The sequence below is a fragment of the Triturus cristatus genome, chromosome 2_2, assembly GCF_964204655.1.
Source record: "Triturus cristatus chromosome 2_2, aTriCri1.1, whole genome shotgun sequence".
Taxonomy (NCBI): Eukaryota; Metazoa; Chordata; class Amphibia; order Caudata; family Salamandridae; genus Triturus; species Triturus cristatus.
The window spans coordinates 542,407,900-542,696,257 of NC_140582.1; the positions used below are offsets into that span (position 1 = coordinate 542,407,900).

At 44.9% G+C, this 288,358-nt stretch overlaps 3 protein-coding genes across 3 annotated transcripts; 2 read left to right on the plus strand and 1 right to left on the minus strand.

The window, feature by feature from the left end:
• The first annotated feature begins 10,493 nt into the window (after positions 1-10,493).
• TLR2 (toll like receptor 2) lies at positions 10,494-168,936 on the plus strand. The gene is made up of 4 exons (XM_085641693.1): positions 10,494-10,931; positions 77,510-77,600; positions 158,115-158,220; positions 166,058-168,936. The coding sequence occupies exon 4, from the start codon at positions 166,074-166,076 to the stop codon at positions 168,471-168,473; it is 2,400 nt and encodes a 799-aa protein (XP_085497819.1). The 5' UTR covers positions 10,494-10,931; positions 77,510-77,600; positions 158,115-158,220; positions 166,058-166,073; the 3' UTR covers positions 168,474-168,936.
• Positions 146,843-148,672, plus strand: LOC146862485 (zinc finger BED domain-containing protein 5-like). The gene has a single exon (XM_085643087.1). The coding sequence runs from the start codon at positions 146,843-146,845 to the stop codon at positions 148,670-148,672; it is 1,830 nt and encodes a 609-aa protein (XP_085499213.1).
• Positions 168,937-181,191: 12,255 nt separating the features above from the next.
• LOC146862486 (zinc finger BED domain-containing protein 5-like) lies at positions 181,192-194,612 on the minus strand. Its single transcript, XM_085643088.1, has 2 exons — positions 193,659-194,612; positions 181,192-181,338 (listed from the first exon to the last, which is right to left on the minus strand). Exons 1-2 carry the CDS (start codon positions 194,610-194,612, stop codon positions 181,192-181,194), a joined length of 1,101 nt encoding a protein of 366 aa, XP_085499214.1.
• Positions 194,613-288,358: the final 93,746 nt, after the last annotated feature.

A 288,358-nucleotide genomic window follows, 5' to 3' on the forward strand; every position in this document is an offset into this window, starting at 1 on the left:
TCAAGCCCTTTCACCTCACCAACCTCCGTCCTGCCTCAGATGCCTGACCTTAATATGTCGGACCTACCTGCAATCGACCACCACCTAATTGGCCTCCACCCACCCCCTTCTCACTCCACCGGACTGCAGCAAAGAGGCAAGCCCCTCCAACCACACCGGACTACATGGACTGGCTCACCGAGCTTACACCAGCGAGGCTAGGGATGCTCTCTCACCATCCTCCCCCACTCGGCTCTCCCATCATGACACTGAATATGTGATTCATTTATTTTCTTTAAATGTTTTACTAGTAACTGATGTAACTTTCTAACTGATGTTAATTTTGTAAAATTTCGAACCTCATGTACAGCACTCTGATACCTTCAGGTCTAGTCAGCACTATATAAAACTCATAACCCTTTAACTCGCCTTTTACTGCTAGCCCTCCCACTTTAGACCTTGAGAGTAACTGATTTTGATTTAGCTATGTTCATTTTGGCAGATTACTCATTTTATTTTCTTGGATTTTTCCTACTACCTCCCACGTTAGCTGCTCTAGGGCAGTATGCATCGGTACCAGCGTACCTACTATCATTTCCCCTATTCTGCTGTATAGGTCCTCCCCTACTGCTCAACTGTCCCTTAATGGCCTCCATGAATGTGCCCCTTGCCAAAGCACTCCCTCTCCCCTTGTTGGGGAGGGATCCAGCATTTTTGCCCAGGAGTCTCAGATTCCCCTCTGAGAGAGTCCACAGTGTTAAGGGATTCACACATAGCGGATAATGCCTACACGGCCTCCTTTATCCTTTAATGTGCCTCTTGCCAAAGCACTCCCTCTCCCCTTGTTGGGGAGGGATCCAGCATTCATGCCCTGGAGTCTCAGATACCCCCTCTGAGAGAGTCCACAGTGTTAAGGGATTCACACAAAGCGGAGGTTTGGAACTGTTCCCATTAGCGCTGGGATCTCAGCACCGTAAACTGTGAAAAGGCACAATCTTTGAAACCTTTTTGATGATCTCCCCATGGCTGATACTTTAACTCTCTGATGTACTTCGGCGACTGAGCAACCTTTGGCCGATGACCGGTGGAGTTGCCCTACGCAGTTATTGAGGAGTTTGGCTCTGGTGCCCCCCTTGGCCGTCTCCTACCCATCCAATCGTCAGACTCTGTCTCTTTCCTCGTCGCCCTGCTGTGTTTCTTACCCCTCCCGCATCTCTTCCCTCCCTCACTTTTTATCTTCCTCTTCTATTCCGTCCCTCTCTCCCCTGAATCTCTCTCCCCTGCCTGCCTTTTCTTCCCCATACCTGCGCCATGCCTTTGTAACTCATGTATCTCCAGTAATTACGTACCTGAAACTGTTGTAACTATGTAACTATGTTTTGAAGCAATTGTACCTCCTCATGGAAAGCGCTCTGATACCTCTGGGTTTATCCAGCGCTATATAAAACTTTTCGAATAAATAAAAAATAAATAAAGTATGATTTACAAAGGAAACCAAGGCAATCTTGTATGGCCCTGCATTGATTGGTAAATCTGGAGAAACGCAAGGCACCGCAATTCACTGCTATGCGTTACTCTGCACACCATAATCCACATTGCTACTAAATTTCACATACATCCGTTTGCCACACCACGTAGCCACTCCACTATATGCTATTCCACTCTTCGACACTCCACTCTATGCCTCTCCACTGTACAAGACTCCACCCTCTGCTATTCCAATCTACGCTATTACACTATACGCAATGCCACTGTATGCCACTCCAGTCTATGTCACTTGACTGTATGAAAATACACTCTACCACATTACAGTGTATGCCACTCCAGTCTACACCACTTTACTGTATGCCACTGCACTGTACACTACTCCACTATCCCCAAAAGTGGAGTGGTGCACCACCCGTATCTGTAGAGAGTGATGATTCTTCAAAAAGTCTTATAGTCTTTTTTGAATTTCTTAAACAGTCCTTTATTGCAAAAATCCAAAACAGGAAATGGTCAGCCAACGCGTTTCGTTCATAACAATGAACTTCTTCAGGGCATAAGAATATCTGGCGTCTGAGTAGGAGCAAGCGTGTACAGAGCGGTTGCGCGGGCCTCCTTGATAAGGGCAGGCGTACACAATCTGGTGAGCAAATGAAGACAGCCGACAGCTAACCGCTATTACGATTTACGCCCCTCCATTGCACGCTACTCCACTATATGCTATTAAACTCTATGCCACTCCACTGTACATCACTCCAGTCTATGCTACTCCACTCTAAGCTAGTCCACTTTATGCCACTCCACTGTACTCTACTCCACTCTACGCCACTCAATATAACTCCATTCTACACAATTGCACAATACTTTATGCCACACTACTAAACTCTACTCCACTATACCCCCGTACACTGCACTGTCCAGATTTGCACTCAACTCTATAATACACTCTAATCCACTCTATGACAGTTCCCAACAGTGTACGACACAGCACTCCACTCTACTGTAGGAGATGTCACTCCAATTTATAACAGTTTCTTTGGCTCTCCTCTATGCTGCTTCAATCCATGCCACACCACTATATGACAATCCACTGTCCGCTTCTCCACTCTATGCCTCTCCACTGTACTCCACTCAACGCTATTCCACTCCACTCTTGTATACTCCACAGAACACTATTCCACTGTATGCTGCTCCACTTCATGGTAATCCACTCTACACGATTACAGTGTATACCACTCCACTCTACGCCACTCCATTGTATGTCACTTGTTTCCACTCTATAAAAGTCTACCACAGTTCATACCATTCTTCAACGTTCTACTCCACTCTATCCTCGTACACTCCACTGTCCAACTCTATACTCCATTCTATGCCCGTACACTCCAATGTTTAACGTTCTATTCTACCAACCAACACTTTTCTATATGACACAACACTCCATTCTAATGTATGAGACCCCACTCCAATTTATAACAGTTTACTATCTATGCTATGCCAGTACACTCCACTCTATGTCACTCTAATCTACAACACACCAATATACTCTATTGTACTTTACGCCACACCATGTTACACCACTCTACTTGACTCTATTCCACTGTACGAGACTTTACTTCACTCTACGCTATTATTCAACAATCCACTCTACGCAGCTCCACTGTTTCACACACTACTGTACTTTGTGCAACTACACTCTGTAACACTCCACTACATTTTATGCCACTCTCCGATACTTTACTCCTGTCTATACCCCTTCACTATAACCAAAAGGTATCCCACCTGTGGTCATGAGGTTTAAAACAGAAGAAAATGAACGGGACACGATTTAGAGGGGTGGGTAACCCCTCGTGGGTATGCTAGCTCCTTATGACTTGTGCGGGGAAGGAAAACAATATTTTTTAATTTATAACCTTCACACACTCTAGTAGTGTCATGCTTCATCATCAGGTTCGCGCTCACTCCTAGAGGTCAGGGCCAGCTCGACTGTATTTTAGGGAGCACTTATTAGAAGGGTGACCAGGGGGCTTTAACTAGGGATTAAACTCCCTCACCTTCTCCTAGGTATCTCTTTATTCGTGGAGTTGGTGGGGAGACTAAAACAATAACTTGTGGGTATTATGGACTATTATTGTCCTATGACCCAATTTTTGACCAGCATGTTTCAGCCGTACACTAAGGCCTAACAAGGTCCGGGGCTTTCATCAGGGTATCAGAATAATACCTCCCTGGAGGATAGGTCAAGTTACCTGCCGGAAGAATAATGCTGAACGTTTATACAGAGGCAGTGTTTATACGTGCCCGTCAGTGCTTGTTGGCGTATCACCCAAAATTTGGCATGATCAGGCACCTCAGGAGCAGGGGCGGGGTTCCCTATAGTCACATATTCATCAAGGGAAAACTCCTGGCAGTTTGCCTAGAATACCCTCCGTATCTCCCGGATCTCCGCTGTTCAACACTGTATGCCACTGTACAACCCTCTACTCCACTCAACTCTACTCTGGTACTCTACTACATCATATGACACTATACGTAACTCTTTGTATGCCACTGCCCCCCACTTTACTCAACTCTACTACTTCACTGTACCCCACTCCACTTTATGCCACTCAATGCCATTGTACTCTGACACTGTGTGCTATTCCACTGTACCACACTCTATGCCACTGTACTATACAGCACTCCACTCTACAAAAATCACTACTCTACTGTAGTCTACATCACTTTCTAATACTGTAGGACACCCCACTATACACCACTTTATGACACTTTGCTTGCCTGCATGCTACGTCACTCCATTCTACACGCCACATCCCTCTAGTCTATGACACGCTACTCTACTCTAGGACACTTTACTCCACTCTACACTACCCCACCCCAGTGTGCGCCACTATACTATACTCCACTCTACTACACTTTATCCCACTCTAAGCTGCTATACTACACTCTGCTCTATGCCACACCACTGTCCCACACTCTGCTCCACTGTATGCAGCTCCTCTCTCTCTACAACACCAAACACCGCTGCTGCCCATTCTGAGTGATGAGGCAGTGCAGGGAAGAATAAATAAAAATAAATAAATACACACCTTTCTTCTGCTCCCGTGCCGTGCCTCGCTGCTCCTCTGCTCCCGTCACTGTGGTTTCCATGAGCACAGGCTCCCAGCTCACCATGTAATCCCAGCGCTTCTCTCATGCTTTTACTCCCAACATGAGAGAAGCGCTGTGATTGGGTGGAGTGAACCGGTTTCAGGCTCCAGTAGAGAATGAGAGTCTGTGCTCTTGAGCTCTGCAGATATCTCCAAGGAATAGCCTGGAGATATCCAAGTGCCCATGTATTTTTGGCTGGCTGTGGACGGACGGCCAAACTGACAAGTGCACTTTCAGTGTCCACTACTCCTCCTTCCTCTGCTGGTGACGCTGTGACCTGGCCCTGCCCTGCACCGGACTCGACAAAATTGTCTGAGTCAATGAAAAACAAAATGATAATAAAAGTGTTTTATTATCATTTTATTTTTCATTTTCTGCTTTAAGAAGTGGGGCGACGCTCCTCCCCAATAGCAGAGGAGCTGCCCCTGTTCAACTCTGTAATACACTGTATGCCACTCTACTCCACTCTATACCCATCCATTCTTCACTACTGTACTACGCTGTTTAACACTAGATGACACGCCACTCAACTTCTTTCTACGATATGCCAGTCTACAATATGACACGGCAATCCACTCTATGACACTATCCTCAACTGTACTCTCTGACACTCCATTTGATGATACTTTACTCTATGACACTTTACTTTACCTTACTCCACTCAAAAACACTCTCTTCCACTCTATGACTGTCTACGACACCCTACTCTACTGTTCGACATGCCATTCCTCTGTACAGCTTGCTGCTCTAGTCTACGATATTTGACTCCACTATATGAGACACCATACCACTACACTAAATAACAGTTTACTTCACTGTACTATACGCTACTATACTCAACTCTTTTCCAATCTACAGTACTCCGGTCTATGATAATAGACTTTACAACACTCTCGTCCATGGTACTGTACATAACAACTCCTCACTTGCAACACTGGGCTCTATGATTTGAAACACATTTTTTATTTTTAAAAAATGTAAAAAACATTGAAATTTAATGAAAAAACAAAGGTTAAAACTTAGTTAGGAAACATTATTTTCCCTCTACAAACCAAGTTTAAACTACACAAACTTTAAAAATTCAAAAGTTACAGATATAACTTTCAATTACAATTATCCACCACCTTCAAATTATCATAAGTAGCGGACCTCATTACACACTCTCTGTAGCTCGCTAACCAGACAACGTTAACTATAACTCGCCACTCTACCATGCAATGTATTCTCACAAATAATGATATTCCACTGTACAACACTTCACTGTACGACACTCTCAGCTACTCTACGCATGACAATACACTTGACAAAATTGAACTATATGACATTCTACTCCCCTGAACTCCGCTTTATGCAACTACACTATACAACACTCTACTACACTCTGTGCCACTCTGCAACACTCTATTCAATGACACTTCACTCTACCACACTCCATTTCATGCCACTCCAGTCGACAACACTCCACTGTACCTCACTCAGCTCTACTGTTTGACATACCACTATACTGTATAACACGCTGCTCCACTCTACGATACTCCACGATACGACACACTATGCCACTCCACGATATAACACTTTATTCCACTGTACGCTACCTCACTCCACTGTACTCGAGTCTACTCTATACCTCTCTACGACACTAGACTCTACAACACTAGACTCTTCGACAATCTCCTTCACTGTACTGTACTACACTCCACTTTACGACACTCCAATCAAAGACACTACCCACTGCAATTTGAAACACATTTTTATTAAAAATAAAAACCATTAACCTGCAATGAAAAAAACAAAGGTCAAGGATAATTGATAGTTAGAAAAACCGTATGTATTCTTTCTATACAAACCCAACTTAAAATACACAATATTAAAAATTGTAAGTTATAATTATAACTTCAGTTTATAATTTATTCACCACCTTCAAATTACTATACATCGGGCACCTCCAAACACAGTCTTGTCACTCGCCACACTACGTTAACTATAACTCATGCCTTTTCTATGCACTGTTTATACCCTACATACTACATCTCTTATAGCATGTGAAATCATAGCATTCATAACAACACTTATAACTTCTCAAATGACATTATTTTCACAACACAGTGCACGGTAGAGTGGTGAGTCATAGTTAATGTTGTCTGGTTAGCAAGCTAAAAAGAGTGTCTAATGAGGTCTGCTACTTATAATAATTTGAAGGTGATTGACAAATTGTAAATTAAAATGAGAACTATAACATTAGAATTTTTAAAGGTTGATAACTTAAACTTCGTTTGTTTGGGGGAAATAAATTAACATAATTATGACTAAGATTTAACCTTTAGTTACGTGCCATGCCTTTAGTGCAGCTTAGCAAAAACATTTTCTCCATACACTATTCTGAAATCATAAGATATGGTCTTGTCAATGCTTGTTACAAGTATGATGTGAATGAAATAGTGCACTTCCTTGAATTAGCTGTAAAGGGTTTATATTTGGTTTCACATGTTAATCAAGTAGCAACACTATTAACTAATGCACTTTTAAAAAATGAATATCACAACATTCAACTGATCTTATGTAATGCTTGACTCCTTTGGCAAACATGTTTTTTATCCAGTAACAATTTGCATGTTGGGATTTTCAGACCCAACCTACAATGTAAAAAAAGAGGGATCAGTCTGCCTGTGTGAGTACATGGTGAGCAGCGAAACAGAAGGGTGAGCTGCGGGAGGGAGTGGTGAGCACTTGGTGAGAGGAGTTAGTGTACAGTGAGTGGTGTGTCCCAGTGAGTTCTGGCAGACTATTATGCCTGTGTGCAAGCAGGGTGAGCTGCATGAGTGATAGGTGAGCAGAGTGCCTGCATGAGTGCAGGCTAAGCAGTGTACCCTGGTGAGTGCAGGGTGAGCTGTCTGAGTGCCTATTTGAGTGCAGGGTGAGCGATATGCCCATGTGAGAGTAGGGTGAGAGGAGTGAGTGCAGAGTGAGTAATGTGCTCATTTGAGTTTCAGTGCGGGTGAAAGTACAGAGTGTGAAGGATGAATGTATGGTGAGTGATGTGCTTGTTTAAGATTAAGTACAGGGTGAGTGGCGTAATTGCAGGGTGAGCAGTTAGAATGAGAGGAGAGTGGGGTGTCATGTGAATGCAGGGTGAGCGGTGTGCTTGTGTGAGTGTAGGGTAAGAGGAGGGTGGATGGCGTGATTGAATGGTGAGTGGTGTAGGTACAGTGTGATCGCTGTGAGTGTAGGGTGATCGGTAAGATTGCCAGTCACTCAAAAAGCTTTATTATCGGTTAAAAACCATAAAAGCGAAGAATACATAATTACATAAGACAGCCAATTGATCACCAATGAGCAGCAATACAAAGTGTACATGATTAAACAATACACCTAGAACAATAAATAGTATTTAAAATAATAAAAACAGATAAAAACAGGCCACTCAAAGTGGTATTAAAATTCCCTAGTAAATGCAGAAGGGTACTGACAGTTAAACAGTTAGTGCAGCTTTCTCCTTAAGTTTGGCTCCTCTAGAGCACCACATAGAGAACAAGAATCTGGAGGTCGCAAACACAGTCAACGGGGAAGAGTCATATTTCAGAAATCTAAACACAACCCTGTAATCCCTGAAGCCCCTGGACTTGCATAACTGTAAGATCCATTTGGCTCTAGCCGTGGAGTATGAGGGGCAGAAGAGCACAACGTGCAAATCTTTCTCTTCGGCGTATTCACACCCCGGACATAGGCTAGATGCATATTGAGCCATTGACCACTTGTTTGTTACTGCCCTCACTGGGAGAGATCCATGTCTAAATTGGACATACAATTTATCCGCCAGTGGGGGCTGAATGTCGTCCAAGAGTTTCTCAAATTGGTACCTGTCCTTGACTTCGAGAAAGCTACTGGACAACCTACCCAACGATGGTCTTAGTGCCATCTGTTCCAATCGGAAATAGTTGAGTGCTTTGACCAGCGCCCTCTTGGGAGTAAGATTGCAGAATGAGCAAGAGTGACAGATGAGTGGAGTCTCATGTTTGTGGAGAGTGAGCGATGTGCTACGTCTGAGTGCAGGGTAAAAGCCAGGCCCTCTGCCCAACCCTCATTGGCGGCCTTGCAGGGCTTCAAATTTAATAAATTCAAGATTTATATTGCGTTTTGTGGGTGAGTCTCTAAATGATTTTTGGGGTATTGGGGAGTTTGAGTTGTTTGTGCTTTAAATGAAATTTGGTGTAACTGTGGTGACAAATGGCCAATTATAAACGTGCCTATGTTTTATTGGTGGACTTCTTTTGTATTGATCCTCCTTCCTCTCCTTCTGAATCTTGGTGTTTTTTTTTCGGTTCTGCAGTCTCCGCTGTGTTAATGGTAATGATCCAGTAATCTCCTTTTTTTCTGCTATGGCTAAGTTGTAAAATTCAGTTTCTACTTTTACACCTGCTATAGTCAACTGCTCTTCACAAATGATGACTAGTCTCCTGGTGTTATAAAACTCTCACTTTTTATTTGGTGGATGAATATATTAAATGTGAGCCAATTAAAAACTTCTCAGTTTTCCACAAAGTCCTTCGTATTCGATTCAAGTCTATGGTATTAACATTTTTATTTTAGTATCAGTTTTCTTGAAAAACAATCCCAAAAAAATTAGGAAAAAATGGATCGGGGAAAAAATGCATTTGTCATATTTTAAAGGCGTGCAAACATGCCAAGAGTTTGCAGATTTTAAATTTAACCCACAGACACACGACACACGCACAAATGGCAGATGAAGTGCTTAAACTTTGATAATGGTTTATGTGGCGACAAAAGTATTTAACAAATGAAAGGAATAGGCAGAGTGGGGACGCAGGCAGGGGTGGCTTCTCCGTTTGAGTGGAGGAGCATCGCCCTACTTAAAAATTCCCCCAAAGCCCTGAGATAAAAAATAAAATGGTAATTAATTATTTTATTTTTCATCCTCCCATCCTGAACCACACGTCAGGACAGGGGCGGGGCTTGAATGACAGCAGCAGGGAGTAGGGTGAGCTGTTTCTGCACTTTTCAAAGTGGCATGTTTCTTTGGTCGGCCCTCTTGAGACAGCCAGCCAAACATGCGCACGTTGAAACCTCTAACCGTTAGAGTAAGTGCAGGGCTCCAGTGTCCTTGGAAGCGGCGAATGAGGCCTCTCCCTCCAATCAAGGAGCTGCTCTCACAGCATTAGAGCAGCACCGGGATTGGTGTAGGGAGGTTCCTGGTGGCCGAGTTGGAGTCGCAAAAGGTCGGGAGTAGAAGGCCTTTCCTAAGGTAAGTTTACTTTTATACTTATTAATTTTATCTGTGCGCACGCACCCATTTATTTTTATAGTTTTTTTATTGTATTTATTCGCTTGCGCCTGCCCCCACCCTCCCTGCTGATGCCAGCCGCCATTGGACGCAGGGGTTAGTGGAACCAGTGAAAACATACAGAAAGCCTGGTTAGTATGTCAATAGTTTTAAAGTCCTGTGAAATGCTTAGATGAGGATGAGATAAGGCGCCAGCCACCGCACAAACATGTGTGTGTGACAGCGGCAGGGCAGAAGTGGACACTGTCATTGCCTTCTCTGTGCAAGAAAGAAAAGCCAGAGTCCTTTTCCTTCTCTGTTTGCCCGCCCTCCCAGAACGGCCACGATCGCCGAGCCTTATCTATAGACCGTGGCTATTTCTGCCGTCCTGCGACACATGTTTGAATTTAAAAAGTAGGGGATCAGAATCTAATGATTTAAAGAAGTAGGGCCACGCCGTGCCCTGCCGATCCCGCCCACTTCGACCACTGGTGTGTGCGCGCCTGTGTGTTCTCATGAAGCAGCATCGGCCCGAGCTGAGACACACGGGGGAGGGGCTAAAGAACATTTTAGCCTTATAGGCGTTGCGCACCTACTGCTCCACAAACACTTTTGGAAAAACTCTTCCATCCCACTGCACTGCAGTGAGAGATCCTATCGCCGTTCTGTATCACAGCGGCTTCACCCAGGGCGCTGCAGGAACAGGAAGACACGGCACTTTGGTACACCTGCTAGTGCTAAGAGTCTCAAAATCAAACTCGCGCCCGCTGCCTCCCGTGCTTCCATCTGCCCGCAAGCAAGAGAAGGAACCGAGAGCTATACTGACATGGTGGCAGCAGGGGCGCCAGAGAGCCCGACTGTGAGAGCGGAGGAACCGAATGCTGCTCACTTCACAGGACTTCTAACTTAAAGCTTAGACATTCCTGTGACCAGACCTTCGCGTTTCACTGCCAGACGCCCCTTAAAGGCGGCCCCCATTGAAAAAGAAAAAGTTCACGAAACAGGGAGGGGTGGAAGCCCGCTCTCTCTCCAGCTTGTTAAGGTAAACTTACTTCTCGGTTGCGTGTCTCCATTAAGTATAAAAGCTTTTTCTTGTTCATCGAGTTTTTATGTTGATGACTGCTTCCTTTTTTACCCGAAGGTGCAAGCTGCCACATAGAGTATGAGCGGGGGACTTCGATGCGATTGTCCGGTTCTCCTGGGACGAAATCCCACGGTACCGGGGAAATCACTTTATCACAGTTTCAAGGTTTCCGTGAACGCTGAAAATAAATCAGTCCCAGTAACTGTAGCGTCGCCCTGAACATACTGACGTTGGTTTGATCCACTCTGCCCGTTTTCTCGCTGCGCAGCAGCCCCTGTTTACATGCCGAGTCGTTTCTTGGCAGAGGGTACTGTAGAGTGCCACCCGGCCTCTGCGGGTCCCACACCGTGCATCGAAAGGCTTCGGGCCATGAATGCAGCCAGTGTTCTGCAACTTCACTGTCCCAGGTTTTCCTCCCTTCTTCCACCCGAGAGATGCTCCACTGATTAATGTATAATGTGAATATAGCTGTGCTGTCTGAAAGCCTGTGCATGTTATATCCTGTTGCATGGAATGTTCCTATCATTGCTTAGATTGTAAGATTGTAAACTAAGTCATAGATAGGGTTGTCGTCTGAAACGTATCTGTAGATGCAGTGACATCTGATGGATACCCTTACAGTGAGATGCCTGTGCGTCCAAGATCTCTGTACCATCTCGTGCCGTAGCCATCAAAGCCCTGAGCAGGTACATCGGTGTGACCTGAGGATAGCTCTGCTGTCAGACCACGGAGCCTGTAAAATCGTTGCACTTCAATATATACTTCTGTTGTCACAGACCTTAAACTATGAAACCTGAAGGATAGGCTTGCTGTCAGAGGAGTTTGACTCCGGGACGTCCAGCTGTCCGAGGCCTTTGCGGGGAAACTTTGCCGACTGAATCCCGCGATTTCGAGGGATGGGTAACCGTAACTAACAGCTCTGCTGCACAGGGCGCGAGCCTGTGAGATCTGTGTCAAGTAACGGATAGTTTTCCTCTTTGATCTTTGAGCCTGTGAGATCTGTTACCTGACGGAAGCCCGTGTTAAGAGCTGTTTAACCTCAGAAGATAGCATCGGTGCCTGGAATTATTATTTTCACTTTTTGAGAACTTGGGGCGAGGCTTCTGTTCTCTAAAGATGAAGCTCTAACTAACGCCCCCTCAATCTTCGAGTGCGGAAGTGTTGACTGCTGCAATGCTGCAATGCATGGCTCGTCTGCAATTCGGAGGCTATACATACATACATTATATATTTACATACATCAACAAGCATTTACAATGCAATAGGTCTCGCATTTACGCGAGTTTGAGCTATTCACATTGCAAATAACAATGCCTTTTATTTGTGTTTTCGTTTTTCAAACATAAATAAAAGGCATCGTCATTTACAATGCCAATAGCTTAAACTCGCGTAAAATAGGGGGGGAGGGGGGGGGGGGTGTTGTTTAGAAGCGGAGCAGTAGGTAAGGAGGCAAGGCCCTGCGTACTGGTGGAAAGTGAGTGTGTGGCCCAATGGCGGGCAGAGTGTTGGGTCGTGTGCTTAACGTGCAGCCGAGTCCTTTTCCCTGGGCTTGCGGATGCGGTGTTGCTGAGCGTTTGATACACTTGTGCCGTTAATTAGTGCGGCGGCTCGGACTGCGTGAATGAGTTGGAAAACGGCAAGAGTTTGCCGGCAGATGGAAGGCACAGTGAGGGAGTAGGCTAGGCTACCAGTGTTTTAGAGGGAGGGGGCTACTTGTTGCAGTGAAGGTTCACAGTGGATTTCCATGGGCAGGCCTGTCTTATAGCGATATGGAGCATCCTGCAGCTTCAGAGGCCAGAAGTGCGGCGAACCGTAGTTGGGGAAATATTGTAAGTATGAGATGTACGTTTTTTAATAGTTTTCAGTAACATATTTAGTGCTTATGGCGCTGTGCATAGGCAGCTGCGGGGTAAAATTATGCAATTATATGGGTGTACGGTAGAGTGGAGAAAAGGGTGGTAAGGGCAAACAGTGGCAAACTTGGATAAATAAGCTGTGATATGAAAGCGTAAAGTAATGGACAATATTTTTTTATATGTAGTGCGTTTGTGCTGTATGTAGGTTGCTAGCGTACAGTTTCCTTATGTTGAGTCTAGGGTGAGGCGCATGGATAATGGGGCGCGAGGGGGGTATGCAGCCAGGGCTAGGGAGTAAGGAGGAGATGCTGTTAGACCATTGGAGAGGCTCTGCAGGGGTTGATCAGGTTATCGGCAGCGGGTAGCAGGGAGCCTCTGGGGGGTGAGTGGTGGCCCGGGAGTTAGCCTATTGAAGATATTTTAGAGCCAACAGATTCCCGGGGGAGTTGGGTGGTATCTGGCACATCTGATCCACCTGGTGAACTTTGTGGGGCGGCGGTGGACTGAGAGCATTTGGGGGTACACATGTGATATGGTGGTTAGCCTGCACTTTTATAACCGGGGGTGAGGTGAGTAGAGGGTTGGCGCCTGGCGGAGAGTTGATCTACAGCGGAGCAGTAGGTAAGGAGGCAAGGCCCAGCGTACTGGTGGAAAGTAAGTGGTGGCCCCGTGGTGGGAGTTACGCTTAATGTGCAGCCGAGACGTTTTTCTTGTGCTTGCGGAAGTGGTGTTGCTGAGGGTTGGATACACTTGTACTTTTGGTTAGTGCGGCGACTTGGACTGCATAAGTAACTTGCAAAGTAGCAAGAGTTTGCCGGCAGATGGGAGGCCGGTGAAAGGAATCAGCTAGTCTACCGCTGTTTGAGAGTGGGTGTGTACGTTTTGCAGCAAAGGTTCACGGCAATTTGCTAGGGGCAGGGCAGTTAACAGTGATACAAAGCATCTTGCAGCCTATGAGGCAGAAGTGTGGCGGACCGGAGTCGGGTAAGTAAAGATGTACGTATGGTAATACTTATTGGCAACATATTTAGTGCTTATGGCGCTTTGCATAGGTAGCTGTGAGGTAAAAGTATGCAATTATATGCTTTCATAAACAAGACAAGCCCGGTGGAGCGTGGCGCGCGCGCGCTTGGGGGCGGGGGAGCGCATTCCAGGCGGGGGAGCGGACCCTTTGAAGTGCTCCCAAAAGGCGGATTGCATGGCGGCACGATGCGTGTGATTGTGCGCGTGCTAGCCATGCAATCCGCTTTTTGGGAGCACTTTTCAAACCCGCTTTCTATAGTCTCGCTTTGCGATCGCTTACGCGATAGCAAGGTCGAGACCTAAAAAAGGAGGTCCATATCAAAGTAACCATGCGCAGCCTGAACATACATACCACTGCAATCAAGAAAACAGCAGCATTGCATGCTCTACGTGTAAGGACTGCGGCGGCGCGCGATGATCGTCACAGCATTTTTAGATACAACAATAAAGGTTACTGTAGTTTGCTCCAAGGGTGTAGAATGCTCCCTGTCGGAAGTGGCTCAAAATTAGTAACACAATGAATTTGATAATAACATTCAATATTTACAAAATTCAAGATATAATTTAGTTTGAACTGTTTTCTGTATAAATGGTTAGTATGTCTCATGCCTTTGTGTCTTCATAAATTGTCAATATTTCTCTTTGTATCTTCTTTTAAAGCTGATTGGGCTAATGCACCTGCCGAGATAGCTGTGTAAATGATATGTCCCTGGTTGTACTTTCGAAAGGGACAGCACAGCCTTTCATACCCCCAGCGTTGGTAAAAGAAGCACCGCTGAGTTTGAGAGTAACAACTTATATTTTAAAGGGCCAGCAAACATTGCATTTTGTGTGGTGTGCGTCATTGAAAGGTTCAGAAGCTTTCTTGCATCATAGAACTGTTCATGTCTTTTGTCCGATCTTTAGACAGCTGGCTCGGTGGGTGACAGAGCATGCTGCAGAGATGTGTGTGTGAAGTGACCGTGGGAGGTTCAAATCGAGGCAGGAACTGCGCAGCCTCCTGTCCTTTGGAAGTGGATGGAAGGAATACTGTTGCGTTTGCTGACACTGCCGTAAAATATTGTAAAGGCAAGGGGCAATTTAGTGCGACGTATAAAAGCCAGTATGCATGATTTTGTGTAAACGTGAGGTGACAAGTTCGAGTTCCGGCAGGGACGACTCAGCCTTTCATCGTTTTTAAATGAATATAAATGAAGTAACTAATACGCCTCCTAGCATGCCATCTCCGCCAACCTGTTTTCCGCATCTTTTATATAGCGCGAACTCGACCCGAAGGTATTGGAGCGCTGTACATGAGCACCGTATTTACATTACATATTCAGACAGAGGGAGATTTAGTGATTTGCCCAGAATCACAGGATTTGGACGCGACCTCGAGGCTCGAACCCTGGTTTCCAGCACCAAAGTCGGCAGTCTAGCCGACGGACCACTTCCTCTCCCCTGTTGGGGCTGGCTAGGAGCAAAACGTTGTGTGTGCCTGACTGGACTCTTTCCTGTATGTGATAAAATGAGTACCACTGATATGGCTAGTAGTAAATTAGGGAATGTGCCAATTTATGTGAAGGAGAGCGTCAATCACGTGTGTTAAACTTGCAACCCCATTCATCTGAGCACCACTGAGATCCTTAAAATCGAGTGGGAAAATTAGAAGAAAAGACCGGTCCCTCTGATAGGCACGGCTGGTATAGACTTGTCAGGTGTGACTTTAGTGTCATCCCACCCCACCCCACTATTTTTACTCATCCCTATAGTAGTCTGTCTGAATAACAAATGCAAAACAAACAAACAAAAGCCTCCTGTTGGAAAATAGAGTTCAAGGAGAATGAAAGAAACCCTAATGTCTATGTGAACAGGGGTATCAAGTAACCTTGGAGCAAGTATTCACATGGAACTCATTTAAAGAAAAGATTGCAGTGGCACAGAACTTTCTGTGTAGACTTAATATACACCAACATTTTAGTTAAACTTTTTTTTGACAGAAATGTTCTTGTCTTGATTTAATCAATATAAACATTAATTACAAGAGAGAAGCCAGTATCTTGTGGTGTACTTCGATTCAGCCGAACCAAATTGTTTTTATTTTTAGAAAAAGACAACTATGCAGTCTTAAACATTTGTAAAAATGTGAGTGATGAAAGATTTTTAGCGACAAAAAAAGTAAGCCACAGGTGAAGTAAAGCCAAAACCAAACAAGAAGAAAAACAAAGTTGTAAACAATGTGAGCATATACGGTGTATTGGTTATTTCATCCAAAAGACAGCCAATTATATTCAATGCAATGAAAGGCACAGAGGAATTTGTCAATGTGCCATCTATACAAAGATACAGTCTGTCTTTTTCTGTGTGACAACAACGCAGTTTCGACCCTAAATCCCATGCTAGGGTCTCATCACAACTCTCGTAACCTGGGGATGGCTGAGTATTGGGAAGTCCTATCCACTCTGTTGAGGACCACTGGTGGTTATCAGTTCATCGCATCTCCGTTCGGTATAGATGAAGTCCACACAGAAAATTCTCTGCCACCCCAGACCCTTTCTTCCGGAGGACTGTTATTTTGGAGCACATTGGGTAAGAATTCGAGTTGGGATACGGTTATATGCACCATATCGACTTAGCGGTATGCTAGGCTGCAGTCTTCAGCGGTTTTTCCTTTTTCCTGTTAGTCGGATGTAGGTTTCCTGCACGACTTTGTCTCGCGTATTACAACTATCGGTGTATTCCTCCTAAGGCTTCACGCAGGGGCAAGGGTTCGTTTTCATTCGTTTTTGATTTGGTTTCAATTTTTTCTTTTTTACTCTTGAGTGGTTCCTTACGGAGCTGCTCTTGGTACTTTGCTTTCAGAAGTTTGGTTTTAAACCTTACCAAAAAGTGGGCATGCACTGTTGGTTTAATCTACTGCTTAGCAGCGACTGTTCATTTACAAGGTACCGATCTACAATTTTTGGGATCATCGCCCTCGGTGTGTAATTCACAATACTAATAATGGTTGCCCATTGCATACGGCGGTTTCCATATCTGCACTTTTGCATGTTATTCTACGTGGTTGCGGTATGTTTCATGGTCCCACTTTAAACACTAATGTTTGGCCTCCCTACAGACGATTGCAGGCTGATCACCTATAGTATTCAATCACAAAGGGAGCTAAAGAGGGAAAAAGTGCCAGAACGCCCTCCAATCAACAATAGTTTCGACAAAAAAAGTACTGGCACAATGTAGCAAAAAAACTTCCTTGTTACTCTGGACTAGGTGGGAGGCAGTGTACGTTATCACAGACCTCCAATACTCATTTATAATGTCTGGAGACAGCCCATCCAGAATGCTACAAGTTTAACAATTAAAATGGATAGAAAAGTAAGAAAAGGAGAATGTGCAGTCAGTCCACAAACAAATACACTCTACAGAGACCCTCAATGGTGACGAGGTGAGAAAATATGTAGAGAGAGAGAGAGAGTACCTCACGTGCGCACCACCAGAGGAGCTACTGGTTGGTTCTCACCAGCTTGCCCACGTTTATTTCATCATCGGTCACTCTCTCTCAAGAAAAAGGTGTGCAGTGTCCAATAGAAAACACAAAACACAAGACAGTGTAATGTGAAAAACACAACAAACAAATAAATTGTGCAGACAACGACAAATATAAAAATAGTGAAAGTGTATAGACTCACAAATGATTGTTTTATTCTGGTTAGGAGTCTATCACTCTGTTAAAAACCACAGCATGTTGCATACCTTAATAATGACGGCCAACATGTTTCATTGCCAATAAAGTTTGTGGCAAATTCATCAGGGCAAGAAGGGGTCAAAAAATCACCTTCTCAGGACACACACCTTTAAAAGGACTAGTTGTGGCTATGGGCCCACGTACCAGCCTCCAACCAGTCGCAGGGGCGTACTAAATTTTTAACTATCGCCTTCCTGCTCAGCAAAGCACGACCGTCGTTGGTGCCTGCACCCTGTCTCTTGTACAACCAGGCGTCACCTCAGCACTGGAAGGCGATAGTTAAAAATTTAGTACGCCCCTGCGACTGGTTGGTGGCTAGTACGTGGGCCCATAGCCACAACTAGTCCTTTTAAAGGTGTGTGTCCTGAGAAGGTGATTTTTTGACCCCTTCTTGCCCTGATGAATTTGCCACAAACTTTATTGGCAATGAAACATGTTGGCCGTCATTATTAAGGTATGCAACATGCTGTGGTTTTTAACAGAGTGATAGACTCCTAACCAGAATAAAACAATCATTTGTGAGTCTATACACTTTCACTATTTTTATATTTGTCGTTGTCTGCACAATTTATTTGTTTGTTGTGTTTTTCACATTACACTGTCTTGTGTTTTCTATTGGACACTGCACACCTTTTTCTTGAGAGAGAGTGACCGATGATGAAATAAAAGTGGGCAAGCTGGTGAGAACCAACCAGTAGCTCCTCTGGTGGTGCGCACGTGAGGTACTCTCTCTCTCTCTCTACATATTTTCTCACCTCGTCACCATTGAGGGTCTCTGTTATGTTATGTTATGTTATGTTACTGATTTTTGTACCGCGCACAGCTACCCCAGCAAAGGGGCGTCCTGGCGCCAGAAAAGGTAAACACAACAACACAGAATGCAACGGGTTACTAAGTTTTATTAAAAAGAAACGTTTTAATGACACCTCTGAACCTGGTTAAATCTTCCTCAGCACGGATGTCGTAGGGAAGAGCGTTCCAGAGCTTGGCAGCTACTACTCGAAAGGAGCGGCCACCCGTCCTGTTCAACAGAAAACGGGGAACAACAGCCAAGTTCTGGCCCAAGGATCTCAAAGAGCGAGAAGGGATGTACGGAGTAAGAAGATTCGTGAGAATAGGAGGAGCCAAGCCTTTCAAAATTTTAAAGGCCAGGCAAAGCACCTTAAACTCAATGCGCCGCGCCACAGGCAGCCAGTGAAGAGTATGCAGTACTCCGGACACTGAGCAACGTTTGGGCAACCCAAATATTGCTCTTGCGGCGGCATTCTGCACTCGTTGTAGCCGCAAAAGTTCAGCCTTGTTCGTGCCTGCAAGCAGAGCACTGGCATAGTCTATCCTAGATAATACCGAGGCCTGGACCACCAGCTGTCTCGTGCTGGCATCAAAGAATTTGAGCACCGGCCTAATGCTCCTGATAATGCCGAAGCAAGAGGCAGCCACCTTCTTCGTATGGCAGGTGAAACTAAGAGAAGGGTCCAGCCAGACCCCAAGGTTCTCTAACTCCATTACAGGAGAAGGGATCATACCTAGCTCGGGGGGCCACCAACTATCATTCCAACATCCAGGGAGCTTACCAAACACCATCACCTCTGTCTTCTTAGTGTTCAATTGGAGACAGTTCTGATTCATCCAATTGGCCACCGAGCGCAACCCCTCACAGAAGTTGAGGGCATCCATAGCTGAGTCCCCACTTAGTGTGACCGCCAGCTGCGTGTCATCCGCATAGGAAACCATTGTCAGGCCCCAGCTTTTGACTACAGCAGCCAGCGGCCTCACGTAAAGATTAAAAAGAGTGGGGCTCAGAGATGAACCCTGAGGAACCCCCGACGTGAGCGGGTGAGAGGTGGACTTACCGGGTGGTATCGCAACCTGGAAGGATCTGTTGGAAAGAAAGGAGCGGAACCAGCCTAATGCCAACCCCCTCTGTAGAGTGTATTTGTTTGTGGACTGACTGCACATTCTCCTTTTCTTACTTTTCTATCCATTTTAATTGTTAAACTTGTAGCATTCTGGATGGGCTGTCTCCAGACATTATAAATGAGTATTGGAGGTCTGTGATAACGTACACTGCCTCCCACCTAGTCCAGAGTAACAAGGAAGTTTTTTTGCTACATTGTGCCAGTACTTTTTTTGTCGAAATGATCACCTATAGTAACCTTACCAGTGCACTGACACTTTTCATCATATCCTCACTTTTGTGTACTTTTTTTTACAGCATTTTAGCAGATTCACAAGGCACTCTGTTGGATTATAGGAGACTAATGGAGGCATGGCGTTTTACTTCTTTGGTGTTCTAATTCACCTAACCAGGTTGGAGTTTCTCATGATGGTTGGTGGCTAGTCGTATTCCTCAAACACATTGAGAATTGTCCCTCACAGTATGAGGTTATAAAAGCAACATTGTTAGACGTTGTACTTCTTCATGAATTTTATGTATCTGTTTTTTGATTGTAGGCACCCCTGACGAAGGGCTACTGTTACAGCCCGAAATGCATTGGGATGATTTACATCGCTAGTCTTCAAAGAATGTCAATACTAGGGTTCATGGGAAAGAATTACTGACAATAATCATGTCTTTACAATTAAATTGACCTGATTAAGATTTTGTTTAGGAGTGATATTATGTGTGACACTTTTGTTTGTTGAATATTTGTGTTTATAAATGCACATACTCTGTTCATGTGGTTAAAAGAGCACACAGTGATAATCCGATGTTATCCCTGTTGTCGGGAATTAGTAGTGCGCCTTGTGTCTAGAGCATTTCTTCTAGGTACCTTCTTTACTTTTAGAAAGTGGACATTTCTCTTCTCTCACAGCTCTGTGCGCCTGTCTCCAATACATTTCTGGGGTGGGTGACAGCTACACGTAGTACATTCCTTCTAGACAGCCACAAACACAGGAAGGTTAGGTGGGTCTGAGACTCATCTGCATTCTGACGGCACTTCCTGGGCAGAAAGGGAGGGAGGAGCTGACACTTATAGCTGAATAGACAGTGCCTTGTCCATGCACAAAGGGCTGATTAACCCCTACTGATAATCTGGAGCCCGGTCTGGGAAGAAAGGGCTTCTGTGCACCTCAAAGACACTTCTTTGAAGCACAACTGAGTATAAGTACTGGGGCTCTGATCCCACCTAATTAGTCACTTCTGAAGCTACAACTGGACTCTGTCAGAATAACTGCTGTGCTGCATCAAGGACTGACACTCTGCTGGACTGCTGTCCTGGTAGGCCTTCTTTTCTCTTGTGCTACCCTGCTGCTCTCTGACCCTGCTGGGGAGAGCTGGACTCTGCCTTGCACCAAAGTGATCTCCAAGGGCTTGTTGGCTTGCCTCCTGCTGCTTGAGAATCAGGGCTATCAAAGTCTCTGCCCCTGCTCCTGTGCCTGTTTCACTGGAAGTGGACTCTGATACTTCCACCAGAGAAATAGACGGGTCTCCATCAATTTCTCTGGTGCAAATCGATGTGTTTAGCAGAACATGTGAATCAACCTTGCTGCAGGAGTAGAACTGGCACATTGATAGTTGGAAATTTACTCCAGGAAGTCAAATTAATCGGAAATGTTCAGTCCTTTCCATGCAATAGTTGAACCTGTGCCATCTTCTACAGTCAGATCGGGCACAGACGCACCAGCTCTAATTTTGGAAACAGCATTGCAAGTTCCACCTGCACATCTCCTTTTCATTTACTGATGCGCGAAAGAAAGTGCCTCAGGAAACAAAATAAGAAACAGGAAAAAATCCTGAGAGCAGATAGCCAGGCATCCAAGATTTAAAACCTTTTCCATCCCATAGCGAATGAGACACACACAGAAACGAACTCACCTGCAAATTCGTTGAGTAGGGTCAATGGAACAGCTAATCAACTCTCTGGCAACTCAACAATGCTTCAGGAAGCCAGCCGAGTACCTCAACCTGTGATGCCAGACACCAATATACCAGCTATAGCTGCTCCACAGGTGCCACAAGTCCAAGATTTCCAGCCCTGGCTCTCTCTTCCATCAAAAGAGGTAGTCGTAGAGACACACACCCCTACCTCCCCTCTCCAACCATTAAAGGAGAGCGACCATTCCCTCAGTGCTATTGACCATACCATCAATTGCCACCTCAGAGGTAGTGCCACCAATGAACAACAGCCTGTCCCATCAGTGCCTTTGATCAATACAGGCTCTGCTTTAGCTCAAAACCATTTATTCCAAGAACCCAGAGCACTAATAACAATCTTACACCCGGGAATATACCTCTCAAGGTTTTTTTTTGTTTTTTTTTGTCCTCATCTCACCTATAAACTATTTGCAGGGCATAACCGGTCAGTTTAATGATGGGGTGCCCTCCGACCGCCTGCACTTGTTTAGGTTATCCAACCAATCCCCTTATATCGTCCGGGATTTAGGTGTTAATCATAGGACCATGGTATTTATCGACCCTTAACATCGACAACAGGGGATCAGCAGAGTCTCAATTCCTGACCCAAACGTATAAAGGGTGCCCACAATGTAGGGAGGCTAGAGCTGGTACTCAAAGATTCTAGCCGGGCCATAGCAAGTGCGGATTTTAACCAGTCCTCGATTTTCGGGGGAGGGGGTCCTTCCATCTTAGACAGATCTCCCTTCGGGCCAACAAAATCAGACATAGTAACAGCCCTCTATCGGGTTGAGCCATACTGGCAGTAGACACCTGATCATTAGCGAAGAAAATCAGAGAGCCGTTCAACACAATATCAATTCCAAAAGACATACATAAATATCTGCACACCCCTTCCCAGTATGATCCTAGTTTGGGACAATCAAAAAAAAATATGTATGTCATTGGCTTTAGGGAGCGAGCACCTGGGACACCTCGGTTCGGGATTAGGGGCGAATTTCGAGATCTTCTCCGGAGTATAGTAGATTCGATTGGTGACAAAAAAATGATTTTTCTTCAGACTAGCAGATTTGGTGTATTTATAAAGCTGGGTCACAAAGGGTTCCAAGAGATTCCCGATATCGGCTTCAAAGGGAGAATTGTTCCAAGCTGACACCTGTTGGGGGATACCAACGTCATCTGCGTTGATCAGTAGCCTATACCATATGGAGATCTCCTTTTTCAGATGCTGAGTGTTTTTTAATGCAGCTTCGACCTCTCCATTTCCCCTTAAATTCTCCTTTTCTGTTTCAAACCAGGATTTTAGTTGGATAAACTTAAATCTTGAAAACCCCAGACCAATTCTTGCTTTCAATACCTCCCAAGGATGTATGCCATTTTCATCCCCCAACTCTGACCAGATCTCGACCCCCGCTCTTTTAATTGGAAGAGCCAAACTGTCCTGGAGGCAGGGGGGGGGTCCCCGGGGAGTCCCAAATCGGTGCCTGATCGGAGTAGTAAACTATCCCACATCTAGAGCGAATGAAATACCAGACCTCCAAAGCATTTTTGATCACCTTCAACCTTACTCGTTTAAAGAATTTTGGTGAGCCAAACTTATAGAGAAACCCTACTCTATTTCCATGGCATTCTGAGTTGACCAACTCCCCCAACTGCCTACCCCAGGAACATGCAGTTGGTTCTCCTAGAAGCATCCTAATGGCCTTAAACTGAAAGGCGACCAAATAGCACTGTATATCTGGAAGAGCCAATCCCCCTTTGGCTAGGCGACGTCTCAGTTTTTTCCAGGAGAGCCTAACACCTTTCTCACCCCAGATAAAGCTCCCGATTTTACTTTGCGCCTTCGAGATAGAGTGTTTAGGGAAACCTAAAGTTATTGCATTAAACAGGTAGGTTAATTTCGGGAGGATTGTCATTTTGACTAGATTCACCTTCCCAAAGATGGTCAAAGGGAGGTTCCTCCACCTTGCGAATAACTGATCAATTTCCTTTATTGTTTTTTCTATATTGATAGATGGGATTTTTTCAAGAACTTTTACGATGACAATACTGAGATATTTAAATTTATTGCTTGTGGCCCCACTCCACTGATCTATGTTCCAGCACATAACCTCCGTCTTCGTGGAATTAGCTAAGTATCCGGAGATTGCCCCAAACTCTTCCAACAGAGCCCCAACCCTTGGCAGTATTATCTCGGGGTTATCTGTGTAGATAATTATATCGTCCGCATAAAGTGCAATTTTAGAACGATATTGCTGAGTCTTGAACGGGGTTATAGTCTCATCTAGTCTTATAGCCTGAGCGAGAGGCTCAATGTAAAGATCGAACAATAAAGGGGAGATAGGGCAGCCTTGCCTAGTCCCTCTTTGGATATTAAAACTAGGAGTAAGTTCACCGTTGATGAGAATTTTAGCTGAGGCGTCCTGATAGCACCTTTTCAGAGTGCGAATAAAAATTGGACCAAATCCCATCTCCTCCAGCACCTCCCAAAGATAGACCCAACATACCCTGTCGAAAGCCTTGGCGGCTTCTAACGCGACCACCGCCAAGGGTTCGAGTCTAGAGATCGCCAGATCAATGTTCCCAATAAGAAGCTGGGTTTGTTCCTGAATGTGTCTCCCAGTAATGAACCCTTTCTGATCTGCATTGACCAATCCAGGGGCTAATTTTCCCAATCTCCCTGCCAAAATGCCCATGAAGATTTTATAGTCTGCATTAAGCAGGGAGATTGGGCGATAAGAATCCGCTCTAGCTGGATCCTTCCCTGGCTTAAGGATCAGGACAATGATAGCCTCCCTCCATGAATTAGGGACAAGGCCTGTTGGGCTGTAAATTGAATGGAACAAGGAACCCAGAACCGGAATGACTTCCTCAGAGAGGGATTTATACACTTCATTTGGGAGGGCATCGATACCGGAGGCTTTACCATTTTTGGAGATCTTTATTTGGGTTCTTATTTCCTGCAACGTAATTGGGGAATCAAGGAGATCTTTATTAGCAATTGTTAGCATGGGGAGGGATTTTGAGCGTAGCCACCCGCGGATTTGTTGTTTAGAGGGGGATAAATTCTCCCCGTAGAGATCTGCAAATAGAGTAAGAATAGTGTTTTGGATGTCACCGGCATCTGTGGATCTATCCCCTCGGTTATTTATCACCAGCTCGGCTATGTCGTTCTTCGAGCGTTCGGATCTCGCTTTCCACGCTAAAAGAGCACCAGCCCTCTCTCCATACTCATAGTTCTCCATTTTACTCCTTTCCCATTGCTTCTTACACTTCTCTTCTAAAATACCCCTATATCTTTGTCTTGCTTGTTCAAGTTCAAGTTCTACCTGCAACACCCCTTGTCCATCTGGAGATTTTAATAGCCTCAAATGCTCGACTTCTAGCAATCTGATCTTTCCTTCGCCCGCCTTTAACGCACTCTCTTCGGAACGATTTTTAAAACATATAAGACTATGAAATCGGCCTCTCAGAGTAGCCTTGAAGGCGTCCCATACTACCTCAATGGCTGCTGAACCTATATTGGTGTCAAAAAATTCCAAAGATGACGTTTTGATAGCCTGAATTAGGTCTGAGTCATCTAACCTTCCCCTGCTGAGAGTCCATCTCGATTGGAATTTTGTTAATAATTTTTTGATGGAACAGAAAACGGGGGAATGGTCCGAGAGATGACTGGGGAGAATAGATATATCAGAGTCCTTTCCAAATAGAGGCTTACTGGCTAATAAGTAGTCGATCCTAGAGGAATGATGAAATCTCTTGCTGTAGAAGGTATATCCAGCCCTGTCGCCTTTCATGACCCTCCACACATCGACCAAGCCAAGATCGTGGATCAGATTCTTCATTGCCCGTCTGACAAGGGGAGTTGAGATGGAACGCACCTGATTCGACCGGTCCAGAATAGGATCTAATAGGGCATTGAAATCTCCTCCAACAATTATTGGGGGAGCCACCAGCATAAGCTTAGATTGTAGCTTAACAATATAAGAAGGGTCATCGATATTCGGCCCATAGAATGAGGCGCACGTCAAGACAGTCCCCCCAAGGTCCAACTGCACTATCACCCATCTCCCTGATTGATCCGTCTGGATGGATTTAACTGAGCAGGTTAGTCCCCGTTTAACTAGGACAGCCACCCCACGGCTATTCATACATCGATTCGAGACGCCAAAGGTTTTTATCCAGGGTACTCCTGAAAATAGTTTATTCGACTCCCCTGTGGTTAGATGGGTCTCCTGTAGGAGGCAAACCCGAGCTTCTGAAATCTCCAGGTATTTCATAATCAGCCTTTGCCTCCTAATACATCATAACCCATTTACGTTCCAGGAAAGAAGACCCAAACCGGCCTGATCAATAGTTACATTTGCCATCCGTACTCATCGCCCTCCCGCATTGATATCATACTAAAAGTTGATTCCCAAAAGTGAGATGAGGTTATTTTGGTTTTATTATTTTTATTTATTTAATTTTTCCTTTGCCCACCCATGGTGACCCCCCCCCCGAGTCCCCCCTCCCACAGCCCCGTGCATGCCCCTGATCCCTTGAGGAACCCTCCCTTGAAGATGGGTGAACCCATTAGGTCACGCTCACCTCGGGATTAAGAAAGAAAAAGAAAAGTAATGTACTAGGGGAAAAGATTGGAGGCAGGATAAGAAAAGGAGGTGCTATACTATCCTGTAGAGAGGCCCTCGCTTGTTTAGATGAAAAACCTCACTTTGCCTGCTCTGCCCTCCTTAGTCCAGCCATGAAGTGGTCTACTTCTTCAACTGTGTGGAATAAGTGCATCTGATTATTATGCATGGCGCGCAACTGAGCCGGAAATTTTAATTGTACCGTAACACCCAGAGACCTCATTTCCTCCATTCTACTGCCCATTTCCCACTGCCTTGTAGCCGTTATGTGGGAAATGTCAGGCCTAATTTGAAAGGTAAATGGATCCGAACCATTTGGGGAAAAAGTTAAGGAACCCTCCTTGAGACCAAGTGATAAAACTAGTTCTTTTACTGAGTATGAGAGGAAATTAACCAAAATCTTCCGGGGTTTCAGTTTTTTCGGATTTTTCCTGTAGGGGTCCCGGTGAATTCTTTGGATTTCTGACATCAAATCGATGTCAGACTGATCTTTCAAAACAGACCCCTTTAAAATTGAAATAACAAACCCCTTTAAGTCCGAACCTTCCAAGTTCTCGGGAATATTAAGGAGCCTTAAGTTATTCTTCCTTGAGTGGTTTTCCAACCTTTCGATGTCATCCTTCAGAGCCTTTTGTTGTAAGGTTAACTTCCCTACTTCCTTTGCGGCCTCACTTATGTTTTCTTTAATGCCAGGTATTTCTGCTTCGAGAAGGTCCGTCCTTGCAGCCACCTCGTCAAGCCTCTGGGACAGAACTTCACAGGAAGCCTTGATCGCCGCCTGATTGGCTTCAGAAACCGAGAACCTTCCCGCAAGTTCTGCTTGATTTAGTTCTGAGACCTTAAACCCACTTAGCATCTCCTTCTTCATGGCGATTAATATATCTGACAGAGATCGCACTTCAGAGCCCTCTGCTGCTTCCGAGCTTCCCGCTATGAGACACCGAGGGGGCGCTTTTATTGTGGAGTCTCTGGGGGGATCTTTAAACGGTGCGGGTTCTTCCTCATCCGGTGGTCCCAAAACGTTGAACCTATTCGAAAGGGTTACATCTTGTTGTGGGGCCTTAAGCACTGGGGAATCCGTTAGAGACCCAATGGGCCGCTTAGTGGATTGCTTAGCCCCCCTTTGTTTACATTAAGAAAACAGGGTCACAGGGGAAGAGGCTCCCCCATCACTTACAGCTAATTTCTGTTTAGATTGTTTAGACTTGGGTTTTGCTTTGGAGAAAAACCCCTCCGTATCTTCAAGGGTCTCTTCCGTAGTTTGATTGGGTTCCACTGTGGTGGCCATGACTCTATAGTAGGTTTTTAATGAGGGGGTGATTTTTGAAGTAAGTACTGGTTTCTTTTTTGCTCTAATTTTAGTTTTAGAAACCCCTCTCTGTTTTAATTCCTCCTCCTCTTCTTCACTCTCCCCGAATCTAGCCCCGGACCTCCTTAACTTTGCTTTAGTTAAGTTAATAATGGATGTCTTCTTTTGGGTTGCAGAGACGTGTGTAGCCTCTAGATTCTGCAGAGAGTAAGCAGCTCTTGCTCTTAGGGTATAGCGACCCACTCTAGGAGGAGAGACAATACCCTTTGTATAACCACCTTCATTCACCTCCATACAATTACTCAGAATGTCAATGCCGCCTCCCCAGGACGCCGGGCCCGAGCCCACCAAGCTTAAAACTTCGTCGTTGCACCTTACCGGAGATTTGACCCCCTCTGATGCTTGAATAACACCTCTGTCTTCTTCTGCGGGATGGCATGCAGCTCTCGCTTTTAATATCCCAGCTGCCTGTTCAAAATGCTTTCGATAAGGACCCTGCTGTCGCTCCGGCGTCACCGCTGCTTGTGCTGACACTGCCCCCGAGACCCGGAACCAAAGACAGGCAAAGACCCGGCTCCTACGGAGCCTCGCTGCCTCCTCCCACCTCCAGCCGAGAGACTGACTGCTGAGGCCCATCGAGTACGGGCGACTGGAACAGAGGAGGACTTGCCAAAAACTGCGCGCACTTCACCAGAAAAAAAAAAAAAAAACGGCTCACCGGGCCCCGGAATGCCTCTCCTACCTCCCTTCTTTCCCCCTCATCCCGTGAAGACCCGAGGGGAGTGCGGCTGCGACCGTTATCTGCCGGCCGCCATGTTCCTCTGGGCGTGTGTGACAGGCCGCCCTTCTCAAGGTTTTAACAATTTACTGGACTGGGCAACATTGTCAAATTTCTGACCTCTCAGACAAATCTCTGTCACCTAAACCCCAGCAATATTGGGAGTGTACAGTTTATCCCTTCAGCCATATTCCCCTAGAAGGTAGCAACTGCTATGAGATGAACCACTGACTCAGCTGTCAGCACAATATGCGAAAATCAAAGTCTCCTAAAATAATGGGGGATTATGTTAATAATACCCCCAAAGCCTCGCTATCCTCACTCTCTTAACTCAACAAGATCTGGAGCGCATCCTCTGTAAGCCCTCCTTTGACCATGGCAAAACCAAAAGCCCCTGCAGGCAACACATATCATCAAGAACCTCATCCATGCTGAAAAATGCAATAGGCCCCCTCTTCTTCAGTGCCATCAGTAATAAGCAAGCATTAACCATCTCTACCCACGACCAAACAGGTAGACTTTGTAAGCTCACTATATCCCCATAGGAAACTTTGCATGAAATTGGGGCTGGTCCTCATCATTAAATTGTCTTTCTCTTAAAAAGTACTCTACCTCATCCCAAAACTCGGAGGAAGAGCCTAAGCACACACGCCTGCTTTCCTGGAATGTGGCTGGCCTTGAGACCATCCTAACAGACCCAGATGTTAATTCTTTTTTGACAGCATATAACATTATATATATCCAGGAATCATGGCGAGAAGCGGAAATCTCACTAGAAGGCTACAATTAATTCTTCAATCCTGCCTCGAGATAATCCACCAAGTGCCACGCAATGGACAGTCCATCTATTTTCTATATCACACAATTTTTATGTGTGGAACTCAAGAATTGGAATCAGAATGCCTCATCGAACAGGCTAATGTATATGCACCCGGCAGCCCCTGGGAAGAAGCAACAAGTCATGGAACTAGAGCTTCTTATAACAGATATCAGGGCCAACCGTCCCAAAGGCCATCTCATCTTGACCCTAGACTGTAATCTAAACTTGCTTCCAAACCCTTTTAGAAAATCCCTCGAGCGAAATAGAGTACTCCAGGTGGCTGATCCCAGAGAAGATTATAATCTCACAAAGAACCGACGTGACAGGGCAGAATTCGACAGCCACTTTAGAGAGAATGTCACTGCGGGCTCTGAACGGACGATATCCCGGCGACCAGCCAACCCAATACACACATTTCTGCAAGAAAAGATCTGCGGTGTTAAACTACACTTTCTGTTCAATCCCATTGATCGAGGCGGTCAAGTCCTTCTCCATTATTGTACGCTGTGAAAGCGACCATATGCCTCGAAGCATGACTATAGAGCATTTGAATAAGGCACATAACACCATAAGGGCTGCTGGCTCTAGTGGCTGTGGAGGTACGCACCAAAAACGGAAGCAAGTTAAATAGTTCTCAGATGTCACAGTGAAATATTCAACATTGAAGTCTAGAGGTACGCACCAAAACTGGAAGCAAGTTTAATAGTTCTCAGATGTCACAGTGAAATATTCAACATTGAAGTCTACTGAAACTTCCGCTGTGGCAAACATCATCTGAATGGGAACCCTTTGTGCAGCAGCTTCTCTCCACCCTTGTCAGCGCTGAACCACAGCACCAAGGATCCAATCCCTCAGGATCCACTGTGCCATGCCTTTGGTTTAGAAAAGATCTGAAAATCTTGAAAAGCTTATATAATAAAAAATATCAGATCGCAGAAATCTGGATCTAACATTGCTTCCCCCCGATGAAATCCACACTCTTCGCAGATATTACAGAAAACTAATTTGGGAAGCAAAACAGAGATATGAGGAAGCATTTGAGCTAGAACTCTTCATGGCCTGCCGAACCAAAAATTCCAAGGAGTTCTGGATTATCATCAACAGCTTAAACAGAGAAACTGAATTGGTCAAACGAAGTGGAAGCAATGTCACGGCTGAAAGTTGGAACATGCACATCAGCACCCTTTATAAAACGAAACCTGGCATTCTGAACTTGCCAACCTATCATCACTAATTTAATAAGGCACAGAGAAGATTTGAGTCAACTGAAGAATAAAGCTACCGATAGTCACTGACTTTCACAGCCCAAAAAATAGCTACTCTGATCACAAAAAGTAGAGACGATGTTGCCCCGGGACCTAACAGCATCCCGGCCTCGGTTTATGAACAAGACGTTGAGTTCTGGTCTTGACTGATGGAAAGGCTGTTCAGAACCTGCTTCTCTACTGACTCTGCCCCCTCGTCCTGGCAAGCACCCCATCTACAAAAAAGGCTCGGTGGTGAGCCCTGAGAGCTACCCCCTTATAGCTCTCCAGGATGTCGAAGCCAAATATTTCGCCTCTCTACCACTAGAAGACTTGGATGCATGGGCTAACTCGAAAAAACTAATTCCCTTCAACCAAACGGGCTTCAAACCCATGTTGGGCACCACCAACAATCTAGTGGCCATCAGGATTCTCGTGGCAAAGCAGATAAAGAAAAAACAGCTCCTCTACTGCTGCTTTGTAGACTACAGCAAGGCCTTCGATCACCTTAATCATCAATTATTCTGGTCAAAACTCAAAGCCTGGAACATTCCCAACTCCTTATATTGGGGTATTCAATTGCTCTATATCGAAACTTGGCCAGAGTAAAGGTGGGCAATAATTGTTTAGTTTCCAAAAACATAAAAATAGAACAAGGCTACAAGCAGGGGTGCATCTTAGCCTCAGCCCTTTTAAATCTACTCATGTGTGATCTGGCACCTGCACTGGACTTGATAATCAGTAATGCACCAAAATTAGCGATTTGACCCATCACTTCCTTGCTTTATGCTGATGATGTCATCCTCTAAAGCCAAACAGCAAAATGTCTGCAAAGGTTGACTGACTGTTTACAGCAGCACAGCAGCACCACTTAAATGACGGTAAATTATGAAAAGATGAACATCGTAATTTTTGGCCGGAAAAAGAAGAAAAAACCCAGTATATAGCACCTAAGCAATCACCACCTGACCGTAGCTTCAAATTACAAATATCTTGGATGCTGGCTGGTTGAAAAGGGAGGAGACAATTTTTTTTTTCTTCCACACAATTGTAAAGCAAACATAACAGCCCACTTTGGAACTCCTACTGAGGATATTAAAAGCCAAAATCATTTCCCCACTAGGTTATGGCTTGGAAGCCTTCCCGGGGAAATTGGGCAGTCTCTTACACGGCCCAGAGTTCTGTTTATAGAGCATTGTTTAAGCTCCCTCACCTCTGCAGCCCAGATCAGACTGGAATTTATGGTGTGTGATCAATCTTTAGCATAGAAAACCAGCCCTTCTCAAATAACTTAACTCAGCTTGTGTGGCAAAAGTAGGAACTTTGAAGAATCTAATCTGGCTGAAAGTATCATCAGAGAACAAATAAGCACCTCAAAACCCCTGGAAGCTTTCCCTTTCTGACACCCTGGAGCTCAAAAACGCAGCAACCTGCTGGAACTAATATCTTCCTCCCTGGCGTTTAAAAATAAAGCACTCCACAAAAAATACTTTGAACAGGACTGTCGGATACTTAAAAGCAGAAAGCATGCAGATCTTGTATTAGGGAGCTACGATAACAAAAATACATCACAGATATATGCTTCGTGTGTTACAAAACCAAGTTCTGCTCTTTTCAAATGGGCAATTTCTCCTTGCTAGACCTTCTTCCCCCATTCTAATCACAACTTACATCCATTTATGAACTGTCTATGTTAGTCATGAAGTGTTTTTTTTTTTTTTTTAAGTTTTTTTTTTAAAAGTTTTTATTGAACAGTAAAAAGGATACAAGCATGGGCCTACAACCACCAGGGCCGGCCGCTAGAATCAAAAAGGATCACACAGTGTTAAAGTCGTTAACCGGCCCATGGGGCCCAGCCCATTACAGAAGCTCCGGCTACACATAAGGGAATCAGGATACATACATTTAACATAAATAACAACTAAAAAAAACAAAAGGCGAGGCGTAGTGACATGAAGTGGGCGTCAGACTACAGCAGGGGGACTTCACATCCGACCACCAGATGGCGGTCAAGGGGAAGGAGGACTAAGAGGTCAGGGGGGGTCACGGGAGAGCCAGGTCTACACTCGGATATTCCAAATACGCAAGGAACCATCACGGGTCAGGGGGACAAGGCAACCTCGGAAGTGTCCACCAGGGGGGGAGCACAGATATTCCCCCGATACTCATTCCATTGCCCCCAGATTCTACCCCATGCCCCCGGTTTACCACGAGCCACATACACAGTCTTCTCCCTGAACATGCACCAGTCCATGTTCTCCTTCCATACAGACACGGTGGGAGGCCGCTGGGAACCCCAAAGCTGCGCTATATCTCTCTTAGCAATCATGTTCCCCAGGGCCGCCCACCGAGTCTGGGCCGCGTTATAATCATTGGGCTCCCACACATTCAGAACACAGCGACGCACCTCCGGCAACAGAGCAACCCCGGTGACTCGTCCCATAACCTCATGCACCCGGCGCCAGTATTCCGCCACCTCGCGGCACTCCCATAGGATGTGGAGAAAGGTGGCACTAAGCCCACAGCCCCGCTTACAGAGCCCGTCGTCAGAAAATCCCATCGAAACCAAACGGGGACCCGTCACGTAAACCCGGTGGAGAATCTTAAGCTGGACCAGACGGAGACGGGCCGGGATGGCCACCTCCTTAGGGGACGACAGTGCGGACTGCCAGTCCTCGTCGTCCAACTCCACCCCATCTCCCGTCCATGCCTCCCGAAGACGCACCAAGAGGTCAGCTCGATTATTAATCAGTTTTTTATAAATTAGAGAGATAGTACTGTCGGGCACGTGACCATCGAGTATGCGGTCCTCGAGGGGCGAAGAAGCCGGGACCTTGGTCCCTTCCCCAAAGACAGAGAGCAGGGCATGCCGAACCTGGGCATAACGGAAGAACTCCCTTTCAGTAAGCTCGTATTCGCTCTGGAGCGCCGCGAAGGTTTTAACCGCGCCCTTAACCCATAAGTCTCCCACTCTGCTAATACCGATCGTGTCCCAGTGCTCAAAGCCTTTCGTTGTCCAGAGGCTACCCAATCGGTCGGAGGCGAATAAAGGAGTAGCACACGTTAACCGCTCACTCCAGCCCATGGCTACATTAGCTGCCTTCCAGATCCTTACCGCAATCTTAGTAGGGCCCGTAAGGGTCCTTCCAGCCAAGCGGGAGTAAAGCGCCCTATTATAGTTACCGCCGGGAAGCAGAAATTTATCCATCTCATACGCCGGGTTCAAGCCGGGCGCATACGTGGCATGGTTAATGGCCGATAGTTGGGAGGCCCAATAGTACCTTCTAATGTCGGGAAGCGCGATGCCCCCGTCGTACCAGGGGAGAGTAAGCTTTGCCAGAGCGATACGCGCCCGCCCGTCCCACACCAGTCTCCTCTGCAGGCTCTCCACCTCCCGAAAGTAGGCAACCGGAATGACATCGAAGGAGTTCTGAAGTGCATAAAGGAATCTGGGAAGGGACATCATTTTAAACAGAGCTGCGCGACCAAGCGGGGACAAGGGCAGCTTACACCACCGAGCCGTATCCTCCCTCAAACGCCGAAGTGGAAGCAGGAGGTTCTGCTCGTAGCGAACCGCCGGGTCCAACGAAACGTACACCCCCAGGTATTTAAAGCCGGACAGAGATAGTTGGATCGGAAGCCGAGGCGGCAAGAGGGGAGGGCCACCAGAGATAGGATACACGCAAGATTTAGACCAGTTAATCGTCAGACCCGAATTTCTCCAAAAGGAAGTAAGGACATCAAAGAGAACATTAAGCGACTGCCGCGGCGAGGTGAGATACAAAAGAATATCATCCGCGTACAACGAGACCCGGTCCTCGAAGCCCGGGGCCCACCGGATCCCTCTGATCGAGGGCTCCCAGCGGAGCCAGGCAGCGAGCGGTTCCAAGGCGAGAGCAAAGAGCAGAGGGGACAACGGGCACCCCTGCCTCGTACCCCTACCGAGAGCGAAAGGCTGAGAGACCCGCCCATTGACGACCACCTGAGCCATTGGTCCAGCGTAAAGAAGCTTCACCCAGCCAAGAAATCCCTCCCCAAAGCCGAATTTGGTCAAGACAGCCCAGAGGAATGGCCACTCGATGGTATCAAAGGCCATCGTGGCATCTAAAGAAACCAGTACAGCTGGTTCGGAGAGGTACTCCGCCCTAGCGAGGGCGCCGTGGAGACGCCGCAGGTTAAGAGCGGTATTTCGATGAGGGATGAAGCCGCATTGATCCGGATGGATCAGATCACAGATAACGCTCAGCAAGCGAGTGGCGAGGACTTTAGCCAGTATCTTAGGCTCGGCGTTTAATAGAGAAATAGGCCTGTAGGAGGCACAGCGGTCTCGTGGCTTACCATCCTTGGGGATCACGACTATAGTAGCCAGACGCTGGTCGGCGGGAAGGGAACCCGTTTCGAGGGACTCCTGGAACATACGACGGAGGAAAGGCGCGATTTTATCCGGGCGCAATTTATACAACTCAATAGGCAGGCCGTTGGGACCCATAGCCTTGCCAGAGGGAAGGGAGCGAATCGCAGTTGCAATCTCGTCAACAGACAAGGGGGCGTCCAGCCGTTCACGGTCCTCGACGGACAAGCCGGGCAGAGCAATATCCCGCAGCAGAAGGCGAGAGTCTTCCTCATCCCTATCAGTCACCGGGGAGTACACGGCCCGGAGGTGGTCAGCAAAACACTCCACAATCTCACCAGGCTCAGTCACACACGCTCCATCCGAAACCCGAAGCTCCGGGACAACACGATTCACTCTCTCCTTCTTGTCCAGCCAAGCAATCAATTTACCCGCCTTGTCCCCGGCGTCATACAATCTACCCTGCTGCTCCCTATACATAGTCTTGGCAGCATCAGTAACAAGAGACCTGTATTCAAACTGCTTCAAGCTGAGGGCATGGAGCCCATCCGGAGTGACACCCGCCTCCAAGGCCGACTCCAGCCCCGATATGTCAGTCTCCAGCTTCACCACTGCCTCATTCTTGAGCTTCTTAGCCACCACTATCTGGGAGAGGGCTTGTCCGCGGAGCACGGTTTTAAAAGCTTCCCACAGGGACATTGCGGACGACACCGACCCCTCGTTTTCAAGGAAATATTGGTCAATCGACTTGACCAGGCTGTCGCGAGTCGTGGGGTCTCGCAGGTACCAAGGGTTAATGGGAGCGATCCGCCCTGCAGACCGCGACCGGGTGTCAAAGAGCAGCCACAGCGGGGAATGATCAGAGATACCCCGCGCCAGGTGCCTAACCTCTCGAATCCGGGCAGTCTGGGCCGCGGGCATAAGAAAATAGTCTAATCTGGAAAGACTCCCATGCGCCCCAGAGTGAAAGGTGTACTGACATTGTGTCGGATGCATTAATCTCCAACTATCTACCAGACCAAAGGTCTCCAAGAGTCCGCCGAGCCATGCCTGGGCAGCGGGGAGGGCCCTGGGCGGGTGACGATCCAGGTCACCCGAAACCACCGAATTGAAGTCCCCGCCCATAAGCAAAAGACTGTCCGGAAGTTCAAGCAGCATTCGACCCAAGTCCGAGAAGGTGGAGTTCTGGAGGCCCGGGGGAACGTAAACTGAGACCAAGGAAAGTGACTGCCCCTCCCACCTCCCAGTCAAAGCCACATAGCGCCCTCTATCATCCGGGACTACCCTGGTGATCTCTAACGGAAGTGAGGATCGCAGGAGAATGCCCACCCCTCTAGAACCAGTGGTGAAACCAGAGTGGGCCACGAGGCGGTATCCCCCCCTGTTCATTGCATGACAAACATTACCAACCAGATGCGTCTCCTGTAAAAACACCACATCAGGAGTCAGACGACGCAAATACTGCAGCACAACACCCCGCTTGATACGGTCCCCCAACCCATTGACGTTCCATGACATCAATCTCAACCCGTCCCCCCCCATCCCCTCCAGTAGATCAAAGGTCCCCCAGCCAATAGCGCAGCACCCGAAACTGGACAAAAATCAGTACCTCGCCCTGAAAACAAAGAACACACATCAAAACAACCCCTCCCACCCCCCAATCCCCCCCCAAATCCAACTCCCCCCACCCTGCACCCCTGCGGGCCAAAAAACCACCCCAACTTGCAGTGTGCCTGTCGCCCTACAAACCCCATTCTACGAAAAGACCCCGGAGGAGGAAAGGGGCCCGTCCCCGCCCGCCCCCCACACAGGTCATAGTGAGACAAAATGAACAAAAGAAGTAAAACCCAGCCGAACAGTGCAAAATGGCAAAGTCAAGGACCAAAAGTCACTCCAAAGGGGACCCGTCACCTTCGGTACCGGCAGAGGGCCCCGGCCGGTCACCCCTGTCCGGCAGCGAGTCCAGCCAGTCACTCACAGTCGCGGGAGAGTCAAAAAAGACAGTCCGATCCTCGTGTTCCACTCGGAGTTTTGCGGGATAGAGCATAGAGTACTTAAGGCCCAGGTCACGGAGACGACGCTTCACCCCCTGGAAACCCATCCGCTGTTTCTGAACAAGTTGGGTGAAGTCCGGATAAAAGTTAATTGACGAGTTCTCATGACGGACCGGGCCGTGGACCCGTGAGGCCTGCAGAATCGCATCCCGGTCTCTGTAGTGGAAAAGTTTGGCTACAATAGGCCTCGGGGGGGCCCCCGGCCGCGGCCGACCGCCCGGAACTCGATGGGCCCGCTCCACGGCAAAGAACTTACTTAGGCCCGCGGGGGCCAGCTGTTGGAGGATGAGTTCCTCGACCAGGAGGTCAACCGGGCGGTTGTCGGAGGACTCCGGTACGCCTATGACACGGATGTTATTGCGTCGGGCTCGTCCCTCGAAGTCCTCCAGCCGCCGGGCCATCTGATCGTTGGCCATCTTGATGTCGCCAAGAGTGGTCTGCAGGTCCGACACATCCGCACCAAGGGTGGAAGTCCGCACATCGAGCGCTTGAACCCTCTCGTTGGTTTTAGAGAGATCCGCCCGAATTAATGTGACATCGATAGCCACTGTGTCGATTTTACGGGCCAAGGCCTCGTACTGCGTGGCGATGGTCTCCCTGATGCCATTAATGGCGCCCATGATGTCCTGCAGGGACAGCTCCGGAGAGACGGACGTGCCACCACCGGCGTCGTCTGGGGGGGCACCGGCCGCTCCAGGGGACCCTCTACTACCATGAGTGTAGCGGTCCATGTTGTTCGCCTGGACCGGTCCCCCGCGGAGGGAAGCTTTAGTCTTACGGCCCTCGGGGCCCCCCTTGCCCCCCATGTGGGCCACGCTCACCGAAGGGGGCCGTCGATCAAGGGTCGAATGGGCACCGGCACCGCAGACGGGCGCCTCACCAGAGTCCGCAATATAGCGGTGCGAGGGGACCAAAGGCAATGGGTACACTAGTAGCAGGCGGAGACAAAGGCCTCACGCAGAGGCCAAGGAAACACCCAGCCACACCAAGCAATTCCGCCGTCCAGCCCCTTGAAGTCCAAAAGTGAAACCGAAAGTGATGGAGCGGCCACTGGCACAGCGCTGCAGCCGCTGTTGTTCAATTACGCCCCGGCTCCACAGTTCACCCTCGCACCGGGCACCGCCGTCGGGTGGGTCTCAAAAGTTCAGACCACGATAAATCAGGATTCCCAGGTCCGATTCGATTTCTGAAAGGAGATCCGTGTTCAGCCAGCCTTCATCTTCCAGCTTCCGTAAACCATATCAGGATAAAATCAGGATAAATTCCGAGGAGCAGCGAGGGTCCGGGGAGCCCTGTGCTCACGCGACCATCTTGGATGCGCGCTAGGCTCCTCCCCTTATGAAGTGTTTTTTTTGTCTCTTTTTTGTATGATATCAAAACAGCTGTTTATTCTTTTACATATTTGTGTAAATTTACCATGTCATCCCCACTTCTGGTGTAAATTAATTTACGAATTGTGCTACCTATGGAGTGTTAATGCCTTTTATTCATTGTGTTAATTTTACACACTGTTGCAATACACAGTTCTTACTTTGATTGATTTGATTTTCTAGATTTGAAACTTGAACTTGTCTGCGGGCTCGATATGGACACATTGCTAGTCGGCAGCCTGCATCTCTCTGTTGCGACTAGGATCAAGTACTTTGTTCACTGGGCCTGCGTGACTCTTTTCCCCAGCATGTGCTTTGTCATTGTCGGCCTGAGCTGTTGACTCAGCCCCAGTCCACCATGACCAGATAACCACTATTGGCAATTATTGCTTCTAAACACATATTTCAACTTCTACTTATTGGATTTTTGTTGTTTTTGTCCTAATTTATTTTTGTAATTATTGTGTATGTTTTTAAACCAGTGTTGAGCCTTTTTGTTGTGTTTTCATTGTGTTACTGTATGTGTGTGTTTCACAAATACTTGTCACTTTGCCTCTTTAGAAAAGCCTGATTGCTCTGTGCCAAGCTACTAGAGGGTGAGCACAGGTTATCTTTTAGTGTGTATCTAGTTTACCCTGACTAGAGTGGTGGTCCCTACTTGGAGAGGGTGCATATCTTTGCCAACTAGAGACCCTGGGGCATACGTACGAGGAAATGGTGGAGTGAGGCGTTAGCTGCCATGGCTTAACTCCTCACTCCGCCACTTCCGAAATGCAAGGCTGCACAATATTTACAAGGATATGTTGCAGTTTTGCATTCCCCCCTGCGCTGATGCTACACTTAGCAGTGAGCAGGCACCCTCGCACCATAGTGCAAGTGTGTCTGCGTGCAGGGGAGGATTGTTTGTGTAGGAAGGTGTCCTTTCCTGCACGTAAACAATCTAAAAATGCCATTTTGTCACTTCATGCAGCACACATGAAAGTCACAAAATTGATTTTTTTTTACAGATTGTTTATGTACAGAAGGGGGACCATCATGTACATAAACAATCCATGGCAGTTTGCTTTTTCCATGTGTGCTGCACAAGGCAGCATATATAACAGGTACAGCAGTAAGGTTTTGTAGTGTGCTCCCATTAGTGGTGAAAAGCTTTTTTAAATTGTTTATTTAATTTTTTGGTTATGTTACACCATATTGTGGTGGGGTCACAGAAACAAATCGCATTCTAGATGGATGTGATGTACTAATGGTTTTAACTGTTTGATGATATATTTTTATGCTTCATGTGGGTATTGTGATTTTATACATATATACAATATTAAAATGTATATAGTCGTATAAATCTTGGTGGCACCTGCTTATGGAGAAGGGATGAAAAAGGATGAAGAAGGGTCTGCTTGAATATGATGAGTGCTTGACATTTTTACTGTCGTATGAGATAATCTTCCCAAGGGAAGTCTTTTTCTATCAATACTTCCTGGAGCCATATTACACATAGGGACCAGTAGACTCAACAGGGATGTGCACCCAGTTAATTGACCCCCAGGGCACTATGGTATTACAGTAGAGACCACAGACACTTGCCTGGCTCCTTCTGCAATACTGATAGCACTGGCACACTTGTAGCATCAATTATATGGAAACAGGATGCACTCCTTCTATTTCGTACTCTGAATCGCTGCGCCACCATGGCGGGAAATTTAAACTAGTGGGCCAATTGGGTGGTTCAGCAGGACGGGTTAAATCAGCAAGTAGCAGTGGGGCGCACAATGCCTCGGCGAAAGGAATAGTCAGGATGGATGTTTTTAACTTCATGACAGGTACGGAAATGATTGTAAGATAGTCTCGGGGTGAGAGGTTAAATTGAGAGCAGGACGTAGTAAAAGTTTAATGAAGGTAGCAGATAAACATAATATTTCTTAGCAATTGAAAGTGTAAGAAGTGAGAGTAAAAGATAATTAAGAGATAAAAAACAGTGAAATTTACGTTACTAACTGCTCGTGATTTAGCAGGGGAGAGAGATGTGGGGTGGAGGCAGATTGAATGATACTGCCAGGATGGAGGGATGGAATAACATCATATGTGAATTATGAACATCGAGGACACCGAGTTAAGTATGCGTTTAGATGCGACATTGGCATATTGTGAACAGAGGGGAAACTAGTTGCCAAGTGGAAAGCTGTGATTCATTCATAAAAATGTATAAACGTTTTTCAGCACAATGGTCTTTAGAATTTTCCACAAATGAGGCAGTTATGTAAGATGTTTAATGTCTGGTATAACAACAATTAGTGATTGTGATTTTTATAATTATTTACAGTGACCCCTGAAGAAGGGCATTAAGCCCGAAATGCATTGGGTATTTCACGAATAAACGCTGCCAGAAATGAAGTTTGCTTCAGCCGTGTTCTTTCAAGAGGTCCGGATGGACACAGGTGGAACATTAGAAATTTGGGAAATAGCATTAACACTCTACGTGTGGACATACAGTTGGAGAAAAGTGAAATAAGTTTGGAATACAAGGAGTAAATAGAGTAATGTGGATGAATATTGCATTGCCAAGGTGGCATAATCAGCAGTGCTACTGGGTGGGGAGAGATGACACCCCATTCACAAATGATGTTAATTACACTTGTAGCATCAGCACTATATTCAGAGGGTGTTCCCTCATTTGCTTGTGGTGTGGTCACATGAAAATGAGGGAATCACCTTTGTTTTGCGGTGTGGGCGCAGAGGCAAACATGCCCTTAGGAGGCACATTTAAAGTATGCCACAAAAAGGTGGGGCACTGTTAGTGCATCCCTGAGGGCAGCCCTCTGGAGAGAGAAGTGAGGGTCCCAAAGGCCCTTCAGACATCCCTCTGCAGGTGGATGCAATCCCTCATTGTACACACCAGCAGGTGGATCTATAACCCTTCTTGAAAGTGCAGGCAGATTGCCTCTTGCACAGAGAAACATGGAATAGCTTTGAAGTGACTAGTCTGTATTTCTCTGAATGTGACGCCCCCAGGGCAGTGTGAGTTGGTGGCTGCCCTGGGAGCAGCGTAGTCATCATAGTAGGGTGCGCTATCCCTGTCTGCACCAGACGCACCTTTTGAAGGTGCACCATGGCACAAACAGGGACAGTGTGCCCTATTTGTAGTACAGGCCACGATTATCAGCCACCCTCCGACTGCATAGTGCCCTCCAGGTTTGTGTGCTCTCCTCTCCCAATGGGGCTTCTGTTGCTTGAACATGAAATACCTTATCAAAACAAGAGGCATTTGGCAAAACAGGAACAGTTCGTTTAATTAAACAATGTGGCCGTGATCACAGTCACAAGCACAGGGTCTGAGGACTGTCTCAATTTACAGTCAGTCTAACATAGATTTTTATACAGTTCATTGAATGCTATAAAATGGTTCCAGCAATCCTTTTTTGGTAAGGAATGTGTACCGCTGTCTTGGAGCCATAAATTAAAGTATTGGCTGAGGAATCCAGGTAAACCATGACCTTGCGTGGATACATTGCAGCCAGTGGGTAACGTGGCCAGATGTCCGGCATGGGGATCATGTGATCACTGTGTGTACAGTGTGTGCTTTGTCTTGATGGGCTAAGTGTTCCTAACTTCATGTGGAGTCTGACTTTATGGTATTTTGGGAACGCACACACACCTCTGGCCATGTCTGCTTTATTGGGGCCAATCTCCTTGGGCCATTGTGGTTTTACTTCGCCTATCTGTGGGATCGAACTGGGATTTTCTGTTTGCACATTTGTCTGCTGGCTACGTGCCACCCCACCTGTGACCTGTCAATGAGTAAACTCGGTCCTTTGTCTCGGGGCCTGCCTAACTAAGTATTGCTGAATCTGGTTGATGTGGATTTCACATCGGGCAAATTTATCAATATAGATTCAATTTACTTTTTTGTACATGGATGTATTGTTATTCATATTCTCATAAACTTTTCAATATATTCATACCCCACTCTAGTTGAATTTTCCATTACACTATCTAACCCATACTTCATGACAGTTACTTTATTGGGGGACAGTTGTTCTTCAGTTTTGACAATTACTGCTTTCCTAATTACTTGCATTCTACCCAGATTGAGGACTGCATTTTTACAGCCGGAAATCCCCAACTGCATGGACCCACACACAAACAAGAACATGATGAAAACTGGCACCAATGACGAGCGCAATCATGAAAGTCACCGGGGGAACCAGGAGAACCAATTCAAGAACCACTCTTGGTCAGGGGGCACCTCCCTCCTCACCCATGTCTCTTTGTAAATGGTGCAGTGCCTGAATGGCAAGAGTCAATGTCCAATTACCCAGCTAATTCCCTGGGATAAACATGCACCAGGACACAGCAATCTTGGAACACACCCCTAGCTCCATCATGGTCATTAAGTCTAACACATACACACGCTGCATCACCATAAGGAAGATTGCTCTGTTCTTGTTTGATCGAATAAGACCGAGCTCAGTGCTGTTCATCATTTTAAGCATTTCACATCTGTCAATTTTGAGCCACTGGGCATTGGCTTTCGTCTGCACAGTGAAGAAGGGTATGGACTCTCCTGTTGATAATAGTGCGTCCGAGAACAGTCTAAATTCTTCTGGAATGTCAATTTTACTGAGCCAAACCAAAATCATTCTCAGTTCTTTTTTCAAGAGGTCGATGCATCAAGGTTGTCTTCTTCTTTAGTGGGTGGAGATTTGATTGCAGAACCTGTTGGATAAGACCTTGGTGCATTTGTTAATTCAGAAATACATTGCATGTGCACCGTTGTGTATGATCATTTCTTCGGTGTTCCTGTCTCTCCATCATGGGTGTGTTCTCCACACTCCATTTCTGCAAAAAAAAATGTGGGGCACCGGAAGGTGCCCTGGGTGTGGTTTCTTTTTGGTGTTTAAAGATTAAAAGTGGCTTATGGGTTATCAGGCGAATGATCTATTTTATGAGTGCTCGTACTTAATTAGGTGCTTGGATTAGTGTTTTATGGAGTGTTCTTATGATCATAGGGGTGGATCTGCCAGTTTTTATCTACAATTTTTATGGGTGTCACCATTTTCCTGAGACCCTGTCTCTATTGATGTGTGCTCATGGGCACCATCAGTGCGGATAGGTTTTAACCTGCACGTGCGAAGGGCTGTACATGGAGGGGGTGTGTCATTGTTAAGTGTTGGTGGTGTTTGCAATGCGCCCCGAGATCATGTGTGCCTTGGCATGAGGCGTCCAATGTGCACCTCTCATGTGGCGGCAGATATCTCGTTTCCACCCTTCTTTAGTAGCTTCTTTATTTGTGCCAACTTTGGGCTGCTTTTGTTGCATTTTGAGTGCTTCAGAAGATCTTGTGCGATCTGTAATTTCACTTATCATGTGGTGGAGGGGGTCGGAAACTTGTTCCGTAACTTTCATGTACCCTGATTGTGCTGTCTTATGGTGTACGAGGTAGGGGCTTTCTCCAGATGGTGTATGTGAGGCCTGGTGCATTGGTCAATTGCTAGGCCGGATATGGGGGTGGGTGCATTGTGCATTCCTCTCTCACCTAGAGCTGTGATGCACTTTGTGGCCTCCCCTTTGCCAGGCACCCCCTATACTTCAGCCCTCGTCTTCTCAGTTTTGTTTGAACCTGCGGTTCCTGGCTAGTGGCTAGGGACTTCCAACTAGCGGGTGTGCTCCTGTTGCTTATTTTGGAGGGTTACGGCACAGTGACAATACTTCGCATCTTTGAAAAACCCGAAAGAAAGAGCAGAAAACATTGAGATCCTAAGAACGTGAGGAGCCTGGGGCCAAGGCCAACAACCCTCGCAGAACTTTGCCTAGAGGTGATGACTGGACCGGGACTGCTCCCAACTCCAGGATATCTGGATGACCTGGCGAACCTCCCAACTGACTCAGTGCCATATGGGTGCTTTGGAACTTATTGACTCTTGTGCGTGTACTGTGGAGGTTGTGGGATTTTCACTATCTCAGGAATCCTGGAACCCGCCACTTGAGGACAGCTTTTTTTTAAAAATTGATAGAGGGCCTCCATCTTGCCGGAAGGTTTTAGTTTTTGGGGACAATGTTGGAACTACACACCATAAAGGAAACATGGGTCCCGGGCCGAATGCCAGAGAATGGGGACCTTTTGACCTGGTTATTGGAACCCGTCTCATTGACTTTGGTTGCGGGGACCTGGGTGCCTGCTTTTTAAGTACATGGTCTGGGAGCCGCCCCACCCCCTTGTCAGACTGCTCTCCCCAGGGGCATGGCTAACCAACTCCGCCCTGGAGGAATCAGCAGCAGAGAGGGGTCTTGGCTTCTGCAGACGCCGTTAATGGCAAACTTTAGTGAGGATACCCGATTGGCTGAAAACATATAGCAGCCCTGAATCCCCAGAAACAAGTAAAAATATGCATTCCTAAAGTTGTCTCATTGGACCTTCTTTTGCTTTGGCACAGTTAATTCTTCGGATGTGGGTGGTATTTTACTCTGGGGTTTTATCTTACTGCGCATTTGGACTCTATGTTTGTGTGAAGGCATTACTTCCCCAAAAAGTTACCGCTCCCTGCCGTGACTATGGCCCCAGTCCCAGTTGGACTCAGTTCCCTCTCTGCGGTTGCTGTTGCAACGTGTTTGCCCAACTACCTGATCCCTGTTGTGGGGGTGCGGTGGCTGACTGGGGTGCCTGAGGCCGAATGTAAGGTCTATTTGGGGTTCCCTGGACTTGGTTTTGTAGATTAGGATTTTGTGATGGCTGACCCTAGCATATCGATCTCTGTTTATGGTATGCTTTTAACCATCATCTGTCTGCCAGGTGGCCCATCCTGTGGCAATAGTAACATTCCCAAAGGTCCGGTTGCTGACAGCCTCCCTGGCCTCTGTTGCTATAACTAGGTTGCAACCCTCTGGGGTTTTGCAGTGGAGCCCTCTTTAAAACTGGTGCCATTTGCATGCTCACGGCCAAAGTAGCACCCTCTAGGGTGGTCTTTTTCATTTTGTGTTGGACTAATTTAGCAGTGTCTCTCTGGGCTTGCTCCCGTGTTTCTCTATCCTTCTTTTTTTGTGGTGATGCAATATATGGGTTTGTATCTCCCGCCAGGGCTTGGTGTCTAACCCAAACACGCTGTCCAATCTGCTTTGTATCTCGGTGGGCAACCCCTTTTTGAGAATATTGTAAAAGAATGCGACTTGTGGGCCCATGTCAGTCCACGGCTATCCTGTCTGTGGTCCCTATCATTCCCTCATCATATGCAGAAAGTCAGTTATTGACTCCCCTGCCTTCATAGTCTCTGCCATTAGCCCTCCTACATCAGAGCGGTCAGGGGACATCTTCCTCAGGGATGCCATATTCAGTGCCTGTATGAATTGAATGTGGCCATTATGCTCGGTGTTTGTCAGTGTAATTGCTGGGATGTGAGCTCGGGCAAACACAGTGTTAGTCTGCTCTCCAATAAGACTACTTAACAGACTTTTGATACTGCCTTTCACTTGGTTTATTCTCGCCGTATTCTTCTCAAAGCATGAGATCTATTTTCCCGCTTCATCCAGCAATGGCAGTAACTCTGTCCTTAGCCCTTCATTGTGCATTTGAGCCCACGTCACATAGATGGTCCCTGAAGTGCCCTTCTGTAGCAGCAGGTACAACTTTGCTTTGGGTAATTCTACTGGTTGCTCCTTAGCATGGTGTTCCCATCTTTTATGCATCCCTGCATGTAGGGGAAGTTCCACTCGGGATCTCCACATCCATGCCGGATGCAGTCTTCCGCTATGGTTATTTCCTCTGGTTTGAAGGATCCCTCCTTCAGCCAAGGACTATCGTACTGGTCTTTTCCCTTGGTCCAGTAGGTTAACATGCAGCAGAATGGCTGCACAAAAGTCTTGCCTTCCTCTCTGGCCACTGTCTCCCTAGATGTCAGTCTATCTAAAGGATGCCTATCTTGGTATCTGATTTCCCGGTCAGCCCCTCTCCTTCGTTTAAAATTTGGTGAGACTCGGATCCCAGCCAAAAGCCTCTCATCTAATTCTGCCTCTGACTCTTCCCCGATCAGTGCCCTGTGCCCACCCTTGTTTTCCTTATGTGGGGGGCCCACTGCTCGGTGCTCTAGCTGTGCATCCTGACTGTGAACTCTTTCTCTTTCCCTCCTTAGCTTGCACCTTTCTTCTAGATGCCGTCTACATTGCCTTCTTTACTCTGAGCTCTGCGCTGTTCTTCTCAGTCTGGCTTTGCCCTCAAATTCGCTCTTTGTTGTTTCCTTGTCTACCTGGGTAAGTCCTGTAACCCCACCCTCTTTATGGGATCCCAGGGAACTGGGGCCCCTCTCCCGCTATCCGCATCACTGTCTAGAACCGCTACAAACCTCACTTTCACTCATGGGTGCTCACTTAAATCAGTGAGGGTGCATGTTCTCCACGCTGCTGGCGTTCTATGTGAGGGGCTTGAAGGATGGAGGGGGCGATCTTCTGGGAGCCCGTGTATCAGACTGGGGTGCTCTGTGACTGTCTTGGCCTGCTGGCCTGTTAGTCGCTCGTGCCTGGTTCTAATTGCTCATTTTTCTGTGGGGGGCCCGCCACCATCTTTAACTGACGGATTAGAGTATCCTAATGCAGGGAGAGTAGGCTACAGCACCTCCATACCTGCATATAGTGGGGGAGGGGCTGATACCTTGTTTGTTATCTGTAGTGCAGGACTGTCGATCTAGGCCTCCTTGGAGATGGCCCATAGTTCTAATAATACCTTTCTCTTCTCTTTCTTTTGACTTGTGTATTTGGTTTGTATTTATGTTCTCATGTGTTCAAGTATGTTAGTGTCAAAAGTTCCCTCCTTTGGCCAGGGAAATGTATGTGCCTTTGTAGGTGTGTGTACCATTCTTGGCAAACCTTATTAAGTTTTTTTGCCAGTGTGTGGAACCGGGTTTACATGTGTTTTAATGGTGTCGTCATGATCAGTTTGGTAGATTTAGAGGACAAGATACCTTAGCTTCTTTGTTTTAAGGACTATCTGGTTCTGATCTGAATCGTGGGGAAAATATACACAGGGGGTTTACTGCTTCTAATTATGTAACTTTGAGCTCCACACTACGTATAGATGCATCAACAATTCAATATGGAAATTTCATAAACACAAATAACAATGAATATAAAGGGTTGCAACATAGAAAAAGTGCAATTTTTCAATGAAAGCATTATCTGAGCGATATTGACTCCTGACATCAATTACGGTTGGGGAGAAATAGCTGCATCTTCATATGAAACATTGGGTCATCGACAAAAGCACAATGCTTAGGACTAAACACAGTTTGCAGTAATTTAACAGCACCACAACATCACACATATACCATACATCAACAATCACACCCTGTATCACACCAAGGGAAGCTTACCATATGTATTACGCCCAGTGGTCCAAGAGACCAACACCTAAAAGAACTGAGCGGAAAAAAAATTATGACTTTGTCAAAAACAAAAATTCCTCAGTCTGCTCCTAGCGCATGCGGTCGTGTGACCAGGGGAAGCTCTGCATGGTGCACGGGACTAAGTGGGCCTGAAAGTTTGTCAATATCGGCTCTGGGGAAAAGATAATAACAATAGTTCGCGGAAAAAATAGATAACTCGAGAACCACAGGCCCCTCTTGGCCAAACACAAGTTACACCTAATCTCCCTGGTCCAAATCTTTTTCCTAAATGTCCGAATCCCACCCTCTATCACACCTGGGGGCTAAGCGTACCATCTATATCACGCTTGGCGGTCAAAGCATACTGACTGTGTCACGCCCAGTGAAAAAAGCGTACCATCTATGTTATGCCCAGAGGTCCAAGTGACCAACACCTCTCACTTCTTTCAGATACCAACAGCAATGGGAAAGTTGCGGCGCTGAGAAACCCTTTTAGACAAAACAATAAGATTGAGATGTTAACTCTGACAAAAAATATTCACCTTTACTAGCGTGCTGACTACCAAAAAAAGGTGACTTCCACGGGATCGCCTTTGAGACCGCCTTACGACTACTGAGCTAGGACATATAAAGTAGGTAAAATGCCAGATTTCTGTCAGTGGCAGGGCACGCACGTTATCTTTTTACGCTTCACTCTAGTTTGTCATATGCCACATGCTTTAGTAAGGTTCTGATGTAGTCTCTTAGCCTCTGTGATGGCTGCTTCAGAATGGACCTCCACCCCATGGATTCAGCACAACTTTCAATCAGTTGTGGTGTCTGCTCACATTCCTTGTTGCACAAGTGTGAATCTGTCCAGGCGGGGTCCCCTTCCTTTAGCTGCGGTTGGGTTCAAGGTACCAATCTGCTCCCATCTGGCTCGCCAAAATGTTGCTTGAACACGAAAAACCTTGAAAAAACAGGAGACAAGACGCATTTGCTAAGACAGGAACAGTTTGTTTAATTAAACAATACGGCTGGGAGCCCAGGCATAGGGTCTTAGGACTGTCTCAATTTACAATTGACTAACATAGACTTTTATATAGTTCACTGAATGCAATAAAATGGTTTTAGTGGCCTTTTTTTGGTAAGGAATATATATCTCTGTCTTTCAAACCGTAAATTAAGGTATTGGATGAGGAAGCCACGTGGGCCTTGACCGTGCTTGGACACAATGCAACCAGTGGGTAACGTGTAGAGATGTCCTGCATGGGGGTGTGTGATTACTGCATGTACTGTGTGTGCTGGGTCTTTATTGGCTGAGTATTCCTAACTTCATGTGGCATATCACTTCATAGTGTTTTGGGAAAGCGAGCAGCCCTCCAGCCATGTTTGCTTTATTGGGCCCAATCTCCCTGGTCCATTGTGGTGTTGTTGCGCCTATCTGTGAGATGGATCTGGGATTTCCTGTTTGCGTGTTTGTATGCTGGCTACGTGCCACCCCACCTGTGACCTGTCAATCAGTGACATAGGGCCTGGGTCTAAGGGTCTGCCTAACTAAGTATTTCTGAGTCAGGGTTGACGTGCAGCTCATAACAAGCAAATTAGTCAATAAAAATGCGATTTCCTTTTTGAATATGAATGTATTGTTATTCATATTGACATTTACTTTTTCAATATTAACACACACGGAAACGTGTCATCGTGTCAGAAGATGACTCAATCTAAATGCTAGATCATACACAACTCTCCACTGTCTTTCTGGCAATTACTTCTCCATGTACTGCAAAACCTTTAGACTTTTAGCAACAGTGACCATATTACATTAGTGGCTTCACTGGAAGGAGGGGGGGGGATATGTGGTGCTGGTACCCCATCTTTAACTGCACTGGCCCCCCCTTGTGCCTCACCACTGGGTGACAACTACAACTGTTATCTCAACCTGGGAACAGCAATGTTGTTTGTATTTACATTTCACATTTTACTTGCTAAAAGTATTTACTTTTTTCATAATGTTGTGTTTCTGTTGCTTCTTCATGCAACGTATTACTCATGTACAGTGCGTATTGTGAAAAGAATCTCCTCTATGTACCCTTGTGAGTTCAGGTTGATCAGCTCATTCCCTTGGCACAAGGAGCAAATCTTTCGCTCAGTGTGCAGCCTTGACCTATCAGTGGCACACTGGTTAGAAGTGTGGCATATTTGAGTTGGACCGCTGGCATGCTAAAATTCTCTGCATCACGATATTACCAGAACCATTCATATTTGTATATAATTTGAATGTGACAAAATACATACTGTTATAATGGCTGCACCTTGCTATATAATGACATTCATTTTGATGGTACTTTCTTTTTTTCATTTAAAATATTGCTACTCAATTTGAATATTGTTTATAACGGGCCACCAATGAGAGCTGTGAAGTTCAGGCCAAAGGCAGTGTACATTTCTCATGATGCCCATCTGTGGATACATCCGTAACCAAACCTTGTCCTCTGTGCAGAGCGCATACAGCAATGGTTGGGTGTGCCAATTGCAATTGTGATTCTATCTCAGAGTGTGTGGAGGAGATAAACAGCTGTCAAATGTTTGACAGGATGAATGTTAAACAAAATGCAGTGCTTACAGGTGAAAGAGTGGGTAATGTTTATAAGGGTGGAGAAGTGAACGATATGTATAGAAGTACAATAAGGGGAGAGAGAAAAGAGGGTGCTGTAGAGGAGAGAGGTGTGCAGGTAGATAGGTTCAGAGAGACATCAGGAGGAAAAGGACGCAAGTATCTAAACATAGAAGAGAGTGGCGTGAAAAGAGGGACAGGAGTCATTGAGACACTCCGAAGATCTTTCCCCTTCCACAGATCTTAGAAATGTTTACTTCACTGGCTGCTTAAAAATTGTAAATGTATCTCTCTCTCCATATATATATATATATATATATATATTATCTACTGGTGGTCGCCAGTAGATAGTTATAGTTAGGACCGAGTTCCCATAGGAAATCTGAAAATTCTATTTTGAATAACTTTGGCGCCGGTTGACTTATCTTCGTGAAATTTTCAAAACGAATGAAGCGCTCCGCTCAGCTCCTACCCTGAAAGTCTCGGGGTGATTCGTCAAGTGGGGGCTGAGAAAAAAGGGGGTCCCAAAACGCATTTTCCCCAAGCATTTTCCCATAGGACCTTTAGTCGAAGGTACAGCCTGAACGGCTGAACAGAATTACTTGAAATTTGGCAAAGAGGTAGTCCTCAGGTCAGGGATGTGCCTTTTGCATATATGGTGTCAATCTGTTCAGTAGTTCCTGAGAAAATTGCAGTTAAAAGTACATAAATATCTATATGCGCGCACCGTGCGCGCACGGTACTCGCACCGTGCGCGCCCCAAATGTGCGCGAGCGTAATTCTGATTGGTGGTTAGATGTCAGTCAACATTCGAATCGGTCGAAATCAGGAAGTGTCGGACGCCATTTTGTGTGTGGCAGTGAAAAAGAAAGGTGGAGAACGTGAAAAGGGGGCGGGGTAGAGAGTTCCTGACCCCCTAGCCTTTGTCAGGGGGTCCCTGAAGGACCCCGAAGGGTGAAAAAAACATTTTATTTTTTTTCAAAAAATCGCGGGGTGAAAAAAAAATGTAAACTGTTTATAAGTTTATAGAAGATATTAACTATGCTGTTCAACTTTATCCAAATTCAAAAAAAAAGAGCTGAGCCATTCCATATTACAGGATACAGTCAATCTATAACTATATACATAGGTAGTTTATTGTAAAATAAATATATAATAATACATACATAAATTAGCATTTAAAAAACCTTACAAATTCACTAAAAAAAACATAGGTTTCACACACGTTATAGTTAGAAATTAGCATTTAAAAAACCTTGCAAATTCACTTAAAAAATCATAGGTTTCACACACGTTATAGTTAGGAATTAGCATTTAAAAAACCTTGCAAATTCACTGAAAAAACCATAGGTTTCACACATGTTATAGTTAGCTGGACATTTCACTTGTAAAAAACCATTGAAATTCCCCCGTTATAGTTAGTTCAGCTAACTATAACTCGCGCGACCGCAATCCACTGCTGATGTCACATATTACATTACTCATGACATGGTCAGTGACATCACTCATGACATCACTGATGACATCTCAAATGACATCACTGATGACATCACTGATGACATCATCCAGTGAATATGTGTCTTTCTGAAAAATAAATATTTTTTATATATGTATATCTAAAGGTTAATGGAAGAATAAATGGGTAAATAAGTGTCTAAATGGATGTTTTTTTGGTAAAATTAATTGTATAACTGACTTATTAAGAGTATCTTAGTGAATACAGTGATGTAATATGTGACGTCATCAGCAGTGGATTGCGGTCGCGCGAGTTATAGTTAGCTGAACTAACTATAACGGGGGAATTTCAATGGTTTTTTACGAGTGAAATGTCCAGCTAACTATAACATGTGTGAAACCTATGGTTTTTTCAGTGAATTTGCAAGGTTTTTTAAATGCTAATTCCTAACTATAATGTGTGTGAAACCTATGGTTTTTTAAGTGAATATATATATATATCCATCACCTGCACGCTTCCTCTCTGAGGGAGAGAAGGGATGCACTTCAGTTCGGACCAGCTGGTGTTACATCATCTTCACTTTTGCACAGGCCAGGAACCTGTCTGTCATCATCCACCCAGACCACCTACAATAAAAACAATCATACACCCTCATTGTTTCTCGCCGTTACAATGAGCAATATTTCAGCACACTAGCTACAACTAGTGACTGCGTCCACTGCACTCTAAGTGGCCCAGAGCTCCTACTATTTGCTGTTTGGCTTTGTGCTGGGGACATGAATGTGCACCTTCTGTATTATATGCCAGAACAATTATATATTGGGGGAGGTAGGATACCAATCAAGTACATTTTGGTTCTGCACATCAATGTGCTCATGTCACTTATGAGCATGTTTCTTTTATTACCCTTTCAATCTTACATCTCTTTAGTGTCAAGATGAGGGGTGCTCAGGGAGCAGAGTTGTCATGAAGGTGCGGTCATAAAGGTGCCATCAGTTGTCAACGGTTGTTTGACCAAATTTATCTCCCCCTGATTTTAAGACAGATCATAATACTGTACATTTTACTAGCTGCCTTGCTCTGATGGTATTTGGGTGCACACATTATGAGTAAAGTAATTTGGCTGCAACAGGCATTGCAGGACTTCCTTCTCCAATCACAGGGGTGTGGAATTTCATAACATATCTGCTTGTCCAAGTGTTGGTTGATTCAGAAATCTACTTGTCCTGTAAAAAAGACCACTTTTTTCTTTTGGTGCCATGTAGTGAGGTGTGAGGTTATGGCAGCATTCTCGTCTGAGCTTTAATAATAGCCTCTCAGATTCTATCAAGGCTCACATTATATCCGGGTATAGATTCTAGCAGGACTTTGATTTGGCCTTTCGCCAAATCTATTTAGAGGGAAGTTTTGACTGGATGCTCCAATTCCAGGGTTGTATAGCCTGGTTAATATGTGCACATGAATGACGTACATGTTTGATAGTATTAACAACTCCCCTCCAATGTGGGGAGACATTTACTTCTGACAGTAGCAGGAGTAAAACCATTTTCGCAGTAAGAAAAAAGTGGTGTAGGAAACGTAAATGTGGACTCAACAGATTTTTGCATGAGTAACTATGCATTTGTATGTTTGTTCATGGATTTCACAAAAGTTTGCTAGGAGTAGGGTTTCCTGGCCCAATTCTGAAAACTCTTGTGAACTCCTGAAATTCGTAAATCTGTATGAATACAAGGACACACACTTGCAGTTGACTTTTGACACTTTATTTAAAAATTGGGTCTTATTTATTTTCATATTTCACCTAATGTTGCCCATAATGGTTGTTCATTGGTTCTCAAGTGTTAAGCTTAAAAAAAAAAATACCAGCATGCATCAAACACTTTTTACTAAATAATGGTTGAAAGAAATTTTGTTTAGAGTTGCTGAATAATTTAGCAAAATATTTTTTTAAATTTGCCTTTGCATCCAATGAGGTAGTTGTTTGGAGTATTTTAAGGAGCCACAAATCATTAATTCTTTCAAACGTATGCACGGTTTTATGCCGGAACCTCTGTCAGTACTGCAAGTTGAGCTCAGAGCATTGCCTTAGTATTTGCCCTATAAATAAAGGCCTTGCATTACGAAATCATACATTTAAGTTTGAACAAGGTATACAAATGGATAATAAGCCTGTCCTGTTTGAAAGCAATGTAAACAGGAATCAACGTTTTTTTTTGCAGGGGGTTGATTTTACGTGTCCAGAGGTCAAATAAACATGAAAACTTGTGCTTGACCCTGAACATTGTGTCATGGGCGTCGGGCGATACGAATCCCTCACTCGTGAATCAGCGACTGACTGATTCGGTTGCTCAGCTCGACTGATAACAAGATGGCCGCTACCTTTGTTTGACTGATACCGACATACACTGGGTGGCCAGTGCTGCACTACCACTTGCCTCTCAGACAAACTTTTTCAACTATCTCCTGGCATATAATGTTAAAATACATTTTACGACAAGCAGGGTGCACAAGAAGGACTGAAGGGGAAGTGGAAAGGGAGACAAATTCGGATTGGTAGGGTACTGAGCGAGAGAAAACACAACAATGCGCAAAATAACCAACATTGTTGAAGGCTTTCAGAACAGAGTGTGCGTATCTTTTTGTCTGTGTTCATGTAAAAATTCCTGGTGAAATACAGACATCTCACCAGATTCGACTGAAAGCACCATTACCTAACTATTTATCAGAAAATACATCAGTTTGTTCTGCTGTGTTTATGGACTCTGCTGATTCAGCAACAGGTAGTGCGTTAGTTCCTACGGTACCCATTGTAATGTAATATATTTAGCTGTTATGTGCGACTCACATAAAACCAGAATGTAAATAGAAACCCTCCGCATTCTTCCCATTGGTTACCTGAAATTACAAGCACAGTCGCTGCTTTGCAAGTTGCATGAATAATGTACATCTGATGCTATGCCTTTTCTTATACGTTGCCATAAAGCCTTACCTGTACAATTGATTTTTGAAAAATATTCCATGTAGTATTTCAACATATTTGCAAATTCATTTGAAGCATTTAATATATATTTATGACATTTACTAAAACTATGCATTATTGAGATGCTTTCGGGTCCCACTGAAGCGCGCCACCAAAGGCCCCATGAGTGGCGGGATTTTGAGTTGCCCGGTGTCTCTGGGTTTGGCATTTCTAGGTCTGGAAAGGCGGGATCTGGTGATTCTTGGCCTGGAGACACCTTTGCTTCATCAGGTGCAGATGCAGATCTGCTGAAGCCCTCCCAAAGCCCGCCCGCTTCATTTGATCCCTAGAGCACCATGGGTGGAATAAACAATGCCCCCCCCCGCCCCCCAGCGAAGGCTTAGACTCCCCCTCAAACCCGCACCCTCTCGACCTCTCAAGCCCATAACACTGCTATAGCCCAGGGCTGATTGCCATGTCTCAATGACTCCCCCTGCCCAGAGTACACATCATGGGGGGAGCGGAGAGTGCTCCCCCAGTCTGCTCTGAGGAAGCTGAAATATCGGCGGTTATCCCCCCATGAATCCAGAAAATAAGCACTGAAAAGGACACCGTCTTACAGGTTTCATGCAGTTAGTCCCCATTCCTGCAAGAAAAGTTATAAACTCCGGATTTTGGTGCAAGGTTGCAAGCTGGAATCAGGAATTCTGGCTTTTTGCTATCTCAACACCAAAATCTGCCGAGCCTGTCGTAAAGTCTTAATTGCATTTTCATAGCATTCTTTTGAAGAGATACTTTGTATCCTAACTATGCTTGTATTGCTTGATGGCTCCTCAAAGTCTGCGTATTCAGCCTTAGGCTGCTTTTCAGTTTCACAAGCATTACATTGAATTGCTCCTCCGGCAAGCAGGTTAATGGTTTGCTAAGGTGCCCACTCCTGGTCAAGGATGATTATCAAAGTACCAATAAATCCTTTATCACTACAAGCAATCTCACTCTGTTCTAAAACAAGGAACAGAGTGAGATTGAAAAATAAAATTTACAGAGGAAAAAATAATCATTGGCAAGGCCATTTGTTATGAATATTGTGTAGCAATGTGGTTTTCTTCAGCTTTAGTGAGACACAGAGAACAGCTCTCACATGGACATTCAAATTGTATGGGGCTTATTTACAAGCTCCTTGTGCCGCTGGTACCTCCCTTTTCCCCATATTAAAAGTGACGCACCGGCGGCGCAAGGGGCTTGTAAATAAGCCAAGCAAACACAAAGAGATGATGGACGGAGTGCTGAAACTTTTAAGATACTTAACCCTAGCCATAAATCTGGGTTGAAGCCATCATCATTCTTTAGCTCAATTCACCACTCCAGTTCAGACTGACCTATATGCAAATCAGTCTTGACCCAGTGCCTCATGGGAACAGTCCAGCCCAAACAGCCAAGCCAGATCTTCCCGGGACCAGAACATTGGAAATAAGCCCCCCATGTTTTTTTCATTTTGAAAAAAAGTGAAACACTAGCAGAAGCAGTGCAAGAGTTTGTTACCGTGTGTGTCTGCATTTTGGCTGGGCATGACTGGGTATGTGATGGGTGTGTGTGTTGTGTGAGATATGTCTGTGGTATGTAAGTGATCGTACAGAGTGTGATGATGAATGTGCATGTGATAGTGTGGGTAGGACAGGCTAATGATGAATGATGGTGTTATATGTGGATAATGTGTGACAATGTGTGTGTTGCGTCATTGTTGTGTGTAATGTGTGTCTTTATATGATGATATATGCCGGCTTTGTGTGCAGGGGAGATTATGTGAAACATGATGTTTATGTGGAAACACAGTCCACTAAGTACCATCTACTGCCCTGCACTGTGCAGTGACCTCAGCACCACACCAGTAAAATTCTCAGTCTGTACCCCTATGTCATAGTAGTGTGCAACATAAGTGGGACAAATGCATAGCAGGGGACGGAAAGAGAAAAATGGTACAGCAAGATACAGATATGACAAACATCTCGGGCAGTGTGCAGGAGAAGAGCACCATGGAGTAACGGGGCAGAACGGACTCACTATGGTGAGTGCTGATCTGGACTCTGGCAGAGAATCGATGAAAGACCCAGTGATGGCATTGCATAGATCAGGAGAAGGGCATCGCGATAGGTGTAATACCTACCAGCGAGAGAAAAGATAGCAGAATAACCGAGAGGTTCCTACTTCTCACCACAAAGTTCAACATTAGAACAACCTCCCCAAGTTCCTTCTCTTGTTCTAGAGGTACACAACCTCACAATTGCAGGTAATAGTCATCAGTGTGACTGTGTGGTGCTATGCTCCAAGCCAACCTACTTATATTAATTTATTTATTTGAAAAGTTTTATCTAGCGTGAACATGACCCGTAAGGGTATCAGAGCGCTGTACAAAGAAGCAGACAAGTTTGGCAAGTAAAATCATGCATAATGAAAATAAGGTAAGTTAATAAGCATGTGTACAAAAAGAGCGAACCAAACATGTGGTACATGTAAAGTAACAAAAATTGCAACATTGCATGAGAGACCCATGTTGTCGAGAAGAAACAAAGGTTGGTTATGGTGTCTTCACATCGATTGTTGCAACTGGTTATTCAGTAATATACCCTTTGATTTCTTGCTGAGTTTAACCTGAGTGGCTTCAGGAGCCTGACGCAGGAAGCACAGTTCAATGCTTGTCCCAGCTAGAGGAAGGCCTCTGTCATGACAGCAAGGCAATGATTGGCTGAGTTTTGAACATAGCCTCTCATCCTGGAGAATGTAGTGGCTGCAGTGTAAAGCCCACTTCCGGCATGAAGCAGAACTACTGGCTACAAGATTCACATCATCACCTCGAACTGTGCTCTACAGGAAGTCCTCGGCGTAGGACCGCCGTGGGAACATCCACTTGGTGAAGTAACGGTCTCACAGGACAAGCACCGATGTGCACTGTGCATGGTGATGGCGTGTCATGGAAGTGATACATCCTGTAAAAGCATCACTGAGATACGGACTGTAATGTGGGCCCATTAAGGACACGTTTTCGCTTTACATCGTTCTGAAGCATTCATGTGCATAAATACATTTTCGTTCGATGCTCTCAACATCGTGATCTGCAAAATCCCACAGTGCAATGGGCAGTCTTTTTGCCTTAATGATGGCAGAAGTGAGTCCCTGCTTCCCTGATCCACTCACCTTTTCCGATATTGCTACAGTGTATTTTGACCTAGAAGCACTAAAACACTCTACGTCAAGAGGCGTTCATCATTGAAGGTACACGTGGAAGAAACCAGAGTCAAGGAAATCCACCATGATTTCGGTACAAAAACATAGTTTGGATTTTAGAAGATGACTGGGAAATTATACTTCTCAGGTTGGAGGTGCAATGTGTGGGCAAGTACAATGCAACATGCATAGTGTGTATTAATTTTATTTATTTTATTTATTTTATAACACTTGTAAGGCGCACAGCTACCCACAAAGGGTTTCCCGGCGCCGGACCAGCAAAACACAAAACACAACTGGATAGAGAGCATTTAAAGCACTTATTAATCTTGTTAATTCATTACTGATTGCCCAAATGTGTTTCATGCATCTTCATAAACTCTTGGATATTCAGCTACAAGGTTTGGAGAACGAGTTTATGAAACAGGTCAGTATATATCTACATTATCGAAACTGTTCTCCTTCCCAATCCTGCAGCTGATTAAGTCTAATATATGCCAAGATTACTGGCAGTAGCTGCAGCGTAACATGTTTATAAAGCCTACATATGGCACTTAAACTGATATTTTCCTTAAGTTAAGTATCCCAACTCGCCAACACAAACTAATGTCTGGCATAATCTGTGGGTGGGCCGCTGTGATAGTTTTTTCCCACAGGAGACTCACCTTCATAACTGGGTGCACATGGTTAGAGTGGTGGCTCGCAGATCAATCTAGAGTTTAGTTTGGAAGCCGAAGGCAGACAGATGGCCACACACCTGAATCAGCACAACCTACTTTCACTGCACTGAGGGTGTGGGATTCTCTCAGGAGACACATGTAGTGGGATTCTCTCAGCAGACACATGTAGTAACCTACCTTCCCATCTCCACATACCCCCATTGATAGCAACCCAGCCTTTACCCCTGCCTTATATATGGGATGTTTTGATAGATGGAGAATAGGGGAGTGCTTCGCAATATCGACATGTTTAGTGGGCAGGGAATATTGTCCTTTGACAGCTGTAAACGGCAGCTTCACCTAGATGAAACTGAGCTCTATCATCGTCCATAGCTAGCAGCACTGTCCCGTGCCAGCAGCCGCCCGTGATTGGTCCCTACTTAGAAAAGGCTGAAGCAACTAACCGTGAATAACCTTCATTTACACTATTCTGCAGTCCTATCCACCTGCCCGCATATAAGGCCCAAAGGGCAAACACTATAGGCAGGAACATTGGTGAAAACATTGGACTGGAAAGACATACCGAAATACTCAAGAAGTATATTGAACATGGAAGCTCACTACAAAGTTATGTATGATTGCTATATGCACCTGACCAAACTAAACAAATACTACCTGCAGGCCAGTCATTTGTGGTGGAGGGGATGAGGCATGCTGGGTGACGTTGCACATATTTGGTAGGACCGCCCACTAATTAAATGTTTCTGGACCAAGATTATATCCGCAATAAAGATGACTGTGAAATACCCAATACTGGGTGATCCCTTCACAGTTGTTTTGGGTCTTCGTTCTCAGGTTCCTCTCCACAAAACAAAGGCAGGCAAGGCCGGTAATATGGGACTGTTTCAAGGCAGGTAAAATAACTCAGGCTTCCTACTGGAGAAAAAGTAAACCCCACCTATTGCTCTGTGGTGTTTGCACCTTTCCAATTTGTTAGCGATGGAAAGAATGTGCCATACTCTTGGAGATTCTGATAAACACTGACATTACTTGGAAGCGGTGTTGAACTTCCTTTCTCAAGGTACCCCAATGGCTTTATGCCCTGCATGGCTGAGAGGCCTGAACCAGCTCCACTTCTTGGGACAGGGGGAACATGAGAAGCAGCAAAGAGCAGTGGCCATTGGGTGATGAGAAGTGTCTCTGGATTGGGTTATATTGATGCTGGAGTTGATTGTATAATCAGATATCTGTTAATCTACTGACATTTACGTACCCGAATTTTAGTGATACACATATGTGCTCCTGCTTAGGGCAGGTGTGGGTTTGTTATGGGGAGAAATATTAAAATCTTGAGGTGATGTTTAGAAATATTTTGGGAAGGTCGGTACTTATAGATATATGAACTGCGATATTTGTGAACTTTCCCCAATAAAAACGATAAAAATAAAAAATCTGGCAAAAATCTGATCCTTTGCTAGCACCATGCAAACAAGACAAGAGCACTACCGATGACATTGGTGCATGATGCATAGTGACTGAGGTGATGCCAAATCTTTGTTCATACAGCACGGCAGATTTACATCGACTGCTTTGTTGCATGGCCTGCATTTAGCATAGATTGTGCTATTTGATTCATCAGGTAACAAGGTGAAAGTGAATTGAATTCAAAGTACTCAGAGATACTGGCTATGCTAGATTTTACATTTTATAGTGACAACTTGAAGACAGCTTCAACAAAACATCTCGTGCAATCACCTAATTTTAGGGTAGTTTAGACATGTATTCTATGACTGAACCTATAACAAAGTGTTCTAGGTCAACAAAAGAGCATTCAAGGAGGCCAGCAGAGCATGATTCCTGGTACCTTTAAATCCTTTGATTTAAAAAAAAAAAAAAAGTTTTGCTCTTGCGTATATCCCCTACTTATTTTAGTGATCTGTCATATCAGTTTAGAAAAATATCCCTGTCTTAGCATGAGAATTACTATTCACAGTTTGTCAGCCTGTCCTATGAGTTTTGAGTACCTGGCAGAAAAGGGAAAGTGAGAGATTGCACTGCTTTTTAGAAGACCTTACATCATGAAATTGTTTTTGGTCCTCTTTGGCATCACTGAAGAGACTTCTCTGGAAGCGCCATCAATAAAAATCGTTAACATTATAAGTTATTAAAAATCCCAAATAAAATAGATACCGGCACCCTAAAGCTCTATCTTGAAAATGCATTATATTAATCTCACTGCATAGAGACAATATCCCCAGACTCCCCAAAACTGGTATCCTTACTCCAGGGTTTACTGATTGTTTCAAATTTAGTGCATGATCAACATTTCTGGATAGATGCATCCAAGATGCTCTACTGGAATAAAAGTGATCCAATATATGCAGCGCATCATAATGTATGCAGCATAGTTGGTTTTTGTACCAGAAAGTTCTGAAAGTAAAGAAAACAGCGTGGAAAATACATTAGTAAGACCCTATTAAATGTGGACAATATATCTAATTTTACAAGATGCCGGACAACTGATGTTAAATATTGTATTTTCATTTTATCTGGCCCTCTACAATATAGCCAGTTTAATATCACGATATTCAGGCCTATTAGCTAAGAAACATGTTATCCAAAAGCACCATTGGCGAGCGTGCAGGGCTCAAATATGGACAGGTGTATGGTGGTGAAGAGGGGTGTCTATGACGGAAGGGTGTTCCTGAGAACATTCCAAACAAATGTCAGATATAGGATAGAAGAATTTTAGAAAATCAGCTGCAGATACATCCCGCCTGGGCAATGCTTTCCTAGATAACTGTTACTGGAACTGAAAATGTATCACACGCAGTTATTGCGCAAATCTCTGTGGCAGACTCATGTTCCTGAGCTATCTCCACGTCATTTGCATATCTCCGCAGAACCTCTTTCACCTGTATGTGCTCAGCTCAAAATCTATTCACAGCTTTTACACTTGTCAAACTCTTTTTATACATTGTTCAAATAGCCCGGTGCTTTGATAGAATTGAGGGCTTCAACAATATTAGTCACACTTAAGAATACTTCTACGACTAACTCCTCCACTTTCCGGCAGATTGCTCAGGCTCTGCTAATGGAACCCTGAATTTGACTTTCTAACACTGTGCACAGGGAGTCTGGGCGCGCATTTTGTCTCCCTTAATTCTCTACTCTTTTGGCATTCTGTTGCTTTTCAATCACTCTCTCTTACTCTCCAGAAGCCAATGGAGGGATACCTCGGCTGTGCAAGTGGTTGTACAATTATTCAGACTGAAGTGAAGGGCATGATTGCTGGAAATAGAAGTTGGTTGAAACAAAAACTGATGAGCAGAGTGTGAGAGGAAGCAAGGTGGTGGAAAATGGGCACATGTGCAAAGTCTGATAGTGAACTTTCAACGTTGTGGAATGTCAAGCCTTGCTTCAAACCTTTCCACGTGAGCAAGTCTGAATTCCATTAGATGGAACATGGAAATGTTTTTCTCTGATATAAATCTGAGAATACATGGCTAAATGGTTTATTTTACGGTACAATCTTCACATAAATTGGATAACAATCAAGAGTTTCTGAAGGGACACTAATGCAATATTAAAATACAATTGTGGTGTACCACACAGTAAAGCCGGGTCTAGTGGCTTCGTGGACTAATGCATCCACTGCCGGGGCCTGTGTTCGATCTCATGGCCACAGGTTGAAATCCTGGCGGGTCCACTCAGCCTTTCATCCATCTGAGGTGGATAAAATGAGGGAAGAGGTGTGGCGCCACGGCCAGGGCGACTGACTCTGGAATCTGGGGATCATGGTTCAATCCCCAGCGTCGGAGGCAGCTTAGCCCAGCACCATGTGACTCTGGGCAATAGCTTGCTTAATCTTCCTGACGGCCCCCAGCGCCTAGAGACCCTTACGGGTGATTGTTCGTGCTTTACAAATGTGGATTATTAATGAGTACCGTTGAGTAACAATAAACATCTGTTATTCAGTGCCTTGAGACCCACGGGTGATAAGTGCACTTTACAAATACATGTGTTAGGTTATGTTATACCCCGCCTAGGTGTTCCTTATGCCAACTTGCAAAGAAATGGTGGCAAAAGTGGATTTTCCCAGCATAGTATGCCTAAAGATCTGCTAAGGAGCTGTTTCCATTGTAGGCACTGTCATACAAAAGGTATGCCGTTCCTCATAGAAAAGAAGGGCGAAGACGGTCGGTGGGACCAGTGGGGTCAGATCTGGGGATCTGATCCCTCAGGAGCAAGGGCCCTCACATTGCCAGATAGGGATCATGCTTCTTCATTGGGCAGCTCCTTGTTGAGCTGGCACTTCAATGCCCAACAGGCCCCACAGGGGGGCTCTTTGCTGAAGTTCTTTTGATTGTTTTGCTGATGTGAAGAGTGAGGTGCAGTGTAAATGTAATAGAGTGAGTAGTCTGGTGTGAAGTGATTTAAAAATAACTAAAGGAAACCCAAAGCCAAATGTAATATCTGGATTCAATCCGGATGTCACACTTCCCACTTGTCTACATGTCAGGTAGCCAGATTGGGATACCACTAACCTAAAGTTCAGCGGCCAGCAGGGGCGATCTACGAGGCTATCTAACCTTTTCACCCTTATGGTAACTCCTGCGAGTGAGTAGTACACAATACTTACAAAAGATACCACCTAGGGGAAAGGGAAACAAGGGATAAATTAACAAAAGGAGAAGGCTGTGGTGGGTGTAACAGGTATGCGTTGTCCAAGGAAGGAAGGAATAACCAGTCCTATTCTCTCTGGGACAGGCAGCCTGGTCCAACGTGTCATCCAACACATACCTCAGTCATCCAAAGAAAAGAGAACCAAACTAGTTCTAAATAAATAAACCAAAATATCACTCTGCAGGTAGGAAGTTACAGCAGGAATAATGTTGGTAGACCTCTTCATGAACCAGAATAATAAGATGTGAAAGTCTCCAGCATGATATTGCAAAATGAAATAATGAGCACAATGCACTGAGCTGAGGAAATGACGTGTTGCAGCTGTGCTTCGTCACACTCTGTTATAAGCACAGAGCGCGACACAGAATAGGCTTCACATACCTGGATATAGTGGTCGGGTTCTGCTTGTGACGAACTCTGGGCAGACAGAACAACTGCTGCTGGGTATGCCGTAATTACCCTCCATGTGAGGGTCTCCAAGTAGACCACCAAGGCCGGAAGAATTCCGCAGGCACGCTGACCTTGAAAATCCCAGTCAGACGGGAGTGGAAGCTCGCTCTCCCGAGAGCGTAGGAATCCCAACAAAAAACTCAGCAGGGAGAGGCTCAGGTTTACGCTCCAGCGCGAGCGGAAACAAGAGTAAGAATAAACAAAGTGAAAACTCGCTCTCCTGGGCGAAGGTAAGAAAATGCAGAAAAGGGAGTAAAGCTCCTGCACGAGCGGAGAATGTCTGATCCACAGGAATCCGACTCCGACTTAAATTGTTAAGCACCGGACACTTTGCGGGCGGAGGTTTATATAGTCTCTAGCTGGTGATTGGGCATCAAGTTGAACCATGCCCCAGAGGTTATGGGAGATGTAGCCCCTATATTAAAAAGGAATCATGCATGCTGCATATGCGGCTCATTTATACAAAAACAAACAGAAGGCACTAACATGGTGTTTCTGTGTGTGCTTACTCTGTTTGTATCCTCCTACCCAAGGCGTTTGTACATGGTCATGACACTTCATGAAATTTCTCAGTTCTGTTCAATCTCAGTATACAAAACTAACTCGGAGAAAATGGAAGTATTGCCCATTACCAAATTTTGTTTGAAATAATTGTATGAATTGACTGGTTTTCACTGGAATAGTTCCAAGATTAAATATCTAGGTATCTGTTTTATAAATTCCATTAATTATTTTATTAATCTTAATATGAAAGAGGGTATTGGCAGAATTAATAAACTTCTTTATTCTTGGAATTTGTTGTTTGTATCTTGATGGGGTCGGCTTGACGCCATCAAAATGATGGTTACACCTGTTCTTCTATATACTTTGTCCATGATTTGAGTGCACATACCGCTTGCTTATTTTAAACAAATTGATTCTCTTCTTTCCAAATTCCTCTGGAGCAGCAAAAAGGCTGGATTATCTTTATCTAGTCTCAAGGAATCCAAACCTGAAGGAGGAGTTAATTTTCCTGAGTTCCGTTCTTACCACAAATCTTTTTCTTTGCAACAGGCCTCTAAATGGCTTCTTCTGGTTTCTGCTCTCTTCACACCTTTATGGCTTGTGTCAACAGTTTTCTTTTGCGGAAGTTCTTTCCTTTTCCTCAAAAAACATTTTATTCATACTTGTCATCTTTTAAAACCTTCTTATTTCCAATTTGTCTCAAGATTCTTTTTTATCTTCTCCTCTTTGGTATAATCATCTGATTACTATCAATAATAGACCTATCTATTGGAAATCCTGGCGACAACGCAGTATCATATGGGTCCAAGATTTATTTGATGGTCTGAATCCTTGCTCCTTTCCTCAATTCCAATCTCTTTTCAAATGTCCACGCTCTTTTTTGCATACATTTTCTCAGTAGCGGCTGGCAGGGAACAAAAATGGTGAGGAGGCGGGGGTCATGTGTAGGGGAATTAACGTACTTACATTCTCACCGAGTCCGCAGCCACCTCTCCTCCGTCGTGTTGTCCCGCATCTCTCTGGAACCAGGAAGCTCCCAAGCTCCCTCACCTGACCAATCACACGCTGCAATGCAGCGTTGTGATTGGTCTGAGTGCCGTAGCTCTGTGCTTAGACAGAACCTAGGAGGTTTTGCATGTTTCTCACCAGGCTGTGTAATGCAGCCTGGTGAGGAACATGTAAAGTATGCATGACTGCTTGGGGCGGCCCGGTAGGGCGGTCCAAGCAGTCATGAGCAATTTGGAGTGTGCAGCACCCACTCCTCCTCTTGGACTTCATGGGAGCCCAGACCCACCCAACCTGGCCGAAAAAAATACAAGCATTTGCAATCCAATAGGTCTCACATTACTGATAGTTTGAGGTACTGGCATTGAAAATAATAATGCAACGCCAATAGCTCATACTTTCAGTAATGCGAAACCTAGTGCATTGCAAATGCTTGCGTAGTGAGACAGGAACCAGCATTGTATGTCTCAGTGCAGTACCGCAAGCTGCTCCTAGAGGTCCTAGTGAGCAAGGCACCAGCACTGCATGTCTCGGTGCAGTACCCCAAGCTGCTCCTAGAGGTCCCTAGTGAGCAAGGCACCAGCACTGCATGTCTTGGTGCAGTACCGCAAGCTGCTCCTAGAGGTCCCTAGTGAGCAAGGCACCAGCACTACATGTCTCGGTGCAGTGCCGCAAGCTGCTCCTAGAGGTCCCTAGTGAGCAAGGCACCAGCACTACATGTCTCGGTGCAGTGCCGCAAGCTGCTGGTAGAGGTCCCCAGTGAGCAATGCACCAGCACTGCATGTCTAGGTGCAGTACCGCAAACTGCTCCTAGAGGTCCCTAGTGAGCGAGGCACCAGCATTGCATGTCTACAAAGTTGGAGTTATTGGCATTATAAATGGCAATGCTTTTACCTAGCCATGTTGCAGGGTTCAGAACCATATTTGGCCAAAAGGGGACCTCTTTTGTTCACATATGGTACTGCACCCTGCAGAAGGTATGGTAAATCCACCCTACCCATAACGCATTGCATGCAAGACAGTTCTACGAGTACATTCAAATAGCTATGTCCATATTTACAATTAGTGGCTTTGAAATGTGACAAAAGAATTATTACATTAATGTCAGGTTAGGTTGTACTCTGTGTGGAGCTAATGAAGGGAAATGTATCGACGGTCTCATATAAATGTGACTTGTTCAGTGAGTGAAGTAACCCCTACCAGCCTAGCTTAGGACCAATTGTGTGTCCTGCCTGAAGCCTTTTAAGAAAATAGTGCCTTGAGACTGTAATTAAAACCTAGGGAGTAACAACACATGTAAAAGGGGGTGTCCTCATGGGAGGCTACAAGAAGAGACAAGGCGGTACTAAGGAGGGAGTACTAAGCCTATTGACCAATGAAAAGCCACAATGTACAAAGAACAGGGACAAGAGCCAATTAAAAAGATGGGTGTAAAGTGGGTGGAGCTTTATTCTCATATCCTGAATACAGCATGTCTCGAAGAGACAGCGCAAGCGCTGGCTAGGCAAGACCTAAATAATGATAATAACAGAAATAACTTATGTTATTATCATTTTTTTTTTTACACTACTGCGCGAGCAGTGGGGCGACGTTCCTCTGCATTAGCGGAGGAGCAGCCACTGCATTTTCTATCCTTTTAGGAATTGTTTTAGATATCCTATATTCTCTTCCAACCCGTTCCCCTTCTCCTATCCTCCCTGACTCGCTTTTACAGCTGCTCTTGCTTACTCCTAAAGCTTCCTTTATTTATAAATATGTTTTTGTTCCTGAGCCTTTTGGGGCTAAAACTAAGATTAAACTTAGTTGGGAAACCGATTTGGGGTGAACACGTTCTGTATCCATCTGAAACAAAATTTGGTCAAGGATTTAAAAAACTTCTAGAACAGTCTCCCCGACTCAGTATTTGTTTTTCTTATATCATAGGTTATATTACACTCTGTTGTCCATAGCCAAGTTCTGTCATATTCACATTCAAACTTGGTGGTCATGTGGGCATTCTCAAGCTGATCTTATGCATCTTCTTTTTTTATGCCCTCCCACTGTATTTTTGGGAAGAAAGTTTGGTCACAATTTACATGATCTTTAATTTATGCTGTCCTATGACCCTGTCGTTGGTATTTTTAGGAAGCATATCTGATGTTCTCCTGTGCAGTTCACATAACAGAGGATTGTTTGATCTTATGATGGCTTCAGCCTTTCAGCAAATCACTCTCAATTCGAAATGTCCCACTAATCTTTCATTTAAATCTTGGTGGTATAAGGTGTATCATTATCATCATTTGGATGTTGCTTTAGTTTTATCGTGTAGACCACATGTCATCAGACAATTATTTTGGTGTTCATTAACTGGGTTTTTAGATCTCACTGCTAGGAGTCAGTTTATTTCTACGTGTTCTGAAAATTTTAAACCACACTAAATTGCTTTTTTCTCTCTGCTTTATTCTGCAAATTTTATTTATTTTGATGCTTATCATTTGTATTTTTCTTAACTGATTAAGTAATGCACATTACTACTCGATCTTGTTAGATTATCTTTTCCTTGTCCTCCCCTTCCTTTCCCTTCCTATTCCGTTTCCCTTCCCTATGATATCATTTAAAATTGTAAACAGCTTTGTTTTCTATCATTCCCATTGTACATTTATATTTCTATATCCATTTATTATGTTTATTACTCATGTTTATATTTCTTGGTTTTTAATGAAGCTGCTTAAACTTAAAAAAATAAGCTTCTCTCTGAGGAAATTGCTTGAGGTGCTACAAGTCCATCTCAGCTCTAGAGGCGGAGAGGCTTCTCTGCTGTTTGTGCCAGGAAAAATGTGAGTCAGGCCCGGGGTCATGAAGAGGTGACTGGTTGCCATGGATACTTGTAAACTCAGCCTGGGACCTGCCTGTTTACTTATAGCTTCCTCCCTTCTCCTCAGTTACAAACTATCTGTCCCAGGCCCTGCGTTAATGTGGGCACCAGGAAGTGCTTGTGTTTGCATCTTGTCCAGTTTTAATGTGAGAGCTGCAACTGTATTGTTTTTAAATCCTTTCTTTTGTGTTTGTTTTACAAGCTGCACTGGAGCTGTGCCTCTATCTCCCTATCTTGTGATGAACATGGAAATTTCAAAGTGTAGGTCCAATCTGAGAACTTGTTTCCTACTCAGAAAATAAGTTCCCTAGACTTTAATTCATCACACGGGTAGAGTATTGTATCCTCTTGCCTTTAATATGAGGGGTTCTCTTTGGCAGGCTAGGTGCATATATTTTGTTCTTTGTGTGTGTCGGATGCCTCATGAGATAACCTTTGCGACTTGGTTGAAAAATGGACTCCCATTTATTGGTGCAAAATAGGATGATGGAAAAGATGCTGTGTATGGTGAGGCTAACGCAAATATTTCCAATATTCAGAGGCTCCTGAAGCCAGAGGGGGCTATAAAAAACAATCAATATTTTGTTTTGACGTTGAAGAAAAGAGTTGCACTCTGAAAGTCTCTTCTTACAACTTACAATAAGCCTTTTTTAGCAACCTTACTATAATGAAAGACTGAGAAAAAATAATCACATTCTGCACTGATGCTTTGCTGTTTGCGTGCAGGTCCTTGATGCCAGTTGTAGTTATATTAGAATGAGATTAACTTGTGACCTGAAAATGACAAATCTCTGTAACAAAAGCAGTAAGCATCGAGCTGTGTGCAAAAAAGACAAATCAGTGACCTGCATTGTATGAAAACTCCTCTTTTTGTATGGTTATGCCCATTTTATTCCTGGACTGATGCTGCTGTGTTTTGGACTCTGTGCACTGGGGCACTGCTAACCAGGCCCCAGTGAATGTGCTCTATCCCTAAAACATGTCACAATTTGCTACACCCCAGATTGTTATATTTAACTCACCTATTAGTCTCTAATATATGTTACAAAAGTGAACCCAGGGCCTGTAAGTTAATTGTCCCTAGTGGACATTTGAATATATTGTCCCACAATTAAAGTGACAATGCAAAGCATATTTCTGGACCTGCCTCTGCAGCTTGGGTAGGCAGTTTTAAAATTGACATTTTGACCTTGCAGAATAAACCTTTTTGCCAGGCCTATACCTTCCTTTTTAATGCTTATAAGTCACCCCTAAGGTAGGCCCTAAAGTTCAACAGGGCAGAGTGCATTGTATTTAAAAAGTAGGACATGTGTGCTTAAGTTTCACATGTCCTGGCATTGAAAATTCTCCAAAGTCATTTTTTACTAAGGCAAGGTTGGCTCTCCCACTGGCTAAGCCTTGATTGATGTAACACCTTATCATGGTTATCTTCAGTTTGGGAATAGCTAGGAAAATGATTCAAGAACTCGTTTTAATTGTAATTTAAAATCTAACTTTATGGCCGGTTTTAGATTACTATTTTGAAAATGAAAGTTCTTACTTTCCTACCTGAGCCAAATGAGCCTTTCCGTCAGTCTTCAGTGTCACCTGACTGTTGATGGCTCCCCTGGGCTGAAATTTGCGTTGCTCCCAGACAGTGGAAAAAGGGCTTGAATGTGTGGAGACAATTTTTTTCCGTGACAGAATGGCCATTCAGGCTGTGCCCAGGAACTTAATTAACTTCAAAGGGTGCTTACCCTGTCACTGGCAGATGTAGCTCACACCTCGGCCTCCACCCTATAGTGTCATGCTAGACAGCCAGGCACAATAGCCAGTGGGGAGGGGTTGCTTCAGAACTGGTTTTGGGTGACCACAAGGAAGGGTTTGAGTGGGCATAGGGAGCTCTGCACTTGGGAAGAAAGGTTCTGCCATGATGGTTTTAGGTAGAGAAAGGCACTGTGGGATAGTTTACAGTAAAACACACAAGACGTGCTGCAAAAGTAAGTATGGTCACCCTTGGGAATTTTTACTCCATTGGGAAGGGAGTGGCCAGGAGTTTTCTCACCCACAGGCTGTCACTTGGCATAAATGGGGCACCCTCAGTACATTCTTCACAACACCTTTGGGCTTCTGTAAGAGAGAAGGACTGCATCTGCTGTTCAGACCCCCAAGAGCTAGACCTGCTCCTACCTGTACTCAGGGCTGAGAATTGGACCACAATGATGAGTTGGCTCATCTCCTGTTAAGCTACAGGGACACAAAAGCTGCAAGAAGTCCAATCTCCTGAAGAGTGCAGCTGAGCACTTCTAACCAGCCCTGTTGTGGAACCTGCTAGTGGCTCCTACTAGAATGAGCGCTGGCCCCTAAATGATGTCCCTAATGTACCCGGGCCCTTGGATAAGTGTCAAGTATACTCCTCCAGCAGCCCTAAAATCTGGGATTTAAAACTTTTTCAAGAATTTTTGCCTGGAGAACTGACCGAAGACTGTACCAACCTCCCAAGCTGATACACCAAGGGTGAATCGCCAGTGGGCCTGACTTCACTGTAGTTCTTGCCCGTTCTCTGTCAAAGACAGAATCTGTCTTTGTCTGGACCACTTCGACTCCATTCCACAGCTCCCTTGACGCCACTGTCAACGAGAACTCAAGCAACGTTGAAGATCTACAAAGTGCGGAAATCCAAAACTTAACCTGCATTAATCAATTACAGCATCGAGACCCTGTCCTAGTTCTGCCCCTTACTGTTGAATCCTGCTTTGGCCACTGCCTGCTGCCTTCAGTGCTGACAAACCAGTTGAGAGCCCATTGGTGTCCAGAATTGGTTCTACAAAGGTAACTCCTGACCAGGACACCCCAATCTTTATATCCGGCTGACGGATGACCTCGGTTCACCTTAATTTTGACGTTACCCCATTTTAGCACAACCAGTTGGCCACGTTTGGCGCTTGGCGCTTTTCTGGAGCTAAAATTTAATTCAAAATGTAAAAATGTATCTCTGGTTCCCCTTATTGGATTTTTGCATTGTGGTCCCGTTTTGTTCATTGAAGGATTCTCTGTTGTTATAAATTGCAATGGGATTATTATTGGTTGGGTCTGTCCATTTTTTATTGTTTTGGTACTTCTAAATACTCTACACATTTTCATAAATTAAGCCTTTCTGCTCTATGCCATAGCTACCAAGGGTTTAGCCCAGGTTTACATTTTTGAAACCTTTACTGGACCTAACAGGATTAGTAACATTATTACTCGTGGTGGACTACCATCCACCCAAACTAATAATCCACTCTCTCACATGTTATATATACCTAGTGCTTTGTGGCAGGCCCTTTAACCTGCTATTTTATGATGAGCCAAAGCTGTGACTAGACTGCACAAAGATTTCTCCCACTTGTGCATTACTAAGACCATGAGATATCCCCATCTAGTGGTCAGATAATGTAATATAAATGTGTCTCTGATGTGACCGAGTAGCAAAGAAACGATCTATTGAAATTTTAGTTCTGCAGGGAGAACGAGAGCAACCAATAAAATAGGAGATTGCTTTAAGAACTTTGAAAAACTTTTTTAATGCAAAAATTCAATACTTATCACACTTTATGGTCTGTCAGATTTGATGACCTGCGAAAGACTGTGTCAAAATTAGCCAGGCTTTCCTCACTTTCTTCTTGTTGCGACTAGAAGCTGTGGATGAAAGATAAATACATGGGACATATCATAAGTATATTTTACATCTGATCCCTCTTTGCATTTACATAAATCCCACATTGGTTTGTATAATCCTGAAGCATAATTCCTGTCACGGACGTTTAATTAAACTGTGTACTTATGTTACTGGGTAAATAAACATAGGCAATCAGTTGGTGCTCTTATTGCATGAATCGGGAACGTTAATGATTCCAGTCAATCAAGAACCTGGCCCAAGATGGCCGACAGTAAGAGATACGATATATAGCAGGAATATACTGTTAGGCAGCTGATATTTGTATCAGGGCTTTAAATGGAAAAAACATAAGTGCAGGTTCTCGCCAAAAATAAGCAGGGGACTGGTGGCAGAGTTTGGGGTGAGGCAATGGTGGGGCTATATTTTTTACCACTGCCAGCTCTGTATGCGAAAAATATGCATGCAATGTAAGAATGTCTAACCATTTATATATTACTTACCAATAAGTCCTTAATATTAACCAAAGTAACCTTTTTTTTTAGCATCCCTATAATACTAAAATATTGAGGAAAAAGAACAGCAAGTTTCCTATCGTTTGCCTTGTAGTTTGATGCGTATCTTTGATGCAGGATCCAAGAATCACTAAACTATATGACAAAGCTTTTATCTTATGACCTGCAGGAAACACAATGATCTCTGCAGCAAAAACAGTAACCAACAAAGCTCTCTATATAAAAAACAAATCTGTGATCTGCATGTCTCATGCTGTGCGTTAACCCCTTCGCCGCGGCGCGAATTCTGCCACGGCGCTGGGAGGGTGCGGGGTGAGCGCGGCGCCGCCATGCTCGTGACGGAACCACTCCGTCATGAGTCACAGGCGAGCTGTGCTCATGACGGAGTGGTTCCGTCACGACTCCGCCCACTCACTATTTCACCCGCACGGGCGGGGAATCAGTGCCGCGTGGGAGGAGCAGCCGCAGCATGACGGAACCACTCCGTCATGAGCACACGCCACCCGTGGCTCATGACGGAGTGGTTCCGTCATGAGCACGCAAGGGGTTAAAGCAAGCACATTGATCCTCAATGCAATTTTATGTTCAGTCAAACCTTTGATTAGAAGAATGCAGACAGATATTTCCAGCAAGTGCATTAACCACCAGAGTTACTTAAGGGCCATTGTACCTGGGAATATGCAGTATACCAAAGATCTCTGTACCAGGTAATATTTCGAAATGCAGCATGTTGTGATGAGTTAGGCAAAGCAGAATACATTTATTATCACATTTGTCGTCTTGTCAAATTCTTTGGGGCAGAGTTTTAAAAATGATTACGGTAAGACTTTGCCCTTTGCGACTTCGCCCTCTTTCTGCTGCAAACCTTTGGCCTTTGCCCGATTAATAAACCTAGAGTTGGCCTCATGAGTAGCTATTTTTAAAGTACACTTTCCTAGAGCTATTCGCATATTGAAACCTTTTCAGAGATTGCCACAGGTGTGCCTCATTGGAAAAGAGATACTTAGGAAGTGACTTGGATGCTGTAAATAAACCTAAGTTTATAGTTATGTAACAATAAACGGCACACTAATGAATCAATACCATCTCTGCAGTTTAAAAAAAAAACCATGAATGCATTTATCTAAGTCTAGAGGGCAGGGATTTTCTTTCATGTGAATCCCTTTCATTTAAATTGTTGATGGGCGAAGATTTGCGGGTGTTTAAAACAATGGGCATGCGAACAAGCTGTATTGCCCTGAACAATGTGTCCCACACTCGCGCCCATTCGGTTTTATGGACACCTTCCCACCCCCTCTGAAAGACACCCTGCAGCGATACTCCTCCTCTCTTAACTTCTAGGGAGGCACATGCAGCGCTCTGTGTTCTAACAAAAACAAGCTGCGGTCCTGGCGCTTTTGAAGCAGCTCAGCCAAGGCTTCAACAGCTCGGTATGAAAGGCGCTTGAAACCGTGCAGAAGGTGCTGCCAAGGAGGTAGCTTAGGAGCGCAGCATCATCCGCATAAAAACCGGGCCATTATGAGTACCGGTACTCTCCTTGTCCGAGGGAAGGTCCAGTACTCAAGGCGAGAAAATATAAAAGTGCCGGTACTCAGTACCGGTGAGTACCGGCCCATTTAAAGCACTGATTTGTATCCAATAAATAAACTTTCCAATATGACTTTCGGGTCTCCCTTTTCCAAAGAGGCCATGAAAACGATACCGCAATGTTCTATTGACGGAGCCAAGAGGTTTTCAATATCTTGAAACTGTCTGATTGGGAAGCTTCGCCCGTGCGTGCGAATTTGATAGCTGTGTTTGTGCACTTATATCGTGCAGTTTTTTCCTCAGCTACGAGGAGGACTATTATTAATTCAGAAAACGGTACCATTATGCAAACATTGTGTTTGTAGAACTTGCATATTCTGCATTCCATCAATATTTGCACTCCACGGGGCCCTCACTTTGCAGGTCCAGCATGAATGTCCCAGCTATAGCAAAATATTAGTGGCAAGATCATCTATCTGTTGTATATTGGGAAAGTATCCTTTTGCCCAAGATGCTCATGCAAAAAATATCCAGAATGACTCCCTATATACTGTTCGACCTTTGAAGAAAGTACCACTTTCAGACACCTGATTGAGAGGCTTCAGTGCTTAATTTGTAAAAAAAAATAAAAAGTGCCGGGGCCCTCGTCGGGAGGCCACTGTAACTTGCTCTACCGGTTGGCCATGCCAGCGCTGCCAATGATAATACAGACTATTCCAGGCAACCAAAGTAATAAGAATGGCTTGGGAGTCAGGTATTAGTCATTTTTAACATATATTATATTTAATAATAAACTGTTAATCTGCTCATGTCTAAATTAGACAGACAATGCCACCATATGGCAGCTGTCATAAGTGCCTGAGTTGTAGGGTGACCAGATTCTCAAAATAAAAAACGGGGACAGGTCATAGACATAGAAGTAGGACTACGGTTTGCAGTAACCATCGACATAAAGGTAGGACTATTTGACAGCTGCCATGGACATAGAAAAAGGACTATAATGACAGCTCCCTCCACAGACCGAGATGAAGCATTACAGACGACAAATCAGAGGTCTTTTATTGGCTGTAACCATTAATTCCATTTAAACAGACTTTGCCTCAACATTTGCTATAGTTGGTGACCACGGCTTTAGTGCTGGTGGCGCCCTGTGCGACAGTGTTTGTTGGCGCCCCCCCCAAGACCACCTCCACCACGGATTCTCTCACTAGCACCCTTTAACAGTGACCAAGTCTCCATAACCACACTCTCTCAGATGCATTGAATTAGTTATATAGCGCCACTCATACCAGTGTAGGGTGTCCGAGCACTTCGCATCACACACACATTACACAGAGACAATCAATCATGCATGTGTAATCAGTGTATAGGAAATGTTACATAAGCCAAAGGACTAAAAGTGTAGGGAGTCACATGTCATCCATACTGGTAGGCAGTATAGTTTAAGAGTGCTTTGTGTGGAGAAGCACAAACGCAGAGTCGAAAAAGAAACAGCATAGTTGGGAGTTTTCTTTAATAATAAGAATCGATTTCTAGCCAAATTATCCGTTTTTGCAACATTAATCAATGCTCTAATAATGTATACTTTGCAGTGTGTATGCAGTTCTAGGATGAAAGTTAATAGCTCACTATTCTATATCAGGACTTTAAGTTATAAATTGCAAGTAACAAAAGGATATCTCTTTTGAAAGCAGTAATCTGCTGATCTGTTTACATCATACGCACTCTGTAATCTACTTGGTACAGGTTCTTTGCAGCAGGCATGTTAACCCTCTACACTAACTTCACCGAAGTCAAAACCTCAACTATACAAAATGCTGATCTCTCTCCTGGAAGATTATTAATCACACGAGTTATCTTGAGATTTATGTGAGGCCTGGTAATTGCTGGGGGTAAAGAAACGCTGCAGCAGGTGCTTCAAAAGCATAATAAACTTTAAAACACGGCGCCCCCAGGAAGCCAGCACCCGGTGCGGTGGCACCGCTCGCACCGCCCTAAAGCCGGCCCTGGACACGAAGTACAAACAGGTTACTGTTTCTAAACAAGGATATAAGCAGGTCCTGCAAGTAGGCTTTTACAAAATAAAGATATTCAAAGACGCACTGCCATCAGTAGCTGTTGGAGCAGGAGCGCTGCATTAACAAAACAAAGGTATCTCTGGAAGCACCCTAAGTGACCGGCATTCAGGTGTGAATGTATGCAGATTGCATCCTTTGACTTCTCGGCCTGGAGACAGAGGTCACATTCAAAGTGCTGAACCTCGTGCTGTGGAATGAAAGGAGCACCTCTCCCCACCCCCCATCCCATTCAAAGCCCGATTTCCCTTCCTGCTATAACGCTCACCAAAACGTCACGCTTTAATCAGTGCAAAGAGAGCATGCACGCGCATGCTCAAACAACCGAAACAAATGAAAAACCGGGACATTTGTATGTTTAACCCGGACACTGTTTAAAAACCCGGACATTTCATTGAATTGGAGAAAAGTGTCGGGACACGGGGACACTTCTCCAAAAACGGGGACCGTCCGGGGAAAACAGGGACGTCTGGTCACCCTACTGAGTTGACAACTGAATGCCGGTGCTGAGCACCGGAAACCACCGGCTCATTTTATGAAGTGACAGAGGCCTTTATTCTGAGTAACATATTTTGGTTAACGACGCCACAATATCCTTTTAGGGTCTGCCTGTCCAAGTATTTGTGCTCAGATCTAATAAAGAAAAACAGCGTTTGTTCTGGAAGGCATTCCCTTCATGTTTCCATTTCTTCCAGCACTTGGTATTTTTATATTCTCACACTCCTCTCTGTCTTTTGTTTCATTCTCTATTTTTGCATTTGTTTTATTTTCACGTTTTTTTTGCAGGAACGGATTTCATTGTTGCAGTGAAAGCTCTAGTAAAGGCCGATTACACCTGTGCTTTGGAACTCTGCAGGCAGGGCGATGCGACCAGTGCAGCTATACCTGGCACTGAACTTGGTTGGGTGCTGTGTTTAAAAATAACTTATAAGTTTAAAAGCACCTGCTGCAGAGTTTCTTGTTTGTCCAGAGTGTGAGTGAACTATGGGTAGAGCTAGAAGAAAATTTAAGGTATGTCAAGAGACGGGCTTTGGAGAGTTAAGGGGCACTGTTGGAAGGTGGTAGAGAGGGAATTCGAAGAGAAGGAGGTTATGGGGGGCCTGAGCCGAAGGCGAGGGACTTTAACAAGGAAGTGGGCCTTTAATGGCTGGTGGAGCATGCTTCGGATGGCTCAAAGGCTATTAGAACATTCCGCACCTAGAGGGCGTAATGTTCTAATTTGTAAAACAAAAACCTTACAGAGCCCGAGGGGGTTGAAATCCCCTCTGGCGCATCGTGAGGCCTTTGTTAAACATTGGAATGTTGATCCTCCAGGCTTCTACCGGCCATTAAAAGCCCGGTGCACTCCGTTGGTTTCAATGGATCTCCCAACGTTCCGATGTTCTAATTTGGATTATTTTCCCCAGACATTTTACCTCTGTCCTAATCCCTGCTCTGTGCATTTCATTAAAGAAATATGTGGCGAGAGGTAAAGGCAGTACGCTGACTGGATATAGGGGGCTTGGAGTTTTATTGCAATTAAACTTCCCCTCCATGAAAGAAATAGCAGAGGCCTTTTTTCTGTTTTCTCATTTATTTATTTGTTTGTGATTGATATGGTGGAAGGGAAACGGTCTCAGAGATCACACGTATAATGGCTTTGAATAAATGATCCCCGTTAGTCTTGATTAAGAACATTTGGCACTATGGCCCCGTGAAATTGGATATTTCTCTTCAGTCTGTCAGGAGAGTCTTGGCTCTACCAGCCGTCTTATGAAATGTTGTAGCACCTTACATTAGTGCATTTGTAGGTAAATATTGCTGAAAAACTATACTATCTCAGTATGTGTTTGTGGATTTCAGTGCAACACGTCAATATTGACAGAGTGCTGTAAAACAACCATAAGAAACCGTCTTCTACTGTCCTTGTGAATGTCCCTCTCAAAGGCAACCTGGAAATGATTCATCATTCAAACGTGCACAAAAGGGCTAATCGGTTTAATTTAGCAATGCTGCATTTCTGTTTTGCAGACACGTTTTTGGAAGAATTGGTGACCTGAGCTATTCCAGATAACACCCAGACCTAAATAGTTGAACGTCATTCAATGTCCAACTGTAACATGTAAGTCATCAACTATTAATCTGATATATAATGCATGGTTATTTCACTGTAAATTCAATTTAACCTCACTATCATTGCTTAGAAACCCTACTTAACATCCAATATAATATGTACAAGGACTGGTTTTTCTTTTCCTTAAATTGCGCACAGTCTCCTACACCAGGACTCATTCACAGACTGTCCACTGTATCCGCCCTTTTACAGTATTTTTCAGCGCTGGGAAGCCTCCGGGCAGCCATGCGCTCTATAAATCCATAAGCATAAACATAACACTCCAACTTGTATAGCGTGGTCAACACATACATCATGCAAGGCTAGGCGTGAAGCAGCCCCCAATAAACCAAACGAGGCAAACTCTCGCCATCATAAACCCTTCTCCCACTAACGTGGTTACAACATTACGGTGCCCAGGCGAGCAACTATGCCAGTGAAATAGCAGGCACCTTAGAGCACATGCACAGTCACCGAAAGCAGGAGTAATCACCTAAAACGTGCACTCAGTGACCTCAGTATGAGTATGTTCATCCCAGTGTGGCAAGAGCCACCTTACTACTGCCAAAGAGTCACAACAGTGGAGGCTACATTCATGCCAGTAGCGGTAAGTCACTGTTGTATAGGTGTACGGTCATCCAGTTTTACAAGTCTACCGTCACACATGTATATACACACATGATCCCTAGTTCAGGTATAGAAAAACAGCTTAGTCCGCTTCTAATCTGCCTGTTCTAAATGTTTGACGATGCTGTTTTTTTTTTTATATAAATGCAGAATAACAGTTGTCTACATGTGCAGATTGCATCTCTCGTGTTCCTGATATAGCATCGTCAATACTTCACGTCCGTGCCGATGTCCTGCCGCCCTATTACAATTGCATTACAGCTTGTGGCACTTGTAATATGATACCACATTTGGACAGAGTACCCTGCCCGCTGAACTATAAACAAGGCCCTTATTCAACACAGTGTAGTGACACACACCTCGGTAAAGACACAGTACCTACATACAGAGCAGTAGTGTATAGGAAGCAAATAACAAACCCTAAACGCCAGCGTGTACAGTTTAAAGTTTATAGTGACCGCTTTGAAAAATATTTGAGAAGGTACTTTTGTAAAGTCAGCCCAGTCTCACCTTTGACGTGGTTGAAAATGTACTTCTGTTAAGTCCATATGTAAATCCCTATCCAGGATAGGAATGAGGGTGGAACACTCATAATCTGTTGGCCCCAGTGAAAATGATTTTTCCAATGGAAGTAAGGAAAACAAAAGTTAGCATTTGCAAGTGCTCCTTTGCTGTGCACTTTTATGTGCATAACCACAGCATGAGCGTGTATGCACTTGCAAATTCATCTTCATCCCCAAATGTGTCATGCTACCCCTAAATTAGGCATAAGCCTACGTTTGTAAATTTAACTATCTGTTTGGAGAATCAGGCCCATTTTAAGACTTAAGCTAGATACATGAAGAATTTCTCCTACTTACTTGACATTATAGTCTGTATAGAATACATGCTTACCTATTTCAGGATTCACATCCAGTTTATAAACAACATGACTGCCCATTATGTAAATGAATTTGATTGCATTTTGAATGTATGCTCAGATAAAGAACAATGTGAGCCTGCTGATGCCCAAAACATTCTCTGTGTATCCAGCCCGACAAGTAATATGTTCTTACACTTTGTAGATCTAATAAAATGTGCTCCTATTAAATTGTGTTTGTGAAAATATTTCAGTTTTGAATATTGACAACTTTAAACTTATATCAATTGAAACAAAATTTGTGCCATTTCCTTAACCCCTTCGCTGCCAGGCCTTTTCTCCTCCTGTGCCACGCCCTTTTTTGGCTATTTGGGGTAGTGCGCGCTGAGGCCCCTGTAACTTTTTAACCACATAAGGTATCCATGTCAAATTTGCGCCCTTTTTTTCCAACATCATGGGGATTCTAAAGGTATTCAGGGTTTGTGGATTCTCCTAGAGGGGTCACAGAAATGAGCCAAAATACAGCAAAATTTTGTTTTTTTTCGAAAAAATGGGAAAAACAGGCTGCAAATGAAAGCATCTGGGTTTTCCCCTGCAAATGTTATCAAAAAAGGGTTTGTGGGGTTGAAATCACCATTTTCCCAGCTTTTCGGGGATACCAGACTTTTGTCAGAAACCCAAAATCTTTTACACAGTTTTGGCATTTTTCTGGGACATAGCCTAATTTTGCTATTTTTTGTGCTTTTGACCTCCTTCCAGTTAATGGCAGAAATGGGTACAAAAGCAATAATGGATCCTGGAAAGCTATATATTTTCGAGAATAAGACAAAATTCTGAATTCAGCAAGGGGTCATTTGTGTAGATCCATGAAGGATTTTTTATAGAAACTAACAGTTAAATATAGGATAAATTGAAAATTAGTTGAAAAAAACAGCCTTTTGTGTCAACGTTTTCACCTGTAACTTCTTCTAATTATGACAGCTCTTTGAAAGCAATATACCATTACATCCGCTGGACATTACTGGTTGTGGGGATATATAGGACTTGTAGTTCCACCAAGAACCTGACGAACCCAGAGCCAAAAACTGAGCAGCAACTTGCAATGGTTTTTTATTATGTACCGGGTATATAGTAATTATTCTGTAAAAATGTGTACATGGAAAAATCGGTATGAAAGACACCTATGTATTTCTGAAATGTGAACAAAATATAGAGTTTAGAAACAGTAGATATTTGCACATTTCTGAAATTGGGAATACTCATACTAGCATGAGAATTATCAGTCATTTTTTAGAATGCCTTCTTTTTTACACCATATCTTTCATTTGGAAGGCAGAAATGCATCGAAAGTCAATAGATAATAACAGTTCCTTTACAAATCTGAATTACCCTAAGTCTCCTGATAAAAATGGTACCTCACTTGTGTGGGTAGGCATAGTGCCCGCGACAAGAAACGGCGCAAAACGCAACATGGTCACACCTCAATTTCGCAGTGAAAAATGACCCTTTTTTGGCAAAATGTCTAGCTGTAGTTTTTGAACCCTAGCTCTGCGGGCACCTTGGGAAACCTAGCAAACCTATAAATTTTTGAAAACTAGACACCCAGGAGAATCCAGGATGGAGTGACTTGACTGCCTCCCACCAGGGTCTGTTACCAAGAATCCCTTGCAAACCTAAAAAACTGACAAATAAAACACATTTTCCCCACATTTCTGTGGTGGAAAGTTCCGGAATCTGCGTGGATCCACAAATTTCCACCCACCCCGTGTTCCCCAAAGTCTTACGAGAAAAATGGTACCTCACTTGTGTGGGTCGGCCTAGTGCCCGCGACAGGAAACGGCGCAAAACGCAACGTGGTCACACCTCAATTTCGCAGTGAAAAATGACCCTTTTTTGGCAAAATGTCTAGCTGTAGTTTTTGAACCCTAGCTATGCGGGCGCCTTGGGAAACCTAGCAAACCTATACATTTTTGAAAACTAGACACCCGTGTGCTTCCAGGGAGGCATGGCTTGCGTGGATCCCCCAATGTTTCCTTACCCAGAATCCCCTGCAAACCTCAATTTTAGCTGAAAAAATCAAATTTTTCACACATTTTTGTGTGGGGAAGTTGTGGCATCACCGGGCTCACTCAAATTTCCCACCACCCAGCGTCATCCCGGGTCTCCCGGTAAAAATGGTGCCTCACTTGTGTGGGAGGCCCAAGTACCCGCGACAGGCAAGGGCCCAAAACGCAGTGAGGCGATATCAAAATTGCCTATCTCAAAACCACCTGGTTTTGCAAGGGGGGTCACTTGGGTTTTTGGCCCGGTGCTCGGCGGCCATCTAGGGAAACCTACCAAACCCATACATTTCTGAAAACTAGACACCCGGGGGATTCCAGGGAGGTATGGCTTGCGTGGATCCCCCAACGTTTCCTTACCCAGAATGCCCTGCAAACCTCAAATGTAGCTGAAAAAATCACCTTTTTCACACGTTTTTGTGTGGGAAAGTTGAGGCATCACCGGGCTGACACAAATTTCCTACCACCCAGTGTTCCCCCGGGTCTCCCGATAAAAACGGTGCCTCACTCGTGTGGGAGGCCCAAGTACCCGCGACAGGCGCTGGGGGTCCGCACCGTACCTACGGGGGTGGGGGTACGCTCCGTACCTACGGGGGTGGGGTGTGGGTATGCTCCGTACCTACGGGGGTGGGGGTACGCTCCGTACCTACTGGGGTGGTGGTACGCTCCGTACCTACGGGGGTGGGGGTACGCTCCGTACCTACTGGGGTGGTGGTACGCTCCGTACCTACGGGGGTGGGGGTACGCTCCGTACCTACGGGGGTGGGGTGTGGGTACGCTCCGTACCTACGGGGGTGGGGTGGGGGTACGGCGCGTACTTGGGGGTGGGGCTGGGGGTACGACGCGTACGTGGGGGGGTGGGCTGGGGGGGGTGTTCGGCGCATATGCGGGCACATGTTTGGATGTCTCCATGGGAGTTCGCTCCGTACGGTGTTTTTTCCATACGGTTGTGCATTCGGACGGACGGGACGGATCGTACTTGCAGTTTACCGATTCGTACGTAAAACTGTCTAGGGACGTGTCGGACACTGTTTCCGACCCGAGGACGTGTCGGGGAATTTTCCCAGTGCGATTCGTATGGATTTTTTAACATACGAATCGTACTTGCCAGTTTGTACGGGACTTGTACAATTCGTACGGAAAAAAATCTGGATACGATTCGTACGGGGAATATTTTTAACGGATCGGAATCGGCCCCATAATGGGGCATGAACTAGAGAATGCACACCCGCAATTAATGTTCTGTCTTCACAAATGTGAGTTTGTGTCTGATTTTGATGTCGATGGGACCGCCACTGATAGCCTATCGGTGGCGGTCCCACTGACAGACAGCCCTTCGGTCCGACCGCTGTATTATGATGCAGGTGGTCGGACCGAAACCATCGAGGGGGAAGACTGCCACCACTGACATGATCTATGATCCCGTCGGGCCGGTTGGACTGTTAGCCTTAGAATGGCGGCAGTGCTGTCAGGCACTGCCGTTGGGATTACAATGTCCATTTCCCACAGCTTTTTATTGGCAGTTCCACTGATATGTAAAGGCTTTTGGAAAGGGACTTTGGGGGCCCCAAACAGGGCCCCCGTCCCTCGTGGGCCACTGCAAAGTGGCCTAGGGGGCACATGTAGTGCCCTCATTCACATCCATGCACCATGTGCAGGGAAGAGGTGTGGCGCAGCGGCCAGGGCGACTGACGCTGGACGCTGGGGATCACGGTTCGATCCCCGGCTCCGGCGGCAGGGGTCTGCCCAGCACCATGTGACTCTGGGCAATAGCTCGCTTAATCTTCCCAACGGCCCCCAGCGCCTTGACACCTTCGGGTAATTGTTCTCGCTTTACAAATACTGGACAAAATACTGGACATTTACTGGACATTTACATGTGCCATGCACCACATGTGCACAAAGTGCTCTCTAACACTGTGGCTTGTACTGTGGCCCTTTTCATGGCCCACATCACAAGCCAGGGGGTACATGTAGTGCCCTCACGCACATCCATGCACCATGTGCCATGCACCACATGTGCACAAAGTGCTCTCTAACACTTGTACTGTGGCCCTTTTCATGGCCCACATCACAACCCTCTGTGTTAGAGAGTTTTTTTTTGGCCACCACCACTTCGGTCAAATCATAATTGGGTGGCCAGATTGATGTATGCCTGTTGAGCTGTCCCTGAACTGCCATGTCGGCAAGCGACGGTCTGACCGTCCGGTATCGTAATGATGCCCTTTGTTCCCAGGAAGTGGATCATTGACAACATCATTGACTCTGGAAAAAAGCTGCAAGACTCTTTGTGCTGCCAGGATACTTTGTGAAGAGTGAGTGGTGCAAATATGAGTTAGAGTTCTCACACTTTTGTCTTATTGGTGAAAACAATGATACTGTCATTCTGATTGAGAAGGAAACATTTCTGCAAGCTGAGGAAACTCATGAACACAAAAACCCGTCTGGAATTGCCACTTGAAGAAGCACAGCAAGCAATTTTTTTGTTCAATGTAAGAGCAGCACTGCAGTCATAGGACTTCTCAAACCTCAAGTCACATTGATCCGTTAGTCTTATTCCACTCATTTGGTGATCTTTTAAACTTTTTTATTCTTGTTTGCTAAACATTTGCTTGCTGTACCCAAAATACAACACATGCAGACATGTATGAAAATACATGTAAACTACTGCCCTTATAAAAATAAAAGTATTTCTTTATTTAAAAAAACAGTAAACAAACCTAGCATGCCACGGTATTGACGTTTCAGTAAAGCACCACTCTACCCTAGCAGAGTTTTCCACCTCTATAACAATACTCTACTGATATTCATAGATGACCCCAGGATGCTCTAGGGCTGCCCTTGTACAAAGGCTTTGGGCAAGATAGTAAATTGCTCACTTACAGGATATTTCTTCAGAGGATGAATTAAGCAATTACATGAGAGAACTACACACAAAACAGCAAAGATGGAGTGCAAGATGGTGGCTTTTCAAAGATAGCTACATATTGAATGAGTATGAGTTCTTGTATGAAGCATACTTTGGAAAATGGGGATGTAATTAATTATTCAGGGCCTGACTCACAAAAGTAAATTTAAACTTTTGTGCAATTTTACAATTGGTTGCTATTCACAAAGGGATTTACGAGTAGTATCTTTACAAGTGTGGAATCTCCAGACATAAAATGTATACATTTGTATTATTTGTGTCTTTTGTTTCATATTTATGATTTCAGGGAACAAGATTGCCCCAATTACAGTAGCCTGCATACATTTCAGCATTTAGTTTCTTAGTTTCTTGGAGGTAAAATGTTAGATGTTTTCTCCCTTAGCTTGTTAAAGAACTGTTAGCTATGCTACAACGCCTTTCTCTATCTAAAGTATCTAATCTGTGTTAAGAGCATATTCCAAATGTTACTGATATTACAAGGTGTCTGTGCTTAATCATAGGGTGGGTTTGAAGTGTCAAGCAATTTGAATGCTGTTGCATTTGAGGGCTTTGATCGGATACTATAATAACGTTGCTTAATAGGAGCGTAAGGGAATGTAGTAAATTATATTGTATATTTTATTGTATATTTTCGTTAAACACCTGTGCCAATCTAGTTTTGGAGAGTTCTGCGCTATCATTTTCAACTAAGCACAGTTTTGCAAAGTGCGTAATCTTTTGTATTATCCACATGGCATGTTCACAATGATTTTGCTCACTTCAACTTGTTACTTCTATGACTCCTACTTACATCTGCTCCTTTCTCCCTCCTAACTATTCCCACTCTTAACCCAATTCGTTCTTACTTACTCCTCCTTTCACTTCTTTCCTTAGTCTTGTTCCTTCTCTTAGTCCTACTTTAATGTTTATTTACTCCTAATTAGTTCTGCTCTTGTACCTGTTTACTTTTACACTTACCTTGAACAATGCCTACTTTTACATGTACTTTCATCTACTCTTTCCATTAGCAATTCCTGTTTACTCCTACTCTTCTACATTTACTCCTTCTTACTTCTACTCTTACAACTGCTTATGCCTACTTTCTTATACTGTTTTGTAATTGCATTTATGCTTATTCATACTCCTACTTTGAGACCTAATGACATCTTCCTGCTTCTACTTGAACCTAATCGCATTTCTACCTACATCTGTTCCTACACTTACTCCTAATCTTATGCCTGCTTACTTATTGTTTTACTCCTACTTATGTGTACTTTTACTTCTGCTGTTTTGTATTTGCCTTTGCGTTTATAATGCGTATTCTTCTGTTTACTCTTACAACTACTCAAGTATAGTTTTTGTCCTACATACTCCTACTTTTCTTACTTCTAAAATTAGTGTAACTCCTTTACTTACTCATACTTACTACTACTTTGTATCATATTCGTTCTCCCCCTACTCTTACTGTTCCTACTGTTACTCCAACTGTTACTCCTAATTACCCCTACTTGTACTGCTTACTCTTAGTCATGCACTTATTCCTACAAATTTTCTCTTTTAGTACTACACTTACCCTTGCTCCTACACTTATTACTTTTTTCTCTAGCGTCAAGCAAATTAAAAACAAAGTAAGGATCAACAACAAATGAGAATTCAAGGGCTGACATGTACACCAACTGATTTATGGTCTACAGGTGGTTATATTGTGTATAGGTTTTCCCTTACGCATTTGAACACCTATTGTTACATCTAAAAGTTCCTAATTATGACGACTCATATTGACTCATGTGCGCCTATATACTTCTACTTACTGCTATGTATTATTACTCTAACTTCTGCTCCTATGCATTCCTTCTTACATCCATATATCCATCACCATGCATCCATCATATGCCTCACCCAAATCCATAAACAAAGACAAAAAAACAGAGCGTCCCTCAAAACTAATGTACCATTAAGACTAACGAAAATAAGCCAATAAACTAACAGAACAACCCCTGCCTGGTAAGTGAATATGAAGGGTGCATCAAAACATACATTAGAAAGCTAAAAAAAATTGTAATAAAGCCCACAAAAACAATATCACAACAAAAAGGCACTTACTTTGAAATCGTTCATACCAGGACATTTATTTAATTTGAGCCCCATTGGATTGAGAAACTTTGGGCCGTCTAGCAGTGGAAATCCAGAAATATATGGCTGGATATATAAAATAAGGATATATCATTAACCAACTTTTTCTTTCCTGATATATTGAAAATGATTCTTTACTGTTTTTATCTATTTTTGAATGATTGAAGTATGGAAATGGTCTAGTACGTTTGTTTGAGTGAATGTGAGTTCGAGTGAGATGGTTTGTGGGTTGTTGATATCTGGGGGTTGCTCAAGTTTTCTCTATACATCTGTGTAAATATTGTGCTCTTAATTTTTTTTCAATCGTTGTTACAGTATACCATTTTTATATATTTCACAATAATGTGTTAACAAAAAAGAATACATATGATGTGTTGTGTTATGAGAAAGGTTGAGCTATGAGATTTGTTGTGATTTTGTTTTTGTGTATGATTTAATGCACTCTTCATATTCATTTACCAGGCAGAGTTTTTCTGTTAGTTTATTGGCTCACCCAAGCCCATGGCTGTCCACCCACACCCAAGCATTCACCCATCAACCAAAAACCAAGCATCAACCAACAACCAACAACCAAGCAGTTATCAGTTCACATACTCTTACATACAACCAGCTATACGACCACACCTTTTTTCCCTCTGATCAATCTATTCACCCACTCACCATTGTATAGACCCATAGCCATCCAACCATCCAGTCACTGTTACATGCAACCACGCATCGGCTCCATCCTCAGATTGTTTTTTCCCGCCATCGGGCTCGAATGTGTTCAGTTCGGAACCCTTAACAGTTTTCTCTTTCGACGCGCAATCCTTCCCTTCTCGATGGTATTGTTTCGACCGCGTTTTCCAATCACACGTGACTCTTCAACTTCGAAGTCTTCGATTCCGGTCGTCGCCGAAGGCCTTCGGGCCTACCTGGGCCTTATCTCCGGCTCATGGAAAGAACGCCATTCAAAAAGTGTCCTCGATGTGGGTCGAAGTTTCCCCACACCGACCTACATGAGGTGTGCAACCTCTGCCTCTCACCGGAGCACGAGGCCAGAGACTGTCCAGCTTGCGCCTCCTTCCGCTCCAAGAAAACGATCCGGGACTGACGAGCTCGATGAACAATGGTGCGCTCGCCATCTTCGATCCCCGACGACATCTTTCAAGAGGGCGTCGATGTTCCGTAGCAGGGTCGGGTCGAAGAAGCCATCATCAGCGCCTCCGAAGCAGATGATTTTGACATCGAAGATATTACTCCAGCTCAAAGGGCTGTGAGTACAAACGTCGATACCCCGACCCACACCCCCCCTCCACACTCTCAAAAAAGGCTTCAGTACCACCTCCACCTTCGGGCCCAGGTGCACACCGAGACACTGCTTCCCATGCCCCACCTTCGGGCCCAGTAAAGAAGTCTATTAAGCGTTTAGCTCGAGTCAGCCTACCCTCGGTACCGAAAAACAAACTCAGGCACCGAAGAAGAAGACGTCCTCGACCTCATCCACGCCGACCGCTGCTTCGATATCAAAGCACTTGGCGTCGAAGGCTAGCACTGGTTCCTCGGCACCGACAACACCCTCGGAGCCGATTAAAAAACGCCCACCAAAAGGCCCCGATTTTTCCAAGCCGAAGACCTCGGAACCGAAAAAACAGCACCCGGTTCCATCTGATAAAGACACTTCAAAACTACACAGTTCCAAGCCTAGAACCGCTACCGAGTCGACGCCGAAAAAACTTACGGCACCGAAGCCCTCGACTCCGAAGGATCTGTCTCCCACAGATGAACAGTTTCGTCCAGATCCTACCCAAAAGACAGATCCTATGACTGGTCATTTAATGCTTAGCATAAAGAAAAGACCCCTGGAAACGCCTATGCCCACACCACCACCAAAGAAGAGAGACTTTGCTACCTCTCCATTACGGATCCCTTCTCCTCTTCCTCCTCCTCCTCCTCCTCCTCCCCCACCACACCACTCTCCTACACCATCACCTACCCCACTAGATGATGATGATGATAACACCTCAGATGATGCAGGGGGAGGTGCAAATGATCAACCCCTTGGGGACCCTACCCCTTCTGACTCCCCTGACCCCTGGGATGATTACAGTGTCCCAGACGTCCCTTACACCCCACAAGATGATATTTATCCCTCCAGGCCTTCCCCTCTGGAGGACAATATCGGCTTAAACCAGCTCCTTCACAGAGCTGCCTAATACCACGGGGTTGCCCTGCATACAGACCCAGTAGAAGAGGATTTTCTTATGGACACCTTCGATACCACACAAAGGTCCACCTCAACTCTGCCCCTGCTTAAAGTGGTCATTAAGCATGCACCAGAGATCTTTAAAGACCCAGTTAGAGCTTGAGTCATAAACCCGAGAATAGAAAAGAAGTATAAAGCTGCTCCTACTGACCCAGTATACATTAAAGGCCCCGCACCACTAGACTCCTTAGTAGTCTCTAATGCAAGGAAGAGAGCAAATTCCCAAACATCAGGTGACGCACCACCACCAGATAAGGAATCAAAACTCCTAGACGCCTCTGGCAAACGCACAGCGTCGCAGGCAGCAAACATTTGGCGCATTGCGAATACCCAAGCGCTGTTAGCCAGGTATGACAGGGCACGTTATGATGAGCTTGAGTCCATAATACAGCACCTCCCTGACAGATAAAAAAACAGGGCCAATGAACTCACCCAGGAGGGTAAAACCATTACTAACACCTCCATATGTTGTGCCCTAGATGTAGCAGATACCGCCTCAAGGGCAATAAACACCAGTGTGCTTTTGCGCAGACATGCCTAGTTACGCATATCAGGTTTTAAACCCGAAGACCAGAGTTCTATACTCAATCAGCCTTTTGATGAGCAACACCTATTTGGCCCCAATGTAGACGTATCCCTTGAAAACATGAAAAAGGATACAGACACCGCCAAATCTATGGGAGCCTTGCAGTCGCAAGCTCCCAGACGGTCCTTTCGTCGCTCATCCTTCAGAAGCACCCATAGAGGCTACTCCTCTGATAGCCCCTACACCTCTTACAAGGCTCCCACCCAACCCACCTTTACTAGAGGTTACCAAAGGGGTGGTTACAGGGGGAACAACAGCAAAGACAGAGGCAAAAACAACAACTCCCGCTCTGCCTCCACCCCCACCCCATGACTTCCCTCCACTTCTCCCAGACCATTCCACTCCAGTCGGGGGAAGACTCCACCAATTTCTCCCTGCCTCGGCAAACATCACTTCAGACAGGTGGGTCCACCAAATAATTCAATCAGGCTACTGTCTCGAACTAACATCTACCCCCCCCCCCCGACCATACCACCCAAACACCGTCCAATGTCACAAGAACATCTGTTACTATTAAAGCAGGAGGTAATCTCCCTCCTACAAAAAAGTGCAATAGAACCAGTTCCCCTGAACCAACAAAACAAGGGAGTTTACTCCCTCTATTTTCTCATACCAAAGAATGACGGATCTCTAAGGCCTATTTTAGACCTCAGACCCCTAAACCTATACGTACACTCAGACCACTTCCACATGGTCACACTTCAGCAGGTCCTCCCTCTGCTTTACCAGGGCGACTTCCTTGCTACTCTAGACCTCAAGGACACCTATTTCCACATTCCCATTCACAGCGCTCACAGAAAATATCTCAGATTCGTAGTGGACGGTCAGCACTATCAATTCAAAGTACTCCCATTTGGAGTCACCACAGCACCAAGAGTGTTTACCAAGTGCCTAGTGGTAGTGGCAGCACACCTAAAAAGACAACTCATCCATGTCTTCCCATATCTAGACGACTGGCTCATAAAAGCCAGCTCATACAATCAGTGTGTACAACACACTCACGCCACTATTCAACAACTTCACGACCTGGGATTCACAATAAACCACGCCAAGTCCCAGCTGCAACCGTCCCACACACAACAATACCTCGGTGCCACAATAGACACCTCAAGGGCGCTAGCCTATCCCAGTCCCACCAGGATAGCGAGCATGCAAGCTCTTCTCACCAGATTCCAACCACAACACTCTCTTCCAGCTCGGGTGTTCATGCAACTCATAGGAATGATGGCCTCTTGCATATTCATAGTGCCTCATGCAAGACTCCAGATGCGTCCTCTCCAAGAGTGCTTAGCACGCAAATGGAACCAGGCTCAAGGTCAGCTAACAGATCTGGTGTTGGTAGACGGTCGTACCCATCGCTCTCTGCAGTGGTGGAACACCAAGAACCTTTCCAAAGGCCGACCGTTCCCCGAGCCAGTTCCTCAAATAGTCATGACAGCGGCGCATCGCTCTCCGGCTGGGGAGCTCACCTACTACATCACACCATGCAGGGCAGGTGGACACCTCAAAAAAAGTTACTCCACATCAATCACCTGGAGTTACTAGCCATATTCCTAGCCTTGAAAGCATTTCAAAAGCAAATATCAGACAAGACTGTCTTAGTCCGCACCAACAACATGACAGCCATGTATTATATCCAAAAACAAGGCGGGACTAGGCCTGGGCTAAATTTCCGTTCCGCTCGCGGAAATTGCGATAATTCGACATTTTTGCGTTCCGCGGAGAGCGCGAAAATGTCAAAATGTCCGCATTCCGCAGCTTAGCGATAATTTGTTTCTTGCTCGCGCTGTAAAATAAAACATTCTCGGGCGTGCTCGATCGCCTTACCTGAATCCCCGCGTTCGCCGACAAGTTTTCCCGATCCGGTCGCGTTCTCCGCGAGATGTTGGATTGTTGGTAGCCATTTGCGCTGTGTCGCGACAGTTCGCGCCCGCAGTAATGTCATTGGTCGCGCGATTACGTCTTTCTTCTCGCGATCATGCACCGCGAGAAGAGTGAAAACAAGATGGCCGCGCCCGCGAGCAACCGCATGGGTAAGTTGGCGAGCCGCGACCACGCAGAAAATACTGCAAACGGGCGGGAAAAAAACTTCCGCATCTTCGCGATATTTCCGTGTGTTTGCAGAGATTTTTAACATTTTCGCGATAATTTGCGACAGTCACTTTAGCAAATTCCGCCCACCCCTAGGCGGGACACACTCTCTGCAGCTCTCTCAGCTTGCACAGAGCATATGGAGGTGGGCTATACCTCAGAACATTTTTCTCCAAGCCCAACATGTCCCCGGAGTCCAAAACACAATAGCCGATCTGTTGAGCCGTCAAACACAAAAAATCCATGAGTGGGAACTTCATCCACAAGTTCTTCAACCGTTTTGTCATATGTGGGGACAACCACAGATAGACCTCTTCGCCACCCAAGAAAACGCCAAATGCCCAAACTTCGCCGCCAGGTATCCTCACCCATCGTCCAAAGGCAATGCGATATGGATGAACTGGTCAGGCAGATTTGCGTACGCTTTTCCGCCTCTCCCACTCATTCCACTAGTCGTGCGCAAACTACAGCAACACTCCTTAATGCTCATCGTAGTTGCTCCAACTTGGGCCAGACAACCATGGTACACCACACTGCTGGAACTCTCCGTAGTTCCGCACCAAAAATTACACCTCTCTCCACGCCTCTTAACCCAGAACCATGGAGAGATCCAACACCCAGACCCAGCTCAGCTCAACCTAGCGATCTGGCTCCTGAAGTCCTTGAATTCGGTTACCTTAACCTTCCTCCTGACTGTATGACATCATCAAAGAAGCTAGACGGCCTACCACTAGAGCATGCTCTGCAGCCAAGTGGAAAAGATTTGTGATATACTGACATAACAACAACATTGATACCCTAGATGTGTCTATCCAAAACATCATAGGCTACTTACTACACCTTCAACGATGCAACTTAGCCTACACGTCTATCAGACTGCATCTTGCTGCCATAGCAGCATATCTACAAAATAGACAACATCTCTCACCTTTCAGAGTACTTGCCATAAAGGCCTTTATGGAGGGACTCAAGAGAATAATTCCCCCCAGAGTACCACCTTCGCCTGTGTGGAATTTAAACATCGTTCTCACAAGGCTGATGGGGCCTCCATTTGAACCTCTACATAAATGTGAGCTACAATTCTTAACATGGAAAACTGCTTTCCTAGTAGCCATTACTTCTCTACAAAGAGTTAGCGGACTGCAAGCACTAACCATTCAGGAACCCTTTCTGCAGATGCACCACAATAAGGTTGTTCTCCGAACTAATCCTAAATTCCTCCCTAAAGTCATTTCTCCCTTCCACCTCAATCAATCTGTGGAGCTGCCCGTATTCTTCTCGCAGCCACAAACAGTCGCAGAAAGAGCTCTTAGATGTCAAAAGAGCACTACTGTACTACATAGAGAGAATACAACCTTTTCGCAAGACCAAACAACTATTTGTGTCTTTCTCACCACCACACAAGGGCAACCCCATATCAAAATCTGGGATAGCTAGGTGGATTGTCAAATGCATACAGATTTGTTACCACAAAGCACAAAGTACATTATCTGTTCCTCCTAAAGCCCATTCTACATGAAAGATAGGGGCTTCAATGGCATTTTTAGGGAACATTCCCTTAGATGATATCTGTAGAGCAGCTACATGGTCTACACCGCACACATTCACAAAACACTATTGTGTCGATGTGCAAACTAAACAACAAGCTAGTGTGGGCCAGGTTGTACTCAAAACACTATTTCAAACTACTGCAACAGATACTGGTGGTCGCCTCTAGGAGGGGATACTGCTATACAATCTATACACAGTGTGTAATCTGCAGCTCATATGCCTCGAACGGAATATGCTCCTTACCAGTATGCATCTGTTCTTGGCATGTAGAGCTGCAGATATACACACACCCACCCGCCTCCCCGGCTACCTTAATCCGTTCCAGTATTATCTTACTTAGATACAGCATACATGGGCATCTTTCCTGTTTTCTTACAAAGCTCCATCATTTCCCTACTGGCGAAAAATAATCTGAGGATGGAGCCGATGCCCATGCGCACTATGATCCAAAGGAGGAGTCACATACCTCGTGACTTCCAAAGACTTTCCAGGACAAAAACAAGTGCAAACATCCGGGCCCAACACCAGATGGCGATCTATGCCCAGTGTGTAGATCGCCATTTAAATCAAAATTGATGAAAGCAAAGCGGTGGATGGAGACTACGTGCGTTTCGGCAAAGATGCCTTCATCAGGACACCGTCTATTGCATTGTCGCTTTAAATACTATCAGGTAACGATTTTTAGTATAGAGGATGCGGTACCGTCATCTCTTTTTGTCCAGTAGCCTGTATATACTGCAAGGAATCTATGTCTGTGAAAAACTAGAACGCGCGTAGTCTCCATCCACCGCTTTGCTTTCATCAATTTTGATTTAAATTTAAATTTAGTACCATTTTCCTTATGTATATATATGTGTTGTATCATATCCTGAATCAGTTGGAATTAAAGATATAATTTGAAAATAATATTTTTGTATATAGACACTTTATCATTGATTATATTTTATGAAAGTATTCAATAAATGATTTTAAATACCTCAATTTGTTGGAGCTGCACTTATGAACTAAATTGATATTAGTCATTCTATATAGATATACACTTGGTAATGAGTGGTACTCTCTTTTCAAGGTTGCTATAATCTTTTTCTAAACTTATTAACATTCCCTAAGTATAGCAATCCTATTGGTTATGTAGGGGTCCCCTCTTTTTCAAATATGGATGCAGTAATGTCTTCATTTGGTAGTATTTGTGGGTGTGTTTGTTATTTGCCATCGCTGGGAATTACTTGGGCAGTTATTTTTTCACTTGCACTTATTTTTTTATCAGGCTCTTTTCTCAATAATGAAAAACGTTTGATTTTTAGTGGAAAAGGTAATTGTGCTGATTACTTCCATGTACATAACAGGATACCACAACTCACTTGATCAGACTTTATGGGACAATTCACAAAGAAAATAGCAAATATGCAACCATAGAAATGCTCCTTACTGGTGCAGATTTACTACTTTAGAGGATCAGCAAACATTCTTAATAGAATACCTGAAAAGCTGTGCTAAGCGCATATTTTAGGTGTACTACCGGGAACGTCATGTGACATATCCCACAGGTTTCTGTTTCTCCTGTGCGAAAATCTCCATACATAGAGTTAAACAGATAGGGCAGTTGAGTCTGATGTGAAGGTGCATACTTATTTTGTTTTTTATTTCTCCATTGGGGATTTTTTCCCTGTAAAGAAAGGTCCTACCCCTAGACCCACACCAAATCTGGGGGTCATCTGATCCCCTTCCCATACTGGAAGGGAAGTTACTGCAGCCGGAAGTGGAAAAAGCTGCAGTAGTAAATCAATTTACATCTGCCAAGAATCCTTTCGTGAATTCCTGGCAGGCAGAAGTGAAAGTATTGTATAACCTTAAATATATGTTTATAGGAAAAAATATCTTTATGAATTGGGTCCTGTATCTTTTCAGTTGCATCATAGCTTGCTGTCCTTGGGATGAGTGACCGCTAAAAGTTATCTAGCACTTTCAGCTGTTCAGAATGTCCTTTCCCCACTAGACTAAAGCTTTGCTGGCATGATCATGTCTTGGTATAGCCCCAAGAATTGCTTTCACTCCCAATTAATGAGAAAGTTGAGTTCGAGGATGGTGCCTGCACTCTGTTGTCTGTGCCTTCTGAATGATTATATTTACAACTGACTTCTAGAATTAGAAGGGGCCTGAGCCATCTCAATCTCCAGCCTCTCCAGAAGTATTTCATATCCTGTTTCTCCAAAGTAGTCCAAATTTTCTTTTACCTTCTGCACTTCAGGAGAAACTAAGACAATGGAACAGCAGTGATATTACACACACGCAAGACAGTTGTAAGAGTGCACTAAAACAAGACATTCTGTGTAAATGCACAAGGGGCAAATCGCGGCTTGCAAAGTAAGTCTGTAAGAGTCACTGTTGGAGGAATATTTGTAGGGTTTGAATACATATGCTTGTGCTGACTAAATATTATCTTTCCCAAAAATGGTGCAGTCCTCCAAAAATGATCTGATGGATTGTGCAATTTGGAGAGCATTTTTCGGTGAAAATGATTTTTTACGTTGAAAACAGTAATTTTCCATCACAACCTCATTACTTTGCCCTCTTGATTCAGTCCTCACCTAATTTAGCATGTTCATCAGGTCTAGACTTATCTGTGTTTTGCCAAAATTTCCTTTACATGCCTAAAAAGGGATTTCAAATCAGTTCTTCTTTGCAGCCCTGATAGTTGCGCTAAGAAAATTTTTCAAGAACTCCAAAGTCCGAGTATGCAGAGGTGGGGAAGGTGAAGTACTCTTATTGAAACTATGGATTTAAAAATATGTATACAATGATAATATAGCATTATTTTTAAGTAAATGGTCAAAAAGTAGATTGTGAATAGGAGACAAACGCAAATTTCCTTCTGTGATTCACATAGGAAGCCAGCCACAGCAACAGCAAAACTGGACAAAGTCAAAATGAAGATGCCTCCATACTTACCGACTATTGCAGTTACATTGACAATGCTGTTCCCAAAGAGATCAGTTAGTCAGTTATTTCAGGGTTACCAAGAGGTATTTGTGTAGGGGAGGATAGCCTGAAGGCTGTGTTCAAGGTCGTCAATTATCAAAATACATTTGATTCTATGTAGAGTCTGAGGATATCATCTGACACAGTCATAGCCACAGTGGTCAAAATGCATAGTAACGGCAGTATTGGTTCTATAACAGGAGCACATGTTTACTTCAATGGATCAAAAATAATGTTTTGATCAAGAAAGTCTTCTTAGTGCTTGGTCACAACTCTCTAAAAAGGAAGGAGAAATATTGAGGTACATCTACTTTGTGACGGACCACTAATAGTTTACCTGATGGCATCAGATTCAATCCTAGGAATAAGAACCTATACTTCTACATTCCTAATACATGCGTATAACTGAAACTATGGGACAATAGGTGGAAATTTCTCTAGAGATCTGTTGTAGCAATATTGACTACCCATTGATGATAAGAAAGTAGCAGCAACAGTAGGCCATAAGTTGAGGAACTAGGTTTCATTCAGTAGTAGCAAAATTCCATACACAGCCTTCCATTTAATGAGAGAAGGAGGTGACAGTAAGTAAATAGCTCACTATCAAATGGGACAGGGTTAACATTTGATGGATGGATGATCAAGAGATACCTAATTAATCACCAAATCACGTGGGACCCAAAGAGCTGCCAAAGTATGAGAAACACTGAAAGTTCAATTCTTATTGTATTCATGCTCAACATTCCTTATCAGAAAGAAGACAATGACAATTTTATCTATACCACAAAAAGATGTTTTTCAGGAGAAAATGTTCTAATAAATTATGGTAAAAAAGAATTATTCTTTCCTACGGGTTTCAACTGGTATATGTCAAGGGAGAACATGAAGTGAAACTTAACAAAAGGGAAGTCTAGGCTTAGCCTTTCAGCTCTCCTTTATCTGAAAACACTACTCTGGTAACCCCCTAACAAGATTTATGGATGTATGGTTTGTTTCAGGAGGAAGCTCCATACCGGAGTGGTGGAATCTGTCTGGTGGTTATCACGCATTTTGAAGCACAAACCTAGTTTTGCCGTTGAATGAACTACATTCAACTGGGGTTGCCAGAATGCATGCATTGGAGTGGTCATGCAGTTGAGGTTTCACATTAATCACACTCTAGGTGGAATATCTATTTCATCAGAAGGAGCAACAGATCAAAAATGTAAAAATGGGTTTGATTGCAGGGTTTGACCATGTACTATAAGGAATAAAATACAATTATTCTATATAAAAAATATATTGCAAGTCACCACAAAGTTCTGTGGCCTTACAGATGAACTCTTCTGTAACATGAACTAGCCTATTTGTGTGTGGTATTGGGTACTTTATTCATGTAGACTTAAACAGTTAAGGCAATTATGATTATCATTATATAGGAAGTGTTGTAATGTTGCAGTTTTAATTATAGATGTAATTCAATGAAAAGAAACAAAGGTTAAGGATTAGATATTATCAGGAAAACCTATACAAACCCAACTTAAACTACACTAACATTGGAAATTCTAAAGTTATAGTTATAATTTAAATGTATAATTTACGCACCACCTTCAAATTACTATTACTCGCGCATCTCCATACACAATGTTGTAATCTCACTTGCCACACTGCATTAACTATAACTTTCCACTCTACCATTTCTTGTGTTCAGACAAATGATGTCATTTGAGATGTCATAAGTGTTGTTATGAATGCTATGATTTCACATGGTATAAGTGATGTAATATTCAAGGGTATAACTAGTGCATGTAGAAGGTGTGAGTTATATTTAATGTAGTGTGGCGATTGAGGTGACAAGACTGTGTACAGAGGTGCGTGAGTATCCTAACTATAACTACAGAGTGGCTACTGCCACTCTGTAATAACACAATGATTTGTATTAACTGCCATATCATTGGTAGACTTTGTTGTCTTTAGAAAAATGCAGCAAAGACTCCTAGCAGCGATCATCAGTACTGCAACGTTTCATAAAATTGCAGCAATGACACCTAATAATTCATGGAACTACAGCCTTTTATATATATATATATATATATATATATATATATATATATATATATATATATATATATATATATATATCGCTGCTCCGTGGTCTTTGCCTGCTGCTGCACTCGTGAGCGGGTGCCCGGTCCAGCGGTGGCAAACCGCTAAATATAAGGCTCCTTACTATCAAGTAAATTCAGACCAGCACTCGCGTTGGGTATAAACTTGTTACGGTTTATTTACGAGACAACTAATAACAAACGCGTTTCGGCGTCAGCCTTCGTCAGTGTCGACGATCGCCGTTGCCGTGACAGCTTAAATACAAATCAATTTCATGTAATGGACGAAGGACTGCTGCTCAACTTTGAGCGCCATCTTGTAATATGTTAATATTCACATAAATTACATCCAAATCATAATGCAGCCAATAGTAATCGTCTGGTACAACTCAATCAAGTGCGAATCTACCACTAATACATTTACAGGTGGCGAATATTCGCGTGTGCATTCAATTATTTTTGTGTAACATGATTCATCCTATATAGGATCGCACTACTTTCCACAGCTCCCGTTCTCCAGCCTGACATAACAATTGGTCAAACTAGTTCATGTTAAGGTACCACAATTGATAATTAATTACCTTATAGGTCATGAGTGATCGCGCCTGGATTCAATTCATTATTTACAACATAATTTTGATCCTCCATGGGTTCGCGCTATCCTGAATCATTATGCCCTGGATGGGCAAACTCACAAACTCCAACTTAATGTGTAATATATACATATGATCATCTCGTGTCAACATATTGCCCTGTATGGGCATTCTATAGTGGTTCCCATCTACGTCATGTGTTGAGAATTATGGCCACATCTATTACCGTCCAAAATTGCATGCACAAATATACAGAGTAGGTTACTACTTCCTATGTCTCTCACAGATGGACTGCTAGTTCTTCCCCGCTATTAAGACCACCTGGATGTTTCGTTTGTAGGTCTATAATATAGCGGGATTCCAGTCTCCTCAGACTCCTCTCTCTGTCACCTCCCCTGATGTTCTTTGGGACATGGTCCAGACAGAAAAATTGCAAAAGAGATCTATTGCTATTATGAATCTTAGCAAAATGTCGTGCAACCGGATAGTTGGTGTCTACACTAGTTATTGCCCTTTGGTGTTCTAAGATTCTCATTTTCACCGGATTTATTGTGCTCCCGATATATCTCAGGCTACATGGACATATCAGACAGTAGACCACATATGGGGTGCTGCATGTCATAAATTTATTTATCTTGCGCTGTCTGAATTCATTTGCAACTGCGTAAGTAGTGACTCTTTTGCTTGTGGCACAAGCTCTACATTTGCCACACGGAAAGGAGCCATGTAGTCGCTGTAAGCCTGTGTCGGGTTTCTTAGTTTCCAAATGGCTCTCTACTAGCTCATCTTTCAGGGATCTAGCTCTACTGAAACTGATACTTGGTTTCATTGGTAGATCTCTGCCAATGATCGTGTCTGATCTTAGGATTTTCCAGTTACTCTGTAAAATGCGCCTAACATCCGATGCCGCATTCGAGTAGCTGGTGATCATACGAAACCTGTTCTCAACATCTGTGGTGTTCGTTCGTACCTTCTCCTGACAGAGAACCTATCAAGATATGTGGACTATTTTTTGGCTCCACTAGTGTCGCAGCTCACATCGTACACCCGTGACACTAAAGACTTTTTAAGCCAGATTCAGGGGATCATTTGGGAATCAGACTTTGTTTTAATAACTTTGGACATATCTAGCTTATACACAAGCATAAGACATATGGATGGAGTAACAGCGGTGGAATACTTTTTGAAAGGACGGTCACTCAAATTTTTGGATCATAATGAAATGATCATTGAGTTCATACTATTCTGTCTGAATAATAATATCTTTTTATTTCAGGAACAGAGGTACAGACAGATACAAGGGACTGCGATGGGCACCTGCTTCGCCCCCAGCTATGCGAATTTATTCGTGGGCTGGTGGGAGAAGCAGGTGGCCTGGGCAGAGACCAGTGAAGAGGGAGTTGATAGTGTAATCTGCTGGAGAAGGTACATAGACGACCTCTTCATAATTTGGAGAGGGTCAAGAGAGTCAGCAGAGAAGTACGTTTCCTCATTAAACACTAATGAATTAAATCTTAGATTCACTGGGGAAATAAGTACCAAGGAAGTGTCATTTCTAGACCTGCGAGTATTTGTGGAGGGTAGCACATTACACACTGCACTCTATAGAAAGGAAACCGCAGGGAACTCTATACTACACAGAAAGAGCAGCCACCCCGCGAGTTTGATTCGAAGTATCCCCTATGGGGAATTACTTCGAATCAAACGTAACAGCTCTCGGGATGAGGACTATAAGATGGCGGCATCAGAAAGCCTTAAACACTTTAGAGCGAGAGGGTATCCTACGGATATTCTGAGAAGAGCTGAAAGTAAGGTAGCCCAGAAAACCAGGTCGGAGCTCTTGTTTCAGGAGAAGGTACGAACGAACACCACAGATGTTGAGAACAGGTTTCGTATGATCACCAGCTACTCGAATGCGGCATCGGATGTTAGGCGCATTTTACAGAGTAACTGGAAAATCCTAAGATCAGACACGATCATTGGCAGAGATCTACCAATGAAACCAAGTATCAGTTTCAGTAGAGCTAGATCCCTGAAAGATGAGCTAGTAGAGAGCCATTTGGAAACTAAGAAACCCGACACAGGCTTACAGCGACTACATGGCTCCTTTCCGTGTGGCAAATGTAGAGCTTGTGCCACAAGCAAAAGAGTCACTACTTACGCAGTTGCAAATGAATTCAGACAGCGCAAGATAAATAAATTTATGACATGCAGCACCCCATATGTGGTCTACTGTCTGATATGTCCATGTAGCCTGAGATATATCGGGAGCACAATAAATCCGGTGAAAATGAGAATCTTAGAACACCAAAGGGCAATAACTAGTGTAGACACCAACTATCCGGTTGCACGACATTTTGCTAAGATTCATAATAGCAATAGATCTCTTTTGCAATTTTTCTGTCTGGACCATGTCCCAAAGAACATCAGGGGAGGTGACAGAGAGAGGAGTCTGAGGAGACTGGAATCCCGCTATATTATAGACCTACAAACGAAACATCCAGGTGGTCTTAATAGCGGGGAAGAACTAGCAGTCCATCTGTGAGAGACATAGGAAGTAGTAACCTACTCTGTATATTTGTGCATGCAATTTTGGACGGTAATAGATGTGGCCATAATTCTCAACACATGACGTAGATGGGAACCACTATAGAATGCCCATACAGGGCAATATGTTGACACGAGATGATCATATGTATATATTACACATTAAGTTGGAGTTTGTGAGTTTGCCCATCCAGGGCATAATGATTCAGGATAGCGCGAACCCATGGAGGATCAAAATTATGTTGTAAATAATGAATTGAATCCAGGCGCGATCACTCATGACCTATAAGGTAATTAATTATCAATTGTGGTACCTTAACATGAACTAGTTTGACCAATTGTTATGTCAGGCTGGAGAACGGGAGCTGTGGAAAGTAGTGCGATCCTATATAGGATGAATCATGTTACACAAAAATAATTGAATGCACACGCGAATATTCGCCACCTGTAAATGTATTAGTGGTAGATTCGCACTTGATTGAGTTGTACCAGACGATTACTATTGGCTGCATTATGATTTGGATGTAATTTATGTGAATATTAACATATTACAAGATGGCGCTCAAAGTTGAGCAGCAGTCCTTCGTCCATTACATGAAATTGATTTGTATTTAAGCTGTCACGGGAACGGCGATCGTCGACACTGACGAAGGCTGACGCCGAAACGCGTTTGTTATTAGTTGTCTCGTAAATAAACCGTAACAAGTTTATACCCAACGCGAGTGCTGGTCTGAATTTACTTGATAGTAAGGAGCCTTATATATATATATATATATATATATAAAAATAGTGCTTGAGCAATTTTCAGAGCTGTGATGCTGGCCTATGGTGTCTGCTCACTAAAGTTAAAGGGTTTTCTGTACTCTTGCTTGTTAATGAACGAGCAAGGGCAGCAAATAAGCAACATACATTTAGCATGTGTGTGTTCTAGGGGAGTGCATTTGAGGCATTGTCCCAATACATTTTTACAAACCAGGGGTCCAATTATGCTCCTATTAATGTGGGAACTAGACCATGCCAACCCATTATTTTGAAATATATTATTGGGGCCTATTTACAAAGGTAAATATTAAAATATTGTTTTAAATATAAGCTTATGACTAATGTACCTTTTTATGCCTGCCAAGAATTCCCAAATTGATTCCTGGCAGGAGTAAATGCTTTCATAAAGGCAGAGATCTCACTCCACGCGTGTTAAGAGAACACTGGAAATCTGACACAAGGAGTAGGAAGCGGGCTTTCCAAGGCATGGTTTGAAAGTTTGTGAATGTGCACAAACGTGTGTTTGTGGACTTTCTCAAAATCCTTTCTCCCCTTTCCACTATGGAAATGGTCAGGGATTATACGTGAGCAGTGCGTTGGAGTAAACGGTGGATGGAAAGGGTAACAGCTCATCTCCAGTTTTGGTGGGAGTGTAGAGGGAGGGCTTTCTCCATGGTAAAACATATTTTCCCCATTTGCTCATCTTCCCAGAGCAGGAATATGAGCCAGTGGGAAAAGTAACCTGATCTTCCCGCTATTATGCTTGGGAAACTCCACCTGGAGCAGTTTTCCAGTCATACTACTCGGAATGTTAGTGAATAGGTAATAAATGTATAAGTACGTTCAGGCATTGCATAAATCTCAACCATTATTTTTGCATTTATATTTACACAAAGGTCCTCATTGTCTCTTTATATTATATGGAATGGTAGTCCTTAACATGATAATTTAATTTAGACTGGTGTCTGGAAGTAGATTGTTATATACATTTTAGGAGGTATCTGTTGTTATTTCAAAGCCTTCATTGTAACATTTTTGAAACATGGAATGTTTTCCTAGGATGTGCTAAAAACAATATTTTTCATATTCTTTGTCATCATTTTGTCTTTATAGGTTTTGAATAAATGGTAATTCTCTGCAAGATTAACCACTTAAGGCACGTGATGTGCTATTCTTATTTTGCCATAATGTTGTAAAATTCCTTTATACCTCATAATGCCCCAAGTCACTAACAGCTGTACTGTTGATAATGTAGAAATCCCCTCACTATTCTGATTCTTATTTAGCAAAGAGTTCTTCAGCCAGAAACTTGGGCCTGGTTTTTAAAAATATTGTCCTTATTTAAGACAGTTCTATGAATGCCTTTATTGACATAAATCTCTTGACAATCCTGGATGATATGTAAAGGCTTTCCCTAGCTTAATATTGTCTTTAAACTGTTATTAGCCAGCCACCAGGTTCATCTTACCTGACTTAAGTCTATTTTAAGCCTAGAAACGTTCTTAGCAAATCAGACCCTATGTTCAGAAAGTTAATAGCTTTCTCAGATCTGATATTAATAGTATTCATAACTACCCAGAGCTGTGTTGATTATATCACTCATAATCATGTCTTCGAAAGCTCAGATCACTCAGAGTTCTGTTCGTGGTAGCATCATGCAGACTCAATTAAGAGCTCTGCTCTAGATACCACAGACTTATACCAAAAGCTATTCTATGGTACATTCAGGATATTTTCTGGGTAATACTCAGGTTCACTCAGGCGTACTACTCTGTTGGATGCACCCTTTCTGCAGGATCATCCCCAAACTTTTTGCCTTCGCTCTCCTGTTTTCTGAACTTGTTTTTGTTGGCTTTTAGGATTCTGCACACTTTACAACTGCCAACCAGTGCTACAGTGCCTGTACTTTGTCCTGTAAACATGGTAAAATTGGCTTACACCCAATTGCACATTTAGTTTACTTTTAAGTCCCTGATTAAGTGGTACTGCCTGCACCCAGAGCCTGTAAATTAAATACTAATAGTGGGCCTGCAGTACTAGTTGTGCGACCCACTTAAGTATCTTTTTAAACATGTCTCAGACCTGCCATTGCAGCCTGTGTGTGCAGTTTTAAACTGCCATTTCAAGCTGGCAAATAAACCTTTTGCTAGGCCTAAACCTTCCTTTTCAATACATTTAAATCACCCCTAGGGTAGGTCCTCAATAGCCAGAGGTCAGAGTGCAGTTTATTTAAAAAGTTGGACATGTACTTTTAACTTTTTTAGGTCCTGGAAGTGAAAGACTCTTAAATTTGTTTTTTTCTTCTATAAAACCTGCCTCTCCCATAGTATAACATTGGGTTAACGTATTGCATTTAATAAGTGATTACTTTCAATTGGAAGCAGGTAGGAATGTCAAGTTTGGTGTCTAAAGAATTGTAATGTAAAACCCTTTTTAATTGTAAAGATTTTAAGTCACAATTCTGAAAATGTAACTTTTAGAATTTTTGCATTTTCTTGTCCTAACCATTTGGTGCCTGCAGCTTGTACCCTGGGTCAGCTATGAAAATGTAACTGGCAGCTGGTCTTTGTGTATTGCTCCCAGACAGTGAGACAAAGGGGGAATAGGTGTTGGCAGGATGGGCCATATCTGACTTGATAGGGGGCGAAGTTGCCACCTTCCACCTTGTACATCCCAAAGACTCTACCTAAGCGCACCCACAAAGGGTTTAACACTAGTCGGGTGTGCCCCAGACAAGGCAGGAAATTCCAGACAGCTCTGTAGGTGGAGAACTATTGAAGCTTCTCCTACTTCAAAGCTGGCACCAAGGATAAATAGTAGACCCTCAGACACAACTCTCCAGCACACCTCTGGACCTGTGGGACAGTCAGAAGGACTGCTGTGCTGCTCTGCTTCAAGAATGACTGCTGCCCTGCTACTCTGCTGCCCTGCTGCCCTGCTGCCCTGCTGGCCTGCTGCCTGAGTGAGAAGGACTGCACCTGTATCTTAAACCCAGGACCATCAGAGTACCTCCAAGGGCCAGTTGGCTGGCGTCCTGATCAGTGAGTCATCAACAGAAATGCTCCAACTCTCTTGAATCCAACACCTGTACCCTCTGCCTGCTGTGAGTCCTAACCTCCAAGTGGTGTCCCTACAGTCCCGGACCCATGAAGTGGAGTTAAAGGTGCTATGCCAGCCCAGCCCCGCAAAGCCTTGCCAAACAGCTACAAGCATACTCTGAACTTACGCAGAGCGATACAGAGCCCCGCTGAACCTAGCCACACAGCTGCCAGCCTCAATGGAAATGACGCTGCGCAATGCAAAGCCTCGCTGCACAACATTATCGGAACCAACGCAGTGCGATGCAACCCGACGCAGAACATCACATCGCGTCTCTGCCAGCCCCTCGGAACCAACGACGGGCGCCGCAAAGCCTTGCAAAGCCAAGCAGTTCATGCACCAAGGACAAAATGATATTTTGTTCAGTAGGCCTAGCTTGTTCCCTCATCTGACCTGCACTCCATCGCAGTCAGCCCGAACTTGTGATGTTGTCCCGGTACGACCAGATTGCCATAGCTGGCACTTTGTGCTTCTGAGCACTGTTTTCACTTAAATCTTTAAAAACTTTAAAGTTCATGCCTCCAGTTTTACTAATTGATTTTTGTTATTTTGGTCTCAAATAATCTATTATATTTAACTTTCTTTTTCTAATTTGTTTGAGATTTTTCTTGTGTTGTATTCTCACTTTATTACTAGTTGAAGTGCTGCATAAATGCTTTACACATTGCCTCTAAGTTAATTCTTACTGTTTTTGCTCAAAGCAACCAGAGGGTTAAGCACAGGTTAATTGATGGTTTGCTTGTGTTTCACCCTGACAAGAATTGTGGTAGCCAATTTCCCGAAACTGCTGAATCTCCTGCAGTCACTGATGGACTTGAACTTTGACCAGTATCATGAACACGATTTGCCGTGAACTGTTCTTTGGACTCTAATCTTTAGCTGGAGGTTTTCACTGGCCAGGTCAGAGACTACTTATTCTTGCTGCTACTCAGGACTTTGACTTCGTAACACCTCTTCACTCTAATCCTGAATTTGAAACTGGCCACTACTGCTGGGATCTTCAGTCTCATCAGCAGGAACTTCTATACCTTCATCATTTTCACCTGTTTCATTTTCAAATTTCTCACCTCTCTCTGAATCCATGCTGCGAACTTGAGCTGGACTCAGTGAATTAGTGGTTGTTGCCACCACTTCTCCTTCCACTGCCTTCACTCTCTTGTGTGAGTGGTGGGGACTTCTTGATGATAACCGAGTCGCCAGGATCCAGCAGGTGGCATTGGACTTCTTTGGTCGGTCCTGTTGCCATATTAATCTTATGAGAAACAGATTTAACCATATCAGCCAGACCTTTGCTGTAACCTAGAACAATGTCATCAGTTACTGAAACAAGTGTAGCTGAAGGAGTATAAGCTAATCCCATTGCTCTGCCCATTAGCACTTCATGGGATGAGAGATCAGTTTTTATGTCTGGGATACTTTTGATACTCTTCAAGAGAAGATGATGGGTATCAGGCCACTTCGGTGTGGTAGATGCACCTACTTTGGCCAACTTATTCTAGATAGTCTTGCTCATTTCTGGAACCTTTGTGCAATCTGAAGAGCTGTACAAATCTATTTCAAAATCTCATGTTTGAAGTGGAAGCCATGATCTGTACCAGAAGAGGTTGGCAAGCTGAATCGGGGTATTAAAACTATTAAGAAGAGTTTAGCAACTGCTAAGGTGTTTGATGTCTGGGTAGTGAAGAACTTTAGAGAACAGACAATCATGAGAATGTATTTAAGGTCATTATAAACTGGCATCTCAATGAAATCTGCCTGATTTATAAGGACAGTAGTCCTTATACCTTGAATGTTTATCTGACAAATCAAACAACGGTGACACAAATCTTCTGCTACACTTCTGAACTAAGATTTGGAGCAGCATTTATAAATAAACGTAACAGTGCATCTCTTTCTGCATGTGACTGATTCTGTAAATACCTAGCCCTACAGTTCAACTTGGTGTCAGGCAGTACATATTAATATTCATGAATGATCCAAATATCCTGATATTTCTTTTTGTATCCCAACATTTCCCACTTCCTTCTTTCATCCTCTGGGGATTTCTCCAGGAGGTTCTTCAATTTACTCAAAGAAGTCTGAATTGGATTCCACTGGAAACAACTCATATTTTCTGTATTTACCACAGAGTTTTCATTTGATTCATTTTGTGCAGTTCCTTGAATCACAGTTTCATTCTCAAGTGCACAATATCTGTCCACCTGCTCTGCATATTTATTTACAAGCGTGACCGTATCTTGTCAAGCCTTCTGGGCAACACTTGTTTTTGGCTTCTGTAATGCTTCCAATTAATCAAGTGCGTAGGAAGTGTTCCTGCTAGGACTTCCAGATGATGTTATAAAACCCCTTTGTGACCACAATTGTCCAAAGTCATAGACCACTCCAAAACCATGTTGGCTGTCTGTATAAATCGTCACATTCAAATCTTCTGCCAGGCAATAAGCTCTTGTCAATACAAACTACTAGGCTACTTGTGCTGAAGTTCCATTCAGCAACTATGATAATAAATTGAACATACTGCATACCCAGCTTTCCATGCACCATAATGAGCTCCTAAACAAGTAGCATAATCAAACAAAATCAGATAAGCCATTTCAAAGGGAATTTTTTTAATGTCTGGTCTTGGTTTGGGGCATATCTCTGTGACACTAATGCAGCTGTATTCTGGCTTATCACAATCTCCCAAATTGCCCCAGTTCAGGAAGTACCTCAAGACCTGGCTTTTTGGGGGACCCTAGCACTCAGCTGAGCTGCCCGTCCTTCCCCCCACGTCTTGAGACCCTCACTGGTGAGTAGTTGCACTTTATCAACCCTGATTGATTGAATTATCATTAATACCATAGCTTCTGTTTTTGTCTTCATTATTGCTTGAAACAGGAAGCCTCATTGCAGGATTTAAGAAATTACATTTTTTGATTGAGATATTTTCAGCTTCCAGTATGACTTGTTAATGCCTTGTCTGACGACTGTCTGTCATGTGCTGAGTCCAGACACGGGTCAGCAAAATCACAACAAAATGAGGAACAAACACAATCAATGTGTGTCCCATCACTTTGTTCAGTTGTAATGCAAACAGTTGCAATCACTTTCAGACAACCAGGAAGACTTACAGCTACTGGATACAACACAGCTGACAGATATAAGTCCTCCATGTTTCTTTGTAAGCACCGAAAGCAAATAAAGAAAAAACTCTATGTTATAGTTAGGCATTCCAAGGGCTGGTGCATTACACAAAATTTCCCTCAACACCCGGAAGGTCTCTAAACATTAGTCATCAAATGGTACTGGATCTTTGATATTACTGTGGTCTGTCTTACTAAAAGATGTGCAATCATGGAAAAGTTTGGAATCCGCTGACAACAGTAAACAGCAATTTCCAGGAACATCCTTACCTCCCTCTGTGTGGTAGAGGGACACCTTTTCAGAATTGCAGAAAGACGTTCTTCTGAAACTTTCCTTGTTCCTTTTTTCAGTATGATGTCCAAGACATATCACTTCTATTTTTATAATGCTGCATTTTTGTGAGGGGAGCCTTATGGCCATTGTCAGCTAAATGATCCAACAGTGCAATTGTGTTAGGTTTACAATCTTCTTTTGTTTAGATGCCACCAATAGATCACTTGTGTCCTGCACCAGTACTGAGTTACAGGGTAACAGCTAATTTCCCAAATCTTTCTTTAGGATTTGACTTAAAATAGGAAGACTTTTAGTCATGCTTGGCATAGGCCAATAACTGTACACCATTCTAGATCTGTGGGAATCCGGAACTAAATTGCCATTGGATTTGGTACCACAGGCTAACATGGGATCATTATTTTATTTGTTTTTCGAAGACTCTACACAAATCTTGATGCACGTCATGGGAGAATTGTAAGGACTAACAAGCCCTCCCAGAGATTTCCCTGTTCAATAATTTTTTCAGTAAGTGACTTTGTTCCTTCTTCTGCCTCTCTTGAAAGTTTATACTCTTTAATGCTAGGGAAAACTGCATTGGATTCCACGTTTATCGTGGCAGGCTTTGCACTTTTAATTAATCCTATATCTTTACTAGAGAAATCACACGCCTCTTCTTTGACAGTATGTCTTAAATCCAGAGGCAAGTGTTCTTTAGATAAAACTAGGAACAGCTGAACTCTCGAATCATGTGATTTAATTTTAAACACACTGAATCTTCATCTTGAGTTTCAATTGCGACACCATCTGGTATATAATAAATCACACAGTTCATCTTGCATTTAGTTTTCAAATATAGAATCTTCATCTTGTGTTTCACATGCGCCACCATTCGATGTACAATAAGTCACACAGTTCTTTTTTGCATTTGCCAAACAAATTGACAGGCCTTGAATCGCACAATATGAACTGATGATTATTCTCCATTGATCATATTGTAACAGGGGCAACTGGTGTAACCTGGTTTAATAATCTATTTATTATTGATGCCTACAACTTGGGCTTCTCATCTTGAGAGGGGTAGGTTTGTAACCTCCACAGAATGAACTGCAGAGGGGTAGCCCCCGTATCCATCAAGAAAGTAGCGAGGTGGACAATGACAACACCGTCAATATATGGGCCTATTTGGTCTACTTCCAGGCCTGCTCTAAATAAGCAATCCTCCTCCCTGCTCAGACAATGTCTTTGGAATTATTTTCAAGAGAAAACTAAGGTAAATCATTAATCAGAGTTGTTGGACTTGGCCCTTTTTGCAGGGTCATCCCTAAACTTTTGGCCTTCCTCCTGTATTTTTTCTGACCTGTTGTTGGCTGTTTTATGACTCTGGGCACCTTACCACTGCTGACCAGTGCTAAGGTGCATATGCTCTCCCTATGGTAAAATGTATACATTGATTGGTGTCCATGTTTGGCTTATTCGGTTTACTATCAGCCCCTAGTAAAGTGCACCAGGAGTGCCAGGGCTTGTAAATGCGAATGCTGCTGGTGGGCCTGCAGCGCTGGTTTCGCCACCCACAGAAGCGGCCTTGTAAAATGTTTCTAGGGTCTGCCACTGCAGAACCTGCGTGCAGTCTGGTACTGTCATGCTGGCTGGGCACGTGCACACACTTGCCAGCCTCCTAAACCTTCCCTTACCTACATATTAGCCACCCCTCTGGTAGGCCCAAGGGCAGGGTGCATTGTAGGCATAAGGTAGGACATGCCCTGATGTGTGTGGCATGTCTTAGTAGTGAATTACAGCCATTTTCGTTCTTCACTATTGAAGGCTACCTGCTCTCCATAGGCCAGAATGGGCTGCCGGGATCACGCCAACGCTGTGACCCCAGTGGACTCAAGGAGCATGGTAGAAGTGTCAAGTTTAGTATGCCTGAACTCAGGATAATAAAATACTTCTTGTAGTCAAGTTTATTTTAAGTATCCTGGGTTTGTAAATGCTACTTTTAGAAAGTTAGTATTTACTGACCTGACCATCTCAGTCCGCCTCTGCTGTGTGTGTGTGTTCTGCCTGGCAACAGTAAGGAGCAGGGTGGGGGGATCCCCAGAGACAGGTTGGCTGCCAGGTGGTGGGTAGAGAGGTGACACCTGGATGGGTGGGAGGAGTACACCTTGACTCTTGAATAGCCCTGTGCTCTGCCACCACAAAGCCGGCGCCGCCCCCTGTGGGGCGGCTGATGTCTCTGCCCTGCTGCTGAAAGGAAAGAGCAGAGTCACCATAACAAAGTGCTCCAGAACTGGACTGAGCCAGGCATAGGCCCCCTGGCGCTAAAGAACAAAAGAATCATGGTATAAAAGTAGGAGCCTGGCTCCTAAGAAAGCAGAATCCCGTTTACCACAAAGAACCTCTGCCCGACTAGAAGGAGAAGAAGACGCCGGAGGAGCTGGCCTGCTGCTTGCCTTGCTGAGAAAGGAGAGGAAGAGACTTACTGAAAAGACTTTGCTACTTTGTGCTTGAACATTCTCCAAGGGCTTGATCTGAGCTTGCCCCCTGAACTGAACCCCAGGACCAGTGGGTTCTCTGTGCTTCTTGCTCATCCTCCAATTCGAGCCGTGTGTGCATCCCGCTGGAAAAGAGACTGCGCCCCTCATCGCCCCTCCTAGGGCCGTGACACTCAGAAGCTCGCCTGCCTCAAACCCGTGAGAGCCCCGCTCCGTCCCGAGCCGCTCTCTGTCCCCGGGCCAGGCCGCCTGCATCCCTGTCACCGCCTGCTACTGGAGCGCGCTGACCGCGCTATCACCCCTCCCGCCGGAAACCGTCCGACGACTGTGATCTACGCCGGGTCATCCAGCTGCACTGACCGTGCCCTGCGACCCCGCTTCGCTATCCCCGGACATCTCAGGCCGCGCCGCCCCCGCTGTGGAGACCCCCCCTGCACCGCCGTGCTAAAGGGTCGCTGGCCGCGCCTGCCTACTTGCCCACACCTGCTGATTGAGGACCCAAGAACACTTCCCAAGCTGAGAGTCGCACCGACCTGTGCCGACTCTCCACATCACAAAAGAAGTTCCAGTATCGGGCTCGGGGCCCGCAACGCCTTATTTCCCCGTTCGCAGGAGCCGACCTCTGTGAGTACTGGAAACTACAAGTAACATTTGCGAGAGACTACAAAGTACCCATTTGAAACTACGAACAAAGAACATCTGCCTGCTTGACAACCTGGTGGCATAGCGAAAACGTTATTGGTCTTGTGATAAGTCTGCTGAGATATATATACCTATTTTTACATAAACAAGCGTATTTTTATATATATCCAAGTCTGGTGTCCGTTTCTGGGGGGATTGATGTATTTACTGTGTGTGTGATTGTAAGTGCTTAACCAACAACGCCTGAGGAATCGCCTTGGCTGCTCACGCCACGCACCTAGAGGGTGAGCAAGGGTCATTCGCAAGGGGTTATCCTGCGCCCTGACGTGGAGGAGAGGGTTCCTGCTTGACACAAGGGCAACCTTGCGCCAACCAGAGATCCCCGACTCTAACATTGTTGGCAGCGGTTGGGATTTCGGATTTGCACTTGTAATTTGCATACAGTGAATTATTAATCACCAGATAGTGAGAGCAGACCAAATAACGCAGCCACAGGTTTTTAATTTGTTGAACTTTGTTGAGACATCTGCCGTTTTGCAACCATGCCTGGCTCACTCTCTGCTGGAAGAGCACACTCTGTGATTTCTGGAATGGATGAGGTGGATTGGGAGGGACTGGAAGGCTACACGGTAGAGCAATTGAGAGGCTACAGTGTAAAATTCAGAGTTCCCCATGCTGGATTCAAGAGGAGGAACCAGTACCTCAAGGCGTTGAAAGCCTGGAAAGAGTCAAGAGACCCACAGAATGCGGGGGACATCGTTCCACCCGACAACCTTGGGGAGCCCAGCAGAGTCCGGTCGCCAGAGGAGCTGGCAGACAGGGCAGCAGACAGGGCGCATGCAATGGAGATGGCAAAGTTGGCAGGACAAATGGAAATGGAAAAACAGAAGTTGGCCCTGGAGGCACAACAACGCCGAATGGATCATGATATAAGAATGAGGGAGTTGGATCTCAAGCTCAAGAGTTTAGACCGCTCTCCCTCTGGTGGCAGCAATATTGAGTTTTACAGTGCTGAGAGAGTAGTATGCACACCCAGAGATGTGGCGCCTGACTTGAAGGAGGGGGTTAACATACACCAGGAGGTTCAAGGGCATGAGGTAGCTCCAGTAGTGCGCAGTATCCCTGAAGGGAATAGGGTAACTGGCGCAGGGGTTCATAGTCCTAGTGGAGGGAGGGGCACTCTACTGACTCTAGCTGAGAGGTACAGGGAGAGGGGTTCCCCCAAAATTGAATTCCTGGTGGGTGAGTGTGAAGACCGCCCAGAAGAGTGTGGGTTGTGGGAAAGAGACAGTCAGATACTGTCTTGCCAGTCTCAGGAGAGTAGTGTGGAGTACGTGTGTGAGGCACTGGATGGTAAGGTGAAGGATAGTTTGGTTGACCCTGCTAGGGGGCTGTGTGATCCAATTGTGGGAGAGCATATTGTAAGTCCCTGTTTTCCAGAGCTATGCCAACACCTGTTGGAGAGTGAGTTCTCTGACCGCAGAGAACTCACATTGGAGGCAGACCTTTTGGTGGATTCCAGAGGGTCTGGAGAGGCATTGGGGAGTGACCCTGTGGGGAGTGGCTCAGGTATCTTCCAACCCAGAGTGGTGGAAGTGGTGCAGAGTAGCCCAGCTAGGTCCCATGGTAGTGGGAGGGGTGTAGGGGCTCACGTCCTGTCTCAGTGGAGAAGGAGTGAGTGTGGGGCTGCGTGCCCCCAGGTGCCCGAAACCCAGTCTCAGAGCCTGAATGGTTCTTTAAGGGAACACCAGGCGGGGAGCCTAGGCTGTCCTGATGGGCCGCCCGTTGAGGGGGATCCCCTAGTGTCTGGTGAGCTGGGAGTGTCTGTAAGCAGGCCTCCATCAGTTCTGGTGTCTGGCAGTACCGCTCCAGTTGGGAGGGTGCAGAGGTCCAGATTGAGGGGTGAGAGGGGGAAAGAGTCCCCAGTGGAAGAACCAGTGGGTCAGGGGCCAGCCAGAAGGGCTGCGTCCCCCGTGAGTGACCATGGTGACACCACTTCTGTCCTGGGGGACCTTCAGGCACTGTCAGATGGACAGGGGTCGGGAGATCAGCGCCAGGCAGACTGTCGCACGACACAGGAGTTATGTGTCACCCTCAGGGGGGGCATGCGTGCTCCCCGGGAAGTCCTTGTGCGCCAGGCGAGCGTTCAAACGCATGGGTTGGTCCCAGGGTTGGGAAGCCAGGTTCAGGTGTTGTCTGACCTGAAGGGTGGGACTACTGTAAACAGTGTCCTGACCCATGTTGCTTCTGGGGGTACCATGCCAGTTGGGAGTGGGCAGTACTCTGGAAGGGGGTGCAGAGGGAGGGAGTCCTCGCCTCTGACCCCGGCTCAACTGAAGGGTTTAGACCCTAGGTTGGAGGGCCAGGTTCAGGGTGTCCCCCCTGACCTGGACGCCCAGTTGCAGGATAGAACACCTGAACTGGTGGGCGAATTGCGCAGGACACCTGCCCCAGGTGCCCTGGCAATTCTGGAAGGGGGTACCACTCCAGGTGGGAGGGTACAGAGCCCCAAGGAGGAGGACCAGGTGTGGGGGAGGCCACCCCAGTCTTGGGTCCAGCCGCCGGGTACAGTCCTGGGGCTGGTGGGTCAGTGCCAGGATGTCATACCTGACCTGACAAGGGGGAGAATGGACAAAGGGTGCCAAGCACCTGGGGCTACTGCCCCCCGCTCCCTGGCGCCACAGAGGATTGAGAGCCCTGAGAGGCATACGGCCTGGGTCTCATCCCTGACTACTGTCGGTGGCCACTGTAGCATTTTGCTGTCTGTCTGTTGGGACACACCTGTGGGCCAGTTAAGGTTAGGTGCTGCACAGGTGGTGTCCACACGTGAGGAGAAGGGTTCCCCGTGGATTGGCTTGGTGGGCCCTGAGAGTATGGACAGAGTGAGTCCGATAGGTTCAGATTGGCGTAGAAATGGAGTCTGCCCCTCCAGTTGCGGGCCAGGTCCTTGTTCTATCGCCCCAAGCAGGGAAGACCATCACGGTGGTGATTGGTCTACCCTGCGTTTTGGCTGGAAGGGGGTTGTGTTGGACTTGGCCCTTTTTGCAGGGTCATCCCTAAACTTTTGGCCTTCCTCCTGTATTTTTTCTGACCTGTTGTTGGCTGTTTTATGACTCTGGGCACCTTACCACTGCTGACCAGTGCTAAGGTGCATATGCTCTCCCTATGGTAAAATGTATACATTGATTGGTGTCCATGTTTGGCTTATTCGGTTTACTATCAGCCCCTAGTAAAGTGCACCAGGAGTGCCAGGGCTTGTAAATGCGAATGCTGCTGGTGGGCCTGCAGCGCTGGTTTCGCCACCCACAGAAGCGGCCTTGTAAAATGTTTCTAGGGTCTGCCACTGCAGAACCTGCGTGCAGTCTGGTACTGTCATGCTGGCTGGGCACGTGCACACACTTGCCAGCCTCCTAAACCTTCCCTTACCTACATATTAGCCACCCCTCTGGTAGGCCCAAGGGCAGGGTGCATTGTAGGCATAAGGTAGGACATGCCCTGATGTGTGTGGCATGTCTTAGTAGTGAATTACAGCCATTTTCGTTCTTCACTATTGAAGGCTACCTGCTCTCCATAGGCCAGAATGGGCTGCCGGGATCACTCCAACGCTGTGACCCCAGTGGACTCAAGGAGCATGGTAGAAGTGTCAAGTTTAGTATGCCTGAACTCAGGATAATAAAATACTTCTTGTAGTCAAGTTTATTTTAGTATCCTGGGTTTGTAAATGCTACTTTTAGAAAGTTAGTATTTACTGACCTGACCATCTCAGTCCGCCTCTGCTGTGTGTGTGTGTTCTGCCTGGCAACAGTAAGGAGCAGGGTGGGGGGATCCCCAGAGACAGGTTGGCTGCCAGGTGGTGGGTAGAGAGGTGACACCTGGATGGGTGGGAGGAGTACACCTTGACTCTTGAATAGCCCTGTGCTCTGCCACCACAAAGCCGGCGCCGCCCCCTGTGGGGCGGCTGATGTCTCTGCCCTGCTGCTGAAAGGAAAGAGCAGAGTCACCATAACAAAGTGCTCCAGAACTGGACTGAGCCAGGCCTAGGCCCCCTGGCGCTAAAGAACAAAAGAATCATGGTATAAAAGTAGGAGCCTGGCTCCTAAGAAAGCAGAATCCTGTTTACCACAAAGAACCTCTGCCCGACTAGAAGGAGAAGAAGACGCCGGAGGAGCTGGCCTGCTGCTTGCCTTGCTGAGAAAGGAGAGGAAGAGACTTACTGAAAAGACTTTGCTACTTTGTGCTTGAACATTCTCCAAGGGCTTGATCTGAGCTTGCCCCCTGAACTGAACCCCAGGACCAGTGGGTTCTCTGTGCTTCTTGCTCATCCTCCAATTCGAGCCGTGTGTGCATCCCGCTGGAAAAGAGACTGCGCCCCTCATCGCCCCTCCTAGGGCCGTGACACTCAGAAGCTCGCCTGCCTCAAACCCGTGAGAGCCCCGCTCCGTCCCGAGCCGCTCTCTGTCCCCGGGCCAGGCCGCCTGCATCCCTGTCACCGCCTGCTACTGGAGCGCGCTGACCGCGCTATCACCCCTCCCGCCGGAAACCGTCCGACGACTGTGATCTACGCCGGGTCATCCAGCTGCACTGACCGTGCCCTGCGACCCCGCTTCGCTATCCCCGGACATCTCAGGCCGCGCCGCCCCCGCTGTGGAGACCCCCCCTGCACCGCCGTGCTAAAGGGTCGCTGGCCGCGCCTGCCTACTTGCCCACACCTGCTGATTGAGGACCCAAGAACACTTCCCAAGCTGAGAGTCGCACCGACCTGTGCCGACTCTCCACATCACGAAAGAAGTTCCAGTATCGGGCTCGGGGCCCGCAACGCCTTATTTCCCCGTTCGCAGGAGCCGACCTCTGTGAGTACTGGAAACTACAAGTAACATTTGCGAGAGACTACAAAGTACCCATTTGAAACTACGAACAAAGAACATCTGCCTGCTTGACAACCTGGTGGCATAGCGAAAACGTTATTGGTCTTGTGATAAGTCTGCTGAGATATATATACCTATTTTTACATAAACAAGCGTATTTTTATATATATCCAAGTCTGGTGTCCGTTTCTGGGGGGATTGATGTATTTACTGTGTGTGTGATTGTAAGTGCTTAACCAACAACGCCTGAGGAATCGCCTTGGCTGCTCACGCCACGCACCTAGAGGGTGAGCAAGGGTCATTCGCAAGGGGTTATCCTGCGCCCTGACGTGGAGGAGAGGGTTCCTGCTTGACACAAGGGCAACCTTGCGCCAACCAGAGATCCCCGACTCTAACATTGTTGGCAGCGGTTGGGATTTCGGATTTGCACTTGTAATTTGCATACAGTGAATTATTAATCACCAGATAGTGAGAGCAGACCAAATAACGCAGCCACAGGTTTTTAATTTGTTGAACTTTGTTGAGACATCTGCCGTTTTGCAACCATGCCTGGCTCACTCTCTGCTGGAAGAGCACACTCTGTGATTTCTGGAATGGATGAGGTGGATTGGGAGGGACTGGAAGGCTACACGGTAGAGCAATTGAGAGGCTACAGTGTAAAATTCAGAGTTCCCCATGCTGGATTCAAGAGGAGGAACCAGTACCTCAAGGCGTTGAAAGCCTGGAAAGAGTCAAGAGACCCACAGAATGCGGGGGACATCGTTCCACCCGACAACCTTGGGGAGCCCAGCAGAGTCCGGTCGCCAGAGGAGCTGGCAGACAGGGCAGCAGACAGGGCGCATGCAATGGAGATGGCAAAGTTGGCAGGACAAATGGAAATGGAAAAACAGAAGTTGGCCCTGGAGGCACAACAACGCTGAATGGATCATGATATAAGAATGAGGGAGTTGGATCTCAAGCTCAAGAGTTTAGACCGCTCTCCCTCTGGTGGCAGAAATATTGAGTTTTACAGTGCTGAGAGAGTAGTATGCACACCCAGAGATGTGGCGCCTGACTTGAAGGAGGGGGTTAACATACACCAGGAGGTTCAAGGGCATGAGGTAGCTCCAGTAGTGCGCAGTATCCCTGAAGGGAATAGGGTAACTGGCGCAGGGGTTCATAGTCCTAGTGGAGGGAGGGACACTCTACTGACTCTAGCTGAGAGGTACAGGGAGAGGGGTTCCCCCAAAATTGAATTCCTGGTGGGTGAGTGTGAAGACCGCCCAGAAGAGTGTGGGTTGTGGGAAAGAGACAGTCAGATACTGTCTTGCCAGTCTCAGGAGAGTAGTGTGGAGTACGTGTGTGAGGCACTGAAAGGTAAGGTGAAGGATAGTTTGGGTGACCCTGCTAGGGGGCTGTGTGATCCAATTGTGGGAGAGCATATTGTAAGTCCCTGTTTTCCAGAGCTATGCCAACACCTGTTGGAGAGTGAGTTCTCTGACCGCAGAGAACTCACATTGGAGGCAGACCTTTTGGTGGATTCCAGAGGGTCTGGAGAGGCATTGGGGAGTGACCCTGTGGGGAGTGGCTCAGGTATCTTCCAACCCAGAGTGGTGGAAGTGGTGCAGAGTAGCCCAGCTAGGTCCCATGGTAGTGGGAGGGGTGTAGGGGCTCACGTCCTGTCTCAGTGGAGAAGGAGTGAGTGTGGGGCTGCGTGCCCCCAGGTGCCCGAAACCCAGTCTCAGAGCCTGAATGGTTCTTTAAGGGAACATCAGGCGGGGAGCCTAGGCTGTCCTGATGGGCCGCCCGTTGAGGGGGATCCCCTAGTGTCTGGTGAGCTGGGAGTGTCTGTAAGCAGGCCTCCATCAGTTCTGGTGTCTGGCAGTACCGCTCCAGTTGGGAGGGTGCAGAGGTCCAGATTGAGGGGTGAGAGGGGGAAAGAGTCCCCAGTGGAAGAACCAGTGGGTCAGGGGCCAGCCAGAAGGGCTGCGTCCCCCGTGAGTGACCATGGTGACACCACTTCTGTCCTGGGGGACCTTCAGGCACTGTCAGATGGACAGGGGTCGGGAGATCAGCGCCAGGCAGACTGTCGCACGACACAGGAGTTATGTGTCACCCTCAGGGGGGGCATGCGTGCTCCCCGGGAAGTCCTTGTGCGCCAGGCGAGCGTTCAACCGCATGGGTTGGTCCCAGGGTTGGGAAGCCAGGTTCAGGTGTTGTCTGACCTGAAGGGTGGGACTACTGTAAACAGTGTCCTGACCCATGTTGCTTCTGGGGGTACCATGCCAGTTGGGAGTGGGCAGTACTCTGGAAGGGGGTGCAGAGGGAGGGAGTCCTCGCCTCTGACCCCGGCTCAACTGAAGGGTTTAGACCCTAGGTTGGAGGGCCAGGTTCAGGGTGTCCCCCCTGACCTGGACGCCCAGTTGCAGGATAGAACACCTGAACTGGTGGGCGAATTGCGCAGGACACCTGCCCCAGGTGCCCTGGCAATTCTGGAAGGGGGTACCACTCCAGGTGGGAGGGTACAGAGCCCCAAGGAGGAGGACCAGGTGTGGGGGAGGCCACCCCAGTCTTGGGTCCAGCCGCCGGGTACAGTCCTGGGGCTGGTGGGTCAGTGCCAGGATGTCATACCTGACCTGACAAGGGGGAGAATGGACAAAGGGTGCCAAGCACCTGGGGCTACTGCCCCCCGCTCCCTGGCGCCACAGAGGATTGAGAGCCCTGAGAGGCATACGGCCTGGGTCTCATCCCTGACTACTGTCAGTGGCCACTGTAGCATTTTGCTGTCTGTCTGTTGGGACACACCTGTGGGCCAGTTAAGGTTAGGTGCTGCACAGGTGGTGTCCACACGTGAGGAGAAGGGTTCCCCGTGGATTGGCTTGGTGGGCCCTGAGAGTATGGACAGAGTGAGTCCGATAGGTTCAGATTGGCGTAGAAATGGAGTCTGCCCCTGCAGTTGCGGGCCAGGTCCTTGTTCTATCGCCCCAAGCAGGGAAGACCATCACGGTGGTGATTGGTCTACCCTGCGTTTTGGCTGGAAGGGGGTTGTGTTGGACTTGGCCCTTTTTGCAGGGTCATCCCTAAACTTTTGGCCTTCCTCCTGTATTTTTTCTGACCTGTTGTTGGCTGTTTTATGACTCTGGGCACCTTACCACTGCTGACCAGTGCTAAGGTGCATATGCTCTCCCTATGGTAAAATGTATACATTGATTGGTGTCCATGTTTGGCTTATTCGGTTTACTATCAGCCCCTAGTAAAGTGCACCAGGAGTGCCAGGGCTTGTAAATGCGAATGCTGCTGGTGGGCCTGCAGCGCTGGTTTCGCCACCCACAGAAGCGGCCTTGTAAAATGTTTCTAGGGTCTGCTACTGCAGAACCTGCGTGCAGTCTGGTACTGTCATGCTGGCTGGGCACGTGCACACACTTGCCAGCCTCCTAAACCTTCCCTTACCTACATATTAGCCACCCCTCTGGTAGGCCCAAGGGCAGGGTGCATTGTAGGCATAAGGTAGGACATGCCCTGATGTGTGTGGCATGTCTTAGTAGTGAATTACAGCCATTTTCGTTCTTCACTATTGAAGGCTACCTGCTCTCCATAGGCCAGAATGGGCTGCCGGGATCACGCCAACGCTGTGACCCCAGTGGACTCAAGGGGCATGGTAGAAGTGTCAAGTTTAGTATGCCTGAACTCAGGATAATAAAATACTTCTTGTAGTCAAGTTTATTTTAGTATCCTGGGTTTGTAAATGCTACTTTTAGAAAGTTAGTATTTACTGACCTGACCATCTCAGTCCGCCTCTGCTGTGTGTGTGTGTTCTGCCTGGCAACAGTAAGGAGCAGGGTGGGGGGATCCCCAGAGACAGGTTGGCTGCCAGGTGGTGGGTAGAGAGGTGACACCTGGATGGGTGGGAGGAGTACACCTTGACTCTTGAATAGCCCTGTGCTCTGCCACCACAAAGCCGGCGCCGCCCCCTGTGGGGCGGCTGATGTCTCTGCCCTGCTGCTGAAAGGAAAGAGCAGAGTCACCATAACAAAGTGCTCCAGAACTGGACTGAGCCAGGCCTAGGCCCCCTGGCGCTAAAGAACAAAAGAATCATGGTATAAAAGTAGGAGCTTGGCTCCTAAGAAAGCAGAATCCTGTTTACCACAAAGAACCTCTGCCCGACTAGAAGGAGAAGAAGACGCCGGAGGAGCTGGCCTGCTGCTTGCCTTGCTGAGAAAGGAGAGGAAGAGACTTACTGAAAAGACTTTGCTACTTTGTGCTTGAACATTCTCCAAGGGCTTGATCTGAGCTTGCCCCCTGAACTGAACCCCAGGACCAGTGGGTTCTCTGTGCTTCTTGCTCATCCCCCAATTCGAGCCGTGTGTGCATCCCGCTGGAAAAGAGACTGCGCCCCTCATCGCCCCTCCTAGGGCCGTGACACTCAGAAGCTCGCCTGCCTCAAACCCGTGAGAGCCCCGCTCCGTCCCGAGCCGCTCTCTGTCCCCGGGCCAGGCCGCCTGCATCCCTGTCACCGCCTGCTACTGGAGCGCGCTGACCGCGCTATCACCCCTCCCGCCGGAAACCGTCCGACGACTGTGATCTACGCCGGGTCATCCAGCTGCACTGACCGTGCCCTGCGACCCCGCTTCGCTATCCCCAGACATCTCAGGCCGCGCCGCCCCCGCTGTGGAGACCCCCCCTGCACCGCCGTGCTAAAGGGTCGCTGGCCGCGCCTGCCTACTTGCCCACACCTGCTGATTGAGGACCCAAGAACACTTCCCAAGCTGAGAGTCGCACCGACCTGTGCCGACTCTCCACATCACGAAAGAAGTTCCAGTATCGGGCTCGGGGCCCGCAACGCCTTATTTCCCCGTTCGCAGGAGCCGACCTCTGTGAGTACTGGAAACTACAAGTAACATTTGCGAGAGACTACAAAGTACCCATTTGAAACTACGAACAAAGAACATCTGCCTGCTTGACAACCTGGTGGCATAGCGAAAACGTTATTGGTCTTGTGATAAGTCTGCTGAGATATATATACCTATTTTTACATAAACAAGCGTATTTTTATATATATCCAAGTCTGGTGTCCGTTTCTGGGGGGATTGATGTATTTACTGTGTGTGTGATTGTAAGTGCTTAACCAACAGCGCCTGAGGAATCGCCTTGGCTGCTCACGCCACGCACCTAGAGGGTGAGCAAGGGTCATTCGCAAGGGGTTATCCTGCGCCCTGACGTGGAGGAGAGGGTTCCTGCTTGACACAAGGGCAACCTTGCGCCAACCAGAGATCCCCGACTCTAACAAGAGTCAATTGATTCTTTTGGTACCCTGCACTCTATGGCATTGTGTTTTTCATATTTTGCTGCAATACTGGGGCTATGGGCGTATTCATGCGAAATTGTTCTTGATTCCGCATATTCTACACAAGAGCTGGTTGGACTGGGGATAGTTACTGTATGGATTTCGTCTGGATTTTGTCAACATTCCTGCTTCCAATGACTGATTTTACTGCAGAAATGACAAGCAGTACTCTTTTTTAGCATATCAATATCTGCATTCATTCACTATGACATTATTCAAAACCCCTCTTCAATGCCCTTGCATCCGCAGCATCTAATTTCCCATCTTCACCCTTGCACTGAAGACATCACATTCATTTTAGCATTGTAATATTATGCAAAACCCACATCAGAAACCATCAACAGATTCCTGCCATTTTCATGAAAATATTTTGTTTGGGCAACCATCAGATTCTCCTTGATCTTTTTCTGCTTTGCATCAAACCAGTTGCTACTGTACTTGGCATATTTTAGGATTTTGTTTATATCTTTTTCTGCCAGCACATCACACTCTGTGGAATATGTGAAATGAGTTTAGGAGCTGAACCCATAAATAAATCAGACACAAAATCTCTTGCTCCATTTATCTTGGGATCTTCAGCTCCAATGTTTTTCTTAAAAATCTGCATGAGCCTTTCATAATATGCATGCACTGACTCTTCGGCTCTTGTGTAGATCTTAGAATCCTTGACCAATTAATTTCCTTCTCTGACACCTTCTTTTTCTAATGTTCTATCACTTCCTTGTATATGTGAGCAACCACTTCAGAAGGAGCATTATTAAGCGCAACCCTAACCTTTTCTTCAGTTGGTCAAGGAACAGCAGCCTTACACTCGGACCACAAATCACTGGGAAGAACAATCTCAAAAAATGCATTCAAATCAATCCAAAGTATTTTTAAAATTGCGTCAACCTATAAGCTTCTTTGTTCCACTTCTTTGGTTTCTCGTGCAATATTTGCAAATTCATCATGAAAGCATTAAGATCGCCTCTCATCCAAGACACATGCACATATTCCCCCATACACTTCACTCAAGGAAAATTCTGAAACTGCTCTAACTCTGAATTCTCGTGAACAGAAACAAAATAAGCACCTTCACTGCACTTGCGAAACCCAATTCACACCTAGCAGACTCTTGTCCAGAGGCAATCCATCTTTGGTTAATGTATTTACTCCTGTGCATTAGGAGCAAAGGGCACCAACCCAGATTAGACATGCAAACTCCTTGAAAGGAGAAACTTAGGGCTCGATTCACAGAACTAACTTAAGACAAAATCCTAAACTTACTACCATTTTGGTATTCACAGAAGGCACTGACTCATTTTGGTATTCACAAAAGGCACTTACTCATTTCGGTATTCACAGAAGTTAGGAGTCCTAACTTTAGGACTCCTAAATGCCTTCTGTGAATACCGAAAGTCTTAAAATTAGGATTTTTCTCAATTTAGTAGTCCTAAATCTAAATTTAGGACTACTAAATTGAGAAAAATCCTAATTTTAAGACTTTCGGTATTCACAGAAGGCATTTAGGAGTCCTAAAGTTAGGAGTCCTAACTATACTACTACTAAACTGAGGGGGCGTGGCCAAGATGGCGGGGTGAGCGGACGCTTCCTCCCGTAGCTCCTCCGGCCCGGCCAAGCTTGAGCCCTTTTCTTATGCTTTTCTCCCCCCGCTGAGGCTCAGCGTGGAAGAGGAGTGTGGCGGAGCACCTGGTGCGCACGTTGTTGCCGTTTTGGTTTTGATCGCCTCGGGGGAAGCCCCCAAAAAGTCCGATCGAGCTTGAGGAGCGAAGGAGGGCCTGAGAGGCGGAGCGCATCGGAGTGCTGTCCGGGCGCCGCGGCTGGGCCTGGTGCTGAAAGTTGCGATCTGGAGGGAATCTGGCCCGTCGCTCGACGGAGGGTGAAGGAGCCCTGCGGGAGGGGACCCGACGGTGCGGAAGACTTAGGACGGGTGCTTTGGCACTCGGACCTGTGTCGGCGACACTTCGCACTATGTAGGCCCCTGTCCCTTGGCCGAAGTACAGCGGACTCTCTGTTGGGGTCGGACCATCTGGGCCCCTGCGTGTGACAGACTGAAACCGGCGGTGGAACCTATTTGATTGCTGTGCGTTTTGGGGGCCCCGGTGGTGTCGTCGGGCCTGGTCGCTCTGCCCTGTCTCGCCCTGCCGCCATCTTGTCCCCGTGGGATCAGTGGTGTTGGCCTTCGCCGGAGCCCTTGCTGGCGGATGTATGGGACCGCCGCTGCTGCCGGGCTGACTTTTTGGGGGATGTGCTGATGAGGAGCCCCCCACTGTAGCTTCCACCCCTGTCTCGGCTGGGCACCCGCGGCTGGCGGTGACCGGGCTGGACCGCCATTTTGTCACCTGTGACGCAGCGACCCTGCTTGTGGGGGGACACCCACGTCGAGTGCCTGCCAGCAGCTGGGCATCCCTGGGACGGCTGGACCAGTGCCCGACCGTAGTGCCTGCGATGTCTGGACGAGGAGGCTCGAAGAAGGGGGACCGCACCCTGCCGGACATGCTTGGCAGGGCCCAGCAACTGCGGGACAGAACACAGCCTCCGCCGGGGACTTCCCAGGCCTCGGCGGACGTGACTGGGGGGGAACCACCCATCACGAGGACCTTTATGGAGGAACTGTTTAGCTCCCTCAGGGAGGACTTCCAGACACTGAAGCGGGAGGTGGCCTGCGAGGTCCGGGAAGTGCGCAGGGAAGTGGTGGGCCTTGGCGAGCGCGTTGAAACGGTGGAGACGGAGGCCCAACGCCGGGAGGAGGAGATAGTCCACCTTCAACAGGACGTTCTCCGCCTCCGGGAGCAGTGTGTTGAGCTCCAGGCCCACTCTGAGGACCTTGAGAACAGATCACGGAGGAACAACATTCGAGTGCGTGGTGTGCCGACTGCGGACGAGGGGTCCGATCTGGGGAGCTACCTGCGGGACCTGTTCCGAGAGATCCTGGGGGAAGCTGCGGACTTCCCCATTCGCATTGATAGGGCACATAGGGTTGGCCGGCAGCGCCAGTCATCGGCACCTCCACCGGACATTCTGGCCTTCCTGCCCGATTTCCCGCTGAAGGAACGCATCATGGCTGAGGCCCGCAGGAAACAGCCCCTGACTTTCCGGGAACGGCCGGTGGCGCTTTACCAGGACCTTTCCGCCATCACGCTGCAGAAACGCAGGTCCTTCAGGATTGCCACTGACTTTTTGCGAGAACACGAGACGCCGTACTCTTGGGGTCATCCCTTCCGCCTGATCTTTCGATGGAACGGGGTGCTACACCAGCTACGCTCCTTGCAGGACATTTGTGGAGTCTTGGGGCTTATGGCGGCGGAGGAGGAAGGAGCTACACCGTCGTGGAGGGCCTCGGAGAGACGGAGCCGGCGGAGGTCGGCGAGGCGACGATCAGCGGCCAGCGCAGGGCGTCCTGATTCCCCTACCATCAGGGCGGACATGGCCGACGCTTTGAGGGCGGCGGCCAGGGACTCGGCCGGCTCCACCGGCGTGGCCTTGACGGCCTAATACTCACTCCGGGGGGAGATGCCTTTAGCTTCTTTCAATGCTTGGGGCGGGGGGGTTGGGGGGGAGCGGCTGGAGGTGAGTGGCTGGACGTCCACTTCGTTTCTTTCTACGGACTTGCCCGTTTTGGGGCTTGACTGGGACAATGGGGTGTTTGAGTTTGTGTTTGGCTAGTTGCCAGGGTTGTGTTTTGGGGGGGTGTAGGGGTTGTTCTGGGGTTGGGGAGGTCCCGTCCGATGTTGTCCATGCCCACGCTTGGTATGATATGGCTTGTCCTGTGCGGCTGCCCCGCGCGCCCCACCCGCTGATCCCCTGCCCATTGCACGGCGCTCCCGATCCCCGAGAGGTATGTCGGCCCTAAAGGTAGTGACCCTTAATGTTCAGGGTCTGAATAACCCCGTGAAGCGCAGGGCGATTTTATCTTTGCTGGAGGGGACGCAGGCGGACATTTGCCTTTTACAGGAGACCCACTTATTGTCCCGGGATTGCCATAGGCTGCGCTCTGCTAAGTTCCCTGCCCAGTTCTTCTCCTCGGCAGCGAACAAGACGGCGGGGGTAGCCATTCTTCTAGCGAGCTCCTTTAGGGGGGAGGTTTTGTATAAATGTGCTGAACAGAAGGGGAGGCTTCTTGCGTATCGCATGCGCTTAGGGGGCATAGCGTTTACGGTCGGCTCCGTTTATAGCCCAAACGACCACCAAGAGCGTTTCCTAGACTCCGTGTTGGTGGATGTCACTGCTTCCCCCGACCGCCACATCATTTTGGGGGGAGACCTTAATATTGTCTTCGATTCTGTGATGGACAGATCGGCGCAGCGCTTCCCGCAGACGGGGGAACTGTCCCAGGCTGTGAAGGCCCGGATTGCGGAAATGGACTTACACGACCTTTGGCGTTCCATGCACCCCACGGATAGGGACTACTCTTACTTTTCACACGCACATCGAACCTACTCACGGCTGGACTACCTTCTGGTGAGTGGACCGATGCATGCCGCAGCCACGGCGGCGGACATCGGGGTCCTGACCTTGTCTGACCATTCACCAGTCACCGGCGTTTTCCAGTGGCCGGTGGCCTCCCCCTCTCGAGGGGTGTGGCGCCTCCGGGATACCCTTTTACACAAAAAGTCTGTCGTGCAGCGTATTGGGGAGGTCATACAGGACTACCTAACTCACAACAGCAACACCGACACTTCGCAGGCGACACAGTGGGCGGCACTGAAGGCAGTCCTCCGGGGGGAATTTATCTCTATCTCCGCAGCCGAAAATAAGGAGCGGCAACGGAAGAGGGACGAGCTGACCGTTCAGGTCCGGGAGCTTGAGCAGGTCCACCGCCGCACGGGGGCGCCAAGGGTGTGGAGGCAGCTGAAGGCTGCGAGGAGGCTCCTGTCGGCATTGGATCTTGATAGGGCGGAGTATGCCGCCTTGCGCTTGAAACATGCCTTCTACACTGGGGGGGGACAAATGTGGCAAGCTTCTGGCACACCGGCTCCGGGTCACGCAGCAGCGTGGCATCGTGAAGGAACTGGTGGGCGCAGACGGGGTGGTAGTCTCCGGGGACTCAGCGGTAGCGGAATCTTTCTGCGGCTTCTACGAGGCGTTGTATGCGGAGGAGCCCTCCTCGACACGGGACGCCGAAGGCTACTTGGAGTCGGTGACCCTTCCGGTGCTGGATCCGGCTCAGGCGGACCACCTGGAGCGGGATATCCATGTTGAGGAGGTGATTTCTGCTATCGCGCGGCTGAAGCATGGTAAGGCCCCGGGCCCGGACGGGTACACGTCTTTGTTTTATAAGACTTTTTGCACGGCTGTGGCCCCTGTCCTTACTCGGCTATTTAATTCCTTTTCCGAATCGGGAGCCATCCCACCGGATCTCCTGAGGGCGACGGTTGCGGTAATTCCGAAACCTGGGAAGGATCGGGCCCTCTGCGGTTCGTATCGACCCATCTCGCTCTTAAATGTCGACCTCAAGTTGTACACAGGGATTTTAGCGTCCAGGCTGGGTCCACACCTCCCCGGATTGGTGGAGGCGGACCAGGCAGGCTTTGTACCCGGGAGACAGACGGTTGACAATACCAAGTGGGTGGCGCATGTCCTGGAGAAGGCCTCGCGGATCCCGGGGGAGCGGATGTTGCTGTCCGTCGACGCGGAGAAGGCCTTCGACAGAGTTCACTGGCCGTATCTCGAGCTGGTTCTCAAGAAATTGGGAATCGGGGATAAGTTCCGCACCATGGTATTCAACTGTTATAAGCATCCTTCAGCGTCGGTGCGGGTCAACGGGTGCAGCTCCGGTGGATTTGCCATCGAACGCGGCACGAGGCAGGGCTGCCCCCTCTCGCCGCTCTTGTTTGCCCTTTACATGGAGCCGTTTGCTCAGAGGATTCGCGATAACCCGGATGCGGTCGGGGTCCGGATGGGCCAGTATGTCCACACTGTCAGTCTCTACGCGGACGATGTCCTGTTGACCTTGGACGACCCTAGGAGGGCGCTGCCTGCTTGCCTCCAGGAACTAGACGCCTTTGCCTGTGTGGCCGGCTTTAAAATGAATATGAGCAAGTCGGTGGTATTAGACGTGTTCCTGGCTGCGGACACCAGGAGGGACCTTCAGCGACTCTTCCCCATGCAGTGGTCCTCCTCCACGGTGCCATACCTGGGGATTCTGCTGGCGCCCACATTACCGGAGATGGTTACGGCTAACTATGCCTTCCTCAGCAGGAAGATCAAGGAGGAGCTTGGTCGTTGGAGCAAAGGCCTACTGTCCTGGTTGGGGCGAATCGCGGCGGTTAAGATGACGGTGTTGCCCCAGATACTGTATCTTTTCCGGGCCCTCCCTCTCCAGCCCCCGGTGGGCTGGATACGACAAATGCAGGCTGACATCTCCCGCTTTGTCTGGCAGGGCCGCAAGCCACGAATGAAGAGGGTCCTCTCCACGCTTGCTCCGGAGGCGGGGGGCCTCGGTATTCCAGACCTCCGTAAGTACTTTCAGGCGGCACAGCTGCGATATTTAGTGGAGTGGAGCAGGTGGGAGTCCGACAAACACTGGCTCTTTCAAGACCAGGCAGTGGCGGGCCGCACTTTACAAGAGGTTCCATTCTTGCGTCGCGTGCACCGCCCCCCTAACCTTTACGCTTCTTTTATTACGCGGGTCCCCCTGCGGGTGTGGGACGCAGTCTGTGAAGCTCGGGGCCTCACCACCTTCCCTTCGCCTTTCACACCCATAGCGGGCAACCCGGACTTCTCCCCAGGGATGGAGCCGGGAGTTTTCTCCCATTGGGTGCAGGCGGGCTGCAGGGCGCTCTTCCAGATCTATGGCCCGGAGGGAGTGATTCCATTTCAGCAACTCCGCCAGGAGTTCGGCCTGACGGAGCGGGACAGATTGCGCTACATGCAGGTTCGGCATTGGGCCCTCCAGCCCCAGGTGCGTGACACCGCTGCTCGTCAAATTACACCGTATGAGAGGTGGCTGGCTACCCGGACCTCCGACGCTAAGCTAATTACCGATCTGTATAAGTACCTACAACCCCCGCCGTTTCACTATTACAATCCGGGGAGGGAGCGCTGGCACAGGGAATTGGGTAGGACACTCAGCCACAAGGAATGGGACAACATTGCGTATCGGGCGCGGCACTCTGCATATCACACGGGCCTTACGGAGACCTTCACTAAGGTGTCCACTTATTGGTATTACACCCCGGAGCGACTGTATGAAATGCATAAACACACTGACAAGGGGTGTTGGCGGGGCTGCGGGCAGGAGGGTACCCTCTCACACATTCTTTGGGATTGCCCCGTGTTGACCGCTTACTGGAAGGAAGTTTTGGATGAGGTGGATAAGCACTTTGGGATAGAGCTGCCGCGCTTCCCAGCGTATGTCCTGCTGGGCCTCCCCAATGACCTGATGTACCCACTGAAGTCCCGCAGGGGCAGACAGATCGCGATTGCGCTGGGGTCTGCGGTCCAGAACATCCTTATCCACTGGCGCACCGATACTGCCCCCTCCATCACGGGCTGGTTGCATAGGCTTTGGCATGTGCTGGGAATGGAGAAGCTGTCGCTCACGGTGGCGGGGGAAATAGATCAATTTGAAGAGCTGTGGCAACCCTTTCTAGCGCTGCTGTCCACCGAATTCCGGGAGCTCACCTGCCCGGGGTATCTTAGGCTTCTCAGGCTGACGCCGCCGGTGATCCCGGCGGACTAGATCACATGTGAGACAGGGGCCTCCGGGGGGGCGGGGTGGTGCGGGGCTTCTTGGTGAGGACTAATCTGACGCGGGACCATAGGACGGGGGGGTGGGGTATTGTTTTGTCTTCCTTCCTTTCTTTACTGGGGGGATGGGGGATGGGGGGGGTGGATTGTGCTTTGTCGAGTTGCTGCTGGCTTTCATTGCTCAGATTTGGGGTGTTGGATATGCACGCAGGGATTCCACAGTTTGCATTTCTAGCCTTTCATTTATTGTGCTTTTCCCCTGACTCATCGAGCTATCCATCGCTAACCCTCTTGAGTTGCACCTTTTTTCTTTGATTGTATTGAGTGTACCCTAACCTCCTATCCCCCTCCCCCATGGTTTGTTTTGTATCAATAAAAACGTTTTAAACATAAACTGAGAAAAATCCTAATTTTAAGACTTTCGGTATTCACAGAAGGCATTTAGGAGTCCTAAAGTTAGGAGTCCTAAATTTAGGACTACTAAATTGAGAAAAATCCTAATTTTAAGACTTTCGGTATTCACAGAAGGCATTTAGGAGTCCTAAAGTTAGGAGTCCTAACTATACTACTACTAAACTGAGAAAAATCCTAATTTTAAGACTTTCGGTATTCACAGAAGGCATTTAGGAATCCTAAAGTTAGGACTCCTAACTTCTGTGAATACCGAAATGAGTAAGTGCCTTCTGTGAATACCAAAATGAGTAAGTGCCTTCTGTGAATACCAAAATGGTAGTAAGTTTAGGATTTTGTCTTAAGTTAGTTCTGTGAATCGGGCCCTTAGTATTTTAGGAACCCTTATCTGTGTGCATGCGGCCCACAAAACATGCTACCTTTGTGCAGACAAGTTAAACAACAATATCTCGAGATTTGGGATTTCAATTAATCCAATAACAATACTAACCAATAATAAAAAGCAAACTCCCTTGATATAAATCACAAAAAGAATAGTACATCAGAATCACAATATTTAAACTACCAATTGAACCTAGAATCAATATTACATAACTAAAAACTTCACATACAGCAGAATCATTCCACCCTATTCGACTTACAATCCAAATCATTCTGGAACAGTAGTGCAAGTTTAGATCCCGGCAAAAGCCACCAGGAAGATCCACACAGGAAAATACAATATCACTAAAATAGTGGTAAAGAGGGAAATTTCTAAAGCAGAAAAGAGGTGCAACTATCCTCTACTACCAAATATTGTGGACACGCGGGACCCAGCCATATTAGAAACCCCAACATTCAACTCAAATAAAATGCCCAAAATGTTATGAATTTTTTACGGTTAAGCCTCAATTTCATGAGGTCATGTGTCTCCATGTTAAGGCACCTCCCAACAGAAAATACAGCCAATTAAGTAAAAAAGCCCACTCAATAACTGCGTTGTAGAACAGCAGACTTATTAAAGGCTTTTATTATAAGATTCAAAAGAAAAGCGATACAGACCCAATGCCATGAAAGCTCTCAATTTAATAGGGCTGTTAAGAGAGATGCAATATTAGAAATTAGTCTTGGCCCCAAGTGGGCAGCAAAATCTCACTCCCAAAATCAAAGCTTTTATACATTATTTTCACATATGAAATTAACAGAACTGAAGCATTATCGTGGTGTGAGCAAATGTATCATTTAATTAGCAAATCTGAGCACAATCATATTGGTTTAGCACCAAAGCACTATCCCACTTAATGAATAATTATTCTGCCAATTCTATGCTAATGTCATCTGGATATGCTAGAATAAACTTCATACATGAACAATAGTGTGTTTTGTGAATAAATAGGGCACAGTGATGTAGCGGAAAGAACTTTGAGAAATAGTTGCAGTTTGTGACTGAGATAGGGAAAGTTAATTGAGGACAGCATGATCAACGACTATACAAATAAACAAATATTTTACTTGATTACATGCTGCAGAAAAGGCATGTAGTGATATATGCAGGGAAAGACAAGAGTGACCAATGGTGACTATCCATTTTGAAAAAGATGGCGGATATGCCCAAATTGATGCCCAGTTAAAAAGGGTCAGACAAATGCACTTCTACACATCATAGAGAATTTGTTTCAAAGACAACAGACCTATATCAGTATGTAACTGTAAAATCAAGTATGAAAATAATTTCTAAAGATTGTTAAAGACACACAAACATATAAGCGCCCAAAAATCCCCAACAGTAGCCATTTCTGTTAAGCCTTACAGCATTTTGAAATCAATAAATAAGCTTTTTCAAAAACAATTTTTAAAATCATTAAAGCACATAAGCACAAAGGTAACATTGTTAAAAATAGAACAATTATAAAAAGAAATAAGGATTTATCAGTAACATTGATCCATAATTTGAAATGTACTAAAACGTTCAGACGTTGAGTTGATTACATTTATGTAAAGCACATTTATAAAAACATCCCAAATAAGTTAGTTAGGCGGAATAGGTAGACAATAAAAAGCTGGTTTATGCTGATAAAATCTATATAACTTAAAACCAGTTTTCAAAAATAGCTTTATAAAAAGTTCATACTATTTACAACAAAAAAAGTGGTCCAAAGTCTGACTGGAGACTTCATTGCAGGGGCAGGCAGAACAGATTCAGTATAGCATTGAACAAGGGGAAACATAGGGGGGATATGTACAAGTGAAGTGGCTGAGTGAGGCGTTTGCAGTCATGTCTTAACGCCTCACTCTGCTACTTCTGAAACACAAGGCTGCACCATATTTACAAAGATATGGTGCAGCCTTGCGTTTCCCCCAGCGCTGGCGCTACACTTAGCAGTGTAGCGCCAACGCCGGCACCCTTGCACCATAGTACAAGGGTGTCTGCGTGCAGGTCAGAATTGTTTATGTGTAGGAAGGTGTCCCTTCCAGCACATAAACAATCCTAAAATGCCATTCTGTCCCTGTCATGTGTGGTGCTTCGTGCAGCACACATGAAAGTCACAAATTGGCATTTCATTTACAGATTGTTTATGTACAGGAAGGGGGACCTTCCTGTACATAAACAATTAATGGCATTTTGCTTTTTCCATGTGTGCTGCACAAGGTAGCACACATGGAAAAAGCAAAAACGAGGAGAAATAATGCATTTCTCCTAATTTCACCAAGTTAAGACCAGGCTTCCCCTGGTCCTAATTTTGGCGCGGCCTCATATGTATGCTGCCCTTGTACATAGGGGACAGCATCAAAATCAATGGGTGTTGCGGTGGAACGCCCACCACAACACCCACTGCCTACCCCTTTCACGCTAAGCATAGCGTGAAAGGAGGCCTTATTTACAATAATATAGCCTTATAGCCCGCCGTAGCGGGCTATACCGGCTATTAAAGGCCCGCTGCAGCGTTAAAGGCCCGAGCCGAAGGCGAGGGACTTTAACAAAAGCAGCGGGACTTTAATAGCGGTATAGCCCTGCTACGAAGGGCTATAAGGCTATTAGAACATTCTGTCACTAGAGGGCAGAATGTTCTAATAAATTAAACAAAGGCTTCTCGAAGCTCGAGGGGATTTAAATCCCCTCGAGCTTCGAGAGGCTTTTGTAAAACATTGGAATGTTGCTCTGCGGGCCTTTACCGGCCCGTAGAAGCATGGAGCACTCCATTGTCTACGATGGAGTGCTCCACATTCCAATGTTCTGTTGTAATGTAATGTACATAAGGCGAAGCCCCTATCGCCTCCACAGTGTTGTTAAAAGTGATGCTGTGGTGGCAATAGGAGTTGTGCATATGTCCCTCAGTTCTCGTTTTATAGTCTCCAACCAAACTTTTGTGAGAAGCAGTCTTTCTCACGGGTTCTTGACCCAAATAAAATATGGTTCAGTGCTAGTAATTGTTTGAATGATAGCATAGTCCTGCAACATGGGTTTTCCTATTTCCCTCTCTTCTCTGGCTGTGTTAGATAGTGACCTGTAATTTTGTTCACCCTTTTGATATCAGCCTTCACTAATAGATGAGAGGACATAAACAGGTCAGGTCTTCCTATGACTTCGAATATGTTATTTATATATTTGAGCCATGGGAATATTTGGCCGCCATCACACTGCAGGCAGTCAGCTATGATTTCTTGGTTGAGGGCAGCATGTTTGCTGGCCCATTTTGATATCCAAAGTATCAGTTGTGTAAGCTTGATTTGATCTTCCACGTAAGTTATGCCTAATTCCTCATATGTAAAGAAATGGGTTGTGGAAGGTGGTAGGCCAAATAGGTGACTGCAAAATCAGTTGTCCTCAATTTGAAGTTTAGTAACATCACAATTGCCCCAAATACCCACCTTGTCAGTCAAGACCGGTAAGCATTTGCATTCATATAGTTCCAAAAGGGGCCATATTGGTTTCCTTCCAATGCTCCTAGCAAAATTATACAACACCATTACAGAGTGAATAAAACATAGGTATCTATTATAAAGATGGGGCAGCTATGTACTACTTGATGCAAATATTACCCCCAGTGTTAAAAATGGGTGTCTCTAATTGGCAGTGGAATGCACCTTGCCAAAGTAGGGACCCTTCCTTCTAGTCAGGATAAGGGGATTACACACCTAAAATAACCCCAACTCACCCACTTTGCAGCTTGGCATGAACAGTCAGGCCTATCTCAGAGGCAATGTGTAAAGCATGTGTACATAACATACACAGTAACACAGTGAAAACACTACAAATGGACACCACACCAGTTGAGAAAAATAGAGTATCTTTATCTAAACCAAACAAGACCAAAACAACAAAACTCCAACATACACAACTCAAAATATGACTTTTTAAATCTTTAAGCAATTCTGCCTATAGAACTCTATGGATGCGTAATTTTTATACAAAGTACCTCTAATGTGTTAAAATCCACAAGGCAAAACAGCTGCAGAGGAGGAAAACATCGGAAAACAAAGCGATGTGCCAGTTCCTGAGACCTTGGGTAGGTGATGCAACAGTTCTGCTGCATGCAGGAGAAGTGATGCATCAAATCCGGACTGTAGGGTGAAGTGATGCATCGATTCCAAGACGGTTCTGGTCTGCAAATGATGCATCGGAAAAACGTGGCACACAGGTACGAAGCATTGCGCACCAGGGGAGTTGCGGCACTTTGTAAGGCTTTGCATCATCTGCCATTGGTGCTGGGAGTCAAAGGGGCAGGCTTTGCATCATACAGCGTCGGTTCTGAGGAGCTGTGTGGTATGCGGCGGGGCTCGGTGTGGCTTCACGTCATCTGGCATCAGTTCCGAGAGGCTTTGCTAGGCTACGCATTTAATCATGCTGGTTCTTATTGAGATCAGCTGCAGAACCCACTTTTGAGACCCCTTGACTGGAGGGAGGCACCTCAGACAAGGGTAGGACTCACAGATGGCAGAGTCCAACAGCACCATCAGAGTTCCAGGAAGTCTTTTGTGTCCCTGAGTGTTCTTAACAGGTGGCAAGCACACACACCCCTGGAGAAACTTCACAAGCAGGATACAAAGCAAAGTCCAGTCCTTTTCCCCTCCAAAGCAGAAAGCAGCAACGGCAGGCTAACCCAGCAAAGCAACACACAGGAAAGGGGCAGTACTCCTCCTCACAGCTCTTCAGCTCTTCTCCTTAGCAGAGGTTCCTCTTGATCCAGAAGTGTTCTAAAGTTCTGGGGCTTTAGGTCTAATACTTTTACCCCTTTTTTCCTTTGAAGTCTTTGTTCAGATAATCTCTCTTGCTCAGTAAAACCAGTTCTGTCCTCCCTGGTCCAGCCACACTAGAGCAGGTGGAAACAGCATTGTGCAGGGCAGTCACAGCCTATTCAGGTGTTAGTGACAACTCCTTCCACCACTAGCCCAGGCCGACTCATCAGCAAATGCACGGCACACATCAACTCCCTTTGCGTGAGTGTCTGGAGTGAATGCACAAACTACCCACTGTCAGCTACAAACCAGAAGTTGATTCCACAGGCAGGCAGAAGCACAGGATGGTTAAACAAGAAAATGCCCACTTTCTAAAAGTTTACACAAAACAAAAATAAATGGCTGTGAATTTTTAAGAAACATTTATTCTCTCAAAGCCATGTCAAGTAAATGTATTGCCTTGGTCTGTGTATTTATTTTCCAATTGGTTCTATAATATTCACACAATACTTGATAGCGACTTTCAATATGTCATAAAAACAGACAATTCTCTACTTTCACAGTGGTCAAAAAGCTTTTCATATGATCAAGTGTATTCAACTTGACAAAGGAATTAAATCATAATACAAAATATCAAGTAACATAAACTTGACACAAAAACATGAATTTATACAATGAAGAAAACAGAACGACCAGTTAGTTGGGGATTCCTTACATAAACAACATTAAAAGGATCACTTGGACCAACATAAACAGAACCAGTCAAAAAGAATTAAATAAAGGTGAATATCACAGATAATTTGGGTGTCGTGACCCGCTTCAGTGCGCTAAGGGGTTGCTTCCAATATTAGTTAAAAGTGGGATTAATGTTTATGGTACTTTTCCCACTATCCATTGTAATTCATTTTAGGAAAATCCCCTAGCCTCTGTTGTCGTTTTGAACCTCTAGGAATTTGGGGTTCTCTTCAGGACCTTGATCGGTAGATTTCTCAACTCTTTATAAATGGAGGTAATGCATCAGCTGTTCCTCTAATCATCTCCGTTCATCTCGACAAATGTTTGACTTTGTTCGCTGACTTTGAATCTGACATTCAGATTTCTTGTGAGTTTGATCGCTACTCTCTCGGCTTCTATTCCATTGTGAATGAACTGACCTACATTCAATGGCAGCCGAGAGAAATCTGAATGGCCAAGGTACAGAAGCTGGGTAGCTTAGTGGTAACTGCGCAATTTAATGCATTAGTAATTATAGGTGCCTAGAGTTCAATACCCTCTTTATGGATGTCCACGGGGATCCCATCTGGGCCAGGGGTCTTCCGTACAAGACTAACATGGTGCAAGATGGAGGGGCCAAATACAGTGTGGCTGCATTCCTGAAGCCACCGCCCCCCATTGACTCAGGAAAGAAACAAAACATTGGGGTATGGTGGGAGTTCTGGATTGAGACGTTTGATAATTTCATCAATGCCCTTGAAGAGAAGGATGACAAAAAAAATCATTAAATACCTCAAGAACCTTGCAGGTGAGGGAGTGGAAGATGTCCTAAAGAACTTGCCAGGAGAAGATGCTAAAAGGTCAAAGATGCTCTGGCCAAGAAGACTGATTTGGCACCAAACGTTGACTATAAATGATACATCTTCAACAAAGCATAACAATAAGTAGGTGAAATCATGGACGGGTTTGTGGATAGACTGGAAACCTTTATCAAACACTGCAAGTTTTGTGACTTCAATGATGAGGAAGTCATGCGCCTCAGAATAATTGATAGCTGCTTGTCGGACTCATTCTCTTACACTAGGATGCTGGAAAGGCTGCAAGAGATCGCACTCAAACGGCTCCACATTTTCCAAAAGATAGGCATCAAACTGTCATCCTGGGCCCATATTCCTCTCATAACACAACCCTAAACAAGGATGTCCCGCAGGGCTCCTTTCTGAGCCCCTCTTTGTTTAATATTTACATGGCTCCCCTGGCTAGGATCGCAGAGCTCTTTGGCTTTGAAATAATCTCATACACCGATGACACCCAGTTGATGTTCACATTTGAGCCTGATCTGATTGCTACAAAAAAGCGTTTCGCCTTAGGCATGCTAGCCATCTCCTATTGGATGAACGAGAACTATCTCCAATTAAATGCAGACAAGACGGAGATCATGCTGTTCGGAAAGGCTTCCTCTTTCTGGACAAATTAATGGTTGTCTCACCAACTGGGGTCCATTCCTGTGCCCAAACAAGCAGTGAAGAATCTTGGTATGAAATTAGACCAATCCTTAACGATGAAAGAGCACATCCTGGCTACCACCGGAGTATGTTACTATAACATGCGCCTTCTGCGCAGAATATTCCCCTATCTTCCAACTTCTGTCAGAAGAACTCTAGTCCAAGCCTTAGTAATATGTAGGCCAGACTATGGCAACGCCCTTTTGGTGGCTGCTAACGAGACCCTAGTTGCCAAACTCCAGGTAGTTCAAAAGAATGCAGCCAGGCTCAATCTCAATTATCCTTTTGGTACTTCTTTGGCTCTGCTGCTGAAGGAACTGCACTGGCTGCCAGTGAAAAAAGGTCTTGTTTTAAGATTTGCTGCCTTACCTATAATGCCCTAAAAGAAAAAGTCCCACTATATCTGCAACCAAACATTAAAGCATACACACCTGGCGGTAGCCTAAGATCTCGTGATAAAGCCTTACTGTGTGTTCCGCGTATTCGCTTGACTCACAGCAGAGGAAAGGCTTTCTTCTATCTTGTTCCCTAATACTGGAACTAGCTTCCACTTCATGTTCGCACTTGTTCGAACTACTGTAAATTTAGAAAACTACTCAAATCTCATTTATTCTAAATCCTTTTTCCCCCTCTACTGATTATTTGTTTCCGTAACAGCGCCGAGATGCCCCAAGGTGAGTTTGTGCGCTATATTAAATATAAATAACATAACATAACATTCAGGAGGCGCATGCTAACAAAAATACTCAGCCTTGACATGATGCTCCTGGCTGTATGAAGGAGGAAAAAAGCGGAACGACAAGCGGCGGCAATGGAGGTGGGCGCCACCCAAAGCGAGATAGCACTAGCTGGGAGCAGGTGAAACCCCAGCCGGGAGATGTGCAAGTCATGGTCGACTAAAGTGTCAAAATCATGCTATCGATGCGACTTGCCGTTCCCGCACGAAACAAATGCAAACACTCTGCACTTGGACAAACATGCAATGGCTGTGGAAAGGAACATAATTTCAAGTGGTGTGTTGAGTATCTGCAAAGAAGGCGGAGTATGAAAGAAAAAGCAAGAAGGGATCCAAGGATGACCGGAAAAGGTCACACCACAGTCCCAAAGAGAACAAAAGGCATCATGTAAGGTATGTTGAGTTGACTTACAATTTGTGATCCTAATAGTTGTTGAACAGTGAGTTATCAGTAACGCTGTTGAGTGAGAGTAAAGAGTAAGTATACTGACTGATGATAGAGGCAGTACACCCTGTACTTGTGGAGGAGGATGAGGCAATGCAAGTGAGACATTCAAAAGCTGAGAGCAAATGTCCTACAGTTCTTCTGCTGTTAAATGGTTGTCGGGTGCCCTTCATCATTGACAGCGGGGCATCAATCAACATAATGCCGCTGGACAAATGCAAAGAACTCCACCTCCTACCATACTTATTCCATCAAGCATAAGAGTGCACACATGGGCAGCCTCAAAACCATCGTGGAGCCATGGGTCCTTCGAGGCAACAGTGCATTAAAGTGCTCCCTTTGACTGGGTCTGATCATTCAGCCATATTTTACGCTTTATTGGCCGGTAGCTGACTCAGCTTCTGACAAGCGGCAATCTTCAGGTCAGTACAGAGCTTGGGCTAATATTGATCTATTACAGCAATTGCTGACTTCATCCTCCCCACTAGTAGTTGAAAATCCAGAGTTAGCAATAGAAAACTACTCTTATTGGCTTTGTTCGGCCTTCTCCCAAACAGTCCCTACTAAAAAGGTTTGGCAAGGCAGGACCCGTCTTTCTGCTCCTTGGTTCTCAGAAGCTCTTAGGCTAGAACGCCAATGTTGCAGACGTCAAGAGAGGAAATGGAGAGCTCAATACGACTCTCTGGAGAGAGCAACTTATAAACTCTTGTTAACCAAATATAAGGCGCTTCTGGTAAAAGAAAAGGTGACGTACTTTTCATTGCAAATCGAAGCTGCCAAAAACTTGGCTTAAGAACTATATCAGATGATCAATATACTCACTAAACAACCTGTCTACAAAGGGGACTGGGTTAGCCAGTCATTCTGCGATAAGATCGCCTTGCATTTTAGGAGCAAAATCGATTTAATCTTTGACACCTTTGATCTTTCAGGCAACCATCCTATGCCTGCTCATCAAAACACTAGAGCAGATCTCCTAGTCAGTGACTCAGCAGCGGACGTCTTTGACATGTTCCTTCCGGTAACCACCACACGAATTGAAGATCTTATCACTACCACTAAATCAGGTTCCCTGGATGATCCTTGCCCGCCCTGAGTTCTCAAGTTGGTCCCTGAAATAATTGCATCTAACCTTGCAGACATCTTTAACAACATGTTTTGAATAGGCATATTCCTTTCCCGTTGGAAACAAGACTCCATTCTGCTGTTGCTTAAAAAATCTTACATGGACCCTGAGGATCCAGTCAATTATCGGCCCATTTCTAGACTCCCATTTCCTTCCGAAATAGCTGAAAAGGTGATGAACATTCAATTAAATCAGTTCATCAAAGACAATAATCGCCTGGATCCTACCCAATTTGGATTTAGATCGGAATACAGTACCGAGACTGCTTTGATCAAGGCCACCGATTAACTCAAGTTTATTTTGGACGACGGTGGATCTGCTGCTCTGATCCTGTTAGACATATCTGCGGCATTTGATACGGTGGATCATTCCACTCTGATCCACTGTCTGGAAGCAATATGTGTCAAAAACCTTGCCTTTAAACTACTTTCCTCCTTTTTGTCAGAGAAGGAAAATGCAATCAAGATTGATACCTTTTCATCGAACTCCTTTCGCCTGCCCTGTGGAGTTCCGCAGGGATTGTCCCTCAGCCCTAACCTCTTTAATGTGTAGGTTGCGGAATTGGCCCCTTTGGTCCCCGCCTTCAGGTTTGCTTTGACTTCTTATGCGGATGACATGCAAATCGTGCTCTCCACCTCTAACACCTCTTACGATACAAGTAATCGCATTCAAAACATATCAACAACTGGATGAGTGAACACTGTCTCCAGCTTAATGCCGGGAAAACCGAGGGGATTTTGTTCAGTAACAATTCAAACTTCTGGTCAATTCCTTGCTGGCCTGTAGAAATGGGACCCCTCCCTGCTCCTACTTGCAAAGCCAAACGCTTGGGAGTCATCATAGACGATCATCTAAATTTAGGCAAACAAATCAATCCTGTGGTCTCCTCTTTCTATAATATGGTAAGAATCCTTAAGAAAATACTAATCTTTCTTCCTGCCTCTGTCAGGCAGTCAGTTATTTCTATGCTAATATTATCCAAAATAGACGACTGCGATGGCCTTTATAATGGCTTGCAGGCTCAATACCTGAATAAACTACAAGTACTCCAGAATTCTGCAGCAAGACTATTACTAGGATTGCCTAGACACCAGTTGGTTTCTCTTGCCCAGAAAGACCTCCACTGGTTGAAGGTCTAAAAGAGAATTAAGTTCAAGGCCCTTTGTCTTACCTACAGAGCCCTTCACACCTATCTTCCTGAAGAAAGCCTTATCTTGGTATACTCCTACCAGAAACCTAATATCATCAGGCTCTTTCAAAATCAATCCCATCAGATTTAAGAAAGCTATATGAGGAGGAATCAGTTTTGTGGTGGGAGCACCCATATCCTGGAATCTCCTCCTGCTCTCCATAAGGTCAGCCCCCTCTCTACTCCAATTCAGGAAGTACCTGAAGACTTGGCTTTTCAATCAGTAGGTTTCTTCCTTCCTTTTCACGCATCTTTGCTCGCAGGACTAGCGCAAAGACACCTCCGGGTATACGTTGCGCTCTACAAGTTGGCTAGCATACCATAACATACCATAACAACATAAGGCAAAGTCACTACAAATAACAGTTCATGTGCTGCCAGGAAGTGTGTCCAATGCATGTCTCCTCAGTTTAGCAACAGCAGCAGAACAACTACCACATGCGCATGGATCCCGAGATTGCTCACAAATTTCCATCACTGTTTCATGGGAACGCTAAGGGGTATCAAGGTACAGCTCCACATCAATGATGACATCCACCCAGTTGCTTAAAAACACCTGAGAGTTGCTTTTTGTCTGCAGAGAGCCGTTGAAAATGCAAAAGCAAATTTACTGAAGCTTGACATTATTGACCACTCCGCAGGGCAAACTCATTGGGTTTCACTGATAGTAGTAGTACAAAAAAAGGATACCAAAGGAGAAGTGCTCATTTGTGCTGACATACACCAACCAAATAATTGAATGTGAAAGAAACCCTTGATCTCACATTGCCGACATGATAACACAATTGGAACCAAAGTATTCTCTAAACTTGACCTGAACTAGGGATGTCATTAGCTGGAACTAGAAGAGAGCTGTTGATACATCACCCCCTTCTCACGCATATAGGCCTGTTCAGGTAAACACTGTTGAGTTTTGGCATCTCTTCAGCGGCTGAAATTTTCCAGGATGTCATCAGGTGAGTCATGCCATCAACTATTGTGATGAAATATTGATGTTTAGGAGTACAACAAACAAAACGCTGCTAAAGGTGTGTCAATTGCTCACGAATGCTAGTTTGCCTTTGAACGCCAACAAATGCGAACTGCATATCCAAGCTCAAGTTCTCTGGCCATATCTTCTCAGATGCAGACTAAGTAAAAGTGCCTGCAGAGACCAATCCTCCCCAATATGTGAGCACGCTGCGATAGTTTCTAGGCATGGCCCTCTACTGTGCCCGATACATATGTAACTATGCCACGATCAGCACGCAGTTACGAGACTTGGCATAACAAAATACAGACTTTATATGGTCCGTAGCTTGTGAAGAAAGTTTTTTAGGATATACAACAGCCATTAATGCAGCAACCAACATGGTATACTCCAACCCTAAGCTACAAATTGAAGTCACTGTAGATGCAAACCTAGTAGGGCTGGAAGCCATTCTTGCACAGCATAGCAGACATCCAAAGGCTCAAAGACATATTGTGGCATATGCCATCTGTAGTTTGTCTGTCATGGAACAGGCATACTCACAGGCTGAAAAATAAAGTTTAGCAGTCGTGTGGGTCTGTTAACCCTTTCATGCCTATATATATGATAAGCAATTAACAATTATAATGGACCATCAAGACCTCTTGGCCCTTATTGGCAACCCCAGAGCCAAGATGCCCCCCAGGATTGAACTCTGGAGAATGAGATTCCAGAAATATGACTATGATATCATTTACAGACTGGGAAAAGAGCACAACCCACTGTCTACCTATCAGGAGCCCCATTACAGCTGATGACGTAAAAAACTGCGGTTGCAGAAGTATACCTCAATTTCATCATCCGCTACAGCAGTCCACCAGCCCTGACAGTAAACCACATTGCTACGACCTCCTGCCTGGACAAGGACATGGTCAGGGTGAAGCAGCTACTTGACGCTCACCGGGGGAAACATGAATTAGAAAAAGAAAAGGGGGAAGATGACCTACAAATGTTTTAAGCATTTATGATGAACTTGCGGTAACTCAAGGAGGACTACTACTGAGAGGACACAGGATTGTGCTTCAAAAAAGTCTAAGACTAAAGGCCATTGAGCTGGCTCATGAAGGACATTGTGGCATAGCGGCAACCAAACGAACTCTACATGAGAGGGTATGGTTCCCAAAAATGGATGAGATGGTGGAGGAAGAAGTGAAAGCATGTCTCATATGCCATTGTTTGTCAACCAAGACAACTCACCATCCACTAACGATGTACAATCTTCCTGAGAATGTGTGGGAAACAGTAAGCATTGATTTTTTTTACCTCTCACAAATGGCGAGTACCTGTTGGTACTCATGGATGAACACTCAAGAGTTCCACTTGTCAGAAGTGTTTTGTCCACTGGACATGGAAAAGTGATGAGTCCTGGATGACATATTTGTTGTGGAGGATACAGAACATCCTCAAGTCAGATAATGACACTCCTTTCAACAGTGAGGAGTTCAAACAGTTTATGACCCTCCTGGGCATTGAGCATCAACGCATCATCCCACTATGGCCTCAGGCAAATGATGTAGTTGAACGTTTCATGGGCACCCTCAAAAGAACAGTACAGAGAGCCTCTGAAGAGGGAATGGAGTTGGGCCAAGCTATGTGCCCGGCTGCGCCACACAGCTTACCGCACAATGCCCCACTCGATGGATAGTGAAAGTCCTGTCACCCTCAGGTTTGGTCGAGCAGTCTGAACAAAGAGCCCCCAGTAGACAGCAACTCGACATTAGATATCACAAAGATCAGAACATCTGATGCCACCAGGAAAGAAAGAATGAAAACGTATGCTGACACCAGGAGATAGTCTAAGGACACTGCTATTGACAAAGGAGATTGGGTGATAGACAGAAATGATGGATGTTTGACACTCCTTTTGCCATCAGCGCCTTACAAGTGATTGAGAGAAAGGGGAACATGATCACTGCAACAAGACATAGAAAGTCTGTCACCAGAGATGCATCACATTTCAAACACATAATACCACCCACAATGACTTCAGAAATGATGAAGAGTCGGATGTCGGAGCCTCTACCAACCACTGTGTAGTGGGCTGACCCCACGTGTGCAGGAAGTACAAGTAGACGCTGTAGACGTGGCCAGGTAGATGAAGAAGATATTTATTAAGTTCTTAGGTAGTAGATACAACAAGCTCCACAATAGGCCCCAGATCAGGCCCCACAATACGCCCCACCAGGAGCAGCATCCTAGCTGCTCAGCCCATCTTCTCAACTGTCTCACACCCACACAGGCATCCAAGCGTTCCACCCACACTAACATTCTACGCGGAACACTCACACTGGCTGAGCAGCTAGGTACAGAATGAAAGGGAACATATTAACATGACCTGAGGATACTACACATCCTCTCCCTTTACACTGAAAATTAAATAGACTTAAACTAAACCCAAACTACAAAGAAAACAAATAAATACAAAAATGTACAAAAGATATAAAGAGTCCATAAACCCAGGGATGCATGAAGAAATACATCACGAGAGGGAAAACAGACACACTAAGGCAGGGGTCTTCAAACTGTGGGGCGCGACCCCCAGGGGGGGCGTGGAGTTGATGAAAGGGGGTCGCGCCTTCCCGCCGCACTTCTGCCCTGAACTGCTTCCATCTGGAATCCAAAACGTTTACTCTACGTTTTGGATTCCGAGCAGTGCACCTCAAGGAGCTCTCTGATTGGAGGACATTGTCAAAGACTACAACGTCATTGACGACTGTCCTCCAATCAGAGAAGCAGCTGGATGCAAACCAGGAAATGCGCCCGTGAACTGGGGCCATAAATATGCTCCTCTGAAGTGCTTCGATAAGTGCTGGTTCCTGCTGCCTGCACTCTGCTCCGTTTCCTGGACGTCCTCATTGCTGCTGCTGCCGTGGTGTTTCAACTGGTGTCCTCTTCGTGCTTCTTGCTCTGCATTCCGATCTCCGATCTCCGGCTGTTCCCTGGTTTCCAAGGCGACCGAAACTCCTTCCTCGTGGCTGCCTTCTGCATTCCGATCTTCCGGCTGTTCCCTGGTTTCCAAGGCGACGGAAGCTGCCAAAACCGGTGAGTAAGCTGCCTCTTCCCCTGCCTTCCTATGCATCCCCCCCACCTTTAGGGGCCCTTTACTTTCTTACATATTCTCAAAATGTTAGGAAATGTTTACATAAGCCAAAGGATTAAAAGTGTAGTGGTCACATGTCATCCATACTGGTAGGCAGTATAGTTTAAGAGTGCTTGGTGTGGAGAAGCACAAACTCAGATACGAAAAAGAAACAGCATAGTTGGGAGTTTTCTTTAATAATAAGAATCGATTGCTGGTCAAATTAACCCTTTAAGCAACATTAATGACTGTTCTAATGTATGCTTTGCAGTGTGTATGGAGTTCTGTGATGAAAGTTAATAGCTCACTGTTGAATATTAGGACTTTAAGTTATAAATTGCAAGTAACAAAAGGATGTCTCCTTTAAAAGTAGTAACCTGCTGATGTGTCCACATTATATGCACTCTGAAATCAACTTGGTACACGTTCTTTGCCGCAGGCATATTAACCCTCTGCACTAACTTCACAGAGGTCAAAACCTTAACTATACAAAACACTGAGCTCTGTCCAGGAAGATAATTAATCACACGAGTTATTTTGACATTTTTGTGAGGCCTGGCAATTGCCGGAGGAAAGAAACGCTGCAGCAGGTGCTTCAAAAACATAAACTTGCAAACACAGCGCCCCGAGGAAGCCAGCACCTCGGCCCTGTCCTCTGCCATTAATTAATCTGCTGCTAATGATGCTGCCCAGAATGACTCCCCTCTCCCTTTCTATTATAATGAAGATGTCTTTGTTAAGTTAATCAACACCATTTTGCTCATCTGAAATGTTGCTATTCTTTGTCTGACCCTATCTGTGCTACACTGGCAAAGGACTTTGTCATCCATCCATAGATCCACAAAGTTGAACAATTTCCACCCCACCTCAGGCCTGACTTTCCAAACCAGTGTACTTTGGTTTGCATGTTATAAGTAAAACAATCTCCTACTGAATCTCCAATCAGGATTCACATCCAGCTGCTTTACTGAGACCTCTACTTTCTATCTAGCTATCGCATTCTCAAAATGTGGGATTGTTTTTAATATATTTAATTTGTATGTTACCCCTGCCACAATCGCTAAACGGAGAACAAATTTGTCATTTCTCTGACACAGATGTAATAATCAGAGACAAGCCACCTTCATATATTCATAACTATCCACTTGTCAACTGAATTGGGAAAGGGCTTCTCTAAAAAATCTCACTGGCAATCGGACAGTATCCGGACTATTATAGTACACTGATTATGAAGGGGTTTAAAAATAACATTAAGGACGGTTTCGTTTTTCTAGCAATTTTAATTGCGTGTCTGCCACTTGCTACATCGGTAGAACACTTCCTCCCCAGATGTGTATTTGTTGGCTCAAAAGATGCTTGACATTTCTATTTGTAGAAGCGAATGAATAAACAAAAAGATACAGACAAGACTGGGGCCATGTTCGGGTGATGAACTTAACTAAAGGCTGATGGCAATCGATTTTGAGGATAGTGAAGGTTTATTGAAATTATGTTAGGATATATGGAATTTTATCGAAGGATGAGTATGGTTCTATTCTGCTTACAATTTGTTTTTTTTAAAACTGTTAATCCCATGGAAGTATACCTTTAGTATGTCCAAGAAGTATGCCTATATTTAAGAAGTCCTCAATGAATAGCAGAGTCAAATTTCCGTCGTGTATCCTTTAAAGATCCACACTAAACTGGAATGAAAAAACACGCCGACACAGATACCTATTTTGCCAGGTGATGTTTGAGGATTATGCTCCCAAATTAAAGATCGGCACTTACAGGGTCGGATTGGTGCAGCGTGCATGGGGCCAATGGGTGATGGTACTGCAACAACATTAACTGTTGCATGGCTTAACACTTATAGGGTCCCAAAGGTGACTCCAACTCGGGTTCTCCATTCTGCTGCAGAACGGTTTCAAAGTAAATTGGTGGAGGGTTTCGTCTGCATCTTCTGTAACCCCACAAAATCCCATACACAAAGCGAATTTCATTTGCAAAGCCTTTATTAAACAAGTAGGCGGTGGATGTTACACATTTTGATCACCCATGTTACCCATTGCTATCAATGTGTACGCACTCAAGGGAAGGAGAACCTTGGTAACGGCCCACAACGCCAGCTCACGTGATGGAAGCCAGGACCAGCTGCAATTTCTGTTCTTAAGCACGTGGAAGAAACCGGATGTGTTATTCACATTTTACAGAAAAAAAGAAGATTTTTTACACTTCTTGTGAAAATGCAAAGTTTTATTTTTTAATTTTTTAAATGACAACCATACAGCATACAGCAGCAAGTCTGTGGTAATCATTAATGTTGGACTTTGAAATTTTGTATCATAGGGCAAACACACATTTGACATGGATCGTTTCCTGCTGCCAAAAGATGGTAGATCACTCAAACGAAAGGCCGAAACAGACGTCGAGAAAAGAGCTGCAAAAAGTAGGAAGTATGATGCCTCCTACCTGGACCTTGGATTCACCTGCGTCACCATAAATGGTGAAATAAAGCCACAGTGTGTGGTTCGTGGCATGACCTTGGCTAATGAAAGTCTGAAACCAAACAAATTAAAGCGCCACTTGGAAACCAAACACGGGTCACTGGTAGGAAAGAATACAGATTTTTTTGCCAGAGAAGACATCATCCACCAAAAAGACACTGTGAAAAATGTGGTCTCCACGCCAACAAATGCTTTGAAAGCATCTTACCAAGTGGCGTACCACATTGCCAAAAACAAAAAGCCCTTTACGGATGGGGAAAAAGTGATTCTTCCAGCAATGCTTGATGTGGCCAGAACAATGCTTGGTGAAAAAGCGGCAGAGAAGTTGAAATTGGTACCACTCTCAGACACAACAATTTGCCGCAGAATCTCTGACATGTCTGAGGATATCCATAGACAACTCCTTGCACGCTTGAAATCGAGTTTGTTTGCTTTGCAATTGGATGAAGCGACTGACTTATCTAAGGACGCTCATTTAATTGCTTATGTCAGATACTGCCACAAAACTGTAATATTGGAAGATTTTTTATTCTGTAAACCAATCAGGGGACAGGCAACAGCATCAACCCTGTTTGACATTCTCAATGACTTCTTGAGCTCCAACGGCTTAAAATGGGACAGCTGTGTTGGGATCTGTACGGATGGTGCTCCTTCCATGTGTGGGGCTAGGGCAGGCTTAAAAGCCAAAGTGTTAAAAGTGGCTCCTCATATTCTATGGACCCACTGTATGATACACCGGGAAGCCCTTGCAGTCCGAAACATGGATAGGGAACTTGGGGATGTGTTGGATTGTGCTGTGAAAATTGTTAATTTCATAAAGGCGCACCCCACTAGAGCACGTCTGTTTGCCATTTTGTGTGCAGAAATGGGAGCTGATCATAATGGTTTGCTTTTCCATACTGAAGTCCGGTGGTTATCCAGAGGGAAGGTTCTGAACCGTATTTTTGAACTAAGAAATGAAGTACGGCAATTCCTTCTAGATTTGGATCCATACAAAGCAGAACAGTTGTGTAATCCTCGTTGGCTTGTGCTTTTAGCATACCTTGCAGACATCTTTGATAAATTAAATTCCTTGAATTTGTCTTTGCAAGGAGCTGAAAGTACATCTTTCACAATGTGCAAAAAAATATCTGCTTTCAAGAAAAAGCTAGAGTTGTGGAAAAGACTAACTGAAGATGGCCTCCTGGAGGCATTCCCGTGTTTATCAGAAGCTGTTGAGGACACAGGTTACGAACTTGAAAGTGCTGCTGAGGTCATAAGAAATCACTTGACTTCTCTCAGGGGTGGTTTAGAAAAGTACTTTCCTGAGGACAGTGATCATGACAATGACTGGGTCTTCCAACCTTTTCTAGTGGATGCAGGTACTCATCTCCCAGTGCACCTTCAGGAAGACCTAATTGAGGTCCAGAGTGATCGCGTTCTCCAAATGCAATTCAGCAGAATCCCATTGGCGGAATTTTGGCTGAAAATGTCTGAAGAACATTCATGTTTGTCACAAATTGCAGTCAAGACTATTCTGCCTTTTAGTTCGTCATATTTATGTGAGATTGGTTTCTCAGCATTGGCAGTATTAAAGACCAAGTACCGTTCAAGGCTTGAGGTGGAGCACAACCTGAGGATGGCTGTAGCAAAGATACATCCACAAATTGACAATCTCTGCGGAGAAAAACAGGCCCACCCATCCCATTAGTTCAGAAATGTGTTACCAAGTTTGTCAAACTATGTTTTGTTTAGGAAAAATAAAGTACTGTTGTGCATTTTTGGGCAATTCTTTTTGGAGACTTTTTGTTTGAACTGTGTAGTAAGCTTGTGACTCCAAACTATAATCACCCATAAACCTTTAGTTTGCTAAACACTGTTTAATAATAATTCCCCACCGTAAAAATGATTTGCCATGGGAACGGGGGGGCGTTTGTGGTTGTCTGTGATGAGGAGTACCAAGTTCTAAAAAAAATTCTCAGGAGGGGGTCCTTAAGCCTGGAAATTTTGACAGGGGGGTCTCGGCATCCAAAAGTTTGAAGACCTCTGCACTAAGGAGAAAGGAAAGATGCAAGCATAGATCAACACACTAACACCATCCCCCTCCCTTAATACTGAACAAGGAAAAATTTAGGAATTGAAATAAGAGCTCACATACAACAAATGAATATAATACCCAGAGTAGAATCCTAAGGGTAGAACTCCTATGGGTAGATCGACACCCAATGAAGTACTTATCACGTGAGAAGACTGTGGCGACAACCCAATATGCCACCCCTCATGTGAGGGACACTATTGGACTTGTTTGTTTTGAACAAATACCCAAATGTACAGACTACGTCACATGGGACTAAAAACCCACGGACTTGTGCAGCAAAACAGAAAAGCAGCACAGTGTGGCATCAAAAGACGGCTACACGCACACTCAAACACCCAAATGTACAGTCTACGTCACATGGGACTAAAACCCACGGACTTGTGCAGCAAAACAGAAAAGCAGCACAGTGTGGCATCAAAAGACGGCTACACACACACACACGACAGCTAATATTTAAATGAAGGGACTAAAACCCAACACAAACGTGACAAAAGTGGGACTAACACCCCCTTTAAATTTAGTAAATAGGACTAATACCCATTACTACTAACATAGGTGAGACTCTCACCCCCTATAACAGAGTAAATGGGACTAAAACCCACACTCAAAGTAACAAAGGTGGGACTAAAACCCCCTTTCAAACTCTAAAAATGGGACTAAAACCCATTCCCATACAAATTACTGTGAACGTGGGGTGATGGGACTAAAAACCCACTCCCATCCCTAAGCAGGGATAAAACTATCATTAAAGGAAATGGGACTAAAACCCACTCCCATCCCTAAGCAGGGAAAAAATATCTAAAACGACAAAATGCGTAAATAAGAGACATGGGACTAGTACCCACTCCCATGCCAACAAAACAGGTATGTGTGAAACACAAATTAACAACGTTGGCATACAGCAATTACAAAACAATGTAAGAAAAAAAAACTAATTCTCCTGTGAAATAAAACCTTTTTACGTTAAATCTTTTAAACATGTACAACAACGTCATATTCCAAAAAGTCAATGGTGTGCCTGTCACCGCACTGATGAAAGACAGGCGTTCCCAGCAGGAGGACTGAAGACTCTCCGAACAATATGCCAGCAAAACTTTGTGACAAAAACAGTACCAACAAAAAACATAGACTCTCTCCAAACTTCCAGCAAAACCAAGTATCCTCGGAATGTTCAACATGAAAGTAACTTCAGACCGCAGCCCCAACTTAGAACTGTCAAGTAGACCGTTCCTGCCAGATCGACCATTGGGTGCAAGTATTATAGGCAATAGTCCGGTGACCAAAAGAAAAACTCACTGCCCAAACATCGAGACTGAAAAGGCAAACACTTGTAGAGACTGAAAAGAGAAAAGCATGCGAGGAGATGAGGTCCGCACGTCACAAGTTTGTTGAGGACTTTCATTTCACAGAAAACTTTATTCAGATAACAAAACGTGGTTGGTAACTTGCTGGTAGAAACGTGCATCACTGAGGATGAAAGAAGATCGGTATAAGTGGATCCGCCAACTCCAAAATGGCGGCACGCTGAGGAGTCGCACGCCGAGTGGCTCACGGCGCGCTCCTGCTACAAAACGTCATGGGCAACAATGAAGATATTGACATGTCACGAAGGTTTCTCGAGCGGCTCCACGCGACACCAATGACACGGTAAGGTGCTCGATCCGTGTTTGAATTTGAAGGCAAAGTACAACTGACATCCTTAACAGCCCTTGTAGTAGAAACTACGGCATACATTTTAAAACGGTTAAAGTCTTTACTTTCGTAATTGTGCACACTGCGATTTTGTAACTCAATCCAGCCTTATCGCAATAAAAAAAACATGCCCGAAGCAGAAATAAAGATCACACCAGCTCCAGAACGAAAAGTGCGCTAAATAATACAATGTCACACATCCAAATGAAAAGGTAGTAGAATACTGACAAAGATGATGAACTCGCATATCAAAGTCTTAAGTAAAACAGAAGCACTTCACTCAAGAGCATGTGCAAAGTCAGACATTGAATACCTTGGTTCTGGATGCCCTGTCGATGTTTGAAGTGGCACGTAGGAGCTGGTTGAGATAAATCTCTATCGGTTTTGATGATGAATTACCAGGAAACGTAGACGCAGAGATGACAACACAGCACGCCTGGGCAGGGCTGTCTGGTGTAGTGGACACTGGTGGGGCAGTCAGGCATGCTTGACAGGTTTCTCTTATACTTCAGTTGCGTCGCTTTACAGGTTTCTTTTCCTTTCATTGAATTGCTTGATGCTTGTTTCTTTTTTATTAGGTTGTAGTAGGTTCTTTCCTACATGTCGTCTTGCTGTACTCCACAACTTAAGTTGACATCAGACTACCTTTAGTGCGTGAGATGAGCTCCAGATCGTCGCCATAAATGTAGTGGGCTGACCCCACGTGTGCAGGAAGTACAAGTAGACGCTGTAGACGTGGCCAGGTAGATGAAGAAGATATTTATTAAGTTCTTAGGTAGTAGATACAACAAGCTCCACAATAGGCCCCAGATCAGGCCCCACAATAAGCCCCACCAGGAGCAGCATCCTAGCTGCTCAGCCCATCTTCCCAACTGTCTCACACCCACACAGGCATCCAAGCATTCCACCCACACTAACATTCTACGCTCAACACTCACACTGGCTGAGCAGCTAGGTACAGAATGAAAGGGGACATATTAACATGACCTGAGGATACTACACACTGGCTGTGAAGGGGAGCCAGTGGATGGGAGCAGAGTGGGGCTGCAGCCAGTGTTCACCACAAGATCTGGACGACATGTGCGCCTGAATCCGCAGACTGACTGAAGAGTTGCAAGACCCCGGATTAACAGGAAGCAGACATTAAAATGGGGGTGGTGGGAGATGTGAGGGAGGGCTCGAGGACCCAAATGAGGCTGCCAGAGACTAGAAGTGGATCGCCTTATGTGAGGGGCAGGGAAAAAGGGAAGGACAAAGAGGCTTATCAGCAACAACCGGCGATAATTATCGCTAAGCGCACTTAGCGCTAGGATAATTATCTCCGGCTAGCGTGGATTTTTATCGCTGAGATAGCGTGCTATTAGCAATGCTTATCTTAAAAGCGATAAAAATCCTAGCGCTAACTGCCTAACGTGAGATTATCACTGGAAACCCAGCGATAATCTCACGAAATGTGGCGTTAGCTTGTTGATAGGGCCTCACAAACTTAGCCATGATATCCACCTTCCATAGGATATCATGGCTAAATCAGTCCTGAATCAGGCGTGAGGAAAGTAGCGATAACAGGGGTTATCGCTACTTTTCTTGCCGCTATGCTTCATAGCGTGGGGCTTGATGATAGGAGAAATGTCGCTTAGCGACATTTCTCCTGTCATGTCAGGTCAGGAACGCCCACTTTGCATCTCATTAGAGATGCAAAGCTGGGAGCCAAGGAATTTGTGCGCTAATGCAAGGTTTCACGCGTTAGCGTGACCTTGCTAATTAGGCGATCATTTTCTATCGCCACGTTATAGGTATGCCCCAAGGTAAGTGATGTGGTTGCGGGGAGGAGAGTTTAGTGAAGAAGCAAATAAACGTTTTTTAAGCATTTGAGATTGTCTACGCCTCACCTTTACCTCCCTCAAGAGTCTCCCTTGACTCCACACAAAGTATGTAATTTTCTGCAGTTGTTTACCAATATGTTCCTCTATTTTGCAAATATGCTTATGTTTAATGTACAGAAGCAAATCCCTTGAGGTGAATTTTTATATAATTTAAGCACCAAAGCCTTTGCAAAATGCCATATCATTGTATTCTAGTGCTCAGGGGTTCGGGGCCCTGCCTTCCCACTTACATGTAGTGTGAACTTTGGAAAATTGTGTCCTCGTGCATCAGGTTCAGAGTTAAAAACAAAAGGCTCAAGAAAATGGATTTGATTGACATCCCTTGCTCCCTAAATCTAGAGAGTTTAGTGAATAACCCTCAATTAAATTGAAAACACGTAACCCTGTGATTCCCTGAAGTTGATGTTCTGCGACCTTAAATCACTGGACCCACAGGATAACATAGTTTATGGAGTTGGAGAAGAAAGATATTTATTAATAATAATGATTTATGTGTGCTGCTTTGTGCATTGACCTATACATCATGCAATTGTTTTTATTTTGTGAAAGGGCAAAGTGCCGCATTTGGAATGGAAAGTAAACTCTTGGTTCTGTACATTCTTACAGCATCTGCATTAACCAAATGAGCAGTGTTGCCCACCAGGTACCGCAAGCTGTCTAGTTGCAAAAGACTAAAGGACTTACAGAGGTCTCAAGCTAGCCTCTTGCTTATCATTTGGTTGGCTTTATTGTCACTCTCATTTGCTTGCTTCTTATTCAATGGCTTACTCAGTCCTAGCTTGTCTATCTTCTATTTGTCCTTCAAATAGAGTATAGCCTGTTTACCGTCTTTCTGATTGGCTGGCTTCCATCCTTACACTGCTCACTTTGAGAACTTTTATTTTTATTTTTGGTTATGCACTCCAGGAGAACGCTTGTGATTTCAAGCTCTCGCCTCTCTTCTGCTTGCTTCCACCAAATGGTCACCCCGTGCTCTCTGTATTTGTCTTTTATGTACTTCTCTCCAACACCCTCGCTCTATGTTGTTCTCACCCTCGGCTGCATCTCCCTGCTCCCCAACTTTTGTGTGCTTCTCACTTTCTTGTGTGCTTCTACATTGCGATTGGTGGCGTTCTCTCCCCGACACCCCAGCTCCGTGTTCTTCTCTCTATGTGTGCTTATACCCCGCCTCTGTGTTGCCACTGCAAGCAGACGCATCATTGTGCGTTTATTTTATTATAATTTTTTTATGATGCTGCACAGTATCGAGAAAAAGACTGTCGCTGTAGGGCATTGCCAAAAGGCATCAGCAAAGACAATAGGTCTCAAAGGTGAGACCTGTTGGCTTTGCCAATGCTTGTTTGTACAGCTGACATGCTGAATTTGCATATCTGATGGTTCTGTCAGATATGATAATGAATAAAAAGAGGACTCTGTTCAAGAAAATATTTGCCTAGGATCACACAATTTGAGATGGGTTTATGGGTCAATCACAGGTTAGGTCGAGCAGGTTATTCAAGTCACTAGACCTGCAGGTCTGGTAACGTTTTTCGAGACCGATGGAAGCATAGTGCTTTTGTTGGTTGCCCAGTCCATAACTGCAGAAATGTTATTTGTCTATGCCGTCGATTGCTGGTATGCGGCCAAGCAGCTCAAATGAGATTATGGTGCGAGAATGTTAGCAAAGGGTAAGAAGTTTGACAGGTTCAGCTTTCAGTGTCCCTATTTTCTCAGTCAACGATGCGATGTGCAAATTAAATACAACCGTAAGTTTCTCAATTAAGGGTTCCCAGCTCATATCATAATATATACCAATAGGTTTCTGTGCCAGAATGTCCAAAAAGCCTGAGTTGTTATGTGGAAGGAGTTTGGGAGGGCATGCCTGTCGGTGTTTCTCTTTTCTCTTGCATTTCCCTGCGGGGCCACTATGGGGCAGGCCTGAGGGTAGTGATTCCGGCTCGGATATCAAACTTGTGATAAAGGGTACCACCATCACCCGTGTCTCCCCGGATCTCAATCGGACATATGTCTGCGGTAAAGATGTTGGTGGCAGGTCACAAATGTCTAGGGTTAAACGCCTTTCGGTTAGGTCAATTTCATTGCTAAGCGCTCCAACAACCCTTGCTAATAAGGTATCCAACGTGGACCTTTTGGGTTCAATGGTGGCCTTCACAATCAACATTTTCCTCTTTCCCATTTTAGTGTCGATACTCCGAAGATACCAGGAGAAGTAAACTAAAATACAAATGTGTGCATTTCAAAAAAGCAGTTGGGGTGAATGGAACATGCTGCAAAAACTCCCAGTGGGCATAATTGGCATCTTACTGCACCTGGGTGGTGCGCAAAAAAATAAACAGTTAAAAGCAGAAAAGACACTATATCAAATACCGTATGTTTTCATCAGAAACGTGAAAAGCCTAATGGCCCTGAAGCCATAAATAGTGCCCCAGCCTTTTCGGGTGATAACAGCTGAAGATGGCCCGATCTAGGCCTGGTCTTTGCCAAGGTACAGCCCAGACGTGTTCTACGTTGGGGGAGAGATTGATGCTGTATAGCGCTGCGGGCTCCTCCTCCAGCCTCCTACTGCACTGTGGGCCTTGCAGTCCTCTCGAGCATTTTGAAATCTCTAATGAAGCTTTAAATGGGCCTGTAGTTGTACTCACCGGTACTGAGTACCGGCACTTTTTATTTTTACTGATCAGAGTACCGGCACTTCTCCAGTGCTAAGGAGAGTACCGGTACTCAGTAAAGGTAAGCTAATTGGTGCTAGAGCTGCGGAGCTTGAGGCAGTTAGAGTGGAGCAGATCTCTACGGCACTCTGACAGCCAAAGCGCCGCTCTAGCTCGTAGGTGAGCGGCTCATGTGCGTTATGCAAAGGGTGTCCCTGATTGGAATTTACACTCACTGCTGTGTTTGGTAGAGAAGGGCTCATTAAGGCCCTTCTCTGTCAATCACATTCACACTGTGCTTTCTGTAACAATCCCAAGTGAACCTTTTTGGCATAGGGAGAGGGAGAGAGAGAGAGAGCTTGCCTGCTTCTGTGTATGTTTGATTGTGAGAGAGAAAGCGTCGGCGAGCTCAGAGAGGATGAGAATCTGGACACGTTCAGGAGGTAGTTTTAAAGAAATGCGTGAAATGCTTTTGTGTGTGCATTGTCTGCTTGCTTCTGTGTGTATTAGAAGTGTTTTGCTAAAAGTAATTAAGTAGAAACAGTATGACAGTGGGAAGCTGCAAATATTGCAAAACAAGGAAATCTTAATATATCGTGTTAGGTCTTTATTTTGTGTAATGAGCAAACACGTTTTGTTTATATTGATACTTTTCTCAAATGTGTTGGTATGTCCTGCAACTGGCATAGTACTCATTATTAATGCTGCTATTCCAAAAAATCTCTTTTGTTCTGAGGCACACTGATAACTAGTCAGAATAGTGCTGTTGGTGGCTTGACTGCATTCATTTAAAAGCTCCTTCTATTATGATTTAGGGCCTGCTCCCAGCAGGGATTCACACCACTCTTTATCATCATATGCAGCTGTTAATCTGCATATATGGGAAGTGTGAAACTACTATCAAAGGAAATGCAAGGGCAAAATGAATACTCAATAGAAATGTCTTAGTATCATCATGTCTCGCCCCGCCCACTAGCCAAGCCCCCTAGCTCAATTTAATGAGTACCTACACTTATTTTTTCCCATTTAAAACAGTAATGACTGCCCCCAGGGCTGGTGTTAGCCAGCTAACCTGATTTTGAAAAGTGCAATGCCCCTAGAGAGTTTTAAAAGGGATACAGAATACCTCTCAAAATTTAAATTGTATTAATCTATATTGGAGACTGTTTTGGTTCACACAATAAGGCCTTACTTGGAACTATCACCACAGCACACCACATTCTTGTTAAGGCCTGATGTCTCCTGTTAAGAGTTTTGAGTGGAAGAGGGCTGGGTTTCTTGTTGATCGACACATTTTTTCTCTCTGCTATGATGTTGTACAAGATCTCAACTATGTATTATTCGGCGTCTCACCTTAACCTCTCAGCGCCGAAAATGTTTTTAACCAACATTTTTAAATTACAATATCAAATTACTGAATGACGTTTTTTCTGTCTTTTCCTAATAAAGAAGTCTGTAATTGTATTTTTTATTTTTCTAAATGTATATATAATTAGTTTTTGCGTGTAAAATATAAATCTCTATTGTGCAATGTTGATTTCAGTTGAGATCTACATTTAAAAAAAAAAATTGAAATAAATATCAAACTATGGGAAAATAACACAATTTATCCATATATATGCATCTGACACTCCAGAATGTCTAGGTAATGATAAAAGTCTTGCCATCTAGTGTTCTTACACTTTTCCCCATAAAAATGGCACCCACATGTGTTGGCGAGTTTATCCTGTAGGTCAGGAAGGGGCCCCAATCACAACCATGCTAAGTATGCTGCAAACCTGCCTATCGATCTTCCACTCTCAGCGAGCTTTAATAATTGCATGAGTACACTTTCCTTCTTGCATTCCATAACGAATCTGGTCAATCTCCCCTATAGCTTTTTAAGAGTTTTGTAGCAAAGCCGAGGGGCAATATTTGAAACTCAGATACTAGACCACAAAGGTTGTTCATTTTTCCAAGCTAAGAGGGTGTGTGGTTTTGCCCTAAATATTTGGGGTGTCAGGGTGTCAAAGATATTCCCTACTATTTAGTGCAGTTAGTGGCCCACTTAAATGGGGATGTCCCAGCAAATGCTTATTTAGGGTTTCCTACTTGTACATGTTCATATTAAAATCTGATATCCACTGCTAAAATATTAGGGGCATATTATCAAGATAGGCGATAAAATTATCGCCGCTTTAGCGGCAGAAAACTGCCGCTAAAACGACGATAATGGGCTTGATAATATGCTCTATGGAATTCCAATTGAAGCCCATGTTAGATGTGAAGGACCTCTAACCTGAGCTTCAATTGGAATTCCATAAAGCATATTATCAAGCCCATTATCGCCGTTTTAGCGGCAGTTTTCTGCCGCTAAAGCGGCGATAATTTTATCGCCTGTCTTGATAATATGCCCCTTAGTTCTTCAAGTCAGGGATTTAGCAACCACTTCTGGTTCTCACACTCTCACTACGGAATAATCAGCAAACATAGACAAATTGAGAGTATCCTTTCCAAACGTGACTCTCCCCCTGAGACATGTTATTTCTCAAGCATTGAGCTGGAAGTATCCATAACGCTTGAGATAACAGTGTGATGAAGGACACCCACCCTATTTCCCCTCTGTGTCATCAACTTTTATCTGGTATCTCCCCATTCTCCAGGATCTGTGGGTCTGGGTGTGTGATGCCATTAGTCAAATAATGATAGTCTCAAAACTAAATAAGGCAGTAAACGTAAATAACAAGCCTTTAAATTCATTTAAAGTGTTAGTATTCTCTGCGATCAATCTCACCAACCTGAACATAAAACCTTGCTTTAAGAAATTTTTACCTTCTTTTTTGGTTTTTACAGAATTATCCTGGTCATAAATTGAAAGAGGAGGCAGCAGAGTGACAATGGAGCTTTAAAGTGCATTTTCTTATTGGACTGAAAAGTTCTTGAAAAAGAAAACTCAAAGGTGAGCAAAAGCAGAAGTAGGTAAATATTTCTCCTACCTTCGCTAGAAATGTTCTGGTTCGCAAAGCTATAACAGTGGCAGCCGCTGCCAATTAAATACTGGTAGGACAGAACGGGGTAAGCTGGGGGGTGGGGGGGGGCAATAATTTAAAAAAAGGACTAACAGGCCACTGACACTGCCTACTGCCTCGGTGCTCCTCTGCTCCCACACAGCACAGGCTCCCAGACTCACCACACAAACCAGACACTGCTCTCATGCTATTACCAAGTATGAGAGAAGGGTTGGGATTAGCCCAGCAGGCTGGTTTGATGCTAGCTCAAGAAACCTGTTATTTTTCTCCACCCGCTGTGCAACACAGAGCTGGGTTGGAAAAATATAAGTGCGCATGTTGGTTTGGCCGGTCTAAGACAACCGGCCAAACAAACATGCACACCTACAAGGGCTCACCATTGCTCCTCCCTGCTGCCGTCCATAGGCATAGAGGATGACCTGCCCCGCCCCACCCCAGACTTGCTGTCAGTGAAAAATAAAATTATAATAAAATTGTTTTATTATCATTTTATTTTTCATCTGCTGGCTTTGAGCAGTGGGGCGACACTCCTCTGCCATTATGGAGGAGCTGTCGCTGAGCTGTAAATTGTGGTGTTGAATCATGGATGCTTTCTCAATGCACCAGTGAGGAACAAGGAAAGGCCCACTTTGGTAGTGTTAGAGTTAATTGGGAATTTTAAATTTGGTTTCCTCAGCACATGCTAATGTCAACATGTATTACATAAATAACAAATATCAAAAATTCTTGTCTTTCTTTGTATTTGTTAGGTTTATACTCATATGTTCTTGTTTAGTTCTTTTTTAGCCTCTTTTTTGAATATGTGTCGTTATCTCGCAAGACATTATCCCGCATACCATCACCCCGCATTTTTTACAACTCAAGTGCAATTACTACGCGATACCATCACCCCACAAACTTTCACTCGCCACATGACTTTACCACGCATGCCATTACAACGCAAAGGCATGCGTGGTGAAGGCATAAACTGTGTGAAAGTGCTTTACCTAAATAAATAAATATATATGTGTATACACACACATATATATGCACGAAACTGCAGGTGCACAAGTGAGTGCTCCAGCACATTAGAGCCATCACTAACAGTGACGCCGCATATCCGGTAGCAAGGCACTTCAGGGAGAAACATGACAACAATTTGTCACATCTGAAGTACTTTGTCATCGATATGGTCTTTCCACTGAGAAGGGGTGGCAATCGTGAACAACTGCTAAGACAAATGGAAACTAGGTACATCTTAGAGTTGGACAGTAAGACACCCCAGGGTTAAAATCGAGTGAGGATTTTTTCACCTGTCTATAAAACACTTAATTCCTCTCGCACCACATATTCTAGAACAGTTACATTGCCGCCTCCCAATATGTTTTTAACATAGTATTCTTTTAAGATTTCCTTTTTTAGTACTACACATCCAATCAAGGCTGTGATTTGGACCAGTGTAAGCATTGGTAGTTTATGCACTAGCACTATGCACTTTTTTCCACAGGCAAATCACATGGCCCACTTGGGCAGGACATCTATGTATATTTTTGTAATGCAATAACCTTGTCATGACTATTTTGCTGTAACCAATATGAATCAGTATTCGAGCTTGATTTTAGTTACGTGCAATAGAGCTTCATATAATGACCAATTTTTAACCTTTGACTGTTAAGTTTAGAAGTGCAACTTTGCTGCAAAATCTTTGGGTCATTCACATTGGTTTTAATATATGAATTTATAGCTCTGGTTTTTAGCATTTATATCGAGTTTTATTTATGCTACAGTCGTACTCTGGATGTTTATTTATTTATTTATAAATATTTATTGAGTTTGCGTTATTTGCACTATGATCATTGAACTGTAATGCACATCGGCATATATTGCATCGCAACAGCCTGTACCAATGACGGTAGGTTATCTATGTCTATGATTACCTGTGGGACTATTTGGTTTGAAATTGTTTCGCAGACCTACCGTCGGGGAGGTATTGCTTGGGTATCTATGCTGAGGTAAGGAATCTGCAGCTAGAAGTCTCTATCAGATGAACAAGCTACTTACCTCCGGTAACGCCTTATCTGCTGAAGACTCTATTCAGTGCAGATTCCTTATTGACCCACCGACCGTCCCTGCTCTGCGAACTGGTTTCTAGGGAAAGGACTTTTCTCTTTTCAGGACCCTAGTTTTCCACACCAGTGGTCAGTGTTCTTCATGACTTTGCGCTCCTCGTGTGGAAAGTTGTGAAAAGAAACTTGCATCAGTATGCTGTGGTGGCGCCTATAAAGGCACCGCACACACCACATCCGATGCGGACCATGCTGATTACGCCAGGCGGAGCCAATTGATGCCACCTACCAGTGCGCAGGGGTAGTGCTCACAAAAAAATTCTGGATCCTCTCTGACGCCTGCCGATAATTCTAAGGTAAGGAATCTACATAGTCTCTACCAGATAAGGTGTTACCAAAGGGTAAGTAACATGTTCTTTATGTAGCTCTCAGCCATCGGAAAGGTATGTGGGCACTTCACATTTCAGCTACTAGTACTATAGTATCTTTAGACAATGAACATTTGAAACCTTAGACATAATGTATATAGAATATCCATATAATAGAGAGAGGGAATATTGAAGGTCTTTGACTCTGGAAAGACTGAATATATGCTAGGTTAGGTAAGTCTAACGAAAGCAACAGCACATGTAAATGGAACTGTTAATAGTAGACAGAGAATTGAATTTGTCATTCACAGTGTGCAACCAAGAGCGAAGATTAGACAGTGTTTAAGAATAAATAGAGATCAAAAAAGGCAAAAAACTGAATCATAGGAAAGGCGTTAGATGAGAGTACACCTGAGGAACTAATATTTGAGAATGGAGAACAAAAGTCCATAGTTCCTCACGGTTACTTACTCTGAGTTAGGTCAAGTCTGAAATGTTGCTCCTTTTGTTTCCTCAGTCTGAACCTTTGGGCTTTTTCCTGTGATTTATGGTGTACCTAATTTGTACCTTCTTTTGACGCCCTGCCACCTTTTGGGCTTGTGTGATCTTGTTTCTAGAGTGGATGGCCATCAACAAGATACCACTCTGTAAGTGCTGAAATGGTGGCACTTGGTGACTCCCCCTGTTAGAAATTGGGTTATTGGTTGAAGGGGGTTGAAGTCCCACTAAGGCAACAACCCCAGTCCTTGTCAGGGTGAACCATAAAACTCCTAAAATTAACCTGTGCTTAACCCTGTGGTAGCTTGCCACAAAAGCAGTCAGACTTAACTTAAAGGGAATGTGTAAAGCATTTGAGCAGCACACAAACAGTGATAAAATAAAAACACAGGACAAAAAACACACACCATTTTTACAAAATAGCGTAAAATGTAAGGGATAAAGTGATACCACAATGAATTAAATCCGATCAGTAGATCTGGAGTTATGATTTTTGAAAGTTTTTAGTGTAAAATAGCTCTTCAAAGACCAAAGCGCCAACCAAGTGCATCTGGCTGCGCAAGACCAGGGCAAAGCCAAAAGTTAAGGCCTGCTTTGATGAGCAGGGGTCACATTCACATGGTGTATTGTGCTCAATCTTTTCTTACCTTTGGACTTAGAATTCATTTTGAAGAAAAGTTCCAAAGAAGGAGTTCAGCGGGGAAAGACAGCAGGCCATGTACGAAGAAGTGTCGTTGCGTGGAGCGGCTAGACAAGGTAGTAGTGAAAATCTCCAGTGGAACGAAGTTACAGGCTGTAGCCAAAGATGCCTCCACAAGGCTCAATACCTTCGGTGAGGTATTTGAACAGGATTTGCTGCTGTGGAGAAGACGTAGTGGGAGCTACTGCGAAGTCGGGCCGACTGGCTATGCACCTTGAGTGGATTGGCTGGCAGGTAGGTCCCGGTCTTCTGAATTGTTTAAGTCTCAAGATTTTGGGTTAGGCGGATGAAGCACCTCTAACACCACTTCCAAGGGTCCAGGACCTTAGAAGCATCACTCAGATGGTTAGGACTCACACCAGAAGAGGCCAGGTGCAGGCTTTCATGCCTTAGGAGCTTGTTATGTCCCTGTAACTCACACAGGAGTCCAGCCACCTACTCTTAGGGGTCACTTCTGGTGGTCCTGGGTTCAAGGAGATGGTCCAGTTCTCCTTCAGGCAGCAATACGGGCCTTCAAGAAGCGGAGTAACCCTCGCGTATCAGCAGGGCAGTCCTCTAGGGGTCTACGCAGTACTTATGAAGACTGAAGAGGTGTTATGAGGGTTTAATATGTATACCTGGTGCCATCCTTTGAAGTGGAGGGCTTCACTCTACTACCCCAACATCTGGTTCTGCAAAGTTCTTCCCTTCCTCTGTCAAGGCTCCAAGAAGTCTTTGGTGATGAAAGACCAAGGTCAGATTCCTTTGTCTGTGTTGGAGGCAAGCCTGTTGGAAGTGCAAGAGGGGCAGGGAATGCTCCGCCCCTAGCCATCCTGCCCGCATAGTCAGGCCCCTGTTGTCTCATTGTCTGGGAGGTATACACAAAGTTGAACTGCAGAGTCATTCACAGCCATCTGACCCAGGACACTGACAGAGGCACAAATGGTTAGGACAAGAAACTGCTAACGTTTTGTGACTTAAAATCTGACTTACCATTAAAGAGGATTTTAAAATACAATTCATTTGGAGTCTAAACCAGATTTATCTACCTGCTCCCAATCAAAAGTTAGCACTTATTCAATGTATTAAATGAAGTAAGGTAACCCAACATTACCCAATGGGAGAGGCAGTCCTTACAGTAGTGGAAAATGAATTTAGGAGTTTTTCTCTACCAGGACATGTAGGACTGAATCCCATATATCTTTTTTTTTAATGCAATGCACCCTGCTGTTTGGGTCTTTATGGCTTACCTTATGGGTGGCTGTTATGTATAAAAAAAGGAAGGTAAAAGATTTAGTTTGCTTGGTCGAAATGGCATTTTCAAACTGCACTACAGACTGCAGTGGCAGATCTGAGACAAGTTTTAAAGTGCTACTTTAATGAGTGGCACAATGAGTGCTGCGGGCCCACTAGTATCATTTAATTTACAGGCCCTGGGTATCATGCAACATCATATTCTAGGGACTTCTAAGTAAATTAAATGTGCCAATTAGGGTTACGCTAAGTTTATCATGTTTTAGGGGGAGAGCACAAGCAGTTTAGCACGTGTTAGCAGAGTTATAGTGCACAGAGACCTAATGACAACAAAAACAAATTCAGAAAACAGAAGGGGTAGGCAAAATGTTTGGGGGTGACCCTGCAGAGAGTGCCTAGTCTAAGACTCCATATCTAGAAACTATCTTGGTGGCCGGCCAGTTTGGTCCTACAATCCACATTCCAGCCTAGAAGATAGATAATCTTGGCTTTATTTTTCACATAGTTCTATTCTTTGTACCACTAATCAATAAAGTTACTTAGACTCACTTCTTTTTCTTTAGGACATTAAGAAAGAGCATTGCCTTTCTCTAGTTTAAGGGCTGTCTCATTGTGATATGGGTTTTCATATTGTCATTCTCTGTCAATGTTTTATATATGGCCTGCCGAAAAATCTATTCCATAGTTTCAACGTGATACAGAACACTGCATCTGTCCAGCTACGTTGCCGAAGGAAAACTGATCCTATTTCATCTCAGCTTATTAAGCATTACTGGTTGCTAGTGAACAAAATAATTTTCTTAGGGCCAGATGTAGTAAAAACCTGGTTGCATAAAGCGGTTGTAAATTGTGCACCAAATTTTGCAACCAGTAGTTTATTTTATAAACCTACCTATGTACTAAAAGGTAGGTTCTCAAAATAAGGAATCCTAGCAGAACACAGACAAACCTGCCTAATGCATATTAATTATTCAAGTAGCGCTTTGTAACCCCCTAAGATTGGCTACAATCTCAAAGGTTCAAGGCTTGCAAGAGAAGCCTGATTTAGTGGAAATGGAGTTGCTTTTAAAAAAAAGATTAAAACTTCAGTGACAGTTGGCAGTAGTCCTTTGGACCACTCCCTACTCCCTGTTAACCCAATTTGCAAATGTGAAGGGGTCAAAAGGTGATCCCTTACCATTTGCAAACAAGTTACCACCCTAGATGTGGAAATCTGTAACTAGCCGCAAACTATTGATACAGTCAGGACCGAATCGCAATTTGAAAGGAACACACCCAAGCCACCCTTTCCAAATTGCAATTTGGTATCCCTTTCTCAACTCATTTAGGAGTTGATTTTGAGAATCTGCGTATTTCACCACTAAAAATGTTAGTACATCTGACACTTAGTGCAGTACATTGCTGTATCCAGGGTGAAGGTCCTGTTTAACTGGAGAGCAAATGTACTCTTTACGTACAGCTAATCTCTTTTCGTTCTGCTTTAAAGGAGAATGCTGCACATCCAGCGTTTCAGATGTGCATGCCGGGTTCTCATTCCTTCTCTCGTTGTGCCTCTCTCCTATGTATTGACCTTTCCATCTAAGTCCAGCCCCTGGCTACCCATTTATTGTTTCACAGAGAACTAAAGACCGTTCTCTTTGCCCTATAGGTTAAGTTCTCTTGACTCCTTCTAACTAATTTCTAGTGCTTGGACACTTTCTGATAACAGTGTGCTTTTGAATCAATTAATTAATTACTATTTCACAACTTGTAGCAGACATGTGGTACTTGTGCCATTCTCTAAGTAAGCTGGTTGGTGTATGTTATACCTGCTGCTCACCCAGTGTGACTATGGTGGTGGAATGTTGGTGTGCGAGGATGCTGTGGAATGTTGGTGAGTGAGAGAGTCATTTGGAGGCTGGGCTGAGCAGTAGGAAGACTGCTACTGGTGCCAGTTCGTGTCGAGGAGTGCTGAGACGGTGACTACCTCTTTCCTGTTCTGCGACAGTGGCAGTGTTTGTAACTGGTTTCTGGGCTTCTTGTTCAGAGGACTTTTGAGTATCCGGCCCAGTAACAGAAGAGTACATGTAATATGCCCTAATGCATGTGATGCTGAACTGTTTTTTTTGTCAGATAGTAGAGATTCCCTCAGAACATTGCAGAGAAGTTATATTTGTGTTTATGATTGTAAGGCATTAAGTTCACGTTGTGTGTAGGATGACTGCGTGTAGTTTAAGTCACCCGTTTTTTATTAAAATGTGCTGTGTGAGATGACTGCGCGTAGTTTAAGTCACCCAGTTTTGATTGAAATGTACAGTGTGGGATGTCCATTGTTGTGACTGTGGTGGTGGAATGTTGGTGTGTGAGGATGCTTCGGAATGTTGGTGAGTGAGAGAGTCAGTTGGAGGATGGGCTGAGCAGCAGGAGGAAGGATGCTCCTGGTGGGGCTCTAGATGATAGCATCCATCTTAATAAATCAACCTACATAATCTACATGGACCAGGCATCTCTTATTTCAACAGTGTATCAGTTGCCTATGCAGGAGTACTAAATGCCAATTGATAGCAATCATCATTCATGCATTTTGATATAGTATGAGTACCTTAAATTAGTATAGGAATATTTTAAAAATTAATGGCACTGTTTACCTGGTAAATGCTGTTGCTACCTAATCCACTAAAAAACAATGTCCCTTTGCATCATTAAAGCTATTCCCTTTACATGAAATGTAAGCAAATACTTAAAAATCTATTTCAAGCACTGGCCTGAGATTTCCTACAATCTGGCAGTAAAGTGGGGATAATATACATGAGTATGAGAGTAACTATTGCCTGAGAAGAAAGGTGAGCTGGAAATCCAGAATAAAATAGTGTAATCAGGTAACTTGTGAGAAAATGAATTTTCTTTGTTGATTCACTTTGCATTTTGTTCTTTCTTATTTTAGGCCACATTGTTCAATAATGCTGCCCATAACATGGATATGGGTTTTGCAGGTGATAATAACTACTACCCGTTCAGAGAACCCTACAACAGGTGGACCTTGTGCATCGTTGTGCATTTCCAGAACTTTTTGTGGCTGCTCGTCAATGAATTTAAAGCATTTTCCTTCAGGATTACCAAGTGGAGTTCAGGATCTAGATTTGTCAAACAATAATATCTATCAGATAAACGAAAATGATCTGAAAGCGTATGTGCAGCTAAAAATTCTTCAACTGCAATCTAATGAAATTATAACAATAAATGATGAAGCTTTTAATTCCAATAGAAATCTAGAACATTTGGATTTATCCTACAATAACTTGACCGCTTTACTATTTGCTTGGTTTGAACCACTTTCTTCATTAAAGTTTTTAAACCTTCAGGGGAATTACTACAGAACACTTGGTACAGATCCCTTGTTTACTCGTCTGCCAAGTTTGAAATACTTCAGATTCGGTAATCCTTATTTTATGGCCATAGAAAATCATACCTTTGAAGGAATAACAGGCCTTGAACTACTTGAGCTGGAGGCTATAAATCTTAACAACTACCAAAATGGAAGCTTGAGCACATTTAAGAAAATAGCTCACATGGTTATAAATGTTAAACAGGATTCCTTATTTAGTATTCTTGGAGATATCATAAACTCAGTGACTTGGTTAGAAATTAGGAATTACGAATTTAAAAGTCCTGAGAGTGTAGCCGGAATGGATATATTGATTCCTTCAGTAGTACAGAAACTCACCCTTAGAAATGTCTCAATGACAGATAATAGCATATTAACATTTATTGAAGTCGCGAACAGGTACATACATGTGCTGGAATTGGATTTAGAAGAATGTACATTATATGGAACAGGACGGGCAGGTCATGTTGTATTCACTGGGCCAGGCTCCATTAGAGTAGTGACTATCAAAAGTTTACTAATTCCAGAGTTCTTCCTATTTTCTGACCTACATTTCCTTTATACCTTAACTGCAAATATGATAAGTGTAACATGTGTAAACACAAAAGTTTTTTTGATTCCCTGTGAAGTTTCACGATCATTCAAATCATTGCAATATCTTGACCTTAGTAACAATTTGCTTGTAGATCGGCCTTTGAAATTTTCCTTCTGTCATGGTGTGGGTGGGGGAGCTTGTCCCATGCTGAGAACTTTAAATCTTAGTAGAAATTCTTTGAATGATTTAGGCAGCGTTGGAGAGTACTTGTCTGGACAAAAATTCCTGACAAACCTTGATATTAGTCAAAATAACTTTGCAAGTCAAATGCCACCAGTGTGTCACTGGCCTAAAATACTTACAAATTTAAACATTTCAATGTGTCAAATTACACGTATAAACTCATGCATTCCTACAACCCTTGAAATTTTGGATGTTAGCAGTAATGCACTGAGTACCTTTGCAGTCAGACTTCCACAGCTCAAAGAACTTTACATTGCAAAAAACAAACTGATGAGATTACCAAGTGCCGCTGATTTGCCCTATTTAATATCACTAACGATTAACACAAACTCCTTCAACGGCTTCTCCAAAGAAGAGTTGGAGCCTTTTGCGAACTTAAGGGCATTGGATGCTCGAGACAATAACTACATGTGTTCATGCTCATTTTTATCTTTCATTCATAACCACAAAAGTGTTTCTGGTATGTTAACAGGTTGGCCAAAGGACTATGTATGTGATTCACCATCCTCCATGAGGGGAATTCAAGTTGAGGACGCACACCTTCCTTTAATCTGGTGTCATCAGACGTTAATTGTGTCACTAATATGCAGTGTTGTGCTATTGGTAGTAATCATCAGTGTGGTCCTTTGCTACAAATATCATGCAATCTGGTATGCCAAGATGATTTGGGTATGGCTTAAGGCAAAGAGACAACCAAGAAGGGTACCCATGGAAGACATCTGCTATGATGCCTTTGTCTCCTACAGTGAAAGAGACTCTGAGTGGGTTGAAAACATAATGGGGCATGAACTAGAGAATGCAAACCCTCCATTAAAGCTTTGTCTTCACAAACGTGACTTTGTTCCCGGTAAGTGGATCATTGACAACATCATTGACTCTATGGAAAAAAGCCGCAAGACTCTCTTTGTGCTGTCGGAATACTTTGTGCAGAGTGAGTGGTGCAAATATGAGCTGGAGTTCTCACACTTTCGTCTTATAGATGAAAACAACGATACCGTTATTCTGATACTTTTAGAGCCGATTGAGAAGGAAACAATTCCAAAGCGATTCTGCAAGCTGAGGAAAATCATGAACACAAAAACCTATCTGGAGTGGCCGCTCGAGGAATCTCAGCAACATATATTTTGGTTCAATTTAAGAGCTGCATTGCAATCAGAAAATTTCCCAACATCAACTCGGACTGATCTGTTACTCTAATTAGACAGCTTTGGCATAATTTTAAGCTTTTATATGTTTGAAAAATACTTTTTTTCTAAGAATTTAGAAGGACCAATCTGCAAAATTAAGCAGAGACTGCATTCAACTATAAAGTTTCTTTCTAAACTACTAATTGCAGAAAAAAACTGATTCATCTGTAACCAAGATTCTAGGATCTCATGGACTCAAGGTGTTTCTTTGAAACAGCCTTGTACCTAAAGGTGAGTTTGACACTCAAAGTGACTGTACAGTATATGGATTAGGTTTTGATATCTATGTCACACCCACATTCTCATGTGATTTTGGAATTTAAAGAAAGGTGATTTATCACAGGAATCTTTTCAGAGATTGAGTTACAGTAGGTCCAGGAGGTGATTTGGTTGTTTTAATGTAGAGGACTTGCAAGAGTGCATACTTAAAAAATACTCATACATGCAAATCAAAAATAAAGAAGGATAACACAGTTTTTAATGGTGTAAATTCATACTATGTAGTGTAAAGTAATCACCAGAGCACCAAGGTGCCATTAGCTTGTGGAGGAAGCAGAGATCTGGTAGTTTTTGCATTAAAGTTGAAGCTTCACTCTTCGGTTCATCAGTAAATTTTGAAAATGCAGTACATCCCTAAAGTGACTCTTTAATTCACAGTCTCAGATCCCTGCAGATGTGCAATATTGTGAAAGTAGTTTTAGTTTCAGAGAGGTACTGTAATTACAAAACTGTATTTTATTTTACCTATGTAGGAATTCATTTAATCATTTGTTTCAAATTCATGGCACTCGCCCACCCCAACTCCCCCTTCCCAACAATACTCCTGACCCTTTATTTTAGTGTCACTGGGACAAATAACTAGAAAATCAATCAATAAAGAAGACTTTATTCCAGCTCTAAGACATAAAATCACAAAAGATCAAAACATAACATAAAACAGTTAGTAGTATGTAATATGAAATCTGCAATATAAATACCATTATGACATCCAATACCTCCTTACTGCTTAGCCAGGTCCTGCAACAAGGTCGTTTTATGCAATAAGCCAAGAAGTATCAGGTGTCTACCTGACTGATGAGGCTCATTAACACAGTTGCATAACCAGCTAATCCTATAACTGCACGTCAAACTGTATATAAGTTAATATACAATAAAATAGATTGTCCAGCGATCAAAGGTCAAAATATATAAATACTCTAGCAAAAATTACTATATCATATATATTGCACATCCTATTCTCCATCAATAATATCAGTTCCCATTTTGCAGATTGCCACTATACAAATTTCCATGTGAAATGCTCATCTTATACTTTACTCTCCACACACCCATCAGAAAACAAGAAAAAGCAAAGACTATCAATCTACTTGCATCAAATCTAAAGATCTTGAGTGCTTCTTTGTACTCCCTGGTTCCCAAATTCCTACAAAGCGGAATACTGCAGCACCTCCTATAGGTCACATATGTTGAACGGAAAAAGATAATGTGGTCAATGGGTACTTTTGGGTCACCACAGGCCGGGCACTGCAGCCCGTTGACCCATGGTGTATTCTTCCACTTGGCAGTATAGGCCTGGAGATTACCGGAATTACAAATACAGTCAACTTGCTAGAGGTGTTTTATTTAATCCAGGAAGTCCTCCTGTTTAAAGGAGTCCTTAACTGTAAAAAAGGCACTTGTTAAAGATCCATGCCTCGACTGAATGTGTAAGAGATATCTCTATATTGCCATTATACTGTTTTGATAAATGATTTGGCAATAGCCCCAGCCTTGTCCGGGGTACTCTATAGACCATGAAGGCCAATCTTTGTCAGTGTGCCCTTCACATACTTTAGCCATGTAATTACACAGGAGCCCACTTTTGACAAGTTTTACTCCAGCCCTTGGTGATAGGCAGATAGCTCTGGGGTATCCCATATTGTCCTCCAGTAAAGTAAGGGGTGCAGTGCTAATCTGTCAGATAGATCTCTAATCCTAAAGTCCAGCCTACGTGGAAGCAGAGGTGTACTTACAGGTACACCCACCAAATTGCCAAGAAAATCTGATTTGAACTACGGAGGATTTCATATTGAAAAGAGGGACATTCCATATGGTGTACTGTGACTCAGGTTCAGCTCCCCACTTCCCTCTGTTGTTCCCAGTGAAACAACTCTGTTTTTTTAACCCACACAAAACCTAAAAGTACACTTCTTAGGGGGAGCAGATCAAGGTTTGATCATATAAACATAAACTTAACTTTTATGTAAAGAAAGATACCCATTTATGCACTCTTACAGTAAGAGTTACAAATGCACTCTAACAGTAAGAGTTGTAATAACAAAGCCTACATTGTGTCAATCTATCGCTCATTCTAGATTCCAACTTTAGGGATACATTTATCAACACTTTGTGCTGGTGAAAAGTCACCAAAAGTGATACAAGCTGATGCAAACTGCTAATTTGGGATTTACTTGCTCAAAGTTGCCTAAAAGAAAAGCAAAGTAACACTTTGTTTCAAGGGGGCATGATTGGTGTGTGAGCATTCCCACACCACCCACCAGAATTTATGATGCAAAGCCCTATCAACTAACATTTGTAAATAGAGCCATATGCCAATAAAATGTACCCTATAAAAGTTTTCTATTCCAAACTTTTCTAATTTTGCATGTGTGCTGTACTGCACAGTACAGAAAGTGGTAAATGTTTAAAAGTACATTAAGTATAGCATTTTGTAAGTATCCTTCCAGTATAGCACCTACGCTAGACTCACACAGACACCTTTGCACTATGTTGCAAAACCTTCTGCATGGCACTAGGCAACCAGAAAGTGCACCAGCACTTGGGAAGACTGCAGCAGCACCATATCTTAGTAGTTATGGCACTCAGCCGGTTTTCTCCCTCTCACACAACACAGTCAAGCAACTTAGATAGATTTGTAAATCTGCCCTTAAAGTTAAAGTTTGAAACTGAAATGGAGGTTCAGAAGACACTTCTCCTGAGTAATGTCTAATCATCCAATTTGGAGATCTACTACTTTGTATAACATGTCTTCCGAAGGACACTATTTACTCTGCACATCATCTTCGAGCCACACAACACTTTTCTAGCATGCCTCACATATCACAACAATCAGTTGTGGGAAAAGCAAGAATCATCCAGTTAGGGTAAAGTAGATAGACTTTGCAGGATAGGATCTGTAGACCACCTCCCCACATAGGTAAAAATGAAAAGGCATTTGTCTCTCAACTATAGGTGTTTGCCAGCAGCCACCTGTCTCCTTACATTCTGGTATGAGGGGCAATTAACCATCATCAACTAAGAGTGGTGGTGACATTCGTTGGTGGCCAGAAAAACATAGCTCCCTCTGTGAGCTAACTGAATTTTAGACTTACCAAAGGGGAAAACACAGGATAGGCCACAACAAGATCAACAGGGGCAAGGTAGCACATCCTCCCTTTCATCCTTATAAACATATTTTATCATCAGTGATCACCCCTGACTGGCTATCAAATGGAGTACATTTCTAGACTGTATGAATAGAACCCTTGCCAGGCTGACTTATTCAGCATCCTGTTATTAGCAGCGTGTAGGAATATTTCAGGAGAGCCTAAAAAAACAGCTGTTCACACTATGACATTTTCGAGCAAATATCATATATTTTGGATATGCCATGCCGTATTATGGCCGCATCCTGAAACATAAGAGTACTTTACTTTCTATCCCAAAAGTTCTAATGGGCTATTAACTGGCACAGGAAAAGTGATTAAATTATTTCTTGGCACAGTCTTGATATATGGTATTATTTGTGTTCACATAGGATTTTTGTGTTCCTGTTGTTTCATGTGGGACACTGAGTATGAGACAGGCACAGGCTCTTCTGTGACCCAAATATATTTTTCTGTCCACTCACTGTTTTACGTCGGGGACCCTATTTTCTCATGGGCTCATGCATGATTTGCTGCTATGTGTGGTTCTGTTGTGAACACTATAGTAGTTCCAATCTCAAGTTGTCTAGCTCCAGTAGAAAACATGGATGCCTGCAGTGTAGGCGGACATCTTGTAATGGATGCCTACAGTGTAGGCTGACATTTGTATTGATTACGCACATGCTTACACACTAGCAATATGGCAGCCCCCAATGAATCTCAAAACCAACATGGCGTTGTCCATGAATGTAAACATGTGGAGTTAAGCCTACTTAAATTAGGCTGTAATAGGTTAGACTTGAGAAATTTATTTTGAAAACATTGGTGTGAAAAACCCTGTAAAATCTTCGGGTTTTTGACCATTACTTAGGAGAGGTCTTCTGCTGAGAGATAATCACCAGAGATCACACCAATTTGCTGATTTGCCAGTTCCAGATCCAGACTTAGCTCTTAATTGGAGAGATAGATCAGGGGATCCAACCATAGAACCTGGGAGCAACTCCTATCCTTGGCAAAGCATGATCCTGTTCTTCCATGGCATAACACTGATAACAAACAGCTAGATTTGCTGTTTCAAAAGGTATGTTGTGTGCTGTTCCATTTGTTCGAATGGAATATTGTCTGATGTTTTAGTGTATTAAATTAGCGTAGGGTGTAGAAATATCATTAGGATCTGGAGTCTGCTTAGGAGGCTGAAGCCAGCATTACAATCATAAGGACAAAGATCTTTCCAAAAAATCAATAAACAATTATAAATTCATAATTATTTTTGATAAACCAGCATTTTTTCACCTATAAAATTGAATTGGCTAAGGATTCTACTAAAGAACTGTTCAAAACAGTTAAACTGCTCTCCAAGTTACCAGAGAACAAAAAACCTCAATGCCAGTCAAGCTTTCTGAACACACTGGCATCTATTCCAGGCTTGAGGATGTTTATTCAATACTTATAGCTAATCAAACAATGACCCCAAACCAATCAGATGATTTTCCATTACTAGTCGGCTCCGAGTTGCTAACTAGGTTTTCTCCATTACTCCAACTGATTGAATCCACAAAATCTGGATCTCCTGAAGATTCATGCCCCCTAAAATTCTTAAACACACACCTGAAATAATTTCAGATCACATCTAAAACTATCTATAATAAAATGCTCGACACCGGGTATTTTCCATAAGTTTGGAAAATAGCTTCTATATTTTTTTTTTTTTTTTTTTAAGTTTCAAAAACCTTTATTGCAACTTTCAGCAACCATACATCAACTCGCCTACAACCTTTCCGGCCGGCTCTAGGAGACACTGTATTGAAAGTTCAAACATCGTGTACACAGCCAATCAGCCGACAACCCGGGGGTCCGGCGGCACTGGTAGAAATTCCCCTCCGAGCCCAAAGGGTGCGGAAGACAGATCAGCATCAAGGGACAGCCCGGGGGAGCGTCCAGGAAGCCCACCCGGATCCTATACCGTCCACACATCCCAACCAGAGGGCACAGCATATCCACGCGGCACGTCTAGGGTCATCCAAACACCAATCACTCTGCGCAAGCATGCAGGTATCCTCGCCTCTTATGTCCCCCTTCACCTCTTCTCCAACCATCTACATCACAGTAAGCCCCCCCAGGACCGATACCCCAACCGTCCGCCCGACACTCCCCAGCACCTAACCGTCCCCCTCAGTGGAGCTAGTCTGGGCTGCGAGGTAGGCTTTAAACGGATCCCATATATCCCTGGCCCTACTCTTCAAAGGCTGCGTTTCGGCATATATCGCATTCTGATCCTGACAGTATAGAACATCCTCCAGCCACTCCTTGAACTTAGGTGCACGACCCCTGCCCCACCTACACGCAACACGCCGTTTCGCAAGTAACAACACGATATTGACAAATTTACGGTGCTCCTTAGGCACCGATGCTGTATAACCCAGCAACATCACGAGCGGGTCAAGCTGAACCACAGTTCCCACCATGGCTATAAGTGCAGCATGAACCTGTAACCAATAGTCAGCTACCCCCGCACACATCCAAGCCAGATGAAGAAAATCAGCTCCCTCCGAACGCCAACGCTCACAGCGATCAGAGTCCGACAACCGAAAGCGAAACTTCCTAACAGGAGTATAGTACCATCGCTGTAAAAACTTATAATGGATAATACGCAATCTGCAGCTGGAGGAGATCTGGGAGGTGAGCTCACAACAATACGCCCACTGCGCCTCCGTAATGTCCCTGCCCAACTCAACAGTCCAGCCTTGAAGCGCTTTATTGCCGACTTTTCCACCACCCCCTCGAATACTGCAATATAACTGAGAGACCAAGTGCCGACCGTCCGTAGACGCGAGCAAAACCTGCAACGGCGTCACCACAGCGGGCTCCTCCGGATAATGCGGTATAACCAGTCGCATCCCCTGCCGCAACCGGAGATAATAAAAGACCTCCAGTGGAGTAGGTTGATAAACCGCAAAGAATTGTTCCTTCGTCTTGAACTGACCATTCTCAAAGAGATCTCCCCAACAGCAGACCTTTATCTTAGCACATAGCACACAAAACCCGCCTTCCTGCAACAGAGAGAGACCCGGATGATAAGCCAACGGCAGCCGCGGGGCATATAGCAGCCCTGCCGACATTCTGCGCATTAAGCGCTGCCAAGCATCAATCGTGCACCTCACGGTGGTGAGCGGTGTTTCAATCGAAGTGACGGGGCCGTGGATGAGGCCCTGCAGCGGCAAAGGTCTCGCCAGCCAGTCCTCAACCGCCAGTTGCGGCATGTAGGGCATAGGGGCAAGCCAATGATAAGCGAAGTGCGCTTGCGCACTCACATAGTACGCCTGAAAGTCGGGAACGTCGAATCCTTCTTTGCTATAGGGCAGGGTAAGAGTCGACCAGGCCAGTCTAGGCTGCTTACCAGCCCAGAACAAGCGCAGCAATTCCGAGCGCAGCGTTCGGAAGAAGAAGGCACCCGGGTAATACGGAATGTTCTGGAAGAAATAGAGAAAGCGAGGCAGCACTACCATTTTCATCAATGAGGCCCTACCGGCCATGGTCAACGGCAACGAGATCCAGCGCGACACATCATCCGTCAGCTTGCTTATGGCCGTACCATAATTCAGGCGTAAAGTCTCTTCCCGGTTCTTCGAGACCCGAACCCCCAGGTATCGGAGATCAGAGTCACACCACTCCAACGGATAATCTAGTGCGTATCGCCCAACCGCAGCCGTCAGGGGGAAAAATTGCGATTTCCTCCAGTTGATATGGATCCCAGACAGTCCCCCAAACACCACAAATTCGCGGAGCAGCGAATTCAGGTTATTCTGCGGATCCACCACATAGAGCGTTATGTCATCCGCATATAAGGACACATCAATCTGCCGTTGACAACACTGGAAGGCACTTTGCTTGTGGAGTTGTCGAATACGACATGCCAAAGGTTCAATTGCTATGGCGAACAGCAGCGGGGATAGCGGGCACCCCTGTCTGGTACCCCTAGTTAACGAAATCGGTTTTGACAGCTCCCCATTGATCAATACTCTAGCCGTAGGACCAGTATAAAGCAATTTTATCCAAGCGACAAAGATTTTGGGAAAACCCATCCGATACAGGATAGTGAACAAGTAATTCCACTCAACTGAGTCGAACGCCTTAGTGGCGTCCAGGAATATCGCCGCGACAGGCAGGTCCGGCGCGATCGTTTGAATCAATGAGAAAAGCGTACGCAAATTACTAGCGGTAGATCTACCCGGGACAAACCCCGCCTGGTCCAGGAGAGCAATTTTTGTCATCAGTAGTGAGAGCCGCGTAGCCAACACCTTCGCCAAAATGTTGGCATCACAATTTATCAGGGAGAGTGGTCTATAGGAATCACAGTCCTCCGCAGCCTTATTCGGTTTCAACAGGGAAGTAACCACCACCTCTCTCATCGATCCCGGCAAAACGCCCGTCTCTAGAGAGTCCTCATACACTTCCCGTAATACCGGAGCCATTATGTCAATGTAGCTTTTATAAAATTCCGCTGGCAATCCGTCCAGCCCAGGCGCCTTACCGTTACTCAAAGACATAATCGCTTCCCGTATCTCATCTAACTCAAACGGGGCCCCCAGGAATTCCCTGTGTGCGTCGCTCAGCCAGCATAAAGCCACGTCGTCTAAGAAGTTCCCAAACTGGACACCTCCCACGTCGCGGGCTGTGTATAGTCCCTCGTAATGCTCCGTAAACTGTCGTAGGGTCCCCTGTGTGTCACGATGTAGAGTTCCGCCCTGCGTGCGGATCTCTAATATGTGCGAAGCGCCCCGTGACTGCCTGGTGATGCCCGCTAATGCCCGCCCAGGTCTTTCCCCTTCACAATAACATCGGGCCTGCCAATGTTTCCCCCTAAAGTGGGCCTCTCTCTCCGCCTCTCGCTCATATTGCGACAGCTTCTCTCTAAATTCCTTGTGGAGGGGACCCATCGGCTCTCGGGCCATGGAAGTCTCCAGCGCCTTAAGTTCAGCCTCTAGCTTGGTGAGCGTGCCTCGTATGGCACGTAATGCTCCAAAGCTCTTAGAAATGCAGAAACCGCGGACCGTAACCTTAAACGCCTCCCAGATGGTCTCAACACTGGCCACCGACCCTTTGTTACGCGGAAAAAAGTCCGCGATCTCCTCCCCCAATTCTGCCTGGAATAATGGATCCAACAGTGCCGTGGGTTGCAAGCGCCATCGCGGCGCTGCACCCCCGTATCCCGGGTTGGCTACCTGCACCAGCACCGGACAATGGTCCGAGTAGGACCGTGGCAAATGGGTCACCCTGCCCAGATCAACCGCCAGTCCCCGGGACAGTAGGCAGTAGTCAAGTCTAGCCCTAGTGTTGGCATGAACCGTGAAGTGCGTCCCCTCACGAACCCCTGCATGCGCAAACCTCCAACTGTCTATTAGCTCGCCTTCCCTCATTATACCCTCCACCGCTTCTCCCGCTTTTCTGTTATATTGGGGGCTACCGTCTGATCTATCTAAACCAGGCTTCAACGTGACATTGAAATCTCCACCCCATATGAGATGCATGGAACCAATATTCAGTATCTTGCCCCACAGTTTGGTGTAAAACTCAGGTGTATCCACATTAGGCCCATAGCAGTTGACAATAGTCACAGTATCAGTACCCAGTCTGCCCCACACCAATGTAGATCTACCCTCATCATCCATGCTTTCGCCCAACCGTACAAACGGCACCGTTTTTTTAATCAGAATCGCCGTGCCTCTGGCATAGCCTGAGTATGAGGAGAAACAGCGCACAGCCGCCCATCTACTCGCAAAGGTATAGTTGGCCCGAGGACTAAGATGTGTTTCCTGCAGCAGGGCGATCTGCACCTGATGCTGCTCCAAATAGGCCACCACCCTCCGACATTTCCTCGCATCATTCAGCCCACGGACATTCCAGGACAAAACAGTTAGTCTAGAGATTCGACCTCGTTCAGTCATACTCAGTCAGCCACCCATGAATCAACCCGCAGCCCCCTCCCAACCACATCGACCACCCATAGGAGCGGCAACACCAGCCAGCCCCCCGGCTGCATCTATCCACCGCGGCAACAGAGACCCCCGCAGCATCAGCTCCGTACCATGCAAACTCTCGGCTACTCCACAGCCAACTGACTTCGTACTTGTTAGTTGCATTACTCTCAATCTGCAAACCCCAATCATACATATGGCCACAACTACCCTTGTACCCACCCCCCTCCCACTGAAGCAAACCCCAACCTGCCAGCAGCATTCCCCCCCCATCCCTCCCATACACACCCCAAAAACTAGGACTAAAACAGCCCGCAACCCCACAAACATATGCTAGGGTAATTCCCATCGGGTAACATCTCTAGGCGGCACCACTATAACCCCCTCCATGCAAGCCCGTCCGAACCACAACATGTGTAGCCCAGCCCGGCAACCAGGAGGGGGGTGTCCGGCGCTATAATCAGCGGCAACCTGAGGAGTATCGTCCGCCTCCGATGATGTCCATAAACCTATTGCATCAATACAGTCCTGCCGCGCAGGCCGGGAGGGACCCCATGCCAAAGGGACCGCAGCATCAATCGTCCATCCGGATACCCCCCCACCCCACACTTCTACCTCGCCCACCCGGAGGTCAGTGCAACGTCCATCCCAAGTAAGGGCCAATTGCAGCCCTTAAGCCCCCCTACGAACTCACCCAGGAGTCTATATGCAGATCCAGTACTGATCACTCACGGTTCCACAGCTTCCAGCCGCTCTTGACTAGGGGCCAGACCATCGTCCACTCCCGCCCCCAGCCTCCGATTCCGTTTATGCTGCTTGAGAAAGTCCTCCACCTGCTGTGGGTTGGTGAAGAAGCTCTGCCTCCCCTGGTACGTGACCCGCAAACGAGCAGGGTAGAGCAGTGCGTAGTCGATTTGCAGGTTACGCAGTTTAGTCTTAACTGCGAGGAATTTCCGACGCTCCTCCTGGACAAGCGGGGTGAAGTCCGGATACAGCGTGAAGGAGTTGCCCTCATACGACAGCGATCTCGTACTGCGTGCCACCCGTAGGGCCGCATCGCGATCCCGGTAATTCAGCATCCGGGCTATGATCGGCCGAGGCGTCGCCCCCGGCTTCGGTCTGGGACCCAATGCCCGATGCGCCCGCTCCACTATAAAGTGTGTAGAAAAAACCTCCGAGCCGATCGCCGCCACCAACATCTTCTCGACATACTCCTCCATTTTGCCCACATTTGTAGTTTCCGGAATACCTACGATACGTACGTTGTTCCGCCTACTCCTCGCTTCCAAATCCTCGTTCTTTGCGGCGATGACACGTAGGAGATTGTCCATTCTAGATAACTGCGACGAGTGTTGGGTCACCACATCCTCTGAGTCCGATATGCGCTGCTCCGCCTCTTTCAAGCGACCCTCGTGCGCATCTAACTTGTGCACTACCGCATCCATGCGCGACGAAAGGCGGTCCACCTTGTCCGCGATTGTAGCGAACCCTTGGCGCACCTCACTACTGCCTGTATACTCTTTGCCGCATCCGTAGCACCCCCCGATGCTTCAGCCGCCTCATCCGGAGGGCTCGACTTCTCCCCAGGCGGTATCACTTTCTTATTTGCCGCAAATGAGAGCTTGGGCTGTCTAGTGTCCGTCTTGCCCATCTCTATCCCTGGGCAGAGCTCTCCAACACCACCAGGGCGGGCACCACAACTGTCCCCTCCGATCCTATGCGGCTATTCAATACGCCACTCCGACCGTCCAGGGGTGAGTCCCGTGCACGTCACTCAACGCTGGCAGTCGCCATCGCACCCAGGCCAAATGTTTGGCGCCTTCACTTCTGCCCCAGTATCACTACTGCCGCTCAGGCCATACGCGGCCAAACTGCACCACCATGCAGGCAAAGGGGCTCAAGTTGCGATCCTAAGGTCTGGGGGGGGCCAGCACATCAGCTCCAATGAGATCCCTCTCGGCGCGGTCCGCGCAAACATCCAGCCGCACCCCACCAGGCCCTCCGTGATGCCTGCACTGCCTCCGCTGCGTTCGGCCCGCCGGGGGGGAAGCGGAGGGGAGAGATCTACGCCTCCGCCGCCGCTGTGTCCAACAATGGTCTCGCCAATATGACCCCGTCCCAGCACCAGCCGGTGCGAGACCTATCTCGGGTGCGCAGGCCCCACAATCATTTCCGGGGATGGGGACGTGGGGGGGGGGAGGAGCAGCCCCCACACACTCCCACCTGTGACTATGTCCGTCCGATCCGCTCCTCTCGGCCAGCCAGGTCCCCACAAGTCCGGAGGGGCCTCCCAGATCGTCCCCGCCATCCGCGGCCTTGCACCTCGTTGCCAGCCCCGGCCTCGCATTCTGGCTCGATCCGGGACTACTGCACATTAGTCTCCAGCGTCGCTTCCGCCGCAACTTGCAGGTGGTATCGCGATGGTCTCCCAGCAGCTAAGGCCCTCTACGCCGGTCCGCTCACTCTCTACATCAAGCTGGACCTGTGACTGCGAGGACGGCTCCCAGGAGTGCTCGCAAAAGGATAATTTAAAGGATTAATATCGCCGGACTGCGGGAGCCCTACGAGAAGGCGTCCATTCGCTAGTGCGCCACCTAGCGTTCCCCAAATAGCTTCTATATTACCTTTTATTAAAAAACCTAATCTCCCACCGACTGATCCAAATAACTAATGGCCAATATGTCGAATGCCACTCCCAGCTAAATCATAGGCAAGGCGGAAAATCAACAATTAACCACCTACATCAATGCAAACCATCTTCTTGATGAAACACAATTAGACTTTAGAAGCCAAAACAGTACAGAAATGGCACGTATTGTGGCTACTGAGAATATAAGGGCACCTCTAGATAGAGGAGAAAATGCTGCACTGATATTGTTAGATCTCTCAGCAGCATTTGACACGGTCAATCATATCATCTTGATGAACTTTTCTTTTCGCTAGGAATTAGAGAATCTGTCCTTGCAATCCTAACATCTTCTTTGTCACAACGTGAGCAATGTGTGGCTTTGGACGACTACGTCTTCAATATCTTTACTCTTCCTTACGGAGTCCCACAGGGGGCTTCATTAAGTCTCACTCTTTTTAACTTATACATTACTCCATTGACGAAACTAGTAAAATCATTTGGGTCTCAGTTGTTTCCTTCGCTGATTACACCCAAATTGTGGTCTCAGTCTCAGGAAATCCGGACCACACGGTAATCAACTTCCATAATTGTATATCACACATTGGAGGCTGGATTAATAGAATCTGCCTAAAACTTAACACAGGAAAGATGCAGATCCTCCTCGTTGGAAAAAACAATATGTTTTGGTCACATCACTGGTGGCCTCAAGACATGGGAACCCTACCCAAACCAGAAGAAAAAGTGAGGAATCTTGCTGTCATCTTTGACAATAGGCTGACGTTCAACAGCCAAGTCAACTAAATAGCCTCCTACGTCTTCTACACTTGAAAAATAATCATAAAAATTCTTCCCTGCATCCCTTCCAATCTCCAAAAAAAAGTTGTTAACAGTGCTATTCTTATCCAAATTAGACCACTGCAATGCGCTGTACATCAATATGCAACAAAATCTTCTGACCATACTACAGACTTTACAAAATGCTGCAGCCCGTCTCCTGTTCGTACTCTCAAAACACAAATCAACATCCTTTGCACTTAAACAGCTGCACCGGTTACCAGTTAGAAAAAGGATATCCTTCAAGACTCTGTGCATTGCCTTCAAGGCATTACACAACATAGGCCCTGAATACCTTACTAAAAAATACTCCTGGTACATTCCAAACAGGCCTTTATGCTCCTCAACAGCAAAAAAACGTAATTTGTTTAAAAAACTCTTTGGGAAGGAAAAGGTTTTGTGGTCGGAACAGCCAAACTGTGGAATACCCTTCCACATGATTTGAAAAATGTGTCCAGTCTACTACACTTCAGGAAGGCCCTTAAGACATGGCTTTTTACCCATAAATACCTAGCCTCTTTTTCACCTATGTATTAAAAGCTTTACCGTTTCTCGCCCTCCTTCTTTCTAGGCAACACCAAGACAGCTTGGGGTATATGAGCACTCTATAACATAACATAATAACGAATGTTGTGTGCTCCATTCCAATTGCTCGAATGGCAGGAATATTGTTTGATTTTTTGCTTATTAAATTAGTGTAGAGTGTAGAAATATCACTAGGGTCTAGGATGGCTTTTTACATGCAAAACATTGTTTAAAATGTTCTTACTGTTTCCATTACTAACAACAATTTGAACTGCAATTTTATTCTCCTTCTGTGTTTTTACCGTACATTTATCTGAACAAGATGAAGATTTTAAGTAAGCTTTTAAAACTACAAAGTCACGATTTCTTGCAATGTTTGAGTATGTTGTCTGTAAGATGAACAAATTGTTTTGATTTCCACTGATATGTCCCTGAACATGTTTATTTGGACTACTGATAAGTAACTGGATAATACTGCCTGTGTAAAGAATAGCTTGGTGGGTTTGTGTTAGTGCTGGAGTCCACTGGCCTTCTCTAACTCAGCTCATGCACTGTACTGAGTTCTTGCACTGTGGGCCCGAAACCCCCCCCCTGCAGTTCTGGAGGAACTCTCAAGAATGTGTATCAATTTGCACCCAATGTGTGGCAACTAATTCTTCAAAAATTTTCTGCTAGTTTGCAAAAACACACTCAAAAGCCAAAATAGCACCCATACATGCATACATGGAGACGCTCATTGTAATATTGGTTACCCCCTTCAGATTAAAAAGGAAACCCCGTTTACCACAGGGTCTGTGAAGCTTGATAATTAAAAGGTATTTTTTCTGTGGTTTCTACATTTTAAATCTAATGTTTAAATGGAAACTGCTAGTTTGGCGGCTCCTTTAGGGATAAAAATTAATTACAGACAGGCAGTTACACAAAATCTTACAGACCATTGTGTCCCTGATAATAGGAGAGCAGTCACATTTGTGGTACACACACATTGCCTTTGAGACTTTTTACTCATTGGGGGAGACAGATGGTGCAACAATGTACTAGGACAGAGCATATCATTACCTGGAGGTTACTCTTAGCTACCAAGAACACCACAATTGTTTTGGTGGGTTACTAACACGCACACAGATACACACACACACTGTTTGGGTCATCTGAGTAATCAAGGGGACATTTCGCCTATATTGGTTGGGTATATACCTTTTCCAAATCCTGAAACATTGACTTTAAATGACGTAGTAGGTCTGTTAAACTAATTAGGTAATGTGTATAGGTGACTGATACAATAATACGTATTACAGTTGACGCAAAATAGTGAGCTCCAATCCAAAAGAGGAGTCCATAGTAAGCGCCAATCTCCATCTCGTAGGGCACCTTGAACAGGCGAGAAAGAAGGGCGGCGTGGACTCTCGGTGCCCTACGAGACGGAAATTGATTGGAGCATACTATAGGCTCCTCTTTAGCATAACTATCCACGGTTTCCCACAGACCTTTTGTGTGGTGAATCCATGTTATCCCTACACTTTGGGTAAATGCCACTCAGTGTGATCAAGACGGTTTTGACCTTGCAGGATCTAATGGGGGCATCTTATTAAGCATGTTACTGCTTTATCTTTGAATGAATACCATTTATTTGAAACTTATAACTAGATGCAGCTTTTTGGTCTTTTGCTATGATTCTTTTCGATGAAAATTCTAATTGCAGTGTGCTGTGGATGAGAGATTGGATTATATTATCTTTACCATTTGTTATTGAGCCTTGAAAAAGTCACGAGATGATGAAACACATGTTGGTTGTGCTTCTTCTTCTGGAGACTACAATATGAATTAACCACATTTTGCAATCTCTTGTATTCGTCAACCACATTTTTATATATGTGTTAAAATAAACTAAAAACTGTGTTTGTTAAGAAGTCCATACTGGCTGGACATTACATTTGTAAACCCTATATACACTTGAGAGTGCTTTGGTGTTTTGTATGAGGGATACCAGAACTGTCAAATTAATGATTGCTGATCTTCAGGCTTACACCATCCTCAATGATGAGGACTCATATTTGCATATAAACAGCCATAAAGAAATGTTTGTTTTCACAACTATACACACAATTTCATACATAGGACTAGTTATCCTAGAGAAATATATTATTATACACTGTGGGAACATTTCCAGACAGCACCTTTGAACAGGCCCTTGAATTTCTTGAAGAAATTCCCTTATTTTATTAGTGGTCATAGGGGAGAACCATCAGCCTATTATTATCTACAAAAACCTGAGAAGTTCCAAAGGAACCTCCTTATGAGTATTAATCTGATTTACTCCCGTGAATGTGTTGAAAATCTTGCCATACAAGGTTATGGGTAGTGGGAAGAAAATATTGATGAGAAAAGTATTTGAGGAACAAAATTCTGGCATATGTAGGGTACAGAAGTCTTATTCAGAGCTTGTATAATACCTAGAGAAATAATATATTCCTGAACGAAACAATCCAGCAAAAAACTTTAGTTGGATCTGGGCCCATGAAAGATTTTAAAACACCTTCAATTCCAAAAATGGACTCAACACAATTTCCAAACTGACAGAAGAAAGAAATCATTTGTTATATGGATTTAAATGACATGATCAAGAATGGAACTTATAATTCAACATTGTTAAACTTGAAGGCATAGCCATATGGCCTGGTGACACTGATGTGTGTATGCATACTCAATCTAAAAGAGTATGGGCCCCATGCATCAAACTAAAAACTGGTCACAAACGGTGCCCCTTTGCGACCGGTAATTTTAAGGCTTTTGGTATTCACAGAAGGCATTTAGGAGTCCTAAAGTTAGGAGTCCTAAGTTTACTACTACTAAATTGAGAAAAATCCTAATTTTAAGATTTTGGGTATTCACAGAAGGCATTTAGGAGTCCTGATGTTAGGAGTCCTAACTATACTACTACTAAACTGAGAAAAATCCAAATTTTAAGGCTTTCGGTATTCACAGAAGGCATTTAGGAGTCCTAAAGTTAGGAGTCCTAACTTTACTACTACTAAATTGAGAAAAATCCTAATTTTAAGACTTTCGGTATTCACAGAAGGCATTTAGGAGTCCTAAAGTTAGGAGTCCTAACTATACTACTACTAAACTGAGAAAAATCCTAATTTTAAGGCTTTCGGTATTCACAGAAGGCATTTAGGAGTCCTAAAGTTAGGACTCCTAACTTCTGTGAATACCGAAATGAGTAAGTGCCTTCTGTGAATACCAAAATGAGTAAGTGCCTTCTGTGAATACCAAATTGGTAGTAAGTTTAGGATTTTGTCTTAAGTTAGTTCTGTGAATCGGGCCCTAAGTTCTTCCCAGAGATCCACTCATACACTGCCTATGCTTTAGGGTATGCTTAAGCATGCGGACGACATTTTTAAAGATACCGTTCACGCAAGACTCCTTACATCAAGAGTAGATAAAAAATATAAATCTGCACCAACAGACCCAGCTTATATCAAGGGTCAATTACCATTAGATTCCCTTGTGGTTTCTAATGCTCATAAACAGGCAAACTCACAAACCTTGGGGGATGCCCCTCCTCCGGACAAGGAATCTAAATTAATTGATGCCTCAGGGAAAAGAGTGGCTGCACAGACAGCCAATCACTGGCGTATTGCCAATACTCAGACTCTCTTAGCTAGATATGACACAGAGCACTATGATGAATTGGGGCAATAACTCCAATTTTTACCTGACGAACACAAGGCTAAAGCACATGACCAGATTCAGGAAGGGAAACTAATCTCAAACACTTCCATTAGATGCACTTTAGATGCGGCTGACACTGCCGCTCGTTCAATCAACACCAGTGTCTTACTACATAGGTACGCCTGGCTTAGAATTTCAGGGTTTAAACCTGAAGTCCAGGCCTCTATCTTTAATCTACCTTTTGATAAAGAGTATCTCTTTGGTCCTGTGGTATACACTTCATTAGTAAAGATGAAGAAGGACACTGATGTTGCGAAATCAATGGGAGCCCTACAGTCCACATCCAATCGGGGTTCCTTTCACCACTCTTTCTACAGGGGGGGCTCCAAAAGCATATCGACAGACAACACCTCAACATCATATAGAGGCAACAGTCAGTCACCCTCTTCAAGAGGTTACTTTCGAAGTGAATACGGAGGCAGTAATGGCAAGGGAAGAGGTAAAGGTTCCACACCCTGCACCTCTCCCACAACAAATAAACAGTGACTTGCCTCCTCTTCTCCCGGATCATTCCACACCTGTCAGGGGACGTCTCTCTCAATTCCTTCCCATCTGGCGTACAATAACTTCAGACACATGGGTCCTAGGAATTTTCCAAACTGGTTACTGTCTGAAGCTTACCAACAATCCCCCAAACAACCCTCCACGTTCACACAAAATGTCACCAGAGCATCTACACCTCCTCAAACAGGAGGTTCACTTTATTCTGCAAAAGGGAGCTATAGAGCCTGTACCTTTACAATATCAAGGATCCGGCGTGTACTCCCTATACTTTCTAATACCCAAAAAGGATGGCTATCTCAGGCCTATACTGTACCTCAGAGAGTTAAATCAATACATTAATTCTGATCACTTTCATATGGTGACACTTCTACAAGTGCTCTCACTACTACAGCAAGGCGACTTTCTGTCTACTCTAAACTTAAAGGACGCATACTTCCATATCCCAATACATCCCACTCATCGCAAATATCTTAGTTTTATGGTAGCAGAAAAACACTACGGGGCAGATTTACAAGAAAGTGACGCATCTCTTGAGATGCGTCACTTTCCTTGCGCCACCCGGAAAAATGCTTGCGCCACCATGGATGTGCCGTATTTACAATACGGCGCACCATGGCGGAAGAATTGACAGATGCGTCAGAAATTCTGACGCATCTGTTGGGGCAAAAGTCATGCATTGCTGGAGTGGTGTCGCAAGCACGACGCAACTCCAGCAATGCATTTTGGTGCCTATTCCTACTACACTGCACCACTCCTTATGCCTGCTTCAAGCAGGCGTAAGGTTTTGACGCAGTGGCGTCCCAAAAGAGACGCAGTGAGATCTTGTAGATTTCACTGCGTCACTTTTACGAGGCTTTCCTGCGTAGGAACGCCCCCCTGCATACATTATACCTGACGCAGGTATAATGTGACGCCGGGCTTTACAACGTGACGCATCTCCCTAGATGCGTCACGTTGTAAATAGGGCGCATTGTTTGCACCGCCGTTCAGTCAAAAAAAGTGACGCAATGGCGGTGCAAAGAGGCGCAAGGGGCTTGTAAATCTGCCCCTACCAGTTCAAAGTGATTCCATTCGGAGTCACCACTGCTCCCAGAGTATTCACCAAATGCCTGGCAGTAGTCGCTGCTCACCTGAAAAGGCAGCAGATTCATGTCTTCCCATACTTGGACGACTGGCTCATCAAAGCCAGCTCTTACTCAAAGCGTCTCCAACACACTCAAATAACACTGCAATTACTGCACAATATGGAATTTAGAGTAAATGTGTTGAAGTCTCATCTCCAACCCTCCAACACACAAACATATTTGGGAGACACTCCCAATACTCAAAAAGCTCTAGCCTGTCCCAATGCAGTCAGAATCTTCAATTTTCAGGCTCTAATTTCACAGTTTCAGACAAACCTGGCATTACCAGCTCAAGTGCTTATGCAACCACTGGGAATGATGGTGTCTTGCATCATGATCGTTCCCCATGCAAGACTTCAAATGTGTCCCCTTCAGGAATGCTTAGGACGTCAGTGGAATCAGTCTCAGGGTCAATTGTCAGATCTAATGTTGGTAGACGGCCGCACCCATCGCTATTTGCTGTGGTGGAATCCACAAAACCTTTCCAAAGGGCGGCCCTTTATCGACCCAGTTCCACAGACAGTGCTAACAGCAGGCGCATCACTCACTGGTTGGGGAGCTCATCTCCAGACTCACACCATTCAAGGGTTATGGAGTCAAAAACAAAAGCAACTTCACATAAATCATCTAGAGCTGCTAGCAGTATTTCTAGCACTGAAAGCTTTCCAGACTCACCTTGCAGACAAAACTGTCCTGATACACACCAACAACATGACAGCCATGTATTACATACAGAAACAAGGGGGGACACACTCCCTCCAGCTGTTGCGCCTTGCAAAAGCCATTTGGTGGTGGGCCATACATCACAGAATTCATCTCCTGGCAGAACATCTTCTTGGAGTGAACAATCAGATTGCAGATCTTCTCAGCTTGCAGAGACAACAGATTCATGAGTGGGAACTTCACCCTCAAGTTCTCCTCCCATTCTTTCAAATGCAGGGTTTTCCACAGTTAGATCTATTCGCAACACACGAAAAAGCAAAATGCCCAAACTTCGCCTCCAGGTATCCACACCTGTTGTCCAAAAGCAATGCACTATGGAGGAACTGGTCAGGGATATTTGCCTACACTTTTTCACCTCTCCCATTCATCCCACTAGTGGTTCGGAAGCTCAGGCAAACATCCCTCACTCTGATCCTAGTAGCTCCCACATGGGCCCATCAACCTTGGTTCACTACCCCGATGGAGCTCTCAGTAGTTCCTCATCAAAAACTACATCTCACACACAGTCTCCTCAAGCAGAGCCATGGAGAGATAAAACATCTAGGGCCTCATGTAGGTAGCGAAATACCGGTCGGTAACGGCCGATTTTCGGTAAATATGCCGTTACCGACCGGTATTCAGACAAGTGAGATGTAGGAGTCCAAAAACCACTTTTCGGTAAATATGAGGCGGTAAATACCGATTCATAGTTACCGAATTCTAAAATACCGATTCATATTTACCGAATACATAATTAACGAATCGGTAAATATGAAGTGGTAAATATGAAGTGGTAAAAATTTAAAATGACATGTAGGAGCAGTCGGTAATTAAGAAATCCAGGAAAATCGGTAAATAAGAGTCGGTAATTAACACGGATGGAAAGCAGGTGGTAACCATCAACAATGCACATAAGCAATCCCAAAATGCAACAGCGTGGACAACATGGCCGCCATGTACGTCATTGCAAGGCGCCTACGTCTACAGGCAGCAGGACTGAGGGTGTGGCGACGGGAGGAACAAATCTACAGACAGCGCATCACACTATTACAGCTGACTGATGCAGAGATACATGAGAGGTACAGGCTACACCCCGAAACCATCATGGACCTGATAAGGGACCTGCACCCACTCCTGGACCAGCCAACAAGAAGGGCGCACGCCATACCACCACATGTGCAGGTGCTCTGCAGCCTACATCTACTGGCATCCGGCAGTTATCAGGTGGTGATAGCTGCGGTGGGTGGTGTATCCCAGAGTTGCCTGTCCCGTTTCTTCAGGAAGTTCCTGGATGCCATGATGCAGAGAATGCACCACTACATAAGCTTCCCAAACACACAGGCTGCACTGCAGAAAACAAAAACAGACTTTTATCACATGGCACAGTTCCCCCATGTCATCGGCTGTATTGATGGTACACACATCCCAATCTGTCCACCAGCTGATACAGAGCACATCTACAGGAACAGGAAGTCCACCCACTCCATCAATGTGCAGGTGATCTGTGATGCAGGGAACATCATCACAGATATTGTTGCAAAGTTTCCTGGGAGCACCCACGACTCTTACATCTTCCAGAATAGTGGGATCTACACACGACTGAGTGCCGGCGAATTCGGAGAGGGATACCTGCTGGGTAAGTAACAGTGACGCCCCTTGAAACCTGCAAATCAGAGTGTATAGAGGCATGTAACTGATGGTTCCCTTTTACTCATCCAGGCGACAGTGCATATGCATGCCGTTCATTCATCCTCACTCCCTACCTACACCCAGCAACCCAGAGTGAGAGACGATACAACGTGGCCCACAAATCTACACGCAATGTGGTGGAGCGCACGTTTGGACTACTGAAGAGCAGGTTTCGCTGCCTCCACAAGAGCGGAGGCGCACGCCAGTACAAACCCATCACCTGCTGCAAGATTATTGCCACTTGTGCAATGCTGCACAACCTTGCCACGAAAAAAGGTACAGATGTGGAACTAACATATTTTGAGGACAACGAGGATGAGTCAGGCCAGCCAGAGGGCAGCGCAGCTAGAGTGCCAACTGCAATCGATGGGAGAGAGAGACGGGCAGAGATCACATGCAACTATTCCTGAGTAAGTGAGGGGACACAGCGAGTTGTGAGAAGTCATGACGTAGTTTAATGTGGCACCACGCCATGAACACATGAACAGGCCAATCTGGCAATATGCCATCTATACAATGAGTATGTCCAGGGTTACGTCACCCAATGGCAAGTGGATAAGCAGGGCCACATCAATGTTTGCGCATACGCGCTGCAGTGGTGGATTGCACGGCCTGTGCATCCTCACTAGAGCCAACCCCAAGCCGCCTGCTGCTCCTGCGTGCTTCGGGGACGGGGGGTGTGATGCTGCTGCTGGTGTCGATGCTCTCCGCAGCATCCCCTGCAGCAGTTGTCGACGCCTGACTAGTCAATAGCACCCCTAGTGCACTTGTCACCTGCACCATCCCCCGAGACAGGTCGCTGCAGCACTGTGTTAGGCCCTCCTGCATCGTCACAGAGCGCCGGCAAAGTAGGGAAGTCGCAGTTGCCAGACGGTTGAGTGCCCTGCTGGTAGTGTCCCTTCTCTGGCGTTCCCGGCGCCGTGCTTCGATGTCAGCATCTAATTTGCTGCACAACTGCTGGATTGACTGGGACATGTCCCGAATGCCCGCAGCCATGCCGCCAATGTTTGTGTCCATGTTGACTAAGCTTGTCTTCATCACCCGCATGTGCCTCTGGACTGACATAACTGCCTTTGATTGCAGGCGCTGTTGCTTCAACATTTGGCCCTCGAGCCCCAAGAAGACACCATGGCCGTCAGTGGGTGCTGGTGGACTCTGGACACGCGACCTGCGGCGCCCTCTTGCTCCCGTCTGTGCTGCCTGTGAGGTGTGGGGCACAGTGGGATGGCTCCCTTCCTGGGGCCCGGTGCGGTCTTCTGGGCCCATGCTGTCGTCTGACGAGGTGTCTAAGGCTCGTAGCCTGGCTGCTGGACGCCTCCTCATTCTCACACCTGCAAGCGGAGATGTGACCGGTGAATCGAACATGAGTGGCGATGCTGGCTCTGGTGGTGGTGATGCTGGCTCTCGGTGAGGTGATGCTGGCTCTGTGTGCGGCGAGGCTGGCTGCGTAGGTGGTGCGGCTGCAAGTGGGCCTGCTCCCTGGTCTGAACTCGTGCTGGCTAGAGGTGATTTTTGTGGCCGGTGTGCCGTCTCCCCTGCAGCATGCCCTGTACTGCATGATGTCACATCTGTGGACAGAAAAACAACATTGGCTCAGTGTCCCCGAAGGGCTGCATTGCAAGCGTCACAATAAATCATTTCACATTCCAATCTGTCCTCTGTCTCCTTGTGCCTCGAGTGCGTGACATGCCTTGTTGCCCTGTAACATTGACGTCATGGTTAGTGTTGCCCTGACTACATCTCCCGGAATGCATTGCCTGTCTGCACTGACACGTGTGGACTGCAGTGTGAATCTCGTTTCACAATGGGGGATGTGGGATAGGGGTAGGGGAGGCTACATTGCTGTGCTTTCGTCTTACCTTGGTGTGTTGCGGCTCTGGCAGAGCTGTCGGCGTCCCCAAGACCCACGACGCTCTCTTGCTCGAGTGTGGCCGCCACCAGCTCCTCCAGTTCGGTGAGGGCAGGTGCCCTGTTGGTTCCACCTCCGGTCTGGCTGGCCTCCTTCTGGATGTCGCCCATCTTCCTCTTGGTCACAATCCTCAGGTCATACCAGCGCTTTTTGAGGACCTCAATGTCCCTGTGGGTCACTCCCACAGCATTGACCTGCGCCTGGATGGCCAGCCATATGTTGCGCTTTTCGGCCTCAGGCACTTGCAGGGATTGCCTCCCAAACAGCTTCTGGTGCTGCTTCACCACCTCCTCCACCAGCACCTGGAGTTCCTTGGGGCTGAATTTGAGCTTCCTCCTCCTTTCCCCTCCGTCTTTCTGTGTTCTCTGGCTGGACATGCTGTTCGTTTCCCGCTCGCACATGCAACTGCTCCCTGCCTCTCCTCTGCACTCCAAGCCTCTCCAGGGTCGGCTAATTATGTACACCTGCCTGGGTGTGGCCACTTCGGCTAATTGTGTACACCTGCCTGGGTGTGGGCAGTTCCTGGTTGGGTGGGCTGTCGTTGCACAGGATTAGCTGTTTCGTCAAGTCATGTGCTGTTATTTACCGAATCCGTACGTACCGATTCGGTATTTTCCGATTCGGTAGATACCACCTCGGTATTTTCCGATTCGGTAGATACCACCTCGGTATATTCCGAATCGGTAATTATCACCTCGGTATTTACCGAATCGGTGAATTCCGATTCGTATTTACCGAATGTTACCGAATCGGTAACTGTTACCGAATTTTTACCTACATATAACTTACCGATTCTAATTTACCGATTCGGTACGGCTCGGTATTTAAGAACCGGTAAAATGTATTTACCTACATGAGGCCCCTAGATCCCAAACATCTCAACCTAGCAATCTGGCACCTGAAATCATACAGTTTGGCTACCTGAACCTTTCTCCAGACTGTATGAATATCATTAAAGAGGCCGGAAGGCCTACTACAAGGGCTTGCTACACAGCTAAATGGAAGCGGTTTGTTATATATTGTAATTACAACCATATCAATCCCCTAGAGGCTTCCATTCAAAATATCATTTGATACTTATGACACTTGCAGCAGTCAGGATTAGCTTACAGATCCATATGCTTACATCTCACTGCAATAGCTGCATACCTTCAAAACAGACAGCACCTGTCCCTTTTCAGAGTACCTGTTATCAAGGCTTTCATGGGAGGACTCAAAAGAGTTATTCCACCAAGACTTCCACCTGCTCCAGTGTGGAATCTTAACATTGTCATTATCAAATTAATGGGTCCACCCTTTGAGCCATTGCACAAATGTGAAATGCCATTTCTCACTTGGAAAGTTGCTTTCCTCATTACTATTACATCACTGAGGAGAGTGGGTGAGCTTCAGGCACTTACCATAGAGCAGAGGTCTTCAAACTTTTGTAGGTTGAGCCCCCCCTGCTGATTTTTTTTAAATGTCAGGCCCCCCCAGCACCTGTCAGAAATTTGTGGAATCTGGTACACTACATAATTGACCGCCACCCGCATATCCCGGGCCATATCCGGCAAATAATGTGCAACACAATAAGAGTTTAGTTAACTGTAGGTGTGTGAGTGGGTGTGGTTAAATGACAGAGGCTTTTTACACAGCTCAAAACAAAATATTCCAAGATAAAATGTGCGCAAATTGTTTTTACTAGGATGCTTTGTTTTACACATGACAGATTGATAACACCACCAACATTAATGTGACGGGTGTGCCTGTTTTTCGCCACAGAGACGGTCAATCTGTGGATGGATTTTTGCTACTGCCATCCTCAGGTTGTGCTCCACATCCAGTCTTGAACGGTACTTAGTCTTTAGTACCGCAAGTGCTGAGAACCCAATCTCACATAAATAGGACGAGCTGAAAGGCAAGAGAGTTTTGATAGCAGTTTCTCTCAAAGCTGAATATTCTGCAGACATTTTCATCCAAAACTCTCCCAGTGAGACTTTGCTGAAATGCATCTGCAGAGTGCGGTCACTTTGGAGATCGATCAGTTCTTCCTGCATACGGATTGGGAGATGGCTTGCCACCTCTGCCAGAAATGGTTGAAAGACCCAGTCATTGAAGTGATCATTGTCCTCAGGAAAATACTTTTGCAAACTGTCCCTGAGAGAAGTCAGATGATTTTTTATTACCTCAGTAACACTTGGAAGTTCATATTCAGTCTCCGAAAGAGCATCTACTAAACACGGAAACTGCTCAAACAGGCCATCTTCAACTAGTCTTCTCCATAATTCAAGCTTCTTCTTGAATGCAGTTATTCTTTTATTCATGGTAAAAGAAGTCATATCAGCTCCTTGCAGAGACAGATTCAGGGAATTTAATTTCTCAAAAATGTCAGCAAGGTATGCTAGAAGTACAAGCCAGCGGGGATTGCATAGTTGTTCTGCTTTGCAGGGGTCCAAACACAGAAGAAACTGCTGTACTTCATTCCTTAATTCAAAGATGTGAGACAGCACTTTCCCCCGGGATAACCACCGTACTTCTGTATGAAACAGCAAGCCATCATGCTCAGCTCCCATTTCTGCACATAAAATTGCAAATAGACGAGCTCTCGTGGGATGGGTCTTTATAAAATTTACAATTTTTATAGCAGAATTTAGCACATCCTCTAGTTCGCTGTCCATGTTTCGAACAGCAAGGGCTTCCCGGTGAATCATGCAGTGGGTCCACAAAATATGTGGAGCCACTTTCAATACGTTAGCTTTTAGGCCAGCCCTAGCACCACACATTGAAGGAGCACCATCTGTGCAGATACCAACACAGTTTTCCCATTTTAATCCATGGATATTCAGGAAGTCATTGATCATGGCAAACAAATCGGATCCTGTTGCCCGCCCCTTGATTGGCTTGCAAAATAAAAAATCTTCTAATACTAGCGTTTCATAACAGTAACGAACATAAGCAATTAAATGGGCATCCTTTGACACATCAGTTGCTTCATCCAGCTGTAAAGCAAACAAACTGGATTTCAACCTGGCTATGAGCTGTCCCTGGATATCTTCTGACATGTCAGCGATGTGGCGGCAAACTGTTGTGTCTGAGATGGGTATACTTTTGAACTTCTCTGCTGCTTTTTCACCAAGCATTGTCCTAGCTACGTCAAGCAATGCTGGTAGAATCACCTTTTCTCCATCTCATTGTTTTTGGCAATGTGGTATGCTACTTGGTATGATGCTTTTAATGCAGTTGCAGGAGTATTTGCCACATGTTTCACCGCTTCTTTCTGCTGAGTTATCTCTGTCAACTTCCTGGCAAAAAAATCTCTGCTTTTTCCTGCTAGAGACCCATGTTTCGTTTCAAAGTGACGCCTTAGTTTGGTTGGCTTCAAGCTGTCGTTAGCTAAGATCATGCCACAAACCACACGCTGTGGTCTACTTTCTCCACTAACAACAATGCAGGTGAAACCAATGTCCAAATAGGAGGAATCATATTTCCTTGTTTTTGCAGCTTTTCTCTCTCCGTCGCTTTCTGTTTCAGCCTTTCGCTTGAGCACTCTACCATCTTTTGGGAGCAGAAAACGATCCATAACAAATGCTTGCTTAACCTAAGATACAAAATTTGAAGCTGCATGTTAGCGAATAGTACATGGCTACAATTTTACAGCTGCATGAGGTACAGGAGGTTTTTAACCTTGGAGTTTCCAAAAAAAAATCTTTACAAAAAATCTTCTTAGGTTTTAAAATACAATAAATTTTGATAAAAGAATAATTCTGTTGTAAGTGGATAAAATGTAATTTCAGCCCATCCAGGCTTTAAGTAGGTGCTCCCAAAAATACTGCAGCATGTATATCACCGATGAGGCTCTGCAAGCTACTTGTTCAAAGGTTAGTGAGGGCAGACCTCAGCACTGCCCCTTCACCCATCACTCAAAAACAAATGTGTACTTTCTTATTCACTTCCTCAGATGTTTCTCGTGCTTGAATAGGAGTCCTCAGCCTAGCGATCAAGTAGCTTTTTCCCTTGCAATGAAGAGAAAATGTTTAAGAAATATTACTTGCATGTTCTCAGTATGATTTGCATAAGACACTCCCGAGATCAGAATCATAGTGATGGGCAAGGGACTGAATGACATGCCTAGAAGTTAATTGCTGCCTTATCTTAAGGGCAAATAAAATACACCATGATCTGCAAGTTATTAGTTGAAGTCCTGATGGCTGGTAAGATGGCCATGATCAGCAAGTTAAAAATTTGATTTCTGACAGGACCACATTAGCTTTTCATTCTTTCAAGTTCAATGTAGACTCTGCCGAGAAGCCCAGGATTGGATGAGCATGCATTTTGGAACACCTTTAGGACCCAGTGACAGGCACGGAGAGAAACTTGCACTGCCTTTGAATCTCAACTTCAGAGGTCTTACTTGTGTTTTTTTGACTGTTTAAGTATGGACGCATAATTTTCATGGAGCCCTGGCCTTTGCTCATAGACCTTTGCAATATTGCAGACGGACGGCCAGGGCAAAAAAGCACTGGTAAAAATCACTTATTTTACTGCATCAAAAAGGGTTCATACAACATGTGCAGCTGAATGGCATCTGGAACAGAACAAGGAGGGCTCCTGGGATACTCCGTACCGCCACTCTGTACCATTTTTGAAATTTGTATTAAAAATATAAAGCTTTCCTATGCCAAAGCTATGACTCCATTGGTGAAGACACCACCTTGATATATTGGGAAAAATGAGTGCTAATTTCTTTATAAATAATATCTTTTCACAGTTTTACATTGTGCAAACTCAGTTCCCGGGCACTGGAACACTTGAAGTCAACGGGTCTCCCGAGAAGTGCAGAGCTGCCAAGGTTTCAGATTGCTATGTGTGCCATTTTCATAATGTTAGTGTCCTATGAGTGACAATTCAATGATTATATGAGCAACACTTTCTCGCAAGCAAAATCAAGCAAAGAAGGTGAGGGAAACATAAATATCAGAAATCGTACCGAGTTGAGCAATGAGAAACTCTTAAGAAGTCACTGACCTAAAGTGTGTGACAGGACTCAATACTTCATGACTAGGTAAAGCACTTGGTCCATGTTTCATTGAGACTTAGATGTGGTCCTAAAATCTTACCAAATAAAAACCAAAAAACACTTCAATTTTTTGTTTTATTCTTGAACAGCCTGCACTTAATGAGTTTCACAGTTATGTGTGCTCTCCTTTGTGAAGCATATGCTGCAAAAAGTACGTTATTTTTCCCATAGACCCGTTTGGGTACCTGGCCTAATGAAGAACCAAAATCTTGAGCAATCAGGGTTGAAACCCAGTGTGAAAAGCAGTGAAACGTGTGTAACAGGCGTTTAAACCGGCTGTGAGGCTGTGCAAAAAAAAAGAGAGGAATAAACCAACGGTTTAATTGAGTCAACCCAAAGACCCTGTGCGGCTGCATGAATGGTGATGGGACCTGTCTTTTCCCCACCAGCCAAACTCAATGTTAGGACAGAGTGCTCAAAGTAAGAAAAACGAGTGCAAAACATTCCAATGTCGCGACAGATACACGGGTAAAAAGTGCTTGAAAACATGCTGGCGCTGTTGTCACACTAGAAATGCTGAAAATGCATAATTATGCGGAGAAAGTTAGGTGCATTCTATATTACTAGAATCCTTCTCTGTACATGGCACCCTTTCAGCTGGCATTGAAATGGCCCCGAACGCAGCTCTCCAGCATTTTCCCCATCTATCATCCTGTACATTTCTTATAGGTTTTATTCTTAATCAAATTTTGCAGTGTCTTGCATTTAGTTGTCTTCCCTTTTGCACAGTTATTATCTGTCAGCATTACAGTCAGATTTTGCATTGTTTACCAATTTTGTTCTTGGCCCTGGGAGGAAGCCAGAGGTATCACCATTTATCATTCGCAAATCTTTGACTGCTTGTTATTTCTGTATTGTATCTTACTGTACAACTGCTTTGTCTGTCTGCCTGTCCAAACGACTGCTTTGTCTGCCTGCATGTATTCTTCCTACTCTGTGAGTACCTTGATGAGCATGGCCTGCTGTAAGTGAGCCCTTGAATTCTTTTGGCACATGGACATATAAAGTAAGGTGCATTGTATCACCCAGGGCCGGCTTTAGTGCTGGTGGCGCCCTGTGCGACAATGTTTGTTGGCGCCCCCCCCCGATGACCACCTCCACCACGGATTCTCTCACTAGCACCCTTTAACAGTGACAAAGTCTCCATAACCACACCCTCTCAGATGCATTGAATTAGTTATATAGCGCCACTCATACCAGTGTAGGGTGTCTGAGCACTTTGCATCACACACACATTACACAGAGAGAATCAATCAGACGTTTGTAAATCAGTGTATAGGAAATGTTACATAAGCCAAAGGACTGAAAGTGTAGGAGTCACATGTCATCCATACTGGTAGGCCGTATAGTTTAAGAGTGCTTGGTGTGGAGAAGCACAAACTCAGAGTCGAAAAAGAAACAGCATAGTTGGGAGTTTTCTTTAACAATAAGAATCGATTTATAGCCAAATTATCCCTTTTTGCAACATTAATCAATGTTCTAATAATGTATACTTTGCAGTGTGTATGCAGTTCAAAGATGAAAGTTAATAACTCACTATTGTATATTAGGACTTTAAGTTATAAATTGCAAGTAACAAAAGGATGTCTCTTTTGAAAGCAGTAACATGCTGATCTGTTTACATCATACTCACTCTGTAATCTACTTGGTACACGTTCTTTGCAGCAGGCATATTAACCCTCTGCACTTACTTCACATATGTCAAAACCTTCACTATGCTAAATGCTGATCTCTCTCCAGGACGATAATTAATCACACCAGTCATCTTGACATTTTTGTGAGGCTCTGTAATTGCTGGTGGAAAGAAACACTGCAGCAGGTGCTTCAAAAGCATAAACTCTCAAACACGGCGCCCCCAGGAAGCCAGCACCCGGTGCGGTGGCAGCGGTCGCACCGCCCTAAAGCCGGCCCTGGTATCACCAATCACAGCTATAAAAAGGAAAAGAGAGAGGGGAGCCATCCAAGGAAAGTGACGTCACCATCATTGCTAACAAGCAATCCCACAAACAAACATGCATTCTGCCGTGCTTTTAGGTGCGCACTGAAAAATATGTCCGAACATCAGCCCAACCCCCCCCCCCCTCCCTCTTACCTGGAAACGTAGATTTCAGCAGTTCTTCACCACGACGACGGGAAAACACAGATTTTAGCAGGCCTTCAACGACGATGGGAAAATGAAGATTTAAACAGCCCTTCACAACGACGGAAACCGCAGATTCAGCGAAGCAACGAGAAAGCCTTCAGCTGAAACCAGGAAGAAAAGGCAGCAGAAATGGCATGCAGGGGCTTTATGGCCGCAAATTTCGCGGCACTTCCTGCAGTCTCAGCTGCTGCTCCCCTCATTGGTGGAACGTCACTGGTGACGTTCCTGCGTGCTGATTGGAGAAAGCGGGAGCAGCAGGCCAATGGAAAATTCGTAATGGCTGGTAACGTGCGTCGTTAGAACGAAGAATAACAAAACAAAGGTAAGGTTGTCGTGGAGTGCGCTCCCCCCCTGGGATGGTGGCGCGCAGTACTTAGAACACACTTTCAGACAACTGCAACAGCTACAGGTTAGCTACCGCTTTGGGAGAACACTGCTGTATAGTCTTATGCAAAGCATTGGATCTACAGCTCTCATGCCTCGAACGGAAAATGTTACTTACCCAGTAAGCATCTGTTCTTGGCATGTAGAGCTGTAGATGCACATGCATCCACAGGCCTCCCCGGGTACCTACACCTGTTGCAGTTCTCTCTTACTTTATATACATACGCATGGACATCTCTATTCTACTCTTACTAACTCCATTCTCACCCTCTGCGGGAAAACAATCTAACAATGGAGTCGATGTCCATATGCACTCACAACGAAAGGAGGAGTCACCTACCTCGTGACTGGAAAGACTTCTTAGAAGAAAAACAAAGTGCAAACATCCGGACCGAACACTAGATGGCATGAGTATGCAAAGCATGTGAATCTACAGCTCTACATGCCAAGAAAAGATGCTTACTGGGTAAGTAACATTTTCCTTAACCAACATCAGAATAAAAGAGGTCAAATTTGAGCACTGAGGTAAAAGTTACATTGACAATACCTTGGGGCCACTAGAAGAGCCGTTTCCCTTTGTAAAGTCATTATAACATGCAATCTGTGTGACAGTAAAGACTACTTGTATGTCCATTTTGCTCTGCTTTGGTGATAACATGGAATTTGACCTTTGTGCTCTAGTAATGAATGCGTGAATGTGTGTTTATTAACGCAGTTTCGCTTTAAACACACGCTTTTGGGCCACTTTTATTTTCTATGCCATATGGAGCATATATGCAGATCTGTAGAGTGTAATATGCTATTTAATACTATTATTGAGTGTGGGGAGGAGCTGTGATTCACAAGAGACGAAGTGTGGAGTGACTTATGATGCCCCTCCCTCAGCAATGGTAATAACTAGCATATTACACTCAGCATATCTGCATGTATAATTTGTCATGTTGTTGTTTATCTGCATTAGTTATAAACAATGTTGTTTAACCAGAACTAGAAATAAATGAGGTTACGTCTATGAAGTGAGGTACAAATCAGTCAGTCAGTCAATTATCTTTATTCGATTATTAAAAATCATAAAAGAGCGAGCAAAAGTACATGTCACCATTTCATCAGATCACAAATTTTTACAAACAATCATTATAAAAAACACTAAATTTTACAATAAAATGTGCATAAATATTTTTAAAAAATTAAAAAGAAGGGTTTTATAAAATCACAAGCTCATTTAAGTGAATGAGTAAAGAGAGAATTCATTTTTCAGAGATAAAGTGCCTGTGCCTTGTACGATGCTTGTTTAAACGTGCTCCTGCAACTAGAAAACTAGCAACTGAGAAAGCTACTTTTGTGTTAAGAAGAAGTTGCAAAAACAGCAGGGCTGGTTTTACCTGAATAAAGCCCTGATTACGTAAAATAGGGAACAAATATCTTTTTCTGATCTCAATATAATGACCGCAAAACATAATAAAGTGCATTGTGTCCTGCGTTGAAAAATGATCGCAGTCACATGGTTCAGCATCATCAGGTCTAGCCCAGGTTCTGAAATCGCCCAGTATAAAATGAATTAAATCAAAGCGAAATCTTGTTAAGAGAAAACGGTGGTAAGGGTTTGTAACCGACAAAAGGTATGGTTCCATTCCTGGGGCAGAGGAAAGCATACAGTGTTTCCTTACCATGATTTTTTTCAGCTCTGTTTCTTCCCTCTCCAGAGCATATAAGTTTAACAGGGTGTTTTTGACTGATTTTAAGTCTTCATGGGTTATTCCATCTGGAGATGAGAAAAGCTCCAGACGACCTGCTAAAGTAAGCTGGGTTTTCACATGTCTTACCCATGGAATGTTAAGGGCTCTATCCAGGGCTAAACAATCTTTTAAAATGATATGATTTAGAGTAAGCTCCTGGTTGAGCCAAGTTTTAACCAGCCAGTCACTGGAGCTAATTTTAGGGTGTCAGATATGTAGCCCAAACCTAACTCTGTATGCAATGAAAAAATCGGAGTTGATTGGGGAACAGAAAGCAGAGATCTCAAAAATTTATTTTCTACGTTCTGTATTTTGGCAGAGCTAGTATATCCCCAAATAGCAGAGCCATAGTGGGCGACTGACAAACATTTTGCTTTATAAACTTTGATGATACTTTCCATGGGGCGGGCGCCCAGTTTTTTAGCAAAACCTAGCAGCCCTGCGGCCGCTCTAGCGACAGCGCTGCTTTTAACCAAAAGCTGGGGGCCCCATGTGCCCTTTTCATCGAAGGTCACGCCTAGGTATGGAAAAGAAGGGACTCTCTTAACCTCCTTTCCCGCGCAATAAAATGTTAGCGACTTTCTTTTCCTACCTGCGGGTCCAGCAATCATTACATGTGATTTTTCTGTGTTAATTTTCATGTCCAAAGAAGACATGAAAACCCCAAAGGAAGTAAGAAGTTTGTTCAACGCAACTCCGGAGCGTGCTAAAAGAACAGCATCGTCCGCGTACAGGAGGACGGGTATCTTTGTCTCACCTGCGCGCGGGATGTCACTATGGGATTTTGACATTACTGCCTCAAGGTCATTTATGTATAAAGTGAAGAGGAGGGGGGCGAGTATACACCCTTGCCTAACCCCCCTCTCTGACCTAAAATGACAAGTGCATCTTCCTTCCCTAGTGACTCTAACTGAGGTCATAAGATCCTTGTGTAACTCAGCTAGGTATGCAACCAAAGGGGGGTCGAGTCCCACGGCCAAAAGGATCCCCCACAGCTTTGACCTATTGACCAGGTCAAAAGCTGAGGAGAGGTCCATAAAGGCCATGTACAATGAGCCCCCCTTGGCGATTACATATTTATTTAAAATTAATTCTAGGTTTAGGCACTGGTCTAAAGTTCCTCTATTGGCTCTAAAGCCGTATTGTGCATTAGATAAAATACCCTTACTTTCTAAAATCAAGGTCAATCAACCTAAGAGGACTCTCCCTAAGATTTTAACGCTCGAGTCAATAAGAGAGATTGGCCTGTAGCAGGCCGGGTCTGTCCTTTGTCCTTTCTTGAAGATTGGCACAATGGTCGAATTTGCCCAGCTAGAGGGGAAAATAAATTCCCTTGTAGCATTAAAAATATTAATTAAAATTTTTGAGCTAAGTTCAGGAGCGCTCTTAAAAAAGTCTGCAGGAACCCCATCTGGCCCCGGTGCCTTTTTGGAGAGTGTGTCTTTAATTGCTTGTTTCACCTCTTCCTGAGTAAAAGGAGAGATGTGAGTTAGCGATTTTAGGAGAGGAATTTCGCGTTCTATAGTGGTGTGAGTATAGCTATAGATGTTACTAAAATGTGTCACCCACTGTTCATCTGGAATTATGCAATCAGCTCTCTGATTATCTAATCCCACAAAATATGGGTGATTTATAACTGCCCAAAATTTAGCGCTATCTTTCTGTGTCTCGGGCAGTAATAAATCATTCCAGGCCTCGTCTTTTATCTCAGATTTCCTCTTCCTAATAGCTAGATTGTACTGTTTCCTCAGTAGCGCTATCAGCGCCCTGTCTCTAGGTTTAAGTTTTAGGGCCTTAAGAAGTGTTGAATGGGCCCTAGAACAGTTTGTGTCAAACCATTTAGGGCCTTTTATTTTATTAAGTTTTGCCTTTACAGTCAGATCTAAGTTGACTTGGTGGCAAATAACACTAAAGGCCTCAACCATAGCGACACTGGGGTTTGTATTATCTAAACAGATAGCAATTTCACCGGCGACTTTGGGCAGAGTTTCCTGTAGGAAAGTTATTGGGGTAACTTGTTCCCATTTGAGCCTCCGATTTTGATCTCTTAGCACAAGGTCTGTCGCACACAGTGTGTCCATCTTCCTAGTTCCCAAGACGCCTTGAGCTAAAACCTCTAAAATCACGGGGTTGTGATCACTAAAAACAGAAGTTTCTACCTTACAAGCAAATATTTCAGGTAGAAAACTTAAAGAAACAAAAATATAGTCAATGATTGAGCCAGAATCGTTACCCACGTATGTCGGTAACCTCAGATCATTTGAACAGGTACATGATTCATAAAGATTGAGGGTAGGCAAGAGCAATTCCAAAGCCTCTCCGCTAGGTGTGTGTTCAAAATGTGGTGAGGAGGAATACAAAGAAAATTTCTCAGCTTCCCTCCGACAACCCGCCAGGCAGGGATGAATATTAAAATCTCCCATGAGGATCACCTCATACCCATGACAACTGTTTTCAACATAAGTGGATAAGAGGTCCTCAAGGGATGACAAGTGCTCGTTAAAAAATTGACTGGTCGGGGAATTATAAAAGTTAACAAGTAAAATAGGGTTACAATTTGGTGAAGTCAGTTCAACCGCTAATCAGTTTTTAGATTTAGACTTAATATGCCTAGGTTTACCTTTGATGTCAAGTGAAATATATACAGCCAAACCGCCCCTTGCTCTTCCTGCCTTACTTGGGTCTGCAGGTACAAAGAAATGAGCATAACCATCTAAGGCCAAACAATCTAGCGTTACCCAAGTTTCCTGAAAAGCAAGAATATCATAGTTCCTGATTTTATCCAACCAGATCTTGTCTTTGAATTTGGTTCTAAGCCCAGCGATGTTCCAGCTCATAATTTTGCAGGTCCTGGCGCCTGCAAAGGACTGTGCTGACGAGCCAAAAGCAAGATGTGGTCCCTCTACGTCATTTTCGTGACTTGGCAAAAGTCAGTCATTTTGATCCATAGAAGATAGTGGCATAAAGCGGTTAATCAATTCCAGAGGCTGGGTATCAGGGTTAAGCATAAAAGGATGATGGCGATGAACTGATGCGTTATTCCTTGAAACTTGTCCCCATCTAGATTGCGAATCCCAATTAGTGTTCCACCCTGGGGCAGGAGTCCTTGGGATAGATACATTCTGCTGTTCCCCATAAAAGAATTTCAAAGTAAGGGGGACCACAGTACCTTGTCTTCGTTGGGGAGGAAGAATATTTGCGAGGATGTTAGGAAGAACGTGTTGGTTTGAGAAGCTCACAGCCACACAGTCACCTTTAAGTTTTTTTGGCCGATTTCCCAGCCAAGGGACCCTAGTTGCTGATCTGATTGCATTTGCAAGATGATGCTGTCCCCCGGGAGCTAACCGCATATTACTAGTTAGCCAATGTAGGGCTTTGCTACACAGTGAATTAGAACTTTCCGCCAAGCCTCTTTCCAGCGGAGGGACATTTGCGAGAACTAAAACCACAGGTGTGGCTTCAACGATGAATTGCAGGGGATCCGTAGTAAAAGTTTGGGCTTGTGTTTGTGATGGCGCTGGGGGATTTTTAGCCGGGGGGGTTGGGTTTGTTGGGGGACATGGTAGTATAGGGCCATCACTGATAGCAGACAAGGTTGATGGCAATAAGTTCTCCCCAAGTAATTCACTTCCTTCTCCAACCCCCAAAGCACTTCCGGCGACAACTCCCCTAGAATTATTGCCCAAACCAGTAACTAACGTAGTTATATTTTCAATGCCACTTGCAACTGTATTTTGAGAAGCACCCAGCTTCTTAACCTCAGCTTGCAGTTTGTCAATCTTAGATAAGAGAGGTTTAACAATAATGCTGATTTTAGTCTCGATAAGATCTGCAATTTTATCAAGAAGAGCTTCTTCAATAAGACAAGTAGGATGATCCTCAGCGTGAGTCACTTGTATGCGTTTTGGGGTGAAAGCCTTCTTCCGCTTTGTCCCTGAGCGTAAACCACCCCGCTTAGGGGGAACCTTTGTACAATGTTGCTTATGTCTGGCTACATGACCTAAAGGAGATTGGTCAAGAGCAGAGGCCTGAGTCTGTGTATCTTGATCAAAATCATTTTCACTGTAGTTATCTGCATTGCCCTCGGCGGGTAAACCCTCAAAGGCCGGGGTTACCTTATCCGGAGAACCAGGTATGATTTGGGACGGGATATCAACAAACGTGGTTGCGCTATGAGCATTTTGCGTAATGGTTTCATCTGTCAGAGTAGTATCAAATGTGGGTGGGGACAGACAAAGCAAATCAGGAGATTGGCTCAGCCCCAAGGACTCCCTCCTTTGCATATTAATTTTCTGTACAGTCTGAACAAGATAATTATTAATCTTGTTTTGTTGGGCTCCACCAAGTTTTTTAGGCATAGCTTGTAATAATTATAACGTATATTTCAGAAAAACGTAAATACAACTATAAATTAAGTCTTGTATAGGCTCGCCTTACTTGAGAAGTAATGATAGAGATGGCTCGTGTAGCGTTTCTGGCCCTGCCCCTGCCTCCTCCTGCCGATGAGGGCCGTAGAGGGCCCGCCCTTTGCCCGGGCTTAGCCCGGCGCCGCCCGCGCGCGTCCCGCGACGCGGAGGAAGGTGCGTGTTTTTAAAGCGCCTCCGGGCGCGTTGGCGGCGTCAGCGGCCGCAGGGGTGCTTGGGGGCTGTAGTCTCTCCCCGCTCTCGACCGCAAAGTATGGTGATGGCGGCGGCGGGGGAGACGAGCAGCAAAGAGTGCCCAAAACAACAGTGGCAGCAGCGCTGGCGTGGATATGGCGTGAGCGGTTCCCTCTATTGCGGCAGGTAGTAGAGTCTATCAGTTGATTCCCCCGCTCCTCCGAGGAAGGTGCGTGTTTTTAAAGCGCCTCCGGGCGCGTTGGCGGCGTCAGCGGCCGCAGGGGTGCTTGGGGGCTGTAGTCTCCCCCCGCTCTCGACAGCAAAGTATGGTGATGGCGGCGGCGGGGGAGATGAGCAGCAAAGAGTGCCCAAAACAACAGTGGCAGCAGCGCTGGCGTGGATATGGCGTGAGCAGTTCCCTCTATTGCGGCAGGTAGTAGAGTCTATCAGTTGATTCCCCCGCTCCTCCGAGGAAGGTGCGTGTTTTTAAAGCGCCTCCGGGCGCGTTGGCGGCGTCAGCGGCCGCAGGGGTGCTTGGGGGCTGTAGTCTCCCCCCGCTCTCGACCGCAAAGTATGGTGATGGCGGCGGTGGGGGAGACGAGCAGCAAAGAGTGCCCAAAACAACAGTGGCAGCAGCGCTGGCGTGGATATGGCGTGAGCGGCTCCCTCTATTGCGGCAGGTAGTAGAGTCTATCAGTTGATTCAAAATATCCAGACCTTGTGTGTATGGCCCCAGTTGTTTTCTTCTGTAAAGTAATTTTAGAATGGAATATATGAGGTTATAAGTAGTGTTTTCTCCAGAACATCTCTGAACAGTACTTACAACATGTGAAAACCATGTTTATCAATACTTTTGTTCTAATAACATGTTATTGGGCCACATTTATTTTCACCAGTGAAACCACTCTTATGGTTAGCTCAAACCTTCCATTCAAAAATGCATTTTTCGGTTTGCTTATAGCTGGCATGTTTGTAAACTTTTTGTGTAACTGGCTAAGTTTCGCCATGCAGATCCATTCAGGGAAATATGAGTTAAGTTGGGCAAAGTAGATGTGTTTAACATTTTAGCTGCTGTAGGAAAATGTGCTCTCTTCTACAGCAAAAACTGCTGAACGTTTTGTTGAGGTATTTTTGTTTATAAAAGGGATTCAGTGGGGTTTGAAGGGTTACAATTTAGAGATATCTTGACCGTTAACCCTGTATGCATAAAACCCACAAGTTCCTTCAATCACACTCGAATGTTTCTTGAAATTCTAGTAGCTGATGATGGGCCTTAATTATTTTCTTGCCCTGTCACCTTGGAATTTGTGAACTTGCCCACAATTCTGAGTCTAATGCTGTGGTAAACAAATTCACAGAGCAAAGAGGAGAAATGATTACCAATTCCAGGCTCCCTAAGGCATGTAAAATGATTACAAAAGATAGTAATCATGCAAAACGCAAAAATACCAGAGTATACTGCTGTCATTAGGTCGAGCCTACAGCAGCGCATGCGTTGTTGCTCGACTTTTGTAAGTGGGATTTAAAAGTGCTTCCCACCGGCATTTGCTGGCCTAATGCTTGCGTTCACGCTCACGTGAACGTGCAATTACTTTCACTTTTGCGCGCGTACCACTCGCGTTTAACGGCGCGCGCGCGCGCGCCTCTCTCTCCTGCTGCAGCCCCCATCTTTGTATTCCCCGCGCCGGATGTTTTCATGTTTAATTAAATATTGTGTTGTTACTAACTTTGTCAGTATTGATGCCGTGATTATGAAATTGCCAATAAAAACTTACACTTAAACAAAATCTTGTGAACGAACCCCAATGCAATGTTTGCATTATTCGATTTCATTTTTTTCTTAAAAGAGAATGTGCTTAATGCTTCCTTTCTCTCGTGCCGATGTATTTTGTCACGGGTACGGTATGTACATGTGCACAGTGTCCCTGGACTCGCCCCTTACCCGTGGCGCCCCGTCAATCACGCGCCTATAGGCTGGTCTCGAGCCATCCCGCAGTCGGTTTATGGTTTCTCATTACCATGTTCATGTTTGACATTTTGGTTTAGCATTGTAAAGCACTCCACTGGCCGCTGAATTCCTCACGGATTTATTTTGCCGTTTCGTGAGGCTGATGTGTAATTCAGTGCCTAGTTTACAGGTGGATTTATTTTCAGTTTGCTGTTTTATGGATGCATGCAGTCAGTACTGCAACTGAAACATAATGACTGTGGGAAACCTAAAATAGGGACGCTGCGGAGGTGGAGTTAACAGGGGTGGGCCAAGCAAGGAAGAGTTAGAAAAGATGCATTGTGTGGTAGGCAACCTAACATCTAATGTCTGCAATTACATATTAATTATTTTTATATACTCCGCTCCAAAGGAAACTGACAATTAGAAAAGCAATATTAAACTGTACTGGCATATTTGACTCTCTCATATAGACCACATTTTACAAAACCCATAACTTTGCTTATCATAAATGCTCATACCGGATATAAATAAACTTGCATACAGATGTGCACAACCAAAAGTAAATAAAAGAAGCACTACACTCACACATAAATGTATCCCTCGGCAGAGTAACTGATAAACTGCCTCGTTGTATCTTTTATCCGCTGCTCCATCTGGGGATGAGATGTGAAATTCCTTACCTGTGCCAAGCCCAAAAACAACCTATTGAAAATGAATTAATTACCTGTCAACTATGCAAATGTCGAGAGCCCGGTTCAGTCCATAAGGAAAGTAATTAGCTGCTCAGTAAAATTCACACAATGCGTGTGCGGGACTGCCGTGATTGCCGAGGGAAGCCTGTGTGTCTCTATCGGGGACATTGGCGGGGAATGCTGCTGGCACCAGCCAAGAACGTTGTTCCCAAGCAATAATACCCACCGGAACGGGAAGCCTGTCCGTTCCCACAGCATTCGCGCGCTGGATGTGTGTCAGCCAATTCAGGAATGGGAAGGCGCACACTGACGCAGTGTTGATGGTCTCATTTGATGGTGAACTATCCAAGTGACGGGGACTCTAGACTAGAGGAAATTACGACTTTCATAGGGAGGAGGGACTATGCACCCACCTGCGCGAGACTGACGGCCATAACCCTCAGGTTTTAGACTGTCTCTGAGGAGAACTTTCTTACGCTACATGTCTGCAAACATTGGAGTGTTTAAGACGGGCTTTTCATTGACATTTTACTCTGTACATTTATCTGAATAAGGTTTGACTGTACACGGGCAATTTGTAACAAGCATTGGCAAAGCCAATAGGTCTCGCCTTTGGGACCTTCTAAGTGTTTAGTTATGCAGAACAATATCCTTGGTGCAACAACATCAACTGTTGCATGGCTAAACACTTATAAGGTCCCAAAGGCGAGACCTATTGGCTATGCCAATGCTTGTTTTGTTTTTGGGAAGGGTTACTATTTTCCTGAGCTTACCAGTCTCGGACAATTTACAAATTTCACAAATACAAGTATCTGAATACTCATATGGGACACCACTGTAGCAAGGCTGAGGGCCAGAGGGGTTGAGCATGGAAGAAGAAATGCACAGTTCAATCACTGGGATAAAAATCACAACTTTCATATAAACCAGCCCCCTCATAAGGAAAAACTGGTGACCCTGGAATTGAGAGTTTCGAGAAATTTCATCATTAAAAAAAAATAATTATAAAGGGGGGCGGGGGTAAGGTATTATAGGTGTGGCTGGGAAGCAGTTCTTCATAGAATACATGGGTGTTTTTGGTGCACGGTCTAGCCACAGGCGAGGCCCTGCATCTAACTACTGGGATAAACAGCTGGGTTGCCATGGGTCCTGTGTGCAGCTGCTAGGACACATGGGTGGTTTGCTGGAGGGCCTAACTCTACATTCAACCCTGGGTGCTGCGGCCAATGGACACGCACAATAGGGAATAGATGTCTGGCAGTTGGGCACAGGGACTGGCTGACCCTCTTATGCACGGCTGAAGAAAGAGTGCATTGGGGGCCAGACACAGGGTTGGTGACCATCCGTGACACCACTAATATTTTTATTTAATAAATCTCATGAATTCACTAAACAAATGGAGTTAAAATAAAGTTATGGTAAAGGTAGCGCACACACTGTAAGACGGTCATTCTTAACCATTCGACTTCTACAGACCCAATTGAATCACAACTAGATTCCAGGAACCCTCAAGCCATTGCTATGGTTTGAACCTCAATAATAATAACAAAAATGACACAAACATGTACACAGTATAGGAACTCAGCACATCTGCTTTGCTCTGCAACTGCATGTTTAAATATGGCAGTCACTACATACTGTTATAAGACCCAGGTGATAGTCTCAAATCGATAGTCAATCATGTGAATTCAGGACTCTCAGAGGAAGTGGTGGGACAGAAGTACTAACAGTGTTTAATTTGTAGAAAAGTAAGTGACAGGGCTGAAGGTATTAAACACGGCTCCACTGCAGCTGGCAGAACACACATGCCACTTTAAACTGCAAGTTTAAGTCCATGCTTTATCTTTTTTGAGATATATAAATAGTGTAATGCTTAACTAATGACCTTGCTTAAAAATACACACACAGTGTCAACATGTGGTGGTTTCTCATGAATATGTGCTGGTGTTTACAAATAAGTGCTGGTGCTGAGCACTGGAAAACACCATCACAAATTAAGCCCTACTGGACGGACACTGGTCCAGACAGACCCAGGGCAGCAATCAAGCTTGGTATGGACAAAGATAGCGACCATCCGTGACAAAAAGAGACAAACAGAGCAATAGCACAGAAGCTAGAATGACACATGCTCATGCCAGAGTGTTTGTTGGCTGCTGGGAAGTGGTACTCTGCATGTGGAAGTATTTTAGCTCTGCTGAAAAGTGCAGGCATGTCCTCTCAGTTTAAGAAGTGTAGGTGCTTGGTGTCTGCAAGGGCCTTTTTGGAAGTCTACCTGTGTATACATATGTAGCTCTCAGAGGGGTTTTGTAAATGTGAAGATTTACATGTTTTTTTTGAAAATCATAAATTCTAAATTGTTTTTAGTCAGAAGCTGATTAATAGTTCAGGCCAGAGCATTTTTGAATGAGACCACTGACTGTGTGCATTCACACATACTCTGTTGTGAGCTAGCAGTCAGATTCTGACTAAAAACGTTTTTAAATTGTTTATGTTTTTTTTAAAACATAATTGATTTAATAAGTGCATATATCAAGAACATTATGGAGGCCATACACTAGACAGCAAGCATTATCGTTACTAGTTGAAACCATTATCCTCATAGGGTGGACTACATTTATTTTATTATTTAGCTCAAAATGCTTATGATTATTCATAGAAAATATTGGTTAGAAGTCGTATGGGTTTGCTAACCCCCTCAATAGACCCTGCGGACCCAGCCAAGGGTTAAGAATCACTGCTGTAACATTAACGTAGGAAAGAAAAAAAAGAAGAAATTTACTGGGAAAAAAACAAAGTCAAAGTGATGATATGGTTCCAAAGCAAAACCTAACCTTATCGGGATCTCACGGATCCGGGACCTCTGGGTCAAGGTTGAGGTTAAGTCGTTTGCCACACTTCAGCACCAATTTGAACTAGCAGACTCAGAACGCTTTTGATATGCGCAGGTGCGGCACGCACTGCGTTCGCTCTTTCCGATTGGATTCTACCCTCCGGACACACCGCCCCTAGAGGACAGAATACTTGATGGACACCTTCCAGAGAAAACCATATCCCTCATAGACAAAAAACTGATAAATAATATGGAAAAACCCCTCCAAGCGCTGCAGGAAAAATGGGTGAGTGACGGTATTGAAATGAACGATGAAGAGTGGCAGGAGGCGGTATCCTCTCCGAGGATAGTCGCTATCCCAGCACGCCTGCGTCTGATACAGCTAAAAGTCTATGTGACGGGACCCCAGCTGCTACATATGGGAGTCACAGGAGGGGGAGACTGCAGAAGGGGTTGCAACCAGATAGGTACATCTATCCACATCATCTGGGACTGCAAACATATACAATCCTGCTGGGAAAAAATACATGAGGTAATTAGTGAGGTCCTCGTAATCTCCCTCCGCCCGGAGGCGCGCCGCTCTCTCCTTAACATCTGGGAGCCTACCGATGTAAATAGCCACCAAACTCAATGGGCCACCCTGGGTCTCACAATAGCCAAAAGGAACATAGCACAACTCTGGGGGGCCGCACATGCACCAACGATTGCAGACTGGGAAACCGACCTCGACTGGTGCATGTTCAGAGAAAAGACAGTCTATTTAACCCGCGGCTGCCCCCGAAAATGGTCCAAAATTTGGGACCCTTGGAATGCCTATAGGGGGGGGATATTTGTAGCCCGCCCCGTGGAATCGACTGTGATGTTGCCTCTACCCCATAGCTTCCATTGAACAGATATGTTTTATTGATGATCGCTGTTTGCTCTCTCTGTCAGCATACATGCCAAATCCTTTGTACAGTATGTAAATGTCAATGATTGTTAATAAAAAGATTTATTAAAAAAAAAAACTAACTATAGGAAGGTGGAATCTGACTACATGGTTGCCCCCACTTTTCTCTTGGTGTTTTGATGGTGTTTGACATAGTTTGGCTGGGAACCTGCTATTCAGGTCCCCAGCCTATCTGCTTTCTCTTATAAATTGATTCCACGTACTTTAGGTACACTCCAGATTGGATTCTGGGGTACCCTTGTGAGTCCCTAGTATGTGGTATACTATGTACCCAGGGCATAAGTACCCCAGAGGCCTACCAGGGGCTGAAGCATGTATTATGCCACCCCTGGAAAGCTATGCAAAATGACACCACAGGTCTGCTACTGCAGCCTGGGTAAGGTGGTGCATGCACCCCTTACTGAGGGATAGGTTCACTATACCTCACCTATCACTGCACATAGTAGCCTATCAGTCACCCCTATGGCAGCCCTTATCAATCCTGAAGGCTGGGTGCTTGGTTATATGTGAGAGAGTGCCCAGGCATGAGCTGAGCCCCTCTGCAACCTTCAGAATCTCTTCTCCGGGGTTGTCAGTGGTGCAGCCTGACCATATACTCTTAAGTGCATTATATCTTAAACGGTGAATGCTAACTTTGGACTGACTGCACGGAAACATGTCGTGTTTGGTGTATAACACATTGGAATCATACCCCCACATTAGTTCTTGATGTGAGGATATGATCCCACTCTTCTAGAGGAAGAGACATGACAGTACTTGTATACCCGGTAGAAATCTAATAGAGCCCTAGCATCACAAAATGGATGCTGCAGCCACAGACACGGGTCTGGCCTCCTGCTGCTGACCGAAACTCTGGCAGGGAAGGCCTGGACAATAGGTTTTCTGTCACTGGGAGGTGTAACCACCTCCCAGACAGGATGATGTGTATTGGGGCTGGGTGGGAGCACTCTCTGAGTGCTTTGAAGTCCTGCACTGAGGCACATTGGTGTCCCTGTGCATAGTCCAGCTCAAACCGGTTCAGGGGCTTCCAGCCCCTGCTCTGGCGTGAAACTGGACAAAGGAAATGGGTGTAGCCACCCCTCTTTCCAAACCCTCCCATAGATGGGTCCCTAGAGCTAGTCCAACCCCTTCCTTAGGTATAAGTAAGGAACCTCTGTAACCAGAACTTTAGATATCCCTGGACAAAACTCTGAAGCTGAATCCTGGAACTTTGACGCTCTACTAAAGACTAGAGGACTGAAGAAATCTCCCTTGGGGTCAAGGAGTGACTCCCCTGCTTGGCAGGCACCAGCAAAGCATTTTGACGGTCTGCATTTCCGAAGCTCCTGCCGGACTCCGAAGTATTTGCAGCCCAGGAAGAGGATTTCCAGACATCTCAGAGTCCGACCCGAGTCCCCAGCAAAGCTGAGACCTGCAGCCCTCGTGAGTAGCGTGGAACCGGAACTCCCAGGCACCGTGCACTTTTGCAAGTGCATTGACTTCTCAACGTCTCTTGAAGTCATGCTTGAGTTTACTTGTAGCCCCCACCTCGAACAGAAAATCCTCTGAAGATTGTCGGCCTAGTCACTCCGAGTGACCCGTGGGCCACCATTTTGTGTTTCCTCTTGAGGTCCCTTTGCGATCCCTGATCTGTCGACTGGTGGGTCCCTGAGGGGGTAACTTTGAATTTCCTTGGGCATCCCTGGTTGCTCCATTTGTGCCCTGACTCCCTACCAAGTGTTGAGTCCCTCAGACCTGGAAGGTCTGCACCGAAGCATCTTTATCCTTTCTGCATGGGTTGCTGTTGCCAAGACTTGTTGTATCCAATCCGGGCACCGTTGCTACAGCACTCGACATCCTTTGTGGGACAGCTCAAATCCAGCTCCTGGTTGTCCTCAATGCCTCCTGGTCCTCGTGGCTGAAGAGTCAAGCTTCACCTTCTTCACCTGAAATCACCCGTCATCGGTGGGCATCCACCTATCGCCTTCCTGGTCACTGGCAAGTGACCCAGACTCTGTCTCTTCTGCTTTCAGGTTCTTCTCAACTGCGATCCAGGCTTGGATCTCTTCGGACACTTCGCATCTTCCCGGCAGCAGCACTTCTTCGCCAGCTCACATTGAAATCGACGACACGACCCGACACCATTTGACACCTATACACCCGGCTTCCCTGGGTGAGGTAACTCGAGTACTCCCGTGCTCCCGTGGGTGTTGACCCTAGAACTTCCTAAGTCCCAAAGTGTTTAGTCCTGACTCATTTCTAAGTGTCCCTAATATTTAAAAATCTAACCGTGACTTTCCCCATAGAAGCTAACGGGAGCGTGCGGCTGTGTTCTCACACTGCACACGGCCCCGTGGGTCCCCTGTGTCACTACCTTGGGTGGTTCCTTGGGGTCCCAGCGATTCTACAGGCTCTAGGCCTTGTGTCTAGTTAAGTCATGGTTCTTATACCACTATTTTAGTATATGGTTTGGCTCGCCCCTAGGGTCTGAGGTGTATTTGTGTTTATTACTGTGATATTTGAAGTGTAACTTATGTGTTTTGACCTCTAGCCTCATAAGGAGTCTAGGAGGGTGTGTTTAGAAATAAATACATATATTTTATATATACCTGGTGTGGTTGTCTTTCATTTAGGCACTTAGACTGGTAAAGCAAGCTGGTTTACATTCCTTCAAGACTTAGCCTGAAGGCTGCTCTCCATAGCTACCACTTGGATAGCTTTCAATAAAGGTTGTCTTTAACCTATAACCAATAAGGGGTTGTTTGGACTGGTACAGGGTGCCCACTATAACTAGTGGACAGCATATACCAGGCCAACTTCTCACACTAACAACCTCTGAAATTCACCAGTCATGGCCAACTACACAAACCATAACTCAAGTCCCCACCATGAAAACCATAACTTGCCCCCAAAATGAAATTCTCATGACTTCACACGTGATGTGACAGATGCCATCATGAACAACATTGATGACGTCGCTGGTGACATCACGTATCACCTGACCACAACATCAATTACTGTTTTGGTTTGGCATACCAAGTTTTGTGCACATTTTTCAGATGGGAGCGGGAGGAGAAATAAAGGGCTACTTTAAAAAAATGGCAGATATTTGTAAATCTTTAACCCTTTCAAGCCCACTGAGAAACATTTTTATATGCTAATGTCTCAAAACCTATTGAACGGATGTACACCAGATGTACACCAAAGGAAGCAAAGGCACTTCCTTGAGTAAAGTTCTACTTTAATGCCAAGCTTATAGTGCCACATAAATTACGCGAAGCACCAACTAGGAACTCTAGGTGATTCCCTGTAGTTCGGTGGAGAGCTGCTCTTTTCTATGGAGTGCATCTACTACAACAGTGAGACTCTAAATCTGTCCACCTCAAACGTCTTTTTTTCTTGCAGACTTTTTAAACATTGGATTAGCACAGTGCTATGCATGCAAAAGTGACAAAACCCTTTGCCATTTTTTCAGTAAAGCCTTTAGGCATAGGATTAGCTAGTGCTATCCACATCAAGCTGGAAATTGACAGAGGTATTTTACCATTCCAGGGACAGTATTACAGCTTTGGATTTGTGAAATACCATTCGCATAATCCTGTAACAAGTAAAAGCTGCTCTTGACATGTATTTCGGTCTCATTAGCGCTTGTCATAAAATTATAGTTTTATCAAGACACGAGACGACACCCAATAATCGTCAAAACCAAATGTTCACAAGGTTACGGTGAAGCATAAATTATGTAAAGCACCCACTAAGAGCTCTGGGTAGTTCCCTGCTTTTAGGTGGAGAGCTGCACCTTTTGCGGGGCTTTTGCGAAGTGCACCTATAACACCAGCAACATTCTAAGGGCCATATTTACAATAATTGGCGCATCCCTGCATATCAGCAGGGATGCGCCAGTTATTGTGCGCCACAGCTCCGCCACCATGGATGCGCCGCATTTACAACACATCTGTGCCGTAAAAGTGGCGCATTGCTGGAGTTGCGTTGCAGATTTCACTCAGCCACTTTTAGGAGGCGTTCCTGCGCCGGAATCCCCCCCCGGCGCAGGAACGCCTACATGTGGCGCAGGGCTTTACAACGTGACGCATCTCCCAGATGCATCACGTTGTAAGTACCCCGCACCATGTCGCAGGATTTGCGCCGCCGCTGCGTCACAAAAGTGATGCAACGGCGGCGTAAATGAGGCGCAAGGGGCTTGTAAATCTGCCCCTAAATCTGTACACCTCAGATTTCAGTTTTTCTATTGCAGCTTTTAAGCAAAGAATAAGCACATTGTTAGCCATACTGGGGGCCATATTATCAAGGAACGGCGATAACATTATCGCCGCTTTAGCGGCAGGAAACTGCCGCTAAAGCGGCGATAATGGGCTTGATAATATGCCGCAGAGAATTCCAATAGAAGCCCATGTTCACACCAGAACCTGGGCTTCTATGGGAATTCTCAAGGGCATATTATCAAGCCTATTATCGCCGCTTTAGCGACAGTTCCCTGCCGCTAAAGCGGCGATAATGCTATCGCCGTTCCTTGATAATATGGCCCTGAGTTCGGAAAGTGACAAAGTCTTTTGCCAATTCTGCAGGAATGTCTTTAAGCCTAGAATTGGCTAGTGCTATCACACATGAACTGAAAAAATAGATAGGGTATGTTACCAAGTTAAGCATAGTATTACAGTTTTGGAATGGTGAAATACCACCCTAGCCAACTTGGAATCAAAAAAGCAGCTCTTGTTAGAGCTTTTCAGAGAAGCATAACTTTTTGAAACACAGGGGAGAACCCTATATACGTGAAAACCAAACACTAACAAGATTAGAGGGCTACATCAAAAGCAGCAGGCGGAAAGAGGTTCCTTTTTATGGAGTGCACCTACACATACATTTACAACATCTCAACAACACAACTTCAATGATCTAAAACAAACGAATAATCTATGTAGCTTCATTCTGTCAAACCGTGTGCTCCCCTCTACTTCTAACTTTAAGATGGGAGATCACAAATCAATTCAACTGTGAAACATGATTACAGTGTTTGGCTACATGGTGTTGTTAATAAGATAAATTCTTATCTTTCTTTATGTGTACCAAAGCTTTCAGTTTGTGAATGTTACTACCGGAGAATTAATCAGGAGCTGTCACAAAGGGTCTTGCATCCTGGCACTCTCTGTGACACTTTGTGTTCTGATGCTTTGCTGTGGTAGATAATTAATTGTTTTGCCCTTATTCAGGGTTCTATCCTTTGATCTCCAGGATACTGCTCCTGGTGGATTCTCTCGTTGGGAACATTTTGCTCCCTTAAATGAAACTTGTGATGGTGCTCAACTGTTCTTTTGGCCTGAGGAAAACTGCACCAATTTTTGCTTTGTGGTTGAAACTCTGCCAATTGTAACACAGATTGTGTATAAATGATTAATGGAACACTGCTGTGCTTTTACATAAATCCTGTTAGTCAATATGTTTATTGCATATGTTTTTCAAATAAATTTGCACACAAGCAACACTTATTCTCTGAATTATTCTATGTTTAAATATTGTGTCCCCTTTTGTGTTTTTTGAGAATTTATTAAAAATAATAACAACATAACTATCTGTTTGTGTCAGCCTAATTTCTTTTCTTCTTTCTTTTAAATCTTTATTTCGATTAATTGAATCATAAAAGAAAACATACAAATGCATTTAAATCACAGAGATTATCTTAGATAAAAAAATCAGTCATGAATAAAAGATACACTATAAACTGGGGAGAATACAATTACAGATAGGTGAATTGCAACATAGACCTAGCCAAGGATAGACAATTTACATTTCATTTCGGCAGGTGAATTCTTCTAATATACCATATTGCTGCTAAGTACTTGCTGATAGCAAAAACGGTAGAAGGAGATAAATCACTTTTCAACAGCCTATAGGCATCTAGATGTCGTCTAAATCCCCAGCTCCTACAAATGGGAGCAATCCATTTCTTCCTAGATTTAGTGTTCATAGGGCAAAAAACATTAAATGAATATCGTCCTCCAGCTCACTAGAGCATGTAGGACAATTTTTTACAGTAGGGGGGTGCCACCTACTGGTGAGTGCTCTAACTGGAAGTGCGTTATATCGCCATTGTAAGAATAGTTTTCTCAGGGCGACAGGATTAATATCATTCAGGACGGTTTCCAGTGTATAGTGATCCTTAATGGTTAGAAAAGTAGTGGTCATTGAACCCAAATTGTCATTTGCAAGAGTTGCCGAGAGATTAAAATTGTGGTATAGTGCAACAAGTTCTTTACGGGGTATGGTCGCACAGGTCTCTAGGGGTTTTGTCCAATGGGTCTGTAGGCCCAGCTTAGCAAATTCATTTTTGACATAATTCAGCCATGGGATTTTACCCAGGGCTGGGTGAAGGTAGAGTTCCATAAGTTCAGAGCGGTAGCTCAAAAGTTCAGGGGTTGTCCAGAGACGCCTCCAAAAAGTTAAAGGCTTCACGCCGAGTTCCTCCCTTATCGATCTTAGTCCCATATCGAGCCTAAGGGGAAGTAAGGGCGTGCTAGGTGGAAGGGCAGACAAGTTCCGTAAGAACTTGTTTTCCGTAGCGACAATCTCAGGGGCACAATCAATGCCCCAGAGTTCACCGCCATAAATTAAAGCCCCACGAGCCTGCATTTTGTAGATTTCCAGAGGCGGACCAATCGGATGGGTCATAGATTGGTTCCATAATTTCAGGATTCCCCCTACCCTTTGATTTAACTTTAAATTTGATTTGATCTGGTGATGAGACCAGGTCATTTTCTCGTTGAGTGTTAGACCCAAATACTCGAAAGTGTGGACTCTTTCTAAGCTGGTTCCATTTATGGTAGGATTAGGTCGAAGGGACCTGGGGGGGTTGAAGATCATAAATTTGGTCTTAGCCGTATTGATCTCCAACCCCCGATCAATGCAGAAGGATACAAAACCGTCCAAGACACGTTGTAAGCCCATGGGGGTCTTTGCTAGAAGCAACGTATCATCGGCAAACATAATGGCCGAAATGCCAGTACCCGCAAGACGTGGAGCATCTCTATTGGGTACGTCATTTAAATGAGAAATGAGACCGTTTACATAAAGGCAGAACAAAGTGGGCGCCAGGACGCACCCCTGCCTTACCCCTCTTTCAACAGGGAAACTAGCTGAGAGGCTGCCACCTCTCCCACATCTTACCCTCGCATAATTATTAGTATGGAGACGCACCAGTATATGCAAGAGAGGCCCTGGAAGGCCTAAATCTTGTAGCACGGTCCATAATTTTGTGCGGGGAACTAGGTCGAAAGCCGCGCGGAGATCGACAAAAACTGTATAAAGGGACCCCCCCTCTATCTTTACTGTTTTCCAGTAGAGCATACACAACCTAAAGATCTGATCAGTTGTGGAAACGCTCTTTCGGAAGCCAGCTTGATAGTTGCTCAAAATCTCAGATGACTCAACCCAGTCCATAATACGATTCAGGATCAGCCTCGAGAAGAGTTTTTGTGCAACGTCTATCAAGCTAATAGGCCTGTAATTCCCTGGCAACAGTGGAGATCCCTTTTTGAAGATAGGCACAACTTCGGCTCCTAACCAAGTAGAGGGAATAGGCAAGCCATCGAAGATGGCATTAAACAGTAATGTAAGATACGGTGCCCATACACTAGGTTCGTGTTTATACAAATCACCTGGTACCCCATCCAATCCTGGTGCCTTCCCAGCCGGAAGTTGGGAAATTGCAAGCTGGATTTCAGTTAACGTAAAAATTTGATGATCCCAGCTTGGTACTGTGTGTAATGGGCTCACAGGGGCAGACGTCGGGGCCCTATAAAGAGTGCTAAAGTGGGTTTCCCAGGCTTCTGGGGCAATGTTATTAATTACAATTGCGGGAGGTTCGGTTGTCCCAGTAGATACAATCAACCAAAATCTCCTCGAATCTCTTAATTTTAGGGCAGAAGTTAAATTCTCCCAGTTTTCAGAAGCCCATTCCAATTTAGCAAAATGTATCAAGGATCTATAAATCTGCCTCTTGTGTTGGATATCAGCCTTAGGGGCTTTGTTCTTTATAGCACCGAGCAGATCGCTCTTAGCCGATCTGCAGGTCTTATTGTACCAGTTAGGCTGGTTGACAAATCCCTTTTTACAAGGAATAATAGGGTTGAATAGCCCAGACAGCATAAGAAACAATTCCTGATGGGCAGTTGCCAGTTTCTCGTGATAATTTGGAGGGGAATGCTGCTCTAAAATCTCCGCTATCTTGTTTAGAGCCGAGGCGACTGCAGCATAAATTTGGGATATTTCTTTATCATTGCGAGCCATTTTGGTCCATCTAATTCTCCGCTTATTATTAGAAAGGATAGCTGAGTCCGATGGCTCCGAATTAGGTGGTGACGCTAAATCTAGAGGGGACAAGCCAGATAAGGAGACATCCAATATAAGAGGATTATGGTCGCTCTCCCCCCTTGGAATGACTTGAAAATCAAGGACTCTATTCCAGTCCTTGGCTTGAACAAAGATATAATCAAGCCTGGCCTCTCTACCTGGTTTATTAAATGTGGGCTTAGGAGGATTATCTAGAATGGTGCGACCATTGCAAGCCCTAATAGAGTGGACCATAGTCAAGGAGGTAATCTGGATTGCCAAAGGTGTCCAGGCCCTAGCCATTGGACCAGAAACCTGAGGAATATTCCAGATTTCATCCTCTTCCAGGTTTATTTGATCCACCAAGCCCTCGAGTGGTTCAAAATGAGAGTTAAAATCACCGGCTATAAGAAGCGTTATGTGGTCGGGTATTCCAGTTAAAACATTCGAAAGGGCCTCAATCACCCGGGATTCCGCACAAAAATTCACGGGTCTGGCGTATACATTAATCACCGCCAGTTTGTTATCTAGGCCCCAATCCAATATTAAACATAGAATATCATCAGACCCAGTTTCGAATTTAGTAACAATACATCCTAGGTGAGTGGCAACCCAAGTAGTCAAACCGCCAGAAGGGCGGCCGCGTCCGGCCCACACCGCCGGAATTGAATAAGTAGCATAACCCAGTCGGTGGTGATCTTGTCTTGCCCAGGTTTCTTGAAAACAACAGATTTGGTGAAGGTCTATAAAAGAGCCCCAAATTGGGCAGTCAAGTTTACTGGGTAGACCGGCTATGTTCCATGAAAGCACTTTATGTTTTGTTGTGCAATTGGAGGGAGAATTTATTAAAAATAATAACAACATAACTATCTGTTTGTGTCAGCCTAATTTCTTTTAACTTTTCATCCTGGTAAATGTTTCTCATGAATTGCTTCTGAATACTTCCAGAGAGAACATTGTTTTTTGTTCATAAAATACGTTGTTCCGTCTTTGGACTACTAGAATGCTGTATATGAATATAGCTGAAACATACCTTATAAATTACTTTCCATATCAATCAGGGAAGCCAAAAATAGAAGTAAATAAACAATAAACTAAAATACAACGGCACAATGACACAATCTTTAGATAAAGTAGTGCCAAAATGCAGAAAGATAAAGAAAACCTTAAGGGGCCGATTCCGATTCCGGCCGCAAATCGTACTGACCGACACGGGCCCGGAACGGAGACCGACCAACACAGACCGGCTCCTGGTATGAGTCGGTCGCAAGGTAAGGCTACGGACAGCTCTCGGAGAGCTTTTAACAAAAGAGGAAGGTGCTGATCTGATGCTGATCTGGGTCGGAGAGCTGTCCGACCCAGATCAGAATCGACCCCTAAATCATCAGGAATGCTTTAAAATTACCTGAATGAGGAAAGGAGATCAGTACAAGTCTTGGAAAGGAGATGGGGACAAAGGCAGTTGCTCCATAATTTGAATGTGTTCGAAATAAGCAGGCATGACTACAAATACCATTTTTAATGGGACTTGTGAAGAACTACTTTTATCCACTTTTCAAAATATTCTGATTTATGTCCCTTTATATAGTGGTAACAAACACTATCAGTAAGAAACATATTAAAAAGAATTGCAACATTCTGACAGTGTTTCATAAGTGCATTTCATTGTATAATAAAATCAGTCCCTGTTTCACCAACCCTCCCTTCTAGCCACTAGCTAAGCTGTCTTAGCATCAGAGGTTGCTATCTGAGTTTCTTGAGGTGGCCTCCAGCCCACACACCTTAGCCAACTAACAAGTTTGTTGTTCTATACATTGAGAAGGGCATTCTCTGACTCTTTTTCTGAGTTATGGAGTTCGCAGGTAAGCTGATAAGGTCAGGCTAACCCTGACAAACCGATATCCTCTGCAGATGATTTTTCCAGCCACAGCATGCACCAATCAAGTTAACTAAGAAGGTGAAGATTCCTCTTGGCAAGTAGCATCCCGTGTTTGGGACAAGTGGTGGGTTGGGTGGACAGGGGGACAGAGGAGGGGGCATAGGGGTCGTGAAGGGAGGGGAGGCCAAATTAAAAATAATTAAAAAAAACTAAACTTACCTTCAGTCGGCCACGTCCCGTGTCGCGCTCCTCTGCTCTGCTGCTTCAGATAGGCACAGGCTCCCAGAATGCCCTGTGGGCAATCATGTATTTGCTCTTGAATCAGCTTCAAGATTAGCCTGAGCACCCTTGATTGGTGCTCCAGTACAGACTGTGAGTCTGTGCCTGCTCCCTCCAAGCCCAGCAATGCAGCTGTGGTTGGAGAGAAGTTCAATGCGCATGATGGTTCGGCCGACCTGAGACAGCTGGCCAAACCATCATGCGCAGTGAAGGGAGTGCACTACCACTCGCTTCAGTGCCGCCACCCCTAGGCCCCACCCCCAAGACTCGACAGAAAAGGAGAAAAAAACAACACAAGTTTTTTTCCCCTTTACTGACGTTTTTTGGGGGGGCAACACTCCTCCACCAAAGTGGAGGAGCCGCCGCTGATCTTGGACTAATACATATCTGTAACAAGCTTAAATACACTTTTCTGGTTACTCTGAAAAGGGAAGGCATTTTGAAAAGTGATGTATAAGGCAATAATTAACATGGGTTTTAGACAGTCTTGAATTGTGCTTTTGCACATGCAACTCCTGCAGACTGAACACATTTTATTTGTGGTTACACACTTTTTAAGAGCAATGGTGAGATACAGGAAATCTAGGAATGATTAATACATAGGGTTGTCTTCTGTAAATTGTTAAATGTTCAATTCAGGCATTGAGTAAAAATAGCTAGTATTGAGATTAATGCCTAATCTAGTGGCCTTGCAAGAGGATCTCATTACAAGAACGGAGGCTACATTATGCATTATTCCTTTAATGCAGTCCAAGCGGCCGCTTACATCACAATATTAAAAGGTTTCAGAATAGAACAATAGCAACACATGAAAGGCATGAGCCATCAACAATCTGCATCTTTTAAATGCGGCTCCAAGCAGATAAGTTCATTTTCCTTCATTACCATTATTCATTTTTAGGTCTCGCTGAGACAGCGAAAGCTGTCTCTTTGAGACATTTTGTAAGTGGGCTCTCAAAAGTGCTACCCACATGGTTTTGCTGGCCTAGGGCTTGAGTGCACAATGGCGTGCACGTGCACAGCTGCTCCTTGCATTCCCCCCTCCCTTCTCACCCAGCCCTTTGATGCTCTGCTTGCATCTCCCTTCTCCTCCTCTTTTTCTCACTTGTATTCAGGCTCCTCACATTCCCCCCTCCCTTCTCGCCCAGCCCTTCTTGTTTTTATTGTGAAGAGCTCTTTACGCACGTGGTGACCATCTATACTTTGTGTTACTCAGACATATACCATTGTACGTTAATTTATAACATACAGTATTTGCTTTCATGGCGTGGGTGTGAGACAGACATCGGCATTTTCTTCTACCATGTAAAGCGCGTACGTACTTAGTATGTGTTTTGCAGATTTACAGAGCGCAGATCTACCTCGTGAGCATTCAAATGCTTTACACGTGAGGCAGAGGTTTTACACTTGAGGGCATTTTTTCTGTTTTTGTGGCGCTGGGGATTAAGTGATTTGCCCAGATTCATCGGAAGTTGACCCGACGCTGGGATTGACCTCCTCAATCCCGCGAAGGCAGAAAGGCATGCTTTTCTGTAGAAGATGTGCTTCTCATATAAAGTGTTTTAATGCTTGTTGACCGTGTTGACAGAGGAACACCAGCTGCAGCAGTACTGACTTCTATATAAAACGCTGGAAAACAAGGCATTTTCTGAATTAAGTAGCTTAGAGCCAGAGTGACCATCTAGCCTTCATTTTACACGGACAGACAGTTGTTTGTTATTTATAATATAACAAATAGCATTTGCTTTGTTGGCGTGGCTGTGATAAACACATTTAAATCGGCATTTTCGTTTAAAATATAAAGCTCTTGCGTACTTGGTATGTGTTTTTCTGCTTTATATAGCGCAGACTTGGCCCGGGAGCGTTGGGGCGCTTTGCGCGCTAGGCATAGGTTTGCACTTGAGAGCATATTTTCTGTTTTTGTGGCACAGGGGTATTACGTGATTTGCCCAAAATCACATGAAGTTGACCCGGCGCTGGGATTTGACCTTACCGCGCCGCGTAGGCATGAAGGTATTATTTCATGTGGGATAAGTGCTTCTGGTGTGGAGCGCTTTGGTGCTGGCAGGTTGTGTTCGCGCTGTATGAAGCTGCAGAAAAGGTATCAATTACGATGTGCAGGCAGTGATCGAAGTGGGCGAGATTGGCAGGGCACAGCGTGCCCCTACTACATAAAGTCAATAGATTCTGTACCCCTACTTGTTTTTTAAAACATGTGTCCCAGGGGCTGAAAGAGCCTACAGATAAGGCTCGGCGTGCGGGGGCGGGTGGGCAGAGAAGGAGGAGGACTCTGTCTTTTCCTCCATGCCCAGAGAAGACAAGGACAGTGTCTACTTCTGATTTGCCGCTGTCAGCTGCCCCCCCCCTCCTCTTAGTCCCTCTCTTTCTGTCTCGCTCCTCCCCACTTACTGAAAACTGAAGCTTTGATGCTCTGCTCGATTACTTTCACTTTCGCCGCTTTGATGTTTGATCGCAAACGCGATCACTTCCACTTGTTTTCATTGTGAGATCGTTTGCTGGTTCGAGCCCCTTTTGATGGACACTGCCTGTTTTTGATTGAGTAGCTTAATTCGAGAAAACTTTATTGCTTTAAACCTACAACTTTAAAATTATGACTATATGAAAAATCCCCACGGAAAGACAACAAAATGACTGACTTAGTTGGGTTTTTGAAAGAGTCGATGCAGGGCTGGCTACTCATTAGTTTCTAAGCAGTACTGAACTTTTGTGAATTAACCTGTAATCCAGTATGACGTTAAGCTTATTGGCCATCTAGAAGACGGGTGCTGTTTTTTATGGTTTTAAAATCACGGTTTTAAATGACTGAAAACACCTTACCTCATATAGAACAATCGATATGTGTAGAGGTGCGCTGAGGGGTAAATAATCACGTTGGGCACCGTGACTCAGCTTAACTCTTTATTTAGTACACGGGAGAGCGCCGGGGTCATTCCCACACGTAGAATCCTCAGTGTGTGATATGTAGAGCGCTACACCATATTATGTCATACAGGTCTACTTGTATATTTAGGCGCTCTGTATATGTCTGCTTGCACGTTTTAGGCGCTTTACACCCAGCACGGTTTCTTAGCACAATCCAACTGAAAACCTGGGCCTCAGAAAGCATAATATTTAGTAGCAGTATAATAATTCAGGAATCTCAGTGCCTCGGTGGCGTGGATGCGCCCGTCTCCATCAGTCCACATGTCACCTTCTGTTACATTTTAAAAATGTGAGGCCCACCTTCACGCGTCCTCCGATTTATTCCGGACTGGAAACCAGTGCCCACCAGAGACGTCTGCCTTTTTGTCTTGGGCCCCATAAAGATCTAATTGATAAAGTCCCCTGGTGGATAAATATTCCAGTGCTCTTTTCCCTGGCCATTAGTCACAATTTCCTCGTGTTGATCTTTTGCCAGGAGGACAGGGGAAGTAGTTACAAGCGCAAGCGATTACTGCATGTGTGAGTGCTTTTGACGCAGGACCCTGGTCTCCCATTAATACAAATATTGAGCCGGTTTAAGGGCATCTTTGTGTCACATTCCCTCAAAATAAACCCAATATTCTTTCAAGCAAGTGGCCACCAAACAAGGAATCCCTCCCAGCCTTCTACACAAAGGGTCTGATTTATCAGTGTTTTTCCTGCCCGTTTATTTGTCTATGGCAAGGAAAGCCCTCTAGGTATAAACAGAGTTTGACATTTATATATATTTAGGGACAGAATAACAGAGGGAAATATTATCAGGGGTTTGTGAGGTCTCAATTAAGCCTTGAGTAAATTATGTCCAGGTTTCTGACTTAGCCCCTTTTCCTCCCGTTCGGCATGATTATATTTAACACGAGGATTTTTCTAAATTCTAAGATTTGGATAATGAGAGTAATTCGCAGGGCGCACGTGATACAATGATTCCCGTTTGGCCAACTGAGACACAAAAGTGGACCTACACATTTTTGAGAAGGGTGATCTTTTGTATACGTTGTAAAAATTAAACTTTACTTTATTATCACACATTGATTATTTTGATGCTTTACGGAGCGCTAAAATAAAGGTTTTCACCCAATTCGGAGCATGAAGTATAAGATTTAAAAAAGTTGGTGATGAATAGATTTAAGTTATGATGCTTTTTAGAGCTTGAGTGCTGCTTAGCAGTGGTTGATGCTGATGGGGCAATCAGATGGAAATAAACATGCTGCTTCCCACAATAGAGGAGTATTAGAAGTAGGAATGTAGGGATCTGGTGAAATATTCCCATTCACAAACCAGAGATGAGCAACTTGCAAACCGACAGCTTCTCTTTTTGTAATCAGTTGCCACTACACCTAGACAGTAGGTAACTGATCAATTGTTTTTTAAACGCATTTGTGGTCACAAATCATTCATACATTCCATTGTTATTCCTAAAGAGTAGCGGGACTTCTCTTTTATTCCCTCTCCTATTTGCGATTTGTAATGGATCACAAAAGTCCTTCTATGTGCTGGCAAGATATTTCTGACTCGTAAAAGTTCTGTTATGCATTAAAAAAAAAGTTTTTGTGGTTGCAAGCCCAATGCTTTTGTAAACAAGCATTTGCAATGCAATAGGTCTCGCAGTTACGCAAGTTTAAGCTATTGACATTGTAAATGACAATGCCTTTTATTTATGTTTTTAAACCGAAAACAAAAATAAAAGGCATTGTTATTTGCAATGTCAGTAGCTCGAACTCACATAACTGCGAGACCTATTGCATTGCAAATGCTTGTTATCTCTATTTTTAAGTTCCCTTGTGTGTGGCTTAACCCCACCCCCCTTCCTACTGCCTCTATACCGATCTCCAATTTACGGAGATCTCCCTGCACCACCTTCCCTAGTCCCATCCTTGCGTGACTGACCAGATTAACCTGCCTTTTCTTTCAGCTTATGTACTATTTCTAATATTTGAATATATTTAAAGATTTTTAGATGTTTAATCGAACCTTAATATTTTGTTTTTTGTGTAAACGATTATTCTTCAGTTTCATCCTTGTTCTACTTCCTCATGCCATAATGAGCTTACCTAATGTCTTCGTTTAACTCCAGTTTTTCACCTCTTTCCACCGATGCAGACCGCGCACTCCAACATGGCTGTGCATCACTACCTTTTATTATTTCGGATTTCATCCGCAAGTAGTTATTATTTTACAAACTTATTCATAAAAAAAGGGGTTTTAGCAGGAAATCCTCATTTAACTGGCCTTTTCAACATTCTATAACAAAATTAATTATAATAAGAGAGGAATTATTCTCTTGACATTCCTTCATCTATAAACCTAGTCACTATTATTAAGGGAAATCCTCCCTAATTATCTTTCATTAAAGGGCTTTACCACTTTTTACAAGTTAACATTTCCTATATACCATGTCTGACTCTGACTCAGACAAGGCTTCTGCCCCTACTCCTAACATAGACAACGAAGCCCTGCAAAAAATCCTTCATAAGGAATAGAGGTCCTGCATGTTTGAGACCTTAAGTCAGATCATGTTCTCTAAAAGGTCACTCCCTGATGAGGACGAAATCTCAGAAATTCCACAGCCCTACGGGTGAAAAGACTTATGAAAAGTAAAAACATTGATAAGAGCAATATAGGAGTTCCAAGCACCTCATCAATTCAGGAAGGTCTTAGCACCTCAACTTCTAATGGAGGTCCTCGCACCTCAAAGTCCCAAGGTGTCCCTAGCGGCACGACTTATCTGGGTGTCCTTAGCGGCACAAAACATCTGGGTGTCCCTAGCGGCACAAAATATCATAATGCTCTTTACAATATGGGAGAAAACTTGGAAGTGATCCAAGAAAAGGGATGGAAAATCCCTGAAAGGGTTCCAAGACCGTCTTCTCGACGTACTGGGACCATTAGCCAGAATCCTAGATTCCGCAGAAGACAGCCACATCAATGGCACCCCTCTCAACACCAATCTCATCAGAGGATGGAGCCAGAGAGAATTAATTCTACTGGGTAATGCCAATGCTAGCATTAATGCAGAAAGACAAAGAGTCCTTTTGACTAAAATAAATCCAAAACTAACTGACACGGCGGATAAAGAACCCTTGCAAAACCCAAAAGGTTTACTCTTTGGAGAAGACCTCATTAAATCCTTGGGGAAATACGTCTCCACTTTCACCCCCCTGGACAAGGCACAGCAAAAAATGCGCAGAGTTTTCAATCCTAACCTTTTTGGGGCCTCTCTTCCGGCCGCTTCAATCAAAGGCCATTTCCAAGATTCCGAGGTTTCGGAAGAGGGTATCAGCAGTACAACGTGCCTCAATTTTACCCCCAGAGAATTAGAGGCCAACGCATCAGAGGATTTAGATCCTGTGGAACCTTCATCTCAAACAACCCTGCAAGTGAGAACTCTCTCCCCTCTCCCTTCTCCTTCTTTCCCCCAAAAAGTGGGTGGCAGACTCAAATACTTCCTTCACAATTGGAGATTGATCACTCAAGATCCTTGGTTCTTAAAGATTATCAATGGGTTTATGATAGATTTGACTCACATAACTTTACACACTTATTTCCCGAGAGACATGCCTCTCTCTCCAGAGCAACAAAAAATAATAGAGGAGGAGATCTCTATGCTTCTGAAAGGAGATCTCTATGCTTCAGAAAGGAGCCATAATAGATGTCCCATTAGAAACGTTAAGATTTATAAGCACAATCTTTCTTGTAAAAAAGAAAGACAAAGGTTAGAGATCTGTCATAAACTTAAGAGAACTAAACAAATATTTGGTTTACAAACACTTCAAGATGGATGGCATCCATCTCTTGAGGGATTTACTTCTAGACGGAGACTGGCTAGTCAAACTGGACCTAAAGGATGCTTACTTCACCATTCCTATGGCCGAATCCAACCAACTCTTTCTTCAATTTGTCTGGAAAAATCACCTTTACCAATTTCAGGCTCTCGCCTTCGGACTCTCCTCTGACCCATGGTGCTTCACCAAGGTCATGAGAGCTGTTGCCTCATCTCTAAGAATAAGGGGCATTCGTTTAATCATTTACTTAGACGACATTCTTATAATGTCTCAAGATCCTTCACAACTAGCCAAAGACCTGAAGACTGTGATGGATCTCCTAGAAAGTTTAGGATTCATCATAAACAAAGAAAAATCAATCCTGTCCCCTTCCAGATCTCTGGAGTTCCTAGGTTTCACAGTAGACACATTGAAATGTCTCCTTTTACTACCTTTCAAAAAGATTACCAAAATCAGGAAGGAAATAAGACACGTCCTGAAACAGCAAGACTTATCTCTGAGAGAGCTAGCCAGACTTCTGGGTCTCCTCTCCTCCTCCATCCAAGCCATCTTTCCCGGTCTCCTCAACTATCTGGCCCTTCAAAGGGTAAAGGCGAGAGCCCTAAGATCTGGCCTATGGTACGGAGATCGGATCTGTCTGGATCAAGAAGCCAAATCAGAACTAGCCTGGTGGCTCGAGAACCTATACGCGTGGAACGGAAAAGCAATCTTTGGTTCAAAACCAGAGTTTGTTTTAGAATCAGATGCGAGCCTTCATGGCTGGGGAGCTTGCCTTCTCAATCAGAACACTGGTAGTATCTGGCCACAAGAGGAATCATCTCACCACATAAATTATTTAGAACTAATAGCTGGGCTTTACGCCCTCGTGAGCTTCAAACACTCTCCAGGGGAGGTCCGTCATTCTAAAGATGGACAACATGTCAGCGGTAGCCTATATAAATCGTCTGGGAGGCACCAAATCTGCGGACCTCTCGAATCTACCAAAGAAACTTTGGATGTTCTGTCTGGAACACAAGATCGCTCTCAAAGCGGAATACCTTCCAGGGAAATCGAACATGTCTGCAGACTGGAACTCAAGATTCCTGTTAGATCACAGTAATTGGAAACTGAATGTTTCCGTGTTCAGGACCCTAAACAAGATCTGGGGCCCTGTAGAGATAGACTTATTTGCGAGCAGACTAACCTTTCAACTGGAGAACAACTTCAGCTGGATTCCCGACCCGGGTGCTCTAGCAGTCAACTCCTTACTACAATCTTGGAAAGGAGCCAAGGTGTACGCATTCCCTCCCTTTGCCATGATTCAGAGAGTTCCTCAGATAGTGAGACAGGATCAGTGCTTCCTTGTCCTAATAACTCCCTTTTGGCCATCCCAAGCATGGTTCCCCACCACTCTAGAAGTAGCTTGCAACCCCCCCCTTCTTTATTCCTACCCTAGAGAATCTTCTTGCAGACGTAGACAGAGGAGTTCACCCCCTTATTCAGAACAGGAGTTTAACCCTTCTTGCCTGGAGAGTGTCAGGAGATCCAATGAAATCTCAGGACTTTCGGCGACGGCTGCAACTCTCCTCAGAGAGTCTTGGGCCCCAGGCTCTCACTACAGATATAACAACATATGGAGAATCTGGGTACGTTGGTGCCTGGAAGGTACCTGGATTCCTTGGAAGCACCTATTGTTGACATAGTTAACTTCCTTGTGAAACAATTTGATAAAGGCCTCGGCTATAGAACTATCAATTGCTATAGATCGGCTATTTCTGCTGGTCATGTCCTTGTCAATGGTAAAACGGTAGGTAAAAATGTCATTGTTTGTAGAGTGATGAAGAGCATTCGTTTAAGAAGACCTCCTAAACCTAAATATGAAATTCTTTGGGATGTCAAACTAATCCTTGATCTTTTCAATAACTGGCCTATTAATACTCTCCTCAATAGAAAAAACCTTTCCATTAAGGTGCCTACTCTACTATGCCTAATCTCATGCAGAAGGGTCTCTGATGTCAAAGCCCTGGAGATTACGAATAGATCTTATAACATGTTCGGAATCAAATTTGAGATTTATAGAAGAACAAAGACTAAGGGGCATATTATCAAGGACGGCGTTAAAATTATCGTCGGTTTAGCGGCAGAAAACTGCCGCTAAATCGGCTATAATGGGCTTGATAATATGCCCAGGAGAATTCCAATAGAAGCCCATGTTCACACCAGAACATGGACTTCTATTGGAATTCTCCAGGGCATATTATCAAGCCCATTATCGCCGCTTTAGCGGCAGTTTTCTGCCGCTATACCGGCGATAATTGTTAACGCCATCCTTGATAATATGCCCCTCGGTCTGATTCAATATTTTACCCACGTTTTGATTTATGTCCAAAACTTTGCGTTGTGGACTGTATGATCGCAGAGTGTTTGCTCTTCGCCCTCAGGATGTTAACCAATGAAGTGATGGTAGCAGACCATAAATGATGTGGAATATAGTATATTTATTTAAGATAAGTAATAACAGGTGAGAGCCAGGGAAGCGACGTCCTTCTCCAACCAGCTCAGTAACATCCATGTTCCACATGGAACTTATCATTACAACACTCCATATTCTATGCAAGTGCATTTAAGGGAATAAGAACACAACACATCCCCCCCCCATACATGAAAGAAAAACAGGGAAAGGTAAAATAAAAGAGGAAGGATGGTAAGGAAAAAACGAGATGAATATAAACAGGAAATACAATATTACAAAGCATAGTCTTTCAGCCATCTGGGCACAACTCTTGTTCTTTTATCAAGTAACACATTGGTCTTATTCTGTGTAACACTTGCGTCCAAACTTGTAGAAGCATTGACATTAGTTTGAACTTCATGCTCATGACTACAACCTTCACCCACTCCCCCCTCAATACACAAAGGAGGGTAGGATTGCCTGGGTTCACCAGAAATAGTCGTCAACTCCTTACCAAGTTGAGACTGAATCTGGCTATTCTCAAAATGATCTTCTACCCAATCAAAATTGTTGATACAGGGGAGGAGCCAAGATGGCGACCGGAGCAGACGCTTGAGCGCCCGGCTCCGTCGGCCCGTGGCCTCGGACTACTATCCTGACGCCCATCCTCGCCGATTCTCGAGGTGCAACGTGTGCGAAGACGCGCTGACCGCGCTGCCGCTTTCCCGGAGTCTCAGCCCGCCCGGATGCCCGAGTTCTGGGTGCTTGTGTCCTCTGCACTGAACCCCTGCGCCATTATGGCCTTTGCCGGCCCCCTGGAAGCTCCGCAGTTACCGGACCAGCTAGCGCTAACCTGAGCCCCGCGGTCCCGATCTCACCTCGCACCACGGATCGTTGCCGGATGAGTCCGGGGAGGGACGGCCGGACACCTTCTGCACCCTGTGCCTGACGGGCTGGAGCTGTGGGGTGGGCCCCGGTGCGGCGGGTCTCCTGCCCCGCTCTGAGGACCGCGCTGTGGGAGGCTGCTGACCCCCTTCACCTATTGCCTAGCCGGCGGCAAAGAGAACCTGCGAGTAGAGAAGCGACTGTCGGCCTTCCCTGTTGCGGTGTAGACCTGAGGGGAATTGACTCCTTGCCACGACCCCCCCCCCTGGCCATTGCAACGTACAGCGGCAAAACATGGCGTTGAGTGCCTGCTCGCGGCTGGGGGGTGATAATCCGGTCTCGCCCGCTGCCCACTTCGCCCTCCCTCTTCCGGACACCAGCTCCACAGTGCCGTCCCGGATTGCTGCCGATGTGGGGGCCCAGCTTCCGCTGACATGCGGCTCCGTTCTGGCTGTCCTGCGGGACTTTCAACTACAGATGTGCGCTGGCCTGCAGGCGCTGAGTGAGCGGTTTGACCCCATACTGTCGGCTGCGGGTCGTGAGCGCTCTGTTTGTCATCCACAGGGCGTGGGTCTCCCGGTGCTTTTGTCCTCTTGCGGGGACGCAACGGCGGTGTATGATTGTGCTACACTGGTGCCTTCATCCGGCGTTCCCGGCACCCGGGGTCCACCGCTCTCCACCTCAACTGCGGATACTTTGTCCCCCTGGTCATGGCTGCCTGCTTCATTGTTGCCTGCCTCACCGCGTCCGCAAGAGTATCCTGCTGAGCGACACCTAACGGCTCCGAGGAACCGTCCGCTGTGGCCTACTGCTTCTTTTTTGTGGAACTCCTGTACTTTACTTGCCAGGTTTGGATTTTATGTGGTGCAAAGAGGGACCTCAATAGATGGTCGGCGGCCATTTCGTGATCCTACTTCACCATCTTCTCACAAGCGGCCATCTTGTCTTTGTCTGCTCGGGACACGGGGCCTTCATGTAGGGGCTGGTTTAATCCCAAGCCCGCGATCGGGCCAGGGCTAGACTGACTTCTATCGCCATGGTTCATGGACGGGCTGGCCTGGGACTGGAACTGTATGTATGTTTTGTGCGCACTCGTCGCGACTTGTATTCCTTCGCTTAAATTGTGGTGACAGGGTATCTTCGCATGCAATTTTTTGGCGTAGTGGGCTCTCAGTGTGTGGAGGCCATAACTGGCTGATGGTTTGGGGCGCTCTGGTGTCCCGTGGGCTCCTCCTCACCTTCTTTTCTGTTTTCTTCATTTCTTTACTCTATTCCTACTTTCTCTCTTGTCTATATTTCGGGTTCATTGGGCGACAGGCACTATGCTGGGGGGGGGGCAGGCCGTAGCCTCCGCATTGGTGTTGGGTGGGGGGATTATACTCTGTTCTTAATTAGTTCTATGGGCCTTTTTTCTTTTATGTCTCTGCGCTCTACTTGCTTCGATTCGGGGTCCGGGTGTGGGGTGGATCGAGTGGGGGCGGCTCTGGAGGGGTGCGTACTTGCTCATGTGACTATCCTGTTATATCTCTGCACCGCCTCACTGCTTGAGATTTTACTTCCATTGTTGTTTTTACTGATGTTGCTGCTCTCCCGTGTGGTGAAGCTATCTTGCGGACTCGAATCTCCTTTGTTCTTATCCTTCACTTACTTTTTTTCCCTGATAAAATTACCTTAAAAACCTAAAATTAACCTTCACCTCTCCTTCCCCGGGTGTCAAAGATATCTCCAGTATGTAACTCATAACTCGGTGTTAATCTTGACCGTTGACGCACGGGGGCTGTAATGTGGGTATCAGTGCTTCACTGTATCGTGGCCGGCCTGACGGTTGTAGGCCCGTATTTGTTCTTTTAAGATGCACGAATAAAGGTTTTTAAAAAAAAAAATAAAAAAAAAAATTGTTGATACATGAATCAGGAAATACTTCTACACAATTTTGATCAGGGTTAAAGGCAATATTTTTAAGATTCCATACTCTACCATCATCCAGTCTTACAGAATTCCTTAAAACTTCAGCAATTTTACAAGGTGGTTCAAAACGGCTCATACCCTTAGGAACCTTAAAAGGTTTCTTCACCCTCACCCAGTCTCCAACCTTGATAGAAACATCTTTAGTATTATGGTAAGAGTCATAGAATTCTCTGCTCTTCTCGTGACTGGACATTAATCTATCCTTGACATCTACAGGAGACCAACATGCAATTTTTCCATCAAACAGCCATCCAGGATTAAACTTACATCTAGCTGTTCTGCCCCTCATCATGGTGAACGGGGACATGCCAGTGCTGTTCTGCACAGTAACTCTATATGACCAAACCGCCTTCTGTACCTGTACCTTCCAATCAAGTCCACTGTGCACAGAGGCCTGAATGATACCCTTGATCACTCTGTTAAACCTTTCAACAGTGCCGTTGCCACTAGGGTTATATAACGCAGTAGTCTTGTGTTTGACACCACATCTGTCGAAATACTCTTTAGCTAGTCTAGATGTAAATTGGACACCATTGTCCGATAGCACACAAGCCGGCAAACCCTCCACCATGAATATTTTATCCAAAAATGTAAGTACTGTCTGAGTGTCAACCCTTTCCACAATTTTGACAATAGGCCATTTGGAAAAAAGGTCAATCGCCACCAAACCATATTCTCTAGCGTCTCCAACAGGTCCGAAAATATCCACCGCGATGGTGTCCCAAGGAAAGTTGGGAATTAAACCATCACTCATCTTGGGCTTAAAAGTCCTAAGAGTTTTGTCAGCAGACATGCAAACTGTACACTTTTTGACAAATTCCTCAACCTCCCCGTCAACTCCAGGCAACCAGAACATACCCTTGACAATAGACTTGGTTCTCATGATCCCAAAATGCCCCTCGTGGCACAATTGCAGAATTTTCTTTCTTAAAGACATAGGTGGGACGATTCTATCACCTCTAAACAACATATCGTTTTCAGAGGACAACTCCATACGGATTTGCCAAAAGGCATCCAAACCAGGAATATTCTTCACTTTGGGCCAGCCCTTACAAATATGCTCTAAAACATTTTTCAAAACAGGATCTTTCCCCTGTTCAGTCAACCACTCCGTTTTACTTATCGCAGGCTCACCACAATCATGTACCAAAGCCACACAGTATTCGCTCCAAGGATCATCTTCACACTCCTCCAAGGGAGGTGGAAGTCTCGACAAACAATCAGCAATGCGGTTGTCCCTACCCGGCAGATAAACCATTTTATAGATATATTCCTTCATCCGCATAGATAATCTAGCTAACCTTGCGGATGCACCTGAGATACCATCACATGATAAAATGCGGATCAATGGTTTATGGTCTGTACGAATGGTCACAGGTTTGCCCCAAACGAATGCTCGGAAATGCTCTAGCGCCCATGCACACGCTAGGGCCTCCCTCTCGATGATAGGGTACCTACTTTCAGCAGGGGAAAGGGCCCTAGAGGCAAATAAAATTACCTTTTCTTTACCATGCCCATCGTACTGTGACAACACAGCGCCCAAACCCCTGTCACTTGCGTCAGTTGTGAGCAAACAGTCCACATTGGGGTCAAAACTGGCAAGAGCATTTACTTTTTGTAACTCCTTCTTGATTAAATTAAACTCTTCCTCGCACAATTCACTCCAAATGAACTTAGAGTTCTTCTTCAATAGTGCACGCATATTGTAAACTTTTGCTGCGAAATTTTTTATGAACTTGGCACAGTACTCAGCCATGCCGAGGAATGCTCTCACCTCATCTTTTGAAACAGGTGCAAAGAACTTAACAATATTCTCCACTAAGGTAGGCTTGGGTTCAACACCTTTTTCGCTTATGACATGTCCCAAATATGAAACACTTCTTTGGCTGAATTTGCACTTGGATAACTCTACAGTCAGACCAGCTGACTGCAAGGTTCCCAAAACTTGTTTCAATTTGGAATCATGACTTTCTTTGTCTTTAGCTGCAACAAGAATATCATCCTGAAAAAATGAGACATTCTCCATATCTCCAAACAGTCTATGCATCAGCCGCTGAAAAACAGCAGCGGCTGAGGCCAACCCAAAGGGCATACGCCTGAATTGATAACAACCAAACGGTGTTATAAACGCCGTGAGGTTCTTAGAGTTCGGATCCAACATCACCTGGTGGTAGGCGGCAGAAAGATCCACCGTGGAAAACCATGTAGCACCTTTAAAGGAAGATACCATTTCATTTATTCTAGGAAGGGGAAACTTTTCAACCACGATGTTATTGTTCAAGTGGCGCAAATCGATGCATAGACGGATTTTTCCGTTGGGTTTCCGGGCAACCACAATCGGAGAAATCCACTCAGATGTTTCCACTTCTTCTATAATGCCTTTGGCAAGCAGACCCTGGATTTCCTTTTTCACTTCCTCCCTTATAAGAATAGGTATTGGCCTCACTTTATGAACCTTGGGTTGTGCATCAGCCTTTAAAATTATCTTATGTTCAAACCCCTTCAGAACACCCAACTCTTTATTAAATACTTTGGGAAAACTTTCAGATAGTGTTTCCTCCATTCTACTACAGTCATCCAAAATCAAAACTTTGTCCTTAGAATTAGGATCTAGGATGATGTGTAATTTCTTCTGATCGAACCATCCTAATACAGATGGCCCAACCTTTGCCACATACAACTTCGCTCTTGTGGACCTGCCTTTAAATACAAAGGTAAGCCACCTAAAACCAATCATACCTATTCTGTTACCTGTAAAACTGATTGGGCAAACATCTGATGGGTATAATTGCTCACCAATCTTATTTACAAACTTCCTTTGCCAAACCTCCTCATTTATGATCGTGTATGGGGAACCAGAGTCCGCATACACACTTATGGTTACCCCACCTAGGGATATATCACAAATTGGTTTCCCTTTTAGTGAGTCTTCTGAAATGTTGATCACGTAGTTCCCTCTAATACTTTTTATGCAACATTCTTCTTCAGTTTCTAACTCATCCACACTCTCACTTTCATCTTCATACACATATTTTACGTTTGTGCGTCTACGACACATCTTGCTAAAGTGACCTAACAGTCCACAAATACCACACTTCTTTTTTAACGCAGGACATAGTCTACTAAATGCCAGATGTTCTTTACTGTCACATCTATAGCACCTCCTATCCTCCATGTTCTTGTTCTGGACCCTTGCAGGTTGACCAGTCCATCTCCCTTGTTGTTGCTGTTGACGAAAATTTCTATTTGAAGCTTGAATCTTACACACAGTTCCCGAGGTTTTGGAAACATCTTTCTCTGTCTCTTTCACCACCGTTGCACACCTCCCTGACATTTCTGACTTTCTCATGATGGCAACAACGTCATCAAGAGGTGCGTCACCGTTGACCCAAAGACGATCTTGTAAGGCAGAGTTGTTATTGTGCATTACCAATTGATCGCGTATGAGATCGTCATGTAAATTGTTAAATTTACAATCTATGGCTAGTTTTTTGAGGTCATCCATCCATTCATCTACAGTTTCCTCTTTGGTTTGTTTTCTCTGAAAGAACTTGTGTCTTATGACCCCAATGCACACCTTAGGTGCAAAGTACTTGTCCATATTTTTTATCGCATTTTCAAATTCATCTAGATTGGAGTCATCGGACTTACTCATCCTTGAAAATGTCTTTAATCCTATGGGACCAAGAGAATGTAACAAAAGTCTCTTCTTTTGCTCAGCTTTCATTTTTTTGGTTTCATCAACAGCTTCCAAATAATTAATGAAGTATTCCTTCCATTCTATCCACTTTATATTGGGTTGGGTACCTTTAACCCAAAATGGTTCAGGAGGACTAATAGAAAAATTCTGTTGTGCCATGTCTCTGTCTCTAACTACAGTACTTACACTGGAATCTCCTTCTTCCATGCACTGTGAAGTACAATTCAATTAGTAACAACCTTCTCCCGACTTCCTCACCTGTTATAATGTTCCACACACCACAAAAAAAAATAAACAAATTCTTTTTTCTTTTTAAATTTCCATTACACCTACTGTGCTGTTCGGAATGTGTACCTTAGAGATGTAGATATCGCCTTGCGCCACACGACCTTTGACGTTTATTCCAGAGAAAGCTCGATCTTGTAATTTTTTCAGATCGATGTAAACTCCTTCCGATCGATGTAAACACGGAATACAAGATGGCCGCCACGTTAGGGTCACGCTGCGTGACCTGCGTCTGACGTCAGTAGATGAGGGGATTGTGGAAGACGCGCTGACAGTGACGCGCGCAGTCCCCTTGGCAGTCAGCGCACGCAGTGGAATGGCGAGCGCACTTGAAAAATGCAGGTAGGCGATAACGATTAACGGTTGCTCCGTTAATGTCGCTGAGCATTGAGCATGTTGCCGATAGTTAATTAAGTAAAGCGCAGTCGTAGGCGGCGATTCCCATGCGAAGGGAGAAGAGGAGAAAAAAAAATTGTAACTCACAAAGTTTTTGTTTTGGTGCGCTTTCCTTCTTCTCTTCTTTCTTTTAAAAGATGGAAGTTCTTCTCATATACTTCCAAGAGATAGTCAGTAAAGACAAACGCCAGTTTCCCTCGTCGCCAATTGAAGTGATGGTAGCAGACCATAAATGATGTGGAATATAGTATATTTATTTAAGATAAGTAATAACAGGTGAGAGCCAGGGAAGCGACGTCCTTCTCCAACCAGCTCAGTAACATCCATGTTCCACATGGAACTTATCATTACAACACTCCATATTCTATGCACGTGCATTTAAGGGAATAAGAACACAACAACCAATTACTTATATCCTTTGTTAAACCCCACAAAGGCATAACCTCGACCTCTATTGCTAGATGGGTTAAGACTGTTGTGAGCTTAGCAGGTATTGACTTAAAGAAATTTAAAACTCACTCCCTTAGAGGGGTGCTATGGCCAGTCAATCTCTCTGGTCTGGAGGTAAGTTGGATGACATTCTCAAAGCTGCTGACTGGTCAAATGCTAGCACCTTTGCACGTCATTATTGCAAGCCTATTGAACATATGTCTGATGTTGTTTTACAAAGCTACCAACATGCATAATGTAGCCTCCGTTCTTGTAATGAAATTGCGATTTTCATATTACCATGACTAGAGAATCTGGATTTCATTAAAGACACGGAGGCTGACATTATCCATCCCATCCCACCCCTTGGTGGTCTTACAATGATTTAATGCTGTTTTTGTTAAAGTTTATTACTGCACTTTTTATTAACAGTACTTGTTTCATCTCTTGTTCCTTTTAGCTTGATAAGCTTAACACTATTTTTTACATTCAAGAGATATTTACTTCTTTCTCTTTTCAGGTAACACTCCTTAATTGTGTGTCATCTGGCCTTTGGTTTTACCTTCGTTCTTCCTTCTCCTTCATCCTGCTCATCAGAAGATCGTTTTGATGTCTCAAGTTTCATGAACTTGTTTTCCTCCACATTTAAAACAGGCAGATTGTTGATGGCTCATGCCTTTCATGTGTTGCTATTGTTCTATTCTGGAACCTTTTAGTATTGTGATGGAAGCGGCTGCTTGGACTGCATTAAAGGAATAATGCATCATGTCAGCCTCCGTGTCTTTAATGAAATCCAGATTCTCTAGTCATGGTAATATGAGAATCGCAATTGTATATTGTGCTGTTGCTCTCAGAGTGATGACAAACTGAATTAGCCCATTTTTATGACTCTGCTATTTGTTTTTAATGTATTGTATCTTTTATGGCTGTATGATTTGCCGAATAAAGATTGTATTATTATTATTATAACATGTCAATCTTGTTCTACCTTCACTGAATTCTGTGATGTGTTATAAATCATATGAATACATATATATAAATAATCGATGTTATGTGCTATACATTTGAAAATGGATAACAAATGTAACATTCATAAGAAAAAAGTGCAGTCAGATTCAGGAACATATGATTAGGTGAAATGCAATGTGGTTACACAAGCAGGAAAATGCAAGGATTATGTCAAAGGTAACAGAAGTGACAACACTCTGTTAACTCTTGAAGTCACATGACATCTGACCCAACTGACATCAGAAGAAAATTATGTGACCTTTGACTAGTTAACATCAAAAAGGTAGTATCATCCAATTAACAATAAGTGCCATATTAATAAAATCACAAAACCACCACTAAAGCAGATACATATAAATGTGTGTTACTATCTACACATTAACATTCACATCTACTCACAACCAACACAGGCTGAGCCATTACTCTTGTAGGCCTTGGTCTATTTCACAGCTCCAATTTAAGAAATGAAACCTAACCATAGGACAGAAGTGGGAACATAATTGATTGCAACTAATTATTAGGAGTCATACAGTTTATTGTTAAACAAATGCACAGACGGACAGGTTACTTACCTTCGGTAACGATGTATCTGTAAGAGACATATGTTAGTTATAGATTTCTTATGATAGAATTACCCCCAGGTATCAGACTGTATCCGGAGAATTTTTTCTTAGCAGTGCCACTGCACGTCAGTAGGTGGTGTTGGTTGACTCCACGTCCATCGTCGCCGTCGTGTTTGCCAGGATGATGTCGCGGTGACTATTTAGACGTCACCCCAGCGTTCTGATGTCAGTTCTGACACGACTTTCCACGCCAGAAGCTCAGAGCCATGCAAAACACTGACAACTGGTACGCTAAAACTAGGGCACTGCAAGGGAGTCGCTGTCCTTAGGAGTCAATTCGTGGGCACGACCGACTCTGGTGGCGTTGTCGCCAGGATCGGCACAGGGCAAGGTCAACCGGCATTGATCCGGGTCCAGGCCTGGATTCTCGGGGGTCCGCCGGGTCAGACCCGCCGGCATCAAAGGCCCAGGACCCCCCATTGGCTCTGCACGCCCCAAAGGGGCACCGGCGGAGTCATGCTGCCCAAAGATGGAATGGAGGGCTTTGTAAAATGCACGGAGCTGGGCAGGGGATGCTCTGACTCCCGGAAAGGGAGTGAGGTGGGGAGTCGTCCCAGAAGGAGCCACCAAAGAGGGAGCCTTAGAGCGATGGTGCTCCGGGTCCCGCTTCGCATCCGCTGACTGACGGCGGGAGAAGGCGAAGAGTGCCAGTGCTTCTTTGCCTTCTTCTTGTGCTTCGACTTACCCGAATACTTGGAGGACTTTGAGTGCGACGAAATGTGGGGGCTCAGTGACCGGTCTCAAGACCTTCCTCTCGGGCGAGACAGGGAATGACGCGGAGCCGACTGCCGGGCCTCCAAGAGCTTTCGGGACCGCTCCTGCAAGGACTTTGGATTCATTGCCCGGCAGTCGGAGCACGACTTCGGATCATGGTCGAGCTCCAGGCAGCAGAGGCACACGAGGTGCGGGTCCGTCACAGACATCAGTTTGTGACAGGCTTCGCAAAGCGTAGTGATAAAGTTACTAAAGGGGTAGCTCTCTCCGGATCTGTGCTAGGCTGGCGCAGAAAAATAAAGAACTGACGTCAGCGTGCAGGGGCGGCATCTAAATAGGCATCGCGACGTCATCCCGGCGAAAACGACGCAGATGACAGATGCAAATTCGACCGACCCGACCTACCGAAGTGCAGGGGTACTGCTTAGAAATAATCCTCTGGATCCAGTAATTCTAAGGTAAGGAATCTATAACTAACAGTCTCTTTCAGATTAGAAAAGTTTGTCAGAATATTTTCATCAAGCAAGGCCCAACAAAGAATCCCACTCTGTGTGAAAAATCGTTTAAACAAGGTTATAATTCTGTTCTTCCTGATATATTGCACTGAACTTGACATAATGTGGCCAGTGTTGTACACAGTAACCAAAGATGCAAGGAAGCTTCCTGGAGTGTGGGGCCCAAAGTGACTGCTATCTGAGCAGAGAAATTATAACAGTTTCAAGGTGCAACTGTTTACCCTCAGCAGCTGTTGTTTGAATAGGTGTGGAAAACTACAAATAGACTTTCCTGGTGCTTTGTGTTTAAGGAAACCTGGGGGTAAAGCAGCAGAGCAAGGCGTCGCAAAAGGCATGCCGGAGGTTGCAGCTATGACCGCCCACCAGCCGTAAATCATTTCTATGATTGACTTGCACTAGTACCAACCAGGCAATTGTTGAGGTCTTCTCGGTCAGATACAGAAGCCCCACTTCGCCGGACTAGGAATATTTAAAAAAATTCAAAAATAAGGAAAAGAGAATACAGAGGAGAATAAAAAGATGTTCTGTGGCACCTACACAATCCCTACTTCTCTATGTCTCTGGACCAGATGACAATGACAAGCGCACAGCAAGGGCCTTCCATATTGTGGTAACAACAGGAGCTGCAAGAACCTCTGCCACATCACGATGCCTCCACTACATCTCACTACCTCTTTTCTGCCATACATATGATATGATATGATAAAAGTATTTATAGAGCGCACGTACACCAGCAGTTTCTTGGCGCTTAGCAGAGAGGCGTTGACATATGTAGTGAGAGTTAATCAGTTATAGGCCTGGGAGAATAACCAAGTCTTAAGAGGTTTCCTAAACTGGGGGTAAGAGGGAACCTGGCGCAGTTTGGGGGGGGAGAGAATTCCAGAATTGGGGTGCTAGGGCCGAGAATCTAAGACCGCCGTGTTTTTTCCGTTTAAATGGACAAGGGGTCAATAGGTTCAGGCTAGAAGAGCGTAGTTCACGAGAGGGGACATGGCGTTGGATTTTGGTGGCAATGAAAGCGGGGCCGTGGGATGATAAGGCTCTGTGGATCAGACAGCCGAGTTTGAAGAGACAGCGCTGGTTTATTGGGAGCCAATGGAGGTTTCTAAGCAGGGGAGTCACGAGGTGGGATTTTGGCTGGCCGTAGACCAGCCTAGCGGCTTGATTCTGTATCATTTGTAGCCGGTACGATTGGTATGCGGGGATACCTGCATAAAGAGCGTTGGCGTAGTCGATGCGCGAGATTACTAAGGCCAGCGTGACTTGGGTAAGGGCTTCAAAGGATAGGAATCTGCTGATTTTCTGGATTCTTCGCAAGTGGAAGAAGCAGGCGGAGACCACTGAGTTAATCTGGGTCGCTGCTGATAGTTACACCTAGGCTTTTGACAGATCTGACTGGGGAGGGAGGACAGCCCAATGACTGGGGCCAGAAGTTAGAGTTCCAAGGATTGGCAGGGGTCCCTGTGAGAACAAGCTCCGTCTTATCGGGGTTGAGCTTTAGCTGGTTTAGGTTCATCCAGTTGCTGATAAAATTCATGGTCGACTGAAAGTTCTCTATAGAGGAGGGAGACGAGTCAATGGTGAAAACAATTTGGAGATCATCCGCGTAGTTAAAGGTGACTACTTCTTTGTTCCGATGATCTAAGATCAGGGGGAAAATATATAGATTAAAAAGAAGAGGGGAGAGGGAAGAGCCCTAGGGGACCCGGCAGGTCAGTCTTTTTATCTCCGAGGAGAAATTGGCGAGACAAACTGCCTGGTAGCGATCTTGGAGGAAGGACGTGATCCATTTTAGCGGTAGCCCCCGGATGCAGGCGCTCTCGACCCGGTCAACCAATAAATTGTGGTCTACAGTGTTGAAAGCTGCCGACAAATCCTGGAGAAATAGTGCCTGTGTGGTATTTTGATCAGCCCCTTTCCTGAGTTCATCGTGGACCGCCAGAATAATGGACTCCGTGGAGTGTTCAGGTCTGAAGCCCGCTTGATGTAGATCTAAGTAGTGGGAGTATTCTACAAATGTGCTCAGGCAGTTGGCTACATGAGCCTCCAAAATTTTTCCCAGGAAGGGTAGCAGCGATATTGGGCGGAAGTTACTGAGTACAAGAGGGTCAGAGCCTAATTGTTTTAGGATAGGTACGACTTCCGCGGTCTTGAAGAGGTTGGGGACTATGCCCGTGGAAAGGGAGTTGTTGAGGAGAGATAGGGGAGGTTCGGGGAGATGGAAAAAAACCTCACGTGCGATAATATGGGGGGGGGGGGCAACTGTCCGTCGGGGAACCTGAGTGAACCCTTTTGAGGAGGGAGAAGAAGATTTCTTGGGTGATAGGTGAAAACAGATCAAGATGGAGAGGGTTGCGATGAGGGTAGCTGGGATCAGGGGGTAGGATAGCTCTGGGGATGCTAGCTTTGATTTTGGTAATTTTGTCAATAAAGTACGTGTTGAGAGAGTCGCAGAGGGATTGAGAGGGGGTGGGTTTGACAGTGATGCGGTCAGTTTTGACGAGTTTGTCCACAATGGAGAAAATCTCTTTAGATTTGTTGGTGGAATCCAGGATTTTCAGAGAGAAATAATCTGATTTGGCTCTAAGGATCGCGCTTTTATAATCTTTGAGGGCCGATGTGAAGATAGATGTCTTGATAGGGCAGTAGTCTTGTCTCCACTTGCGTTCGGTTTGACGCAGGGCAAGTTTCATTTCCTTGAGGTTGTTAGTAAACCATCGCTGGGCGTCATGGGGTCTCTTATTTTTTAGCTTTCTCAGGGGAGCCAGGCTATCTCTTGCCGAGGCCAGCCACTCATTAATGTTTGTTGCCAGGGTGTGCGGAGAAACCGAGTGGCCAGAGGGCAGAGAGGTAGAGGCCATGGAGGTGGCTAGAAGGGAGCAGAGTGTGGTGGTGTCTACCCGGCTCCAGTTCCTGGCCATCGACGAATCTTGAGGAGGGGTTTTGGTGTCAAGGGAGTTGGGGATCGAAAAAGAAATAAAATGGTGTACATATCATACAGTATTGGGGAAAGCTGCAAAAAACACCCAAACTATAATTTGAACATGGTGCTCTGGTTCATCCCAGCCACTGCAGTGGCCCTACATAGAACCAGGCATTGTGCCTGTAATGTCCAGAGCGAGGCTGCCAAGCTGCGCTGTGTTCTTCCCATTCCTTCTGTTTGCCCAATGGCATATGAAAATAGTTTAACTAAATAACAGTCACAGGAATTCTTCTTATTTTAGGTGCATACACTGCTAATGTGGGATTCATGTAGAACTCAAAGTGGAAACCGACTTAAAAAATAATCCTTAGTTAACATGAGAACCATTGATTTATATCTCAGCCACTGCCTCTTTTATCAAAATAAAAAGAGTGAGGCAGGTCTTAGAGCGTGAATGATCATGCGATTTATGAATAAACACATTGAGGGCATTAATATTCTCCATTTCGTCCAAATCACTAACATAAAACATTCAGAAAATTTTCTGCACTTTTTTGCCTTTCTCAGGAGTGAACATTGTATAGCAACCTGTGAGATTTATATTTCCATGGAAAACGTTTCTGCAGAAAAGTTCTCAGTTTTATCTATCTCATATTTCATAGGTCGCTCTGAATCCGTTGAATGTCACAGTACAGAGATTTATTACATTACTCCCAGGGGCTTATTTATGAGAGTCCTGCGTCACTTTTGCACCACGTAATGTGGTACATGCATGGTGCAGGGCTCTCATGAACCCTTTATGAAGCCATGCAAAGCTACCCTGCGTGGCTTTGCCTCATAATTCATGAGTAAGGTGACACAATGCAAAATGCTGCGTCGCCTTACCCTGCGCCTGTGAGGTGTTCCATGGGCGTTTTGGTCGGTTTACTCATGCAACAGTCATGGAATTTGATGCTGTCCCAGATTTATAAAAACATGTAAACCTGGAGAAGCGTTAAATCTGTACGCCTCTCGAGGTGAGGCGTAATGAGGAGAAATAACTTCATTTCTCCTTGTTTTTCCCTCTTACCATGTGTGCTGAATTCTGCATCACACATAGAAAGAAGAAAATGCCTCTTAGTATTGTTTTTGTGTTGGAAGGTGCACCTTCCTGCACAAAAACAATCCTGGGTGCAACAGAGGTACCCATGCACCATGGTGCAAACGTGCCTACGTTGGCACTATGCTACCGAAACGGCACCAGCACTGGCAGAAAGGACAGGAATGTGTTGTATTTCTTAAACACTGTGATTCCTGGCCTTTCACTTTCGTGTAGGGCAGCACAGCAAGGTGCCTTGCTGCGCTGCCCTATGCCAAAATGCCATATATTAGGCCACCAGTGATCAATCGCCACATTCATTCTAATTACATGTTTGGTTGCCAACAGATCCCAACAATACAATATGGCCCAGGTTTACTAAAAGTCGGTCAGCGTAACACTCTGTAAAAAGCTGCAACGCTGTGTTCTATATGTCATATAAAACATTGCACTGACCGTACTTATAAAGAATTACGTGTCAACAATGTTATTAGCTAAATTCATGCAAATAAAATAATTCGTATTGCTAAGCTTTGCGACATGGCACAGAAGAAAGCCAGTGGTTCTTGTCTGACATTTGCTTTCGAAGAACACTCTCAGTACCAATTTCTATGCAATGACAACAGCCCAAGGGGAAGCCACACAAAATATGTGTAATTTTGCAGCCCTGCACATGTTAAATGCAGGAATATCATGCACTATTTGTGCCTGCTTTTATTTTCATCTAGAATGTTACACAAAGCCAGCTAGGTCATGGAAAAGAACAGCCTTTATTTGAAATCTGGGGGTTAAGATTTGTCGCTATTTAACGCAAAGCCTTTTGGCGTTCCTCGTCTGCTGGATTTTTGGTGCAAAATATAATTTGCATGGGAAACTTGATCGAGGATTTAAGTATTCTGAATTTTTTTTAATTCATCGCCTACTTTTATTGCGGGCATCTTCTGGACCCTATTTTTTCTAACTTTAAGGACTCGTTGTCAGAACCTCCTCTTCAGCTCTACTGGTCAGACCATCTTGCGGTGCTGTTTAAGATTAGGGTTCCTTCTTATTTTCCCACAGCTCTGCCTTTCTTGAAATCCAAGGTCAGAAACTTGTCCAAACTTAACCATACAGTACTAAACGAGCAGCTACTCAGCACTAATTCTAAGCTTTCACAACAGCTTGACTCGGATCAAGCCTTGATTCATCAGTGGTTGTACAAGGCTATTGACATCACCCTTCCAATGACCACAAAAGGTATGGGCTCATCTGCCCCTTGGTTTGCAAACTTACTTAGATTGTGAGATGGACTAAGCCACGCCCTATTTACAACACTAAGTTAGCACAACCGAGATCATAGTTAACAAGCAAGCTTGTCGCTTCTGCTGCGCTGCACACGACACTGTTGTTATGTGTTATTCATTTTGTAAAATGCTGACTCGACTTTGCCTTACAGGATAACAAACGGTTGTTATACATTCTTAAACCGTGAAATGTGCCCTTGGTCTGTACATCATGCAAAGAACGCGTCTGGGTCACTAGAAGGTAAAGAGTGTTGTGTTTAGATTGATCGTAGACACTTGTTAGACATATCATGCATACAGCTGCCAATGTTTGAAGGACAAGCGTCTTTAATATTGCAGAACAGTTTGGTTTTACATTCATTCGAACAAGAAGAGCTGATGCATGCTGTGAGAGCTGATCCTTTGATGTGATTCTACTAAGCTGATCTATACGGTAGGGGGTCCCCCCTGTTAGACTAAGAGACCTTCTAATAGTCTAATAATAACAATGTATTAGATTATAGTGAAAGGAGTGTGGCCGTATACCACTTTCATTAATAGTATGATTGCTCCTTTCATTCTATATTATAATAATGCTCATGATTCTGATCTGTATTGTTAGTCTGCTAGTGTTAGCCAAAGTACTGCATCTTAGGACGCGAGGTTTATAAAATAAACTCTTTAAACTTTACCGTGTCTGTATTATTATGTTGTGGACTAATAAATAAGTACGAACAGGTATTTCGGATTCCCACCACTCCTGAGAAATATCTAAGTCGCTTGTTTTGGTTTGTCTATACATTGGGACCACCTAGCTAGATCTAGGTTAACAAATGAGATACTAAGCTAGTCGGATAAGGGGTTCTGGGTTCTGAGGGGAGTTTTCTGGTACACCACAATTCTCTGAGGTCCTGGTCTCCTGCGCATAGTTCTGTGCAAAAGCAGAATCCCTGCAACATGGCGCACCTAACGTTTGGTCTTAACGTCTGAGACGCTTTAGTAGTGCTGATTTTAGTCCACAACAACCCTCGCTCTCGTTTCCGGAAAACTTGAGTGACGGTTTAACCTACCTAGGTTTAGACTAAAGGTTCTATCAAGCTTGAAAATTAAAAAGGTTCTAATTTTTGAGCCCAAGTGCTACTGAGTAAATCGTTGTTATTCTTTAAGGAGTCCTTATGGCGGTTAATATTCCCGCTCATAGTAGGGTTCCTCTGCGCGCTCATCTGAGGGCGTATGGGGTACCTGATGATGGGATGTCCGTAGTTTTTGTGGTCAGTGCTGATACCACCTACCCGTATGAGTTATTTTACTCATGGGTGACCTTTGCGGAGGTGGATACAGACGATAATTTGTTCCACAAATATACAGCCTCGGCTGTACCTGCGGCTTATGCCCCATATCGGACTCTGTAAATTCCTATTACTGCCTGGCAGCATACAATTTGGTTTAATGGCGCCCTCCCCCATGAGGTCGTACCGGCGAGAATGGGCCCGTTATCAATTGCGGGAGCTACATGGCCGGTACTGGCCGGATATACTCCACACCCACGCTACATGACGATAGGCGTGGGTGATTTACGAACACTACACACTGCCCTGATTACGGTCCATAGAGCTTTAGTGCAGTATGTGTCACGCACAGTTCAGGTGGGAGCACCTGCGGTTGCTGGACACGGGGCGGATAAGCCCTGTTATGGTTAACGCGGTTGTCGGCGAGCGCCCCCTCAGTAAGGATGAATTTCCTTACTGGCTTGCAGAAAAATTTGATCAATTGGAAGCCGTGTTTCCAAACACTACACCTGTGGATAAACACAGGATACTCACCATTACTTTGCCCAAAGACCTGGTCCCTGAGCTTGTTGATTGTGACAATTGGGGCAAGATCTTTGCTGCGACATATTCGAAGTGCTACGGCACTCCGTCTATGGCTGTACTACCCTCCGTCATCAAGAAAGTTCCAGAAAGTCATGGTGCGGAGGCAGCTATTGAGTTGGGAATGAGGCTTGTCGACAGTTTCGATGTGGTTTGTTCCATGGTAATGGGCAACCTCAAAGGAGATGCCATGCAGTTCCAAGTTGGCAATATGCTGGAGCTTCTGGCTGATGAAGACAAGCCTCGGCAATTCGCTAAAATTATTGCGAAAGCCTACAGGATGGTTGGACGTAGTGCCTTAGGTGTAAAACCCACCATCAAAATTCCAGATGTAGTGCAACAAACTAAGGTGAGTTTGTCTACAAAAGACGAAAAGCCCAACTTTCCTAAACAAAGTTGGCGAGCCAAAAAACAAGAGAAGCAGCAACAGAAACAGATTTCTCATCCTGCCTCACCAGTTCAGTCGTATAGTGAACGCACTTATGATTTGCGCGATCGTACTCGTATTAAGTCACCTGATAGGTTTCAGGTTTCTGAACAATGCTCTCCTCGTTCTTCACAGGAAACATCGACTTCGCACTCTGGTGGTGGAGATCGAGGAAGAGGACGGGGCACTCAAGGTCGAGACCAGCCCCGCCAGACTGACGGTAAAGGCAAGCAAGAAGACGCTGCCAGACCGCGTCCACCGTTTCAGAAAAAGAAAGTTGCTGCTATCTCAGCGAGATATGCCTCAGATGGTCAGGACACAGCTTCGGAACCTGACATGGGCACTAACGCTGCTAGACAGCGCGGCGGAAGTTACAGTAGTGCGGGAAGCATTGCGTCCATTTCTGGAGGCGACAGCAACTGACATATATGTGACAGTTGAAACTGCTGATACTCGCGTAGCCCCCCCAGAAAGATTATTTGAAATAGTCCTTAATATTGAGGGTGACATACAACGCAAAATTAAAGGGTTTTTTTGGGATAATCTTATCACCACATATGATATTCTTTTGGCGGAGAAAGATTGGCCTCCGGCTTTCATTTTGGACGCCCCTAGGGGCGAGGAAGTTATACTTCCTTCCTTTGGGCACGCAGTGCCCACGGAGGAGTCTACTAGGTTGGCCGGGGAGTGGGCACAGGTGCTTGCGCCTGCGTTATATCGTAATCAGGTTGGCTGGGATAAATGTTCTCCCAATCACGAGATTCCATTGCGATCCGATCCCCAGCCTCAACCCCAATATGCCATGCGTCGCGAGGCTAGACCTCACGTCGCGTCAATCCTTGAACAATTGGAATATCAAGGAGTAATTGAGACATGTGTGTCACCCATGAATAATCCTTTATTCACTGTAACGAAGCCTGACGGATCGTACCGCCTAGTTTTGGATTACCAGCATTTAAACTCACATTGCCGGACGTGTGCGGTACAAAATGCTCATAGTTCGGCTCTCGTAGATAGTCTTGTGAGAAAACGTTTCAAAACTACACTTGACCTATCCAATGGCTTTTATTGCCATAATCTGGCCCCTCTTAGTTATGAGTGGACAGCATTCACCTCGGGTGGCAAACAAAAATTGTTTAAGAGGCTCCCGATGGGCTACAAAAATAGCCCTGGAGTTTTTGCCGCTTGCGTGGTCTCTCTCTTAGAGATGGTAGACCCGGAAGCATACTCGTATGTCGACCACATCTATCTGACAGACGACGAGTTGCTACCACACCTTGCTCGTGTGGATAACATAGTGAATATGTTTACAGACTTCGGTTACAAGTTTAACTTTAAGAAGTCGCACATTACTGAGTTTACAGTGTTGTTCTTGGGATACGAACTCAATAATGAAGGTCGAGGCTTGGCACCGCAGTTCCTTGAGAAATGCGCAAACCTTCGTATCCCTACGACATTGAAAAAACTACAATCCTTGCTGGGTTTTCTGAATTTCGGTCGATCCTACATTCCTGATTATGCCCAGCGTATCAAGACACTTTATGCCTTGATACAACCAACTTATACCAGATCTTGCTGGCTGCCAGAGCACACGTTGGCATTATATACTTTGCAAACTGATCTTCTTACAGCTAAATATCTAAAAACTCGTGACAACCACACCAACCTGGTCATTAGAATTGTTCCAGGCACAGAAGGTTTCACGTACTTAACGTTCAATGAGGGTGACACAGTCCCCATTGCTTACAAATCTCATCTGTACACTTCGGCTGAGCTGCGATTTTCCACTGTTGAAAAAGTCTTGACAGCAGTTCAGATGGCGATCCTGAAAGAACGAGCGCTATCACAAGGAAAGCGCATGCTGGTGGTAACACCGTTTCCTGCTCTTTAAGCAGTCACTAAAGCTAGTGTACCAAATTCGAAGGCATTGCATCCAAGGTGGATACAATGGGCGACCTCCTTAGCTTCGCCCGACGTCGAATACATCTTTGACGCGGCGTTGCAGACTCAGGAGAGTTTGGAATATGAATTCGTTCATCCAGCTCCACAGTCATTGCGCCCTATCGAGGAATACCATTGTGTCATATACACTGACGGGTCGGCGCAACCCGCAACTGGATCAAGGCACGCTTATTCAGCGGCTTGCGCAATTGTAGTCGGTACTTTCGTGAACGGAGAGTTCAAATCTGATGCAGTGCATACGCAGTCATTGGGTGATTGTACCGCGCAACTGGCGGAGCTGCGTGCTCTGGTGCTTGCACTTGAGTTTGCTGATCACAGAGTCACTACTCTTATAGTGAGTGACTCTTACTACTGTGTTCAATCTTATAACGACAATATACTTTTTTGGATTATGAATGGTTTTCGTGACTCCAAAGGTTGCTCAGTCAAGCATAAAACAATTTGGGCTCGAGTGTCAGAACTCAAAGGGAGTTTGCCACTTGTGGATGTAATTCACACTCTTGGTCACCAACGAGTTGGTGTCCATGCTGTCGGTAACAGTTTGGCTGACGAGGCAGCTAAAACAGCAGTGGCAACATATTTAGTAGCAGCAGTTACAAGATCAAAATCAAAGATAGATGCAGACATCTTAGCAGCTATTGCGGCATCAGAGACAGGGACAAACTTCCCTAGAGGTTTCCCTTCTCGATACCGTTATCACTTAAGTCCTGATAAAGTCCCATTAGTGAGGATTAACGACGTTGGTGATAGATTGATTCCCAACGCGGACTGCAGACCAAATCTGATAACAGCTGCCCACGAAGGTGTTGCGTCTGCGCATGCTGGAGTGTCAGCGACTGTCTCTCTTTTGCAGCAACGTTACTGGTGGTACGGTTTGTATAAACAAGCGCGGGCTTATGTACTTAATTGTGACATTTGCCAGCAGATCAAACCTTCTTCTGTTGCGCGTCCACCTCCGACGCAGCTGCATATATCTAATCAACCACTAGCGTATGTTTATTTAGATCACTGCGGTCCTTTTACCTCTGATACTGCGTACAAGTACATCTTGGTTGCAGTAGACTCGTGCACACGTTTTCTGTGGGTGTGGCCACAAAGGAGTGCTGATGCCAGGACTGTCATCAAAGCATTGCGTGTCTTTATAGGGAGTTTTGCGTGTGGTACTCTTCACTCTGATCAGGGCCCGGCATTCGCCTCTAAGGCTTACAAACAGGCAATGAGAAGTTTGGGGGTCCAAGTCAAATTTTCGTCTCCATACCGGCCTGAGGGCAATAGTGTTGTGGAGCGGATGAACCGTGACCTAAAGCAATCATTGACAGCCAAGGTGTTAGGTACAGGCCGGAACTGGCTTGCCCACTTGTATGACGTCCAACGTGCACTTAATAATCTCCCTAGAAGGTCTCTGGGTGGGCGGACCCCTTACATGATGCTCTTTGGAGTGAGAATGTTTGTTCCGGACCTTGATGGTCTAGACATGGCGGCAGCTGCCGCGCCTTTTGACCTCGATGACCACTGTGCTGTATTACAGAATCTACAAGAAGCAAGAGACACTCTAGCAAAGGAACACGTGCCCTCTACATCTGAAGAAGCGCTCCTGATTCCGGTGGTCGGCTGGCTGCCTCGAGTTGGTGATCTGGTCCGTGAGAAGGTGGAGAACAAGAAGGAGTTTGGCCCCTCTTATCGTGCACCAGTCCCGGTGCTTGGTGTATTGGGTACACGTACAGTTGTTTTACCACCACTTCCTGGTCGCAAAGAAAAAAGGTACATTTCAATTTAAAATGTCAAGCTACACAGGGTGGCCGATTCTCCATAGTATGACACCTTCGGTTTCCTGCCCTTCGATGCTGAGAAACTCTGTTGTGGTGCCACCCTCTATCATCGTGCCTGAGGTTTCCGTTGAGATGATCACAGTTAATGATCCGCCACCTACTGCTGGTGGTTTGCCCGCTGATCCTGAGTATGCTTATCCTACAGAAGTCGCTTTGCCCCTTTTAAATACAACAACACTTCCCCAGTCACATTCTTCCTTTGAAACTAAATCATTGACTTCCACTGTCCCTTCCAAAATCTCTATATTTTTTGCCTGGTTCAAGAGACATTTTTTGGTTGCACCTTGGACTTACATCTGGATGGTGCTGATTTGTATTTTTTTTATTCATGACAATTGGCTTTGTGGTAGTGTTTTTTAGACTTATCAATGGACACTACCTGAATGAGCGTTCGACAATTCAATTAATTGATGGAACTTTGGCCCCCCATTCCTCATCACACATCATGAAAAGAGACCAGACGTTTGTGAACATCACCGCCTGGCCTGTACGTGATGAGATTGCTTGGGATGCGGTGAACTTTCAAATTCATGGTCCCACCGAAGTTATTAATGTGCAAACTGTTTTTCGTGTTTCTATGGGTGATGTAGTTAAACAGAACATCCGCTCAGATGATTGGGATGTACAAGCAATAGAAGCACTGTTTTCTGATTTAAAATATTATGCTGCATTTGATGCTGAGGATCTGTATTTAAATACTGCGAACTATGATGAGCAGTTTTGTTTTCAACATTATGGCACACATTTCCTACACAGAGCAAATACTTTAAGAAATTTTGTTAATTTCACACAATGGGAACATTGTCCTGTCCCTATGCCTGGCAGCTCTGCCACTTTATTGAAAAAATTCACATACTTTTCGGATTTTAGTGTGTCAACCCCTGACTCTTTTTACTTTAAGGTAGCGGAAGAACCCTCTTCTAAAGTCAGACTGACACACACAAAATTATTATATTCCAAAGCCTTTATGGAGGAATTGGCTATTGGAGGTTATGACGTATGGAAAGCTACTATCGATCTTAAATCGGTTTGGGGAACTAAACCGTGGCAGGTACAAGGAACAGAAGCTTTGCATCGTGCCTGTCTTATCCCTAACCATATTTTATTTTTAAATTCATCTATTTTTCAGACAACCTGTTTTGGATTGGCTATATCTAAAAAATTAATTTCCCCCTCGATCCCTGATTTGGGTGCTTATCCTGGTTGGGAAAATCACTCAGATCTGTCCCTTACTATGTTGCAGTCGCTTGTTTCCAATGGCACCTTCAATATTTCAACATTGAATCCTGAGGGTTGGTTGGTATGGCAAACAAGCTCAGATTCCTGTCAACGTCGATTTCTAGAATTGACCCCGGGGTATACACAACTTAGGGTTGACCCTCGTTTCACATCTTCACACACGGTGACTACCTACTCTGTAGGTAAGTTATGTCAGTCATGGCTGCAACATTCCACCTTAACTTCAGTTAAACTTCATTGTCACGTTTAAATGAAAAAATAGATTTGAATGATTTCATTAAGGGTCCTGTTAATGGTAGATCTAAACGATGGGCTTATGCTATTTACAATGAAGTTTGGAAGTTGTCGCAAATTGAGGCTGCTTCTAGACTACGTGCTATTGACCAGGCCAATATGGAAAAAGTATTGGCTGTGATAGATAATAGTATTAATACGTTGTCTTCTACAATTTATACATTAGATAATATTGTTTCTTCTGTCGTAGACATTGTGCAAGATGATGTATCTGTGTTGTATCATGGTCAAAATCAGTTGCGTTCAATTATGCAGTTGGCATGGACATTGAAAACGTTAAAGGCAGGGAAAGTCCCTTGGGATTACATGAATATTTCATCGTTGTTCCTTCCGTTTAATTTGACTGACAAACAGCAGTTCATGTCCATGAAAGATGCTACTTATGCATTGCTGCACATTGAAAAATTAGAACCTTTACCTTTTTCTGTAGCTGAGTTAAATTCAGCCGTGTGGTTAGTTCACGGATTAGTAACTTTACCGTTCAGTTTGTTCAAGTTTAGTTCGTGCATGAAACACTATGCTATCGGCAGATACGAACAACTTGGTGATGCGTTTCTGCATGAAGTTTGGTCACTTCCGTTCACTTACAGATGCGTGAGGGATGGCAAGGAAGTTTACTTAAAAGGTGAAGAATGCAATTCCGCTCCTGATCACTCTGTTGTTTGCAGACATATACAATTACATGGCGCTTGCAATATACACGCTCCTAATTTAGCTTGTGTCCTAAAGGGGATTCCAATGCCAGTTATAACGTCTTCTTTTAAGCTGCTTGCCAACGGTAGTTATTTGCTTTTAAATAGTGAAGCTTGCTGTGAGATGCTAGTGGGTATTCCTTACATAGTGACTGTTTCACAAAAAGTAGTTTGCTGTAATAACGTCCTTTTCCCACCCCTGCAAGGCCGACTCGATATATCCATCTGGCCAGCGATTCCAACCTTGAACGCAGAGTTCAATAGGATGAGCAGAATAAGGGCTCTTTTGTCTAAAAAAGAGGTGGCGTTAACTTCATCCCGTGAAACATTTCTTCTTAATGTTGCAAACACACGCACTGAGGTACAAGCTCTTTTAAATACCGACCTCCCCCTCCATTTTGGAACTTTGATTCAAACTATCTTTAATGCTTCGTCTACGACTGGCCTTGTTCATTTTTTTAAAATTGTGGGCTCCGGCCTCGTGACGTCTTTCCAGACTGTTTTTGGTGTGATCCCCGCATTTTTACATTCTATTTTTTCGAGTGTCTTCGGAGGGTTCCCCTTGCTCCTCGCTTTGGTGGCTGGGATCCTCTTGTTGATTTGCGCTCTTCGCTATGGCTGCACACCGGGAGTTGCAAGACAGAATGCTGCGCTTGCTCCATCTTCGTAGCCGGATGCTTGATTTCTACGGCACCTTACCACTGGCGGTATTAAGCGCCAAGTATGGATTGTCTTTCCGGTTTCCCTTTTTTACGTGTGTGCAACCTGTTTTTCATTGCCTAGATTGTCCCTTCCAATGGGCTCTGGACTTGTGCCTGTCAAACTTGGCGTCGCCTGACCCGGATTTTGATGAACTAATGTGTCCCTTAGTGGCTCATGAATTCGACTGTTCTGGTGTCGGGTTTATGGCTTTGGGTGCGGCACACGGAGTCCGTGGAAACTGGGATATCGGAGAGGCAGCTATTGATTTCCTTGACAGGAGTTATGTTGAGGAGACTGACAGTTGTCCTATTATGGTGCTGGATGCTCTGATAATTGACGAACATGTATGTTCCTTTCCCTTGCTCAACTGGATGGCTGATACTTTTGCGGGACGCTCCAATGATTTCCTCTTGGAAGCAGTCGCAACTTACGGTGCATATACCTTCATGGATTGACTGATTGACATTGTCAATGCAGCTTGCATCCAGAATTGTTAAATTTCTACGAAAATTTTGCTTACCTTTTAGCACATCATTTTTTCATTTTTTAAACAAACATTTTTTTATTCTCGGACTTTACACTTACCTTATATGCCCTTGAGTCCGTTCTAAATCACTTGAACTCTGCGTTCTTGATAAGTGTATCCCTATTGATTAGTGCTCCGATCATGGGGGGGTGTGAGATGGACTAAGCCACACCCTATTTACAACACTAAGTTAGCACAACCGAGATCATAGTTAACAAGCAAGCTTGTCGCTTCTGCTGCGCTGCACACGACACTGTTGTTATGTGTTATTCATTTTGTAAAATGCTGACTCGACTTTGCCTTACAGGATAACAAACGGTTGTTATACATTCTTAAACCGTGAAATGTGCCCTTGGTCTGTACATCATGCAAAGAACGCGTCTGGGTCACTAGAAGGTACAGAGTGTTGTGTTTACATTGATCGTAGACACTTGTTAGACATATCATGCATACAGCTGCCAATGTTTGAAGGACAAGCGTCTTTAATATTGCAGAACAGTTTGGTTTTACATTCATTCGAACAAGAAGAGCTGATGCATGCTGTGAGAGCTGATCCTTTGATGTGATTCTACTAAGCTGATCTATACGGTATGGGGTCCCCCCTGTTAGCCTAAGAGACCTTCTAATAGTCTAATAATAACAATGTATTAGATTATAGTGAAAGGAGTGTGGCCGTATACCACTGTCATTAATAGTATGATTGCTCCTTTCATTCTATATGGTATTATAATAATGCTCATGATTCTGATCTGTATTGTTAGTCTGCTAGTGTTAGCCAAAGTACTGCATCTTAGGACGCGAGGTTTATAAAATAAACTCTTTAAACTTTACCGTGTCTGTATTATTATGTTGTGGACTAATAAATAAATACGAACAGGTATTTCGGATTCCCACCACTCCTGAGAAATATCTAAGTCGCTTGTTTTGGTTTGTCTATACATTGGGACCACCTAGCTAGATCTAGGTTAACGAATGAGATACTAAGCTAGTCGGATAAGGGGTTCTGGGTTCTGAGGGGAGTTTTCTGGTACACCACAATTCTCTGAGGTCCTGGTCTCCTGCGCATAGTTCTGTGCAAAAGCAGATTCCCTGCAACAATATCTGAAAAGAAATGGTGTAAAGCATTAGAAAGAAGTTGGAGGATGTCATACTCTGCAGATGCCAAGTCTGAATACAAAGAATCTTTAAAAGTCTATCATGCTTCCTGTAAGTCTGCCTGGGCTATGTACCACATAGGAAACATCACTCAGGCCCAGAACTGTCAGAAGATGCTTTTTATAGTGGTGAAAGAACTATCGGATGTTAGTAACATCTCGCCTTCGCCCTCTCTCTCGCAATGTCAATGTGACGAGCTAGCTTTGTTTTCACCCACAAAGTTGAAAATATTCACTTACAGCTGGCTAAAGACTCTCTGCAGATAGCTGCTAACATTAAAAGGAGGCCATTGATGCATCTTCAGTGGAGACAAATAATTTGGCAACTTAGATAGACTACACCCCAATTTAGATGAATGGTCCCCCTTGGATCTCAAATCTTTTTTGACTGTTTTAATATCCATTGAATCAGGCGCTCCGTTACATACTCTTCTGCCAGATAAGTTCAGATTATTGTACTCACCAATACTAACCACAATTTTGGAGCTTCTTAATTCATCATTGAGAAAAGGGTCTATGCTTTAGAGATGGAAACATGATTTGGCCCTCCCTTGCTTGAAAAAAGACAATTTGGATCCTACTTCTTCGTCAAACTTCGACCTATCTCCTTGCTACCAGTCTTGTCCCAGGTGCTGGAAAAACATGTGAACACCCAGCTTACTGCATATGTGGATGCCCACTACCCTCTCCACCCTACACAGCCAGGTTTCAGGGCTGGGCACAGCACTGAGTCTGCCCTTCATGGTGTGGCGGAACATTTGAGACAATATCTGGATAAGGGAGGCATGGCCACGGTCATTCTGCTGGATCTGAGCGCGGCATTAGACGTGGCTTCTCACTCTACTCTGGTCAATTGACTGGTGTCACTTGGCCTTGAAATCTCAGCTCTGTTGTGGCTTGTCTTCCTTCTAAAGGACTGCTTGTTTCAAGGCTTTTCGGCCAATGTAAGATCTAAATCACAGGCTTTGACTTCTGGAGTTCTGTAAGGTTCTATTCTGAACCCCTTACTTTTTAACATCTATGTCCGCCCTTTGGCGGACTTGATAGAGAGCTGTGGACTTACCCTTTTTCAAATGCCGATTATGCCCAGGTCATCTCTCTTTCATCGGCACAGAGCCACGACCCGTCCTTGTTGTACCTGGGAATATATGACTTTACAACGCATACCATTACAACGCATACTTTTACATTGCAGTTTTTACAACGTAACTACCATTATATCACATTTTTTTACCACGCATGCCATTACAACGCATGTTAATTAAGATTCATTAAAGCTACCATTACAACGCAATCCATTACAATGCATACTAATACTATGCATGCCATTACAATGCATAACATATCTTCTTTGTTTTTTTTTTTTTGTGTAACCATCCCCTGGGACGGGTTGCAAGAGAAATAGGGGTTTTGGGTGGCTGAGATTATTAATATCCAGGTATTCATTGTAATACCCGGGTGCTTTTTAAAGTATCTCCCCATTTAAATACCTGAGTATTATTATTGAAAAATAAAAAATCCTAACTGACGGGGGACAAAACATAGAATTTCCATATTATTCTGCAAATACCAAATATAAGTGAAGTAGAAATGAGATTATACATAAAACAATTTTGAAGCACATAAAACGGCAGTCCTTCAACTAATTTTATTACAGCTCCTGATCACGCAACTACTCAAAATGGCTGACATCCCGAGAAGGAACGTTAAAAAGAACATTTTTACACAGAACAAAATAAATATACATTCTGCCAGATTCTGAATCACGCGAAAAAAACTATTCCCAAAATATATTTTGTTTTAAATTGTCGTTTACCCTCGCAAAACGTATAAAAGATGCCGACCACCATTTTGTGCTCAGTGGTAAACTGAATTCCACAGTAACCACACACAGAAGAAGTACCTGGAGACTTTTTTGCATTGGAGAAGTTGAACACTGCTCTCTACAGAGAGAAGTAAGTGTATGTTTAAAGAAAAACAGCAATACAATAATAACACGTTAATCACAACTACTTACAATACTATTTTTTACATATTTACAGCATTTTCTAAAATTGTAAAGCTGCAAGCAATTGAAAGCAGATAATATCAAGCTAATCTTTCCATTCGGAAGTAAGTGATTAACGAGTCAAAAGTTAAGAAGAATTAAAAATCCCATTAGACATAAAGAAATATTAATAACATTATACTTTTGATATTAACAGATAATGGACAAAAATCAACCTCAAAAACCAAAATGAAAGAAACCACAGTTTATAAAATCATATGTAAGAATGATGTTATCAACATTGTGTACGTTGAAAAAAAAAAACCTTCTCGATATTAGCAAAAAACACATTAGCAGACACAGATCAGAAATATGTTTTAAATGTTACTATCCAAATTTAGTATACCAACTCCGACCGGTGTTTACCTCAGGGAAAGTGTTGGATGGTGGTGGGTGCAAAATTACTATTACTACTCCGACTGGAGTTTGCCTCAGGGAAAGTGTTGGATGGTGGTGGTGGCAAAATGACTACTCCTACTCCAACCGGTGTTTACCTCAAGGAAAGTGTCGAATGGTGGTGGGGGCAAATTTACTATTCCTACTCCGACCGGTGTTTGCCACAGGAAACATGTTGGATGGTGCTGGGGGCAAATTTACTAGTCCTACTCCGACTGGTGTTAACCTCAGGGTAAGTGTTGAAAGGTGGTTGGTGCAAATGTACTATTCCAACTCCGACAGGTGCTTGCCTCAGGGAAAGTGCTGGATGGTGGTGGGGACAAAATTATTATTCCTTCTCCGACAGGTGTTACCTCAGGGAAAGTGCTGGATGGTGGTGGGGCAAAATTACTATTCCTACTCTGACTGGTGTTTGCCTCAGGGAAAGTGCTGGATGGTGGTGGGGGCAAATTTACCATTCCTACTCTGACAGATGATTGCCTCAGGGAAAGTGCTGGATGGTGGTGGGGGCAAAATTACTATTCCTACTCCTACCAGTGTTTACCTCAGGGAACGTGTTGGATGGTGGTGGGGGCAAAATTACTATTCCTACCCCGGCAGGTGCTTGCCTCAGGGAAAGTGCTGGATGGTGGTGGGGTCAAATTACTGTTCTTACTCCGACTGGTGTTTACCTCAGAGAAAGTGTAGGATGGTAGTGGGGCAAATTTACTATTCTAACTCCGACCGGTGTTTGCCTCAGGGAAAGTGTTGGATGGTGGTTGGGGCAAATTTACTATTCCTACTCTGACAGGTGCTTGCCTCAGGGTAAGTGCTGGATGGTGGTGGGGACAAAATTACTATTCCTACTCCGACTGGTGTTTGCCTCAGGGAAAGTGCTTGATGGTGGTTGGGGCAAGTTTACTATTCCTACTCCAACAGGTGCTTGCCTCAGGGAAAGTGCTGGATGGTGGTGGTGGCAAATTTACTATTTCTACTCCGACCGGTGCTTGCTTCAGGGAAAGTGCTGGATGGTGGTGGGGGCAAAATTACTATACCTACTCCGACAGGTGTTTGCCTCAGGGAAAGTGCTGGATGGTGGTGTGGGCAAAATTACTATTTCTACTCCGACAAGTGTTTACCTCAGGGAAAGTGTTGAATGGTGGTGGGGCAAATTTACTATTCCAACTCCAACAGGTGCTTGCCTCAGGGAAAGTGCTGGATGGAGCTGGGGACAAAGTTACTGCTCCTACTCCGACAGGTGCTTGCCAATGGGAAAGTGCGGGATGGGGATGGGACAAATTGTTAGTACTTAAATAAAAAAATAAAACATTTAAACTGTTAATTTCACATTGTCAATTCTCTTTTTTGTAAAGAATACAATCAAACTTTTTTCAAATTCAACCTTCTCAACAGATTTAACCTTATACAGAAACAACAGTAAAGGACACACCCTCAAGCCAAGATAAAAAAAAAGGACATCACCACAGAAGAAACCAAACAAAACAAGGTAGAAATGTTCCAAAGCTTTTTGTTTGTTTTTTGCAGGTTACAAATGCACAACCATTTATTTGAACCTCACAAACAATAGCAAAATAACTTTTTAGCAACTAAAAATGAACTATTTATTCCTTTGCAGGCAATTAGCAATTATGAAATTATCCAAACAAAATACTTATAACATTTCATCTCTTTTTTCAGAACCCAAAAATCTAAAACACTAAAAAGAACATAGTGTGAAACTCCCTGAAAAAATCGAAAACTACCACCATCTACAAAAGGACTTCGAACAAGACAACAGAAAAACCTTAAAATAGTAACCTTTATCATTCTCTAAAGTAAATGCAAACATAACCCTTTTCCAATTTAAGGTATAAAAGCTGGAACAAATTACAAACAAACATTATCAAGCCAATGCTATCAAATCCAGGAACAATGAGGAAAAGAATACAACTGTTAAATAAAAAATGTGCTCTAACTTTTCACTTGCAGGCATAATCTTATTTTAAAAGCAACCACACTTAAAATCACTAAAACAATGTTTTCACTTTCTCTTCTTTCAACAGATAACGGCAGCAAGAAAGGAAGCCAAATACATACATTTCAGCAGAGAAAACAGACTATTAAGTCACAGTGGCTACGTTTATTGTAAGGAGAGATTAACTGAACCCAGGTGTCATTGGAGGTGTGTGCAATATTACTCATCCCATTGCACAGGCAGAGCGGTTACTCTTGTTGACAGTGTTGAAAGGACGACCAGGCATCACCACAATGCCTCGGCAATGGAGATAGAGGTAAGAGAAAATATAAATGAAATGAAAGCACTAGCATCCACCTCCAATGAACCCTGTGGCTCAGTTTTTAGGGAGGTTTCTCAAAACATTACATCACATGTAGCCAGTTGTATGCCCACAATCCCCAACCTACACAGAACTATACAGCGTAAAAAACAGGCAAGTAACCCCCTACGTGTAACACCCCAAACCTTCTCTGATATTAACAGTCCACCTGAACTATCTGTAACCGTTACTAATGAAACCTTTCTTTTGCATGACAACAAAAACCCTCTTAAACGAATAATAATGTTTAGCACACCCCATAATCTTGTTAAGTTGGAGAGTAGTGGTATTTGGATGATGGATGGGACGTTTAAATCCACACTCCATCCATTCACCCAAATATACACTATTCACGCCTACATTAATCACACAGTAGTGCCCTTTGTAACAGTTTACTCCCTGATAAACAAACCTCAACATACACTGAATATTTGTCTGTGATAAAAGCTAAAACCATGAACAAAAGTCCTATAGAAGTGTTAACTGACTTTGAATTACCTATGATTAACACAATTACCAAATTGTACATGGATACCCAAATTTAAGGATGTTTTTTCACTTTTCACGAATGTATGATGTTACACTGCGATACGCATACAACGCGGTCATTACAACGCAAGTCGTTACAACGACTTGCGCTAGTGGTGATGGACTTAGGAATAGTATGATTTACTATTCCAACTCCAGCCTACGTAACAGTAGGGAAGGTGTTGGAATAGTAAATCATACTATTCCTTAGTGTATAGCGCCATCCAGCGCAAGTCTTTGTAACAACTTGCGTTGTAATGACCACGTTGTAAACGTATCGCGGTGTAAAGACCGCGTTGTAATGGATGTCTCCCCTTTTCACAGGCATATTGGCAAAAAATTTAAAAAACATCCTTAGTAGAGGATTATATATCAGACAGTAAACTACAATTTGAATTGAAGAAACTAACTGCACTTTGCTTTGTTCCTCCTGACAGTGTAGATGAATACTACACATCAATTACTGAATCTAATTACTTTACTGCAAACAAGGAAAAATTGGCACCCCTTCTAAACTACTTTGAAGAAACATGGATTGGCCATCTAAGCAGGTTAGAACGCAGGAGGAAGCCACGTTTCCATATGAAGTGGTGGAACTGCTACTCGACCTGCTTAGAGGGAGGAGCAAAAACAAATAATGCCATAGAGGGATGGCACAACTCCATCAACAAATCCATCGGTTAAACCACATCCTAACTTCTATCATTTTTTGGAAATTCTGAAGAAGGAGCAAAGTTTCCAAGAAATTAGAATTGCGCAATCATTAACTGGTAGTCTGAACCCACGAATCTCTAAAAGAACAAAAGATATGTCCGAGCAACTATTGGCTGCAATTCAACAATTTTCGTTGATGGTGGCTTCAGACTACCTAGATAATATTGCACACATCCTACATTTCTAATCTACACTAACTCCTAAACCACATTACTTGTCTGTTTTGACAAACAATCCCCCTTGAAATGTTTCTATTTTTTTTATTTTTAATTAAAAGTCGGGTTTCTTACCTTTAGTTGTCTTCTTTTTTCAACTCTTGGACTTGCGTACAATTCCACTTTTCACCAAGAGTCTTGATAAATCTTCAAATCCATAATAAATAATCCATAAGCCTTGATGTAAGGCATGACCCAAATTAAACTAACCAACATGGACACAGTTTGGCAAAACCATTTTTTTATCTGCAAAATATTTAGTGCTGAAAAATGTACTGTGCTCACCTACAAAAAAACGCATCCCCAGAAAAATTTCCCCCCAAAATGTATATTTTGTCAAAAAACGCCACAAGAAATCCATTGTTGCAATCCTCTCACGAACAAATTTGGGTAAAAAGTGCACGAAAAAGAATATATATTTTTTTTTAAACGCTGGAAACAAATCCGTCGATTAATTCCACTCTCGAATTAACTTCAGCATAAGTCCCAAAAACAAAAAATCTATTTTTTTTTAATTGTCCCCAAGAGTTTTTCTTCAATCAATGATGTCTGTGTCCACGTTCCATCCACTTTTCAAGAAAACCGCTATGACGCAATAACTTTATTTCAAAAACACGTTGCATCCAAAAAAAGCAAAAAAAATATTGCTTTCATAACACTATTATTTAATAGAAAAAGTAACCTTTCTTTAAAACAAAATTCTATTAAACAAAAAGTGTTACGAAAACAATCAACCTGACGTGGGCCTACAACTGCTACCAGTTTTGGAAAACTTTTTTAAGTTAAAACATACAAAAATATCAAAATACACCTACCCTAGTTCTTACAACCTCCCTCCTCTCTCCTTACAATAAACTATGACACCACTAATATATTTTTAATAATTAAAATTTGGCTTACTTGAACGCAGCTCTTCCATGCTTCTGATCTGGACCGCAACGCTCCTCTGAATGACGAAACTTACGTACAAGCGGCAACGTCATCTCATTCCATAAAAAGGAAAATAGGACAATTTCTCTTATTGACTTCAATGTTAAACCGTGAGAAAACCTACAAAGAAAATAAAAAAATATATGTTACAATACAGAATAGAATGTTTATTGTTTTTTAAATAATAAATGTAATAACTTTTTTTTATTGATTATTTATTATAACTGTATTGTAATTGTTAAATGTAATAAAAATTCTTAAATTACTATAAATGTGTCATTTGTTTTTTTTGTTAACTTTTATATTTTTAATTCTTTGCATTTCTTTGTATTGTAATTTACAATGTCTAATTATGCAAACTTAAGTTGTCCAAATATCATTTTTATTATTTTCAAAGTAAAATTAAATTAATTTTAAGGTTAATTTTTTTAGAGCCATTACATATTAAATATATATTTATCAAATAATGATAGCTTTTAATTTAAACTAGATTTCACATCTCTCCCCTACTTACAAACACCTTTTTTTTTACTTTGATATAATTTTTACAATTTTTAGTGTTAGAAACAAAATGGTTAAATATGTTTACAGTAATTTAATAATGAGTTAATTATTAATACTCGAGTATTAAAATTAATACCGGGGTATTAATACACTCCCCCGCCCAAAACCCCTGATTTCCAAACATCCCATCCCAGAGGATAAGTGCCAATGCCTTTGTTATTAATCTTTTTATAAAATATTATTATTTTATTTTGTCATTTCTTTAAATATAATCAAATAATAATATAGTATTAAATGTAATACCTATTTATTAATACACTCCCCCACCCAAAACCCCTGTTTCCCATGCATCCCATCCTAGAGGATAGGTGCATAACTGTATTTACTTTTTTATTAATAATATTTATTAAATTTAATATCACTAAAACTGAATATCAATTAATTTACAAGTAATGAAATTAGTACCTGAGTATTAATATACTCCCCCACCCAAAAACACCTGTTTCCCAGGCATCCCGTCCTAGAGGATAAATGCATAACCTATTTTTTTTCAAATATTAATAATTTATTCAATTTTATATCACCAAAATCAAATATTAATTAATTTAAAAGTTTTCAAATTATTACCTGATTATTTATAAACTCCCCCACCACAAAAACCCTGTTTCCCATGCATCCCGTCCAAGAGGATAGGTGCCAAATACATTAATATATATATTTTTTTAAATACCACTTATAATATTTTTAATCTAAAATAAATATACATTTTCAACCTAAAAATAAAAATGAATACCAGAGTATTATTATATTCACAAACATTTATAAGCTTGAATCAAAAATAAAAAATAAAACTCCCTTACCTCTATTACTTACCTAAAATGCGATGTAATGCCTGCGTTGTAATGGACGTTTCCCGCACCTGGGCATGATGAAATTCTGTCATGGATGAACCAAAATTCACTCAACTTAATGGTGACAAGACGGAGGTCATGGTTTTGGGTAAAAACACCTCTCTTTGGGGTCTAAAACATTGGCTAGAATATTTAGGACTCCACCTATTCTGTCTACCAAGGTGAAAATCTATTCTTATTGATGATAAACTGTCTATGAAGTCACAGGTGGATAAAGTAACTGCCACCCGTTTTGCAGTCCTTAAATGGCTGCAGAAGATTGTCTGGTTAATTCCCTCAGCGGTTCAAAGGACTATAACTCAGGCTCTAGTTCTATCTAGACAGGATTATGGTAACATGTACTTGGGTGCGGACAAGCCCGCTAGCCATCGCTTGCAAATTGTTCAAAATGCTGCTGCTAGGTTGTTCTTTAACTTGCCTAAGTATGCTTCAGTCTAACCTTTACTCCAGGAACTACACTGGCTTAAGGTTTCCAAACGTGTTGAGTGCAAAGCATTGTGCTATATGTTTATGGCCAAATTTGGCCTGGCACCACGATACATCCAGGAACTGCTAGTGCCTTATCAGCCGACTAGGCCTTTGAGATCCGCGAAGCAAGCTTTGTTCAATATATCAAGGTTTCGTTTAACGCGGATGAAAGGCCATTCCTTTGCCTGCCTGGGTCCAAAATTGTGGAACTCCTTGCCGTTCGCTCTTAGAAACTGCAAGTCAGTTCTCAATTTTCGCAATAATCATAAAACATGGTTATTCTAGGTTACTGCTCCTTGTGTCAGGAAACACTTCGGGAGCAGCTGTGCGCGTTATAAGTCGCTAATAATCATAATAAAGCTGCTGTTTGCACCGGTTTGTGTCTCGTGGTGCCTGCATAAATTGTAAATCTGGTCCAATTCGTTTCAAGTTGCTTTAATTAAATTATGCCAGAGAAATAGTTGCAGTAAAATATTTGGCCACTAGATGGTGGTATCACATCATCCGTACATTCCGTCTACCTACGTGTGCTCAACATATTGTTTCTTTTTATCCTTCCATGCACGTACGTTCCTCTCGTGTTAGGAATAAATAATAAATATACAGAGTTGTACAGTACTAGAGTAAATTATTCACAGCAAATTGGTAGTACATTTACTAATGTTATTTTATATTTCCTATTCATAATCTCTGCAAAGTTATAGCACCAAGGTCTTCCTGTTCTGGCTTCTTGGGAATGAAATTTTAAGACAAATTAACTGTTTGATTCATGTAAAAAGTACTGCGCATACCATTTAAATGTGTTCTTTTCTAGATACTACGGGGGCATATCATCAAGCGGCAGCGATATTTATCGCTGGCCGCAATTAGCGTGTACATTTTTAATGCCGACTATCGCCGAAATCTATCGCCCAGTTAGCGCACTATTACCAGCGCGCATTGCCAAGGCGATAGAAATCCAGGCAAAAGCGGCAGAAAGTGTCAAAATCGCCGGAATTCCAGCGATAGAAAACCGCGTAAGGGAAAACTTTGTAGATAGGGAGAAGTGTACTCAGCATAACAATCCACCTCCCATTATAGATATGGCTTAGTAAGAAAAATAGCAGGCGTTACAAACCGGCGAAATACCCGGTTAGTGCTGATTTTAATATCGCTATGCGTGTTAGCGATACACTTGTAAATAGAGAGAAGCTGGGTTAGCGATAATATCCCATGTTGTTTCATGGGACACGCCTCCCTTGCATCTCATTAGCGATGCAAGGTGATGCGATGTTGAAGCCAGCACTCATCCCATTAAACACGCGTTAGCGTACACTTGTAAATAAAGCGATATTTTTATCGTTGCATTTCGTCCGAAAACGGACGCAAACGCGGCGATAAAAATATCGCTAGCCCTTGATAATATACCCCTATATACCTGATGGCCACGTTTGGTCTAAAGTACCACTTTCCCAGTCCACTCTTCCTGTTACTTTCTTCTCATGGAAAATGTCATCCTAAATTAGAGGATTTACATGCATGACTGGGCCACAATTTGGAACAGACCCACCCATTGAATGTTGCCTCCTTTTGCTGCTCTATTGTTATATTTTTTGTGCCTGAGACGATGCTATGATGCACCACTGTGGCATTCTGGACCGTTCTATTCTCTCTCATTTTAAAGGGAGGTGTCATGAAATTTGTACTCAAGAACGCTCTTGATTGTGAGTCACTGATTAACAGTGTGATGCCCTTAAAATCTGTGGCATTAAGCTTCCTACAGAGAACCAGGCAGGGTCCTTGCGGTTATCAAGAGATTTAGCACCATGCACAAATACAAGCAGTGGAAGAGGCTGTGTGACATTCCAGTGCCGAGCTCCTACTTTTAGCACATATGATGGTAGATCCTAGAGAGTCACTGGAAATTCAAGCCTGGCTCCAGCCAGATTCAAGGATCTGGCTCAGCTCGAGGTTTTCTTGGAACCTGTAACCCAAAACGAGATGAGTTTTCATGTGGCTTCTGCCTTCCTCCCTCTATCCTCATGCACAAACAGTTAAAAGCAAAGCATTAACATCTGAGGTAAGATTAATCCCAGCTTCCCTGCTTGTATTGTTATGTTATAAGTGTTTTTATAGCATGCTAATAACCCGTGAGGGTATCCAGGCGGTCTGTAGCAGGAGTATATGTGGCCAGCCTTGGGGTGGTTACTCAAAAAGCCAGGTCTTCAGCTTCTTGGCAAAGTCAGGAGGAGAGGAGGAGGCTTTGATGTTTTGTGGGAGGTCGTTCCAGGCTTTAAGAGCCAGCTATGAGAAGGCGTGCCCCCCTGTGTGGGGTATGTGCTAGGGAGACACCAGAGGTGTCTGGATAGTAGGTGGATGTGAATGCGGCTGTTCAGCTAGGAAGGACCAGTGTTGCAGGGAGCTTTGCAGTTGTTGGTGAGGAGTTTAAAGTGTGCAAGTTTGTATATTGTGAGCCAGTGGAGTTCCCTACGGTGTGGTGTGATGTGCGCTTGGTGTGGGAGGTTGATAACTAGTCCGGCTGCTGCGTTTTGGACTTCCTGCAGTCTTTGTGTGAGCTGGTTCGTTATCTGGTTTCTTAACTAAATTGTGTGATCTTGTAAATATTTCCTTTTCCCGGTCCTCCTTTTCTGCATTACTACATATGAAAGCACCTTCAAATACTTGAGTTTAAAATACCAATTGTACAAAAACTTATTGTGCTTAATTTAATGAACTATAATGTTGCTCTAGGTGTAAAAATATGGACCCAATGACAACTGACTTGCTTCACAGTTCATTAATGTCACCAGAGTGGGGCAGGAGCAGCCCAAAGTTCAAGTTTAAAAACTTTTTTAAAGTACCTCTCAGCACAGTGATATGTAATGTATTCATGTCAGAGTTACCACATGTTAAAGAAATACTAATTTTAGAATCTTGAAAAGACTTTGTGATAGTTTTTGTGAGAAATTGGGTTGGAGATGAAACCCTACTCAAGCAACCGCCACAATTCTAGTCAGGGTAAACCACAAAAAGTCTCTAAATCAACCTGTGCTTAACATTCTTAGAGGCACTCTTTGAAGTATTTATGCAGCACCTAAACATAAATTATTTGACACCAAAACAGCAAAAATCCAATTAGTTGAACCAAAGTTATGAATTTTGAAAGGACTAAGTGAAATCTAGTGCCTAAACAATCAAAGCACCAACCACGAACATCTAGTTTCACAAGACTGGGGCAAAGTTGAACGTTATGGCTGACCGCAATGGAGGGCGGGTTAGATACACAAAGTAGAATGGGCGCCAGGTTTACACACAGTCAATCATTTAAAAAAATATGTCTGCAAAGGTAATGTTCACTGGGCTATGGCAGCCAGCTGGGTCCAAGGAGAAGGCTTTATCGTTGGTTAGTGTCGAGGAGTCCCGGAATAAGGTTGCGGTGAAGATCTTTTTATTCAGCCTAAGTCTCTTTTGGAAGTTGAAAATCTTCAGAGGAAGAAGGTGCAGGCTGTAGCCGACGAGGGCTTTGTGAGGCCAGATATTCTTTCTGTGGGGAGCTGCTGAACAGGATTTGCTTCTGTGGGAGGGACCTAGTTGAAGCTGCCACGAACTCAGGCTTACCAGCGATGCACCTTCGGCAGATCAGCGAGCAGGTAGATCCCGGTCTCCTCTCAGTTCTCAGAGCCCAATTTGGCAAAAACAATTCTACTGTATGTTACTTTTAAGTTACTTTCCTGCATAAACCAAGTTTTGCACAGGAAAGAAAATCCCAAATCAACAATTTGCACTGGTTTGCATCACTTTTGGTGACTTTGCACTGGCACAAACTATTGATAAATATGACCCCTAGTGTTCAATATAGCCATCTCCGAGGGTACTAGTGTTACCCTCCTTGTCACGGCACCCTAAAAATAAAATCTTGGTGCCCCATTCATTTACATATCGTTCTGTTCCAAGCTGTGTACCTGTATCAGTATTGGTTAGGACAATAACCAGTAGTATGATAGACTTACTTCCCTTTGATGGCCGTGTGAGCTGTGGCAACGGGGTTCCTCTCAGAAGGGTCATTAAAGGATCCTATCACATTAATGAGCTGCTAATGTGAAGCACCAACAAATGCACCAAGCACTTATAGGGACCACTGCCTATTCAATTGTTTCTGCAGCAGGAGTAGAATGATGTCACTCCAAAGGGCATTGGGAAGGTCATTGTCCACTGTCTGTCCTTCTCATCAGTTGCACATGCCCCCGCCTGACATCACCCCGCGGGGAAATGGAAGAAGAGTCTAAATCCACCATGACACAGAGAAATATTTGAAACTGCCTGCCTGGACACCAATCCATGGACAGTACGCCTTCCCCATCACAACTTCCATAACAGGCATGAAGGCAGCGCAAAACACAAGAAGTGTGTCTCCTCTTTAAAAGGATATGTGTTGAGGGGTGGGCTAGGACAGCCCAGGAGAAGGCAAAATGGAAGTAGTGTTTTTGGTCTGTAACACCCAGTCCATCATCCCCTCTGGTTTTGCTTTGTTCGCCCTAAATTGGCAGGGTATGCCCAGACGTGGGTGCCTTACTCACTTTGCCACTGGATTCAAGCTAGCCTGGCTGATTAGCCAGAAACCGGTCCCAGGATGCTTGTTTCCGGTCCAGGGAAGACATGGCTTGGCAGTTCGGGCTGGACTGTTCCCATGAGGCACAGGGTCAGACTGATTTGCATATGGCCATGTCTGAACTGGGGTGGTGGAGTGAGCTAAATAATGATGATGGATTAAACCCAGATCAGTTGACTGGGGGTGAGTGCTTGCAATGTTCAACACTATGTCCATCATCCCCTTTGGTTTTGCTTTGTTCGCCCTAAGTTGGCAGGGTATGCCTAGACGTGGGTCCCTTGCTCACTTTGCCACTGGATTCAAGCTAGCCTGGCTGAAGACGGCTGAAATGCCTGAAACCGGTCCTAGGAAGCTTGTTTCCGGTCCAGGGAAGACATGGATTGGCAGTTCGGGCTGGACTGTTCCCATGAGGCACAGGGTCAGACTGATTTGCATATGGCCATGTCTGAACTGGGGTGGCAGAGTGGGCTAAAGAACGGTGATGGATTAAACCCAGATCAGTTGACTGGGGGTGAGTGCTTGCAATGTTCAACACTCCGTCCATCATTTCCTTTGGTTTTGCTTTGTTCGCCATAAGTTGGCAGGGTATGCTCAGACGTGAGTCCCTTGCTCACTTTGCCACTGGATTCAAGCAAGCCTGGCTGAAGACGGCTGAAATGCCAGAAATCGGTCCTAGGAAGCATGTTTCCGGTCCGGGGAAGACCTGGCATGGCAGTTTGGGCTGGACTGTTCCCATGAGGCACAGGGTCAGACTGATTTACATATGGCCATGTCTGAACTGGGGTGGCGGAGTGAGCTAAAGAATGATGATGGATTAAACCCAGATCAGTTGACAGGGGGTGAGTACTTGTAATGTTCAACACTCCGTCCATCATCCCCTTTGGTTTTGCTTTGAGGGGTGGGCTAGGACAGCCCAGGAGAAGGCAAAATGGAAGTAGTGTTTTTTGGTCTGTAAGTGAGGAGTCAGTGCTTAATTTGCAAAAGAATAAGTTCCTGACCCAAATGTTTTTTTAGAAGCCTGTCACTGGTGCTGTGGAATGTTGAGGTTGCTGAACACCAAGGCTGCCTAGTCTAGATTGAAAGTCATTCCACTTTTATCCACCTTCCTACTCTCCCTGCCCCTTTACCCCTTTATCTCACTCTTGCAAGTTCTTTTCCATCCTTTTTGTATCCCTGTGTCTATATATTCTCTTATTTTACTTCCCCCTTTCTTCCTTTTCTCCTCTATTGCTTTGAATCAAAGTATGAAGGTTAAAAATAAGTCCCGCTCTCCAAAGATGAGAGCCGGAGTCACATCTCACTCTGTCAGCAATGAAATTAAATAGGTATGTGGTAGAGTATCGGTAAAAATTAGTTTCCTCTGTTTTTCCTTAATCAAGCCTTCCTTTGTTTTTAATCCAAAAATGACCCTTTTTATGCATCTTTTTATTTTGTGGAGTGCGTCTCCATGACCTTCGTGTCTTCGGTACTCATTTACAGCTGGAATCCCTTGCCACTGACTCGAACAATAGGTGTATGCGAAATCTATACTATAAAATGTGTTGCCAGCGCTTTGCTGGGACAAGCGGGTTTCTGGCCCCATGTCAGCTCTGGTGCCTCAGGGGAGAGTATTTGAGAACCTGGTTCGTTTTCTGTGCTGATGACCAACGAAACTGCTCCTTTGTTATACTTTTGTGAGTGCGAGAGCTTTCTTTCTCTTATAATCACAACATAACTTTCGAAAAAATTGCACCGCACTAATTTGCCAGTATTTACCTATTTTGGCATCCGCGGGTGGTAGGCAACATTTACTTTATATCAAAGTTTATTTTTTTTTTAGGTTTTTTGCATCACATTTTAAGCAATTAAGCGTAACTGCAAACCAAGTATTTTCCAGTTGAAATACTCACCGTGGAACAGGAACAATGGCAGATCCAGTGGCAGTGAGAGCACTGCGGGCAGTCCACAGCGGTTACATACTCATTAGGAACACAATAAGGTCAGTGACCCTCCAAAGAGAAGGCGCGCGGTCAATTTCCTGAGGTAATGGGTGTTAATCCCCTGCACAACGCACTATTTACATAAGGGGCTCAGAGACTATCTGAAAAGAGTTTCCTAGACCCCATGTGGGGTGCCTGAAAGGTGTGTTTGGGGTGGGGGGGATGGGTAGGGGGTGATAATGGCAGGTGAGGCCTGTCCTCCCATGTCCTCACATGGTTGCTCCTTGATTGTGGGTTCTGAGTACCACAGTAAGCGGATGCAATGATTTTGGATTTACGAATAAACGACTTAAAATGAGTATAATGACAGTTTTCCACTTAACTTAAAGCGATTCTGGATATTTCTTTCCAAAGGCATATCTGGTGAAACGTATATAAAAATGTACGTTCATGCAATGAATCCTCTCGAGTATAGAGAGATGAATGAGGGCATGCCTGTGCCATCTGTGACCCTGTACCTCCAATAGTTTCATAGTAGTTTAGTGCTTGACATATGGCAATATTGATTAGTCTCCAGGCACAATACCACAATAAGTTTGCAGTGGCTAAAAAACACTGGACAAATTCAGTTGCAATTTCTTTTGCTCGCTGTGCAATGTGTCAGGGGGCAGCCAATGTTCCCCATGTCAATATCACTGATAGATTTTTAGTACAAGGTAAAGGTGGAAAAAACGAATGCACGTATTGACGTTAAATCATTTTTTAAGCACTTCATAAATATATAAACGGATTCTGCATTCTTCGCTACTTACACAAATGTAACCCATTGATTGTAGTTGTAAAACCCATAGGGGCATATTATCAAGAAACGGCTTTAAAATTATCGCCGCTTTAGCGGCAGAAAACTGCCGCTAAAGCGGCGATAATGGGCTTGATAATATGCCCTTGAGAATTCCAATAGAAGCCCATGTTCTGGTGTGAACCTGGGCTTCTATTAGAATTCTCATGGGCATATTATCAAGCCCATTATTGCCGTTTTAGCGGTAGTTTTCTGCCGCTAAAGCGGCGATAATTTTAACGCCGTGCTTGATTATATGCCCCATAATTCTCAATTGAAACGCGATTGATGCATATTTTAGTCTCTTCCCATTATGTAAAAATCCCAAAACTATGGGGCATATTATCAAGCCAGGCGATAAAATTATCGCAGCTTTAGCGGCAGAAAACTGCCGCTAAAACGGCGATAATGGGCTTGATAATATGCGCTATGGAATTCCAATTGAAGCCCATGTTAGATGTCCTTCATATCTAACATGGGCTTCAATTGGAATTCCTTAGAGCATATTATCAAGCCCATTATCGCCATTTTAGCAGCAGTTTTCTGCCGCTAAAGCGGCGATAATTTTATCGCCTGGCTTGATAATATGCCCCCAAGTTCTACAAATGTGCACATGACACTTTTTTCCATCCGTAGTCCCCAAGTACTCAGGGGCATATTAACAAGGGCTTTATCTCTGCTTTTTTGGCTTAAAAAGCCAAAAATGCAGAGATAAAACTATCACCTTATTTACAAAAGGGTGCTAAAATGCATGATCGCATGTTAGCACCCTTTTTCCCAACGCCAAAGTGGGCGTCACTGGGCATACTCCAATGGACTTCCTTGTAAAATATTGCTGATGTTCATATCGCGATATTTACAAGGCAGCCCACAGGATTTCAGCAGACGTTCGATTTTGGCAAAAACTGCGGTTTTCGCCAAAATCTAACGTCTGCTAAAATCCTGACTTAGCTATCCCTAAAATAGGGGGTGGATTATGCTGATACGACTACAGGGTTGTATCAGCAAGGTTATCGCAGTTTTGCAGGGAACATCGCTGGAAAACCAGCAAACTCCAACAAGCATTGGAAATGCAATTGGTCTCGCATTTAGTCGAGTTAGAGCTTTTGGCGTTCTAAATGGGAATGTCTTTTACCTATGTGTTATGGATTGTATGTATGTGGTGTGTAGTGTGATTATGTATGTTGTGTTGGAATTGTTAGCTGTGGAGCAGCATGACGCATAAAGAAGGAGAGTGAGGAGAAGAGCAGCAAGAGGTACAAGGATGGAGAGTGAGGAGAACAGCAGCATAAAGAAGGAGAGTGAGGAGAAGAGCAGCAGGAGGTACAAGGAAGGAGAGTGAGAAGAGCAGCGTGAGGCATAAGGACGAAGAGTGAGGAGAGGAGCTGCAGGAGGCTCAAGGAATGACAGTGAGGAGAAGAGCAGCAGCAGGTACAAGTAAGGAAAGTAGCAGCATGAGGCACAAGTAAGGAGAATGAGGAGAAGAGCAGCAGGAGGCACAAGTAAGGAGAGTGAGAAGACCACTGTGAGGCTATAAGACCTCGGATATCAATAAGGGGTTGCAATTTAGCTTGGAGAATCAAAGAGAATCTACCACAACACTGCTCAAGTAGCATAAACTCATTATTACAAGTTTCTTTGTCCATATCCCGGTCTGTTTCAGGGCATTCAGCTCTTTTCTTGTGCTTGACTGCATGTATGGGGGAGGTGCGACAAAACTTCTGTCATGCTTGAAGTGGCGATAAGGTTGGACATCGTTGCAGTAACTCACCCAATACTTCTGGCAACGGGCCTTTCTCCTTGGGCTGCTGACACATCACTGCATGGTTCTGGCTTCTGTTCATTCGAGAGTCTAAGCCCAGTAAGAGCGATTTCATTTGAAAGAACACATACCGCCCTCTCCACGATACTGTCAATCATCGTAACTCTGTGTGGCAAGTTAGCTCACCTGACCACCTTGCGCTTACCCATACCTGCATGCAACTGGTTCTCCCATGCTGCTAGGCAGAAAGCCCCCAAAGAATGGCTAGAAAGGGGCGAGGGGAAAGTTGCAGTCCAGCCACACCTGGACACGCTCTGCTCTGTGGGGTAGGTGGAAGCCCTATAAGCACAGTAATGGCCTCGCCCACCCCCATCGGGGAATGCTGGCCGATGTAGTCTAGAACCTTGCACCACCAATCAAGTCTGGCTGGAGGGCCCCTTACTTGTAATTGGAGATTGGAGTGCAGGCGGTTTCAATGTGTGGCAGTAGGCAGTGGCGTTAACTCAGTTGGATTAAACTTTTTGAGAACCTAACCTTCCACCCAGCTGGCTGAAACAGGCTACAGGGCACGGGAGGATGGCGGGAACGATTGTCTCTGTGTCCTGTGGCAGTAACGGCAGTAACAACAGTAGCTTATCATTCACTGACTTTGGCCGCCTAACTGGTGGCCCCTACCCTCCTCAGAAACCAGGGCAGAACGGTGCAATGGACAACTGCAGTTTACGGTATTTGCGGTAGCTGCCTTGGTGTCCTTGTAGCTCGCTGGTCGCCCCTAGTAAAGCCCCAATATTTACACCCACTCTAATAATAATGAGGGGAGAGGAGTTGGCCTAACGGCTAGGGCGCTCGACTTCGGAACTGGGGAACTGGGTTCGAGTCTTGGTAATGATGCTAAACATCCTGGGATTCTGGGGAAATCACTTAATCTCCCCGTGCCTAACAAAGAATGAATGTGTGTCCTAATGCAAGGTAACTGGTGCTATATGAAGCGCTCTGATACCTGATTGGATTCGGGTCAAGTTTGCGCTATATAAAACTCTGCAAAAAAAAAAAAAAGTGATGATAGTGTCACAAATCGAAAGTAAAATGGAAATAAGAATTAAAAAGTATTGATGGTGCCAAGCATTTCATGTTTTGTGCAGTGAAGAGATTTTGTTGATCTTCAGCAAACGAGGAACATGTACCACCTGGGTGTCAGCAGTGCAGGCTTTCCTCACACCCACAAATATGGCCAGGTACTACCTACACCCCCTCCTCCCCATTCATGACCCGTGACAGGAGAGAAGTTTTTGGATGCGGGGGGCGTGACACCCCCCGGCCATATTTATTATATACAATTAATACACATTAATCATAATTCCAATATTTACAAAATGTAGCAGAAAATATACTTTACACGAATTACAATTGACAAGTACAGATATCCGATGGCTAAACTTAACATAACTCTAATACAAAGGTTTCCTATCCATATCTAAAAACATATCTTTATTAATCTGTACAAACTTTATTTTCTGCATACCTAATAGAGCCTACGGCAAGGTCACTAACTGGCGTCAGATCCTTATCAATTTCTAAACCACGCCCTCCAGCCGGAGTGCGCATGCGCAGAGGGCCCGTTCATCGTGAGGGTACTTACCCCCCCCCCCCCTGGTTACCCCCGTACGCTCTGTACCTGATCTCCATCAAGGGGCCCTTGCAGTCGTTGTGCATGTGCGGGATGGCCACTCAGCCTAGAGAAAGCGTGACTCCCTCCTCCCCCGCACCCAACTGCCCCTGGAGTTCTAGGGGAGACCACTTGGGCGACACCATTCGTGAATGACGCCGCCCTCTAAGGACCTTAAATTTACTGCTCTCCAATCAGGACCTTACCGCCACAGGCTAGCATAGTTGACCAACTATCTAGCCCCCCCTGTGCTCACCAAAAAGGTCATCCCCTGCGACTAAGGCCCCTCAACCAAACCAACATATTCTCCAGGAACACCTCGTTGCCCACCTGGGATAAGTGAACGCCGTCTTTTAAGAAGCACGGTTCACCCCTAATGCATCCATGAGCGATGGTCTGTAAATAGGGAGCCCTGAAAAGTCTCTCAAGCTTGTTATTTATTCTCTTTGCAGAGTGATTCAGAGCCTTTACAGATTCCCCCCCTCTCCATTTGAAATGGGGTATCATCTGAGACCACCCAATAGTGCAGCCCTGACTAGTCTTAGCTAACCAGCCTATTTCAGTGACTATAGTCTCCACCAACCCTCTTCTTCCCAGTCTTGCCAAATCATTCCCCCCAAGTGCAGTATGATTATATTAGGAGGTGGACCCCTTTTTCTTAACAGGTCCAGTATGATACCCCTGAACTGATCAAAACATAGCCCCCCTTTTCCATGGCATTCTATCTCAAAACCTGCTTGCCGTGCTCTTTCCCTATAATCACCTGTAGAAAAAAGGTTAGACAGACGCCTTACATATGAATGGCCTATGATCCACACAGTCTGAAGCCTTTCCTTTCGTGGAGATGATATCTGTGTTGCCGAATGGTGCTGGTGCATTGTCCCGAGTTTCCCCCCTGCGTGACAGGCTTGAGAAACTGTAATGGAAGCAGAAAAACCATGCACCAGCGCTGTGTGGCACTCCTACTCACAGCATGTGTAGGCGCACGTAACGTTTGTAACAATTGGACACCCATCTCCCTATCCTCTGTACATCGCCGCTTGATAGACCCCTGGCCGCTGCTTCCGTGGCCGCCCCTATCCTAAAGGAGTGGGTACCAAAACTTTCCCGATTCTGACCTAACTTCAGAATTGCCATGTCCAAGACCCTTTTGAATTGAAAGCGTGTCAGCGGGACCCCATCCGCATGTATCAGGAAAGGATCCCCTATGTTCAGTGGTCTAACCTGTAAGTAGCTCTCAACGTGTGATACAGGACAGCATGGGTTACCTTGTGCCCGGTGGAGCACCACCCCATCCCCCCAGGCCTCCTGATCGGTCTTGGACTTCTTGATCGTTATTAATAAGGTGTCGGCCCTGACCTGAATGGATTCAAACTGCAGGCCGCCGCGTATGTCTATTTTGTTTTGAGCCACCAGCTCCCCTATTCGAAAAGCGCCGTAAAAGGCCAACGAAAAGGCCGCAGTGAATAACAGGACTTCCCCTGACGTGTTGCAAATTGCGGGGAGGGCTGCTAGTATTGACTCCACCCCAATCGGCTGCCTTGTGTCTGGGGCCGGCCCTTGGAGGTGTTGCCACCGTTTCAGAGCCTTCCTCACAGTAAAACTTTTAGTGGGGTCACCCCTGTTGCTAATCTGAGCGAAGAAGGAAATCGCCGCCACCTGTCTCTTCGCTGCGGCTGCCGAACGCCCGTTAGTCCTTAAACAAACTAAGTATGTAATGAAAGCCCCAGTGTCGTGCCACCGCTCAGCCCACCCTGCACCAAAGAACGAACAATATTGCCAAAACGCCCCTTCATATGCTTTCCTGGTCCTGGGTGCTAGGCTGGCTGCCAGGTGGTCCGGTAGGTGGGGGCACCAATCTGCCAGAGTCGTTCTGGGAAGAGGGTGGCATACTCTGCCGCTGTTGGGAGGTGAGCCCTGAAAACCTGCATCTTAAAGCGAGAAAGGGCATCAGCAGCATGATTAAGGACACCAGGCACGTGTTTAGCCCTAATCTGCACATTCAATTTCATGCATGTGAGAACAATCTCCTTCAAGAGACAGAGAATCATTTTACACCGGGCCGCTTGCTGGTTGATGCATTCCACCACGGTCATGTTGTCTGACCAGAAAACTACTGACTGATTACGCAATTGTTCTGGCCATACCGTCAAGGCCACCCATATGGGGAAAAGCTCAAGGAAACCAATGTTACCTGTTAGGCCATACTCTACCCACCATTCCAGCCAACGTTGCGCCACCCACTCGGTACCGAGTATGGCACCAACTCCCTCACTGCCCGTGGCGTCAGTCATTAAACCTAACTCCGCGGACGCAGTGGGCGGACCGGGCCACACTACTCTGCCATTGAAATCCTGCAGGAATGCCATCCAAATACGCATGTCCTGCCGAACCTCCACTGACAGCCTTGTGTGGTGATGTTTCTCTTTGAGGCCTGCCATTGCTTGGGAGATGGATCTGGAAAATGGTCTAGCCATTGGAATGACCCTCAAAGCAAAGTTCAGTTGCCCCACTGTCTGCTGTAGCTGTTGTAGTGTAACCTTCTGTTTGTCCAAGCATAGCTGTAAAGCAGCCCTGAATTTATTAACCTTGTCCATGGGTAGCCTAAAACATCTCTGAACTGAATCCAGCTCAATGCCCAGGAACTCTATCGTAGATGCTGGCCCAACTGTCTTCCCTGGAGCCAAAGGGACACCCAAAACCTGCATGAGCGCGCAAAATTCCTGCAGCGCCCACCCACATTCAGAGGAACCCCGTGTCCCCAGGATAAGAAAGTCATCTAGGTAATGCATGACCCACCGGTGCACTGTCTTTTGTCTGAAAACCCATTCCAGGAATGAACTGAATTTTTCGAAATATGCGCATGAGACAGAGCAACTCATTGGCATACACAGATCCATATAGAAACTCCCTTGGAATTTAAAACCCAGCAGGTGATAATCATCCGGATGTACCGGAAGTAACCGAAAGGCCGACTCTATGTCAGATTTTGCCATCAGAGCACCAGGGCCCAAACCCCTGAGGATCTCCACCGCCTGGTCAAAGGATGCGTATTTAACGCTACAGAACTCATCATCGATTGCATCATTCAGTGAATTACCTTTGGGTGCTGACAAGTTGTGTATTAGTCTGAATTCCCCCTCTACCTTTTTGGGGACTACACCCAACGGGGAGCAGACAAAATTCTCAACTGGCACTGACTCGAAAGGGCCCGCCACCCTACCTAGGCGCAACTCCTTGGCAATCTTTGAGGAGACAATACCTGGATTATTCCGGGCAGAGAGTTGATTCTGGCACTCAGAGGACCCTGTATAATTAGGGGCTGGAATCCTAAAACCGTCCCTGAAACCCTCTAGCAGAGTTCTTGCCATAAGGTGGCATGGGTATTTGTTGAGCCATGGTGTCAGAGCCATCACATCAATGGGGGACCGTGCTTTGAGCGGAGACACCATCTCACTCCTGCTTTTTCTTACCCTTATCCTTCGATCTCTTGAGGCATTTGGACTCAGGGTGGGATGGGTTGGCGCAAATGGAACACGCATGCTTGAATCTGCATTGACCCTATGGTCTCGTGCATGTCCGTCTATTGAAATCCCAGCACGTCCCTTTCCTCCCAACATTGCCGCTTGCACCAGCGGTATACCTGGTACTACCCTGCGACCGAAAGGGCTGAAAGGGCTGCGCCGCATGCGGGGCCTGACTCTTTGTTTTACCATGCCCTTCCCCCCAAACAGATCCAACCAAGATATTGTGTAAATTCTGACCCATGACAACGATGGGTTAGATGCCTTTGCCATCCTGAAATTCCTGTCATACTCTAACCATCCTCCGCCCGCAAATTTATCATGGGCCAACACTATCCTGTTCTGATAACAAGCCATCTGTGCATGTACATTAGGAAAACGCTCAGCTGTGACTGCCATAAATATGGAAAAGGCTCTGATCCAGTTCAGTAGGTTCTCTTCCACCCTGTACTTCAACATCTCAGTCGCCCATTCCCTAGGGAGCATATAATTCTTGTTTTTTCTTGATTCCTCCCTCTCCCTCTCGCAGATCAATAATGAAAACATGTTAATATATTCACCAGCCCATATTCGGTTTTTTAACTCCATAGACACATGTCTGCCTAAAAACTCACGTTCAGAACTGGACTCTCCCACGCCCAACATTGGTAATGTTGGCAATTTACCTGTTGTTGCAGGCCCTGGAGCCTCGTGAGGAAACCCTGCCGCACTGGGGACTGGCAAACCCTTGTTCTCCAGAGTGCCGCAACCACCCCCTGTAAACACAGGTAATGAAGCAACAGGCCCAGCATTCTTTTGTTCTTTGGGTCCCGCATTAAATTGAGAAACAATTTGCGTTGCTTCTGCCAAAGCATCGGTCCCCAACTCCTTTACCCCCACCGCCGGAGCGAGGATGCCTGCCTTCCCCAACCATGGCAAGATTGCCGCCAAATGCGACACTATCTCTTGAGGTAAACCTCCCCCCCCAAGCGGAGTTTCCTTAGTGGGTGTAGGCCCCTCCGGGGGTGCTGGCTGGGGCACTGGGACCACAGGAGGAGCTGACGGTGTAAGGGGTGCTATTAATGGCACTGGGACCGCTGGCGGCTCTGGAATCTGAGGTGGGGTCTGCGGTTCCAGTACTGGCGCTACGGGGGGTGCCGTTGACGGGATCTCTGGACCTGGCACCGGGACCGGGATAGGTGGTGCAGGTGTATCACTAGGGACCTGCGGGATGGGTGGATTCAGTCCCTTCCCCACGCGTTTCCTAGCTCTCACCCGTTTGGGGATTAGCGGAAAAGCAGCCTTAGGGGGCATATTGGGGCGCCTAGGCCTCTCTCCCTGCCCATCCTGCCCCTCCACCTTCTCCCTGAGGTTAGCCAGCTCTTGCCCCATCTCGGTCACTTTCCTCATCATCTCTTCCATTAACTTTTCCATACGAGAGCCTTGCTCCCCCCTCTTAGCTTTTCCCGCCATTCGATAGAAATGACGTCAAATACCCCACACAAACCTGTAAATACTGCTAATGTTTCGGCAGTTTGTAATGGTGTGTTCCCGGCAAAATCTAAAAGCAGCAAAAAGTCCTATTGGCAACAGTTATACCTTTCTCCACACCACCACACCGTATGGCATGCACAATGCTTAATATTTCCTATTTAACGTTGCTTCAAACCGGCAGACCCAGAAGCAAAATGTAGACGATGGAGCTCTTAGCTCTTAGCTACTTAAATACTGTCAGAGTCAAAGCCTAAACAATACAACCCTGTGTGCCCTCAAGACCAGTTTGCCAGTGCTCGCTTTGCAATTTCACCCAAGGATGGTTAAAAACACTTCCCGACCTCACAGCAGGCAATACTCATTCCTATACTTTAGACCGAGCAACCGGTGACAAAATCAAAAGGTGTGCCCCCCAATGCGCGCGTACATACTGCGTGCAGATCACTCAATACTACTTTTAGCCTGGGAAAAACACAGAAATAATTGCTATGTATGCCCTCAATGTGCGCGTCCACAATGTGCCGTTCAATCGGTTCCCTCCCAAGCCTGGCGCTCAGCGCGACAGACGGCACACAAAGCCTTGCGGTAAAACTTGTGCAACAAAGACCTGGTTCCACGTTCAAAGATGCGCAATAGATTGAACAATGCAGCTGCCGGAGGGGCGCGCCTCTCGTGCCACCGCCTCCCGATACCTGACGCTGCACACGATCACGACTTCATGGTAATGTGCCGCTCAATCTCCGTCAGCAGCTCCAGATGATCCCGCCGCGCAGCTTGGCCGTTGTAGCCCGCCATAGACACACGCGACGTTCGCGCTCAAACCGTCCTGCTCCCGAAGTCTCCCCGCAGCTCGCAGCAGTCCTCAGATCCCGAAATCCCTGCACACGAACACCTGAAAAATAAAGCAAAAATAAAAGGTTACCGCCTCTTAGCGAGGTGTGGGGGGCAAGCTGGGGAATCAGGAACCAAGAGACCAGTGCCTGGGCTCCCCAGCCCTTTATACCCTGCTGGTCCGGCCAGACCTACTCATCATCGCGACCCGGAAGTGACTCCAATCACTTCCGGGTCGCAACTAGGCCAATGGGGTTAGGGGGCGCGCCACACCCCCAGCTGTAGCGGAGGGGGCCGGCTCGACCGCCATAGTTTTGGCGTGGCCGATGCCGGCCCCGCCGTTCTAATACATTCTGCATGTACAATAGCAGTAAACAAGCACAGACACAAGACAGGGTCATATACGCACACAGATAAATCAAGCATTGTATAGATGTCAACAGTGCTAGCTTTTCTTCGACATAATAGGTACAGCCTGTGAAGTAGCAGTGCAGAGAGGGCAGCAACTTCTCAAAAGGTAAGAACCACTGCCCTTGTAGCATCCACTGGTCTGAGGTCCTGGTGCCAGGAGAGGAAGGATCCAGGTGGGAACAACACAGGTGAGTCTGAGCCCTTTGTCAGTGGTGGCACAGGATGAGGCCTCGACCCAGGAGGTGATATGCAATGCTTGATGGAAGAAGGAATGGATGGAGAGTATGTGTAGAAAGTGAGTGATGTACTCTTGTTACTGGTACAGACTGGGTGACTCTGTGCTGCTTGTAGCAAGTCTCCCATCTGCTGAGGAGAGTGAGTCAGTTTGGTCTCACTCACTACCAGAGGCCACAAGGCATAGGCTGCAGTTTCAATTTCAGTTTGTGCCACCAACTAGAACTGATTTTGGATCACGCTTTTAGCAGACCCGGGCATCAAAATAAAAGTGTACCTCATTAGTGAATTGGAAAGCTGAAAAAGAGGCCCATGTTTGCAAAGTGGGGCAGTTTAGAATTTGTAAAGGCACGGCTTATAAGTGTCTTGCGAGGATGGAAGACTGCAGTGGATTTTAGCTTGCTTAATGTTTGTTTTAATATCAGGGGAATCAACAGAAATTAACAGTAAAGACCTGCTCATCAGACCATAAAACTGGTCAACAAACAGACAAAAACAATACGGCTCACACACTGCTCTGTCAGACCAGCCTTTAGGGGTCTGACTGAATGCCCTATAGACCAGTCCGACCTTGGGTTCAAGTGGCTGGAAGAGACATCTGTCTTGGGAGCAGGGCTTGGCATGGGTACAGCATCCTGAATCCAAAGCCAGTAATCCACTTTGCTTCTTTCTACTTTGGCCCTCAGAGATGAACGAGGTTTTAGCACTGGTCACTGCTAGCTTACAATTTTTTGTGTAGGTAAGGAAGAGCGTTATCAGGTTTTCAAGTCCATCCAGTGGAAAGTTGGCCTTTTTCCATAGGAGGAAGAGGCAGGGGTGGAGCATATCTTATGCCATGCCAGTATGAGGCACATGCTTGCCAACTCATGCAGTGTCATCCTGTGACATACAGTTTCACACCTAATCACACAGTGACCCAGTAAAGAGACATTATCACATGGCGAGCTGGAAACCCTTTCATAGAATAGGTTTCCAGCTGATGTGTAAATGCTCTGCTCTGTGTGGCTTTATTTAAAATCTCCCCAGGTCATGGGAGGTGTCTTCATATTTATGTATATATAGAGCTTACTACCCCTAATGAGTTAATTCTTGCTATAGAATGGAGGGAGTGCAATGCAGTGGCTGTACAGCACAGCTGGATGTCCAAACACCCACTTGTGATGTCCCCACCATTTTGTCAAGGAGACGCCCCCTTATCTCCTTATGATCAGCCAATGAAAAGTATCCTAATGCTGCCAGGTTGCAGCCAGGCAGCAACTCCTTGAAGCTTGTGGTAGATCATTGGTAATGAATGGGGCACAGGAAACATGGGCGCCATCCGAACTTACAGGAAACATGGGCGCCATCTGAACTACACGTTGAGGGTTATAAAACATATTTTTCCCCAGCACTGCCTTCTCCCTCTGGTAGAGCAAAAGGTGGTTTGACTATCTTTGTATCTAATACTCTTCAATTCACAAGTATAGTCCCTATTAAACTGGACTTAAACTTCCAAATGCTTATTTCCCATCAGAATAATACTAAGGCCCTTGTAATAGTGAACTTTTATAATAATCTTTCTGTGGATGGTTTAATAAAGGCGATGAAGGAAATATACGTATGTCTCCAAGAATTATCCAATAAGGTACACAAGGAGTTGGTTATAATATGGGGTGGGGACTTTAATCAAAATCTTTGCAATCAGAGCGCAAACACAGTTTGTGGTATTGTGGATGAAAATGGCGACCCGGTAACTCATTTCCCCCACACTTCAGTTGGGCATTGCTTGAATGGAATTATCTGTGGTCTGGATCTTGCTCTTGTCAATGATCTGGTGAACCCTCCCATGTCTGTCATGCCTACTTTTAATGGCAGAGGTAGGCTAAGTACAATTGACTTTATTTTTCTCTCGGTGTTAGCGGGAAAGGAATTACTCAACTGTAACACTCATGATATCGCTATTAGCGACCATTATCCAAATAGTATTACCCTAAAAACCATCAAAAAATGTGAGAGGTTTAACATCAAGATGACCTTAAGTCAAAATAACTTAACAATAGATAGATTAAATGGCTATTCTTTAAGGTGGGAAAAAGTGGATCAGAAGGCTATCACAGCAACACTGGTTGTAAATCTAAGACCAGTGATTGACAAATGCCTTGATCCAGACACTACCAACGAGGGAATTATGGCAAATTTTACAATATTGCTAGCAGCAATAAAGGAAATTCTATTTGTTAATATAAAAACTGGCAAAAATAGAACTAAGGGATGGTTTGATAGTTCCTGTACAAAAGCTTACCAGAACCTGAAAGCAGCCCTTCATAAAAAGGTCAGAAATACAAAGGAAATCACAGCTTTCAGGAAAATTTATAATCAGGCCTTAAAATGCAGGAAGAATAGCCTGAAAAAAGACCTTTGGGACCAACTGCATAAATCATGTACTCTGAGGGACAGCGCCGCCTTCTGGAAGGTTGTGAAGTCCCCTTTTCTATCAGACACAACGATTAATCCTAGCATCGATGTTGCGATTGATGAACAGCTATGGGTTGATTATTTTGTGCGGATATTTATTTATTTATTTATTTATTTATTTATTTTTTGAAACCGTTTATTGCAATCTCAAATAGTTACAGGTATGGGCCTACAACCGTCTGGCCGGCCGCTAGAGTGGCAGAAGCATATGACATATATACAGAAAAATCTCTTGGCGGTGCAAAAAGGTAAATCAGGAGATATCAGTAGTGCAGGCCACATAACTCCAAACCCACAATACGGTTTCCTTTTGTCGAAACACAACAACACAAAAAACCACACCCGCAAGGCAACCCGCAATCCCAAGTGACAGCACGCGCTCCTTAAGTGGGGGACCCCAACCAATCGCCAAACTCTGAAGAGGGGAATGAGAACAGATCAGGGACTGGGGAACCACGTGCCCGTGGCTGGGGGAGGGGGTCGGCTAGGGGGACGGAGCTGGTGAGGCAACCGGCAGCAGTGGCGGCTCGCAAATACCCCCGCGATAGGCGTTCCAGGGGCCCCAGATTTTCACCCACGCCCCAGGCTTACCCCTCGCAACATACACCACCTTTTCACGAAACATAAACCAATCCATGTGTTCTTTCCAGGCCGACACCGCCGGGGGCCTCTGGGATCCCCACAATTGAGCAATGTCACGCTTAGCTATCATGTATCCCAGAGTCACCCACCGCGTCTGCGGAACCGAGTAGTCAGTTGGCTCCCACACATTCAGCAAGCATCTCCTCGCTTCAGGCAACAGCGCGACACGCGTAACCACTCGCAGGACCTCGTGCACACCACGCCAGAATCGCTCCACCTTTGGGCATTCCCACAGAATATGCAAGAAAGTTGCCAAAGCACCACAGCCACGCTTACACAGTCCATCCTCAGCAAAGCCCATACGTAGAAGCCTTGGCCCCGTCACGTAAACCCGGTGGAGGATCTTAAGCTGGACGAAGCGAAGGCGAGCCGGGATGGCCACCTCCTTCGGAGAGGCCACCGCGGAAATCCAGTCCTCGTCGTCCAATTCCAGCCCATCGGCAACCCAGGCCTCGCGGAGGCCAGTCAGCAGGCCCGATCGGTCGTTGATCAGTTTTTTATATATAAGGGAGATCGTGCTGTCTGGGACATGGCCATCCAGCACTCTGTCCTCCAGGGGGGAAGACTCCGGAATGGACGCGACATCCGGGAAGACGGAGCCCAGCGCGTGGCGGACTTGTAAGTACCGAAAGTACTCACTGCCTTGCAACTGAAACTCCGTCTGCAGCGTCTTGAAAGTTTTGAATCCCCCCCTCGTCCAGAGATCTCCCACTGTGCTGATGCCGATCGTGTCCCACTTCTCGAAGCCCTTCGAGGTCCACAGGGAGCCCAACCTCGCAGACGCATATAGCGGTGACGCCCGGGTCAAACGGTCCTTCCACCCCATAGCTGCGTTAGCCGCGTGCCATACACGCACCATGACACGCGTCGGTCCCGTCAGGCGAGGGTCCGGCGCGCCATAGTAGAGCGCTCGATTGTAGTCGCCACCGGGCAGGAGCATCTTGTCCATTTCAAATGCCGGGTTCAGGGCGGGCCCGTAAAGGCCATGATTAATCGCAG

Bases quoted from the DNA above. Each gene is read 5' to 3' on its own strand.
- LOC146862485 (XM_085643087.1), top strand. From the start codon at position 146,843: ATGGATCGTTTCCTGCTGCCAAAAGATGGTAGATCACTCAAACGAAAG.
- TLR2 (XM_085641693.1), top strand. From the start codon at position 166,074: ATGCTGCCCATAACATGGATATGGGTTTTGCAGGTGATAATAACTACT.
- LOC146862486 (XM_085643088.1), bottom strand. From the start codon at position 194,612: ATGCTTGGTGAAAAAGCAGCAGAGAAGTTCAAAAGTATACCCATCTCA. The intron at 181,339-193,658 runs GTAATAAAAAAT...TTTTTTTTGGAG, and splicing joins AACTTCCAAGTGTTACTGAG to ATTGGAAGGGATGCAGGGAA.